The 288,358-nt window shown below is 38.3% G+C and overlaps 6 protein-coding genes across 20 annotated transcripts; 3 read left to right on the top strand and 3 right to left on the bottom strand.

Moving 5' to 3' along the window:
- The first annotated feature begins 16,363 nt into the window (after window positions 1-16,363).
- STX17 (syntaxin 17) lies at window positions 16,364-48,289 on the top strand. Of its 4 annotated transcripts, XM_086740516.1 has the most exons (10): window positions 16,633-16,775; window positions 17,952-18,044; window positions 22,031-22,113; window positions 23,450-23,631; window positions 31,311-31,376; window positions 38,392-38,611; window positions 42,281-42,399; window positions 42,480-42,530; window positions 44,617-44,703; window positions 45,431-48,289. In XM_086740516.1, exons 4-10 carry the CDS (start codon window positions 23,509-23,511, stop codon window positions 45,668-45,670), a joined length of 906 nt encoding a protein of 301 aa, XP_086596642.1. In that variant the 5' UTR covers window positions 16,633-16,775; window positions 17,952-18,044; window positions 22,031-22,113; window positions 23,450-23,508; the 3' UTR covers window positions 45,671-48,289. The 4 variants fall into 4 exon arrangements, with proteins under 4 accessions (XP_086596639.1, XP_086596642.1, XP_086596640.1 ...); XM_086740513.1 differs by lacking the exons at window positions 16,633-16,775; window positions 17,952-18,044 and adding an exon at window positions 16,364-16,505; XM_086740514.1 differs by lacking the exon at window positions 17,952-18,044 and having other exon boundaries at window positions 16,669-16,775.
- A 2,188-nt stretch (window positions 48,290-50,477) lies between these two features.
- ERP44 (endoplasmic reticulum protein 44) lies at window positions 50,478-100,955 on the bottom strand. Of its 3 annotated transcripts, none has more exons than XM_086740511.1 (13): window positions 100,779-100,909; window positions 87,198-87,419; window positions 81,810-81,882; window positions 80,388-80,427; window positions 78,641-78,756; window positions 66,095-66,279; window positions 65,505-65,620; window positions 61,366-61,423; window positions 59,953-60,069; window positions 57,002-57,113; window positions 56,410-56,551; window positions 53,238-53,340; window positions 50,478-51,075 (listed from the first exon to the last, which is right to left on the bottom strand). In XM_086740511.1, the coding sequence occupies exons 2-13, from the start codon at window positions 87,243-87,245 to the stop codon at window positions 50,974-50,976; spliced, it is 1,212 nt and encodes a 403-aa protein (XP_086596637.1). In that variant the 5' UTR covers window positions 87,246-87,419; window positions 100,779-100,909; the 3' UTR covers window positions 50,478-50,973. The 3 variants fall into 3 exon arrangements, with proteins under 3 accessions (XP_086596637.1, XP_086596638.1, XP_086596636.1); XM_086740512.1 differs by lacking the exon at window positions 87,198-87,419 and adding an exon at window positions 97,566-97,631 and having other exon boundaries at window positions 100,779-100,905; XM_086740510.1 differs by lacking the exon at window positions 87,198-87,419 and having other exon boundaries at window positions 100,779-100,955.
- Window positions 100,956-101,083: 128 nt separating this feature from the next.
- Window positions 101,084-194,602, top strand: INVS (inversin). 4 transcript variants are annotated; one of them, XM_086740506.1, is made up of 18 exons: window positions 101,111-101,173; window positions 101,788-101,956; window positions 107,025-107,194; window positions 115,227-115,393; window positions 141,961-142,134; window positions 147,467-147,634; window positions 155,311-155,491; window positions 159,115-159,224; window positions 163,581-163,752; window positions 169,232-169,387; window positions 170,887-171,116; window positions 172,666-172,772; window positions 176,023-176,235; window positions 181,861-182,162; window positions 184,157-184,961; window positions 189,540-189,772; window positions 190,758-190,838; window positions 193,679-194,602. In XM_086740506.1, exons 3-18 carry the CDS (start codon window positions 107,089-107,091, stop codon window positions 193,792-193,794), a joined length of 3,321 nt encoding a protein of 1,106 aa, XP_086596632.1. In that variant the 5' UTR covers window positions 101,111-101,173; window positions 101,788-101,956; window positions 107,025-107,088; the 3' UTR covers window positions 193,795-194,602. The 4 variants fall into 4 exon arrangements, with proteins under 4 accessions (XP_086596633.1, XP_086596632.1, XP_086596634.1 ...); XM_086740507.1 differs by lacking the exon at window positions 101,788-101,956 and having other exon boundaries at window positions 101,084-101,173; XM_086740508.1 differs by lacking the exons at window positions 101,111-101,173; window positions 101,788-101,956 and having other exon boundaries at window positions 107,090-107,194; window positions 115,300-115,393.
- A 236-nt stretch (window positions 194,603-194,838) lies between these two features.
- On the bottom strand, window positions 194,839-247,777 carry TEX10 (testis expressed 10). 3 transcript variants are annotated; one of them, XM_086740503.1, is made up of 16 exons: window positions 247,723-247,777; window positions 247,025-247,250; window positions 244,098-244,286; window positions 242,578-243,284; window positions 236,523-236,766; window positions 234,359-234,471; window positions 231,638-231,876; window positions 230,241-230,376; window positions 227,295-227,470; window positions 226,612-226,789; window positions 211,286-211,374; window positions 210,011-210,144; window positions 199,802-199,882; window positions 197,489-197,670; window positions 196,241-196,451; window positions 194,839-195,071 (listed from the first exon to the last, which is right to left on the bottom strand). In XM_086740503.1, the coding sequence occupies exons 3-16, from the start codon at window positions 244,275-244,277 to the stop codon at window positions 194,958-194,960; spliced, it is 2,784 nt and encodes a 927-aa protein (XP_086596629.1). In that variant the 5' UTR covers window positions 244,278-244,286; window positions 247,025-247,250; window positions 247,723-247,777; the 3' UTR covers window positions 194,839-194,957. The 3 variants fall into 3 exon arrangements, with proteins under 3 accessions (XP_086596629.1, XP_086596631.1, XP_086596630.1); XM_086740505.1 differs by lacking the exon at window positions 199,802-199,882; XM_086740504.1 differs by lacking the exon at window positions 247,723-247,777 and having other exon boundaries at window positions 247,025-247,630.
- A 3,310-nt stretch (window positions 247,778-251,087) lies between these two features.
- Window positions 251,088-276,668, bottom strand: LOC147601735 (uncharacterized). Of its 5 annotated transcripts, none has more exons than XM_086740498.1 (18): window positions 276,486-276,668; window positions 275,090-275,176; window positions 274,128-274,196; window positions 273,630-273,660; window positions 271,365-271,424; window positions 270,890-270,970; window positions 268,267-268,403; window positions 266,304-266,426; window positions 264,826-264,868; window positions 263,540-263,659; window positions 262,585-262,726; window positions 260,740-260,785; window positions 260,375-260,434; window positions 258,144-258,251; window positions 256,391-256,487; window positions 255,161-255,358; window positions 254,118-254,203; window positions 252,942-253,929 (listed from the first exon to the last, which is right to left on the bottom strand). In XM_086740498.1, exons 2-18 carry the CDS (start codon window positions 275,138-275,140, stop codon window positions 253,786-253,788), a joined length of 1,596 nt encoding a protein of 531 aa, XP_086596624.1. In that variant the 5' UTR covers window positions 275,141-275,176; window positions 276,486-276,668; the 3' UTR covers window positions 252,942-253,785. The 5 variants fall into 5 exon arrangements, with proteins under 5 accessions (XP_086596628.1, XP_086596624.1, XP_086596623.1 ...); XM_086740497.1 differs by lacking the exon at window positions 276,486-276,668 and adding an exon at window positions 275,794-276,078; XM_086740502.1 differs by lacking the exons at window positions 252,942-253,929; window positions 254,118-254,203; window positions 276,486-276,668 and adding exons at window positions 251,088-251,465; window positions 275,794-276,067.
- A 113-nt stretch (window positions 276,669-276,781) lies between these two features.
- MSANTD3 (Myb/SANT DNA binding domain containing 3) lies at window positions 276,782-285,056 on the top strand. The gene is made up of 3 exons (XM_086742109.1): window positions 276,782-277,013; window positions 281,356-281,801; window positions 283,110-285,056. Exons 2-3 carry the CDS (start codon window positions 281,387-281,389, stop codon window positions 283,517-283,519), a joined length of 825 nt encoding a protein of 274 aa, XP_086598235.1. The 5' UTR covers window positions 276,782-277,013; window positions 281,356-281,386; the 3' UTR covers window positions 283,520-285,056.
- The last annotated feature ends 3,302 nt before the right edge of the window (window positions 285,057-288,358 follow it).

Below are 288,358 nucleotides of genomic sequence, written 5' to 3'. Positions count from 1 at the left end.
CTTCTCTTCCCTTTCCCATGCCTCGCTCTTTGTTCTATTATCCTAGGGCAATGCACTTAAAATCAATATTTCAATACATTGAAATTATTTCTGAATTTTAAAAGTGTATATATGTTCTGGAGAAAGTTTATTTTGGTAAGGGGGAACTATACATTGGTATCAGCATCCTTTATTAAGGCTGCTTTGTAACTAATTGCTCACATGGGACATGAAAGTCAAGAAATAGCATATCTGTTTTCCCTCTGCTCTGTCTCCTTCCCAGTATTCATTCATTCCAGACACATGAGGTGCTGAAGACAGAATTTAAGATGCAATCATGTGTTGAGAAGAGAGTACTGAGAGCCAAAGGTGTGCAAGCTGGCACATTTACCCTTATAACTGGATCTATCTCCCAAGCATGAATATATCCAAGGTGTGTCAAGATTTGCTCCAGATATTGGGCATCAGAATGCAGATTTATTCACAAAATGCAAATGTTTCATTTAGAAGCTATTTAAAAGAGCAGCCTCTTGAATTTATTGTCATAATTTCTTTTTCCTTTCTCATTAAAAATTTGCTTTTTTTTTTTTTTTGCACAAAGGATGAGCATGCTGCAATGCACCGTTTTCTGTATCAATATGCAGCAATCAATTAATGCTGAATTAGATGATTTTACCTTTTTTTAAGACATGCAGTGGAAGCTGATACAAAATGTAAAGCAGCTAAATCGATGCCAAACCAATTGGTGTATGTGATTTCCAAGGGATGTTTCTTCTTCTCCCAGATAACTAGTATCAACACGAAATGTTAATTACAAATGAAGGATGCTTTTTTTGTTGTCCTTAGGGAAGAAGGGCTAAAGAAAATAATCATAGAATCATAGAATGGTTTGGGTTGGAAGGGACCTTAAAGATCATCTAGTCCAACCCCCCTGCAAGAAGCAGGGACATCTTTAACTAGATTGGGTTGCTCAGAGCCTCATCCAACCTGGCCTTGAACACTTCCAGGGATGGGGCATCCACCACTTCTCTGGGCAACCTCTTCCAGTGCCTCACCACCCTCACAATAAAGAATTTCTTCCTTACGTCTAATCTAAATCTACGTTCTTCCAGTTTAAAGCCATTACCCCTTATCCTATCACAACAGGCCCTGCTGAAGAGTTTCTCCCTGTCTTTCCTGTAGGCCCCCTTTAGGTACTGGAAGGCTGGTATAAGGTCTCCCCGGAGCCTTCTCTTCTCTTCTCCAGGCTGAACAATCACACTAGCCATTGCAGGTAATTCCCAAGAGATACTTGTTTTTCCTTCCCCACATATATTAGCACATAATGTTTCCCACAGATTAAAGGAGCCATTTTTGCTGCCTTTACCAAAGAAGGGCTAAAGAATAGAGAGGGGGGGGGGTGCGGGGCAGGGAAAGCAACCTTAATAAAGAACACTGATATCCATGTACAGTCCCTCTTACCAAAATAAAGAAAGCTTCATCACACTAGATCACAAAAGTGACTGCAGGAAAGAAGCAAAGCTCTGCAGTCCTCTCAAAAGATGACTTTTTCATTTCTACAGAGCATCTTCTTCCCCTAGCTCCAGCTGGTTAGCTGCTGCCTAGTTACAGCTGCCCATTAGCCGTGCAAAACGGGCAGCAGCCACCTGCAGTGACAGTGGCCGTCCTGGTGGAGCTGCCCGCCTCGGGCTGAGACCTCCCAGGCATGCTGGGCAGCGGGACTGCCAGATGCTCTCAGACTGGTCATACTTTTGCATGGAAATGGGGCAGAGGACTCTCACTTCACCCACTTCTCTATAACTTCAGAGCTCTCTGCCGGTCTCCTTACGTTTTGTGCCTCAGACTCTCTGACGCAGGCTGTTGAATCGTTTCCACAGTGCTCTCTTGGTAACGTGCTTCTTAATCTGCCTCAGCGTTCCTAGTTATTGTTTTACTATTAATTACCAGACGTGTGCCAGCAAAGCATTTGGCAGCCTGTCTTTCATAGCCACACGGGGCAGTTGCAGACCAAAGGTGTCGGACTCCACTCAGAGCAGAAGAAATTGCGTGTCGCCCTGTTTGTGAGCGCCTGCTCTGCCCGTCGTCCTCTCAGCCTGTGCCAGCTTCTGTTTCATCTCCGCCTACAGCACCACGGGGATGAAACAGGAGAAATGTGACTGGGACGTATTGTGATTTCTGGTTTAATTTGATCAAACACTTGTATTGGTTTCTAAAATATACAGACCTTTTTTTCCCCCTTGGAATCACAGTTTTCAAAGAAAACTGATTGCCATCAAATGCATTAAAAATGGCTTTTAACAGTGACTTTATCATATGTATTGGAATATTAGCAGATATGTTATGTTCATAAATGTAACGTGTTTCACCTGCTCTATCTAATCTGAGAGCTTTTTATTTTCCATCCGCCCACTCAGGCACATAGTTATTCATTAGGTACAAAAATGAACTGCACACCTTAAATATATTCAGATTATTGTAAAACTGCCTCCACCTTGCTATGAGAATTGCCAAGGTAAAAATATTCGTCTCTTTCTCAAAAGATACATGGTGATAGTACAGAAAATTTCTACTTCCAAAGGACCTATACTAATACAAGGAGTAAATTATATTTAAAAATAAATTCATACTTGAACAGTTGCTGTACTTGGTACATGTATTTCACACACACACACAAAAAAATTCTTTAAAAAGTTATGTAGCTCTAGTCAAGTATTTAGAAGTTAGGAAATGAAAGAGCCAAGAAGAATCTTCTGTGCCAGAAGAAACTTTTTCCCCCTCTCTACCTGTGTAAGTATTACGATATAGTCCTTTTCTTCTTCTCCTTGCTGCTCCCATTGCCCTCAGTGTCTTGCTTTTCATAGAATCATAGAATGGTTTGGGTTGGAAGGGACCTTTAAAGGGTCATCTAGTCCAACCCCCCTGCAAAGAGCAGGGACATCTCCAACTAGATTTTGTCTGGCTGATTGTGTTTTGGCTCTACTGTTTTTGGCTCTACTGTTCTCCCTCACCTTGCACACTCAATTTGCCACTACAGCTCCCCCCCTCTAAGCTGAACATTTGGGCTGTGTTACTTATGCTCGCAGCCCGGAAGTTTGTGGTAAAAATTCTACACACAAGGCTTGTAAGGGTAATTTCAGTATTAGATGATAAAATTCCCCTTCTTTCTATGCAGACAAGTCACCCTTCAGTCAATGTTTCCAACAACGGCCCAGTCTCTGATATCCTTCAGTGTAGCTGAAATAGAGCTGGGTCACAGATCACAGCAATAATGCTGATGTCAGGAAAGAAAAAAAAAATCAGCACACTAGCTGAGGGTTCATCAGTCATCTCTGCCAAATGTGGATCTTGGACAACATACTGTAATTTTGCTAAATAGTGTCAATACAGATGTTTGCATATTGGCAGGAAATCAATTAAATCCCAGTGTTCTTTTTATTCAAATTGCTTCCATTTTCTCTCACAAGATAGATGTGTAACAGTACGTAGTTGATAATCTCTGGTATATTCATAACTGCCATGCAATACATCTGTGCACATTATCACATCATTTTTGCTCTATGTGCCTGTATGGTTACTCCTCATCACTGCAAACGATTAAATGGAGTAGCAGGCAGTGGAAAACTACCAAACCTTTCAGGTGCATTCAATTGACACTACCTGTAATACATCACAGCAAATCCGCTTGTGTTCCTGTATATCCAACCCATCCCCAAAGAATTCCCATCTCCCCGTTTTGTAAAGGTCCCAGTGTTAATTGCCTTGCACAGAGTGACCACCTCTTTTTTTCCACTCTCTCCCTTGTTTGTCAGAGTCCTCATTTGATGATTCAGTTTGTACCCACATGCACTTAGTGACAAATAACACTCTGCCTTGGCAGAAAACATCTAATTGAAGGGCTGCAGTGAGACTGGACATCACTGCAGGGAAAAAACACCACAAAAACTATAGTACCAACCTCCAGTGTATAGCAAAAAAAAAGGAACTTAAATTCTGAAGTACAGCTCTCTGACTTGTAAGTATGCTATTTTGCTTGACTTCCAGTGCATCAACGTTGAAACGGGACATTTTTTATCTTAAATTACTCAAATCCTGGTGACACTGAAATCAATGACAAAATCCCCACTTACTCTGATAAAACATGAACATTATCTGAGAAATCTACATTCATAAAGTATGAGTGTTAAATCGTAACATCTGCATTCCTAATGCCTTTTATAAATTATGTGAAACAGCTTGAGATGCTACTGCTTCCAAAAACATGAAAGAGTTAAAATAGAAATACTTCTCTATAATTACGTAAATCTAAGGGAAATCTAACATTTTACATTAACATTTTAACTTTTCTTCAATCTTGTGAAATGTTACTATTTGTTGTAGCAGAGTCTACTACTCAGTCTTTGGAAGTTGCTTCAACAGCAACTGGGTAGATAGAATAAAACTGCTGAAGACTGCACCTTGGGAAGCAAAAAATACCAAACAATGAGTCTCAAAACCTACAACCTGTCTTATCTCTTGAAAAGAGTCTGATTAGGTAACAGGCATGATGCTGAGAACCTAAGGCGTCCCAGATGGACTTGTGTCTTTGAATGGGTCCAGAGGGCCTAGGGCAGCCTCGTGGAAGAGAGAGGAACATACCTCCCAGCTGGAACTGATCATACAGAGGGAATGAAAAAGCGCCATTGCCTTCCAATTCATGGACAGATCCAGGGCACTGATTGGAGAAAAAGGAATTACAGCCTCAGATGGGCAACACATTTCTGCATTTCGTGCAGAACATGTCAATGTTTTTGTTACAGTGAAGAGTTTGATGGCTTACATGTTACATTGGTATGGTGATCACCAGTGCTGTCTGATGGTCCTTTGCTTTCGTTAAGGGTGGCAGTGAAAGTATAACTTTGACATCTCTGCCTCTTCTTACAGTACTGATGCCATTCCTACATATTATTATGGGTGCTTTTAGCACTGCTGCAGGACTTTTAGGTCTGCTGGAATGCATTATAGACCTAGGGCAGCTGGACAGTAGAAAACATGGAGATTTTGGGATGTGTCATATGCAGTAGAACAGAGTTGGGAAAGGCACAAGAAGGACAGGAAGGAAAGACTCACAGTAGAGTACTCTGAAGCTGATAATGCAAAGAATAAAACTATTAAAAACAAGAAATATGTGTAGGGTGTGGGCTGGGAAAAGGAAGATCCCAGAATCCTCATCAGCAAGTTCATCCTACCACTCCCTGAAAGCCTCCTTCCTTATCCAAAGAATATAGAGCCAAACTGTGATCCCACTCATGCTCCTTCTTTGTAGAACTACCTGTAAAGACAATGGACTTCCACAGGAAGCACAAGTCACTTTATTGCTACTCTTCTTGCATCTGCAAGCAGCCTTTTTCCTAGGACTCACCATCTGTAGAGAGCTTCTGCTGCTGGAAACAGGTATTGCGTGAACAGTGTCAACTGCTGGGATGGCTCCTTGTGCCCTGTACTTTTGTTCTTATCACCTGGAAAGGAAGTGACAGATGGCAGAGGGCTGCAGTGAGGGACTTCAGGAAGGACTAACTTGTTCTCCTGAAATGTATCTTGAAGATGCCTCCCGAAGTGGTAGATGTATATGTAGCCTAAGTCTTCCAGAGTAATTGGAGCCTAAAGTAGTCTAGAGAAATCTTGCTTACAACATTTGAACATCAAGCTCTGTTGTGAGTCCATTAACCTGAACAGTAAGACTGAGGTTAAACTTGTCCCAGGAGCTTCCATTAGTCATCAGCTCTGAAACTGTCCCGAGAAAAACACGGCACTTTTAAATTCCAGGCAAACCTTCATCTGATTTACTCAGGTGCTGAGAGTCATCTTCAGGAGGGCCAGTCTCTAATTTGACAAGCCTGAGTCACATCCCCAAAATCAGAGGTTTGACCCACACAGAGTTAGATTTAAAACACACCAGTGTAAAATTTTAATGTTCACTCTGTCTTGGTTTTTGAACTATTTTCCTCCCACATGTCTGCTAGACTTCCCAGACAAACAAATTGAATCTGGACTCACTCCTACCTCCACTGTAGTCCTTTCTCCTCACTGTTTTGGTGTATTCTGCTCTCATCCAGGCACATGCTTCTTGTCAGCCCCCACATCTAGCCATCCTGCACATCAAGTTTGGCCTGGCCTTACCTCTGAATTTTCCAATACTAGAAGTGAAAGAACTGGCAGATTCTCCATTTGCTCCCCAGGCCTGATGTTGAGGAGTGAAGTAGTGAAGGAAAGCCAATCATTTTTCATGAGAGGAATCAAGAAGGAAACTCACAGTCGTGATCTTCTGAGGTGCTGGATGCCCTCTCCCTCCAAAATTCTAGTGTATCCCTTGAGAAAATGATGACAACTATTCCTGTTGAGCCATAGCTCTGTTCCAGACATAGCAAGAGACTGGACAAGTCTGTAACAAGCGTAGAGGTGGAGCAGTAAAACTCATAATAAAGACCTAAGAAAATCACAGCCACATTAAGAATTACAACTTAGAGGAACAACTAAGGGACCTAAGCAACTACTTGTAAAAGAAAACTAAATAGCAGATTGTGTTTAGATCCATAGAAATGTTGTCTTGGTTTCTTTCGAGATGTGAGGCTTATAAGAGCTGTTTTGTACTCATTACCTCCATCTTATTCAGTCTGGGACCGCTGTCCAGCTCCAAGATGACCCTCAGCATGAGGCAGTCAGACAGACTGAAAATGAGATCCAGTCATGGTAGTCAAACAACGCTATCAATGTGCAAGGTTGCCAAACACAGTCACACACCACTTACAGGGTTTTTTTTTTTGCCTAGTGTTTTACCTGTCTGTAGCTAGTACAGAAGAAAACCTTTCATAAATGACCAAAATCCATTCTGCGGACAGTATTTGCCACCAGATTTAAAAGTGCTAAAATAACTCACTCTCTGTACCACCCAAGCATTAAGCTAATGCCCCTCTTAAACTTCTCTGACACCCAGGACTTTTGCACACAAAGCAAATAATCTACATTCACAGTGCCCACAGAACATTAATCCAATCTATGATTTCCAAGGTAAGAAATGAAGCCATTTTAGTAGCAATTTAGGGTTTAATTCAAATTGTAATAACACTATCTTTTAAATAGCATTAAACATCTTTAATTAAAAACTGTATTTTCCACATGTTTATGATTATTTTTTTTTTGTATTACAGATGACTGTAACAGTGAGAAACTGACATTTTAGTGGCTCATCTAAATACTGAACGAATACGTAAATATTCAGTATGATGTGCAGGGAATTAGTAGTAGCATTAGCAGTAATGGAACTTGCACAGCTAATTCTCCACACAGCTAGCTGAACATGTACCCCAAGTACTCATCAAGAAAATAAAACTTTCAACTACATTTTAAACTAAAATAGGCTTTAGAGGCTTTCTTTCTCTGAGATAAAACTTTAAAGTAGGTTTATCTCTACAAGACTCAACTTCAGGGCTTCACAGTGTTACTGCCATAGTAAAAGTAAACAGAATAAGATTCTAATATTATTTATAAAAACAATCCTTACTGTGGAAGTAAGTCTTTTTGGATCATATCTATCTGTTTATGCAGCATCTCCACTCTGCTGCTACAGAACTTGAGCACTTCACAGTTTTAGTGTACACACAACACTGCCTGTGAGGTAGTGAAAAGGTCTACCTGACTTGACAATGGAGCTGATATCCTTCAGCTTTGCATCTTTGATGCTAGGCCATCAATTTCATTTTTCAAGAAGTACCGATGAGCACCTCTGCAGTAAAATTGTCTAGCAGGGGAGAAAGAAACAAGTTTGAAATGCGAACCTAAGCCACTTGTCTTATGCCAGCATTCTCCTTCATGGCTTAGATAAATCTACAACCTAGCAGGAAGCACGAGATGGTGAAGGAGTTAATTGCAAGTGACTTCCTTCTCATTTTGTATCTTTCAGAGAAAAGGGTCTGACTTCTGCCAGAAACAACTTAAACTTTTCAAGATAATACCAGCAAGCATCACTGTAAAGATCCAGGTCATGAGGGGTTTCCTAGATACAAAGAAATTGACGGATACTGGAAAATGTGTAAGACAGAAAAAAACCAAAGCAGCACAGGACCAAAGAAGGTTCTGATTTGAGAATGTGTATTTTATGACTGACTAAGATAATGTTTCAGTTACATCTAAAATTTTATACCCTGTGCCAGATATTAGAAATGACAGATACTTTCTATCAATACATGTTGAATTATATACCTCAGCCATTCTTCCTCTTCACTTTTGACTCACCCTGAATTCTCCTAGCAAGAACCACTTTCTTGTCAGTGAAACTATTCCTTTGTACAATTGCATTATTTATTACGTTGCTTTCAATCATTTTCAGTGCAACTGCATGGCTAGTTCCCAAGCTAAGTAGCCAACCATTGAGCTGGCCATTACCACCCAAAGGAAGACTTTGGGGTTATAATAGAGACTTGCAGGAAAACTTCACAGACATGGCTGGGAAAAAAAAAAAAAAGAGAGAGTTGGACATATCAAATGGTAGGAATTGCTAGCAAAGTAATAGACAAGACGACAGAAAATACAATTATACAATTATAACATTGTATAAATCTGTATTTTGACAACAAAATGAATACTGTGTACAACTCTGGTCCTCTCATCTGAAAAAAAAAAAAAAAAGTATATATGGGAAAGGGAAAAGGCCCAGAGAAGAACAGCAAGAAAGATCAAAGTTACGGAGTAAGTTGTCCACAAGGAGTAGTTAAGCCTGAAAAAAAAGACAATGTAGAGCAGAAATGAGGTCTACAGAGTAACAGTAGCCTGGAAAGGCTGGACAGCAATCAACTGTCAGAAGATCCAGCCTCTTTGTGCAGAGGGCAGCAGACCTGTGAAAAACCTTGCCAAAGGACTTCATGGCTGAAAGAGCTTTACTTACTGTTCTAGGGGAGACTGGGTGAACATTTTAGAGATCCACTGCGGTTACTGAGGAAACAAATCCCATCTGGTTTGGGAAACCCCCAATGTAAAAAAAGTTGAAGGCTGGGAGAATGTTAAGCAGGAACTAGCATGGATGCTTGACCAATTCTCACTCCCCCCTCACTGTGCACTTGTGGCCACTGTTGGAGACAATCCAAAGGTAGACGGCACACAAGGCTTTTGAACTAGTAGTGTGATTAATAGGTCATTATATAGACAGGTAAATTCCTGATTACCTTGATGTATGTCTTGAAGTCTGACACGGATTTTAAATCAGAAATAAAATGAAAAGCTTTTATCTTCAGATAACTAACTTCCTTTGGTTGGTAAAACTGCCTTGTATAGGAACTTTTTTTATTATTTAGAGTAACTTGTGGGTATTTAGCTTACGGTGATGTCAATGTAATTTGGTCCTATAACAAGAGATGAATGCGCACAAAAGACAGTCCCACTAAAAGCTTTTTAGCTGTTAGCTCAACATTGCTTTGCAGTAAAGTAAAACTGCTTATGTGACCTTACAAACGAAACTGAGAATATCTGATAAACCGTTGCTACAGCACATACTGAAAGCTAATCGGTAATTCCGAGTGTGAGAATTTTTCTTCAGCTCCAGTTGGGATGAAAAGAGGTTGGGGAAAAAAAAAATGAGTCTTGATTAAATTCCTATCATGAGGAAGTTCCCAGGCAGGGCCCCAACCCCAGCAACACTTGTTTTAATGCTTTATCTCCTTTGGTTATGCTGGCGGTGGATAGCTAAGGCTCTCCAGGCAAAGTGCTGCAGGTGTACATTCCCCGAGCACTGGCAACATGAACTCCTCCCAGCTAGTGGTGCCCATTTCTCCCTGCTCTTGTCAGCAGGGAAATCCTACTGCAGATCAGGTGTTGTAGATAGATAGTTTTTGTACCTATCGTCCTCTCTGTATAGGTTTCCTGCAGCACGATTGCAGAGGTAGATCAACGGTAGCTATTGTAAACAATTCCTGCATCAAGATCACTGTGAGACTTGTAAATACACTGAAAAAGACCCAAATAACCAGTGCAACCAGTGAGGAAGTGTTTCATAGAATCATAGAATCTTAGAATCATAGAAAGGTTACGGTTGGAAGGGGCCTTGGAAGGTATTCTAGTCCAACCCGCCTGCAAGGAGCAGCAACATCTCCAACCAGATCAGGTTGCTCAGAGCCTCATCCAACCTGGCCTTGAACATTTCCAGGGATGGGGCATCCACCACCTCTCTGGGCAACCTGTTCCAGTGTTCCACCACCCTCAGTGTAAAAAATTTTTTCCTAATATCTAATCTGAATCTATTTCCCTTTATTTTGAAACCATTACCCCTCGTCCTGTCACAACAGGCCGACTTTCCTGTAGGTCCCGTTGAGGTACTGGAAGACTGCTATAAGGTCTCCCCAGAGCCTTCTCTTCTCCAGGCTGAACAATCCCAACTCTCTCAGCCTGTCCTCATAGGAGAGGTGCTCCAGCCCTCTTATCATCTTCGTGGCCCTCCTCTGGACCTTCTCCAACTGGTCCATGTCTTTCTTATGTTGGGGGCTCCAGAACTGGACACAGTACTCCAGGTGGGGTCTCACCTGAGCAGAGTAGAGGGGGAGAATCACCTCTCTTGACCTCTCAAAATAAAATCTGCTTTGCCCTAATTGCATTCTTTGCTACTTGTACACCCTATTCAGTGTTACTGCAAAAAAAAAAAACTGTAAAAAACTACAGCACAAGTTTTGTCAACAGCAGCAAACATTTTCCCCCAAAACCAACCCGCAGTATTTTGCTTACGCCAGAAAGACAGTCTCAGAAAATGCTGCCACATATTCCACAAAACACCCCTCAGTCAAGAATTACTGAAAGGATTTGATTTTTTCAGGGATGTATGTTAGAAGGGGATCTCATTTCAAACAACCTTGTGCTCCTGAAAGACTGAGAGTGCAATGTTTACTCTAACACAGTAATGGCTGTTTTCCATGACACAACGGAAACTTCATTATCGGTTCTTGCTAGCACCAGTCCTTTGATAGTGAAATCAGTGTATCTGCAATAATAACGCACTGAAAAAGGCAAGAGAATTTTGAAATGCTCTACCGGAAAAAGATATCTCATTGGGAACATAATGTAAGTGTCTGGGCACTTCTGTGCTTATTGAGCAACAATCTCTGAAATACCATCTCCAGCAAGAGCTAACTGAGGGTCTGCGTGTGAAGGAAAGACTGTTGAGAAGAGAGTTGAGTAGAAAGATGAAATGAAGCAACCATGTTAAATGAATTGCACATCTGGATACTGGCCCCAAATCCATACACCTGAAAACTATGAACGATCTTGTGGAAAAAGAAATTGCTGCAAGCTCTTCCTTAGTCTTACGTACAACAGTTCCCTGACTTTCTAGAAGTCTTCATTATTTTCTTCCACAGTATTTATTTGTGATACAGGACAGTTTATCTGATAACTGTATAGGAATACATACGGTCACCTGATCTATAAGAGACCACTCACAGTTGATCTCAGACGTGCAATAGAGGTCTGAGTCTCTCTGTAACTAGGAAGTCCAACTCCATCTAGACATTACATTTTTTTTCCTGAGATATCATCTGCCATCAGAGGTAGTATTTTCCCAGACCTGAAGGTGGAACTCTTGTTCCTTCAATGATCTTTACATGAGTGACATAGCATTTAGCATTGACATTTTTCCCTTGAGGAAATTTGGACTTCTATGAAGTCACTGCTGGGTCGTCTGGGAGATCACATCAGCAATGGTAGCAGAACTGGACAGTCAGGCATGAACGTCATACTCACACTGAAATGTGCCAGGAGCTCTTCAGACATTGCCTGTTAGAACTCACAAAAAAAAAGGCTTTATTTTTGGGAACATCTGTGGGAATACCTATTCCTTCTTTTGCTGCTACATAACTAGACTTCTTGGTTTTCTTCTGGAGTCATAAAGTTTAAGAATAGGAAGGACTGAGTGCAATGTTGTGGTCATATCACCTCCATATTAGAGCACAGAGAACCTCTGCCTACGTAATCCACACATATGCTTCAGCTACAGTACGTCTTTGAAAAAATCTCTATTTTTTAACTGACAATTCTGTATTATTTCAAAACATATTCACAGATAATCTAATCCTGTAGCCAATTAAGATATGCAATGCTTTTGGTCTTTTTTTTTTTTTCAGTTTTGCTTTGGGAATTTTGTCATTTTCAGAAAGCCAGAATCTGCTTCTACTCTTCAAACATCTCTAACCCAGAAAAGTACTAGTATGCTCATGACAAAGGTACCTCTTCACCTGCATTAGATTGTGCTTTCAAAATATCTCACATTAATGCACATTTTCCACATCTTTCATAACTTTCTTCTGGACACTTTCCAATATTTAACATCCCTTTGAAGTGTAAATGCCCAAATCAAATACATTATTTCAATAATGGTTTCATCAGCCCTTTAAACAGGGGTAATATCCATTACAGTTGTATTTGATGTTCCTCTGGTTTTGCTTCAAAGTATTAGCGTGCAAGAGCTTTGTTGTGTGAGGTCACATTCAGCTGCTCATGGACCATAGCATCCAGGTCCTCTTTAGTGTTGCCTCATGCTATTTGCTCTCCCTCAAGATTCCAAGTGTGGCTTTGAGGCTCTATCTTGAATGTATAACCTCCAATTTGACTGTCTTCAGAGGAGTATTTTTACAAGTGAGAGATCTTATAAAGCAATTCAAAGGAGTTTATCTAAGTGACCTGCCCTTATGTTTATTTACAAGAGCAAAGTAGTAATCTGTTATTTTTGTCTAGGTCATTTCTAATAATACCAGGCCAAGAACAAGATCACCCAAAAAGTCAACCTTATGACAAATCTTCACTTACAACTACTGCTCTTGAGAACTGTCAGCTGAATAACTTATTATGAACTATGCAGAACTTGTATTGCACATTGTATTTATGAGAACAGCACACTGTTCTACCTCAGACGGAAGCTATTACATCAACATTATTAGCTTTATCAACCAAACTTAATCTCAAATGCTTTTAATAAAATCTTTTTCATAAAGGTGTGTTGACTGGCATTTAATTATTGTCGTTTAATGACTGTATCCCAGGTCAGCACTTGCATGATTCTGCCCCATATCCGTGTCAAACTGGCTGTGCTAGGCTAGCCTATGTTATCCTCTTTACCTTTCTTTAAACATTTAGAATCACAGAATCATGGAACAGTTTGGGTTGGAAGGAACTTTTAAAGGCCATCTAGTCCAACGCCCCTGCAAGGAGGGACATCTTTGACTAGACCAGGTTGCTCAGAGCCTCATCCAACCTGGCCTTGAATGTTTCCAGGGATGGGGCATCCATCACCTCTCTGGGCAACCTCTTCCAGTGTTTCACCACCCTCACTCTAAGAAACATCTTCTTTATATCCAGTCTGAGTCTATCTCTTTTAAAACAACTATCCCTTGTCTTTTCACAACAGGCTCTGCTAAAGAGTTTCTCCCCATCTTTCTTATAACCCCCCTTTAAGTACTGGAAGACCACTATAAGGTCTCCCCAGAGCCTTCTCTTCTCCAGGCTGAACAGCCCCAACTCTCTCAGTCTGTCCTCATAGGAGAGGTGCTCCAGCCCTCTGATCATCTTTGTGGCCCTCCTCTGGACTCGCTCCAACAGGTCCACATCCTTCTTACGTTGGGGGCTCCAGGTGGGTTCTCACCAGAGCAGAGTAGAGGGGCAGAATCGCCTCCCTCAACCTGCTGGCCACGCTTCTTTTGATGCAGCCCAGGATGCAGTTGGCTTTCTGGGCTGCAAGCACACATTGCCAGCTCATGTTGAGCTTCTCATCCATCAGTACCACCAATTCCTTCTCCTCAGGGCTGCTCTCGATCCATTCTCCACTGAGCCTGTATTTGTGCTTGGGATTGCCCTGACCCATGTGCAGGACCTTGCACTTGGCCTGGTTGAACTTCATGAGGTTTGCATGGGCCCACCTCTTCAGCCTGCCAAGGTCCCTCCGGATGGCATCCCTTCCCTTCAGCATGTTGACCACACCACACCACACAACTTGGTGTCATCAGCAAACTTGAGGGTGCATTCAATCCCACTGTCCATGTCGCTGACAAAGATGTTAAACAGGACCGGGCCCAACACTGACCCCTGAGAAACGCCACTTGTCACCAGTCTCCACTTGGACATCAAGCCGCTGACCACAACTGCAGCCATCCAGCCAATTCCTTATCCACTGAGTAGTCCATCCATCAAATCCATGTCTCTCCAGTCTACAGATGAGGATGCTGTGTGGGACAGTGTCAAATGTTCTGCACAAGTCCAGGTAGATGATGTCAATTGGTCGTCCCCTGTCCACTAATACTGTAAGCCCATCATAGAAGGCCACCACATTGGTCAGGTACAATTTTCCCTTAGTGAAGCTATGTTGGCTGCCACCAATCGCCTCCTTGTTTTCCACGTGCCTTAGTGTGATTTCCATGAGGATCTGCTCCAGGACTTTGCCAGGCACAGAGGTGAGACTGGTCTGTAGTTCCCCAGGTCTTCCTTGTTTCCCTTTCTAAATATAAGAGTGATGTTTCCCTTTTTCCAGTCAGTGGGAACCTCACCAGACTGCCATGACTTCTCAAATCTGATGGACAGTGCCTTGGCAACTTCATCCGCCAGTTCCCTCAGGACCTGCAGCTGCATCTCATCAGGTCCCATGGAGCTGTGCACCTTCAGGTTCCTTAGATGGTTTCAAACCCGCTCTTCTCCTGCAGTGGGTGGTTCTTCATTCTCCCAGTCCCTGCTTTTGCCTTCTGCGGCTTGTGCGATGTGGCTAGAGCCCTGGCCGGTGAAGACTGAGGCAAGAGCTGTGGAGTACCTCAGCCTTCTCCAGGGTAACCAGGTCTCCTGTTCCCTCCTGGAGAGGGCCCACATTCTCTCTGGTCTTCCTTTTATCCCCGACTTACCTTAAGAAGCTTTTCTTGCCCTTGACATCCCTGGCCAGATTTAATTCTGTCAGGGCTTTAGCCTTCCTTCCCTGATCCCTGGATGCTTGAACAATCTCTCTGTATTCTTCCCAGGCTACCTGTCCTTGCTTCCACCCTCTGTAGGCTTCCTATTTGTTTTTTAGTTGATCCAGGAGCTCCTTGTTCATCCATGCAGGCCGTCTGGTGTTTTTTACCCAACTTTCTGTTAGGATGCATCGCTCCTGAGCTTGGTGGAGGTGATGCTTGATATCTTCAGTGTAAGCTTTCTTTTATTACTCTGGCATTCCAGTTGTCATTCCAGTGGCTGTCTTGTGAGCAACAGAACTAATGAAGACACTGGACCCTGTGGATTTAGATCCTTTAGTCCCTAAATAACCTTAATTACAATACCTACAATTTATTCTCTATTTGGCCTATGAAAATTCCATCTAGCAATCTGGAACTGCATATACGGAGCGTGGATGGCTAATATTTTTGTATTGATTGTCTGGCTGATTGCTTCTGGCAAAAAAAGTGTAAGAGCTGACTTTCTTGCTTGCTGTTCCCTTGCTGAGGAAACAAATTTAGGTTTATTTCCTCAGTAACATATCAATTTCCACAAAACTTATAGGAGTGTAATGACTTTCTCCAGATTAGACCAGAACCGGCCAAAAGGGCATGGAATGACAGACAGATGGAAACATAATGTAAGTCTCGTTCAGAACACCAAAATCAGCTGTAATTCGTCTTTGATACTGTGGAGATCTTAAGTCTGTTCTGTTAATGCTGTTGAGTCCAGTTTAAAAATGTTCTATTTTAATAGTGGTGTAACATAGTTGCTTCACAGATATTGTGAGGTAGCCAGGTAGTTTTTCACCTCTATTCAGAGGTGGTAAAAAGACCATCCTTTGGAGGTTTCACTGCCCTTGGAGGTTTCGCCGTGCCTGTCCTTCGTGCTTGCCGTGAGCGGGTACTCGGCCAGCTGGAGGGTGCCGTGCTGGGAGAGGATTCAATGATCAGTGTCGGACACAAACAGGTTACACTTATTTTCGAAATACAGGTCAGAAATATTTCCTAGATTCTTGTTTTCTGAATGTTGTTAGAAAGAGCGAGGGTTAAGTGAGGGGAGAAAGGAGCCTCGCTAGCTCAGCCTGGTTGGCATTTGTACCCTACAGATCGATGCTCTGTATCCCCAGGGTCCCACTTGGCACTTTGGTATCACCTAAACTACGTGTCAAGGCAAGCAAAAAGGCTGGTAGTGGTGGATTTGAGAAAAGTTCTTAAAATGAAGGTGGGAACCTTTGGCTCTCTTTTAGAAGAAGAAATTTAACGTCTCTCTCCCGATGAGCCCTTACCCCAGAAAGCCGGTAGTCCCCACTCCCCGGCCAGGGCAGCTTCTTCTTCTTCTTCTCCTCCTCCTCCTCTTCCTCCGCCCCAGCTCCTTCCCGCCCCGCACCGAGAGTGACGGAGAGAAATAAACATGAGGAAAACCGCCCCGAGCGGGGCGAAGAGGGAGTGTGTGTGCGTGTGTGCGGCGGGCGGGCGTTGGGTCGCTTCCCGCCGAGGCCGGCTCCTGCCCAGCGTCCCGGGGCCGCCGCCGGCCGCGGTCCTCGTCTCGGTCGCCGCCGCCACATGGTGAGGGGCCGCGGGCAGGGGAGCAGGGGGGCTGGACACGGCCAGGGGCGGAGGGCGCAGCGGGGCGCGGAGGAAGGGGGCAACGGCTGCCCCGGCGCGGCGGTGGCAGGGCGGGCGGCGGTGCTGGGCGGGCTCGGCTGCCGGGCCCCCGCCGGCGGCGACCCCGCTGCTTTCGCTTTCGCTTCCCCCGTCGAGGAGGCGAGGGCCGGGGCGAGGCCTGGCCAGCTGCCGGCGTCCCCTCGGCTTGGTTCCTGCGGACGTGGCCGGCCGGTAGGAGCCCGAGGAGCGGAGCGCCGGGTTCTCCCCCAACCCCGATCCCCGGTTCCTGCTCCTCAGCGAGGGCCGCGGCGGGCAGCGGGGCCGCCGCACGTTCACCTGGGCCTTGGGCCGCGGACGCAGGCCGGGCTTTGCTGCCGCCGCCAGGCCCGCGTCCCTCGGCCGCCCCTCTCCCCGTGCCCCGGGGGGGCTGGCAGGCACGGCGCGGGGGCTCGGCTGAGGGCGGTTTCCCTCCCCACCGGATAGCCCGGGGCCGGTCAGCGCGGCGGAGTGGCTGGGGGTGCCCCAGCCGTGCGGGTGCCTGCCCCTAGGAGAGGCCAGGCCCCGAGGTCCTTTGCCGGGGCTGTAGGTCGGGTGGCGGGGAGGCAGAGGCAGGCAGGGAGCTGAACCGAACCAGAACTTGTCACACCAGCTTGGATTCAGGGGAAAAAAAAAAAAAAAAGGGTAAAAGCAGGGTGTGACAAATCGTGTAGTCCTGCGTTCCCCAGGCTTTTAAAAGCATAATTCAGGAAAAAGAAAACAACAACAACAACAAAAAACCCCAAACAAACTAGTGTAGTCCACTTCATACAGTACATAAAACCTTTATTTATTCTTCCCTTATGTTTTTGCTCTCTGCATGCACACCTTGGTTTTCAGGGGAGAGATACAGGACAGGTAGGCCTCCATAACCTCTTGGTTGCTGGGGTGAGACAAGAGACATAATTCAGTAATACAGAAAAATCAGTATTTGGGCTCTGATCTCAGGTTGAACTGTGTTGCAGCCGTGTTTTGCAGGTGTTGGTCCACTACAGGCTCACTCCACCAGTTCAGCTTTGTTCAAAAAATGTTGATGTGTCAGTCATTAGGTGTTTTCTGCTCTTCTTCCGCTGGCTTAAACATGTAAAACTAATACAAAATGCCCGCTCTAATTTCTCAAAGTGCAGTCATGCACCCTTCTCTTGTCTGGATCAAGTTTATCTTGCTGGGTGATCCACAAGCACACAGATCTGCTAGGAACCACAGCCTGTTACATACAGGTGCTGATTCTGGTTGTTCTGTGGGAAATCCCGCACGCGCAGCTCTTTATCCGGCTAAGTAGTTTTCATGTAATTTTGAGAACATGCTGGGGCTGGTGACAGTGCTTTAATTAATCCTCACAAAGCTATTTTCCTTTGGTTCCTTTTGCAGCCAAAGGAGAAAGATGTAATTCAGACCCAACGTGCAATTTGGCTGTAGACCTTCATGGGAGCATGTTCCTCACTAACTACAGACCTCAGCCAAGTGAGCAATAGTGAATAGTCTCTGTCACTGCAATTTTGGGGATATTACTGCTCTAAGAAGAAGCGTTTCAGGTCATCTTAGTGAGAAGGCTGTTGTAAGTCTTTGTATTTTAGCATCTGTATCCTAATTTGTTTTATTTTCGTTGAGAAAAGGAAAGACTTTTGTGGCCTTACAACCCTTACAAGCAAGGCATCTATGCTGGAAGTACTTTTCTAGTAGCAGTGGTTGTCTAAAGTGTCGTAACTGAATTAAAATCAAATCGGAGTGTTACATTGTGTTTCCCTGGGCAAGCAGAACTTCAGGTTTATTCTGCATTTTTCCTACCATATGTGAATGGAGAACACTAGGCAATTTAACAGAAGCTCATGAGCATCACATTTTATGTATTAAAAGCATTTACTGGAATTTATGATACAAGTTATGAGTACATTACCATACATAGGAAAAATTTTACTTCTGATTGACTGCGACTATGTGACTGTGCCTTCTATGCACTGCCAAGAAGTAAGTGGAGATTTTGTGTTAGTGTCAGAATTAAATTAATGCTGTCACTGTTCGGAATTGTATGCCTTAAGATTCTTTTACCCCTTCAATTATTTGATGTAAACAGTGAAATAAGATCGCTTATGCTGGTTGGACCTTCAAAAACTGAAAGAAGAAGTGATCTGGTTTTGAAAAATTTTTTTTTGCTTTACATACTCGTTTATTTGGTAAAGCAAAGATCAAACCAGTGGAACTCCTGAAGTTCTTTTGCTCTGTTGCTTACAAACAAGAGCATGTGGACTGGTCCTTTTTGGAAGATACACTTAAAGAATTTAAAGGACATGGGGTGAACAAATGGGATAAGACATTTTTCCCTGTCTTACATAGTAAGAATCATAGATGATTTTCATATTAAGTGCAGAGATTAAGTTAATTCTTTTATTCTAATTTTACTTCACAATTACAGTTTCAGTTTGGGGCCAGTCTCCAGAAAAGATGAGTATTAAGAAGGGAGATACGTATAACTTTTGTCACCATCTAGTACTTTGATAATGCTGCTACAATATGCTTTGGATATGTCTTCTTTTTTATTAACACAGCTGACTAAAAATTATTCTGTATCTGGGTCTTCATCACTTCTGGATAAGTGTTACTTCTGTCACTGAAATATAATTGAATTTTGGTCATGAATTTTGAATATTAAATTGAAAGTATTTTACTTAGGAGATAACCCCTAACAGGCTTGTAACATCAGCATATGAAAAGACAAGATTCTGTAATTTCTTTGTTTATCAAAATATCTTGCACAGTGAATTTAATAAGGGACAGTTAATTACAAATGGCTTTATCTAACTTTTAAATTACTGATTTAATGATATGATATTCCCTTGGGGTTTTTTGCTCAAGCTTGAATTTATTTTAAAGAATCAGAGCCACGTATTCCAGTCTCAGAGAACTCAAGATTTTGTTGTGCTTGGAACTTGGTAAATACCTGTAGGAGAGATGCCCAAGCCCCTCTTCAAGTGACAGTCCTGTACAGAAATGGTCAGAAAGGGAAGGTGATCTGTCACAAAACTACGTGGTGTCTGAATGGCACCCTCTGAGAGAGGGCTCAGAACTTCTGCAAGTTGCGTACATGCTGACCACAATTCAGATCCAAAGACAGAGGCAAAATTGTCTCCTTAAAAAGCTGAAGTTGAGAGCAGTGTTTTTTACTTGCCTGGGGAGAATGGATAGGCTGGATAGGGCTGCTACTCAGAGGGATCTTGATGGGATGGAGAAATGGGCTGACAGGAACCTCATAAATTCCAGCAAAGGCAACAAGAAAGCCCTGCGTCGGGGATGGAATAGCCTGATGACTAGTAGGGGCTGTGGGAAGACTTGATGGAGAGCAGCCTTGCAGAAAAGGACCTATGTGTTGTGGTGGACCACGTGCTGAATATGAGTCTGAGTGTGCTGTTGCAGCGAAGGACAACCACGTTGTGAGCTGTATTAATAAATGCAGCTGAGGGACAGAGGAAGAGGGAGTGACTCTTCCCCTGTAATTGGCACCTGTGAGACTAGCAAGGTGGTTAGGGGGCTGGAGCACATGATATTCAAGGAGAAACAGAGAGATGGATTTTTTTCAGCTTTAAGAAAAGGTGAAAGAAGGGGAGATCTTACTGCTGTGGGTAGGAAGGTATAGACCCAGGCTCCTCTTGGAGCATGACAATGAGATGAGAAGCAATGGACACAAGCTGGCTTAGCTGCAAGGAAGGTCTATTCGGTCTTGTTTTGGTTTTTTTTTTTTTTAACCTGCAGAATAGTCAAACACTGAAGGAGGGGTCTAGTGAGTGTGTGGAGCGTCCATCCATGGAGTGGTTAGAACTTGACTTGACAAGGGCCTGTGCAACCACATCTAATTCCATTTGCACTGGATGGCATATGAAAATCCTTCCCAACCTAAACTGTCCTGTTATTCTGTGATTACTCAAAAAACAGGCATTATAGCTTTCTAAATTAATTGTTGAAGTTATGCTTAGGAAAACACAAACCAAATAAAGTATGCAGGAAAATTTAAGTTTCCTTGAGATTTTGTCTGAAATGAACATAGGGTCATCACAGAAATTTGTAGTTTTAATTTTATTTACCATATTGTATGAACTTAAAAAAAAAGTAAGACCTTGAATATTTTCTTATTGGTAATTTATGGCTTAGCATTTTGTTACAAAAGCTACTGTACTGTTCAAGAGAACATTAAGCGGAGACCTGATGACAATGTAAGAAGCTTTTATGTTTCTTTCTTAGTTTCTCACACTTACTGTGCAGTGAAATTTAGGCAGCAGTGCCTTAAAGAGACTCGTAGACTCTGTTGTGAAAGCTAGTTTACTGTTTGGGAATTTTTAAGGGGAAGAAAATGAATATCCAGGGCCCTGCATGCAGCCAAATCTTTCAATTTAAAACTGTTGCTTATTCAGATCGCCTACTCAAGACAAATGGCCATTGGTTACATTAACTCTGCTTTCACAGTGGTGCTGCTTATAAGTCATCTAAACTATCAATTTTGAGTTTTACCAATCTCTAGATGTCATTAAAGGTTAAGGACAAAATTATGGTGGGTTTAGCTTTGTCTCTGTTGTATTTGTTCTAAGACAGAATGGGCTGTGGGTTTCCGTGACTTCACATTGTGCAATAAGTTTGAAGAATTTGTGCCGTTGCTTCTTTGAGATAATTCAGTATTAAAGAAAAGCATGAAATGGCTAGTAAATATCTTTAAGGAACCAATTTTTAATTAATTCTAGCTCATAAACTTGTGGATTAGTGTATAAGCTGCCAGGAAGGTAAATACATGTTTGAAGAGGAAGTGCTGCAGTTTGGAGTATGATGTTTTTTATCTTTTCCTCATTGCAAAAAAAAAAAAATCCATTCTAGGCTCAAAATGGAGTTTGACTGTGAGATACGAGTGGCTCCTTCAAAAGTGTTAGGGACTGTAGTGAACAAGGTATAATGGAAGAACCAATGTATTTTTTTATCATCTTGCATTTAAGCTAATCTATTTAGAATGATGGAAAGAGTAAGTCAGCACAAAATGATTGTTTTTACATCCTGAAAAATGCAGGGCCATCCCACTGGAGGTTTTTTTTTTTTTTAAATTTGGTCAAAGAACTATTAATATTAGATGCCTTCGGTTAGAAGGGGATTTGTAAGACTGCTTGATAGTATGTCTATATAATTTGAAGTGGGGATAATTTAGCAATGACTGCAAAGTCAGCTGATGAAATAATTTCCTTCTGAGGTTCTGAAAAAGGAGAGGGTGTATCAGTGACACCTTAAAGATTGACTTCCCCTAACTTGGTCTACTCTCAGTAAATACTCAGTTTTCCACAGTTTCAGTTCCTTTGTTGGATAGAACAGATAAAGGAGGAGAGTCTTCTGTTAGCATTCTGTTCTTCAGGAAAACACAACATTTTTTTACTTGCAGCTGTGTTGCGAAAGGTGAGTAATCTGTGACTATTTTCCTCTAGAAACCCGGCCTCCCGTTGCCAGAATCGCTTTTGGCTTTCTCGTTGTCCTGATGGAAGATGCTTACCACTTGGCTCTGTTGAAGGTGAGGGATATTTGTACATATAATCCCTGCAGCCTACAAGTGAGGACTGTGACTGAACTTTGAGCAGTTCTGTCGATGACCCAGTGCCATAATCTGGTGTCTGCCTCCCAGTTCTCTCTGCCTGCAGGAATCATGGGTCTTGGAAGAACCTCAACACTCTCCCTCCACACTTCAACACCATAGTTAGATGTGAGAAAAAGAATGTCTTAATTCACTGTTAATAGTATGTTTAGCTGTGTGAAAAATAGGCAAATTTTTTAACCTGTTACATTTTATTGTACCTCATCTGTACCAGGAGGATTATGCTAGTTTAATTATTTGAAATTATTTTGGTTACTGGAAGAGGAAAATCAGGGAAAGCCTTCTGGTGCAGTTACTCGTGTAGTACAGGTACTTTCATATAACTAAGTCAACATGTGACTTTTTACTGACACTTGTGATGAAACTTACTCATACATGTCTGCAGTTGAACTTCTTGGTTTTGTTTTAAAAAAGGAGTATACAGAAAGAAAATCTAATTTAAATAACCTTTATACAGTATTAAAGCTACAAAATTATCTCGTAGTATTTTTTTCTTTCCCCTTGTGTTCATTCAGCGTAATGGAATTATTTTACATTACTCATATGCTTTGTAGATAAATGCTATTATATATAGTTCCACATATCTTACATAACTTTGAAGTTTCACTTTTCTAAAAGATTTATGCATATGCAGGGAACAGAATTCAGGCTGCTTATGTACTTACTGGTCCCACAAGTATTTCAGCAGCCTGTTTAAACCCCTTGTTAGGTGATGCCGTAGTCATTTTCAGTAGAGGACAAATGAATTGGAAGCATTCAGGAGCTCTTAGTCTTTCAAGGAAATGGGCTTCCAAAATTAATTTTATTTTGATGGCTTTTGCATCAAAATAAATTTTTGAGATGATTCAGAATGTAAATTGGCAAAACTTGAACTCTGAAAACTGAATTGGCAAATTCAGAATGTAAATTGGCAAAACTTGAACTCTGATCAAGCAAAGCATCTAACTGGAAGGTTTTTTCAAAGGCTTCCATTTATTAATATGCTGCAAAGCATGTTTGCATCTGCCTTAATTATTTTTTTTTGTTAGTTGTAAGTTTTATCTATGAAAAGTGATCCCCAAAGCCTGCAAATAAATTTAAATAATACATTTAAATGCAAATACAGTATCCAGATTTTAAGTAGTTAATACTGCTCAAATGTGCTTTTGACATAGATGTCATTATTGGAAAGACTGCTATACCTTGCTTTGCTTTCTTTTAAAAAGTGGTTCTAAATTATTACATTTTTATAAGCCTGTTATTCTTTGGGTTTTAGGGATTTCTACCTTGGTGACAGTATACTGGGCAAGTCTTGACTTGAAAGCTGCTTTTAGGATGTCTGAAGATGATGAAAAAGTTAAGCTCCGTCGAATTGAACCTGCCATTCAGAAATTTGTTAAAGTGGCAATTCCAACAGATTTGGAGAGGTTAAGAAAACACCAGATAAATATTGAGAAGGTTAGTGTTCACTTTTTACTAATACAGTTCTTTTTGCAGTGTAGAAGCTGTCATGCTGGAAGATTATGTAGAGATTCCTATGGAAAGTTGATTATTAAATGTTTTAATTCAAATTTGTCTAAAAATGAAATTTCTATATTGTCTGGTCATTCAGTGTGTACAAGGCCTTTACAAGTGGGAACTAGTCAATCTACAGAGTGAGAAACACTACTGTTTTGTGTTAAAAAGTTGTAAGGAAAGCAGCCTAATAGTCTTACCGTATTTTTGAGTCACAGTGGTTTGCTCAAACTATTTTAAATAACTTACTGTTTATACCTGTCTTTTTCTATCTATATTTTTAAACTGATGTAAGAGACAGAGAGAGATTGAATTATTTAAGTAAATAGAAAAAGAATTGTATCAAAATTGCAGCACGTTTGTGTGTTTCTTGTTGACATTAGCTCATACTTGACAGTGAAAGTGAATGTACTTCCAGGAAAAATTAATGTCAAGTTAAATTCTTCCACACACTGTGGCAATGCCTGTACTGGTAAAATAAACGTGCCCAGGACAGTTGTCTGGCATGAAATGGCCTATGTCCGTGTTATTAAACCTTCATGTTCTGCAAAACAGAGTGGATGCATCCACACTGCGAATTGGGGATAGTCTCTGTTCCATGTTTATAACTCCTTAACCATTCTCAGGAATTCTTTATGTGAGAGAGCTGTTTGGCATGGCCTAAACCATGCCAGGGACAGTTCTAACAGTTTAACAGCACAGATTACCAGATTTCAGGTTTAAAACACTCTCAGTCTCTGTTTATTAGTATAGCTGTAGCCTGTGGAAACAGGAATTGGTTTGTTGAGGAAGGTGGCAACACTAAAAAAAGGAAGGGAGTGAGCCACTTATTATGACTATAAGTGTGTTTCCTAAGAAAGACATATTTGTTAAAAAAGATTATACTTACCATCACAGAAAAATCAGTGACAGTGAGTATCTGTAGTCCTGCAAAGTTCTGTACATGTTTCTGAAAAATCATACATCGCATTAATTTCACTAGGTGCGTTCACAATGTATAAGATCAAGTGTATATGTAAACCTGGATGGTGTAGGACAACTGTCTACATTTTTTAACACCTTGGGAAGGAATGAATAAATGGGAAGAAAATATGTAAACACGATTTTGATTTCCTGAAAGGTGTGGTCTGAAGGGTGTGTATAACGTTATTGTTGAAACTGTTTTGTATTTTGCCACTGTCACTTGTTCAGAACTTTACCGTAACTTCACTGTAACTTTACCAAGTGGATGATCCAAGTTTGGGATGAAATTTTCCTTGCAAAGTTTCTGCCTTGAGTAGTTTAAGGATAGAGGAGGAAAAATAAATCCATGCATTTGTTTCTGAGAACATAGTCAGGAAGTAATGTGTTGTTCAAGTGATAGCCATTTCTTTTAATAAGAAATGTTCAGTTTAAGTTATAGTGATTGATAGCTTAGTGCTAATGATTTTTTTTCAAAGCAGTGACGTGTTAGAACAGTAACTTGAGGTTTTTGTGTGGAGTGGTCTTTGTCCAGACTGTACATTTTGCCATGCCTCTAAAAATCTGCCAAGTTTTGGCCAAGAGGTATGACTCTGAAAAAAAAGTGGTTTGCAGGTACATACTGGTTGAACTCCACCAGCTGAAGATTGCTAAAGATTTACCCAACACTGGGCACACTCCTGTGCTAGAAATTACCAGAGCTCATTCTTGGAGTGGCTGATTTGATTGGTCCTGAATCTGAGAATGAGAACAGGAATTTTCTCGTGTTCCTACAGTCTGATCCTCCTTCTTTCCCTTACTTGTGTGCAAGAGGAAGCTCTTCCTGGCTCATGTAAATGAAGGATAAAGAATTGGGTGAGGAGAACTTAATATAATATTTGTCTGAAGCAATAACTTCTGAATGAAATTACCTGTTTTTTCAGTCACAGTATGTTGTTTGTTCTTTGTTATTCCATATTTGTATAAATCATTACATTACCTAGACGCCAACTGATTCAGCATTTTTTTTTGCCTTGGAATTGGCCAGTTTGCAGCAGCCCTGTCCTGTAGAGGCCAGGAGCAGCTTTCTGTTCTCCAGCTTCTCCCACAAAGAACAACTAATTGAGTTACTTTGCATCGTAGCTGGAGTACAGAGGAGTCAGTATTAGCTTGCTCTTGGGTGAGATGAGCCTCAGCTGTTAAATTGCCCTGGAAAGGTGTACAGCCTCCAGAAATCAGTGCATATGTCTCTCACTGTGCATGGCCTGTACCTGGCAGTGGCCAGAGAAGTAGCTAGGGGCAACTAGTGAAGAATAATGCAGAATAGGACAAGATTCAGAGGTGCCTAGAGGAGGGCTTTGTACTAATATATTTTTGATGCAAGCTGTTTCATTCAAATAGAGACATAGAGTCTTGGTAGCTAGGTTGTTCCCTTCTTTCTCTAACCAGAAGTTGCACAACTGTGCACGGAAGCAACATGCATTTTTTATAATCCACCAAAAGGGATTTCTTGGTTGCATTGAGGTAGTTTTTGGTCCACAGTTGGCTTATGTTAAAATTATGTTAAAAATTATACCCTCAGGGAAGCACTCTGGTTAACACCAACAGCATCAGTGAGTGTAGAGCAGTGAGGTATACTGTTCTTCAGAGTCTTGAGGAAGGCATCCAGAAATGAGGGGATGCAGTTAATAAATACCCACAGAAGGGTGGCATAAAAGCTACAGTCTTGCCTGAGAGGAGAAGATGAGTAGTCACTGGAAAAAGGTAGTCTATTGACGGGAGGGGGGAGCTGACCTGCAAGTACAGAATGGGAAGTGGTTAGCCAGGCACATTAGGGTTACACAAATGGTTTTGTTGCACTTTGAAGGTAAAGATAAGCTTTTGATGTCTATAAGGTAGTAACTGGGGAGAGAGGAAGAAGGGGTGGGCATAATTATTAGGCTGCTTGATTTTTGTTTTTTTTTAAGAGTATTACTTTGTACAGCTAAATAGATTCTTTGCTAAGTATTGTCCATATATGTAAAACCTCCTTCATTTAGGCTATGTAAAAACCCTATCAAGAAGCTTCAAAAGGCATTGGGTGCTGCAATGAGAAACAGAGACGTGATCAGTTATTACCCTGTGTAGTATTTACCAGTGTGAGAGATGATCTGGGGAATTGCTGCATTTTGCAGAACCTGCTGAGTGAGGAGGGGTAGCCAGGTAGCGGTTGACCCTGCTGAAAATCTTTTACGTATTGAGACAAAGAATAATTATGCTGTATCTAGCCAGATAGTGTTACTATGGTGTCAGGGAAGGGGTGAAACACGTTCTACTTAATTCAACTTTGTATTGGTCAGCTGAAGTCTTTATTGGCACAGCAAGTCATTTGCATCAAGCATTCCTGTTTTGCAGACAGAAGGGGAGATCATCGTAAAGACAGTTTTCTGTGTCTAGAAGAAAATGCAGAAAATATTAGCACTCAGGATAAAATGAGTCTTTGGGTTAGTTCTGACCTAACACTTTGTTCAAAGCGTTGTCAGAGAAACTCATGCTTAGCCGGAGTTTAATTGTAGGCAATACAGACTGCGGTGTTTCTGTAATGGTGTTCAATGACCACACTGAAATGCCAAAATGCTTTACTGAGTAGGTGAATTTTATATTTTGAATGCAAAAATCTGATGCAATCTAAAAGTATCTGGTGTGGATATTTCTTGAGATTTTTCAGGTTGTTGATGGTGTCAGTGTAAGTGATCTGTTCAGTCAATATTAAAAAAACCCTTAAATAATTGTAAATGTGGTTCTTAAAAGTAAGTGTTAACTGCACTTCTAGAACAACACTTTCATGAAAGCAAGAAGTGGTAGTAAGGTTTAGTATAGATTTTTCTTTCTGATTTCAGAATACTATTAAAAATTTTTGCATCCCTTTGATATTTGACTTAGTAATTAATAGAATTACTGGAAACAAGTAACTACGGATAAAACCTTTGAATAAACAATTGGTAACTGTGCCAGAAGGTATTCAACACTACTGAAGACTTCAGAACTTCTGTGTATTGGCAAAAAAATATAAGACACAACCATTTATGAGGAGTAATACATTTGAGTATAAAAATAGTCCCTAAATGCCAGATTCTTTAAAAAGTCCACACTCAGTGTAATGTTCTTAAAATCTGAAAGTTTATTTTTTAAAATACTTTTCTGGCTGTGAGAACTATAAATATTCCAAAGCTTCCTCTATGGATAGATTTATGAGAAGGTGAGAATAAAAATATGGCAATTGGGAATTTGAAATCTGTCACTAGATAGTATTAGATTATCAGAACACTAGCAAAAGTTTGGTTGAAATACTTCCATGATAATTTGCATTTTATATCTTTTACATGCATTGTAGCCATAATGAATGTGTTACACTACTTTTATGAGCTGTCAGCAGCTTAAATGTTTTTTTTCTAAAATACTTTTTGTAAAATTAGCTTTCAGCCATGTAAACCAAACATCCCTAGGGGTAAAAGGATAATTTTGTAGAATCTGATCCTGTTTATTTTACAGGCTACTTTTAAGCAAAAATCACTAATTATGTCAAATTGCTTAGAGCAGCAACATTATTTACTTATGATGAAGCCAATATCTCTAACCTCATTTCAAGAATATTGATTTAAACCTTAGGTTCCAGAGATAGTCCAAACAATTAATCTACTAAATCACTGTTTGAAGAAACTATAAAATCAATATATAATGAAATATGACCTTGAGTACACCTTTTCAGAGGAAGTGGCTACCATAAATCCAGTGTCATTGCTTCTCAACTATTTGAGAGTCCAACTTTCCATATGACAATTTTTGAAGACTTAAAATTTATGTCCTTAAGAAATAAGTAGTCTGTACTTGAGGTTTTTTCTTTGCATGTTTTCCCCAAGGAGTTCTTGTTTTCTAAAGCACATTCCGTGGATTGGAAGGCTTTTCACTCCAAAAGAGGCAATAAAGTGTATGCTTATCCGAAAGGGTTACAACTTTCTGTTAGCCTCTGTTAGATTAAACCAATTGTCATGGTACTACAGGAAAGTGGAAGTTTTAGCATGCTGCCCTGAACTTTGTAGATGGTATGCAACAAACCTTAAAAAAAAGTGCTGTAGGACACGACATCCTTTTTTCTCAGTTTTAATTTCATTTTATGTGACTCTACCCAAGTTAAATGATGTTTTGCAAACCCTTTATACCTTTGGCGGGGAGCCATTGTTGTGGTGGGAAGATATATAAAGGTGACACAAAAGGAGAAATTAAGTTATCTGAGTCTTCCTGTAGTCTTCATCAGAGTGTATACATTTGTATAAGACATTTATTATAGAGCTTTTAGAAATGTTGGTGAGTAATTGCTACAAAAATTAATGCAGAGGATATTACGAAAAGCTTTGCGTTCTCTCCCTGTCCACTGGATACTTTCAAGGAGAAATGGAAGGGATCCAAAGCACAAGCATGAAGATTTCTTTTCTAAAGAGAGTTCTCAAAAGAGAGTAGGACAAAGTGGAAAAGACACTGAGTGTCTAAGAGTAACCTTATGTTTTGTATTTCTGATGTGGAATACAAACTATTTGGCTATAGCACAAATATGATTAAATATCACAGAATCATGGAACCATAGAATGGTTTGGGTTGGAATGGACCTTTAAAGACCATCTAGTCCAACACCTCTGCCATGGGCAGGGACATCTTTCAGTAGATCGCGTTGCTCAAAGCCCCGTCCCACCTGACCTTGAACTCTTCCAGTGATGGGGCCTCCACAGCTTCTCTGGGCAACCTATTCCAGTGCCTCATCACCCTCATTGTAAAAAATTTCTTTCTTGTGTCCAATCTAAACTTACCCTCTTTCAGTTTAAAATCATTGCCCCTTGTCCTGTCACTACGGCTGTAGTAAAAAGTATCTGTCTTTCTTCGAAGCCCCCTTTATGGATGGAAAGACCACAGTAAGGTCTCCTCAGAGCCTTCTCTTAGTTTTATATGTATGTGTTAATGACAAATAACATCAATACATCTCTTCTCAAGATTTGTAGTCCTTCAGTTCCCTGGAGTGAACATTGCCCAGGAGTATGGCCTACTTTGTGCTAGGTGACAAAGAGAAGTCAACAAGGAGGAATTCTCTGACCACATGAATGTAATTGCTTGGGTGTGTTAAGTCATTGGATTCTTTGAAGTCGTCACTAGCATACTAGGAACTTTGAAGCAAAGTAATAAAACTTCTAAATATATAAAGCAGATAAATATGCTGATCATTTCTAGTGTAAGTTAGAAAGAGCAATAAAGGTTTCCAGAGGAATTCTTCTTCCTGTTCTTAACTGGAAAACAGTTGGTTTTTTTTTATTATTCAGTATGTGGAAAATATAGTGCAATCAGTTGAATTTGAAAGGTAATTTTTCCCCAAAACCATTCTGTTCCACCCTCAGAAATTCCTGTTTCAGTACTCTTTCAGGGATGACTGAACTGGAAGATCTACTGTTGATACAGATTTTTTTTTTTTGTCTATCTTATTTCAAATAACAATGGGAGTAATTTTAATGACATAATAATTTATGCAGAAGTTGTTGCTTTCCTAGAAAAATCACTTTAATTTGACTTAGTTGAACACTAAACCTTTTCTTTTCCATAGTACTACAAAATCCTAATATGAAATAACTTTTTTCTCTGAAAATAAGAAGTAACATCAGATTTCTCACTGTATTTTAAGAAGCTGAGTAACTTGTGATCTTTATTGCTGTGGCCTCTAAAATTATGAAAAGAATTCAGGAAATATGTAGGCTGTAGATAAAGTTTTTTATTGGTAACAAAGCATATTAAGAAATTGAGAAATTAAACTTTACAAAAAATACCTCACAAATCATGGTAAACATTTTGTCTTGTTATTGAAACAATTAAAAAGAATGTTCTAATATTGTCTAGTGCTTTAAATGCATTCTTTGATGGTTTCAGCACACATTCCAGGAATCACAGCTTTTAGTTCTATTTAGCATTATTTTTCTTTATCATGTCTTTATATTATTTATGTCCACTGCCAATAGCAGGGATTGATTTATTTTAATGTTGAAAATATTAATATGTGGTGCTATGCAGTTCTTTTGCAAAATTTGCTCTCTGCTAATGGAATAATTCCTCTGGTCTCTGTCCTGTGGAAAGTGCTGCATGGATAGTTTCCCACTGAAGTTAGTGAAGCCTCATGCGGGTGCCAAATCTGCCCTGATGGTTCTCGTAACTGTGTTTATATCTATGTAGAAATGGTAAGTGTAAGTGTAGACAGTAGTGTTGTGTAATGAATGCAATTTTCTATATAAATAATCTCAGGTACCTTGTTGTCCTATATGACCAGTGCTGCTTATCCCCTATTCCATTCCTCCATCTGCCCTTCGTTTTACTGACTGCCGAGTGATTTATGCCACGGTAGTATCAGGATGCTGCAATACCTCTTTGTTGTTAAAAACTGATGCTGAAACCCTGATTATCTGCACTGCAGTAAAATACATTGTACAAAATTATTCACAAAATACATTGCCATTTACCTCTCTAATTTTTCAGTGGAAATGCCTATGTCTTAGCTTCTTACTGCCAATTTTGGAAAATTAAAGTGATTCTTTACTGAAAGTTCCTTTTTTTTTTTTTCTGTGTAGCCAGTTGGTCAAAATAGCAATTATATGGAGTATTTTTCTTTATTTTAGTATCAGAGATGCAGGCTCTGGGACAGATTGCATGAAGAGCACATTAACGCAGGACGAACAGTTCAGGTAAGGGTATTAAAATGACTGCTATATTAATGGAATTAAATTACATACATAGTACTGATTACCTCAGGGCTGTATCTTCATGGAGATGTATAATTGACAGGTACATTTTACTTCATTTAAAAGGTAGGGTTTTACTAAATGTGTCCTATGAAGCAAATACAGTCAGAAATGTTTCAGGATTCTTGAACAAACAAAAGTTTGGAGACTCTGGTCTTTTGCAAGCTCTCTTCTTACGTTACTAAATTAAAAGACAGGAATTGCAATAAGGGATACTGTTAAAGCATGGTTTCAGACTGAACAGAGAACATCTGGACTACTAGTTTGGTGTGCAGGTCTCATTAGATGCATAACATCATCAAAGGAGGAAATACTAGAGACACTTGTCAGCATGGCATCATCTGAGTGACTTCATGCATAGTCACCCATAACTCAGCACACAGGGAATCTCACATCTGTTTCTAAAAAAAAAAAAAATGCATGTCTTGATGAAAATGATGCAAAAGCTGGTGCCAGACATCAGCCTTCACACTGCTAAATAGCACACAGCCAATGAAGATTATCAATACAGAAGAACACAAAGACCAAATAAACACTCCAAAGTTTGCTGACACAGATATAGCAGCTAGTGGTTATAACATGCTGTAGCAGCAAAATTCTGGGGACAGATATATCTTTGCCAGCAGGAGAGGCATCTTGTGTTGGTTTCAGAGGTGGTTATCAGAGGAGGGACATGACTTTGTTACTAGAACAAACCTTTTGTGACCTACACTGCATCTAGACAAGCAAGGCTTTGCCAGCAGGGGTAGCACTGTATTTCATAATTCTAGTACTGTAAATTCCCATGTTCGTTGCAATGCCTTACTGACTCCTGTGGGAAATAAGACCAGACTGAAAATGGAAAAAAAAAACCCTCAGAAAGAAGAACTTAAAAGTTCTGTTCTCAGTTGAACAACAGTGTTAGACAGGAGGCAGAGCTGGAGTTATGTATCTTTTTGAGGACTGTATGGTGTTAATGAGCTTTTTTAGTGTAGATCATAGGAAGTTATATGTGAAATCTACCTGATTTTTCTATTATTTGGAGGTTTGAGTGTTTATTTTGATTTTCACCAAGAATTTTTGAAATTTGAATGTAAGTTTATTCTTAATATCAAAAGAGTCTTGCAAGGGTGGAAGTCCTATTAAAACAATGGCATCTTAACAGGTTTGGTGTAGTAAGCATGTATGTCTGTGCTCTAATGTATTTTCATGTCTGAGGTGTAGGACAGGGTTCTCTTAGAACTCTTTTATTATCAGTATCACTTGTTTAGCAGGACAAAATCTATCAATAATTACAGAAAAAGTAATTGTGTTGATATTTTTAAATACATTAAGTCCTTTAGTAATAAAACCTCATATTTGACTGTAGAAACATTTATATTTGTCTTGAATCTAAAGCCTGCCATTTTCACTATCACCCAAAATAAATGTTCTTATATTTTATTTAATGTTCATTGCTTTTAGATCTGGATACAAGTTATGCATTAGAGTGGTTCACATTCTGATACCCAGAGAGCAGAACAAGTATCTTGGTCCATGCAAGAAGAGTAGACTAGCTCTTTGTTTTAATTAAATAGTTAGGAGTCTGGAGTACTTGATGATAAATTATATGACATGTAGAATGTGTTTGCTGTAAGCTGTTTAAATGTTTACCAATGGACTTGTGATCTGTTTGTTTGCAAAGAAATCAGATTAATTATTGTGATACCAAATGTTCTCTGCAGCACACACTTTGCTCTCAAAATTAGATGTTGTAAAAATACATTAGGAATCCCTAAGTCAATATTGACCCAAGGCATCCGCCACAGGTTTTAGACAAATATATGCACAGCCACTCTACATTTAATCCATGTGCACATAATTAGCCATTTTTCTGAATTTTCAGTTTACCCAGAATAATTACTTCTGTTGTACTTTTGATGATGGTCAAAATTATAATAGAACTATAGATGAGCGTAAATATATACCTCTTCTTTCTGGTGACTGGATGCCACATTAAAAGCTTCTAAAAAGGAAAGCAGAGAAACCAGGGAAATCTTTGTACAGGGCATGATGACACCCTTTCGAAAATACTGAGAAAATAGCTCTTGTATACTGTGTATTAGTTTTTCTGAATGTGCTCTTGTATATTTTCATTTTTGGGGATGGTCCATGGACTTCTTAAAGTGCTAAGGCCTGAATAAATATGCAGTTTTGCTAGGCTTTGCTGACATATATGCTGACTGTACCATACAATTAGTTAATTATTGTAAGAGTTAAGTTAATTTCAATGAAGTGTCAGTATTTTGTTGTAACACCTAAGGACTGCCTTGATCGTATTCATAGTCAGAGGTAGAAAAATGATGCAGTAACTAGAGAGGATGTAAGGCATTGAACAAAAAATGAAAAATACTGTGGATGAATGATCTGGCTTTAGTCTGTATCTAGCCCACAAAAAGAGACTCTCTTCTGCAAAACATACCTAGACAAATGTAGTCTCTCCACTGCATTGCTCTAAACTGGAAAGCTACTTCAACAACGTTAATCTTTTTTTTTCTTTTTCACTTTTATTACTTCCATTTCAACTGAAAATTATTTACAAGTAAAAGATGGTTTTCAGTCAACTCTTGCATAAATCTTCAAATCTCTGTGGTACGGCTCATGTCTTCTGTACCATTTTTAAAATTATGTAGTCCTCAAATCAGGTATCTTTCTGGGATACTATGCAAATATACTGGGAGAACATGAGAAGCAGGGTAGATGAGTGTCTTTATTGCTGCAGGAGATTGTGGTATCAGTGAAGGATCGTGTAAAATCGGCTCACTATTGCAGCCTATGGCCATCTGTAGGATAAATATATCCTTAAACTCAGACTTTCTTTGACTTATGCCAAGAAATTTGTAACATATATCCTTCATTACTTTGAAAAAACTCCAGAGAAAATAAGTGAAGGTAAGACTGCGTTTGCACAGCTAAGGTACTGCAACACTTTTTAAAAAATGTTGTTAATGTTTGAGGGAGCTTAAGGTGGTGGCTTTGTTTGGAGGTGCTGTTTACTTCTTCATATAAAATAACAACATGGGGAATGGAGGGAGAGTTCAATTACTTTGAAAATTCAGCTGTCACCATTATTGAAAAAAAATTACGCTCTGAAAAACAAATACTGAAAATACTTCTCCCTTAGTGACTCTGTCATTTTTATCATGTGTCCAAGATGTCTGTAGAGGAATTCCCATTCATAAACCACTTAGAAGGAGTAGAACAGGGGAAGATACTTTGTATTTTTAAGGGTAGTTCTCAAAACTGAATACATATTCTCATTCCCTCTCTTACTTATTTAAAACTGTGTACTGACTAATAAGGTAAGCTAAATGGCCAGATGTGTACAGTTGTTTTCAGCAACGGTGATTTTTTTTTTTTAAGTTTACATGAAGCCCTCCTTTTGCTCATTTTTCTCCTTTTGTATTTTACTTTCTGATAGAAATTTATAGTTTATTCTTTGTTTTTTATTGAATGTGTTTGTAAAGATTTTGAAAAGAATGGGAAAGCAGTGCTACTTCATTATGTATGACTTCCCTGTTTCGTTCAGTTTTGGGTGTGTTGTTAGAGTCAATAGGTTTTTCACAGTACTTGTGAAAACCCTGCCACTTCTCATTTACTCTTCTGAAAAAGAAATCCATTATATTTATTCACGTAATATAGTGAATACACCAACCTGGTGTATCTTCCAGACTTACATCCAAATTTGTGGACACTTTAGAAAAATTGGGCTTGGACTTTGTGTCCCTATCTCAGTTCTGCATCTGTTCAAGAAGAACAGTGAACCTTACTCCAATAAAGTCCTTTGAGACCTAGGGTTGAAAGCACTTATATCATAGCTGTGCAACATTGCATATTTTTGCTATATAATGAAACCAAACAGCATAAAGCTGAGACTAAGGGTTTCTGGTGAAGAGAGCAGAATTAGAATTCATAATGATGTTGAGAAGAGACCTGAAAATTCAGTGTATTTTGGATGAGGATGAGGACAATCGTTGGCTGTATAGATCCAGCATGGGAAGCTGTTGGGCAGCACTTCTGCAGAAGAGGACTTGAGGGACACAGAGTGAAAATGAACCAGTAGTGTGGTAGTGATACAAAAAAGCCAATAACGTAGTGGGATGTATAAACAGGAGAGTAGTCAGTGCAGTCTCTCATATGATCTCTTTGGTCAACATTAGTAGGATCCCAGGTAGAATAGTTAGTCCAGTTTTGGCACCACACTTTTAAGGAAGCTAGGACTGATTGCGGAGTATTCAGGGAGGGCGATGAAAATCATTGGGAATAGAGAAAACTAGACTTATTTGGAAAGACTGACAAATTAGTTGTTTTGCCCAAAGAACACCTGACAGTGGCATGCTGGTTGCAGAGTACAGAGCTTGTCTCTGATTTGAACAGAGAGGATTAGAAATACCTTGTTTAAACTAAGGGAAGACACATTATGTTGCACATAAGGAAAATGCTGTAGCAATTAGGATAATTTTTTACACTGAGGGTTGTAGAGCACTGGAAGAGGTTGCCCAGAGAGGTGGTGGATGCCCCATCCCTGGAAACATTCAAGGCCAGGTTGGACGGGGCTGTGAGCAACCTGATCTGGTTGGAGATGTCCCTGCTCCTTGCAGGGTGGTTGGACTAGATGACCTTTGAAGGTCCCTTCCAACCCAAACCATTCTATGATTCTGTAACAGGAAGAGCAAGGTAGCTTGTTAGATTAAGATGGGAAATGGATGAGCAAAATTATTGGGTACCATATTTCTAATTCAACTCACTATCTTCCAAAGCTATTTCTTGTATCTCCCTTTTTTAAATTGTTAATCAGTATTTTTACCTGAGGTTATCCTTAAATAATGCAGCCCAAATTGGCTAATATTGCTCTTAATTTAAGCATACAATAGAATAAACTCTTAGTAATTTGACAGATTATTTTTACGAATCTATAGCTCTTTCTTTGATTGCTTAGTATGGCTCATGCAGTGTTACTTCAATTTGTTGTTGAATTAATTTCCTTCTTCTCTACATTTCTATTGGGGTTTTTTTGTACATGTTAAAAAAATAATTCTACTAATGTATATAAATAAAATAAATTCCATCTAGACTCTGCTTTTCCAGGTAGACAATATTGCCTTTCTAAGGCATTACCTGTACCTTTCTTTTTCTAACCACTCAGTGGTGTTAATCCATTCAATTGTTCTGCTGTGAGAAGAATATTCAAAACAATTGGTAAATAGTGCAGTAAATAGTATAATTTGTTATATCATCTGACAATGTAATGCAATGAATATTATTTTTATAACAGCCTTATTTTTCTATAATTAGATAAAAACAATGAGTGGTGTAATTTAAACTATAAATTTCTTCTTTTCATTTGTAGAAAAATAAAAGTTGTGTGCATTTTTAGATTTTTAAAAGCCTAGGCAAAAAAAAACCCCTCTATTTTTGCTGTAGACAGAAGTTTATCTCACAGGAGATGCCTGCACACAACTCCTCTTGCTAGTTGTGAATAGTTTATATCTTCTCAAAACTCTTGTAACTAAAGAAATATTTCTGTATTTTATCATATTTGATATTCCAATCAAATATATTCATCCTTCTTCTGAAAAAGGAATATAAATATTGGAAAAAAAAAAGAGTAATCCTTCTCCTTTGTCCCTCAAGTTGTCTTTACAAAATGAAAATTATAGTTTCAGAGGAGTTGCGGCTTGTGAATGACTGTATCCTGAAGTGCTATAATCACTGCAGCCGCTTATTTAAAAAAAAAAAAAGTCAATTTGAGAAGCAATCACTTACTTTATTTGGACATTATTTTAACTTGTTGCAACTTCTGTAAATATTTTGGCAAGGTCCTAAATGGATCACAGACACCAAAATAATGTCAGTAATTGCATAGTGAATTAATTACTTAAATACTTCAGTTTAAATTCAAAATAAAACAAGCTGACTTCTTTACTTGGAGAAATGGATAAAGTATAAAATCGACAATAAGAAAATAAAAATATTGATGGGGGTGACTTAGAAATATTCCTCTCTTGTTTTGTGGTTGGCTGATACTACGGATAAATTAGTTCACCAGAGAAGATAATAGGTGCCATCTCCTCCTTGACCTTTAATTCTCACTCTTCTGAGGCAAATAGCTTAATTTTCCTTTTGGAAAATAGGCCATGTCCAAAAAGCCTTTTAGCAGTATGTCCAGGTGTAGAGACCGTTGCGTTGGGAGCTGCTGCCTCCATTTATTTTTTAATAGACAGAGAACTGAGTGACTTCACATGGCACAAGCAAATATAAAAAATACAACAGACTTAGTGAGCTGGTTTGGATGTAGTGGCGTCTCCAAGTAGGAAGTGCTCGGAAGTACCAGTGCCTTCCTTTATGGACAGCGTTGAGCTCTGGTTGAGGTGACTAAATCGCTGACTCACTCAGTATCACTGTTGACTGCAGGACTGTCATCCGCCTTAGGAAGAGAAGGAGGTGGATCATTTACGCAGAAGTGATCCTCTCTAGGTTGAGCTACTTTAAGTGAGGACAAGCCCGTTCTCGGCAGAGTGCCGTATTTTTCATGGGGTGACTCTTCTGCAGGAGCAATACAGAAAGAGCAGGGAATAGGAATGAGTCACAAATAACAGAGTCTGGCAGACGCAGGATGGATTCAAGGGAAGGATTCACTGTCTATTGGAAGCATGGGCTTTTACGGCAGTTGGGGGCATCTTTGACAGGCGAACCAGCTGCAGTCAGACAATGCAGTCTGGAAACAAAAATGGATGTAGCGGAGAGGTGACCTGGAACACAGGGATTGCTTGAAAGCTGGAACTTTCGGGGGTCTTTTTGGTCGTAATTTACTAAAACTTAGAAATGGCACTTTAATGATTTTTTAAAGATAATCAAGATGATAGTTTCTTCCCAGACACAGAAGGTGTCTGGTGCTCTTATGTAGTAAGCTACAAAATAACTCTTAAAACTGTTACAGCAACTCCGAGCCAATATGAGAGAGATGGAGAAGCTCTGTTTGCGAGTCCGACAGGAAGACATCCCAGTTCTGCAGAGAATGATAAATCCAGTTAAAGAGGAAGCTTCATTTGCCGTAAAAGACTTCCTGCAGCTCCATTCTGAATCTGCAGAAGAACTTAAAAAGCAACTCGAAGGACAGGAGGATGCCTCTTTAACCAGATCTGCAACTGTAGGAGGAGGTAGTAGAATTTCATTTCTGTGTCTCTGATACCTATTTTGACAGCTACTTGTTTGTATGAGGACTGACTTGGTCTTTCTGTAGGTCATCATCTGTTATTTTCTTTTATTTTCTTTCTTTACCTGCCAGTGCACTTACACTTCTTTTGTCTTCCTCTGACTTGAAAAGCGTTCATAGGAACTTTCTTGCTACCATTTATGCCCCTTGGTAGCAGCAATTTATTTGTGTCCTAGTCTTTATGATACTCACTTTCCATGCTTATATTATTCCTTGGACTCATCTTAACTGTGTGTCAAATTCTTGATATCCAGGGCATTGAAGAGCTTTGCTGAAGCCATTTTCCTTTGCATCAGGAGAATTTACTGTCATCTGCAGCATAGCCTATTTTCTTAGTAGCTGCCAGGCTCTTTTGCAGTCCTTTATCCTTTAGGAACTTCTTCCCCATAGTTTCTGTTAATCAGTTCACTGCATTTATTGATATCTCTTTTAGGGGGAGCTCCTTGTCTTTAGTCTTTTAGTCTGAGTTTCAGAGTAGTGAGCTCTGATAATCAGTGATCCCCTTCAATGGTATTAGCTTTTACTTTCAGGCTCTTTGTGAGCTCATCTGTTACAATCAGAATTAATTGTAAAATATCTCTTATTTTGGTAACTTTCTGCAGTTGTTCGCAAAGCATTCTGGTGTTTCATTGGAAAGGCCTTGTCCTGGCTTATTGCTTTTCTACCAGTTACGTAGGTGGTAAATGGGAACTCGAATTTAATTTCAAAGCACAGGACTGCTTTTTTAATCTGAAATACCTTTAAAGTGTGGAGGACATTGAGCATCACTGCTCTTCAGAAAGACGAGAAATTGATCAGGAAGACTGGGATGAGAAGAACAGAAAAATATTATTGGAATGACGTGCTCCTTAAGTCCCCTCAAGAATACGGAAATAATTCACCCTATTTAAAGTGAAATGTACAGGCAGGCAGGCAACTAAATACAATTAAACATATTTTTTTCATGTTTGCCTGATGGTGAAAGCAGTTCTGTTGAATTGCTAACACAGATGCAATACATTGCCTATTCTTTTGTGCTTACAGGCTGCAGTCCTGAAAGCACATCTTGGCTGCTGATCTTAATCGAAGGAGCTTCAGTGTGCCCCTTCTTTATAGCTTGTTGCTTCCCATCTGGTAGGGAAGGAAGGAGTTCACAAATTCAAATCGTCCATTTAGAAGGCATGTCAGTGAAATGATGTGGTCCCTTCACCATCCTCAGCTCAGGTCTGGTAGAAATGGAATTTAATTGCATTTTAAACAAATATTAACAAAAGGTGAGACTCCACTCTTTAAATTACTAAAATCTTTTAAGCAACATATTGAATCTTCCAGAGCATTAGATTTTTATCTTGAGTGTAATGAGATGTGAAGCTGCTGTATGAAATCTGCAGAGGTGTTTTGTATTATTGCATGTCTGTGGAGATGCTGTGAGTGAACTGGTGGAGCCACTTCAATTCTCAGTTCTATTAAAATTGGTTAGACTTGATAAAACATCAACTAGTGAATACAAATTTCTTACTGATACTTTCAGCCCAAATGTGACTTCACCTTCTCTTACCCTTCTTGTTCTTTACCTTAGTTTTTTGAAATGAGTAAAGAATTGTCTTGAGGAATTCTTTCCCACTATTTTTTAGTTATTAGAAAATTATAACAGTGTAAACCTACTTATTAAGTTCTCACGTTTCATTTATGTAGTTTGAAGGATGTGTTTTTGCACAGTAGGTCAGCAGAGATTGTTAAGGTCAGACCAGAGCAGGGAACATAATTTGTGAGGAAGCAGTTTTGTTTAGTGAGCATTTTTTTCTTTTGAATTATGAATATTTTAATTTCAATCAACTTGGCATGCAATTGACAAAGAGATTAGGGAAAAGTATGCTTTTCTCGGCAGAAGAAACTTGATTTTGAAATAGGATTGCGAAGGATTGAAATGGAATAAAATACTCAAAACCAATGTTAAATGTCAGAATATGTAGCAGAATTGGTTTATCCAAAAAATGCACACATTTGGATATGTGATTAGTTATACTGAAAAGGAAAAGGAGTATTTGAGAACTGAGCATATAACATTACTTACTCTGATGTTACAGATTAAAAATATGTTCTGGAAGGACAGGTAATGATTGTAGAAGGTGAAGTGCCTTCCATGTCTGGATTTTTAATGGAAAAGAGGTAGAAATAGTTAGAAAGAAAAATGAGCCCAAAATAAAACCCCAAATCACTTACTCCATCTGTGTTACTCAGCTACTCAGCTTACTTAGTAATTATGGCTGAATAGCGGCTTCATTGGTGCTAGACCTCTGTTGATCTGAGAGTAGTAAGATTAGATCCTTAATGTATTTTGAGATACTCGGATAAAAATGTTGAGAAATGGACAAATGTTATGAAAATGTATAATTTTTATTTTATCTTAAATTAATTCCATGAATAAGCATGCACTATTACTGATTTTTAATGAATATTATTATTTTTATTTATTTTCCATTGTTCGTATCTTTTGTAGTAACAGTTATGGCATATTATTATAGTACCTTGGCACATTTGTTGTTTCGAAAGAAGATTTTAATGCAGTATTTACAGTTTAATATTATTAGACATATCTAAGCAGTCATCCCCATATTAAGTTTCTCTTGATACTGCCCTCCCAAGGAAGGAAACATCAGTGTCCTACTAATGTCGCTATCTTTCTTCAGAAATGGAAGTTGTCTAAATTAACATGATCTTTGCACGCTGTTTACATACATACGTTCTCCAGTCTGCCTTTCACACTCTCAAGCTATTCCTTAATCCTTGCTATGAGAAGCCAAACTTGTTTGTTATTATTCTTTATTACCACATCATTACTTGTCCATAATTATGCACAAGTCCGTTACATCCACAGTGGCTCAAGACTGGGCTCTTTGACTGGAGGAGGTATATATGTGTGTATGTGTGTCCATTGGAGCTGCTCTCCCTTGTACTACCTAGCTGTCTCTCATTCCCTGTTTTCCCACCGTACTTTGTCCTAATGCCTTCTGCATTCAGTCCAGGTGATTTAGAAAGGAAGATACTTGAGAATATCTCCTTTACACTGCTGAGCTTCAAATGTTTGCCATCCTCACAGTACCGTTACCCAACTGGATCCAGCACCGAATGCTGGTGTTACTTGGTTTTCACTGCTTTTACTTTGAAAGCTTTTCCATCCAGCTTCTTTTTGTCCCAAATGGCTGAAAATCAAACTGGTAGCATAATAATAAATCATAAACTGAATAACTGCCTGTTCAGTTTTGGAAGCGCAATGTTTTTATGTGTTGTATGTAAACAAAAAGATTTTGTCTCAAGCTCAGTTTTCTTAGCTCAGTTGATACAAAATTCATTAACTGACCTTGAATTCAGAAGGATAATTTAATATAATTCTCAGAACCTATTGTGAAAGGGCACTGATAGAAATGAATCCATTTCTTCAGCAATAACTTCCTTTTAAGAAACTGTCTAGTCCTGTGATTTTCCCTTTATGATCATTTTCAGGGCTGTTTCTTGGCTTGAATTAGGTTAAATATCAATTTATCCTTGAGAAACATTAAGAGTGAGAAACTTTGCACATCACCTGCATTCTGATCCAGTGCATTTATTTATAAACATAATGCTTCTCGTTCAGAAACTTTATATAACACAGAAGTCAAGGACGGCTCCCAAAGTTTGATCCAGATCTACTCCCGCCTTCCCGAAATACCTCAGGAAGAAAATGCAGCTGAGTCCTGGGAAACTTTAGAAGAGGTATGTTGGAACTCCCTTACTGCCACGTTGGTGCTCTTGTGTTTAGCAACAACAAAATCACACTTGTTTTTTATTTGTAGGACTTGATTCAGCTTAGCCAGTTGGTGACTGATTTTTCTCTCTTAGTCAATGTAAGTATTAATTCTGCATTCTATTCCAGATAAAATCTTGTACAAAAAGAAGGTGAATGGGTTAACTCCTAGGTGGGGGGAAAAAAAAAGATGAGCAATACTTCTGCCCTTAATCTGAACTCAGGCTGAGCTACTATCACTAGCAGAATAACATTAACTGAATTTATTCAGTCCAATATTTAAGGTTATGAAATCCTAGTCACTGTTAGGAACTTCAGGGAAATGCCGGTGGAGGCAGAGCAGTTTCCTCACAGTGAGCTGAGATGCTGTCTCTGCTACTTGGGAACTATGGTAAATACACCTATCGTTTCAAAGCCTATACATTAGATACTTTACAAAGTTGTAGGTGATGCATGTAGTGCTTACACCAAATTGTCTAGCGGTAAGGTGAAAGGTTTTATTTTTTTTTTTTTGAGTACCAACAGAAGAGGACTGTTCAAAAGTGTTAGTTTAACTAGTCAGCTACCCTTTCTGGTTAGAAAACTGACAGCTCTTCCTTCTCTACATGGGTGACTCCTTGCTACAAGTATCTTTGTGGCTCTCCTGTTGATTCAGGCTCTGTCAGGGTAACTTTCTGAGGAGGCAGTAGTCTTCTGTTTCGGCACTAGTGCTAGTACTTGCTCCCGTTCTTGTCACCAGAGCAAGTACTGGCGTTCTAGTTAGTGCCCTTGGCCACAAGCTGAACCTCAGCAGAATCTCTGCAGTGTTGACTTCTACCCAGGTGCCATTCGTTTTTACAGTTTCTCATCATAATGATGACAGTAGCCTTCACTGCACACAGTGGGTGTCAGGTACTTTTCCTGGCTTAAGCAGGAGTACTAGAAAAATCTGAAGTTTCTGATCAGTTTCTGAAAAATCTCAACTTTCGTCATAGCCTTCTCTGCTCTCTCAAATGTAGCTGCCAAAAGGTCGTGCATCTTCATCATTCACACTCAGTTCCCAATGTTCAGATCTTCCTGTGCCTCAGGAACTAACTTAAACCCACAGTCCTCATCTCCTAGGAGAGTTCTTTAATCTCCTTGTTGTTAGGTTAGTTGGGATAGATAAAATAGCTTTTATCCTTTCTGCTGAACATGTGCTGCTTCATATATTAAAAAAAAAAAAAAAAAAAAGACTAAGATTAATTAGGCTGGAGAGAGACTGCAAATTTTTTTTTTTTTTTGGTAGCCTAAATGTTAGCAGCCTTAGCTAAAAATAAGAGTTCCTGTTCCCAGGACTTTCTGGATTTTACACATAACCATCATTGGTTATAACAGCAAGTATATAAAGTGTGTGGATTGGATAGTAGATGAAGGTATCAGAGCTAGTGGATTCATCAGTTTCTGAATTAAAAAGAGGAAAATTCAAGTTCAGAATGCCTTTTTAAGCTGAGCACTAGCTATCTCATTATTTTGTGACATAAAACAGCCTGGGTACTGCTGAGATTAAAATAAGAACAAACAAACCCCTTTATCTTCCGCTCTGGTGTTCTCTGAGAGAGACTGCAGGGGAATCTGACTGCATTTGGAGAAAGGATGGAACGTTTTTATAAAATCAAACAGTAAAATACAGAGCAACAGCAAGTATATTTTCAGTACTGTCACTACTTTTAAAGTTGAGTCAATCTTTTATAATGTCATAATTAAACATTTCTGTTTAGCTTTCTTGGTGCAGCTTTGTATGTTGGAGTTGGTACTGATCTTATAAATGCTCTTTATAGAATTTTTTTTTTTAATGTGAAACTCAGCAGGAAGCAAAAAGGCTAGTTTGGGTTATTTTTCCCTTTGGAATGTGAGTTCATCTATTCACAGAAAAGATTTAGAAATCAGATGCTTTGGGTTGTTTTCTCTAACTGCAGCAACACACTGTATAATACCCACACCATATTATTACTTAATAGTTAAGATTTTTTTTTTTTTTAAGTAAGTTTGTAGTTTAAGCACAGTTTATCAGCTGCTGTTAATGAACCACCATTAAGGCTGCACGGCTGCAGTGTGTAGCAGATGAAAGTGGCTCTGGGGCCCTGATTACAGGCATTAAAATGGTGTGTATTGGCTCACTGCTGCTTCCCAGCGGGTTACCTCACTCATAATTCCTTTGCATCTAGGCTCAGCAGGAGAAGATTGACAGGATTGAAGACCATGTCAACAGTGCTGCTGTGAATGTTGAAGAGGGAACCAAAAACTTGGGGAAGGTAGGGATCTGCTCCTGCTGGTGAATCAATGGTACTCTGCCTCCCAGCAATCCCCTGTATTAACCCAATTGATCTGCCGTCTTTAATGCTGAGGGAGCCAGCAATTAAGGAAATAAGGAAGAAATGACCCACAGGTAGCAGGGAAAAAAAATAATCAATCTTTCTTGTAATTTTCAGTCACATCCAATCCAGGAAATACTTTTTTTTCCTTTTTTTTTTTTTAATGCTATTCTGTTGCTACTTTGTTTTATCTATAAAGACAAGAGCATTCAGCAATTGGCTCACAAGAATCAAATAAGTGTAAAACAACAGTTTGATTATAACAAACATGCAGTTTCAGTTCTGTTCAATGTAGATGTCGGTGATAGTTGCTAACAAGCCCCAAACCTAGATTCGGGCATGTGACTGAAAAGTCTGAGCATTTTTGCAGTTTCTCACTTGATTTAATGATGGAGGTAACAAATAGCATACATAATCAGCCAGAACCACGTAAAAGGACCTGGTTCACAACTGCATACAGGAGAGACCTCAATTTTGAATTGGTTTTAGTATGTTCTGTCATACGTGTGGGATAGTAGATCATCTTTTTTAAAATACTAATTAGTAAAGTTTATTTATGACTGAGCATTCAAATCCTTGCCAAGAGCAATGAGGGGAAAAACGCGCATCACCACAGGCAAGTATTCTAACTCTCTTCTTTTTTTTTTTTTTTCTTTCCACTTTACAGGCTGCAAAATACAAGCTGGCAGCTCTGCCTGTGGCAGGTGCAGTCATTGGTGGAGTGGTGGGGGGTCCTATCGGTCTCCTCGCAGGCTTCAAAGTGGCAGGAATTGCAGCTGCACTTGGTGGTGGGATTTTGGGTTTCACAGGTGGAAAATTGATACAAAGAAGAAAACAAAAAATGATTGAGCAGGTCTCTTGCAGCTGTCCAGAGCTTTCTTGCCAAAGTGCCAAAAAATCCAGCTGAAGTATAGATTCATTATGACTAGGAACAAAAGCGTAGTAGCTGCGCTAATGACAGACTTGCAGCCTTATGCTTTAAATATAAGGCCGAGTTGTGTGAATTTCGTCAACAGTACTGTTTCTTGGGAGGGGTGAAACGGTAATGCCAGAACTTCTCTTTTTAGATGTGTTATTGACAACATCCTTTGAGAATCATATGGATAACTTTTAAATACAAAATTCTTAGGTGAGCTATATGCATAGCTGTAATGATGGGTGACAGGTGCTTCATGCCAAATTTCCACAGTGTCTTGCAGACAATACAAAAAGAGAGAGAGTTGGAAAACCCTAGTGCTTTCCTATGAACACCACCCAGAAGCTGGAGCTTTTATTATTGTGCTCCAAAGAAAAGGAAGTAAGCTCCATCTGTCTTTCACGGTCATAGTACTTTGCATTTACTTTAATTTCTCTGGATCCCAAACTCCTCCTGTGTATCCCCCCAGGACAAGTGACTATACCCGTACAGTAACGCACAGGGAAGCGTTAGCTGCCATAGGGGAAGGGGAAAATGCTGGGTGAGCAATGTGGGGGAAAAAAAATCCTGATGTATCTCCCACATCTGCCTCCATCAGCCAAATTAGATCAGGATCATAAGCAGCTTTTCCCCTTTTCAGTTACTTTTTTTAAAATTTGTAAATTCTTCATCTTGTTCAAGGTGTAGTTAAGAATTAAACAGTCTAAGCAGCAGCCCTGCAGGCAATAATTTTCCGTGGCTTTTCAATGACTTGGCTTGTCTTGAGAACACCGTACAGGATGAAGTACTGGCATTCTGAGCCCGAAGCCTCAGCTTACTTAAGCAGTGCTTACTGCAAGATGTTGCCCTTGCCTCTCATCTCCTGTCACCAACAGCGCTCTGGTGGGAGAGCCTGGAAGGCCGTGCTGCAGCCAAGCCCACTCCCTCAATGGTCTTTATCATCCCTCAAGGGTGGCATATTAGGCACCAGGTCAAAGATGGTGAAGCAGCGAGTCCAGGGAGTTACCCCTTAAATGGTGCGAGTAGCAGCTGACAGCCCCAGATGATGGGTCTATTTTGAAACCATCAACCTGACTTGTAAGCATTTGAACCACTTTTTCAGGTCAGCTGTACACCTCCTGCGTACTGGTCAGTTCTGAAACTTCCGCTCCTATCCACACTGTGGGGTAGCTTCCCAGCCTTTTCAAGATTTTGGAACGTGCTGTGGAGCCCATATAGGCTGAGATGTTGTTAATGCTTTTGCTAGCTTTTTATAGCGGATGCCTGTATTCTTACCATCCTTATTTTGCTGCTTAAGAAGCTTTTTGCTTCTGGAATTTTTATTGTTAAATATGGGAGTGTTAACATGTTTTTATTGTCGCATAATCATACTGTTGTTACATAATCTACTCTTCAGCACATGGTTCTACCTCCATCCTTCCAGGACAGTTCCCACACTATTGCTGCTACTGTTTGGGAGAACAGAAATTGAGGTTGGGAAGCTGCTTTTTAAAGTTTTTAAATTGTTCAGTTCATCCTGAGCTCTGCTTGAGTCCAATTTTATTAGGTGAACACTGAAGTCAGTGTTCAGTGATAAGGCTCCTTAGCAGGGAACACTGTGTAAGGAAGGATCTTGTAAAAAGAGCTCCCTTTTCTTAACCAGTACTTTGATACAATCATTGGAAATTGTCTACTAATGTGAGATTGTAAGTTTCCGTGCCTAGAGACACTGTAAGCAACTGTTAGTTACAGCACAAGTATCTTTTTCTGAACAGTTCTTCCTTTTTACTTTTAAAATATGATCGAAATTGCTATCATCAGTCAGCGCATTGTGTCTATTTTAAGTAGGTCTGAGGCTCAGGGAAGCAACGCATGCAAGAACAGTTTTCACAAGTAATCACCAACATCATTGTCAAAACCTGCATGTGTTAAAGCCACAGTGCCTACATCTGTAAAAGCAGCTGACGTGGAAAACATGACCCAAGTAATTCAACTCATTTGCTCCTGTCAGGAAAAGTGCAATTTTAAATGCATCTACATTTGATGTAAACACATTTTATGAGCTTCTAACAACTTCATACTAAGGCTGTTCATTCCTTTGATATTTAATTTCTACAGTTAAAGAAAGAAACTAAGGAAAAAAAGTGTTCTTCATCAGAAACTGTGGTTGATTATTTGTATGTTTTTAAAAAGCTATGTCTGCCTTCCTACTGTATGCTTTGAAACCTTGTGCATTTAAGTGACAGCCACAGCAGAGACATTGTGGACTCTACCCCCTCCCCCCAGGCTGGACTAATGCCAGGACAATCTAAATTAATAAAACTGAATTCCTGACACAGCTTATACAAATTCAGCTTGGTATGCACTCATTTTATGAGATGTCTAGCACAAAAACTATTCTTCCTCCTTGCGTCTTTAAGGAAGCAATTTCAAAACATTGTGTACACACTAGGCTTGGGAGACTATTATTTAAGCGATGATTTTTAAAAATAGATGGGTTATTTACATATGTGATGAAACATGGACATCTGAGTAACTAAACTAGCATTTAAATTGCTAGGCATGTTAGTCAGAAGAAATGTAAGCTATAAAAATTATTTCAGACTAAATAAAAGGGTTTTTTGCCTATCAGACTGGTTGTAGCATTTATTGAGAATAGTGGGGTTTATTTCCTTTCAGCATCTAAAATAATATAAAATTCATGAGAGATTTATAAAATAATTGCATTACCAAGATTTTAAGAATCCTGTATTGAGTTACCAAACACATGCTTCAGTTATTGAAATATTTACATTCACTGAAATTAACACAAGTTCCTGAAATGTTGCATGCATCTAGTAACTCATACACTAACTAAGATGTAGACTCCATAAAAAGAGAGTTCGGAATGGTTTTGTTCCTTGAGGATAACACTAATACTGTTTGAAAGCCTCCAGAAGTGTTGAAGGGAGTGGTTAGCTGGGCACCAAATGCTTAAAACCACTGATGCAGATGATCAGAGTCAAAAGGGCTCGATTTGAAACACATCTCGCATTTTGTCCAGCACTTGCACTCTCTAGGCAAATTTTCTAACATCAGATACTCAAAAGCTCAAGTGATACTGATCATCATGTTAGGCTAGACTTCAGCTAGACTTCAGCTGTTCAACCTTCTGCTTACAAAAAAAAAAAAAAAAAAAAAAAAATCTCTTGAAAGTTGGTACAGCCAGGCCAATGGTCATGAAGAACCTAGGAGAATCAGGTCCAACTCCAGTGAATACACAATGAAATGACTCGAGTGCACATCTAATTGTCTACCTAGTGCTGGGATGCCAAAGCTTTGGGTATAAGTCCTTATGAGAAAAGCAAACTTGAATTAAGGAATGGCAGAAGGGGTTTCTCTCTTTCACTCCCTAGCTAAAAGCACCAGCCGCTGGACTGTTGGGTGTATGATGAGGTAGCATCTCTCTCCAGAAGGGAAGTTTAGATGTCTTCCAACAAACAGCATTTATAAATAAGAATCCCAAGGAAAAATAGGAACCTCAGAGGAGTAAGATGAGTGCTTGTAGGCACTGTGCAGGAACTGACTAAAATTTCAGGTGCCTGACCAACTCCTGTAGCACCGTCTGCAGATAACAAGTGGCAGCGCCTTAAAACCATACCCTGGTCACATCTTCAGATTCCAACTGGAAGGTGGTATGACTCAGCTGCCAAAAATGCTTGATTTGGCATGAGATGGAGAACGGGACAGGAAAAGACCTTGCTTTCAAGCCTTTAATCTGCACCCTAAAATGCAGATTCACAAAACCAACAAAAAATCTGCCTGTAAACAGAATCTTGCAATATTCTTTAGCTACCAATTCTGCATCTGCTAAGATGTAGCTGTAGCTTAGTGTTGGTTGGTTCCAGCAACTCTCTTATCAGAATCATCGTCTAGGAAGCTCATGTGCCTGTGGCTGCAGGGGCTTGATGCAGCACCCTCTCTTGGGCTCAGCTTTTGCCACAGCTGCACTGGACCGTGTCAGTCTTCTGTCAATAACTGAGTAGGTGGCATCTAGGTGAGAGGCAAAAGGAATCTTGAGCTGTGAACCGCAGAAGTTGGGGAACTCGCTGAGATAAGCATGAACCCAGGAGTCCACCTATCCAAAGAACAAGCTTACTTCTAAGGACACTAAACCTTGGGGGCCCAAGTCACAGACCTAGATTCTTTGTAGTAAGGGTACTGTAGAAATCCAATACTAATTAATCTCCAGCTATGCACACCAAATTAACAGATCTTTTTCCACCTTACGTTTCTATATGTTCATCTCACCAAGCAGCTTGAAGATTCATTGAGAAAAGCCCACATTCTGGTAACTATGCTCAACAGAAAAGCCCACAAGGAAAGTAGTAATTCCTTCTTCAGCACAGAATTCAAAGAATATGCAATAAATAAGGCACAAGACAGACAAAAAGAGTAACAGAAAATTTGCAATGGTTGTTCGGAAAGTAAATGTCTGCCAGGAAGGCAGAGATACAAAGAAAAAAGGAAAAAAAAAACCCAAAACACTAATCGTAACACATACATACAGAGATTAATGTAAAACTCACAGAACTAAGATGTCAGCCCACCCCTAATCTTCTCCTGCTTTGAAGGGTTTCCAACATTCATGTTCTTTTAATACAGCTGTGTGGACAGTATAGCAATCTTAGTAATTCCAGAAAATCAGAGCAGGTCAATACAGCCCTTCATGCAAAGTACAGCCATTTTCATTAAAACTTTTCCTTTCCTTGCTTGTATTTTAATAGTCAGAATTGTTTAATTACTTAGACATTTACACCCAGTAAAGCACCACACGAAATTCTGTAAAACTTTAATTTATTCCCCTCCCAAGTATCCAGAATAGAAGACCCTCTTAAGTTGGAGAAAAATGTGACAAAGAAATAGATTACCAGGATAGCTGTTCACATGAAGAAGAAGAAGAAAAAGCACATACTACCAAGGTTACACAGAAAACAACCCAAAAGTCCTATTTAATGGGATAGTGCAAGTTAACAGCACGTCTCTGGCAAGGATACCTTCATTTGGATTATAAAAGTTTTACAGACAGAGTTAGATCAAGAGTCTGGATGGGTCTCTGGTATTTTACTATAGCATTAGGAACGTACTGTTTGAAAGATGCTGTACAGAATGACCCACCAAACAAATGTATTTACAAGCCTGGGGAGAAAAAAATTTTTTTTTCAGTTTATTCAAAATAAAAATACACATAGAATTATGAAAATATAGGTTTACTATTTCCACCACACAGAATTCAATGCTGCTTTCTGAAAGGCTTGCAAGACTATTTCAAGTTTTTAAAGTTCATCTTTTTCCCTCAATAAGGTGTACCTATGTTCACTGGGTGCCAGTTTCTGGAATGAGCTCTCGGGTGGGCTGCTTGCTAAATCCTGAATTGGCTGAAAAACAGAACAAACAGTAAAATTGCTTGTTAGACTCATTTTCATAATGAATCACCTCCATTAAATGAACTTCTAACATTAATTATGGGTGTGCACGAATGTCCAGCATTCTCACAAACGGAGGTTTTTTTAGAAGGCCCATTCTAAGTCCCAAGTAGGCAGAATCAACACGCACATGTACATTAATTAATTAAGCACCATCAGTTAAGAATATTCCTTTTGTTGGCACATCTCCAAGGTAACAGCCATCACACAAGTTTCTGTATAAGTGACTTAAAAGTATTTCAAGTGCATCCCATTACAGATTTCTTTGAGTCCCATCTCGCTTTGAAGGTGTTCTAGGTTGTGTGTTTGTTTTTGAGATACACCAGGGAAAAAGTGACAACACTGTCAAAATATTTTTGAATTCATTTTCTACGGAAACAAACAAAGAGAACCAAGCACGCAATTCAAGGCACATACATGACCTAAGACAGCAGCCTCCAGTTTAGTCAAGGCCAGTTATCTCCATCGCACATGCATACACCTCTTCCACAAGATGGCAGGATGCCATATAGAGATGAGAAAGTAAACATCCCAGGTTTTGTGTGCATTTTTCAAGGAAGAACAGAGACAAGAGCAAGCCCGCAGCTCTAGGCAACGAGCCTGTGCCCAGACAGGCAGCAGGATCCAGGGACGTGGTAGGCTTCCTCCCTCCCTGGCCAAGCCTCCTCCAGACTGCAATTTCCTCAGAGCGTCTCTTCCTCACGCGTGCCTGTCTAGCTCTGAGCTGGCCGACTGCCTGGCCTACACCTCAGTCTCCAGCCCTACTTTCTGCATCTCCTCTTGTTGACCTGAATTCTGGTTGGTCAATGAATTCCTGAGAAACATAGGGAGTTAGCAGTTAAGTGAATTACTGCCGAGACAATTCAGTCCTCATGTTTTCAGGGTCAGTCATGACAACATTCAAAAGCAGTTATTCGCCTGGCCCAAGGCAAGTCCTCCAGGGCTTTCACACTTTCAAGCCTTTTAATTTTGAGCAGGGCAACAGGAGGCTGCACTGACATGGCTTAGCGCAAACCCACCCTTACCACATCCCACAGATGACCAGGACAATGAGCCTGTAGCTATAAGTCATTTCTGTCCTTCATGTATGGGTTCTGGGATGGCCCAAGACACCCCAACACAAAAACACCGAGTCTCCACTGGGACCAACATGGCTCTTTGAGCCCTAGACAACTGCAATGTATAACCTTAAAGAAGTGTTTAAAAACAATTATTTCTTTAAAGAGTGCCTGAGGTAATGAGAAGGTTGCCTGACAGGCTGTTACATTTGCACTTTTCAGCATGACACCAGGCATATGAGCTGAGTGGTGTATCAAGAAGATACGACGTTGATCAAGACAGAAGACTGGGCTGAGCAAAGGGAATTGGGGCTGGCAATGTCCTTACTTTTCTGCCTCTTGGATTAAAGCAAGCACTGAGGTGCTCCCAAGTTTTGTCTGGAGAATGAGTTGTGTTCCTGAAAAGATCCCAGGAGTGACTTCCAGGCATGTAATTATACAGCAAGACAATCTTTGAGCAGAACACTGAGGAATCCAAACTGACAAATACAGCCTGTGACCCTGTTTATGCCACTTGTTAACTGCATTAATAAAAGTAATAAGCCCTATTATTGCTTAACAGCCTTTTGTTGATACTCTAATAATCTGCCTCCTGCTTAGACTGGTGACTACCAGTAAATACATAAAACATTTAATCGATGTTTCCCCTTAGAATCACCCTCTCATAGTGCGTCGTGTGGGAAATAATGCATCTATGATGTATCATCAGTTTTTGCACTGAAATCCCATGAGAACATAAGAGCAGCTCTATGAGCTCAGAACAGTCAGCTAGTCCAAGATCTTCTGTGTCAGTGGAGAATATATACTTTCTTATACTCTTCCCTTATTCAAGGCAAACAGGTACCATGCTTCTCTCTAATGCTCTCTCTGCCTTTACCCAAAGGGAGTTAAAGGAAGAGCCAAGCAGAAGTAGCAATGTTATGCTTCTATAAACAGATTTCTCTTTCAGGAGACTGAAGTTAAAAGTACACATGTATTAGAAAGTACAGCTCTGACAAGGAGTCAAAAATGCTCATTATTAAATGGCCAAATTAAATGTATTTGTTGTAACCTTACCTGACCAGGTGCTACATCAGTTGGATCAGGGCCATGATGAAACTCTCTATGCAATTTTCCGGAATGCAAGTCTAGTACAAATTGCTTCAGTTTACCTGGAACTCTGGAACAAATCCAACAGAAATAGCCACATGTTTATTACAAGTTCAGTCCAAACACAGAAGATTTAAAGTGCACTGTTTAGAATAGCCAACTTCTGTTTCTCTAGCACACTGTGTCCACTTTTAGGTGATTAATAGAGGACAGGAAGCCGAATGGTTTGTTAAGGTATCCTACCAGCTTCTTTTTCTTTCTGCTGTCTCTTGAGAACACAGCAAGTATTTAATCTTTTCAATAACTCCCACAGAGTTGTACTAGCCGATAACTTCATTGTATACTCACTTCAGCTCCCCACTAACCGTAATGTAAGAGGGAACAGCAGGTTCCAAATGCACAGTTTACAGATACAAATGACAGTTGGGGAGCAGTATTGACAAAATATCTTTGAAAGGCACTCTAGTGCCTGAGCAACTGCACATACACTAGAGATAAGCACTAAGAGGATATCAATGTAAATCTAATCTGAGATCATCTACTGTCACCCACAGCAAACGTGCTAAACTACAGCATCCAATTTTATTTGTGAAATGTCAAATAGACTACAAAGCTTAAAATGAAGAGTTGATCTAAGAAGTATTAAAAATGAGATAAAAAACTATAACGTGAGCACGATACATGCAATCAAAAGGTAATGTATGAATGGAGTCAGGTTTTGTAGGGAGTCTTTCATCAGACCAATTATTACATTTGGGAAAGAGGGACAAAGTGTGGTCAGACAGGCTATGAGCAGTATTTCAGATCATCAGAGAACTCTATAGATAAAATGCAGTATAATGTATAGTCAGAGGGCATCACTACAGCAATGTCTGTAACCGATGAGTATTAGAGTGCTTCTTTGAGGGGTCTCGTTACTTCCCAGCTAAGATCAGGAATTAGTACTGATGGAGAGAAGGGGGTTTACTCCAGCCCAGGGACAGCAGAATTACTGTTCCCTGCTGTACCCTGGGCTTCCGTCCTATCCTAGGTCAGGCACACTGCTGGAGACATTCCCCTCCAACCTCTTCTCCTCTCCTAATGCAGCAAGGGGATTTAGTGTCCACAACCTCTTGTAGCTCAGCCAGTTCTCCCCGAGAAGATACAACTGATCTATTTAACACTCCTTGCTATCATTTCTGACCTGGAACAGCAGGATGAATAGGACCAGGTGGTCAAAGTATGAGGACAAAATATTGGGTGGTGTTCTGATTTGCCTATGAAGTGGCTATTCTCCAAAAAAGACAACTCCCTAAAGAGAGAGGAAATCTTTCAGTGGGCCTGTTCTTGAAGTACTATATCCAAGCCTTATTCGTTGGTGGCAGCACTGAGATTACAAGACACAGTCTGGGGTCACTTTGTAAAGGAGTCCAGAAAATGTACTAAAGTGGCAGAAATCCTTGCAGATAGATGAAAGTATCAGAATTAAGATTTTACCTATTATTAAAAAAAAAAAACCAAACAAAAAAATCCAAACCACACACATAGGCTAAAGAGTATCACCCCATGAGCTCCAAGCTCTCCTTGTTTCCAAACTGATGTTAGGTATTTCTAAGTATCAGCTCAGTCTCCTAGAGTCAGGTTGAATAATTATTTGTCATTAAGCAACTGTCTACAGTCCTGACATCTCTCTCTTTCATCTTCAGTTGTATGTAACAATTGGTATACAAAAAAAAGCAAGTAGCTTTTGTTATTCTGATAGTGTTTCACAGAAACAGAACAAGAAAGAAATGTAACATGAAAGTCTAAAATAAACATCTTTATTCCCCTACAAGAGATATGAATTTATTTACAAGATATATCATTTATTATATGAAATAAATTTATTATTTATTTCAAAATTGACAATAAAAAGAGTGTTTTCAAATATCCCAATTTTTTTTTAAGCACTGGCATGTGTGGTGAACATGATCTTCCAGAGAAACAGGAAGACAGGGAGAAAAATAGTCACTATCAGAGTTTCCACATACATAGCTTTAGATATTTAAAAAGCACTATTTGAGATACATCAAACAGAGACTACATTTTAAAAATAAGCCTGTGGAGAATTATGGGGAGAAGCTAGGTCTGAACCCTCCTTCCAAACGTCAACATTTCAGTAGAAAAACGCCTGCCAAAATGGCAGAATTACACATGGGGTTACATTCACATTGCATGCTAAGTCTGAATCTTGGTTTTGACAAAAATTAAATACCTTGAATTTTTAAAAGTATGAATGGGCAAAAATTCAAGTCTTAGGCATCTAAGCGGGACTTAACAAGCAGGGTATATGCAGGTGCCTCCTTTGAGACATAAACTGGAGTTTAACACACAACCTGATGACAAAGACAGAACACTTGTCTCACGCTGAAAGTCCCCAAGATAAGGTTTACACATCTTCACTCCTCAACTGAACCACATGAGACAGAACATCTGCTTCCAAGGCAGCACAACATAAAGAGCCAGGCTGATGTAAAGAGGACTATCAAAGTGGTATTTTGCTTAAGAACCCAAATACTTCTCTCTCCCATATTTTATCCAAATAACATGCCAATAATCAGCCATTTTCCAAGCTGCATGTGGAAAAATTTCAGAAATCCATGCAACAAGTATTTCTCTTCCAGCTTTCCCGGTTTAGACTAATGCAGGAAGGCTGGAATTGCACATCAGGAAAAACCAAATTGGCAGGCTGGGAATTCTGACATGGTGCATTTTATAGTAATTATTGCACTGTAATTAAGTGCACACAGCACTTAAACATTCCATGTAGTATTTTAAACCTTTTAAAGTGAATTGATATATCTAGATCACCATTAAAAATACCATGCCAGGCTCCAAATGCCTAACTACTATGGAAAATAGCAAAACTTTGAAATACAAGAAGAGTAGCATCTAAAAACTTAATGTGAGATTCTCTTCTTGCAGGAAGCAATGCAATTCCATTTAAACAACGACTTAACACCAGTTCGTATCGCTTTAAGGCTCTGACACTGAATTGCACATAGGCAGCCTTACTTATCCTAGATTTATTCATCTTCCTGTCATAGTACTGATTAAAATATAAGCACATGTCTTTTCCTTTGTTCTTCTCAACTTAAAATGCACAAAGAAAAATACTTACGACAAGTCATTGAAGTCTGGAAAGACGTACATGTGCCTAAAGCTATCAATTGCAATAACAGGGCAGTCTGCTGGAGTCTTCTGAATATGGAGGAGTGGGTGTCTGAATTTATCACAGTCAGCATGGAGGAAGTTTATTGTACCTTAAAATTGTGAGCAGACAAAAATCCATGTTAAGATGTTTTTTATTATTATCTTGAAACCCTAAAGACTTTCATCAGTATTACAAAGGTGGAGATATTAGATAGATACAACATGCAAAACTTGAAAATAGATTTAATAACTAACACCACCAAAATAATGGATCTAAAAGTGTTTTTGGCGACAAAACAAACAGTTCTGTTTAATGTCCTCTGAAACTGCATGAAGTCATTTAGACAAGAAGGATTACTGAAATAGTTACTTACTAATAAGTTGTGTATCTATTTTAATCACGTCCAGAGGAGTTGATCGTCACTATTAAAAGTACATAAAACCCTTTTGGTCTCAAGAGCTTTAAAGTTAGGATTCTGTTTGGCCTTTGCTTCCAGTCTACTGAGTTTGCCTGAAAAAAATTATACCAGTAAAATCAAGAAGTAGGAGTTACTACTGACCTTTTTCACTTATTAACTGTCGTGCAACCTCCTGTTGGAATTTCTCTAAACTCTCCAAGTCATCCTTCATGTGAAAAAGTATGAGAAAAGGAAGGCCTTCTTCTGTCAGTTCCTGCAGAGAAAACAAATGACAGATCTCATTTTTTTCCATTTCTTAAGGGCACTTAAGTAAGTTATTCCAGCAATTTTCAAATTCAGTGAGATCTCTACTGTAAAAACAGTTGAAAGAACAGGACTAAAGATGTTAACTGCTGACTCTTCATCTAAGATATCTGAGTGTATCCTCTGTTTCCTTCCTCTGTGTCATATACAGCAGGTAAAGGATGAAAGTATTTAATTATCAACATTTTGGGAAAGGATATACCTGTACTAGAATATCTGCTCAGAAGAAATAGCCCAATTCTGAGTAAACATGACATCTTCACAGAAACAGCAATAAGGTCTGAACAGCACGGTATTAAATACTATGAAAAGCTGGCTGTGTATTCTAGACCCAGGTCTAGCTCGGTTCCTGTAATAAGTTGGTATTTTCTTAGCATAACACAATGAATGACTATCTGTAAATAACTCCACTCTAAAAAAAAAAAAAAAAAAAAGACAAAACTCCCCCAAAACCAAAGAAAAAAGTGACATAGCTATATTGGTTACAATCAAGTTCTGCTTTTTTGCCAGTAAGTGTGTCCTGACTGGCCACTATGAACTTAGCCTTTGTTGGACAGAGAAGCTTTAGTTCCTCATTGTAACGTGTTCTTGCAGCCCAAGTGCCTTTTAAAGATCTCTGCCATGGACAGATAAATGTAGGAAAACTCCTTGAATAATTTATTCAGGATTTTTCTTTTACTCAAAACCCAATAAAACATTAAAAACTTCCATTTGCTTGCTTCAAAAGTGATTTTTAGGCACCTCTGAATTGCAGCTCAACTCGCTAGAGCCCAGTTGAAGAAAGAATCATTCATCATTTAACAAATGCTTCAATATCTGTGCAGTTAAAACCCTTATATGTGGCAAGTTGTATTTACAAGAACAATTCATCTCCAAACAGGTTGTTAGGACAGCCAGATTGAAAATATTGCTACTTTTGGCCTTAACTAGTTCCTAGAAAGTACCTTTCTTTGTTTGCTTTTCTGTTCCAGCTTTCATAGTATGCCTTACTGATCAGGACATGGCAAGTGTAATAGCCATTTGATTTGCTTTGCTCCTTCAAAAGCTACTGTCTCATTTGGCACTGAGAATATCAAAAGATTTTTCATTAGATCTGAGCTTCTCACATTAATTCTGTATGCCTTTAAGAAGCTTTTTACTCTTTAAAAAACCTTACAGTTCAGCACCATCAGTAGACCAAAACTTAAGAAAGAAAATGACGGGAAAAACCTACCAGCAGTTTACAGAGGTCAATCTTGATTTTAAAATTGAATACAAAGACTGTGGTAGAAATTTTTGTCTTTATCATATTTATACAGTATTCTAGTACCATAGTAGTCACAGCAGTTCATATTTTTACCCTGTAATATTCTGCAGTATGCATTAAAAGCCTATTTAAATACTATACAATTCCAGCAGGCAGAAGTATCTCAATTTTGGGATGCTAAAATTTGTTTGGGTACTGGCAGCACTGAAATTTTTACACAAATGTTGCTAGGCAAAATGTTACATTGGAATTGTAAATATCTGCCTAAGTAAACAGGAATCAAGGGTTGAGAGAAGAACCAGGAAAACTATGACACAATGTGGTACAAGCTGACAGTGATGAACCTTGGCTTATAAGACTCAGAATCCCATTTCACCATGGGAAAAGTACACTGAAAAACTGACACACACTTCTAAACACGTTAACATGTGGCATCTTTTGCATACTGAGTTGCAAATGAAGAATTAAAGTTTAACTAATAGAACTTTTTAACTAATAGAAAGTCGGCAACATTGGCTAGAAGATTGTACTTAAACCATTTCGTGCAGCCCACACTATCCCTCCCTCTGTCATGTAACCTGATGTGTTGTCTGTGCTCAGAACAGCAGTGTTACATACACTGCAGATTCAGGATAAAAAATTAAGTCTGCAAACTGAGAATGAATCATATGACTGATTCTTTGGTTTCGAAATCCTGTGTGAACAACATACTGCAATTTGTTGCAAACCTCACCAGAGTTTCTAGCAGATTCTGTGACTATGTACAAGTACTCCTTTTGAGATACTACAAACGTCCTAATTGTCTAAAATTTTTTTTTTCCTGTTGGTTGTTTAAAAAAAATATGGAGTTGGAAATAGATGAAAAAGCAGTAAATTACAAAAGAAAACTGAAAAGCATTGAAAGAAAATAAAGATATTAAGAAGAGATATGTTTAAAAGCAAACCTCCAAATTCCATCTTACAAATTACAGCCAGAAGAAGAAACCCAAGGGAAAGAGCATATGAAGTTACAAAGAGTAAGAAGGTACCAGTGCTTAAACATAGACTGACAAAAAATACTACATGGTTTTTATTACAATTCCCAGAAAATTGCCAGTTCCATAGATGGTTAGTCGCCATGTGATGTGCTTATTTATTAGATAACGCTTTGGAAGTGGTTAATACAGTAACATTTTTCTAGTACTAACTTTAACATGAAATTTTAGAAGCTGATTATAACTAAAGGATAGTTCACAGCTATTTTACTCTCAAACTGTCATGGACGTGCTAACAAGGATGTTTCCTACCCTGACTAGAAACATTTTTTCAAGGTTGTAACAGATGCAAAAAGCACTTAAATAACATTTATGTCCGTATCTGCCTCCAGTGAACTTCAAGTCTAACCAAAAAGCTCCAAAAGAATTAAAAGACATTACCTCATAGCTATTTTCTGTCAAAAACAAAGCATGCAGAAAGTTCTTTGGGATGGATTAGAGACCTTGGAAGGAACATTTTGGTTTTGAGAAATAAACTCCAAAAGCAGAAGGGTAGGAAAAAGTCTTACCTCCCCATTTTCAAATGTAATTTCTCGAACTAGCGGTACACACTTATCTTGTGTCCATGCATAAATCAAATCAAAATTGGTTAGCGAGCCTAAATACACCATATCTGGAGCGTTCTCCTGTTGAAAAGAAAAACATACTAGTTGAGAAACAGACATTGCTACATACAAAGAAGATTACCTACCCAATATAAAATACTGAAAGTCAATCTTATACCAATATTCAACATTTGTGCATGCAGCATTTCTATTAATTATGTTACAAAAGTACAATAGGCCAAGAAATATTATATATGATTATTTATGCAGTCAACTACATTTTTAAAGACAACTTCAGAAGAATTGAAAGATACTTCGGTTCCCAATTAGAGTTGCTTCAAATAAAGACTATTTAGATTTCTGTCAGGTTGAGAAATAGTATCTCCATACCTAAAAAAACTCATTTAGATATAAACTAAATGCAAATATTAAGCTTCTTCATGCTAGTAGTTATAAAAACTCAGCAAAAAAGTCCTCCCAATGTCATACAGGACTTGATTTTGGTATTTTACATTTGCTTTGCCAAAAAGATACGAATAAATAATACTTTTCCTTTATTTGCTACTAATTTTAACTCAGAATTCAGTGCTCGCATCTTTTAATGTAATTACAATTTTGGTTAACATGAAGTGAAGCATGACTTTGCAAGCTGTGGCCATGATTCCTTAATTCACAGAAACACCTTAATTCAGAAACACCGTATAAATTAGGTAACCAAATAAATTATGTTTTTGCAGAGAAAGATTTGAAACTCTGTCCCCTTAGGTCTTTTAAAATGTAATTCTCTTTTGTAAGCAACTCTTTTCTTATATTAAATGTGAGAAAGGAGCAGATTTTCAGATATTAATTATGTTTCTAAAAAGCACTTGCTGATTTTCTTCTGTATTGGATTTTTCCTCAAGTAAAACTATGAGTTAATTTCAGCAATTTCTTTTTTTTTTAAAATAAAAAGAATAGCTCTTAACCCTTGTGGGCTAAGACACTCAAGACAGGTAAGTGACAGTCAGAAAAATACTTAGTAATTGTCACTTGCTTTGAAAAACATGAAGTGCACCAGCTGTTGAACTTCACAGATTTTTAAGACTTCTACAGAACACAAAGTATCTATACATAGTGAGGAGCTGACTGTGTTTCTAAGAAAAAAAGAATTCTGGACACTGACATTTAAAATGTCAGATTCGGCTTTTGTGCACTGAAGTGGCAACAAATGATATTGAGATCTTTTTCACTGACTCAGAAACACTACTAGTTCCTACCATCCCATTTCTTACAAGATTTGAGATGCAGTAACATACTGAATGATCTGAATATAATCTTCATTTGTTCATATTCACATATAATGACAATAAGCAGAATAAAATACATAATTACACTTACCCCTGGTGGCTTGTAGATTACATTGTCTCCGCTAAATCTCTCTGCTTTTGAAATAGCCCTACAACAAACCAACCAGTAAGCATGTCTTGGTACAGACAAATAAAATAACTGAGATACCAAAAATCATATTTTAATTTGCTATCCTTTCTTTACTACTTTTTTTCCCTTCAAAATTTTAGAATTAAAATCCTTGATCGTTGAAGTAAACTGTGAAGCGACTCCAAAGAAACCTGGCCTGGTGAGACGAGAGGGCATTAAGGGAGTCAGCAAGATGTATCCCTGAGATCAGAAGTGTGCACTAAAGGCATCGAAGTGCAAGTGATGAATACTGGTACAGTTTTGGATAAGAGACCATCAGAGAAAAGTGTTAATGAATTAATATAATAATGTGAATTTAAAAAATATAAACACCTATTCTTAAGGAAGGAGAGAAAGGTGGATTCTTGTTTGCATTTACTCTCCCTGTTCCATTGTTTACACTGGAAATTTATGTCTTATCTACTCTGATAAAGAAGGGCTTTGAGGTGCTCTACCAACGCAGGCAATGAGAAAATGGATAGGAAATAAACCCACACTGTCCATTTTACTCTCAAAACAGATCTAGAGAGCACAAGACACAGCATGCAGTTTCTCACAACTGATGATATGGTATGTGTGTACTTGGATAACACACGCAGTTCCTCCTTGGTATTCAGCTTACTATGTCACCTCAATAAGTTCCTCCCCTGCCTCTGGAATACTTTGTGGTTCCTTAATCCGAGTCACAACAGAGCGCCCCGAAAGCTGCTAGCTTGTACCTCCAAAATTATAATATCTTATTCAAGTAAATGGGAAGAGCTATGCATCCAACATAGGAGACAGAAAAAAAAATGAGGAAAGAAAACTCTCAAACACTTTTACCACCTTCGGATATTGAAAGAGGCCTCCTCTCCTCTCTCTCATGCCTTGCTGTTCCAACACAACTCATGCTGGCAAGATAGAACTGACCATCCTCACTGAGGTAAACCACTCACATCCCAAACAATGCTTCACTGAATAAGAAGAAAGTGAACACATAGAAGCCACCTGCCCAGTCGCTGTTTGGTAAACTGATAATAATCATAATTAAATATATGCTCTAGGGTAAGCCTGTGGTGGAACCCAAAAGCAGTTGTAACTGATTTGTTTAAGGAACTCAAAGTGGGGACATGATGTGAAAATCCCAAAAACCTGAAGATAGTTTTAAAACAACTATCAAAACAGAAACACTTCAGTTCACATTTTGTCTCTTCGTGAAGAAGTAACATAGAAGGTGAACCTCTTGGAACAACCACACCCCCTCCTCTCCATATTTGCTTGCTAATATAAAATTGAAGTACCTCCTACATGCATCACTCTCTTTCATGAATTATCGGGAGAAACTCTTTAGCAGGGCCTGTTGTGATAGGACAAAGGGTAATGGTTTTAAAATGGAGGTAGATTCAGACTGGATACAAAAAAAAATTTACACTGAGAGTGGTGGAATACTGGAACAGGTTGCCCAGAGAGGTGGTGGATGCCCCATTCCTGGAAACGTTCAAGGCCAGGCTTGAATGAGGCTCTGAGCAACACGATCTGGTTGGAGATGTCCTTGCTCCTTGCAGGGCAGTTGGACTATATGACCTTTAAAGGTCCCTTCCAACCTAAACTACTCTATGATTCTATAATCTACAGTTCATCACAGCCTTTTAAGATAAAAGTGGTTTTTGGCTGTCTGTTTTGGTTTTCTGCATTTGGCTTCCTATGCTATGGCTCAATGGCAGAAGGCCATTCTCCTCCACGTTCAAATTTATCCCTCTACTTCTACTTCTAAAATCTACAAGTAATATCTCTCCATCAGTATCCCTCCTATCTCTTTCTGCTTATAAATCTTCTTTCATTAATCTTGCTCTGTGGTCACCTCAGATCTTAACAGAACTGTAAGGATCAGTCGATTTAGGAGCAGTTTTAATCATGAAGATGATCTGCAACTAAGTACCACTAATACAGTTTAAAAATAAGCTATTAGAACTACCTAAAGGCAGAATAATTTTGGCATAGCATGGAACAGGTCTGCCTTGACAGAAGTTAGCAAAGTAATTAATTTTTTTCCTGTCAAATTAATTGTTTTGTGTTTATTTTCGCTCACTAGAAATTTGAACATGACAGCTCATATTACCATATATCTCCCAAATCATATACCTGTTGAACTCTGTCCATAGTTAACCCAAAAATCCCTCCCAGGGCTCGTTAGGATGCTCAGTCAGAAGAGTTTGACTGATCAGGGCTAGCTCCCCATGAAACATTTTGCTAAATATAATCTGAATAGAAAACACTGTTATATAGTCAGTATCTCCCTTGGAAGTCCTTTCACATATAATTTTTTAGGAAGCTTGAGAGCCACAGTCACTCAGAGATGCAAACATTTAGTTTAAAAGGTTGCTGTCTGGAAGGCTGCAGTTTAAAACACTAACAGTTCCAGGCTAGAAAGGGAATGGGAGTCAGGAGAAAAGAATAAATTACAAGCCTGCTATGCAATCTGTAGTTAGATGGGCAGGTTACAAATAATCAAACTCTCATCTGTTCCATTATGTTTGCTTATTGCTTATATCTAAAGAAAAAGAAGAAAAAATAAAACACCCATAGTAACTACTTCAAGAATGGTGTCCAACAACCAAATGCTAACACTGAGTGGTGGGAGACTATTTTGCATTATATGAAGCTGACAAATAGCAAACCAAAGACGAACAGACTCAAATAGGAGAGAGAATCTTAGAAGTACTGTTATCTTACTAATGATTTCTTAAAAGGTAAAAAAAATAATTAAAGTTCTAATAATAACTCAGACTGGCTGCCCTGTGAACAAGCATGGGTGCACTTATCAGAAAACATTTGAGATAAAGGCCACTCTTTGGAGACAAGACTGACAGACCTACAGACCACAGATCCACAAGATTTGATTATTCTCCCACAGGTAAGGCTGCACACACAGTCACAGGATACCTAATGGAAAACTGAAAGAAAGGAAAGCCACATGCAGTCCTGCACATTCCAAATACTCTTCCCAATCCTCAAACTTTTTTTTTTAAACATAGTAGAAGAGGTATCAGTGACTGATAACAAATTTAGTTTAAACAGATAAGTATTTTTCTACCTTGATACATCCTCTCTGTTTCTCTGCTATTCTTCACTACATCTAATTAAAAAAACTCTTAGGGCAACTGTATATGGTATCAAAAACAGTATAACCCATGCAAATTCCTGCAACTGTGGGTAGACTGTAAACCACTGCATTCACATTAATGCCCAATCACTTTAATTGGTTGGTGCTGGCACATTAAACACTGCAAAAGTAATCTATAATTGCATTTTATTATGCTACTTAAAAAGGGAATCACTTACTCCCAATTTATTCCTCTGCCTCCAGTGAAGATCTTTTGATATTTTAAAATATTGCTGTAAATCTGTATAACAAGGAGAAATTTGAATTCCTGTAGCTTGCCCTTCTAGACTTACACTATGCGGCTCACCATATAATTGCTTTTCTAAACTGTTTCCATGTGCAGTGACACAGAACTCACATGAAACAGACCCAAGCACAGATATCAGGCATTTTGGAACAAGGTCCTCACCCCTCACATTTAGAAGAAATTAACAAGCAACTACTGAATTCTTCTTCACAGAAAAAAGGAAAATGGTCATGCTTTAAAGTAGAAAAAAAATAACAGTTTGCAAAAAAAGCTACTCAGACTGCAAAGCTGATAAAATTTTTGCCAAAAAGTTTTCAAACTCTTCCCTATTTGTTCCCCCTCTCCCTCCAAAGAAGCAGGTTTTGGGGACACAATTTTCTAGCATCTCCTAAAAACTTCCTGACTGTATTTAAAATATCCTGACAAGGAGTTGGGGGGAGCGGAGAAAAAAGTAGACAAAAATCAAAGTTGGATTTCACAGCAAACATTAAGGCTGGGAGTTCTCACCCCTCTCCTCCTATCCTTCTCTCAGTGCTTTTATCTGTTCAAGTCTAGTCTCTTCAGTTATTCCACACTGAAAGTATTAAAGAAGTCCATTCAATTAAATGATATAAAACTCATTAACATAATTTCAGTAATGAAGTCATGCAATCAACAAATTTTAAAACTTACCCAAAGGCAGACAGGAATACACAATCATCATGCAAAATACTCGCTACTCTTTCAAAGGTTCTGTAGTTGTCAGAGTCCTTTTGCTCAAAGTATCCAATAATATTTCTTCTGCTGCGCTGTAAAAACAAAGGTTAAATTATAACTTACCCCAAATTATCAAAAACTATATTACTCCCTAAGGATATTAAATACAGAGGTACCAATCATTCAACAGTCAATAATTGTGCAGAAGTAATTTCTTTTCTGCCTTTTCAATATTGAAAGCATCCTTGCGAATATTTTTCCAGTGAGGAATATTGCAAGTATCTTGTCAAAAACAATATATGATTCTTTTCAAGTGCTTAAAAGTAAAGTAAGTAATTTGGTAGTGGGGTTACTATAACAAAATAAGTGCAGTTGAAAGTTATTACATTGGAGTAATTTGTAATACTGGAAATCATCGAGATTTCCAGTTTAAAAAAAAGCACTCGCAACATTTCTGAATGGAATAAAAAGAAGCAAATATGTACTTGAAATACATTATGTTTCACCCACTTAACACTTAAAAAAAAAAAGCATATATTTAGAATGAATAAAATTGAAAGACTTACATCAAGAGAATTAATTTCTTCCAAATCCTGGACCTCCCGAACAGGGTTACTCTTCTGCTGCCTGATATAATCTGCTATTGCTGTCACAGATCTCTGACCCCTGTATTCTCTCTTCATCATCATTCCATTCCGGAAGAGTTTCAGAGTTGGGTATTTGCTTATCCTGTATCTCTGAGCTATATCCGCTAAAAAGAAATTAAGAAAATAAAACCAAAATCCTACAAATACAGGAATACACTGGACATGGTATCTTATACATGTATATGCATGCACATAAGTGGAATCTCTGAACCAGTAGTTCCATATCTATAAACAAGAAAAAAAAAAAAAAAAGGAAAAAAAAACCCCAATTACCACCATAGGGGAGAGAATGGATAGCAACTACAGTATTTCTCACATATACTGATCTTCATTAAGAAATCATGACCAAAATCTATGGTAAGCGCTCCTTGCCAGGGAGTTGGACTAGATGACCTTTAAAGGTCACTTCCAACCCAAACCGTTCTGTGATTTTAAGCGAAAAGCTGGACATCAGCTATCAGTGTGCACTAGCAGCCCAGAATGCCAACCGTAGCTTGCGCTGCATCAAAAGAAGTGTGGCCAGCAGATCAACGGAGGTGATTCTCCCCCTCTACTCTGCCCTGGTGAGACCCCACCTGGAGTACTGTGTCCAGTTCTGGAGCCCCCAACATAAGAAGGACATGGACCTGTTGGAGCGAGTCCAGAGGAGGGCCATGAAGATGACCAGAGGGCTGGAGCACCTCTCCTATGAGGACAGGCTGAGAGAGTTGGGGCTGTTCAGCCTGGAGAAGAGGAGGCTCTGGGGAGACCTTATTGTGGCCTTTCAGAACTTAAATGGGCCTTATGAAAAAGAAGGCGAGAAACTTTTTAGCAGGGTCTGTAGTGAGAGGACAAGGGGTAATGGTTTTAAACTGGAAGAGGGTAGATTTAGAAGAGATATAAACCGAAATTTCTTACTATGAGAGTGGTGAAGCACTGGAACAGGTTCTGAGCTGTTCAGTTTTTAAACAAACACAAAATTTCAGGTTTCAAAATTAAGACAAACACCTCTCTGGTCAACCAGTGTCAGCAAGACAGTTCTGCATTCACATCTACATGTGCAGCCCAGCTTTCTTTTGCACATGGACCGCACAGAGCTTTGTACAACAGAGTAACACGTATTTGCTCTCATAAAGCCTAAGAGCACTAGCTCTTTTCACTTTTATATAACAGGTCAGTTATTTAAGTCTAAATTATTTATTCACAAGACTGCCAAATGTAAAAGAAGAATAAAAAATGGAAAGAGGTTTTACAGTAAAATTAGAAGAGCAAAGAAGAAAGCTGAGCAGAAGCAATAAAGCCTAGTTTCCCACAAATGTGCATCCTGTACCTCATATACTCGGGAGTACTTCAAGTGCCCCTTTGTTCCTCTTCCACTTCAGTTAATCACTGGGACACAGAAAGTTGTAATAGGTGTTGCAGTTAGTTCCCAGCTATGCATTGATGGGAAGACTTACAAATAACCAGCAAGTGTTTCATGGGACACTGAGCAGGATCTACCAGCCTTGAGTTCTTACAGCAACCTTTGCTACAGCGCAGAAACTGGTTTTGTGCATCTCCAATATCTAGCAACTGCTTTAATCAAAGTTTGTAAGTACTTAATAGCTTTGATTGCTCTTCCATCTTTCAGATGTGACTGAAGTTCAGCTAAAAGCTTCAAGGAGTTTTTATGAGAAAGGACTGGAGAAATGAGGTAACCAGATACACTTTGGATTCTTAGGAAAACGAGACTAAAAATACACAATACAGATAAAGCATATAATGCCATGTAGATTTCCACAAGCACTTTTCTTTTGATTTGTTTAATTATGCCCTCCTGTTCATTTCTCCCCTGGTAATATATCTAGAAACAAACAAACAAAAAAAATCTCAAAGCCCCTGTGAAAACTGGGTGTCCTCTATTAGAGAGTGGGATGCAGTTTACCTAAACCTCAATCATGTTTGTACCTAAATCCAACTAAATTCCAAAATATGAGCAGTCTGCTCACTTTCCAGACTTGCTTAATCCTTTGAGATGACTCATTCCAGTCAACCACACCCAACTCATTTCCCCTTCTCCCTTTCTCAGGGAAAGAGAGACTGAACTTCAGATCAACTTATCCTTTGGAGACAGAGAAGTTTCATCCAGTCAACAGAGAGAGGAAGGCACTGAAAGTGTGGGCTGAATGCTGTTCTGGTTTTGTTTAGTAAAGGGGGGGGGCCTAAGGTGGTAGCTTCTGTAGGAAACTGCTAGAAGTCGCTCCCCTTTGTTCAGTGGACTCGGCCGGGCCTAGGGCGGACCTGCTGCTGGCCAAGCCCGAGCCAATTGGTAGCAGAATGTCCCGTGATAACGCCTCTGCGATAACGTATTTAAGAAGGGGAAAACAGGAGAAAAAAAAAAAAGGAGAAGAAGATGTGAAGCAGCTGAGTGGGGGCAGAGAGGGGGAGGCGCGAGCCTTGTGGGCCTTGCAGGCCTCACCCTCTGGCCTCCTGCCGGGCAGCCGACTGGGCCCAACTCGGCCCGGCCTGGCTGCAAGAAGTGGAGAGGAGATGAGATGGATGATGTGAAGAGATCCTGAGAGGCGTCTGCCAGCCTGTTGTGAGGAACGGCTGCAGATGCCAAGGTCAGTTCAGAAGGAGGGGGAGGAGTAATGCGGCTCCTAGCCAAGATTCCCCTGCAGCCTGTGGTGACGACCATGGTGGAGCAGGTTGTCCCCCTGCAGCCCATGGAGGTCCACGGAGGAACAGAGATTCACCTGCAGCCCGAGAAGGACCCCATGCTCGAGCAGGTGGATGCCTGAAGGCGTCTGTGGCCCGTTGAGGGCCCACTGGGGCAGCTGTTCTGGAGGGCCTGCACCCCGTGGAAGAGATGACCCGCGCCAGAGCAGTTTCACAAAGGACTGTGGCCCATGGGAGGGACCCCACAACGGAGCAGGGGAGGAATGTGAGGAGTTCTTCCCCCAACAATGAAGCAGCGGCGTGAAACAACGCATGATGAACTGACGGCGACCCCCATTCCCTCTTCCCCCCTGTGCTGCTTGGGAAGGGGGGGAAAGGTAGCAGAGATAATGTTAAGCCTGGGAAGAGGGAGGGGTGGGGGGAGGTTATCTTGTTCTCTGTCTCATTATCCTGCTGTTTGTAGTAATAAATGAATAGTTTTCCCCAAGTCGAGTCTGTTTTGCCCGTGACGGTAACTTTAAGGATTTCTCCCAGTCCTTATCTCAAACCTTGAGCCGTTTTTCCTTATATAATCTGCCCCTGTTCTCCTGGAGGGTGGGGGGAGCGAGAGAGAGACTGCGTAGTCTGGTCCCGATCGGGGCTGAACTACGACAATGCATGTGCTGTTACTTTTCACTGACTCCTAAGGAGCGAAAGGGTACACTCCAGGTGACCTGGACTGGCCCACAGCAGGAAGGCAGACAAATGAGAGTCCATCAGCGTATCAGGCACAGTACTGAACAATGTAAAAACGAATCCTTTTTGACAAGAATGTCCTTTCTTCTCAATTACATATTTACAATGAAGCAGATTTGCTTTCTAATTTACACTTATTCTTTTTTAAAGATAACAGAGACAGAAGTCCTGTGAAAATTATTATTTAGAGGCAGTCATCATGAGAAAACTACTGAAACTGGGCAGCTAACATACACCTCTCAGTTGCAAATCAAAATTAAAACCTTGTGCAACTGGAAACAAGTCATTCCCCTATGGAACTGTGCCCGTAACTGTCCTCCAGCACATAAAGCTCTCTGTCTCTTTTGGACTTCTGAGAGATAACAAAAATCTGAATTCCCTGTTGTCTGGAAAACTCTCAGTGAAACCACCAGTAGATTAAATTGCTGCTAACACACTACTAATCTCTCACAGCTTTAGTTACAGAAAACAGTCTTTGTACCAGCTGCACAACTTAAGTGAGTCCGAGAATTGAAAACAAAATGTGCACAGCAAAGGAAAAAGAACCAGGTCCACCCCACAAAAATGTTCTTTAACATCCCTTAAACTAGTAAGCTTAAATGCTTCACTAGCTAAGCCCAGTTCCTAGCAGCCTTTGCATCCCTATAAAATATTACAGAACTCAGCCTATCAATTTTGACTAAGAAAGGACTTGACCTGTTTCCTAAATATCCCAGAAGAATTTCTTAATACACTAATTACAGTTAACATTAATGGTAAGACATTTTATGTCCTCAATTCAAAGTACTTTTATTTCAAAATTAATACAAATTTCTCAAGGGAAAATGCCAATATATTAAACGTTAACAAGTATTTGATCAGTACTGTTTTCTTCCTTTAAATACCATTACTTTTTAGTTAAAGTACCCAAGAGCTGCCTGCAAGAAGGTGAAGGCAAGGGAGGTATCACTTTATATTTGCTCAGTGGAAGACAAACAACGTCAGCAAACCAGGCATTTGCTGCCCTTCTCTCCTGTTGATAGAAGGGCCTTTGGTCTGACGGTACATAAATCTATCAAAGCTTGAGCAGGGTCTGACAAGAGAGAAGGAGCACTACATATCAAGGTTTTGCGGAAACACATTGAGATTCAAGACTCTTACAGAACGCCACAGCAAGAGAACACCAAAACCATGGTTTTTTTTTTGTCTCACAACATGGACTTCTCCTTCAGGTTATTTCCACAGTTATAAGAGGATGCATGGGTTGCAGAATGGGCGTTCAAGGGGTCTGGAAGGTTCTCCGAGATGGAGATTGCAGTCCCTAGGGATGTGGATCTTCATCAAGTGCTGAAGTTGTGTAAAAAAATTAATAGTAATAAAATGCCCACTGTCAAGACTGACTTCAAACATTATTTCGTAATTCAGGACTTGCACGCTCTTTACAGATTACATTGAGATTCCATGAATACTAGTATTTGAACTAACACAGAGAGATGACAGTCCTACACAAGTAGTATTTGAAAATCATCTTTTAACAAAATATAAAATGCAAGTACATGAAAAATTGTTTGAATTCATTCAAAAGTCAAATACAGTAAACCTTAAATGCTTCATTAAGCCCTGGCATTTGATACAGGTAGAGTTAGCATAAGCAGAGCAACTACAAAATTATATTCCTTTTAAAATTGGAAATACACAATGCAAATACATGGAATATTGTTTGAACTCATTCATAGATTAGTTATAGTAAATCCTAAATTAAATTTAAAAATATTTCCAGACATTCTCACTGCCCATTTTTTGATGAAAAGAGGTATTTGAAAGAGACAAGGGTAACCTACCTAAAAACAAAAAAAACCCAAAAAACAAAAAAAAAACAACCAACCAAACAAACAAACAAAAAACAACAAAGTCTCCAAGCTACGAGTTTACATTTTCTTCAGGTGTTAAGTTACCTAAAAGGAAAAAACCTTGAGTTTGTATTGTGCCTAATTTATCATTAAATCACAAGCCTGGTGTCTATGCTACCAGAATGGTTTCACACTAGTTACGATAAGAAGCTACTGACATACTTGATCATCTTCTTGTCTTCTAAAAATCAGAAATTTCAAGCAGAGTAAGGACTGTTGAATTCGGAGATCCTCTCCTCCCTGTTTTGCTTGTATACCTATTGGCATACAACCATTTCTAAGCTGCCCAGACTATTTTCTGCTATTCATTCTACAAACTCCAACAGAATGTCTTCAGTCACTCCACTCTTTTAATAAATGCACCATATTGATACTTCTCCTGAGCTACTGAAGAGAAAGCAAAGCTGCTTCTTACAATAGGGATGAGACAGCAGCTTTCATTGTTGTTTTGAAAGAAAATTTTTACATGAAGCCTGACATTTACACCCATGTTTTTTCAGACAGTCTCCCACATCATCTTCTGAGCAAGATCCTCCAAGAAAACTTTATGAGCTATCATTTGTGATCCATATCTTTATCGTATCTCTTTTATCACCAGCTGCTTCTCTGTTGTCTGAGCATTGTGTGTTCCTCTACTGAAAGGAATGCCAAAGCAATGCCAAAACCTATCTTGGTGTGTACACACATTACTACAGCTTCAAGCAAGGACACAGTTTGTGACTTCAGACACCATTGCTCCTAGTTAACACCACAACACACTGTCCAAAGAGTTCTGCTAGTGTATCAGATGATGCCACTGACGATCAATAGTCCATTGTCACTAAATTACAATTAAATTTACAATGAAGAATATGTTGAAAAACAGCACCAAGACACACTACATTGAAGTAGGCTCCCACCCAAATGTAATTAAGAAGGTCCTTCTCACTGAAGGACCAGCAATATTTACAAGGGCCAGGGCATCACCCCACCATTAACCCAGCCTACTGTCTTAGTCTTCCAGGGTCATAAGTCATACCACCACCAAACAAATATTTAGATTTGTTCAAAAAATGTGTCCACTAGGATCTGAACAATACTGATAATCATCCTAAATGCCCCCCTCATAATATAAGGCACCATCTAAAGCAATTCACATGCCATGCAGAGGACTACAACAGTCTGAAAAATTATCTGGAAGAAAATCAAAAGTTCTAAAAATCAAACCCCACAAAAAAAAATTCTGAAAATACTCAGTGTCCCTTTTCCTAAGGAGGGTCTTCACGTTGTCTGAGGAAGAGCTAGCACAAACCCAACCTACCGCATTTCCTAATTTTGTTTTTACATGAAGGTTACAGGAATTGCATAGCTACATATATATAGCTTGAATTTACTGGACTTAACACTAGCGGTTTTTTGTATCAAAAAATCTTAACTCTTCCTCACCCTTGTGCAATACCTTCCATCTCAAAGGTAACAAATTCCTTCAGCTGTATATTTGAAGCTGGGACTACCACATGAGTATTCTGCTTGCTCACTTGAGATCAATCACATCTTTTGAAGCGCTTCAGGCTACCTGCCAGGGCACACTATGGATGACAAATGAAATCTGTCTTTGATAGGTATCCTTTTACTTATTATTCCACAGGCTTTTTTCTCTCAAGTTCAATTAAAAAGGCCTTTTTGCCTCTTACTTTCTTACATACAGCACTACATTCATCTTATTGTTAAGTATTTCATAACATAGCATTCATTCTCCCCAGTTAAGCTTACTCCTCTCGTGACACTTGCACACAATCGTAAGACCTGGGAATATTTATAGGAAGCAGAACTAGGCATCCTACCTTGATGACTCTGATACTGGTGACTTGTATGATGGTCCAAAACAAATACAAGAAAAGCAATCAATGCTCTACATCAAACTCTGCTACTAAGAAGCTGGGTAAGAGCAAACCTAGACCACCTTCTGCTGCAAAGGAGCATTCTCAACAGTCATGCCTGCTCTTAGCGGGGCCTCATCAGTGGGTATCCCATAACCTTTTCTGACAGGCTAATAAAATGGCTTTCCTGAGGAGAGCCATCAACAACCTCTTGGAATCACTTCCACTTTTTATTTTATCCAAAGATAACTCTTTCAGACCAATATTTTTTTCCAGGCAAAGAGGCAGGAATGCAATAAAATCCTCATGCTTGTTTACAGTTTCATTTACAGTTCATTTATGAACCTTCAAATTTGTTACTGTACCAAGTTACTTTGCTTACCAAAGGCACAGTAGCAATACAATTTAAGTAACTCTCTGAAGACGGACATTAACATATATCACAGGAATGGCCAAACCAGAGAGATCAACAGCTCAATGAACAGAGCGAGTGTACCACTCATGGAAGTTTTGAAAGAAAGAACAAGAGTTCCTTAAACAGTCTGTCTAGCAAAGCACTTCTCAACATCCCACTCGTGAGAAGTTGTTTTATGTTCAGAAGCGCAAAGATTTATTTAAACCAGCTATTATTAATTATTTTTTTAACTCAGAGACCAAGGGAGGTAATGGTGCTTGGAATTAAAACCCCAACATATGCCTACATTTATAAGAATTCTGTACCACAACACCTAATATTGTATTCATAGAAACTGTTCAAAATACAAGCTCTCCTCCATGAGTTCTTCTGCATTGCAATATTCACTCGCAGAGAACAGAAACATAGGAAATCCATGGTACCAGGTGAGTTTCCAACATTGCTGCTTATTACAGAGAGGATTAAAAAAAAAAACCAAAACCTCAAAAAATCCATACGTAAGCAAGCAAAAAAAAAAAACAAAACAAAAACCAAACACCAAACAACCAAAAAACCACAAATACCACCCCACCAAAATAAAACCTTCCTAATAACATAAGTGCAAAAAGTATTTCTATAATTTCACATGGAAGGTCACTTTTACTAGGTATTACACTTAGAGTAGAGCTGCATAATTTTTAAGTAAAGTGAATTACTAAATTGAGCACACCAAAACCACCAAAGATTTTAACAGCAAACAATGGAGTGGAACTTTGATATTTCTAAGTTATAAAAGGATAAGGTCTTGGAAACTGAAAGAGTACCTGCTTAAACAGATTTACTTTCAGTCCATCTTCCACACCAGCTTAAAAATAGCCTGCTGACTTAACTTACACATTTAAATTATAAATATCTTCCACAATGTTATAAGCTGGTGTAAAATATAACACATCCAGAGGCTTAATAGAGTGTTAATATTTAGATTTTGTATTTAATCACATTGGGGTCCATCACTTTTCATAAAAAAAATCTTTATATTGGCTATAAGAGCAGACAGAATGATGGCTTTGTCATTAAGCATCAAACATTTGGCAGTGCATCAATAATTCTCTTTAATTTGCTTTACCCTCAGAAGCTAGTGGGAGCTGTTGGGACCTGCAGTGTGCTTCAATAATAGTGCATTAAATGGAAAGTATCTATGCCTGGCTGACCATTCTGAAAGCTGTTTTTCAGCACCTTGAAATCAGCTATTTAGATTCCCTGCAGTCTTGGCTTCAAAAAGAAACAGATTATTTGTAATGCAAATAATCCACTACCTCTAGAACATCATCCTAATAGTGAACTGCTAGTGTATGAAACCTGTAGACATAACAAATCCCAAAGTATTGGCATAAACCTTCTAGTGTTGCTAAAATATGTAAACACATACAAAAATATAAAGGTAAAACAAGCAAAAAAAGACAATAACAATCTTGACTCTAACATTTAGTAAACTACTACAGTAGGCCCAAGTCAGATATATAGTAATATTCACCCTCTTATTAAAACGCTCCTATTACATACTAATTAAAATCTAAATACTTAAAACTTTAGGACACACCCAATAACCATGTGCCATGAAATGTACAAATGCTCAACACTAGCAAATAAACACTAAAAAACAGGAATGGCATATACAGCTTTGCTATTTTAATTAAAAAATGTCATGCAAATTGGGGAAAAAGACTTGGTCTATCATTATAGGATTTCATTTTTAATTCTCGCATTTTACAGCTTCTGTAGCAGAAGTCATGCTCATCTACTTCTTAAATTAAGGACACAGAGTAGATACAGGGAACTCATGGTATTCCAGTAACAGAAGGAAAGATCAAAACTCTTTGCTGCCTCATACTACTTCTCTCACTACACATACTCCCAGGGGAAGGAAGATAATCTCTGCTCATGAGTAGCATCTCCTCAGCCATCACTAACAAGCTTCAATGAGCTCAATTCAATGAGCACAGGAGGAGAAGATTAAGTAACAAGCTTCTAAAGTGTTTCAAATACTTGGAGGGTGAGTGGGGAAGTTTTCTTACACATATAACTGCTAAGACAAGAACATCTCATGGTTAAACATTGGGCATCCAGCAGCCCAAAGGCTCTCAGTTACCCATGCAACTAAAGCTGCGGCAAAGAAAAGAAGGACTTCAGTTGTTAACAAGTATACCTTGTTGTATACCTTAACAACAAAAGAGGCTGATTTTACTACAGTCTTTTCTGAGAGCTTTATAAAAAGTTTTATTGTCTATATCTTGACTCAATGAAAAGATGACCCAACTAGACTGTTAAACACCGAGATAAGACTTATTTATAAAGGACAACCAAAAAAATCAAGTAAACTGAAAGTATGAATGTAACCTTACTTCCCCCTCCCTTCCAATTTATTCAAGTTAATTTGAGAAACTGTCACTGATAAAAGTGATAGAATATATACAAGACTATATGCAAAAGTAATTTCAAGTATGCAGAGTGATTGGTTTAATAAGCAGATACAAACCCAATCAGAATGTTTGCTACAACTGCATTTATTTTCTACAATTGCAGTGGTAAAAGATATAGGGTAGTATATCTGTATAGATCCTGGAAGTAGATCTCAAAACAAAGACAGACAAAAAACTCAATAAAAAAAACTTTAGCAAAGACCATGTATCAGGCTTTGCCTTTGTCATAGTTATGCTTTTGGTTAGGATCTCCCAAGAACACACCATAGCAGACACATGATTGGAAGCAGAAGAGAACGCCAAGTGTGAAAAAGAAAGAAGCTGAAAATGTAGTTAAGTATTTGAGATCTGGGAAGGTATTCCAAGTAAAAAAAAAAAAAAAAAACAACAAAAAAACCAACCAAACAAACAAAAAAGGCAAAACAAAACAAAACCCCCCCAAAAACACACCACCAAAAAAACCAACCCAAAACTCAAAGCAACCAAACCAAACCACCCCTCGCCCCTCCCAAAATTTATTATTCTAGAAAAGGCTATTCAGGAAGGAGGTAGCAAAACATTCACTTAACAGAGATAACATAAGGAGAAAGAAAAAATACTATTGGATTATAAATCAAGGACACTAAAGCCCATGTTGTCAAGCACATTAAGTATAGCTACGTCTCTCCATTCTGCTGCTGCTCTGGAAACGCTTCAGGCAGTTACACAAGTGCACCATTCTACACGGTATTCAAGGCACTAGAAGAGATCTGCTCAGAGGAGGAGATTCTACAACTGTGTGTCTAACCTAATTGTTCTTCAAGAACACCTACATTCAAACTTTTGTATCAGTTCCTCACCACATCCTTACCACTTCAACATACAAAAGCAGCTGAATGCTTGCAAGCTGCATGCATACCCTACACAAATGCTGTTATGCCTCTTTTCCAGCTGAGGCTATAAAGGGGGCCTGATACCCCAGCATTTCAATGATTTAATCCCAGAGGCATTTAAGTTTCCTGTGGTCATGAACAGGTCTTACTGATCTTTGGGAAGGGACAAAACAGATTCTCCTTGGACACTCCTTACAGTTTGAAGAATCAGCTTATCTTACATTTCAGAAACTTGAGTTGATACTGTTTGCTCTCTTAAAAGTAGGGGGGAGTGGTTTATGCTTGAGATCACAAGAGAGGTGCTCTTACTGTTGATGCTCAACATGATGATACATGCATCCATACAAAATAGAGCACAAAATGGTGCCAGTGAAAGACATTCAAGTGGACTTATTGACTTTTAAATCTGCACGAAAGAATGAAGACATTTCAAGCCAAGAATTCTCATTACAGAGAAAAATCCTCTCTAATAGCAAAAAAGCTTGATTGTCAAAATGGGAAAGAAAAAGGTAAATGAAATCAGTTACTTTTCACAGATATGCAATTGCCTTTTTTTCTGTCCTACAAGGTTCTCTCTTTAGTTTTGGTTGTTTTGTTTGTTTTTTTTGTTTTTTTTTTTTTAACAGAGCATTAAAACAAAACTATTAGGTGAATTGTAAGTCCCAGGGATATGCCACAGACACAAACTAGTAACTCTGTACAACGATCCCTCAAATTTCCAACTGTGATTCTCCTTACAAATTAACAGTTTTGTAAAGCCCAAATATTACAATCAATATTGGTTAGAATTGAATTTCTGTTGGGATTTGAAGCCACTTGCAACTGGTACTACTCTTTGAGAACCAGAAGCTACTGCAAAGCAATTATGTCAAGCGCTGTTCTTCCAGAAGCATGAAACAGAAAAGCTGATCTTATACTATAAAAAGCACCATAATAAAAAATCTCAGTCCTATCCATTTGTCTTTTAATGTGTGGCAGATGTTCCTTACATTTTATTTATTATGAGATTAAAGAGTAACTTTTGGGATTAATCTAGTATAAAATGAGTAAGTTTTGGCCTATCATTTTCATGTATTTCTGGGTGAGAGGAGAATCCAAATGGGCAACCACTTGTTAGCATGTGTACAAACAGCAAAGCAGAAACGCTCTGATCTCCTGGCTGTGCAAAAGTCAACTCACAGTCCACCACGAGTCCTAGTTGGATGAAAGACCTGAGGAGAACATCATTTTGATGCTGACAATGGAGGATTACCCCTTCCTTTTCTTGGCTGTGAAGACCTGCACCATTTGTAGCATTAGCACTTCTCTGACCCCTCAATGAGCCAATTCAGTTTATAATCCCAAATCTTTTTTCCCCCCATTAAATGAGAAAGGCTGAATGGATATAAATGCATATTTATGGATGCAATGAGAAAGCAACACTGGAGATTGTCCTGACAAGTTTGGAAGAACAGGTTCCCTGATGTATATAAGCAACTATGGGCTAAATGATGGGGCAGGTCCAACTACACTTTAGATTGTATTGAAGAATATACTAGACAGCAATGAGTAACTTACTGGCAGGAAAGCACAAAAAAACCTAAATCAAGATTTACTTACAGTGCTGATCGCAGTCTACTCTAGCAAACACTACTTGGTTGTTATCTGGATATTCTTCCTTAATTACATTAGAAGCTTCCTCAAAAATAGGATGTAGCATTTGGCTGAAGCGGCACCTGTGGACAGAACAGAAAATCATAACTTCAAAATATTAATTTGAAGTATTTTAATTGATGACTCAGGGAATATTTCAATCTTTGATGGAAAAAGAAAAAAAAAAACAGAAAAATCTATTGGAAAATAACATCTAGTTGTAACCATCTCAGTAATTGACTGGATAAAAATAGGTTCAAAAGTAACTTGAAGAATTCAGGTAAAAAAAAAAAAATTCTAAAAGAACATATAGTTCAAAATGTGCCCTTCTGCTTTATCTGCTTAAGAAACATCATTAATCAATTATAAGCCTTTAGGAAATATATTCTATTCAGAAAGTCTGTTCTTCAGTTTTTTCTACCTGAATTATCCCAGAGGAAGTAATTTTAAAAATACAGTAAAAGTAGTTACTTGGATTGTTGAGATTCAAATAATCACCAATCATCACCCTCAAGAAATACCACAGAAATAACCTTATAAGGGTCAACAATAACAGTTAAAAGTATTACTTATTATATTATTGCTCAAGTTTGGTAGAATTTGAACAGCACTATGAACAAAGAGTATCCCATGGGTCCCTTCTTCCAGTCATGTCAGATTTTGAAGAAAATAGTCTCTTTCTGTCCATGGAAAATGCTATAGGATTGTAAAGATGCTTTGGTGGCTTTAGGGGGTTTAGGGTAACATTAGTGCACAAGTCTTTTATTAATATGTCAATAAAATTATTTTATATTCTGTTCTTCTAAACACATAGCAGAATTTTAAATTGAGGACTTATATCAGCACTGTAGATTTTGTCAGAATGAGAGCTCATGGAATAGATTTGCAATAAAACAGCTTGCACTGAAGCCCTGCTTAGACTTAACAGTGATAGCCTGGGGATGCTGTTATGTCTACAACAGCAAACATCCAAGTGAAGAGGCAGGTTTTGCTCTCAAAATACAAACAGGGCTTAAGGCCATTTTCTGAAGGAAATCTGACTCTGGGCAGCACAACTGTATGCTAAACATTTATGTAGCATGTATTGTTACATACAGCTTCTTTGTCCCTCATTCCTCCCCATCCTTACAGCAGAGTATCTACATCCGCAAAACTGATCTATTCTCATTCAAAGGTCACTTTACATCATAGGCTGCCAGTACGCTATGTTGAGGAGTTCTTACTCAATGCCTACATGTAATGATCATAATTAAACCTGTAATGTTTTAAAATTATGGCCTACTATAATGTGAATCAACTTGCAAGCACATGCGGATCTTCAAATTCAAAGCAAACCTATTCTAGAGAGGATTTGATAACAGTTGTGGGGATTTGCAGAAAGAGCTGTGCTAATAAGGTCCAAAACCAGGATGTTAATGAAATCTGTCTTGCTAAGAAGGGGAAAAAAAAAAACCAACCCCAAACCAACAAAATCAATTACATAGCATGTTATTACATGCAACTATAGAAGTCTTTTTCCTCTGATAGGAGCCCTGAATGAAACAGAAGATAGCAGAACAGCAGAAGGGGAAATAATCAGGACATAAGAAACACAGGAAAGAACTAGTTTGAAAGCAATGTATCCCCATATTTTCAATTAGAGAACTATAGACAAACATGACAGTTTTCAAAAGACCTAAGTTTAAATATAGAAAAAAAAACTTGTATAACTTACCAATCAGCATAAAAATTAACTAAAGCAACGTCTGCATTGTCTGAAAGGAAAGAAAAAATCCAATGTCACTGCAAGGCAAACCTCTTAGTGCTTTTATCTGAGATTATAAAAATACATACAAAAACTTTTTAGCAAATAGTTCTAGTTTATTCAGCATACAGCTTAGTCTGATTGCTAGAAAACTGCTAAGATAAATCTTATCTGAAATATAATCTATGTCAAATATGAAAGTGATGAAAGAGGCCTTCGGTCTAGTATTTTATTGACTTCATTGATATATTAGACATTAAAAATGTCAACACTTAAGGTATTAAGACAAAAAAGTAGCAAAAAAGTGGCACATGAGACAAAAAATAATTCTGGATTTAAAATTAAGGCACTCAAAGACAGAAGGTCTGCAATACTATAGGGATATATATCATGATGTAGTGAAATAACATTCCAACACATTATTTTTGACATATCAAAAAAACAAACAAACAAACAAAATATATCAAAACTAGAATGACAAGTCTCCTGCCCCCAAATAAATTGTGATCTTTACACAATAGAAAATCACGCTGTAAATTGATTTTTACTAGTATAGTCACCTAGACATTGAAAAAAAACCTTGAAATAAATACTGGAACTATAGAATACCAGCCATAGCTTTATAAAGCAGAAATGTTACTAGACAAATTTGTACTATTGACAAAGTTACAAAGCAGTTACAAGCAAAGATTAAAATGTTTGAAGCCTGGAAAAGACAACTCTTGAGAAGGCCGGGGAAAACTACAGTTTTGATTAAAACTATGGCAGCGTTAAGATTTTCATTTTGAGCAAGGAATGCAAGTGGCGAACAGGAGATTAACAAGCACAGAGAAATTCAGGGTTACCTCCAAGATATAAAGTGTTTCTTGAAAGTAATAGGATAAATTTTAAAAATACATACACTTGGCATATGTTCCCTTTTATGAATAATATTTTAAAAAAGGATTCTACATTTTTGACTGTATAAAAGGTATTTACAAACAGATCTCATATCACCAATCATACATTTACTACATAAAGCAATCCTGCCATGATAGGCAGATTCTAGTCCAGACCTGAATAAAAGAATATAAAGGGGTTTTTTTCTGAATATATTTGAAAGAATGTAATAACTTTTTTTCCTGTGAAGACAAGCAGATACAGGCAAATTGCATACTTTTCAGACAAGGAATACACACTTGTTTAATTTATAAGTCACCTTTCTATGAACCACCAGAATCAGGACAATGCTTAACCTGAGAAAAAAATAGCTGAATTAGCAAGATACCCAAGACCCATCAGCATGGGTTCCTGTTGCTGCTAAGAGATGCATATTCATTTAACAATATGGCAAGATTCACACAGATAAGTGACTGTAGGCATACAAAGGAAAAAAAAATTCAAAGTACTCACTTAAAATGTCATCTATATTTCCACTATCTAGACTTGTTATTTCACTTCTTGTTGGACTGAAAAGCCAAGACACCTAAAAAGAGAAAGCAAACCAGTAAGGTATGTAAAGTTTCCGCAATAAAGTAGTAACATATCTATGATTTTAAATGTTGCAGTTCAAAAGCTGAAGAAGAGCAGTAAAATAATTGTAATTCAGGCAATGCATTTCAGATGACAGCAGTACTACAAATATACAAATAAACACTATTTACAAATACAACATACTTCCACAGTTAAAGTAAAATTGGCTATCTCTTCATATGATTTTCTACTATATTGGCAGAAATGTTACAGGTAAATTTTGTACTTTTAAGAATAACTTCTGTTCATAAAATCACTCTGAAGAAAGAAATGAAACCCTCATTTTAGCCACCTAACAATCTCACATAGTCCAGAAGCATGTAGGCACAATGGTTTCATCCAGAGAAAAGTGAACTTCTGTCACTTACAGGGCTTGTTTGGCTAAAAAATTTCTCACTTGGTAAAGCTTGCAATTGCCTCCATTTTTATTGCTGTTTTAGAAAACAGATTCGGTCTAACTCAACTAGCTACAGTCTTTTATCTCCTGTATTTTTTTCTTGACACTGCGTCAGTCGCAGCATGCGACTGGCATATCAGACTCTAAGAACTGAGACACCATATCAGCCAGATCATTCAGTTACAAAGCAACACAGGTATTACTCCTAACACAATTATCACAGCAATAGCCAGTTTTATCAAAGAGCACTCTTACATTCACTGCAACGGGCCTAGTTCTCAAAATGCGGCATGGAAAAAGGGAGTAGAGTTGCTGGTCTGTCCCAGGTAAGAGAGAGATCAGCGAGTTGCAACTTATTTCTGCTTTGAGACAGATAAGCCTGCAAGTTTTTGAACGGGACAATACAGATTCTGGTCTGAGATGTCAATGTTTCCATCCTGAGCAACCTGGTCAGAAAGTCAGCACTTCTCTGAACAGGGCCAGAGCTTGGACCAGACGCTCTACTAAGATGCCTTCCAGCCTCATGTTTTCAATGAATCTATGATTCCTCAGCTGACAGAGATGACAAGAAAGAAAAAGGAAGGTTTTCAGAAGAGAACTGACAGGAATGTACAGGTCAAGGAGCCAGGCAGAGACCAGAGATTCCCAATGATACCTGAAGAATTAGTCCTTGCACTGAGATGCACTGGCACACAACATACACACTACTGACGTTCCTGGAGACTTAGTTTACTCCTTGTAGCTGCAAAGAAAATATGCTTACGACTAGAGAGGTGGAGCTGATGAAAGACACCAAGGAAAAACTTAACTGGAAGCACAAAGAGCATCCAAATAATGCCATGTAGAGCAGTTGGATAGAGGATCCAGAGATACAAGGATTTTCATGTTTATGGAAGAGCCTGAGACCCATCCTGGAACCATGACTACAAACAGCAAGCCCCTAGAGCATACCTGTCTTTGACATTGTTTATAATTTATCAAAAACCTAATTCAACATCAAACAAAGTTTTCCAACATTTGTTGCAAGTGTATATCAAATATTGGCCTCAAAATAAATAGCCAGCCTGGATGCCTGCTTTCATTAAGATCAGCTTTGAAAACTGTAGACTTCTGCAGCGAGACACTGTCAATAGCTCTCATGCTATCATTGTAAATGGCACATAGATGAGATTTGCAGCAATCATCTTCAATTCCTTCTAATTTATGGATCACTAAACACTTTCCAGTGAAGATACTAATCCTCTTGTATTTCCCACACAAAGGCTGCTGGGTAGGATATACACTCCATCTTACACTACAGGCTGAAACACACCAGCTGTTGTAATACAAAATATGTACCACTGTTTCTCACTTGGTAATTGGACAAGATACTTATCTTACGTGCAAGGCTAAGATCTGTGGAGGAGTTTGTGGCACTTAAACTGTGAGACAAAAATTTCTGAACTGTGGCTTTCAGATGACCGTATAGAAACAAAACTAACAGTTGAGCTGTAAGGTCTGTAATCAAAACTAACAGCATAATGACATGGTCTGCCAAAAAATTACCTGATTAAGCAAGCTACACAATGAACAAGTTGTGACAGGCCAGTACTGGGGAAGTTCCTTTGAAGATGCTGGTGTTGCGGACTGTCAGCAAGAAGAGATGACCCTGCCTTCAGTCTTTGCAGAGAAAAGCCACATATACAGACCTTGGTCCATATTGGTCTGCGTACACACAGCTGAAGGCAACCATTACCCCTTGGGTGGTGCATGGGATGACACACGTGTGATAGCCATTGCTATATGGAGGTGCTGGTAGTAGTAGTTACATTTGTAGTAATGGGTCAGTTAAGTGTGTGAATGAGGTGGCATGGTTTCTGTTTGTATGCACATGCTGCTGCTGTTGTTGTTGCTAGTGTAAGGTTAACCTGCGTATAATTGAAGCAGTAGCTATGATTAACAATAACAGTTGGAATATTGCTCTACTCCACAAAGGACAGTATAAAATCAACATTAATTTTGTTGGCAGTCATCCAATCCTACCACAGGTGACTGCAAGCTGATCGCTAAGTTCCACAGCTTCAGACACCCAACAAGGTCTCAAGAACCTCTGATCGTACCCTTGAAGACCACAGGGTTACTTATCCTGTATAATCTTTGGCAATGCTTGTTTACACAGAAAAGCCACACAAGCATCTAGAAAGCAGGAACTTTTTAGCTGCTGAGCATAGCTCTACATTAGCATTCACACTCTGAAAGAATTTCCACAGGAGGTCTTGGTGAAACGGTTTTTACAGAAGCTCAGCAGTTTGCATTGTCTAAACATACCAAATGGGTAAGATAAAAATTTCTTAAACCCATTTGGCTTTTTCTAATATCATTTTACAGCTGCAACACAAATCTTACCTAATAGGATGCATTACACATAAATTAAACATAACATAGATAAGCCTAATATTTGCAATCAGGAAACAGGCTGTGTTAGTCAGCAGATATACTTAGACATATCAGGAACTGTCGCTTCACTTGTAGATTGCTACAATACACCTTAACTTGCAATGCAAATATTTAACTGCAAAATCAAAGCACAGGGCTTACTAACCAATAAAATCCTCTACTAGACTGTGCTATGTGCAGAAAAAGCAAATTAAAACTAACATTTCTTTATAGCATGAATAAAATTTTTGATTGTTTTCTTAACTCTTATTGTGGAAAAGTGTGGTGCAAGCTGCATGTACTGAAACAAAGATCCCAAATGTTTTCATATATTGAAGGTGAAAACGAAACAAAGCTGTATATCCTATTGCCCCTTTATATGAAACAGCAGTAGAAAAATACTAAGCATGTCTTTCCCCAAAAGTTGCAAAAAACCTGAGATAATCAAAGTACTTTCCACTGAAAGTATGAAAATCTCCATTTTGTCAAAATATATTCACAATCATGTTCTTAAACATTTTATACTAAGTAATTGTGGGTGCCAAAACCTTCATAATAAGTAGATAGATTTAGGGGGGAAAAAAGCATTCCTTGAAGAAATGCCAATAAATATGCAAGACACACTTCAGCTGAAGCTGTCATAAAGGTGTAATGCCTGTAAGGAAGAAAACAAGTCCTTTTGACCCAGTAATCTTGCTGTCCCAGGAGATGCAAGAGGGTTTATATTATTAGTATTAATATTTATCATGAAGGAATACAAATTCTTGTTTAAATTCCAAAGAAGCTACACTGTTTTGAGATTATTTTCTTACCTTTGATGAGGCCTGTGCTTGATACCCACAGGCAGAAAACAAGACATTTTTGAGGAAATCATTTTTGAATGTCAGCTACGCACATGTTCTGAAAAACATACCAGCTAAAAAAAAAGTCTTCATAATATTTTACTTTTAAATGCAAACTTTGCATTACACTGGCCTACATCAGAAGGACACACGGATGACTTCACATTTGTAACTGGGGAAAAAAAGATTATTTTCCAACTGACCTCACAAGATAGCTACAAACTCACTGAAGAAAGCATCTTGCAAAAATAATTCAAAAGGAAAATTGTCTGTGTAAGTACAGCTGAAAAGAACTCAGGTCGCTACCTTTATATTAGATAAAATTAGCTATATTTTTATATCTGTGGGTTTTAAATGCTTAAAATACTAAAATCTGAAGGTAAAACTTAGTAGTTATGAAAGAAAGACTGTTTTTAAGAGATACAGTAGAATATTAAAATACTAAATACTTGAGCGTGAAACTGCACAAGTTGGATAAACGTGTTTATAATCTACTCAATTGTTTAACACTATAGAAAAATGAAAAACAAACTATAGACTAAAATAAATTAATGCAGAAAGCTTTAGACAGTTACAGAATGTATTGCTGAGGGGGAAAAGTCAGGAACTGAACAACGCGTTCACAAAGATAAAATTTAGCTCATATCGGGGGAGGGAAGAGGAGGAGCTGCTTCTGCCAGGAGCCAGTACGAGTTGCTTCTGAGAAGTAACTACAAATTAGCTGACATTAATTCCAATGTTTTTTTCTAATTAAAGACCTCAAAGCACTGCCCAAAAGAGAACATTATCCTCCTCTGACATGTGGCACAAGGCTACACAAGCAGCTTTACAGAAAACGAAAAGCCTGGACAAAACCCATTCCAGAAACTCCCAACAGCAGACCTCTGCCAGGCTTCATGTCCCTTTTCGAAAGAAGAAGTAAAAGCACACCCAGTTTCAACTTATCTTCTGCTGACAGTGTTGCTGTTCAATTGCCACTCCACACATCCAATTAATGAAGCTCACTGGTTATTCAGGAGATTTAGGTCAACCTTTTGTCAACATTTTACTCTTATCAGGTAGTGCTGCTAGTTCTTTAATTGCTAACTGGACAGAAGAAACAGGCCTATAGTTTTAATCATATATTTTTTCCAAGTTTACCATACTTTACAGACTTCTTTCTTGCAGAAGAGTTTAACAGTTTTACTGCGCACAATCTTAAAACTACAAGAAAAGGAAAAAAAACCAAAACAAAACAAACCAGGTCTGTTGCAGTACACATCCTTATTTTTTATTTCATATCATGAAACAGAGGTCCTCATTTCCAGAGCAAACTATCTGAAGAATAGAGAAAATCTATTCTTGAAGCATTATGATTTCTAATTAGTACTACACCTGCAAGGCAATCAACAAGAACAAGCTTCATTTTCACTTGCTAAACTTTCCATTTACCTTTTCCTCCTGCTGGGAAATCCTAAAGGCACACGACTAAACCATCTTTCTCCTCTACCACAAAATCATTTTATATTTGGCAGCCAGCTCTAGCCCGCATCTAATCCAGACAGACATGTCGAAGTTACTACCTGAAGTCCTAGCCCCACAGGACTCTGCAGCTGACTTTCGGTCCCCGAGTACCTTTTTCTTTATGCGTCTGCTAATCTGCTGCTGCTCTGAGGTCTGCATTAAACTCCTGGACAACAGAAAGCAGACGGGTTTACAGCCTGCTGTAGGATGATACAAATTGAAAGCAATCCCAGGAGACAGCAACGCCAAAGCTGACAGACATCATAAGGGCCCCTGAAGTTTGGCTTCAGAACCATCAATCAGGAGCATCCGCTGGCGGCATTCCCAGAAGCCCTATAATGAACCACAAAGTTCAGAGCAGAAAGAGATAACAGTAAACAGAGAATGGTGGGGAGGAAAAAAAGAAAAAAAAAAACCAACCCAAAACATTATTCACACTCTCAGTGAGAGCAGTTCAACTCTTAATTGTCACCACTTGATTCCAGACTGTGCCTGAACATTTTCATAATTTAGACTAACTGCTGCCATCCTGGTTGATTAAGCAGGGTTTTTATTAGTAATGTAAGCTACTTTCATTATAAGACCATGAGACAAAGCTGTATTAGTTCAAAACACTAATGATCAGTTCTAAGCTATATTTAAGTTTTCAGAGCAATTTTTAAATTGGTACCAAAAAATCCTTTTCCTGTTATTTTTTCCCAAGAGCCATATCTCAAATTTAATGAGGGAACTTTAAAACACTCAAAGGAAGCTACTGAAAATAGAGGTAAGGATTGCAGTTACTAACTTCCATGAGAACGTAGATAAAATCTAACTAAACTGAAATACGGATAATATATATATTAGAAAAGTAAACTGATTTCTTTAGCCTTGATAGACAGTTCCATTTTAAAATGATTTAGCCAAACAGCGCTATAACTGCACAGAGCTAGGTAGAGAGACCACCACATTGAAAAGAGGTAGTGCAATTTTTTTTCCCCCTACATATCTTGTCATCTACTCCCATTTTAAGTGTCTGACAGGAATACTTGGTACAGGTACATGTACTATCAATATTGAAGAACTTTCTGCCAATGAAACATTGGAAACAAAAAACCCCTTCACTTATAATGGTATCTTTGAAATTCCAAATTACACTTACTTGACACTCCAAATAGTGGAAAAACCTCACAGCTAATGGTTCCTACAACTGAACAGAACACATAAGCAAAGGAGTTGTAGGATTGTTCTGTATAACTGGGAATGATTCCAACCTACAGATCACTGTCTTTTATAGAATTGTTTAAGTCAGGGCTCAAAAAATTATATCAGGCATGTCTAAAAAAAGAGGCCAGAGATAAGACTTGTAATTTATTTTCAGTTGAACTATTTCTATTTTTCAGTTATTTCACTTGGCCTGAATCTTTAGATATTTTACCTTTTTCTCTTACACAAAAAGCTGGAATTTCTTTCTTTTACATATCTACCAACTGCTCTGATTACCTGGCAACAACACAAGGATTCATTTTCAATAACGAATAAAGCACGTAAAATACAAATGCAACCTCTAAAAGTATTAGCGCAAGTTAAGCAGCTGTTGCTGTATATGAGAGCCAGCACCCTAAAGTTTCTGAACTTCTTAAAGCTGTCATCCAGAAATATGAAATAAAGGGTAGCTTGGTCTTGTCTTGTCAAGGCTAGCAGAGAAGAACAGTTTGTTGCCCCTTTTCACCAAGTCAAGGAAAAAGGCCTGTTCTGTATTTCAGTCATTGCTATTACACAAAGCCCACTACCAAAAAAGTTAGTTGTTGAGCGTTTAAGCCTTGGAGAGTGTGTATTTGTAACTCCCTTCCTAATGTGACAGATCACATATGTAAACACAAATAATTTCTCTCTGCTTTCCTCTCTGCATTTTAAGATAAGTGAAAGCCATGGTTGCACTTAAAATATTTTGGAAATTATTTTGCTACGTAGCAAAAGAGAAGAAATTGTGAGTCATTTAATATAAACAGTTGAGTCTAAATAGAAGGCTTATTAGGAATTGTGTTTTGAGAGCCACATGGATCATTACAGAAAGCAATATACTATCCTGTTCTTCATTATGATCTTCTATAGTCTTTCCTTTGTCCTTTATTCTAGTCTTTATGAAATGGACCACTGCAGAACAAGAAATTAGATTTTTAAATTTTTTTAAAATAACATATACGTATGTTTTGTTCTTTCTCGGACTAGTGATGAAAATAGATACTAAAATGAAACCCCAAACTTTTATAGATTTCTGTGGAAGGAGTGGCCACAGAATTCAGCTGCCTATTTGTACTTTGGAATAACAAAATTGGTTTGAGAGCACAGAAGCAGAGCCAGCATGATCTGGCTCATCCTTATTTGATGCTGAAGGCAATGATGATTAGAACTAAACAGAGCGACACGCCCAACGCAGAGTGGCACAGGTGACAATTCGCACTTCAAGTTACATTCTTCCTTTCTTCCAGTTTTAGCATTACCTGTCATGCTATGCCTCGCAATCTCAGTCAGAACTAATCCACTCATGAACACACATGCAACCACTCCCTTTTATTAACCTCAGATCTAGAACTTTTAGCAATATTTCTAATGTCACTAAGACCCTCCTTGTGTTAGAGATTTTTTTCTTCTTTCAGCATGATTGAGATGTCATATTTTCTCAGACTACTTCCTACTATTTCAGCAGAAGGTTAAGGTTTTGTGCAACTATCAAAAGACAACTACAGTACTTTGTAACACAGCCGTCCACAGCATATGAAGCTTTTGTCCGTTCATTAAAACTGTTTGAGGTTCAGTCCTATGTTGCTGCTGCTCCTCCCTCATTTGCTGAGGAAACGAAATGAGGAAGAACACCTTAGAATTTCAAAATTACAAACCTTCAAAAATACAATGCGGTTTTGTGGCCTCAGCCTCCCATTACCTTAACATCAGAACTCAGAATTTTAGATTAAATTAATTTAAAACACCTTCTTAATTTATGTTGCTTTGATTATTCAGTTTTCTTCATTGCAGGCAAACACATGATGCACACTCCACAAACTTCCATTCTACACATGCAAACTACCAGTCACAGTATATTAAAGCTCATTGACAATCCATTAGCTTGTCTCTAACAAATGCTTTGCCTCAATTTTTAGGTTAGTATTTATTATTTGCTACCTTAAAACGACACATGAGAAGATAAGGGATAAGATCTTTCCAAATAAACAGTAATAGATATCCTACTCCACAGCTGCATTCTAATTGACACGTTGGCATTAGAAAAATCTCCCAATTTAAATGAGAAAAAAAAAAAGATACATTTTACACTTAATTCATTGGCTATCTTCTACAGAAGAACATTGATTAAAGTAATCCTGCCTGGATCTGAAGAGGAAAAAGTCACCTTTGTGACCACATCTGCATTAGCTTGAAGGAGGAGTGGCTAATTTTAGACTGCACAAGAGCCGTTTTCTTTTTGCCCTAAACAGCTGCTAAGGGCCTGCACATATGCAGTCAATTTATCCTGCATAACTCTGGACAGCAGAAGAGTAAATAATGCAGAGGACAGGACACATGCCACAGATATTCTGAAACGCACAAAAGAACATGATACAGAGATTGCTGGTTTACCTCCTCCAAGGAATATTAACCCTGCCAGCTTCAGGCTGACTCCCACAAAAATATTCAAGCAAGTATTCCAGACTGGTCCTAAAAATAATATTAACACATTCACATGGTGCAGTGCTTAAACTGGTAGCAAGTATCAGAGACGCTGGCTCTGCAGTTAACCAGCTCCATGTAGCAAGCTTACTGTTCTCAACATTGCTGCAACAACCTAAATCATTACCAAAATCCTCAGCAAGGTATCACAGCTGTATATTGGCTTATTTGAAAATAATGTTTAATAGCTATGTAACACAATTATATGTACATATATGCTCTGTTTGAGCAAATTCTGCTGGCCTATGTTGACAGAAAAAATAAAATAAAAAAAAATTAAAAGAAAAAAAAGAAAAACGCCTCTCCCCCCTGCAATTATGTGTTCTTAACCAAAGCAGTTTTAAATGTCATTCAAAGGTAATTCTCGAGAGGCTCATACACTCCTGAGCTCCCTTCACTAATTAACGGATCATTAGTAGGAAAGAACCCCTAACTGTTCACCCTCTGCATCAACATACTGTCTTAATTACCTTTGTGAAGCAACCAATTTGTCTTTCAGTCATTCTGTCCAAAATCCCAAGTGAACTGACTCAAAAGGGAGAAAACAACAACCAAAGAAAGAGGAAAAAAAACCCCAAGATTTTCATACACACATTTATGAAAATCCATAATTTTTATGACTGGCAAAGAATTTAGGGGCTAAGTGCTTCCAGCAAGATTTAAGAAAGGGGATTTCAATAAACTATAAGAGACAGAAGTGCCAGACAGTGACTAAAGGAGCAAAAAGCTCTTCTTGGTGTCACAAATGTGGATACACCATTGAATAGCTTTGCCTTTGTGAAATTTTTGAGAAAGTTAATTATATCATCACTTCACAATCACGACAGCTATGGGAAACAGCAAAACACTATCACAGCTGTTGTTTTCTTTTTTGAGACCATTGGAACAGGCACCTATTCCTTCCCTTTCAAAATACTTACTTGCAGCATCCCTAATGAACAAGTTCTCTCCATGTTTATGCCCAATTGCCACACGAATCTGCTTGGAGACAAAATGTAAGCCTTACTGCCAGTTATCTTACAGCAAAGATTAGATTGCTTTTGTTCTCCTCACTTCTCTTCACAAATCCATAAAAATAAAAACCAAAAAACATCATATCCTTACAGACTTTATTTTTTTTTAATGCACCTCAGTGAAACACACACGGAAACTGGGCAAGAATTACTGATGCCATGCAAGACAGGAGACATGCTGGCTGCAAAAAAAGTATGCCAAGGAATCAGGTTATTTACTATGCGATTTCTAGGGCTCTACCCTTGGCTCAGGTTTCTGTTACATGAACACCATTTAGGATACAAAGTTTCAGTGTTTGAATCAATGTCATAGAGGAGTATCTTCCTTTGAAACTGAATGCAGTGAACCATATACCTGAAATCTCCCTGTGGGTTAACATATCCTTAACTTTGGACTCAAGGTGAAGCAGTTAGGAGACTCCAACACATAAAATGTGGTAACCTACTTCTTCCAGCAAACAAGCCATTTAGGACAATGGGTAATGGCTTTAGACTGAAAGAAGGTAGATTTAGATTCGATACTAGGAAGAAATTCTTTATTGTGAGGGTGGTGAGGCACTGGAAAAGGTTGCCCCGAGAAGCTATGGATGCCTCATCCCTGGAGGTGTTCAAGGCCAGGCTGGATGGGGCTTTGAGAAACCTGGCCTTGTGGAAGGTGTCCCTGTCCAGGGCAGAGGCATTGGAACTAGATGATCTTTAAGGTCCCTTCCAACCTAAACCATTCTATGATTCTATGATCTCCAGTGTTGCATTTCAGCGCCACTGCTGATAAAACTTTCAGACATAGCTCACCAATGACTGGGTCTTACAATAATTCCCTCTACAATCTACTATGATACTTATTTTTTTTTAATAGGAAAATGTACCTTGCAGAACCCTGAAGAAAAGTGACAAAAATTTAAGACACTCAGGTCTTAATATCAATTCAGTCCATTCATAGAACATGGCTCTGAAAGCCAAAAGGGCCCATAAGAGCTTGTTGATATTCAAGGACAACACCTTCAAAGTACAAAACCAATCCACTCCACTGTGCAGAAAGCAGGTATGGCAGAAACATGTTTGGGTTTTTTTTGTTTGGTTGGTTGGGATTTTTTTGTTTGTTTTGTTTTTAAAGGGAGTACACAGAAGGTAGAGGTAAGAAAATAAATACTTGGTAGGAGTCTAGAAACATTGCTTGATCAGGCAGGATGAAATTAGAAAAGACCAAGCTCAGCTGGAGTTGAAACCAGAGGGATGTTAAGGGTAAAACAGTGTTTCTGCAGGCATGCTGGCAACAAAATGAAGAACAAGGAGATTGCAGGCCTGCTGCTCAACTAGCAGGGCAAAGGACAGAGACAAAGGACATGGAAAAGGCTTAGATAGTCATTGTAATCTTTGTCTGATTTTCTACTGATGAGGTCTGAGTCTAGCAGTAGAGTACAGGGAAGAGAAGGATTACCCACGAGTGGAAGACCAAGTGAGAATGCTCTTAAGCAAGTTGGACATACGCAGAGACACAGGACCAGACAAAAGTCATTTTCCTGGATCCCCAGGAGGATTATGGAGGCAAATTTTCTTTTCAGAAGCCACGTCCATCTAGCATGGACTTAGAAAGAACAAATCACTCTGCTTTCTGTAGTGAGATGATAAGCTCTATAAATGAGGGAAGAATACCGGACATTGTTTGCCTTGACTTTAGCAAACTTCTAACACAGTGTCTCAAAGTATCTCTGGACCTAAATTGGTGATATGTGAACTGACTAAGTGAACTGTAAAGTGAGTGACACAGCAGCTGGAGTGCTGGGCTCAAAGGACTGTAACCAAAGATACCACGCCCAACTGGTCTCTAATGGAGTTTCTCCAGATCAATATTGGATGTAAGAAGGTTTGTCTTTACTAATGACCAGATTGATGGAGCAGAGTGCCCCCTCTCAGCAAACTTCCTGAGGATACTGAAGTGGGAGAAGTGGCTTATATGCTAGAGGGGAGATCTGCTATTCAGAGAGACCTCAACCAGCTGGAGAAATCGCCTGGCAGAAACCTTACAAAGTTCAAAGGCAAAGTCCTGCATCTTGGGGTGGAAAAACCCCACACAGGCTGGGACCCAACCGGACAGAAAATAGCTTTTTGGAGAAGGTCTCAGCGGACAAGTTAAGCAGGAGTCAGCGACATGTTGCTTGCAGCAAAGACAACTGCATACTGGGCTGCATTAGCAAAAGTGTAGCCAGTATACCAAGGGAAGGATTATGTTTAGCTTTGGGATTGCCTGTGCAAGACAGACATTAACATATGGGAGTGAAGTCCAGCAGATGGCTACCAAGATGAGTAGTGGCTGGAGAACAGGGTATACAAGGAGGGACTGAGACAATTGCATATGTTCAGCCTTAAGAAGAGGAAGCTGTTACTGCTGTTACCAACAACCTAGTTAGAGGTTATAGAGAAGCCAGAGCCAGACTCTTCTGAAAGATGCACAGTGATAGGACAAGAGGCAATGGACACAAGCTGCAGCTCCAAATAGATTTTTCAGATAAGATTTTCAACAAGGTTTTGGTCAAACACTAAAACAGGTGCCCACAGAAGTCATAGAACCTCCATCTCTGGAGATATTCAACTCTCAACTGAGAAGACCCCTGAGCAACCCCATCTAAATTAGTGTTGCATTGAGGAAGGAGTAAGACCAGATGACCTTTAGAGGTTCCTTCCAATTTAAATGATTAAACTTCCAGTGGCAACTAAAAACCAAAACTTGACCCTATCAGGTAAATACAGTGAGACTCTCAATACTCCTCTCCATCAAAGCTTTCTCGCTAAAGCCAAACTAATAGATAAAGCCAAACTAGTAGATAAAGAAATAGGGGAGGGAAGAAACCCAAAACATTTACTACAATAAAAACAGATGAACAGGAGATGTACTGTGTTTACCAGAAACCTCGTGCTGCATAAACACTTACTTGAGAAACAGTTATTTGCTGAAGGTATGCATAGAGGACCCGCATTTAGATAACCATGTATGATGTTCTGTCCTCACTGCTTTCACTATTTCAATTAGTATATGGTTTCAGATACAGACCACCGCACTTTGCATTAAGCTTAGTGCCACTGCAGCCAACACGATAACATTTATGTTCTATCAGCGGCAGACCTTGTGGATCACTAGAGATTAAAGGTGTATGTGCATGAATGTGAAGGAGTTTCCAGGTTTGGTTCATGGCTGGAAGAGACTGCAAGTAACATGTGCTTATCTGGAGGGCATAGTACCGGAACTTTGCACCTATTTTAATGGCACGAATGGCTCTTAGCTTTAAAGGGTGTATTATCAGGGCAAGCAGTTTCTCAGTAGTAGCACACATGAAAAAAGGAAAAATTATGGAACTCTCTTGCAATATATCTTGTCACTTTTTGTAATCATCAGAACATAATTTAATAAGGACAAGGTCCTACAGCTGGTTTGGAGAAACAAAGCATCCTCACTGCCAGTGGAAAAAAAAAAGCTGAGTTAGTGTTGAGTATAGCCATAGCTTTATAAAATAACCCTTAATGTAAAATGAAATATCTGAGAATCAGTAAATTTTAAAGTTAATCAAACTTCTCAAATCTCAATTATGAACTTTTTAAAAATTAGATTATATGATCAGTTGACATAAGTAATTTTCTTTTTCAAAACTGTCAGTCATGTTTCTACCAATGGTTAGCATGCTTGTCATGAACAAAGACATATCGAGGAGGAAAAAAGCACAAAGGCAGAACTCAGAAGAAAATCTGATCTCACTTCGTTTCCTAATTCTCTACAATGCACCTGCTCTCCTTTGCTTCTCATGGGAGCTCTCTCTAGTTTAGAGTTGTGGAAGAAAACATTCCTTAGGATCTGACATCAACACTCTATATTGCTTCTGCTTACATTCCCAAATGTTTCTGTGTTCCTCCTCTAAATCACTAAACTCACTCTCAAGCAAGGGCAGGGGAGAAAGAGAAAGGAAAAAAAAAAAATCTCTAGCCTCTCTCCTCAAGCTCTAGTATAAAATTTACAGCGTATTTGTATATAGCTTTTCATGCGAGACAACTCTCTCCCTTCAAACAAAGTATCTGGAAACTATACAAGTGAGGCTTACCAAGCCTGCAAAGTGAACAATTGGTCCTTCTGAATAGCAGCATATAATCCTTAAGTCTTTCCAAAAGAAACAAATTTTATTAAAACACAGGGGATAACTGCTGGGCATGTATAAGAACAACCAGTGATAATTCTGCTTTCCCAAGAAAGCAGTATGAGGATCAGTCTCTTGCTTAAGAAAGCTGTCCTGCCAAAAAAACAAAACAAAACAAAACAAAAAAAAAAACCCAAAGCAGATTATGGAGAGGGACGTGAGTATATCAAAAGAAAATCAAGGGGTGTGTCACCACAGAGTTCTTCAGCTGCCATCAACAGGATCTCTGATATCCTACTGTCAATAACTCATTTTTACACTTCCCAGTGTTGTCCGAGTCTTCTGTTTGAAGAATCAGTTCAGTTTCTCCTCGCTTCCCTCCTGAGCACTCCAAACAGGAAACTTGCCCATCATGCGGCATAGAAAAAAGAATGCAATACTTCTTCAAAGAAAGCGTTTAAGCCTCCCCTACTTCTCCTCCCATCCCCTCAACCTAGGGAAAGGTCCTCTGTTCAATATTATTTCACTCTTTAGAGGGCATGACAAATGAGGAACAATTCAGAACTCCCATGCTACTCTTGGAGGGAACCACCACCATTGCACAAGGCTCAGTGGGCTTGTAACCATAATCTTTGACTAATGCTCAAATTCAGAGTATTATGTTTTGAGCAGGATTCTCAACTATAAAATTTGTTTGTTAACACATAGGCAGAGAGAGGTAAATGCAGAGAAATGCACTCTATACATTGTAAAATGTACAGAGATTTCAACTTCTCTGTCGGCAACTTACTACAGCATTTAACATTAAGTTAAAAGACATTTTATTTCACTTTATTTTCAATATTTGTGTACTTGGTGTCATATTAACACGACACAAAAGGCAGTGGCAGTCAAACAAGAAACAGAAATACTACCCTATAGTATTTTTTCCAATTAAAAGTTTAGTAGGAGATTCGAAAGTTCCTTAACTAGCACCTCTTCTAAGTTACTGCTCCTAACAGCTGCAATTGCATTACTATGTAAGTAGTATTTTGAAAGCTTCACTAAAAATATAAAACATTATAGTGTAAGACCAACTGTAACACTGAATATTATTTTGCAGTGATAAACTGCATCAACATATAGGGAAGAGCATACATAAGACAGTGGGGCTACTGAACAACAAACGGAACACACACCAGGTTTCCGTAACAAAAGTGAAGAGAAGCAGCTACTAATAAGAAAACTAGGTAAGCTTGAAGACTCATAAAACACTCCAACATTTCACAGTCTCAGAATATGAGAGGATAAATACGCTCCTCCAAAGGCATTGCCAAATACGTTAAGAAGTAGGTGTTCTCAGTTTGTCCACAACACCTTTCCAAACAAACTACAAACAAAAGGAATAGTAGCGGTGTTTTGAAACATAATAAACCTCCATAGATCAAAGTGTGAGAACTGGGAAGTCCTTTACAGTTGTTTGGGGGAAAGGGGAAAAAAAGGAAAAAAAAACCAAAACCAAAAACCAGTGAGAACTTCCCCCTTCATTACCCTCACTATCAGTTGGTGGTTTCCTCTAGTCACATCTATTCCTCGGGGACACTGAGCATGAGCCTCCCAGTGAAGTACTGAGCAATATGACAAGTGTCTTTCATACATACGCAGAAGCAGTATGTGCAACAGACTGTCTTGCTCTAGACTCTTCTTTATAGGCAAAGTAAATGCATCTGCAGGTAGAGGCACACATACAGAATGACTGGTTAGAGCAAAGCCAAAGAACCACACCTTGCCTTAGAGGAGAATGTGATGAGCCACTGTCCTGTCAGCATTTATTCCACTGTCTTGGATTAATCTTAAAAATCTGTCCTACCCACTATTAGGCAATATACCAACATGGCAGAAACATCTTAATCTATGAGCACAAGGGGCCACATGACATTATTATGCATCTCTTATTCCAGTCTTGCGATCAGCTGTGCACGATTCTCTACAGCCTGTGCTGTGCGCTGCTCACCCTTCCACTCAGCACCAGTGTTGCAGAGGTAGGGGTCACACCAGCCTGTACTTCCTCCATCCCCTTCTCCAGCCCCTACTTGTCTCCCAGCAGCCCAGTACAATGCTAGCACACGAAGCTGAAAAGTTGGAAGGGAAAAGAGTTGGACTGGGATTGGTAGATATCCCTGTAACGCTTTGCGCTGCAATCTCCATCCTGGCAACCCAGCCTTCAGTGAGACAAGGAGAAGAATATTAGAGTGAGAGCCAAAACCACCTGAAATTTTAATGTTCTCCTACTGTCAAACTTCTTTAGAAGAAAGAACTTCTTTTGATATTGACACTGTTGACACTGTATCTTTTCTTCCTTTTACAGCATTTTAATTCTTCATCTAGAAACAAATTATGTTTATCCAAAAGTCTGGATATTTAAATAATTTTTTAACTTAATTGCTATTACTAAGCAAGACTAGCTTCGTAAGCTGTTTTCACAGCTACAATTGTATTCTGTTTTAGGAATCATCGATGTAACACTAATGAGCTCACTTATCCACAAAATACACCAACTGTTATGGTCAAAGAGGCTCTGGTAAATGGCACACAGCCTTTGGATGCAGAGCAGAAGGCTCTCCCAAACCTTACCAAGTCTTAAGTATTCATGGCTGCCCGTAACAAGAAAAACACAGTTACCACAGCTTTAAAGCCAATCTGGTACACCCTACCAGATCCTCTGAATGCCACAAGAAAACAGACCATATTTTGTAAAACAGTTTTTCAGCTATTTTAAATAAAAAGGATCCCTCCCACTCCCAGTCTGCTCAGGACAACATTTCTAAAACTTGTAACAAATCTACTAAAATGAATGATTAATTAGCTTGATCCTAGCACGTAACTAGGCACATTACAGCACTGGGCCACATCTGATACGATGCTGAAGAATTACACAGACAACATTACACTTTCTTTTTTTTTTTAAAAAAAAAAAAAAAAAAAAAACCCAAAAAAACCCAACTCTGACCCATATTCTTCTTGAGGTTTTATGTATACAGTTCTTTAAAAATACATTAGAAATTGGTTTAAGTGACCCATACACAAAGAAACAGCAACTAAAATATGGGGAAATTTCTGATCTTAGCCACTTCCCATTTTGTAGTGAGCACACACAGGTCTAACTGATACATATTAAATTTGCATTGATCAACTGAACCATGAAGAAAGAAAAATGCTTTCATTAACTCCTGTTCACTTTTTAAAACTTGCCCTTGCTCATTTAAATGACATTTTGAAACAGTACACACTCCTTGTTTTCGCTCATTGGAGTCTGTACTTAAAACAATGGTGAGAGCCAACCTAGCACATAAGTAACATTGTTTTAACACAGAGATATGACTGGAAAATCCTAGATTCTTTAGTCTCTCATATAGTAAGCTAACACACCATAAATAGTCCTTTTTATATAAATGTGTTTTTTTTTCAAACCCTACCAATCATGTATATTTACTAAGCCTGAGACTACAGTAAGTTTATAGTAATTTAACCAGAGCTTATCCAGCTAGGAGTGCAATTTTGAAGGGGTAACAAGTGCTTGCTGTGTTCAACAAGTATTTGTCCTCACATTTATATTGATTAATACATTCATTAGTAGCTATATTACTACATACTTCCCTTTGGATCTCCAAAGCTCTATCTACCTTTAACTCCAATTATTCCTTCATTTTCTGGCCAATTTTTTTCTTTCAAATGCTTAAAATAGATGGATCAAACACATTAGTATCTTAAGACCAAATCCTATTAAACTTATACACATAAGTCCCCTTCAGCTCTGCAAGTCACTTATGCTACGGAAGGCCCCAGAATGTGGCCCAGTGCAACTCTGGAAACGTAAGAATCATTTTATCAGCTTGTTGCTTTGTTTTGGTTTTGTTTTTTTTTTTTTTTTTTTAAAAGGCATTAAAAAAAAAATAACACAGATAACCTATCTCCATAAAACACATGCCTCAGTGACTGAGTTTTTGTGTGTGCAAAGCTAGAAGGTGGCTCAGGTCGTGCACGTAACACCAGCCTAAAACATCCCAAAAAGCTACTGTCTGATAACTCAAGATAAATGTGACGATGGTGCAAGATAGCTCGGGAAGTTTTCCCAGTTTTGGCCGCCGAGCTCGGACGGCGTTACTTGGCCGCAGCCGTGCTAACGGAAAGGGCGCATGCACACGCTCGGGCACGGGAACCCGCTCCCCTCAGCCGGCAGCTCCGAAGCACAGGCGGCAAGCGGATTCCGGAGAGACACCGTTAAGGCAGCTCCCTCCCGGCAGCCGCTGCTCCCGCTGCCTTCCGAGGGGCTGCGCGGCCACCTCCCCGGGCCCGTTCTCTCCCCTCGCTTTCCCTCTTCGGTTCCTGCAGAGGGGAGGCGCCACGCCGGCCTGCTCCGCGGAAGAGCGGGGGCCAGGCCCCACCACCCGTCCCGGCCCCGCGGGAGCTCCCCAGGCCCGGCCCCGCCCCGCCCCGCCGCCGGCCCGTTCCGGGTCCGCAGCCTATCAGCCTCGGCCACAACACCGGGCTCCGCCAACCGGGGCCGCTCCCGCTGCCGCCGTCCGCCTGCCTCCCCTCCCCCGCTGAGCAGGTGCCGGTGGAACGGCCCCGGCCGCAGCCCCCAGCGGGGCGAGGGGCGGCATCGCGGTGGGGCTGAGGATCGCCGGCCGGCCCGGGGCGCGTCCCCGGTGCGCACACGGGGGGCGAACGGGAGGACGCCGGCGGCCGGGAGGAAAAAGCCCCGAGGCCCGCCGGCCACCCCCAGGCCGCCCAACCCAGGCCGATGCTCCCGGCGGCGGGACCGCGGCGGGCCGGCCGGGGAAAGGAAGGGCTGTGCGGATCCGGTCGCTTACCAGGAGGAGGAGAAAGAGGCAGCCAGGGTCAGGCAGGAGGGGGAAGATGGCGGGTCTCATGGTAGATCGGGCGCCCGGGAGGGGGAGAAACGCGGCTCCCACTCTCCGCGGCGGCGGCGGTTCCTCACTTCCCCCGTCGCCAGGAAACACCCGAGCAAGTTCCACCGCGGGGCCCCGCGCTCCCCGCCTCCGCCGCTCACTTCCGGGTTCCCGAGCTGCGCGGGGCACGCCGGGAAGCGTAGTTTCCAGCGGCTGTCACCACCGCTCGGGGAGGGAGGGGAAGGCGGGAGGCGCAGAGGCCATCCCAGAACGCACCGGGGCTGCCCGCGCCCCAGTCCGGGCTGCCCGGGGGTGGGGCATGGCGGCGGCGCAATGAGGAGGCGGGTGGGGTCGAGGTGAGTTACGGGGCGCTGCTGCGGCGCCGAGGAGGGGAGGGAGGCGGCTAGGCGGCTGTCACCGCCCGGGCGGGGCAGGGTTAACCCTTTCTGCCTTGGCGGCGGGGTTGCCCCGTGGCCTCTTCCGCTCTTGTTCGGACGCTGAGGTCCGTTATGGGGCCCGGGGGGGCCCGCTGTCCGGGCGTGGGGGGAGGTCGCAGCCCGCCAGCCAGCCCTCAGCGGTGGGGGGGAAGTGTGCGGCCGCTGCGTTGCTGAGCCGGGGGTCGAGTGGGCTCCGGCGGGGCCCCGGGTGGGTTGGGCAGCGGAAAGTTGTCCACGTTTCGCTTGGCGTCGCTGGGTCCCGCTTTGGCCCTTCAGCCGCCGGGACCGGGCAACCGGCTTTGGTTGTGGGGAGGACGAGGGGTCCTGGGGAGCTGTGCGCGTTTTGGGGCGGGGGCGGGGAGGGGATCTTCGTTTTCTCGGAGCTGAGAAAGCAAGTTTGTGTTGGAAGTCAGGGGAGCGCAGCCCTGTGTGAGGGGGCAGAGCGGCTGGTGCGAGGGTTGGGAAATTTTTGCCTGATAATGGGGTTAAAGTGGAACGTCATCATTCATTTTTATGCCTTGACGCTTCAACAGATTTGTGCTTTTTGTCATTTCCCGAGTTATAAATATTGAAAAGGAAGAATGCCTGAAATGCAGTGGTTCATTCTCTTCCACTAAAACTTTGGACCTTACAGTATATATGTGCTTTCCGACCCCACAGAGCTGTCTCAAAAAGCTGCGCTTTGCGTTCTTCACATTTCCAGTATGTACACAAGCGTAAGGAGTGAAATGGGGCCTAACGCCATTTAAAAGAAAATCCTTTACATCAGCTTTTTGCAAGTCAAGCCCAATTTGGCTTCAAAGAAAGCCTAACAGGCTCTGACTTTAGGTGTGATCCTGCAAAAATTATTTGGCCCGTCGGTTTCCTGAGCTGCTGTGAAAACACCAGTGTGTATATATCTACAAATCATGTCTGGGTTTTATAGTTTGAAATTGGAACTTAACTTTTATCAGTTCTGCAATGTCTATATTAAGAACCTGTGCTCCTCAACGTGTAGAATGAATGTCTTACCTTCTGAATTCATTTGCATTTGAAAAATACTTTGATATTTTTTCATAGCAGCTCATTCCTCACTTGGAAACCTTATCAGTAAAATGATCTTGTTTACATTTTTACAACGTCATGTTTTGCTGAATAGAAAAATGATGTAATTCTGATTATCTGTGTAATGCAAAGTAGACTTGTCATCGTTTGGTATGAAATTTCACATACCTTGAAGAGCTCTTGGTGTCCATAGGACTGCTCACTCATTTCAGGTGACTCAACAAGGAGGATCTTTTTCTATATGTTAGCTTAAAGAAGAAAAAGTTAATTATTTACTTGATTCCAGTAATACAATGCAAGTTACAGATAATGTCAATTATGTAACTTTTTACAAGCAGACCTTGTAGTTATTTCTTGATTTTTATTTTTGTTTTTAATCTCTTACAAATAAATGCCTCATTTTTTTGTTAATGACGATCTTTATCAAACAAGTCCTCCAAATACTAGTACAGGTATTTGTCATATACATAGGGGAAGTATCTGAGGAAAGTGACATATTTTCTTTTTATAGTTCCTCTTAATATTTCAGAATTTCTCTGATGCAGAATTAGCTCTTTCAGTTGAGTTAAGATACTGTACTGAGAATATCTGTAGAGATAATTGGTTGCTGCTCTCACCTATGTGATTACTGACACTTTATGTAGATATGACTCTTATTTTAATCTGGAAATTAGTAACATCTTTCATTATTAGTACTCTTAAGCGTGCAGTCAGTTTTGTGTAATTGTTGATGTAATTACGATGCTTCTGGTGCTTTACTAAGTTCTCCGGTATTTGCTGAATTTTGCACTGCTGACCTTGGATATTTTATATTATAGTTTCTTTGTTTGTGGAAGGGTAAAATGTAAAGAAAATGGAGGAAAATACATCAGTAATAACTTTGGGGAATAAAACTAGTATCTCAGAATTCCAACAAGTGTAAAATTCCGGTGTTATATATAGACCCACTTAATAATGTAGAGTCCTGATGTATTCTCTATATCTAGAGGAAGCTTTTGAGGAAAAAGTGGAGGCAAGTTATTCTTGTATGCTTGTAGTCTTGTTTGTAGCACATGACCCATCTCTACAGCCTTTTCCCTTTTCTTTCTTTCCTCTTGTTCAGATTGTAGTCAACTATTCTAGTTTCCTTCATATAGCAGGCAAGTTTGCACAGCTGCAGAAATAGCCAAGGAGAGAAAAAGTAATGGTTAAGTAGGGGGAGGCAGACAGCTGCTTGTAACTTACACTCAGTTTCACATCCCTTTTGATTTCTTCAGATTTGCCTGAATCAGAAATGCCTCATCTAGAGAGGCATAGATAGATAAAGTAGAGAAGATAACAGAAAGCATAAACCATACTACTAAGCTGGGAGAAAAAGTTTAGCTTTGAATGAAACATATCAATTACGTGTCCTAAAAAGTAAAAAAAAAAGAGCTGTTTTATTGGAGGAGGAAAGGATACTTGGGAAGCAGAGAACAGAGCAAGTATTTTTAAAGACATGGGTATTCTTTATCCTCCTTAAAAGGAAACAATGATTGTAGCTACACTGGGAATGTTTGAAGGGCTGTTGCATTAAAATTAAAATAATTGTGCTTTGTGTCTTAAAGAGTATTTGGGCTTGTTTGGGCTTGCGTAAGCTCTGTCCAGCCTCTGTGTCATGTATGCGTCTGCACTTTCATTGGCTTTCTTAACACCAAGTCAAACTGAGCTTTTCTGTAATTTGTTGTGATGTATTACGGCAGTGTTAGCCTGTCATACATGGCACTAAAAGTGAAAATGTTAACTTCCTGTCACATTAGAGTCTTTGAACACCTTTCCGTTCTCTGATCCTAGAAAAGTCACCAAAGCCATGAATCAATTAATGACGCAGTTCTGATTATGGGACAGATCACCTGGTTATGTGGTAAAACAAGCATGCCAAAAAAATATTTGATGGTTTTTCTGAAATGTAGAGTATTGCGCCAAACTCAATGAGGATGGAAGCATTCGTGACTTCCAGGAGGTATTGAACATCATCATTGTCATGTTTTTCTGAGGTTCACAGAAGAAGAGAGTGGTAGGATAGAATAATTTTGTTCCATAGGTTTCAGGTGAACAGAAATTACTCCAGAACTGTTCATGAGACAAAATATTTTCATAAAGTTATGCGAGGAGCTCTTCCTATTGCTTCTGCACCAGCGTTTGGTTGACAATAACAACTGAAGCTGAATAGCCTCCTCTTGCTGTGTTCTGAGTGTACTATGATGTAAATGTGGGACGTAACAAAAGGAGTATATTTAAATTAACATGGTGAACATGAGGTGAAAAATTCCCAGAATTCAGTAGACCACCTCAGCGATACGTCCTGTTTTGGTTTTGTTTGTTTTTTTTTTTCTGGGGTGTGCAATTATTGTTTGCTCACCTCTTTTTGTTTTCCATTCCAAATATGAAGTGTGGTAAAAATTTAAAGTAGAAGTTCGTGTTTGATACTTTTGGAGAAAATCAACAAATTTTCAAGCGTGCAGGCACTTGTTCATTTCCAAAATAGTGTGTGGACCTGACCTGATCTTTATCAAGATCTTGAGGGAGTTGTAGTTCAGCAAAGGTAGCAGATCCATTTCAGAAGAGGTTAGGAAGGCAACTGGAGTGGTAGACATGATTTAGGAAAGAAATAGAGAAGAAAGAAGAGGATGCCGTTATACCACTGCATAAATCCATGTTTTGCCCACATAACTAGTGGAGTTTTCTTTCCATCTCAAAAGGGCTAGAACAAAACTGTGAAAAGATTCAAAAAAGGGCAATTAAAATAGATATGCATACAGAAAAGCTGCTATCTGAGTAACAGCGAAGTAAGCTATGGCTCTCTCAGCTAGAGGAAGATATAACTGGGGAGGTTATGTTAAAAATCTGTAGAATAATTACTGACAGATAAGAAGTCTTTTTTTGTTTTCCCTTCCAGACAAGGATTAAGGTCCCTTAGTGAAGAGACAGGACAAGACAGATGAAAACAAGTGGTTTGTCCATACAGTGTTTGGTTGTGGCACATAACTCCTTGCCAGTGGGTGTTGTGGATGCTATAAATTTGTGTAATCTTAAGATAAGACTGAACACATTTGTAGTAGAGAAATTAATTGAAAAAGATAACAAAATTTGCAGAGTATTAAATACACAGAAACCAAGTCCACTTCAGGAATTGAACTAGAAATAACTGTAGGTTGGTAGAGTATTTGGAAGATGGGAACAAAATCATATTCATATATATAGACTCACAGAATGGTTTGAGTCCAACCCCCCTGCAAGAAGCATAGACGTCTCCAACCAGATCAGGTGGCTTAGTGGCCCATCCAACCTGGCCTTGAATGTTTCCAGGGATGGGGCATCCACCACCTCTCTGGGCAACCTGTTCCAGGGTTTCACCACCCTCAATGTAAAAAAATTCTTCCTTATATCTAGTCTAAATCTACCCTCTTCTAGTTTAAAACCGTTACCCCTCGTCCTTTCACAACAGGCCCTGCTGAAGAGTTTTTCCCCATCTTTTCTGTAGGGCTCCTTTAGGTACTGGACAGCCACTATAAGGTCTTCCTGGAGACTCCTCTTCTCCAGGCTGAACAGCCCCAACTTGCTCAGCCTGTCCTCATAGGAGAGGTGCTCCAGCCCTCTTATAATTTTCGTGGCCCTCCTCTGCACTCGCTCCAACTGGTCCATGTCTTTCCTGTGCTGAGGGCTTCAGAGCTGGACGCAGTACTCCAGGTGGGGTCTCACCAGAGTGGAGCAGAGGGGCAAAATCACCTCTTGACCTGCTGGCCACACTTTTTTTTTGATGTAGCCCAGGCTACAGTTGGCCTTCTGGGCTGTGAGCACACATTGTTGGCTCATGTCTAGCTTTTCATCCACCAGTACCCCCAAGTCTTTCTTGGCAGGGCTGTATTCCTGTATTCAATCCCTTCATCCTACAGCCTGTATTGATATCAGGGATTGCCCCAGCCCATGTGCAGGACCTTGCACTTGGCCTTGTTGAACCTCATGAGCTTCACGTGGGCCCACTTCTCAAGCTTGTCCAGGTCTCTCTGGATGGCATCTTGTCCCTCAGACGTGTCAGTTGTTATTTATTTTTATATATATTTGCTTTGTTCTTTGGCATCTGCTGTTGGCCCATTTGAGACAGAATTTAGAGCCAGACATCTGATCTAATTCAATGTGGCTTTTCTTATGTTCTTACACACACACACATTTTCCCACTTCTGTTCAGGTTTGAAGAACGCTTACGATTCAGAAAGCTGATCCGATTATTTCAATTATGCCAATTGGCCAAATTAAAGATACTACTTCAAGTTATAAACTTTGTCCTGCATATGTCTGTAGATCATCATGATAAAATACTATCAGATATCCAGTACTGCGGGAATATATCAAGTTGATACTTGATAACAAACTTCATTGGTTACTGGATTGAAGCATGCATGCCAGCTCTCTGAAGAACAGTCTCTTGGATTTGTAGATAAACACTATCTTATTTGCAGACTTTTGCTAAGTTTATTGGCTGAAATTTATGTTGAAGGCAATGAAACTGTAAGAGATATATATATATATCTTCTCCTTAATGTAGGCTTTTTCTAGTTGAACCTTGGCTAGAGGTAGATTTGATCTATGAAATAAGAAACATGTTTATTCTTTTCTGGTTTTAACAGTTTATTCTCTTTAACATTATTTGAGGCATTTTAATGACTCATACAATTCATTCTATTTTATTGGTGTTTTTTTTTTCTAGAACTGAATTCCTACAAAAAATGTTGGTCGTGCAAATCTGACCTATGGTAGTACCTTGAAAGAGTATGAATATTTCAGCAAACTGCCTCTTCAGTGGTTCCTCATTAGCATCTGAAGTGCACGCTGCTGCTGTTAATGGAGATAAGAGCACCCTCCAAAAGCTAATAGCAGGTAAATGTTTTCATTGTACATGCATCCGGATTGCTTCAGAACTGAAGCTCTTTTGTTTTGATGTACTGCTCTGATCTTTAAGATATGTTTTAATTTCTTGATTATATGTATTTCTAGAACAAATGTAGTCCTGAAAATATGGCTAATTTTTCTTACTTTTTATTACCTGTTGCCTAGAAAGTTGGTAAGTGATGCAACCTGAAGACTTATTCAGGACTCCTGTTTCAGGGAATTTGAAAATCTGGAGAAGTGGTTTGGGCTGAAATATTTTGGCCCCAAATTATTTTTAGAATTGCTTTTGTGGAAAATTTGGTAAACTTGTTTTTACAAAGCATTTATTATAGTTAATGAAGTCTTATTACTGTGTAGTATATGGGGACAAAATGAGCCAGCCCTATTTGTTACTTTGATTCTGGTACACTAACAAGTTTCTCATGACAAAATAAAGGAGGGAGTCTGATTCTCTTGAAGAAAAAAAAAATCCCATCCATTAAAAAGCCCAGGATTTTTCTTTCCCTCTCTATCCAAGAACTGTATGGCATTCCAGGTTAGTAGTTTTCAAAAGCAGTGTGTATTCTGCGTTCCAAAACCAATCTTACATACATTTGGAAAGCTGTCATATGATAGGTGAAGACTTTGATTTTCAGAGTTTCTCATTAAATGCAATTCCAGCTGATACTGTAAAAGTTTTACGTGCTCAGCCTTTTTCAAAAATCCCATTCCTCGAGCTTGGTGAGAGTGAAAGACTGTGAAATAGTAAGAAACTCAGTCTGTATTTACGCTGTTAACCTCCAGGTTTAATGGGTGTAAAGGATGTTTTTTGAAAAAAATGTGCTTTGAAAACACAAAAGAACCGGTATTTCCATGTTGCTGATACATCTTGTGAAATATACCGTGAAACAGTCATTAGAACCAGATATGGAAATCACTATTCTTTTAATGGTGATCATGCAGCAACAAAATAAAAATGCTGTGTGTTATTTTTACATGGGAGAGAAAGCTGCATAATCCTTGCAGCCTTTGCTGTAATAGCAAAATTTGGCTTTTCTGCTTTGTCGTGTTTTGACAGGATGTGACACAGACCTTACTTTCGCCAGGACAGGACCAAAAAAAATTTATTGCCTAGCAGAGGAAGAATGCATCAGAGTAGTATTTTTAGCTGTTTACCAGGAACTGTTGAAAGTATAACTTGGTGCCAGAAGTAAATTGAGCAATTGATGTTATTCACTGAACTTCATGACTACACTTAGCAGCAGCGTCTAATTCGGGACAATACTTCAGCGCTAATGTGCGTACGCTGGATTGCTTAACAACATCCTGCTAACACAGCCAAGCTTTGCGTCTTGATTATGTAGATAGCGGGATATCCAGTAACATAAAGTCAGACTTTCTCCTTCTTTTAGGGAGGGCTTTTAACCCTAAATTCATTATTACTTTCCTCTTTGAGTATTTCCTGTTCTGTTATTAACATAGGAGGGGCGCAGAGGCTTGTTAAACAGTCTCTTAGGAGAATACAGCCCCTCTAACCTATTTGGTGGTTATTCCTTTTTGCCATCTGCTGTAGCTTGATGGAGCGTGTGTGACTGTACAAATACAGACCTTGTGTTTGCATATAATTCATGAGTATGGGCACATGTGTAATCTGCCACCCAATAGCCTGTGATTTTAAAGGAACAGGTGTTTGAAATAATACAATGTGTTCTGAATACTGTGTTCCTTTTGACATCCTGTACCAATAAGAGGCATAAACAGACAGAATCAAAGGTAAGTAAAAAATTTATACAGAGAAAGAATGCTTTGGAACAGTGTCCCTTTATGTTAACCACTACTGATGCTTAGTTACAGGACATTCTGAACAGCCTATGGGTTAAATAACATAAAGCACAGTACGTGCCAAGTGTTTATTGGAGAACCAATGCTCTAACAAAAGTGTGCTGATTGTTTGCGTTGCATGAGTTGCTTAGTACTGTATCACATTGTTGTAGAATTGTATGATCTCAGACTTTGGGAAATACTCACAGTATTTTCTTTTCTACGTTTTATACACTGAACATGTCTCTAATTCATAGTTCTTCAGTGTTAAAACCCATCTGTATGATTATAATCCTAGGCAAAAAGGGAGCAAAAGTTAATTTTGTGTTTGGAGGATCATTTTGCATTTAACACATTTATGTAGAGTTTCAGGAAGATGCATTTAATTGTTTATAAGAACACAATAATGTGTATAATAGTCATTATTTTGAATTGTCCATTCAGTCACACTCCTCATTCTAAAACCCTTAATCATGTATTGCTAGTATACAAGTGCATCTAAAACTCTGATACGATGTTTCTTTGTCAAAGTTAACTATAAATTCTGGGTTGCAAATTTTCAGTTACACATTTTTGTTTCTCTGCTTCTCTCTTCCACGTTCTGTGATGTGGGAGGTTGAATAAAACTCAAGCCTGGGATTACAAAACGCAAGATTCTTGCTGGTAGTAAGAGATGGTCTCTCTTTTAATAATTAAGCAGAATTTATGTCCTCCTCCCGGCCATTCTCCTCTTCTGGTTTGAAAAATTCATAGAAGTGTTGAGAGCCTAATGTGACTGCTTGCGTAGACTGTGAGGAAGTGGTGAGGTATGGATATGAGAACTAAATTTTGGAACTGGGCAACTTGATTCCATGGTGTTCGTGACCTCCATTGGCAGCAAGCTTATGAAATGCATAAGCTGGGTGGGGTGAGGGTGTTGATCCTGAAAGGGGAAGAATCAAACAAACTTCCTTTCTTAGACAGGTATGTGGGAGAGAATTTAAATTTGCTGCCACACGTTTTAGATACACCAATATGTAAACGTTTAGAAGGCTACCTGTGCTTTCTTGGCTGCAGAAAATAATAATTTACTGCAACTGTGAGGTCCACAAGGTGCTGTGGTTAGTGCGTTTCATCAGGTTAGTCCCACTTAGCACGTCATGGTGATATAGTAGTTCCTAGTCCTTGTCCTGTCTCTTAGACTGAGCACAGAGACACCGTTTCAGGGAAATGTCCACACAACCATAACTGTTCTAAGGGCCTTAGAGAGTCTTGTAAGCAAACGAAATAATAAAAAGAAACCTACTGTTAGCTGAAGATAGTTTCTTTCCCTTAAAAAACAGTGCAGCAGCTTCAGGCAAATCACTGGGGTCAAGTTTTGAAGGTCTTCCTCGTTTTTCACTCAGACTGTTGCAGTCATGGAAACTCTTTGTCATCAACTACATCGCTCTTTGTGAGCTGTACATGAAATTAGATTTTTGTTGCTCTACTTAGCTGGGTTGTACTTGAGCTTTAGGCTGGTTTTGCTCATCCTGACCTTACTGATTTCTTTCTTTTAGACTGTATATTCTGTATATCCTTTAACATTATATAACAGAAAGGGAACTTGGAATTTGAGGGAGAGAGACTAGTTTTGCACACTGCTAATTTAAGAACAAGTATTTTATGACCATAAGCCATGTGCGTGTGTCTTTTTGGGAGAAATGCATGTTCATGTATTTCTTTTTAAAAGTATATGTAATTGTGTAAGTCCCATAATCTTCATGAAATTTAAGGCACAATTGAGGCTGTGTTAACACTGAAGAGCGGAATATGGTTCAGTGATGTCTAACTAACCAGACTGAACTAATACTGGAAGAGCACCTGACTATAGTTCGCTACTTAAAGAAACTGGCTTGTTGACTGAGAGCACTGCCATGTTAGATTGTGCTTTGGACCTCAGTATCTATATGTTGCTGCACAGGGCTGCATGGTGGCTTTGATGTTTCTGTACTATGCTCTATTGAATGGAAAAAGCATTTCTCGTTAGCTAAAATATTGAGACGTAAGACATCAACAGTTTCACGGTATGTATGTATGTATAACTGTTGAAATACTTCTTTCTAATAGTGGAGGAAAGAATTATCTTGAAACTACATCCAGTTTGCAATGGAATTGTAATACTGTGAAGTGAAAGTGTAGCAAATGTTTTTACAAGTTGGGGAAAATAAAAAAAAAATAAAAATTGATTCCTTGTGTAACTCCTATGTTACATTTGAATTATTTCCTAATGGCCATGTAATTAATTAAACAAGTGACATTATTTTTTCTTCATACTGCTTTCTGATGCATTTAGCAAATTTTGCAACTTTTCATTCTGAGTAGAAGTAAAGAACTATAGGCTTCAATAATGAAAATAAGATGACACTTAAGTGAATATTTAAAGACAATACATGAGTTTTTCTCAGAAAATTTTGATAAAAATCAGAATTTTAGCAGCAGTGTCAAATATATGCACAATGTTAGTGAAAATTATATTACCAATTTATTTTTTCGTGTCAAAATGTAGTTACATATGATAGGACAAATAATAATCCAAATACCTTTCAGCTTACACAGCTTTTAACTCCCCCTTAGAAACATATTGCAAATTATTTTTTTAAAGTCTTAGAAATTACTTTTAAATACGCTACCGTAAAATTAAACTTTTTTGAGATACTTTGTTTCAATGTGAAGAGTAATGAATAAGATATATCCAATGCTTTATCTTCTCTAATTCTAAGCAAAGTTCAGACCAGATTCTTATGCAGCTTTTATGCAAGGTTGCACAGGAAAAAAAATCACCTGTATAAATTTACAAAGGTAATTTTCTGTTATTTGATTTATTATGTGATTTTTATTCAGTATAAAAATATACTTTGGTCACTTATTTATTGAAAAAAATCCAAAACTCAGCTGTTACGCTCATTATGAGAAGGTTTCTAAAGGTAGAAATGAGGAAAAGCTGACAAGGATATGTACAGTTCCCAGTGGCTTATTGTGGAAAGTGGAATGTGCGGAAAGTAGCTATTCTGGTCTTCATTTATGTAGTAATACAGCAGGAAAGTACAGCATTCTATTCAAACCAATTGAAGCTGCATAGAAATCCAAACCGAATGTCTATGTTTTTCTACATACATGGAAGTCTAAAAAGATCAGATGAGAGAACTAGGATGCTGTGCTTTAAATGGGGCTGTTAACAATACGGTGAGAATGTAAAATCTCTGGAAGGGAAGACGTCAATGTGGACAATGTTTTTTCTGTTTATTTTGTATTGTAATATATCCATGGAAGCCATGTAGATGGAGGCGTGGTGATACGCTTTTAAAAACTGAAGCAGAAAACAAGTCTTGGATTCAAATGAGTTTAACAAATGACCATATAAGTCAAGCTTAAACACCAAAAAAAACCCCCACCCTCTTAAAGATTACATTTATAGGTCTAAATAAGAAACTAGAGTACTAACACATAGTACTAACATTTTGTTACTGACCAGATGGTGATCTGTGTGACATGCTAAGGGAGATCAGAGAGTCTGAGTTGACAGGAAACACAATAGTAGTGAAGGTTACTTTCATATGTTTGGGGTAAATAGCTATTGAGGATATGATCCTAAAACTAAATTATTAGAAATCATTAATGGGCTGGCAACAGAAATTTCAGTGGACCCAGAACAGAACCAACTCTTGAGTTGCTTTTGACTTCTGTGTAGGACATGAATCAGTTTTACTAAGCAAAATTTTGTAACTTTTGACCAGAGTTTACATGGATAGGGAACAGCAGCCCACTATAGTTGTGTACTCTAAAAATGGAGAAGGACATTAACATGTTTCCTAGGAAGAATCTAAAGATCAGTCTAAAGAGTAAACTCTTTGCTTGCAGTGTGAAGCAAATGCAAAAGCACTTAAAGAAAAAGCTTAGAAACGTCAAAGGGAAGCGAGCATGGCTAAACAGTAGTGTGACAGTGAGTATTAAAAGCAACAAGGTATTCTTCAAAAAACATAACCTGTGTCTGAGGAAGATAGATGCAGATTAGTAAGACTTCAAAAATATGCTAGAGGCATAAAAATTAATTGTAAAACTAGTGGATTGTCAAGGTGAAGGCGCAGTCAGAGAAGACAAGGCCATGGGTGAAGAATAAAAAATAGTTTTTTATATCTGCATTCACAGAAGAACTTGGAAAGGTTCCTAAACTGTTTTTAACAGAGCAGAAAGAGTTTTCTCATGCAAATCACAATTTCTAAGCAAGAGGTGTTACAGAATGAATTATGGGAAGAACATGGTATTCTCAGTAATGAAGTGAGTGAGCAAGTGGCAATATCCTGCTTAAAAGCTTTTTTTTTGTGACAGGCTTGGTTGTTAGTGAATGGTCAACTAGGCCAAGTGCAAGGTCCTGCACCTGGGTCGTGGCAATCCCAGGCACAAATACAGGCTGGGCGGAGAATGGATTGAGAGCAGCCCTGAGGAGAAGGACTTGGGAGTGCTGGTGGATGAGAAGCTCAACATGAGCAGGCAATGCACCCTTGCGGCCCAGAAGGCCAACCGCATCCTGGGCTGCATCAAGAGGAGCATGGCCAGCAGGTGGAGGGAGGTGATTCTCCCCCTCTACTCTGCCCTGGTGAGACCCCACCTGGAGTACTGTGTCCAGTTCTGGAGCCCCCAACATAAGAAGAACATGGACCAGTTGGAGAAGGTCCAGAGGAGGGCCACAAAGATGACCAGAGGGCTGGAGCACCTCTCTTATGAGGACAGGCTGAGAGAGTTGGAGCTGTTCAGCCTGAAGAAGAGGAGATTACGGGGAGACCTGATAGCGGTCTTCCAGTACCTCAAGGGGGCCTACAAGAAAGATGGGGAGAGGCTGTTCAGTAGGGCCTGTTGAGACAGGACGAGAGGTAATGGTTTTAAAATAGAGGGGGGTAGATTTAGAAGAGATATTAGAAAAAAATTTTTTACACTGAGGGTGGTAGAACACTGGAACAGGTTGCCCAGCGAGGTGGTGGAAGCCCCATCCCTGGAAACGTTCAAGGCCAGGCTGGATGAGGCTCTGATCAACCTGATCTGGTTGGAGATGTCCCTGCTCCTTGCAGGGGGGTTGGACTAGATGACCTTTGAAAGTCCGTTCCAACTCTAACCATTCTATGGTTCTGTGATTCAATAATTTTAATCCTTGATATTCCCCTTGATTCACATTTAATATCCTTGACTCTTCTACTGGATGAATCAATAGAAATCATAATTGAGACTACAATTGCTAGATGTGTAGATAAGTATAAGATGCTGGGGGAGAGTGAAGATTGTGTTTGTAAAGGAGAAGCATGCCTCTGCTGGCATTCTTTTGAAGCATCAACAATCATGCAACCAAGGGAATATTTATAAAGAAAAATTAACTTACCTTTTAAAATTCAGTGTTCCTTTAATAATTGTAGACAATGTTGCTAGGAGATGGGAGATGTATTTAGAGTTGGGATGTGTAGGATAGTCAATACCCATTAATTTATAGGTGCTAGATTTAATGTGGTGACATAATAAAAATATGAAACTTTGTGGTGGAGGATGCATACTGTTTGGAGTTGGTTTGTGTTTGTTTTTTTTTTTTGTAACTCTTGACTGTGAATAGGAATACAATGTTTAATTTTTTTATTAGGACCTCAAACTTCTCATTTATCGTCATTGCTGTCTTAGTAACTGTATCAATTCAAGAAAGCTTGAGAAGTATTTTAGTGGTTTCCATATTGTAAGGCACTGTGAAATAAAAAATGATATTGATATAGTATTGACTTGTTTATGCTTTTTAAATAAACATTGCTGTGAGTAGGCTTCAAAACTTCTTTTAGTTACAGTGTTTACAGGTTTCAAAAGGACTATTTGATTTACTTGCTGTTGATATTTTTTTAAAGTAATCTTTATAGCCAAGACTTGTTATTTAAAAATTATTTATAATTATGCTGCTGCAGAATATTACTGGTGGTAAGTATATTTGTGGAACTAATGTTTTCTGAATGTACTTTTTTCAGTAAATATATTTTGAAATGTCCTATAAATGTCAGTAAAAACAGGGTAAAAAGTAGTAACTTTGGGTTTATCTTAGGCTCCTTTATTTTGATCACTTGATTCATGTATAAAAAGAAAATACTACTTTTAATTAAAAAGTGCTGCTCTCAGCTAGTCATAGACTTAATTATTTCATGCGGGTTTTTTGGTTTTTTTTTGGTTTTTTTTTAAGGAAACTCTGAGCTGAAAGATAAAGAGGACCAATTTGGAAGAACTCCACTCATGTACTGTGTGTTGGCTGACAGGCTGGACTGTGCAGAGGCATTGCTGAAGGCTGGAGCAGATGTTAATAGAGCTGATCGTAGCCGAAGAACTGCTCTCCATCTTGCTGCACAGAAGGTAATTACACTAAAGGTGCTCTGCCATTGTATAAACTTACAGCATTCAAAAGAGGTATAAAGGAGATTTTCTTGTATTGAGTAAGCATGATGTATCTCTAGAGGCTTTCGTTATTTTGGAGGCAAATAATGCTATGAGTTTTTTAAAAACTCAACCCATGCCAAAATAAATTTTTGGAGGGTCATTTTTTATTTTTTAATGTTTCTACTCAGTGTATTTGTAGCTGTCTGCAGAGACAGTATAATTCATTGCTCTTCTAATAACTCATGCTTTCTAGGAAAAATAGTCTTTGTCTGTTTTGGAATAGCCAGTTCTTAGTAAAGATTAAATTTTGTGCACTCTGATACTCCTTTTTGTCATTTCCTCTCATCCTAGAGAGGCAGAGGAGGTTTAGGTTGGATATTAGGAAACACTTCTTTACTGTAAGAGTGGTCAGGCACTGGAACGGGCTGCCCAAGGAAGTAGTGGAGTCTCCATCCCTGGAGATGTGCAAAGAACGTGTAGACATGGCACTCTAGGACGTGGTTTAGTAGGCATGGTGGTGTTGAGTTGACAGTTGGACTTGATGATCTTGGAGGTCTCTTCCAACCTTAAGATTCCATGATTCCTTAGGATGTGAGCATTATTTTCAGTGCATATAAGGCCATATACTGTTAATTATTAATGCCGCATCTGAGAATTTCAAGGATATGGAATACCAAATAATTTCCAGGACTAGGAAGGAAATGCATTACTGTCTGGTTTTCCTTCTACAATTTCAGTGTATAATACTGTCTAATTACATTGTCCCATTGAAGAGGTGCTAAAGGAGTATTTCACAATAAAATAAAAGGTAATCTAAAGTGTAACTTCAGAGCTGAAATAAATTTTGAATGTGTTTAGAGCTGGGGGATGTGTCCACAGTTACAGGAGAAGGAGCAAACTACTGACAGGAGAGGAAAAAAAAAAAAGGTTGGCTAGTTAACCAAGAAGGTTAGGTTCATGAACTATGACAAAGACTTCACAGAGAAGATTAAAATCTCAAACTGACACAAACAGCTTGTTATTCATTATTTTACCTTTTATAGTGTGTTTAAAACTCTAACTGCTCAGAAGTTAAACTTGTTTTGGCTATGTAAGCTGTGTCTTTTGGTACCAGTTAGAGTGCCTGCCATGATTTTTGTAGCAAACCATTTCTGTTTGTAATAATTTATCCCCTATTTGTAATCATTCACGTTGTTCAGATATTTTATATACTTTTTAATATAGTCTGCATTTTATTTTGTTTTGTTTTAGTTAGGTTTACATAAAGGTACCTATAGTATGGTTACAGTATTTAGTAAGGAGGGATATATGCAATTGAATAGAGAACCATTTGGGACAATTTTAAGATGACGTTCAGTTACGCTTGCATAGGAGTCCATAAGGACTGTGTGGTCTGTGTTACTGCATCCCTTATTGGGCATTAAATGTTCATTTACTATTTTAACTTTACAAATTCCTTAGGTAAAAATGTCAACTATTAAAAACAAGTGTGAATGCATTCTTGAAACGTGTACAGTAACGCCCTCCATTACGTGTCTATCATCATAATTAGTTACAGTAGGTTACAGTTGAGTTGAAGTAGGCTAATTAATCTGTTTGCATATCACAACACCCTGATGAAATATTTCAGTCGTCATCATAACCTTCTTTCTAGTGTACCAGGGTTAACTTCGTATTTCTAAGTGACCAGCTTACTGTGAATGTTGTGGTTTCCAAGATAGGTATTTCATAAACACAACAATGCCAGAGACTTAAAAAATTGCTGTAAAATATTATACTTGCCTGGTGTTCATACGGGCTTTAGATTTTATGACCTGGGAGGTATATGAACATTTTAATAATATTAAAAACTTAGTTTTAAAAATTACATTTTCCCTAGGTTTTAAAAAGACATTTTAGCATATTAAAGCAGTATAAATTCTTGTTTAAATCTTTGTCTGTTTTTTCATATTGTGGGTATTTGTACTGCAGCTATTTTGCCTTCACATAATATCCCTTAACTGCATGTGCTCTCCATTTCCTTTGTCTTGCTGCAATCACGAAAGGGCAGTTTGTACCATGTGATACTTGGACTATCATAGATGTATTTTTAATTAACAGTGCAGCTGAAAAACAAGGTACTGTCTTTACCTCGTGCTGTTCTAGGAGATTTTATGCAGTCACTCACTTACTGTGTAATGTACTGGATAGATGTGATTCATGCCACAGCCACATAAGTGCTTGTGCCATCCTAGGGCTGGGGTGGCAAAAGTGGGCAGGAGACAGCCCTTGCAGCTGCTTTGCATTTAGCTGTCTACTTAGCTGGCCTGTAAAACTGCATTCTGTGCCTTCTGAGCAGTTACTCACTGTTGATGTCAGCTTACAAAATTATCATTTCATTTGTGTAAAATTTTGTCTTCAGTCTTTCCTTATTAACACTTCAAGATTCACATTTCTATCATGAATGCCTTCTGCATAGTATGTAAACTTAAAATTCAAAACAATTTCATGTTCCAGGCAATTTTGACTGTTTAAATAATGTTTTTAATTCTTCTTATTCCTCTCTGATACTTTTGGTTTATGTTCTCCCCTAACATAATAGATAATTTTTGGGTTTTTTTACTCAAAGTAAAAAAAAAAATTTCCTCAGTAACCAATACTGAAAGTTGACTTTCAGACAGAAAAAGAAAAATGCTGTGAGATAACACCTTTCCGAAGTTTTGTTGTCAATGTTAGTTAATCATGAATCCACACATTTACCAGGGCCACTTCATAGGTTGTGGCTTGTCAGACAGTCAGTCAGTCAGTCACTGTCCTGCACTTCAAAACAGGTTTACATGGCTTTCTAAATCTCCATTCATTTGTAGTCACAGAACAATGGTGCTTGGAGATTTCAGTTTCCTAAATTGCACTTGACTTGCATACCAATTTTCATTTTCTTTGAAGAGAGCAGTTAAAAATAATGTACAGACCTTTACATGCAACCAGTGAAGAGGCAGGAAAGAGAAGACACTTTTACACACACACACGTTCTCAACTAAAGCAGATCGATGTAAAATGCAGTTAAGTTTCCTGAATAGGAACCTTCCTCTCTAGGTACTAGAATGACTTTTGCCATTTTTTGCTGTCTCTTGGGAGGGCTTTTGTAAAACCTTACTCATCAGATCACAACAGACATCCTGAGGGCTAGAGTTTGTTGCCAGAATATCTGAGTCTCTTTAGGTTATCATTCTACAGACTTCTTTTCCATGTCCTTTTATAGGTGTTTCTCTGAAACAGTCTTACAGTTGATTTGACAAAAAAATTCTCTCTGCTGTATTTGGGAGCCACAGAACTGCCTCAGAGGCAGAGAGAGTGTGAGAAGATATTCTTCTAATGCCAGACAGAAAGAATGATTTAGCCATCTTGGACAGAAGGAAGCTGAAAGTCTTCCTTCGTGTGTTTAGATTCAAGATGTTGACTCTCCCATTAGTAGTCCTGGTTATTGAAAGAAAAATTGTTTTCATTCTCTGCAGGATGGTTTTTGCTATTTCTCTGTCAGAGCATCTTGCAATACTCTGTTCTCTCAGTGTCAGCTAAAACTAGAGCCAATGTAAGGTTCTTTCCTTTGTTTTTCCTCCAGCATTAAATGACTGTGCTGAGGTAGTGGTAGAAATGCCTGCTCACTTGAGGTGAAGCTATTCCCGTTTTTCTGTCTGGAGACTTCAATGATAAAGAGACTGCTGGTTCATGTCGTTCAGCCCTCGTAAAATAGCTTTGTCAATAGGCTCCCCTTGGTCAGGCGGCCTGTAGGTAGTAAACACCAACCACAAGGTTGATTATGTAAATTTTGATGACAATGTCTAAATTGTGACAAATGAATCTCACCCAAGACATACATTTTTTAGCAAGTCGTATTTCTTGAATATTCATTGACATGATCTTTTGTAGTATCTGTCTTTTCTTTATCAGCCTTATGATGGAGATGTTTCAGTCTTTGGAGGCAGAAGGCCATGTAAGTGAAGTTACTTGGTTTTTCTTCTTGGATTTTCTTCTGTTCCACTGTACAGGTAGAATGTTTTGATCTCTCTCATTAAATGGACAGGAGTCCCAAGCAATTTTGAAAGGGTGCACACCCTTAAAAAAAAGAAAGAGAAAAAAAAGAGGTGAGGTCATTAACTTCAGAAATTTCAGACAGAGCAAAAAATACCCCAAAGCAAGCAAAATCATTAATTTGACCAAAGCAAAGTCAAGCAAAAAATACCCCAAAAACCTAAACCCGCCAGAAAATGATACAAGTTATTGTAGGAGTGCCCCTGTGAAGATTGCCATAGGAGTTTCAGAGGGCAGTTGTGACTTCATGAACATGTCATTTACTGTAAAGTAATGTATGTAATGGATATTACTGGATGTAATTTGCTGGGAGCTGTGACTGATTGCAACAATTATTAACATAATTTGCCAGTGATTTCATACTGAAGAATTATATTGCTACGTGAGTACAGATCATTTAAGCTGGTAGAACTTAGATTATTATGAAATAAGCATGCTATGGAGACAGATATGAGTTCTGGGATTGCAGTTTAACTACAGACATTAATTTTCACTTGTAAGCATGCTGGTAACAATTTGCTTCTAGTCTTAAATTGCAGCTTGCTTAAACACCCACGTGTGAACGGAAGTGTTTCTACATACCCAAAGTACCTGTATATGATTTTTTTCATTTATCTTTCATTAAGTAATTTCAGTTTAATATTAGGAAAAAAACAGGCCTGCTTCTGTCAGAATTTCTCACAGAGGATGCTCACTTATTAGCAATCTGTTTACTCTGGGGAAGTAACAATCTCTAAGAATTCCCCAAGCACAGCCTTTTATGTTAGCAAGGATAGAAGAAAAAATTCAATAGTTTTGTTGCTGGATGCTAATAATATGCACTTAAAATAATCTATCAGGATGCTTAATTGTCAGGAGGATATTAATTTTGGTTTCAGGAAGATTAATATGACCCCAGTGGGAAAATGTTGCTTCTATTATCTAGAAGCATTAAATATTCTGTAGGTTATATTAATTCTTTGCTGACACAGTTATTGATAAATAACAGTACATCCAGGATGCAGTTAGGAATTATATGTAAATTAGGAGGGTATATTTTAATTGTAACTTTTTTTAAACTACAAGAAATGATTGTTCCTATATACTCACCAGTAACCATACAGGTAAAGAAGGAAGTAAGAAAAGAGCCTATAGAAGGACAAGACATGGCAGAAGATTAGAAACAGAAGGCAGTCTTTAGTTCACTTATTTGTGAAAGCTTATTCCCAAGTCTTACCTAATGAGTACAATCAAGGTAATCTAAGATCCCCAAAATGGGAATATTATTTCCCCTTTTTTGTCAAAGTAAACGATGTTTGTATTAAAAACTCCAGAATAAAACTTGCCTGGGAGCAAGCTTACACATTTTTCCCTCCCTACTTTTTTCAAGATATGTTTTTCTAGAGCTATAGTCTCTCGAGTCATTCATAAGGCATTGTTTGAACTGCATGAAAAAGCACATGTGCTTCTAACTTTCTTTCCCTATCTGTGTCATGAAAATAAATAATCACGGTTCCTTTTAGATATGATGGTGGTAAATTAATGATCTTTTTTTTCCTAGGCTGGTAATCTTTTGTGATGTTCCCTCTTAAGTGAGAGCTCGTTATGAGTAATATTAATTCTGTGCATATGAGTTCATGAAGTATGAATAAGCTTTACATTCATTCTGTCATACTTTCATATGAACATATAATTTAACTAAATGTGAAAAATCTGAACAAACCGAAGTGTGAAACAGGAATATTGGCCGAGCAGCCAGAAGAGGTGATTTTTTTTTACATGCAGGACCATAGTTTCCTCTGTATTTAATTAATCCACAGACAACAACTGTGATACAAATATTTTCTTTACTTTCCTGAACAGAGTCCTCTCTAGTGAACGCAGCCTGAAGATACTCAAGGGCAGAAAGCACAGTTCCTTGTATGTGGTTTGAATGTGTTGTATTACAGATAAGCTGATCTAGTTGCCAAAGGGTTGGTCCTGCCCATGGCCTTCCCCTGACCCCTTTCCACAACTGCTGAGCTGCTCACTGTTCAGTTAGTAGGCAGAAGATGGATTCTACTAAATAAAGATTCATTTTCAGCCTGTTTAGCACAAGTCCTCATGCTTCCAAATGCTTTTCACTCTTGGTTGCGCTGATGCTACTGTTGATCTGTGCTGTAAGCGTAACTGAAATGATTAAAAATAACTACAGAAAAAGTTCAGGAAGAAAAAACTCACATTGTTACAGAGATCTGATTTACAATATGATTCCCCAGAAAGTGTTCTACTGCCACTGTTGAGGAAGAATAATAAAGCAGCCAGAGACTGTGCAGGGCTGTAACTTCCTAAATGAACCATGACATCGTGAAAAATATTCTTAAAACCTCAGTTGAAAATTTAGCAGTGTTCCATTTGAGTTGAGGGAGGACAAGGGAACCCTTTTGAAAGTTTTTTTTGGTGTGATAAATAGCAGCTGTAGCTTTCTTTCAGGATCTTGTATGTCCCTCTAATTCTGCTACAGACTGTTCTTTATGTTTCGTTAATGCTTCCGTTCGCCTCTGCATTAACCTATCTTGATTTAGTGATTAGTGAGTAAAATATTAAAATATGAAATGATGATCTTGAAATCAATGTATTACTCTTCTCTTATGAAACTCAGCATTTCAAAATAGATCCAGGGCATCTTAAATTTCACTGTTTCTCCACTGAAATGTGCAAGGTGGCTTGGAACATGTTTGTACACAAAAAATAATACACGATAGAAGCATCTTGTGGAGACCAGTGTTAGGTAAGCTCTTTTGCATGTAGCTGGAGAGACAAATGATTGGTCTGAGAACGTTCTGGGAAATCAAGCAACATGAGATGTTAAGAGAATGGTCAGAACACTGCCTTGTATATTCTTCAGCTTCAGAAATTCTATATCTTCATTTGTTAGTGCATCACAGATGTTGCAGCCCATTGGAGCCCAGATTCCTGTGGGTACTTTAGCTTTCTGTAAAAGCTTAACAACAGTTTTGCTGGTATGGAGATGTATGATTTGGGCATTACTTTGCAAGACAAATGTGTGATTCTAGTATTTTCAGGCAATGTACTTTCAGCTTACACACTTTGTTGTTCCTTGTAAGAAGGTAATGAACATGCCCATTGTTGGCTGCTCATTAAGTGTGAGATCACTATCACGGTATCCAGCAATCATCTGTCTCTGCTCTCAAACTGTGCATTAAAATCTGTCCAGTTCTGTTGTCTGCAGAAGACAAAACTGTAGAAATACTGTTCTACAAAATCAGTTGCACAGCAGATTTCAGGCATCTGAATCTGATTTCTCGCTGCTTTTATGTTAGTATAAAATCACAGTTTAAGACAAGGTTATGCGAAAATTTACATGCCAAAGTAGCTCTTTTGACTTGAAGTTCAAGATCAGAATTTCAGGGTGACTAAAGACCAGACTCTGTCTATACAGACTGCACTGATAAATATAATATGAATATCTGTAGGCTATGGCACATGTAAAATTGACTATTTAAAATTATTTTAGTAACTGTTGTTTACTAAACTTGCTTGGTCTTACAAACTATGTTTGAAAATGTTGCTTACAATTTGTGACTGACTCCCTGAATATACCTACTTTGCAGCAGTCATTTTGAGCATCAAAGGAATTATTGCATGGCTAAACAAAAAACACAGTGTCTGCCATTGTCTTTGGATAGAACTGGATTGTGAAAGAGAACAAATAAAGCTGGCTGAGGCACAAAAATGCATTATACTATAAATATCTGTCAGGTTTGCTCTATAGCCTGCTGTAGACAGAATGCTTCTATGTATTTTGACTCGTAATAGCAAAATACTGTTTTTCCTCGTTTAGAATAGTAGAAGCGAAAGCTGAAGGTGAACGGGGGAGGTTTAAAGAGCATTTGCAGCAGGAGCACTTGTGTGGTGTTTAGACAAATACAACATAGTAGAGTATATTTGTGTGGAAAGGGAAGGACCAAGTGTAGTGCCTTCCCTTTTATGTACAGATTAAGTGATGATTTCCAGTTACCTGGGGCAGTCGATGACTGGCAGCCGTCATTGTAGCATCCATATTTTGAAGGCTTTTGTTTTAATTGTGAGGGTTACAAGCCTAATTTAAAAGCAGAAGAGAGAATAACTACATCTAAGGTTTTTTGTGAAGATGAATGGATTATCTCTTGCTGTATGTAAAGGATGTTCAGATATGATTCTCCTGGGAAACAACTTGAAAAACATAGTGGTATATGGTTTCTGATTCTGACCTATAATGATGAAAAAGATTCACACCTATCAAGAATAGTGATCTTAAACCAAATATTATAAGTAAGTATTGCAGAAGAAAACTCAGGAATAATACCAGCGGAGCCAGCTCTTTGGGTTAATAAGTCTAATACTTACACAAAGACATTTTCAGATTTTTCTGATATGATTAGAAATTAAGAACAGTGATTTTTCTTCACTGCTTGGCACCAGCTAGTCCTCCAGTATAACATTGGGTTTTTTAGCCATCATAGTTAAAGATTTTTTAAAAAGAGGAAGAGCTCTTAAAGAAATGAAAGGGGAAAAAGTCCAAATGATAATACTTTTAATGAACTAGGTAAAACCAAACTGGGAGAGTGATATGTATTCCTTTCTTCTGTAAATCAGGTATGTGTTAAAAAGAATTAGAATCTGCTAAATAAGAACAGGTCAGAGCAGTGAATATAACCTAGGATACGCAGGAGGTTTATAATATAAACAATAAGGGAATTTTTCATGCTGGAAAACCGGAGCAGCTCCTGAGAACACTGTACACTCACTGTTGCCAGCATAGGCATAAATGTCTTTGTGCGAATAAGAGTTTGGAATGAGTTTCCTCAGTTCTCCCCTATGCGGAGGATTGGGCAGGGGTGTGCCACTAGAGGCCTCCTTTAGCACACGTAGGTGCTTCTGGGGGGCTCAGTGTCAGGAATTCTGAACTAGTCTGGTTCTGGAAAGGACAGAGTAGTATTAAAAATGGGTTTTATCACTGCAAATTAAAACATATTTATTAAACAGTACACTACATTATTTGAAAATTAAAATATTTGTCTCCTCTTTGCAGAGATCTGTTATATTTGGAGTACATTTTAGAGCAGTATAGTAATAATTTAAATTTATTCCTAGAAATATTATATACAGTTTCTACTTTTCAGGTTTTTTACCAGTTTACTTGAGTTTTGTGAGACCCAAGTTACCTAAACGTCCTGTAGATTCAGTTTTACGTTAGGCAATAGAAATCTCAAGGGATCCGTTTGCCAAATATCTATATTTTGTGATAATACTGTACTGAAATGCCCATCTTTTAAAGAGTTTAATCAACTATGTCTGATTGAAACAGCTGATAAATATATGTTAATCACCAAGACTGTTTTGTAAACTGAAGAAGTTAAAACAGTCTGAGGACAAATACTATGCAATTTGATTTTTCTTTCCTGAATAAATCTTTTTACAGTGTTTAGATACTTTTAAGTAGTATTATGTTGCACTTGCTTGTAGTTTCCTGTATCTGTATGACCTAGATGTTACACAGGGACATTTTCCTCAGTCTAATTGTTGATTTTTCTGAAGTAGAATGGCAGATATTCATGTCTTATGTCTTCTTTAACTAAAGAAGCTTTTATTTTATTTAAGTTTTAATGTAATTTGATTTAATATTACTTTTATTGTTAGTAAGTAATTTCAGAAGCATAGGAATCCCTTGCTGGAAAATACATTCTTTTTGGCACAGTTGAGAAATTAACTAATAAATTATGACAGGGCAGTACTAATTACTTTTTAATTGTTTCAAGAAATTGTGTATTTTTACTCATATTGTTCTTGAGCTTGCATGATCTTAACAATGTTCCTGTGGTTGTGATGTTTTATTTTACGGGTTTTTTATGTTCTCTTCCTGACATTTGGTGCATTAAACAGCCTCAGGTCAGGGTCTGTGCCTCTGATCTTGCTGTTCATGATTTTTGGATAGCACTACTGTAAAAATACTAAATGTTGTTGCTGCTTTTCAGTTTCCTTTAGAGTGATGTGACTTGTGAGTTCCCATGTTACTAGATACTGCATATTGTCTTAGAAACAGACTGTTTTGTTGTTGTTCTTGAGAAACAATTGAAGAACATTTGCAATGATAAATTCAGATGATGTATTCCCGGTTTGTACCACTCCACTAAAAAGAAAGAAAAATTCCATTGATATTAAATGGAGTAACAATTGTAACATCTCTCTGTAATGTAGCTCAGTATTGGGATTCCTTTTTCAATGGTGCAAATCCTTGTGTTATAAAAATGCTTCCCAGCTCAAGCTTGGTTTTCTGGGGTTAATTTTCCTGGAGTTTCTGCCGGGGCTTGAGAAGCCTCTGTACAAAGGGAGTCAGTACAGCCTAGTGGAGAGCAGAGTCATAAGCATTTGCATCTCTGGAATGTTTTTATTGACAAACGGTAGTCTGCTATTGACATTTGTGTCCCTTGATGATACTTCTATCCTAGCTTATCTTTGCTGGTCAAATGCCTTAATTGTTCTGGCCTTTAATTCAGTCAAAGTTGGAGCATGAGTTGAAGAGAAAAGAGAAGGAACAGGTCTAACGTAGCATCAAGCTTGAGCTGTGAAGCTGCTGGCAACGATCAACCTGTCATAATGTTATGATTTGTTCATTTTTATACCATTTATTAGCCTTTACTTGTTGTGCCATTTGGCCTCCAGGGCAGATAAAGTGCTGTCTAATTTGGTAGGTTTGCTTCTGTCAGAGTGGCCTCGACAGAGAAGGTGTTAGCTGTAGTGACAAATAATCAATAGCTGTCGTTGTCATGAGGAACGTGAGTAGTTGGGCCTTTCATCTGGAGGATTAGAGGTCTAATTGGATTGAGAATAGGGAGGGTGGGCTGTTGGGTAACCCTGTCAACTATGTTAAGCTGTCAAATGTCAGCCTTCCTGAAAGGAAGAAGGGATGGTTAGATTTCAGAAACAAGGAAGAAGACATATGAAAGCTTTTTAAAAAGTAAAATAGGCTAACATACGCTTTAACCTCTTCTTGTTTAATTATATATCTCTCTAGTTAATGAGGATGCATGGTGTGTGCTCTCTCTGTATCTCTCTCTCTCTCTCTCTCTCACACACACACGCGCTCACACACAGAGACAGAGAGAATTTGTGTGAAACAGATTTGGCAGCGTGACACCAAATCAGACTGGTTCTATGTCTTGAGAAAAAGCCAGTTATCTACTCAGATGGAGAATATAAATGCAAAAGATTATGACATAAGAGAGGAAAATATCTACTAATGGAGGGAGTCACTTAGCAGAAGATATAAAGAAGCTTAGTATTTTGTTTTAAGATTTGGCAGTCCAGTAGTAGTACCATTATGATTTTTGAGCTATAAACAGCTGTTTCAATGTTGCTGGAAGTAGAATAAGTACTGTGATCCAGTCCTGCATTGGATGGTAAAATTGTCCGTTGAGTTTTGCCTGTATTTTCTTACAGTTGTTGCTTTTGATTCCTTGCTTTCTGCCTGTTTCTTGGAGAAAGATTTAGATTGTTCTAAGGAAGATAAATCCAATGCAAGAGCCATTTTCTAGAAGAACAAATAATTATTTTCAGGTAAATGTGTCAGAAGGTTTACGGTACTGTTATTTACCTTACCAGAATAAATAATAGACTACATTTTAAAGGAGGATTTTTTTGTTTACAGAATTACTAAAATAGAGTTTTCTTTCTTTGTCATCTTACTTTGTCACTCTTTTCAAAGCAAGTCTTAACTGTAACCATACGAGTATCTCTTTTCTCTATGTAACAGGCTTTTGCTGAGATCTATAGTTCACCGAAGTTACCCTTCATATTACTGGCTGTCTCTTACAAGGAGCTAGCATCCTTAACTGCTGATAAGCTTGCAATAGCAATTTTTAGAGAGGGGAGAAAAAGCTCTTTATTTTGTATTGGCTAATTTAAAAAAGACAATTTTATATTTTTCTTCTTTTTCATAAGCTTGTAGATTTTTTTTTTTTAAATCTCAGATTTTTTTTCTAGTTTTGATAATTTCTTCTGTATTAGTGGTTTTACGATTGGTGTTTCCGTTTGGATTGACTCCCCTGCCGCTTGTCTTCTACGCCACTTATTGATGGCCATTTGGGCTCATGACAGAGTATTTACTAATGGTCTGCTGTAAGTGCTGGCAAACTCATCCTTAATCTCAGATTTATCTGTGTCGGTTGGTGCAATGCTCTGAGTATTTCAGAAGCAGAAATCTTGAACGTGTTAGCTGTTATCATTCTTCAGTGGCTAATGTGTCAGAAATCATCATTTTTTTCCTCTTTCAGATTGACTGCCATGCTCCCAAAGACAACTTTGTGTGTGAGGGTCTGGATTTATGGGACTTGAATAATTTTTGCTTTTGCAATTATTTATCTGACAAGTATTGTACCTCTGGCATTTCTAGTCTAGGCTTTATCAGAACTAACCTTTTAACTTTTCTCATAATCCAGTTCTCTGCCTCATTTTTCTCTCTCTGTTTTGTTTCATTGCTTCCCCAACTCTCACTTTATGATCGTACTTTTTAGTTTTGAGTCTGTGTAATCTGATTTAATAACATTTAACCTTCTGGTGTAAGCTACAGGAAGACAGATGAAGAATTGAGATAATGGCCTGCTCTTGCAGATTTAATTGTGGTGAAGGTAGCTGAGATTGCTGAGCTGCAAGAGAAGTATTGCGCTCCTGTGGCCCAGTTGGCTCCAGTATCCACAGTATCCATGACACTGACCCAGTGTTTCTACGCTCTTGTAGTCTGTGCTATAGAAGCACTGTAATAAAATAGACTTTTTCCTGATAATAAAATAAGCTCTGGCCCATTTATTACTAGAAGATTTTTAAACTATATTTTTAACTTATTAAAAATCTGTCCATTCTTCTGAAAAATTACTTTTTTCCAAGTTCCTGCTTTATTTTTATTCATTTTTGTAAGAAGCGTGTCATAATTCAGTGTCTTAATTTCTAGAGCTTTACCTAATACTTGCTTCCAAAATCTTTGCCCTTCTTTTTTTTTTTTTTTTCCCAGACTGTTTCCTTGCCATGACAATGATCTGTGGTTTCCCTGTTTTCTCCCCATTCTTAGTCTAGCTAGAACATCACTATTGGGGGTGTTTTCTTTCTCTTCTCCTGCAGCAATGTCGCAGCTATTTTTATTAACCTAATTGACTTATTTTCATTGTACAAACTATTCTCTCTCGTTTTCAAGCACGATGTAATTTCACTTATCTGAATCTCTACTCTGCGTCTTGCTCTGTTAACTCTCCTCTCTTCTACCGCTTGGCTTTATATCTTCTTTTACCATATTTCCTGTGCTTGAAATAAGCTTTCATGATCCAGACTGCCAAAGAGGATATTGTCAGGCCCAAAACATAGATTATATTGTCTTACTAGTGCCTCTGTTGAGCTGTCTTGAGCTGAAACATTTCAGATTTTATTAATAATAATAATAAATGTCTCCAACGGCAGTGATTTTCTAAAAGATTTTGAAAATATGAATGAAGTGCAAGCCATGGTGGCAGAACATAGAGCAGACCTCCTTGTGTTGTGTTTCCCAGTGAAAAGGAACTAATTCTGCATAGCATATGGAATGATATCTTAAATATCTGTACAACCAGCTGGTAGAATTATTTTCCTCTATCAAATTCACGATTGTACTTCTGTGAGTAAAATTTAGAGGCGCACATGAGCTGATGACTTGTCCATTGTTACTTTTTCAGAACTTTTCTAAGTCCTCTTCTGTTGTGATAATTTTTCAGGCTGGTATCAATGAATAAAATAATTCATATTAGTTTATGAAGACAGTCACTTAAAAGAATGAGAAGGTAAAGTGATCTTGTCCTTAAAAAAAAAAACTTAAGTGATGACATAAGTCTAAAAAAAAAAAATAGTGCATAACTTAAATATTTTGTTGGGAAGACAGACTAGAACTGAACAGGATGCAGTCGTGCTTTAGGACAGTTAGGCAAAATTTTGCTCAGCGAAGGCAAGTACTTTGTACAGACATAAGCACTGCTTTTCTTACAGAACGTTGTTCCACGTTGCTTGATGTTCACCTGTTTAAGTTTATTTAATTATTCTGGTTTTCAACTGCTAGGTCTCTTTTACATACTGTTATCAAATGACTGTCCCCATTCTCTCTTTTTATTTTATTCAGAGGATCGGTGAAAATTTCTCCAGTATTTCAATTTGGAAATTAATTGTTGCATCTTAAAAATGCGATTCTTTCTAAACATGGTGCTATACCTGGAGTGTTGCAGTTCATACCTGAATAGATTTCATTTTGTTTCACTTACTGCTGTTCCGTTAGCATGTTTAGAATTGTGCCGTCCCTTGATGTGCAAGAGACTTGCCTAGCTCTTCTCCCAGGACACTGATGTCTGCTGCCAAGTCAGTACCTTAAAAAATAGCTTTACAGGCAAAGGCATCTCCCTGTTTGAGTGTCCTTTATAAAACACTGTTCTTGCATTAATTACCCCTCTGCAGCTGACCTCACAACTGATCTTTAATGGTTACAAGAAGAAATATTGTTGTTGGGACTGAGAAACTGCTTACTTGTTTCTGTCCAGATTTGGCACTGACAAATTAAAGCAGGACTATCACTAGTATTAGGTCATCACTGTGGCTTAGTTCAGTTTTGTGAGCTGTTTGGCAATTTCTGTATGGATGAGGTTACTTTTTCTGGGTGTTCTGTAGTAAAAAGTTAAGATATTTGTTTTCACTGACTATAAATGTTTTTCTAATTTTAAGTGTATTAGTTTTGTGTTAAATGTTTCCACGTATACTTCAATAAATTCAGTACTAGCAATGGATCATTTTGAAACAGGACATCTTTCTGCTGAATTCTCCAGGAATCTTCTATCAGGTATATGACACATCCTTAATCTGATGCTCAGGCTTGTCGTTTGAATCAATAGTAAACTAGATAGGATGTCTTCAGCATGCAAGGCTGTTGCTATAGAAGGTATTTGAAAAATAAATTCAGATCTTATGGCCAGCCATGAACTCCAGGAACACTAATTTTTCATTTGTCTCTTTTTGTCTGTAAACAATTGGTTAAATTGTTGATAAAAAAAATTAGGTGAATCGCGCTCAAGTCAAAATGGGTATGTATAAACTACGTAAGCAAATTCTGTTATTTCCTGGAAAGTGACAGACAATGTCAGCATTTCATAAAATGCAAAATTAGTTTACCTTAGCTATTAAAATTATAATATTTCGGTCTCATGGTAGAGCAGCTTGAAACCCTTTTTATTACATATTCTTTTATTAATGAAGAATGAGGAATTAATGAAGAATGCTGCCAGTTTTTATTAATGAGGAATGATTTTTACTGAAATATTAAGTGATTTATGTTATGAATATCATCTGTGTATGTTGAGCCTTCTGATGGGAACATTAAACATAAGTATATGTATACATAAGACATGTTTTTTTCAATGTTGTTAGTATGGTATGGATTTGGGAAGATTTTTAAGAAAAAACCGAGCTTGAAATCTTATTTTAACTGCCTATAGTCTAAACAAAGAGAAGCAAATCTAGTACTTTTATTATTGCTAGGATATAGTTTGAGTAGCTTACTAAGGCTTTGATGTATTTACCAGTACTGTAAGTAGATTCTGACGTCGTTTTAGATCTCAAACATCACTGTAGTCTCTATAGAAGCTATAAAGTATTTCAGTATGTAAAAGTAGCCTCAAGTGTCTCAATAATTGTTTAAAGTAAGACTAAACCTACCTTTATTGCAGGTTATTTTCATTGTGGGTTGTCTGTCTACTTCTGTAATAGTTCTGGGAGTTTCACTGTGGCTGGAAAACTTTTCTAATAAAATACAATTTGGTATGTAGTTTTGTAATTATTTCACACAATGGTTTGTGAAAAATTTTTGATGTTTGAAATATATTTAAGTCAATTAAAAGGCATGGATTTATTTTCAGATAAAACAGCAGCTAAAATCATAACAAAAAATTCTAGGAAGATATGCTGAAAAATGAGTATATATGCAAAGTTTTCGTTTTGCAAGCATTGGTGCTTCCAGGAGTCTGTAAGGACATCACATGCACAAGCATGTGATGCTTAGAGGTGTGAAATTAAGAAGTACATGGCAGTAGTGACACAGTATTGGTCAGAGCAATGCTGAATAGCAGTGGCAATTACTTTGCTTCCAGAATGAAACGGTACCGCACAAACTTAGAATGAAAAGTGAGGACTTTGACTGGACTGAGGGCTGTCATTCAGACTTGTTTTCCAGGTAGAATTCTGTAATGGATAATACTATTCTTTATAACATTAGATTTTAAATAGAAATCTGGACATGGCATAGAAACATATCTCGAAGAATGGAAAATCATATGAAGTCTGTCTAAATGTTGGTTTGTCCTCTTAAAGTATGAGATTATGCAATTTAAAAATTTTTGCATGTAAGCAGATTACAGAGGATTTTTTTTTTTTTTGTCTTGCTAAAATGCTTTTGAGCAACCATCCTAACTTGTCTTTACATTTCTGGAAGAGAGGTGGGAAATTTAGGAAGCATTAGGTAATGTGTGTGTAACTAAGCAGTAAGAGACTTGGACATCTGCAAAACATCAGTTACATGAGGTAAACTGATAATTACTAAAAATTGAAAGGATATTATACATATGGACATAAATTAAAACTTTACTAAGATTTGAGAAGAATGTGAATATGTGAAAATGCCATTTTTAAAAAAGAAATGCATATATTTCAGGAGTGTATTTTCTTAGGTTTTTAACACTACGCTTAGTTCAAGACTGTTCAACTTAAAGCCATTAAGATGAAGAAAGTGAACGTAGTAAATATTGTATTTTGGGGGAAGAGGGAATCGGTACTTGCTGCCAAATCTTTCAAGTACAATATTTTTTGAAAACTTAGTCTTTGATTCTTTATGAAGAGGTGGGCAGTGATCTTGTAAATATGGATTATGTGTCTCAGGTTTTCTCGTAAATCCCCAGAGACTGTGAGTTGTGGGTACTTCCGCCTGAATGACTTTGAAAGAACTCCAAAGGGAAACAAGTTCAGTAACAGTAGAAGACATCAACTGGAAATGAGACTGCTAATTGCATTTTCATCCCTGAAGTGTTTTTGCATGAAAGCCACTAATTTCTAGAGGTAGACCATAAAATTTAGAGCTGAGGAGCTAAAAACACTACACAGAAACAGCATGTACAGACTGTGGATAAATGAGGACAAAGGCTGTAAGATACGAACACCTATTTTCCTTCAGCTTATGCTGGGAAACAGTTTTACCTTGGTTTTTACAAGACTGGTCAGTTCTCTTCTCTGTTGTATTCTTTGACTGCGTGCCAGTTGATATTCTGTCTATTCCTATGGAAACCAAGATACTGAAGCCAATCTTGCAAGAGGCATTAGGGGAAAGTGCTCGAAGTTCAGATACTGCCTTGCTTTCAGTCAAAATGTGATAGTCAGAACTGGCCTCAAGTCGTACTGATGTTCTTCGCTGATGTATTGCCTAAGGTGCTTTGCCAGACAGATGAATACATTCGGCTTGGAAACTGGTAAATAAGGTTTCTGTTCAGCTGTTCTCTCCAGTTGAGTGTTTTACTTCTGAATCTAGGATGCTGCTAACAAAGTTCCTATAAACCCAGTGTCAAAACCAGTGATGTTTTTGCCATGGTTGACTTGAAATGATTAGCAAAACATCACATATTTAAATCTGTAAGTGGCTTGTTAGACAGAAGACATGGCGTCATCCTTGTCCACACAGAGGTAATAAATAGCTTACAGAACTTTTTTTTCAAAGCTGTGGTTCGATGGATGACTGTTAAGGGTTATGTCTAAAACAATAATGCTAAAGATTTTATTTTGCTTACTTTTATTTCCCAGTTATATTTTTAATCAAGGTGTTAACTGCTTAGTTTTGATCAAATTAAAACTACCTAAACACCTGATTACAAGTTTTCTTGAGTTAAACTGGTCTAGCTGTGACTGAAGTTGTTCCAAAGCTAGACGAAATACTGGTTTAACTCCTTATAATTAATGAAATTTACGTTATTGTATTTTATCTGTGTGTTCAGAGATGCATTGTTTGCATTCACTCCACAGCAGCTTTGCTGAAGATGCATGTGGAAATCAAGTCTTGTGACTACCACCTGCCAGCTGATTAGGGAGTGCAGAGAACAGGAAGGAGTAGTTTCTCTGCTACCTCTGCTGACTTTGTAATGTAGTTAGTGTGGGCTACCACAGTGAGTAGGCAGTATGCAGCAAAAATTAGCTAAGAATTATTATCTTCAGTGTCTAATTCTTGCCCAGTGTACCAAGCATATGTCCCAAAGGTTGAGAGGAGTATTTGAAAGGACTGAGAATGTCCTTGTAACTGTTTAACAGAAACAGTTCAGTATATTTGTCCTGTAGGACTTCACAATCAGATAGATGAATATGATCACCTTACTTTAAATTTGTGAGAGAATTTGATTTATTCACCCTCTCTTTTGGTGTGGTTTCATTCAGCAGTGACAATATTTTTGCACCTGCTAAGAATGATTACTCTAACTGTTAAGATTTATGAAAAAAATTGAATTTCCTTCCCTGCTCATGATTTACATATCAAAATCATATTTATTATGGCAGAGATGGGCAAAAACATTATTGGGAGTTTGTTTGTGATTCTCATTTTGTGTATTCTTGATACAGTATTTGAAATTTAAAATACATTAAAATGTATTAACACTTAAACATATTCAAAATTTAATATAAACTTTGTCACCAGCTTATTTGCTCAAATAAGAATATTCTGTATGTTGAACTTGTATGGCAATATAGCATGTGATAACCAGAGAGACAGCCTGCTATTTTGATGGTGATTTTACTCATTTTAACTAGAAATTGAAGTTCTAAGTAGCTATCTTGATTTTTATTTTCTTTTCAGGAACCATTAAAAAAAATGTACTCATATTCAAGGAGTGTAAGAATGGTGCAGTCATATACATTAAAAGGGTAGCTCTTACAGGGCATATAGCTGTTGTAACCAGACAATATTAATTCAGTTTCAGTGTATTGAAAATCAAGAGGTTTCACTATTTCATGCACAGATAATTTTTCAAAACAGAAGTGTTGTTAATTTATAAATCTAAATAATTCTTATTTGCGTTGTAGTTAATACATCTACTTGCTAGTCGCTATTTTAATAAATTTTCTTGTGAAGAATCCTTGTCAGGTTTCTGGCAGTTAGCTCTTAATATAAGCGTATCAAAATGTTTTGGTTTTTTTTATGTATGGCTTTCATTTGCTTTTGGAACAGTATTCTGTTCTTATATATTTTGAATTAGAAATATGATAGTCATGGCTTCTGTTTTTGAAAGATTTTAGTTTATTCCCTGAAAAGCTACTAAAACTGGCAGGTGTTGGAGACAGAAAGTCTTTTATGCGCTCCATGTCATTCTAAGTTGTTTCTAATGTTCTGCGAACTTGCTTCTTCTCAAAGGGATTCCGGTAGATGAAACAACCTCTAAAGAAACCACACGCACAGCCTCCTTTCTTTCCAAAGCTATTAAAATTCTCAGGTTTTGAAAATTTGTGACCAAGTTGATCTGTGAGGTGAAGCATCCTCTCTTCGGCATCTACTCGCTGGAAAGAGAGTGAGTCCGTTTGTATGTTCGTGTATAGGGTAAGATTATCTGTGGTAAGATCGAGTAAGTCAAAGACAGCAGTTTCTACTCTGTGAACATAAGCAGGTTAAATTCAGTTGCCATTTTTGTTTTAAAGGGGAAGCTCATGGATATGTTTATCTTTTAAAGGTTTAGCAAGCAATTAAGGAGTTTAAGTTTTTTGACTCACTGCTTCTTGAAAGCATCTGACAGCAAAGAGCTGTTGTCAGCTTCGGGTGTAGCATCTGTGCGCTAATCTGTTGGCAAAGCCTGCTAATGTAGTGCAAAGTGGCTGCTATATTCTGCTTGGATTTTAAGCTGAAATCTAAGTGACTTTCATGTTGTTCGTATTTTACTCCAGTGAGTGTCTGAGTGGACAACACAATTTATTATTTGTCAATGTGTAGATTTATACTAACTTCAGAAACTCACATGCCACTGTTAAAGTACAGACACTTTTGTCTCTCACACATGTGCAACGAATAAATCTTAACTCCAACTTTGAAGGAGTCCCGGGTTTGAAGGTTTAATATCTAATCTGACTGTTAAATAATCTTAACAATCTATTTCACTTTTTTTTTTTTGTTATCTTAGAATAAGAATTAGTATATTTGAGACAGAATGTGCTTCTCTGTAAAAGGAGATCAGTGGCCTGGTATGCTAAATTTCCATGTACCTTTCCAGTTCTCATTCTGCCCCAAACTGGGTCTAAACCAAAGAAATTGTGTACATGAATGAATACGTGGGTAATAACCTATGATACGATTTGTTTGCCTGCTCTCAAGCTGTTGTTATGTATCCAGCTATACTTTCTTAAATATGATTTGTGAATATAGAAAGGAAAATTAAAACATTAATAAAATTTAAAGACAGTAAAAGTATAATTACTACTTCTGCTATGATTAGTGTAGTATTAGAAAAGCAGACCTGTTTTATCTTTGCAATTAATTCAACTGTAACAATTTTGTGGTGTTCTGTTTGTGAAAGAGTAAAAGTAATTGAATTATATATTATATTCTTCTGAAGAGGAGTTACTGATTGTTAAATAGTCTCTCTTTTCACAAAAGAATACTGAGCAAATTGTGCTAAAATGTCTTACATAAGTGCTACTTAATTAATAATGAATATATTTCAAAAATCAAAATTTAATAAGCTAATAAATTATTAAAAAATGGTGGGATTTATGATTATCAGATCTCTGAAATACCTACTGTCATGGATGGTGGACTTGCTGCACTGTTACTCCTTTTCTCTTGCCTTTGAATGCACTCCTTTAAACAGACTGCTCTTTGCGCTTCTGATTTTGTGGGGACTTTTATTTCACCCCTTGCCTGCAGTCTTCTGTGCACCTGCTGACCAGGCTTAGTTACCCCACTTCTTGCAATCAGGGGCTGTGTTCAATGATTAATGCCTGATTTTGATAAATCTCATCTTAATAGAAACAGGAGGGACTCAGAAGTACAGAACCAGCAAGGGACAAGGCGCAAAAGAGTTTTAATCAATGAAACATTCTTTGGGAATCATAACATTGCAGAATTTGGCGTATTCAATAACATTTTTTAGTACTGTTATGTTTCAAATAGGAAGAAAAGTGGATGAGAGAAGTAGCCTATTTGACCTCAGTAGCATGCAAGAATTTAAAATTAGTTTCAAAGGGATAAATATATAAACATAAACAGAAAATTGGGTATAATGTGCACCACACTGTCAGCAGTAGGTTCGTCAAGACTCACCGGATATTTTGCTAGCTGTTTTTCTGGAAATAATAGATTGCATTTTTAGGCCTGTGTGAAAAGATTTACTGTAGTGCTAGATGGAAAATGGCAAGTTAAATTAGGACACAAAATGTAAGGGTATGGTAAAGAATTTGGTAATGAACTGAGAACAAATACAGTTGAAATATGAACTGTAAGACCAGAAGGAGTGTATTAGAATTCCTCAACAGTTGCACTCAAATCTTGTATTAGTCAGTATTTTTCATTAACAAACTTAGCATCACAAGTAGTACTTTTTCTAAGGATACTTCAGAGTGACACGAGATTAGGCGTTATTGTCAATCAAAGACAAGATTGGAGTGTGTGGGATACCAGAAGTACAAGAATACTGAAAGTAACTGAAAGGGTTGGAAATATGAGTCCAAAAGTCCAAGTCCAAAATGCAAGTCTGTGTGTGAGGATTGGGGGGCAGAACAATTTATTCTATGTGTTATGAATTTATTATTTGAAAATAATTGAGAAGAACAACAATATGCAAATTAATTGGAGAATGTAATTAACTGGTGAGGGAAATGCAGTTCTTGGTTTATCTGCCAAGATATTTGCCCTAGGAAGAGACAGGAAGGCTCTGGGGAGACCTTATAGCAGCCCTCTAGTACCTAAAGGGGGCTTGTAAGAAAGATGGGTAGAAACTTTTTACCAGGGCCTGTTGTGAAAGGACTAGGGGTAATGGTTTTAAAATAGAAGGAAGTAGATTCAGCCTAGATATAAGGAAGAAATATTTTACGATGATGGTGGTGAAACACTGGAACAAGTTACCCTGAGAAGCTGTGGATGCCCCATCCCTGGAAACATTCAAGGCCAGGTTGGATGGGCCTCTGAGCAACTTGATCTGGTTGGAGATGTCCCTGCTTCTTGCAGGGGGGTTGGACTAGATGGCCTTTAAAAGTTCTTTCCAACCCAAACCATTCAATGATTCTAAGTATTTTGTAGTATTTCTTACACATATGTACTTGTCTACTGTCTTTTGGTGCTATCTGTAGTTTGGAAAAGTGTTTGGACCCTTTTCTACTTACTGACTATCCAGGAGACATCTGTGATGAAACTTAGTTCAGTATATGCATACTTTTTATTAAGATGACAATGACTCCTCCATTTCAGATGTTTTAATTTATATAACAGCAATCAGTAATCCAGGTTCTTACATTTATATATTTTATATGATGTGAAGTATGATTTTTCTACTATTAGAGTCATAACGTTGTTATCAGTACAGAGCTCGTTTTTTCTTTGGTCTTTCACTTAGGTGACCATATGGGTTGGATTGACCTTGGCTGGTTGCCGAATGCACACCCAGACACTCTCTCACTCCTACTCCTCAGCAGGCCAGGGGGAGAATATAGGTTGGAAAAACTGCTTTAGAAGAAATAAACACATTATATTGTAGGCCTGCTATGTAGGTAGAAAAGAATTTACTGGTAATTTTCCACTGGAACCTGTTCCTAGCAATAAGCTCATATTGAAAATACTAGACAATTATTTTTTTTTTTTCTGAATGAATTTGCTTGCAATTTTGAGGTAAATTTTCTCATTTTCAAGGATAATCTGAATTCTGGTGAATTAATTGAATCAGAAAGTTTTTCTCATTACTTAGCAGTTAAGCTTGGGGTCCAGAACTTTCTTCAAAGTCATTTCTTGATGGCAAAGCAGTAGTTGCTTATTGAACTATCTGTCTACCAAAAAATGTGGTATACTCCATTGCAGTTAATATATGTGGTTGAAATTTTGAAATAGCAGAAATATTTCTTCTGATTATGCTGAAGCTAGTTGTCAACTGTTCTCTGAAACTGTGCTGTAGTTTGCATACGGAGTTGAGTCTTTTGGCTAAAGATAATTTTAATAGAATATAAAGGAATTTTAAGAATCAGCATTGGAATAGTAAATTTTGGCTACCAGGAACTGAGTTTTCTGTACTAATATTTAATCTTGTTTGCTTATAATGTTTTCATAGCATAACAGAACCATTTTAGAGACACTATCAATATTGAAGAGACCATGGACTGACCCAAAATGCTTCGTGCTACTCAGGAATCTTTAGGCCAAGCAAGTGCATTTTATATGAGTAAAAACTAACAAGCTTAAAGACTTGTTATACACAAGAATTTTATAAAAATGAAGGAATTTGGCTAGTAACTGCATATCAGATTAAGCATACTTCTTTCCCCCTCCACCTATTAAGACCTAAATTAAATCTGCCTTCAATTCATGTTGATACATTGCATATTTACAAACTTAAGTAGTAATCAATTAAAGGTGGGGAATTTTTCCTTTGTTGTTAATAGGGATGGTATTATTTTCTAACAGGTGAAAGGAATGCAGCAACATTCATGGTATTACTAAAGAAAAGAACAGCAGACAGAAGGAAGAGTATGAATAAGATCATTACAAATAAGTAATGTAGGTACGGGTGTTTTCTGTGGTGGTGTTTTAAAAAATATAAATAATTTGGAAGAAACAGAATCTTTTGTGTTTTGGAATGAGAGGATTTATTACAGATTCATTTTCTAAGGAGAGGGATTTGTTAGTGGCTAAGCATGCAACAGAATAATATAGTAGTAACTGGTGGAAAAATGTGTAACAGCAAAAATAAAATACATTATAGGGAAAGGAACTCTAATAATAAAAATGTGTATTTCCTTAGTTTTATGTCTTACTTTAACTTTTACTTTCCTTTTCAGCTGAATTCATTCAAAAAGCACAATATACTTGTAAAACTTCCAATAAGTATCCATCAACAAGAGAAAATAGTTTTTTTTTCTTTTGTGTGTATGCATGCACATTGAGCAGGAAATACGAAAAACAAACCAAATGCGTTATCATCTGTGGTGGAAAAAAGCAGCTATATTTCTTCCAAAACTAATATTCTCTCAAGTTATTTAATGTTGTCTTCTCCTAGTCTAATTCCAAACCACCTCATGATACCTTGCGGGTTTTTTTCTTTTTTTTTTTTTTTCTTTTTTAAATGAATTTTGCAAATTCTTCTTATATTTACCTGTAAAATATAATGGCAATAATGAGGAGTTTTCTCATCCCTAACTCATTCCCAGATTTATCATGAATTCATTTTGAGTGTGCTCTGTGTGGATTAGTAGCTGTGCAGGCATTACGCTGTTCTGCTTCTGTACTTCAGTGTATGCCTTGATGCGTGTCTGTGTATTAAAGGGACAAAATCCTAAAGTTATACTTTCCCCAGCAGAAGAAAGAGAATTAGTCAATCACTACTCACTGTGAATGCTGTTGAAGAGTACAGTAGCCATGCTGCCTTTAGCAAGAGAAGTTTGCATTTTCAGACAGGTTTGTGGTAAAGCTTTTGGCACACTTCTCTTGTAGGCTTTCATTGAAGAGCAAGGACCATTGACAATAAACTGTGGAAGCAGGAAGAGGTTATTTTTTTCTGAGTTAATTCATGATTTGTTTCCCTGTTTCGTATTTTAAAATAAAATAGTGCAGCAGGAAAAAAAAAATCACATTCGTTTATTTTAGGCGTACTTGGAGAAATCCGTTCTAGCCACAGAAAGCTCAACTCTTCCATTTTTATTAGACAAAGAGCAGAACAGTAACATATGTAAAATCTGCCCTTCCAATGTTTATGGGTGCTGTGGCAAAGGAAACTAGCATATTTTTATGCCTTGGCACTGGATACTGTAGGGGCCTCTGGAATCCTTTGGCCTGTCTCCACCCTACTGTTCTGCTGACAAAGTGATTCGCAGTTCTGAGGCTCGTGATATACAGAAGTGCCCCCATTCATTAGCACTGCTTGCACTGTCTACATGACTACTTTTTTTTCATTGTTTTTTTTTTCAAAGATAGCCTAAAGGGACTAAGTTAACGTACAGAACTTATAAAAGAATTGTAGCAGACTGAAATATGTTAATTTGCAAGTAGTTCCATAAGCAGAAGAATCTGGAGACGTGACTTCTATTCATTTGAATGTCACCTTTCCTGTGTACGTTGTCTAATAAAGCTTCATCAAATGCTGCAGCTTTTCCCTGGGTGGGGGGAATTAGTACAATTTCTCTTCTCTTCTGAGCTTCTATTTTCATTATATTCATGGATTAGAGTGGGGAAAGAGTAGGGCTGTTTAAAACATGAGCATACAAGCTAGATCCAGATGTTTTGCTTTAATGAGTTACTGCTCCAACTGTTCCTGGTTCTTGACTGAAACATAACTGCTGAAGGTGCTTTGAAAAACCAAATAGACTTTATATTGAAGTGGAAGCATCAAAATGTCATCTCTGTTATATGAAAAATAACCTCCAAGCAAGGACCAGTAGCAAGTCAAGGCTGGCTAGATCTTAAATCACTCCAGCTTCTTCATGATTGCATGTTTGTATCTTTAATTTTTGACTGGCTTCTTCGATGATTTGAGAAGTAAAACCAGATTGTTTTCTTTGGGATCCACCCTCGGTCATTATTAACAGGAGCACTTCTACATTATTTCTTTTTAAAATCTAGTTAAGTCCAGAGTGTTAAGTATTTCAAATGTGTTACAAAGCTAGCTGTCCCATCCATTTATCATGCATACAGTAAATCAAAACTCATATTCCACTCAGTTACAAATCTAAAACTGTAAGAAACAATCACTTTTCCATGTATTTGTTACTGATTCAGATGAATAAATTTTATGTCTCTGAATCATTCCCTGTTATTTTTTCTTACTTTCATTTTGAAAGTTGTAATCTTTCTTCATGTTTAGGTTTATTCCTCATCTGATAACCGTCTGCCTTGCTGAAACTAGCATGTAATGGTCTTATTTAAATTTTTACATCATGTTTATTGAGGTTAAACTGTCAAGAAACTCTGACAATATTGCAGAATTTTTTATATTACCGAGCCCTGTCTTGTGCACTGCACTAATGGAAGATATGTATGTAATACCAAGTAGTAAAACAGCCTTAAAAATCAAGAGTTAGTGATTTTTTTAACAAAAAAATCTTCACTGGACATTTTGAAAGCTTGCAGCTGTTTTGGTGCAGTTTTTTAGGCACTCCAGTATAACAGTAAATATATCTAAACAGTATCATCATTTGGTTTGATAAACTGGAATCAATTTCTGTTATTTTTCCTTACCCAGGGAAATTACCGCTTCATGAAACTTTTACTGGCTCGTAGAGGGAACTGGATGCAGAAGGACTTAGAGGGTATGACACCATTACATTTAACTACACGTCACAAAAGCCCCAAATGTTTAGCTTTATTGCTAAAACATATGGCGCCTGGAGAAGTGGATACCCAGGACAGAAACAAGGTAAAAATATTGCTTATTGTAAGACAGCACTTGTAGCAGCTTTAGAAATTGGTGTTACATCAAACAGTTGTATGTGAAAAATTATTTATGTCATAACAAAATTTTTCTGAGTCTTCAAAGCAGTGTCTAGCTGTAGTATTAAAATTATTGCCTTTACAAATATTAATATTTTTCTGATGATAATGATGTAAAAATTCATTGCACTGAGTTAATTGACATTCTTTTTGAGAGTATATAGAATAATAGAGGATTCAAAACGCACTGGTTTTAATGTCTAAGCCTTTCTGTAACATTGTGATCCATGCTAGAATATGGATAGCGTGTGCTTATCTTGCTTTTCTTCCTTGGAAGAACCCTACGTTTAGAATGATTTATTGATAAGGGTCACTACTAAACTTTGTGCAAAAGGCCTTCAAAGTATTTGTCAATACCAAAGGTGAGTTTGGAGTGGAAAAAAAAAAAAAAAAGGAAATTCTTCCTTTGGTCCTGAGCTGAATGCAGGTTTGCTGTTGGCAGACATCTCCCTTAAAGCTGGGTGATTAATTTTGCCCTACACTGGGGCCACTAAAATGGTGGTGATATTGCTGTCCACAGCTGCCTTTTAGAAATGTGTGGTTAGGTTTGGCAAGCAGCCAAATGTCCACCCAGCCACCCTCTCACTCCCCGTTCTCAATGGGACAGATGGAGAAAATAGGTTGAAAAAGCTCATGGGTTGAGATAAAGACAGGAAGATTGATTGCCAGTTGCTGTCACAGGCAAAACAGACTCAATTTAAAGAAAATTAGTTTCATTTGTTGCCAATTAAAATAGTTTTGCATAGTGAGAAAGAGAGACAAAAAATAGAACAACACCTTAAAACCATGACCACCCCCCCTTTTTATGTGGCTCGACTTTACTCTTTCACTTCTATCCACAAGGATGGTCCAAAGGTAAAAATATCCATAGACTAAACCTATCTAGTCGACTGTCCTTTTTTTCTGTATCTCTGTAAGTGAAAATGGACTATTTTTTGAGTCTTCGAGTCATGCATGACTTTTTGGCCTGGGATAGAATGTGACAGCATTTGTCAAGAAGATTTTCTAACAGAGACAATAAAAAGTATCAAATTGTTCTTGTTGTTATTGTTATTATTATCATAATAATAATAAAATGGATCAATTGGCAACAGAAGGTCTGCAATCAATGCACATGCACTGTTACTTCCATGAGTGCACCATTTAGTGAGAGGGATGGGATGATGAAGTTGTTTGACGTTCTAGCATGAGACTTTCATTTGAAGCAGAGCACCAGTTAGTCACTTTGACATTTGTTTTGCGAAACTGCTAACTTCCTTGGGAGACAATGTAATCTTAACATCTTCAGAGTTTTACATTACTACCTTCTTAGAATAAAGTCCTTCAGACTAATATTCTGCATCTGTAGTAAGAAGAGTTGCTTCAAAGGTCAGGGAATCTCCAGGTGACTTTCCAGCTATATCATATAGTGCATGAGTTGTCTGATATCTCTTTGCAAAGTCAAGTCATGCTCTACTACATCAATAAAACTACCAGCCTGTTTCAGAAGCACACTGATTTCTAAGAGCCTCAGGAAAAAATCTACTGATGCTTGTTAAAAAGGACTATCATTAAAATGACCAGCCAGAAGAGATGACGGATCTTAGAAGGAAAGTGGTACAGTTCTTAAAACAACTGCATTACTATTACTGTTCATACAGAGAGGTACTGCCAGTCCACAGTAATAGCACACTAACCCATTTTAAAAGAAGGAATAGTTGTTTAGCATATAGTAACTGTATTTTTTGAGGTGCTCAGATTAGTGTGGTTCTCACATGTGAGCGCTTAGCAATGCGTGATTTAAAACTAATGTGAAATGGTTGCCTCCATTAGCATTAATAGTAGGGTATGAGGAGGCACAGGACTTTCACACAGCAGACATTCTGGGTAAAGGATTTATTGTATTTCAACATGTATTTTAAACAAAACAGATATATCCCTCTTGTTGGCACGCTTGATGCATGTTCTGTTTAGGAGATGATTACACTGCCTTTAGTAGACAGATTGCTGGTAATTATTGTGGACCTGTTAATCTGTGAGTATCTCGTTTAAATTTCATGTGCTTGGGCAGTTTGTGTATCCTGACATCTGAAAGAGACTTTTTTTCAAAGAACTCAGAGATTTGAATGTTCCCTAAGCCGAATTTCTTCTGCAAGGATATAGTAACAAAAAGTGAGACACTGTGAATACAAATAGCAAAAGGAAAACCGAAAACCAATTCTGTAACTGTAATTGGCAAGGGAGGCACGATATCAGATACAACTGGAACTGTTACTGATGATGGAACCTTTTTAAACTTGAGCAGGAAGGTTCTTTCTTAGAATTTTTAAGTGGTGTAAATTTGGAACTGGTGCAAAAATTCTCCCTATCAGGCACTAATCTACCACTGATTCAAATGTGAGTGCCCTGATCAAGTGTATTTGGATCAGCTGATAACCAGCATACCAGCTTGGCAATGCTGGTCTTAGTGGAAGTCATCATTCCACGTCTCATGTAGTGGATTTTCGTTCTATCACAAGAGGACATAATAAGAGAAGGGGACTGGTCTTCCTAGTGATGTAGCTGCTTAAACTCTGAAATCCACGTCTGATTTTATCATCTAGGAGGCAGGATAAGACAGCTGCAAGCCTCGTTTCCAACAAGTGAATCTTCTGTCCCCTCCAGACAGTGAAGTTGAACCAGGCTGTGCCCTAGCAGTCAGCTGTTTACCTTCCAGGATATTCTAACATGTATCATGGAAACCCTGGCTGTAATTACAGCAGTCATTCTGGAGAGGTCATGCTGACTTCCTCACCACATTAATTAATGAACAAAGGTATATGGAAACCAGCCAAAACCTTTCAGGAACCTTGCCTGCTGTTTAGCTGATTTGTAAGGCAGTATTAAAGCATTGCCAGATTTCTCACAAAATGTAGAGTACTTTTATTCCAGTTCGTGTCATGAGTAGTCACAGTAGCAAAGAGGGAATTCAAGTTGATGAAGGGTGGTCTCAGGGACAGAGTCCAACAAGTTCGACCCTGTTGGACACATAGCTTATTTGTTTCCCTTACTGCAGCTATGCACATCAAGATTGTCAAATACAATTCCTGAACATGAGAGAGAACAACTGTCTTTTACATCTACTTCCATGTAGGCAACTGACTGAAAAGCAGATTGTAGGTGAGAGAAGCCAGTAAACCAAGACTGCATTGGCCTCCTGGTAATCAAAAGTTTTTACTTTCATTGTAACTGTCAGTTTCTAGGGATACTGGTCGGCTCCACTTAAGAAGTAACATTTGTTAACTTATTATAAATTTCTACTGCTAGAAGTTTTTTCAGTTTAAATCCCAACAGGCTGTGATGGTTTGAACAGGCTTTATGGTGCTAGTCTCTATGTCAGTGTACATGATGCCAGTTGTCAGACCTTTCCTTGCAGCCCCTCCACTTATGTCTTGGTATGAGCTCTTTTTCAGTGATCTACCAAGTAGACAGAAAGATTGTGCTATCATATTATCTTACCATGGTACTAAACTAACAGCATAAAACAACAAACAAAAAATAGGCTCCTTTTTGCCTTCCTCCTTTACAAAGACGTTAAGGATATGATACTTTCTATCACTGTTCAAGAATATTAATCTAGGGTATTGTAGGCTTATGCACACATGTCCCGCAGCAGTTATTCCTCTCCATTTTCAAATCAAAATGCCATGTGATATTTTGCAGGAGTGAGGGGTGAAGAGACATGGGAAATAAAGTTCATTCTGTATCTCTGCTAGTCGGCAGTTGGGAGAGGTGTGTTTGATAAACGAAATACTTGTTAATATACCAACATTTTACTGTTTTAAAAAAACCTCACACATTGCTTTGCTTACATAATTATGAATATTCATAATGCCTGTAAAAAGCCACTGACAGTCAGGAATTGGCAATAGGAGCATGGATTGTCTTTTGATGCTTTATTGGATGGTTATGGGTTGGTGAGCATTAGATTCAGTAATATTCAACCTCAGAATTCTGAGTGATCAAGAGCAGTGCAGAAAGTCAAAACCTTTGTTCAAGATGGATCTAAGTTCCAGGTCAGTATTCAGTACCATCTTCTTCTAGTGGAGAGTAATCTTGTTGTATGCTTCTCCATCAATTTGTTTTATTGATGAGAGATTTAAAAAATTTGAGAGGGAACAAACTAATTAGTACAGTTGTTCTGTAGTACAGCTCTGCTGCTGAGGCCTGCTTCAGACGATCATTCAAACTTGGACATGATTGCTTGATACCAAGCTCAGATATTTTCTCCAGATCAGGAATTGCTGCATCTGATGGCATTGCCCTGTTGGCCGGCTAAGTAGCATGGACAGTATTCTCCTGCCTTAGTCTAAGAAATCCTCATATGAAGTAATTAATCTTCTACCAGAAATACTGATATTCCAATCATAAGGGCTTCTCAGTGTGGGTCTTATTTAAGATGGTGTATCTTAGACCTAATTCAGACCTCAGTAGCAAAGATGTATATCTACTCTTACTTACGTAGATGAGCCTCTGGTTCAGTTTTGTTTAAAGCCTGTTTTCCAGTGATTTTGAGTTGTCACTCCCCCAGGTACACGTACTCCATTTTCTGTCAGTCCTCTTTATTGAAGTATAATAAAAGATTGCTCATTTACCCATTGTTTAAAGCTGGTTTTATCTTTGGTCCCTTCCTTCTGCTCAGCGCTGGTGGCACTACAAAGGGAATGCTGTGTCTACTTCTGGGTTCTTGAGAACAGTTAGGACATAGACATACTGGAGTGAGTCCAGTGGAGAGCCACAATGATGATTAACAGATTGGAATATCTGGCATCAAGGAGAGTTTGAGAGACCTGCAGATATTTAGCTTGAAGTAGAGACAGTTCAGGGGTGATTTTACGAATGTGTATAAATACCCGATGGGAGGAAGTAAAGAAGATGGAGCTAGACTAGTCTGAGTGGCCTCCAGTGAGCAGACAGGAGGCAATGGGCACAAGTTGAAATAGAATAAATTCTGTTTAAACCTGAGAAAGTATTTTTTTACTGTAAGGGAGGTAAAATGTTAGAATGTATTGTCCAGAGAGGTTGTAGAGTTTATCTGTGGAGATAACTCAAAATCTGACTGGATAGTGTCCTGATCAGCCTATTCTAGTTGACCCTGCTTTGAGAGGAATTGGACTAGGTGATCTCATTAATTCTGTAAAAATAAAAATAAATCATATTTCAGATTCTAACAAACTTCAATTTTCATCTTCTGTTCATTTTTCACTGTGTTTGTAAAACTTGTGAATATTGTGTTCCAGCAAACTGCATTGCATTGGAGTGCTTACTACAATAACCCAGAGCATGTGAAACTTCTCATAAAACATGATTCAAATATTGGAATCCCTGATATTGAAGGAAAAATCCCACTTCACTGGGCTGCCAACAACAAGGACCCTAGTGCAATTCACACAGTGAAATGTATTCTGGTAAGAAAGTCTATGATATGTGTACCACTTTCTGTCTTTATTATTCTACTCTGATAGGAATGGGGTTTTTTTGTTCTCTTCAAATTTTTAATTTTAGTCCACTGAACTCCTTGAGAATGAAATAATTTGTTTTTCCCAATATCCCAAATTTTCTAAGACATTATCTTGAATGAACTTGCTCTCTTGAAAGGGTTTTCTTCTGAGTTCTGTGGGTGAATGTCTTTGCTCTAACTCATGGACTATGTATATTCTCTTAATTAGTTCGATATGTGTAACTATTCATTTGAGGGGGAAGGGAGGGAGGAAGGGGTTGCAAGTTCTCCTAGTTAAAATGGCCAGTCGTATTACTCACCTCAGGTGCCTCTTGCACACTGATTTCTTTGTTGTGTGTCTTTTCTTCATTATTTGAAAATTTCTTTCTAGTTAACTGTACTGAAAAGTCTGATTTTATTTGGTCTTTCAAGCCAGAATTCTGGGAAATACTTGATCAATTATCATTCAGCCCATGGTCAGTTTATTGAGCAACTTTCCAACTATTTTTCTGTACAGATTTAATATTTTTTCCTTCATGGCATATTTTCTCTTTCTGCAGTATTTCAGTTTCATTTTCTAGACTTACAGTTATAATGAGTACAATGAAATCATGTGCTCAGCTTGATTTTTTACCTTGCTTTTTATTCTGTGGAAATCTCTGAATTTTTATTTCAGAGATTCTATTTCTCTTTCTATTTCTAACATAGAAAGATACCGAAGTCTCAGTTGAATTTTTCTCTCATATTACAACAATCTCTCCCTATCCTTGTCTTTAAAAGGTCCTTCAGAACTAGATACATACTGACTAAGGTAACTACAATGTCTGTTTGCCTTATTAGCTTGCAAGTTGAGAACTTAGGTATGGCATATGAAAATTTGCTTTGCTTTTCCTCCAAAACACATTGATAGTCTTACAGTTATTCATACATTTCTGTACTGTAAAAGTGGTTTTTGAGACTTTGCAATGTTAAAGTAATGTTATTGTATTTCTGTATTACTTCTATTTATTCAAGATATTTGCAATTTGTACTTTTGTCGCAAAGTTGGGTTTTTTACATACCATCTACTTTTCTGCCACACTAGAAAAATAAATTTGTTGAAAAGTAGGTAAGGATTGCTGTATTTAAATATAGACTTTTTCAAATGTTAGTCAAGGTAAATGTTTTCAAAAGTTATGATTTGACCCCAGCCTACAGCCTAACACCCACATGACTGGGAGAAAATAGAAGGAAAGCAAGAAGACTCATGGATGAAGATATTGATAGTTTAGTATGGAAAGCAAAAGCTGCATGCAAAAAATTGAATTTATTTACTACTTTGCATCAGCAGGCAGATGTTAGCCACTCCCAGGAAAGTGGGAAAAGAGCTTCAACACACACAGCGGTTGCTTGGGAAGACAAATGGTGTAGCCATGAGCATCTCCCCTGCCTCTTCCAGTCCCTGAGCTTTTTTTTTTGCTGAGCATGATGCTATACAGTATGGAATATTGCTTGAGTCAGTCCGGGTCAGCTGTCCTGACTGTGTCTCCTCCCAGTGACTTGCCCATCCCCAGCCCACTCATTCAGGGGAGCAGAGGAGCAAGACAGGGCAGAGCTTGAAAAAGAGATATCCTTGATGCTGCACAAGCACTATTCAGTAACAGCCAAAACACTGATGTGTTATCAACAGTTTTAATCACAGATACAAAGCCCAGCATCATACCTGCTGCTGCGAGGAAAATTAACTCCATTGCAGCCAGATGCACTACGAAAGTTTAAAAATACCTATCTCCTTATTGAAGGTGTTCTGAAAGATTCTCTTTAGGTAATACAGAGTCATGATCGTATCCAAGTTGTTTGGTTGTTTTTATTTACTGTGAGAGTTAAGAGTGTATTCTGTAGAAGGTGCAAGCAGGGACTGCGAGAATGAAGAACTGCCCATTGTACTCAAAGAGCAGGTTCGGGATCATCTGAGGAACCTGAAGATGCACAAGTCCATGGGTCCTGATGAGATCCATCCGCGGGTCCTGAGGGAACTGGCGGATGAAGTTGCCAAGCCACTGGCCATCATATTTGAGAAGTCGTGGCGGTCTGGTGAGGTCCCCGATGACTGGAAGAGGGGGAACATAACCCCCATTTTTAAAAAGGGGAATGAAGAAGACCCAGGTAACTACAGGCCAGTCAGCCTCACCTCTGTGCCTGGCAAGGTCATGGAGCAGATTCTCCTGGAAACCATGCTAAGGCACATGGGGAGCAAGGAGGTGGTTGGTGACAGCCAACATGGCTTCACCAAGGGCAGATCATGCCTGACCAATTTGGTGGCCTTCTATGACGGGGTGACGGCATCGGTGGACAAGGGACGAGCAACTGACATCATCTACCTGGACTTGTGCAAAGCTTTTGACACTGTCCCGCACGACATCCTTCTCTCTAAACTAGAGAGACATGGGTTTGATGGACGGACCACTCAGTGGATAAGGAGTTGGCTGGATGGCCGCACTCAGAGAGTGGTGGTCAACGGCTCAATGTCCAAGTGGAGACCGGTCACGAGTGGCGTCTCTCAGGGGTCCATGCTGGGCCCGGCCCTGTTCAACATCTTTGTCGGCGACATGGACAGTGGGATAGAGTGCACCCTCAGCAAGTTCGCCGACGACACCAAGTTGTGTGGTGCCATTGACACGCTGGAAGGGAGGGATGCCATCCAGAGGGACCTTGACAGGCTGGAGAGGTGGGCCCGTGCCAACCTCATGAAGTTCAACAAGGCCAAGTGCAAGGTTGTGCACCTGGGTCATAGCAATCCCAGGCACAAATACAGGCTGAGCGGGGAATGGATTGAGAGCAGCCCTGAGGAGAAGGACTTAGGAGTGCTGGTGGATGAGAAGCTTAACATGAGCAGGCAATGCGCCCTTGCGGCCCAGAAGGCCAACCGCATTCTGGGCTGCATCAAGAGAAGCGTGGCCAGCAGGTGGAAGGAGGTGATTCTCCCCCTCTACTCTGCCCTGGTGAGACCCCACCTGGAGTACTGTGTCCAGTTCTGGAGCCCCCAGCACAAGAAGGACATGGACCAGTTGGAGAAGGTCCAGAGGAGGGCCATGAAGATGATCAAAGGGCTGGAGCACCTCTCTTATGAGGACAGGCTGAGAGAGTTGGGGCTGTTCAGCCTGCAGAAGAGGAGGCTCCGGGGAGACCTGATAGCGGTCTTCCAGTACCTCAAGGGGGCCTACAAGAAAGATGGGGATAGACTGTTTAGTAGGGCCTGTTGCGATAGGACGAGAGGTAATGGTTTTAAAATAGAGGGGGGTAGATTTAGATTAGAAATTAGGAAAAATTTTTTTACGATGCGAGTTATAGAAAACTGGAACAGGTTGCCCAGAAAGGTGGTGGAGGCCCCATCTCTGGAAGCGTTCAAGGCCAGGCTGGATGAGGCTCTGAGCAACCTGACCTAGTCAGGGATGTCCCTGCTCCTTGCAGGGGCGTTGGACTAGATGACCTTTGAAGGTCCCTTCCAACCCTAACCATTCTATGATTCTGTGATTCCATCCGGGCTTTTTCATGCATCACCCGAATTGTTTATATTTGAAATGTTTATACCTGTATATACTTACTGATGGAGTAAGATAATAACAAGTTTAAATGAAGAAGTAATTCATCTTATGAATATGCTGTAGAAGTTAATGATACAGAAACGTTGTTACTAGGTAATCAATCTGTCAATTGAATCTGTTGTTGAGTATAAATACTTTTTTTGTTGGTGGTGTTGTCTCTGAGTTTAAACTTTTAGTAAGATTTTGTCTTCTCTCCAGGCCGAAGTGTTTTTCTTACTTGTCTTGTTAGATATCTACCTAGCAGAGCTCACAGTCTTCCCCTCCTTTCTTAGCTACTTTCTGCCATGTTACCCAGTTCCAGATCCAGTGCCCAAGCATCACCTTTGATTCTCATTCCTCTCTAGGTCTTCACATCCAGGTTAACTATATAGTTTTTCACATTCTTTCTGCATGATATTTCTAATGTACCTACCCACAGAGTTAAAATTTCTGTCGTCTTGTGTCTTAACTTACGTAATTGCATTTCTAAGTTCATGAGAATATTGTCTTGTAGTGATAGCAGTGCAAAAGGCCGATGACTCTCCATTTTTTTAATCACATCCAACACAAACCATTTATCTTCATTTTCATGATAGAGTGCTATAAGCTGTAAACTGTGTACCATTGCTTAGATAGCAGTCAGGTATTGATATTTACCGCTGCTCAATCTGTATTGGCAGCCTTTGTTGCCTGCTGACCAAGTTATGAAAAACAACACTACTGTTGTTCCCTTGATATTATCTTGAACACTCTGGAAGAATTCCCCAGAAAATTATTTTTTTCCGCTATCCTACTAAGAATTCTCCAGTGCTGTTTTACAAAAACCTGACAAAAGTTAAGCTGCTGGTTTTATTGAGACCATAGTCTGTCATACTGAAAAATCCTATCTTGTTTTCCCACGCTCTGCCATCTGAATGTGTCCGTTTGTTGTCTTCTGTTTATAAACTCATAAAAGTAAAGGTCTTCTTTCTGTTTGATGTTTATATAGTACTTAGCTAATTGAGATTTTAAAAATAAACAGTAATGAAAAGAGCTCAACTGAATGCTGGCAAAGTAGGTTGAGTTTGCAGCGATGTCAGTTATGCACAATTATTTACATCTAATATTGAAACAGCAAAAACGGAACTCACGACATTTTTAGAAAATAAAAGTAGAGAGAAACTCTAATCTGGAGCTCCTCTCATGGTCAACTTCCTTTTCCACCTTTCCAGATTCAGCAGTGCTTGGTTACATGAAAAGCGTTGAGAAGATTTAAGGAGAAAAGAACAGAATAAGGTTCCATTAGTATGATGGAAGCAACTGCTTAGTACTCTCTCTCTGTTTTGTATCTCTTCTCTTTACTTATTCTTCATGGTAAGAGATGTGACATTTATTTATACAATACTTTACATTATTACCTACAATTCCATTCTTCTAATAGCTGCTGAAAAATGTGTAGCTTCTGTTTCTTCTGTCTGTTGTGCCTGAAATATTAATGTAGTATGAGAATTTAATTATAGCTAGTTTTACACCAAAACCATTTAATAATCCAAAGAAATTACACTCTTGAACATTGGCAGGAAGAGGCCTAGAAAAATTTAGTTTAAGTGGCTAAAAATTTCAAAACACATGAGTCCTTATAAAATAGAATGTAATTATTGACTTTATCATGGAAAGATTCTTTACCATTTTGGAAAATAATGGTGTTGATCACAGGGAGATGTTCTGGGGGACATCACTGACTTTGACCTAAAAGTTTTACGAGTAAGTTATTTAATGTGTCCTTGTGCTTTGGAAGGCTTGAAAATCAGATTTCCAGGTTATATCAATCAATTATAGATAAAGTGAAGAAGCATGTTTTCTTGTTTGTCCATTTTGTTCAAACAGGTTTTCCTCTAGTGCAGTTAGAATTTCAGTAATAAACTTCTCTATGTATCATCATTCGTTTTTAGTCATTCTTAAAAAATGTTCTCATAAAGATCACTTCTGAATTTTCTACAGTGGGCTCTATACTCCCCCTGCTGAGCTCTTTGAATAGAGAGAAAACAAGCATGTTACCAACTGGCTTTCTCTTGTGAATTATTAAAGCTAGGGAAGAACATAAAACTTCACTTTTCACTGTAATGGCTCAGATAAATGCTTTTGAATGCTTATTAAAATAAGTGTTACTCATGCTTTAATTATTGCAGTTTGTGCATGCAACAATGTTAAATTTGGTTGTAGTTTTAGTTAAGAGATTAAAATTTATCAACTTTTTATGTTTTTAATAGATTATCTGTTATTATACTGGTGGCTAGATACAGTAACAAAGTACAGTATGTTTCAAGTGTGTTAATTTTTTTCTCTAGCAAAAGAAGGCTAACACTACTGATATAAAAAACTGCATCACAGTTTTAGATATGTGAGACAGGCAACTTAATTAGCACTTACATTCAGTATCAAAGTATGTAAATGCTTAACTTTAGAAAACTTATGTTAATGAAATATTAGGAAGTTTAAGTTGACACTCTTAGAAAGTAAGACAGTAAGAAACAAGAATCAGGGCATTGCTGAGTTGAAGTTACTGCTGCATCATTAATTTAGCCAGATTGCACTTAGGAAATATGGTTAAATATAACTCTACATGTATTAATTTTTAAATCTATTAAATATAACATATAGAATGTACAAGTCTGGTAAATTAATATTTGGATAGAAACCATAATTCTGGAATTTCCTGACATTTTGCTTCTTGATTTATCATTCTTAATGTTAGATGTTAATTTTCTGTGTCATATTTACTGCATTTCAAATAATGCAAATACAAGTGATTTTATGGCCTATTTGTGTACCTAGTGAAGTCAATAGGCAACACTAAAATTATTTTAGTGAGAAAGGGATCAGGAACTTGCTTTAATTGTTAATAAGCTACACTGATGACAACCTTTCCCTCCTCTTTCGTAAGTATATTATAAGATATAGTGTGGCTCTGCATTTTCAGGAGGATTGTTTTTCTCAGTTATCATGGGTTAAAATCCACTCTAGTGTTGGAAGTTAAAAATCTCAGGACTACATCTGTTTTTTTCTTTTGCACAGCATTCCCGTGACTTCAGTGAATTGTTCTGAATAGTTGAAGACAGAACAGCAGATTTACTCCCTATAGTTTATTGAAGCTCTTCTTTTGATATTCTGCTTCTGCTCTAGATGTTTGGTACCTGTGTCCTGAGTTTCTATTGTTTTATTGTTTACCATTCTTTAAGAGATACCTCTTTTTCAGGAAAATTCAATTTAAAGTTTGTATTTCATGGGGGCTTTATGATATTTGTCATATGGAAATCTCTGCAGTTCAAAGATGATAGTCATTTGTATCTGTTCTGTTCTTTTGCCTGAGCAAGAAAGCCATGAAGAAAAACCTGTCTAGAAAAAAGCTGATGAGAGAGGAAATTGTCATAATACAAAACTGTATAGCTAGGGGCCTTATGCTGAAGTAATTTAGCATATTCTTTAAGAAGATGTGATGAAAAGTCAAGTTATATCTATTTACACCTATGTTATGTGAACAAATGACTAATCACGATACTTTTGAAGATTTTTTTGACTCAAAATTAAGCCCATTACAAGTAGATGCATTAATTAGAAGTACTCTTCAGCTTACTTCTGTGTTCTCAGCTAGAGACCTTAGCTTGTGTGGATTTAAAATCCTGGAAAAGTATTATAATGAAAGCCACAAGATTAACTTGTGCAAAAAGAGGAATGCCCTAGAAGAACAATATGAAGATATATATGTCATGCTCAACTTAGAAAATCAAGCAAGATGATCTAGTTATTTTCACAAGAGCCTGAGTTAGTCTTTTAAGGATCTGTGTAAGAAGCCACTCGCACAACAGATTGGCAAAACTAAATCCGGTCTTGTACAATAATTAAGTAAGTATGAAAAAAAATCCATAAGGAATATGTGAAAATAGCCTATGCTGTGACAAAAGTATTTAGCTGTAGAGCTATGTTCTACTGAACAAGGACAGTTTGTCTCCTTATATAAGAATTAAAAAAAAATATATCTGTGAAGAGTATATAGTTTTTCTCTTAAATATTTTTTTTATTTTGTATTTGGCTTATTTTAAAGGAAGCTGCACCTACAGAATCTCTGCTTAACTGGCAAGACTATGAAGGACGAACTCCCCTTCATTTTGCTGTTGCTGATGGGAATGTAGCAGTTGTTGATGTCCTGACCTCCTATGAAGGCTGCAATGTGACATCTTATGACAACTTGTTTCGAACTCCCCTTCACTGGGCGGCCTTACTTGGTAAACTGGACAGTGCTGAAATAATTTAATAATTAATTGATTGTGGTGTTTAATCCTTGTCTCTGTTTTTTATTTTATTCCATCTTGGTATTATGGTAACTAATCTCTTAGAACAATAGTAGTTTCTGCTAGAGCAGGATTAGAAGTTTGTATGTAGACTGGTTTTTTTAGCTTCAGATTCTTCAAAGCATTGTAAAATGCATTACTTCAGCAGGCTATATATGCTCATGATCTAAGAAGAATTAGAGCATATTGAGATATTCTTGCATATCCAACTTTGTTCATAGGTTAAAAAACAAATTTCCCAGGAAACCAGGCTTAAAAAAAAACCTGGTACTCTAGAGCAGAGGTCTTTGAAGCATGGTGTCCACACCCCAGTGTCTATGCAAGACAATCCATTGGAGTACAGGAAGAAAATATCAGAACTTCTATTTATGTTTATTTTTTATCTGAAAAAAAATAAAAAAACCTTTGCTAATATTTAATATATAGATTGATGCTAGCACCCTCACTTGATCCATATGTAAGATGGTCACATAGGGTTTGCGAGGTGCCTGAGAGAAGTGAGTGCTCTGCAGTGCAGAGGGGTTGACAGTGGCATCATCATTCATTTGTTGGCTTTCAGCTTATTGCAATGTATTGCAGTTTGCTTGTGACCAGTTAAGTGGATTTATGGGTTATATTATCTAGATTTTACTAAACTACCCCTCACAAAATAGACAAGTGACTTAAAATGATTCCCACAAAGAAACCACAGATAATCTGATGATGCCAGCAGAAGTGAACAAGAAAATGGCAACAGAGCTGACACTTCTCCTACTCCTGGCACAAGCTCTTCATCAGACACGTTATGAAGATCTAATCAGATCTGACAAGAAGTTTTATTCAGATAAAGTTTTTTTTTCTGTTCAGATTGCTACTCTGAGACTCAGATGCTCTGTAAATTATAATCTTGCATATGTGAATTCTGCAGTTCGGTTTTACACATTACAAAACTGGATCTTTGCAAAACAGGTAAAAAACTAATTAAATATAAATAGTCTAAATACAGGGAAATGCGACTCATAAAATGACAGGCCCAAAAATAATATGATTTAGAAAACTGACCTTCTATTTTCCATTCTCCTATATGCAGAAGGAAAAAATAAATACCATTTACTGAATGAAAAGAAACAATCTTCAAACACTCTCTCTCCACTCTTAACAGGCTTCATCCCCATGACCCTTTGGGACATGGCAGACAAAGAATGCCAATGAAGGACTCAGATTGCTCACTGGAGCTAGTTACTGCAACTCCAGTGACAATATACATGTAGTTTGATTATGTTTATTTAAAAAAAAAAAAAAACAACAAAGAAGAAAGAGTGTTCTCAGATTTGCATTTCCATTGAAGTTGGGATATTGAATTTTTACAGAGAAACTGAGAAACATTTTAGGATTGGTCTCCCAAAGAAATAGTCATTATCACTTGGTTCTGTCCCAGAAGCAAAATTTATCGTGCTTTGAAATTGATTGTATTTAAGAGAGAAGTTTTGTCTGTTGGAAAAATGGATTGTCTAGTCAATGTGAAATAAAGGGGAAGATGTACCAAGACCACCAGAGTCCTTTGTGAACTTGATGAGCTCTCTAGGTGGCATATATTTATGGGGTACTTCTGACTGGTAAATCATGATTAATATTTAGAGTCCTTTTTTAAAATTAGATACTGGATGCTGTATATAAATCTCAAAGAGTCTAAAATGTTACTAAATGGGTTAACAGTAGGAGGTTTTAAGTAGTGCATGGATACAGCCACAAATATTCTGTTAAATGGGTTGCATGTGACTGAGTCTTAGGGCATTGTTGCTTGTTACCTCTTATTTTGTGTAGGTAAAAGTCTCAGCCAAGTTACATCTCTACTAAATTAAAGTACTACAGAAATGACGGTTCTTGACCTCAAGAATTTATTTTTAATGTTTACATGAATCTCCAAGTGAGATCCATCTTTGCACCAATTTATTTACTGTTGCACCCAATACAAAATTTTTTTCAACTGCCTCAAGTCTTCTCTCTGATAGATAATTTAGGTAGAGCTCGTGTCCTGATTGCAGAGTTCAGTTACCCTTTTTCTAGTTTTATGTCCTGAAAGTTCAGGCAACTTTCTTCCCAGGCTTGATACTCCTATGGTTTTTTTTTTTGCTAGGATTGCACTCGCAACGAGCTCTCAATCCACTTCTTATAGTCTTGAGATGGGAAGAGCATGGCAACACTATGTCTCTTCTTTTTAGTGATTTCCTGGTAGGAAGGGACAGAATGTTGTGATGTTCTGAGTCCAGGCTTGTCTTAATGGCTGAAAGGAAAGAAGAGCCTTCCTGTATACCCTAAATAATCCCCACGTAGCTGTTCATCCTTTTTGACCCAAGTTGACCATTTTCTCTCATTTCTGGTACTTCTATACGTATAAAGTCTGAAAGTGCCAGTCCACAAAAGAAGGCCTGCCTAGTCCTCCACCTCTTAGGTTTATAAAAGCTACAGACCACAACTGTTACACAGCCTCATTCTGTAATCATTGGTGTTTTCTTTAAAAAAAAGTCTGCTGCTAGTAAAAAGGTTTACCTAGTTTTTTTTTTTCATTTATTCTAAATAAATTCCAGTCAACTGTGCAAAAGCAACAAGCTGCAAAATTGATTGTTTTCCCCACATGCAAGATACTGGGAGATTTTTTCTTTAAAATCAGAATATTTTATGTGATTTGTGCCTTATAGTATCTTTTAAAATACGAAATAATTACAATATTTGGAGCTGCATATGCCTGCAACAGAAAGCATATGAAAGGATCAATTGTATTTAGTAGCAGTATACTATTTTATGTCTTTGTTTTTCTGTCTGTGAAGTGGATGTAAAGTTTACCCATCCCCCCCAAAATGTTGTGATTTTAATCTAAAAAGATTCTAATCTGTTTTGAGGGAAGGAGTTGTGTTTGTCACTTTGTTGTTTGTTGCAGATATGTCAGCTGGTAGTAGACTTGCCTCCAGATTCTGCTATACATCTTCAGTTGAAATTTTGAATGAATAAAACCTAAGTAAAGAATTTACACTTAATTTCTGTAAAACAATGTGATGTAGGATGAAATTGTCAATGTTGGTTTAGCCTACATTTTAATGTAGATGGACAAATACTCATCATCATCAATCTTAGCTCGCTTTACCGCTTCTGACTGACCTCTCTCTCAAATGCAGCATCCCAGCTGAATTATCAGAAGCTTTTTCTGGAAATATTAAACTCATTCATTGCAATGTGAATATCACAGTTGTCTGAACAGCTACTGCTGTTTTCTTTGTTTAGGGAAATGCTGTAATGATTTCTTCCTATTCATAGGTCATTCTGATTTACAGATGCCCCTCAAAAATGAGGATACCAAGTGTGGAACTGGAACACTGTTGGGAAGAAGGTGCATGCCAATCTTAATAGTTCAAATGTCAAGTCTTATGTTACTCTTTTCTATTTAGACTATAATAGTTATGACACAAATATACTATTATTTTTGAAGTCTGTTCTTTTTCTTCTGGGTTTGTTTTTTTTTTAGTAGGGAAGTATTTACCTTTAGGATTTTATACATATCTAGGTTTTGTTTGTTTTCTCAGGTCATGCACAGATTGTCCATCTCTTATTAGAAAGAAATAAGTTTGGAACTATCCCATCTGATAGTCAAGGTGCAACACCCCTACATTATGCAGCACAGAGCAACTTTGCTGTAAGTACAACGTACCTCATGTACCTTAAATGTGAAATAAATATATTTTGCTAAAATATTTCTCATGTAACAAAGTGTTTGAGTTGTTCTTAAAATAATATAAACAGTGTTGTCTGCACAAGCTTAATTCAGACTTTTCCTATGTTATGTGATATAAATGTGGTTAATTTCAAACTATTAAAAATAGATTTTAAAAACCTAAATTGCTGTACAGAGAAAAACCCTTTGATCTATATGTTTGCATCAGAACACACAGGAGTCATTTAGGTACTTCAGTAGAAAGCAGAATGGCATCTACTCTGTAACAGTGCTTTCGCTTTTTAAGGCTCATTGTAGCAAAATCTAAGCAGTTATAAGGTATCTAGAGTAAGATCACCTGTATGAGTATTTGCACAGCTGCTTCAGTACCAGTCAAACTAGTCTTTGCCTTCAAGAACCTGATTAACTTATTAATATTTACTATTATGAATGAGCCATTGTCTCATAAAGCATGGCCAAAGAGCGAGTTCCTTTTGTTGCAATTCTCCATGAAGCCTCATTTTTAAAAAGCTTTCTTAAGTTTTAAATATTTAAAAAATATTTTTAAATATTCAGACAATTAAGAAAATCAGTTTCTCAGCCTATTTCTTATACTTTTTTAGAATTAGTGGTTTTTTTCCAGAGCAAGATCAGATATGATAGAGCCAAGTATAAAACTCAGCAGTTTAATGATTGTTGGTCATAGATGTTATAGAAGTAGTTATCAAGCACTGGAACTGAAGAAGCTTTTTTTCATGCTGCTCTGTCTCTCACAGTTGAGTTATGCTGTGCATAGTAAGCTGAGGGCTCCCATCTAAGTTTTCTTCACTTGTATTATTCATAACCTCCCTTTACAAAAAGGGTTATTTAGCGCCTAATTAGTGTCGTTGTGTAGTGCATATTGCAGCATTTTCTTAACAGGGATACTAATTTGGGTCTTTCTTGCCTACCCACGTGTTAATTTTCGTGAAACAAGTAAAATTTTAATGCCCTTGAGAACCATTCAAGTTAACGAATCTGGAAATACTCTTGAAAGAGGGAATTGACCAGTGTATATTAATACCACAGCTGTCACCCTCTGTTTCTGTGGGAGACTGGGTTTTGGTGGGGGTTTTTTGGAGGTAGTCTTACTAGGACCATACATATATTTTTTAAATTCAGACTTTCATTGGTGCATATCTCTCTGTATAATTTACGCCTTTTCAGATAATTTTTTATTGATGCTGATTATTGTCCATTATGTAGTATATAGGATTTGGGTCTGACTCACACGCCTACAATATTTATGTAGTAAAAGCCTTTCTTTCTAGTTTGAGTCAGACTCATGGGAAAGATAGAATGTTTTTATTTACAGTCTGGTGATTATCTCCACATAAATTTATCTTTTTTTTTTTTCTATATTGATGCATTCCTAAAAAATGATTTTTCATACTGGCTTGCTTTCTCTGGGCTTGATTCACTTGTATGAAACATTTTGATTATGTTGCTGCCTTTTGATCCCACCAGCCAGCCAAACTATGATATCATTTAGCTTTTTATGGGGAAATAGAGTAGGTGATGGCATCAGACGTTCTTTTGTGATCTTGTGTACTTACAATGAGGGTACTGTTGCCCATCTTACATGAAGAATCAAACAGGAGAGTCTCATTCAGATCTGCAAGCCTCTTTTAGCTGGTGATGTATCTGAGAGCCCTGTTTATGCATGTCTAAATTATGTCTAGGGCTTCTCTTTTGCCACTCTGGCTGTTTCTGAGCACCATTATTTGATTTTTTTTTTTTCTGGATCACATACAAATCCTTGAGAAATTCCTACCACTGCATTCCATATATGTGTTCAAACAATTGAGTGGAGACACATCCATGTTTGTTTTGGCAGTAGCACCCATATATTTATGATTTGAGAGCCACATTGTTGTTCTGTTCAGACTGCCCAAGTTTGGATAAGTGTGGTATGTTTCTCAGTTAAAATGTGATGCTTCCTAGCAAGAAGAAGAAAGTTTGTTCTTTTGTGTTTATTATAAATATTTGCATTGCTTTCAACTTTACTTAACTCAATAGTTCTTTGTTCTATTTTTCTGTGGGTTACTTACTCTAATATGACATTTTGTTTTTTAAAGACTGAAGAGACTTAGCTGGCACTTAATTTAGGTGAAGCATTTGTTCTCTAAGACTAACTTATCCCCACTTACTATAGAAGGAAATGTTCTAGAAGAAGAGAGGTTACCTAATATAACCACCCAGATAGGTTGCCTGAAATTTAGATGACTTATGTATCCTGCAGAAGGTCCAAATAAACATCCTCTCTAAATTTTTGAACTTCATGTGTGAAGGCATATGCTCTATTAGAATTGCTTTTAGTATGCATTATGCAGGAATAAATATAATTTTTTTTTCTGAATTTTTCTAGAGATGTTCAAGACAATGTACTTCCCTTTCACATACCTGTATAGATTGATCTTGTAAATGACATGTGGATACCCATGTCTGATTTTTGAATATTCAAAAATAATATTTAGTATTTTTCAGAGTTTCTTACTAGCACAGAATGAAATGATCCAGGTTTACTTCTCTCGTTTATTGTTTTCCAGCTCTGTTATCTTTTACTTTGTTTTCTCCACTTTTTAAAATAGAGATAAAATACATGCATTTTCACATGACAAAATAAATGTAGAATTAAAGTGATTGATACTTTTATTTTCTGATTTCTTAACCATCCTGTTCTAATTTAATTTCATTTTGTTTTCAAGTTGTGATAACTTCATTTTAGAAAATAACTTATAGCAGTCTGAGATTTTTTTTCCTCTCTTTCCCATTAAAAACTCTAGAAAATAAGAGTGATTGAAAGAAAGGTTGCTTTGCTAAAACTCAACCCCAAAATAAAATTACTTATTTATGTTTGTAGAATGTGTGCCTTAGTATTGAAAAGGTCCAGCCTTCATACTGCTTTTCACACTGCTTTTCACTTTGGAGCATTTCAAGCAGTGCAGAGTACTGGTAGGGTGCTGAGTTGCTGGCCTAATGAGTAGCCAGCTGTTTGTATCTGAGGTGTAGTGGTGCTCAGTGTGAGTACACAAAGCTATAAATACATGCTGGTTTGTGTGGAAGGCTTAATGCTTCCATTCCTCACTATTTCTGGCTGGACCTTTTTACAATAAATGGCTAGTTTGGATATGGACCCAAATTCACAAAGCTCTTAGGATCTTAGATCACATTAACATAAGATATATGAGAAATTTCCTGTTTCTTTAGAGGAATGAAATCATAAGTAATAGTTAAAAAAAATCCAGGCTAGTTCATAGGACTTAGATACTTGAACACCTTTGTAATTCCTTCTAGCCAAGGAATTTTCATTCTACCCAGAGCAGTGATAGAGCTATTTTGGGGTCACATGGGGGAAAGGGTAAAAAAGTGTTAATACTAAAATATAAAAATAAAGTAAAATAATGAAACTCACTTTTTTCAGTTCTTATTGGCTACCCTATCAGTGGCTCTGAAGAGATGTGTACCATACACAGCCTTTGTAAGGCATTAGATAGAAAAAGGAAAATCTTCCCCTAATTCTTTTTTCTGCAGTAGTGATTTCCTCTCCCTTCCTTTTCTGTGTGGCTTATTAAGAATTTAGCATCAGGTTAAACAAGTGAACTTGTTTGCTGGAAGTTTAACATAAACAACAGCATTTGAAGAAATAATTCTTTTTGCTTTGATTTCAATAGAGATTTTAATTTAACGTGTACAGTGGAAAGCCTGGACTCAGGTGTAAAGTTTTTCTTAATCTTTTTTGCTTTGTAATATTTCAGTAATTAGTAACTTGGTAATATTATTATGTATTATGAAGTATGTCTATGTTGCCCCAAAAGGCTTTTTTTTTTTTTTTTGAATAGTCAAATTATTATTAGAGTTTAGCAAACTAAAATATTTGCATGTGCAGTCATATTTAGAATTGGAGCAAAAAATATGTCAGGAGAATATTCTGAAGGAACATTATTTTAACATCATAGTATTACAGTAATATTTTGATAACTGATAATGTTTTTCCCATTGCTTTCTTCACAGTGACTGCAGTGTCTTTTTCTTCCTTATGATGAACACATGATGTTTGACATGAAAAAGAAAAAAAAGTATGAAATAAATGACAGTGTTAAACTCATAGTTAAGGATGCATTATGAACATTGATGAGGAAAAGAGCATAGTAGAAAATACAGTGCTCCTGTTGAGCTATTACTCTACATAAACAGAAAAATGAAGCTTTGATTTCCTTCATAAACAGCTAAATAAGACACAGTAGTTTCTTGTTACAGATTCCTTTTAATGTTGATTTCAATCATATGTCTTTTCAGGAAACAGTTGAAGTATTTCTGAAACATCCTTCTGTAAAAGATGACTCAGATCTTGAGGGAAGAACATCCTTCATGTGGGCAGCTGGCAAAGGCAGTGATGATGTTATTAGGACTATGCTGACTTTAAAATTGGATATTGACATCAATATGACAGACAAATATGCTGGCACAGGTAAGATGCTTTACAATAAAGAGTCACTGGATGTTTCCAGTTAGTGTGATTTCCACCAAATTAAAAAAAAAACATTGCTGGAAGCTATATTAATCTTTTCCTGGATGTGTACCTTAAATATCTGAAAATATTTCTGCAGTAGTTTAATTATGTATATTAGTCACTTTTTTGTCTTATTGTGGGAAAGAAACAAATCTTTTCTGTGCAGATTGGAGCAGTTCATTTGAAACATAGCAAGAAGAAGAAATATACTGCTATACTGCTAGTTAGTTGGATCTATAATCCTGGGAAAGGAAGAGCTGTTCTGTATTTTGAAGAATAAAATGAAATGTAATTGCATAAAAAGCCCTCCCTGAAAATGCCTGTTCAAAACATTTATTTGTCAGTAAAGAAATACTTTGAAACAATGTGGACCGGACTAACCAGTAAAGTGGCTATATTACCATCATGAAAATCATAAGCACCATAGTTATTTGTAAAGATATTGTAATAAAGATTAGAGCTATTGGCACTTTTGTTGTCCAAACAAGAAGTTAAATTTGATAGCCCCCAAGTTTATCATCCCATTATCAAGTAGAAGATAGGTATGCTACATAGTGTTTCAGAATACAAGCATGCAATTAATGAAATTCCAAATTTCCTATAGCAACTGTGAATTTATCTCCTTTAATGAAAAATTTTAAGAATTTCTGGTAGAAATATTGTACCTATGTAGTACTTTCAATAAAAATAGAATAACAGTTCTGACAGAGAGACAGATGTTGAAGGGTACATGTATTCAACGGTGTTGAAAATACAGGTAAAAGCAGAGGAGCTGTATAGTGTGCTGATGACGTCTGAATTAAAAAAAGAGGAGAATGTAGATATATTGGCCATACGTTGGAGGGGTTTGGTGGCAGGGGGGTGCAGGGGTAAGCTGTGTGGGAAGAGGTCATGAACCAGTGCTAGTCACAGCCAGGTCATAAATTTAGAATTGGAAAAATGTATACCGATGTATAATAAGCAGTAAAATGATAGCCAGGCTGATAGTCAGAGCACACACCTGTGAATAATACTGTAGAGGGCATTCCTTCTGAAAAGAAAACTGTGTTATTTTAAACAAAAAAGAATCTATATTGCAGTGTTTGTTTATATAAATTTTAATATATTTGTTTTAAAGTACAGTCAAGCATTGTCTTTTGGCTGCACATGCACACAAACTAGCCTGAACTGCATGCTTAGTTTTAGGGAACTTGCAGCATAGATCTGTCCCAACCAAGAAAAAAAGATAGGAGTTTAAGGGTGTTTCTTTTCAGATCACACTTCAAATTACATCCAATTGGTAAATAAATGCAATATCAGGGCTGTGTGGTTCAGGGTTTGAAAATGGAAATTTTTATTTCCTTTGGTTGTATGGGTGGTCTTTACACAAAAAGCCAAATACAGTTACAATAAAATTTTATTTAAATATCAGAATTCTTGCTTTCCTTACAAATTAACACGCCAAAAAATCATTCGAAGTTATGATAGTTTGTAATCTCTGAGTTTAAGAAATAGTGCAACAAATAAAGTCTCAGTCTTCATGGTTGATGATTTTACAAACTATATACTCTGCCATTTTACTCTCGTTTCATCTTTTATCAGTCTCACCTATATTTGTGCCTTCATAACAATTCTTTTTTAAATACCTCACAGTATTTGTTTCAGACCTTAAGGTGCAGTCACGTTGTAGCCACTGTGCAAACCTTACAAAGGGATTTCTTCTTTGCAGACAGCGATCGCATACTGTGTTTCTGAAATTACTCAGGTGTGGATGTCATGCTTGAATAATCCAGGTTGTTGGGTTTATTGTCTTTTGGTCTTAAACCTTTCATAGAAGTGATGTTTAATCACCTTTTAATCTTTATTTTGTTGTAGGGCTTTTAATCCAAGGAAAAGGATGGATTTTCCATTCACTTGAAACTGCCGTTGTGTAGAACACACTAATAGTCTTAAAAGTGGGGAGCTATGCTGTTTGTCGCTTGCGGCCGAGCAATCCAAATTTTACCATTGTGCAAGCATGTGCAATAGCATGGGCTTTATTACAGTGAGCTGTAAACTTAAACAGAAGCCCACCAATAAATCACTCTCTTATTTCAGATCTGGCTTTTTTTCACGAAAGTTCTCAATCATTGCCAAGTTTTGGTGAGGGAAAAGCAGCACTATATTCTGACGGGAAACTATGCAGTAATAGAAAATAGCATACATGCCTCCGTGCCTGGGATACAGTTGCTGAGGAGAGTTCAAGGTTGTGTTTTTCTGACTTTTGTGTGCCAACTCAGTTAAGCTCAGTTATAACGTTGCGTTAACGCAGCCTTTTGCATTTACTTAAAAAGAGCAAGCTCTCCATTCAGCTTTGCTAGAACATCGAGACTCTGCGTATTGTGTAGGAGAATGACACCAAGGGAAAGGAATTTCCCTGTTCTCAGAGATCAGCGCTGCAGGAGCATTACAGGGGCAGCTTTATAGCTCTGCCGTCACCGCGTACAATGGAGAGGGCTCTGTCTGTCGGCTGAACAAAGGGCTTATTGTGACCAGCTGGCCGAAGAATCCCTTCAGTCACCGTGACTCCATCACAGAAAATTTGGCTTACAAGAAAATATTGAGCACAAAGTGCGAAACAAGATGCCTGCGTCAGAATGAGTGATAGGGGGGTAGAACCGGCCAAGCTGACACAGCAGCTCTTTTTCTATTGTATTGTTATACACACCCCATGTGTCATCTGATGGAGTGGTTTACTGCCTTGCTTTCATAAGAAGTGCAGTACAAAAAACAGAACCTAGAGTTTACTGTGAGGTCAGACCATGAAAACCAGGCCCTTCCAAATGTATGAAGTGGCGGGGATCTCATTCTTGTCAAATCTCTACTGATGGCCACCCACTCGCCTAGCTACTGCAGATCATAGAATCATAGAATGGTTTGGGTTAGAAGGGGCTTTCAAAGGTCATCTTGTCCAACCCCCCTGCAAGGAGCAGGGACATCTCCAACCAGATCAGGTTGCTCAGGGCTCCGTCCAACCTGGCCTTGAATGTTTCCAGGGATGGGGCATCCACAACTTCTCAGGGTAATGTGTTCCAGTGTTCCACCACCCCCAGTGTAAAATATTTCTTCCTTATATCCAGTCTGAATCTACCTCCTTCTATTCTAGAACCGTTACCCCTCATCCTATCACAACAGGCCCTGCTGAAGAGTTTCTCTCCATCTTTCCTGTAGGCCCCCTTTAGGTACTGGAAGGCTGCTATAAGGTCTCCCCAGAGCTTTCTCTTCTCCAGGCTGAACAGCCTCAACTCTCACAGCCTGTCATCATAGGAGAGGTGCTCCAGCCCTCTGTGATCACCTTTGTGGCCCTCCTCTGGACCCTCTGCAATAGGTCTATGTCCTTCTTATGTTGGGGGCTGCAGAGCTGGACACAGTACTCCAGGTGGGGTCTCACGAGAGTGGAGTAGAGGAGCAGAGTCACCTCCCTCGACCTGCTGGCCATGCTCCTCTTAATGCAGCCCAGAATGCTGTTGACTTTCTGGGCTACAAGCACACATTTCGACTCATACTGAGCTTCTCATCCACCAGCACTCCCAAGTCCTTGTCCTCAGGGCTGCTCTCAATCCATTCTCCACTCAGCTTATATTTGTGCTTGGGATTGCCTTGACCCATGTGCAGGACTTTGCTGCTTACAGGTATTTTTCAAGACTGCGATGAGTGCCCCTATGCTTTTTAGCTGCAACAGTTAAACACCAGAGTCATCTTAAAGGCATGATGTCAGTTAATAAGGCAGCACTTCTCATAGTGCATCTGGCTGTGACCCCAGTTCTTGTAGCAAGTGCCTCATTTGTCTGTATCACAGTTCAGTTACTATCACTAATTTTGAGGATCTGTTTTAAGACAGTGCATTTCAGTTGGATTTGAAGAACAGTATGAACAACAGTGTATTTCAGTAGCACCTGTGTAACAGGTTATGCTGGGTTACTGTTTCATAAGCTATGTGAGTGAAGCTGGTACCAGTGGTAAACTGTAGCAGGCAGATACAAAAAGCCTGACTGTTTTGATATGCTGGCTATGGTTCAAGAAGCAGTTCCTTCTAATGTTGTTGGCCTTTGTGGTGTGCCTTTCTGTGTAACGCCTCTGATGGATCCTGACCCTGCCTGTTTTAACATTAAACAAGTAGAGACATGTAGGTACTGTTTACAGCTCCACATTTTGCTTGCTTGAGCAGACTGAGTTCTCACCAAGGATGAATATTTGTGAAATTTCATGGGGAAGAATGTTACACTTTACTAAATGCACATTTATGAATTGCACTAGTTTATATTTTCATTCTAAATTATTTTGATTTTGTCATCTGTGAAATATTCTACATGTAAGGCAGGATGAGAATGTAGATTATCTGATTCGATTGCTGACTATATCAGAAATAATCCAAAGCCTTTTGAAATCAAATTGTAAGTGAAATCACCAATATATGTGTCCTCTGTTGGTTTGAAATCTCATTGCTGTGTGTAGTTTGCCTTTCCTTCAAGAACACAACTGAACTGGTTGTGCTGGCATTTCAGCATTTTCCTCAGTTCCAGCTGACAGTGCCAGCAGGATGCTTTGTTAGCTGATGGCAATATTGGTTACAGGACACTGCGTCTTTACCCCTGAGGTCTTACTCTGCTAAGGTAGCTCTGTGTTATTTGTTAGTTTGAACTCAGCGAAGTCTGCATACATTGAATGATGAGAATGCAAAGAAAACTATGAAGAGTGGGAGTCTGCAGAATCAACTTTGCTTAGTTTTCATAAAACTGGACTTGATAGATTGTAGGATGAGACAAAATGCAGTATCTGGTCTGCCCATCATCTTTTTCTCTTTTCTGAAGAAAATAGGGAGCTGCAGATACTGTGTCAGATGTGATGGCCTTGCTATGTAATTTTGTGTAAAATTTTCTCCAAGTAATTCTGAAAAAAAAACCAGCTGAGTGGTTATCTGGAGTTAGTTTTAACTGAGACAGCTTTGCTTATTTGAAAGAAAAAGAAACTATTTTCAGGAAAACATTGAAGAAATAATGAAAGCTTTTTTTTTTTTCACTGGAAATGGGCAGTTTCATCTCCATTCGGGTCATGTAAGAAATGCCACAAAACAGAGGCAGAAGTAGACCATGTTATGTTCTCTTAATCAGAAGCTGCTAACCTTCCACAAATCATCAGTATAAGCCAATCTTGGTGGCGTTAAGGATAACATTCCTATTTGTACACGTTAAAACCATGTTTCAGGGATACCTGTTTTTCTGCTTATTGGTCTGTTGCTTGTATGTCAAGGAAAGGTGGTTAGTGATCACTTGTTACGATTCTTCAGTTTCTTATGGTTGGAAAGCACTTTTTTTCCACCAAAATTGTTAAAATTAATTTTTATTTTGACTGTTCTAATTGTGAACCTCCAAAACTCATGATCTTGCAATTTCTTTTTTCTACTACTTTATTCTTCTAGCGTTACACGCTGCTGCCCTTTCTGGCCATGTCAGCACAGTGAAATTGCTGTTGGAACATAACGCGCAGGTAGATGCTTTGGATGTCATGAAACATACCCCACTTTTCCGAGCCTGTGAGATGGGACACAAAGAAGTGATACAAACGCTCATTAAAGGTCAGCTGTTATGAATTTGCAAAGCTGTTCAGAGTTCTGGTGCTGCTTTCTGCGGGACTGGGAAATAAACAGCACAGCTAAGCAAGAGGTGGGGTAGATAATTACTTCTCTAAAGCGGGTTTTGTCTGTAAATACCCTTTGTGGAGCAGCACTGGTAAATGTGAAAAATTATTACACTGTTGTGCACAATAACTAGAAGAGTTAAATATAACACTTTCAAAATTGGTATAGTTCCTTTCACAGCTCTTTTCTGCTCAAGCCTTCTCGAGTATGTTCTTGTCTCTCAAACCACCTCTTCCCCAGCAAGTCGTTGTTTTTCTTTCTTTTTTTTCTCTCCAGTGAATAAGAACAAATTAAGCTTTTTTCTCTTTTGTAAGAAAGCATTTTTAGGCTTCTTTGAAGACTTTTTGACTATTCAAATGAATTTTTTTAATGAAGATAGCTATCAAAAATCTTAAATCATTAGTATTTTCCTCTGGTTGGTTTTTATAAGCAGTGGTTTATTTGTAAATGGAAATAAGAGTTAACAATGTATACAGTTCTAGGTAATTGTAAAAAGTCTATTGAAGTGGAAGAAGTATGGTGAAACAACAGTGGTATCTTAGATGCAAAACTCCGTCATTTTAGCTTTACAAAAAAGTTCTAAGTAGCTGGAAGCAGTGTTCCTCCTACTTGCAATATTATCCTATTTATGGACAGTTGAAGTATCAAGGCTAACAAGTTGCAAGTTTTCAGTCAACCAATCTTTCTTACTGAAAAGTGTGCTTCCTTCTGTGATCTGCCAGGCATATTTAACCTCCTGCTAAGCTCTCCCTGCCACCCCCTATGTCATTTAGCTCTTGTAGATGCATTAAGCTTGGTTATCAGAATCAGAGTTACGTTTAATTAAATATTTTATGATGTAGATAGTCATTGTTGCTGGATGGTTCAAGTTTTTATATTTGTGAAGTTTTATTTTTGTACAGAGTTCTTACATCTTACATGAGCACATAGAGAAATTAATTATCTGCATAAAGAGTCTTAGCATGCTTGAATTTAAAAAAAATCAAGCTTTTCTCAGAAATAATTCTTACACTGTGAATATTTTATCTTGTCTGCTGTAGCGATTTAAAAAGATATTTCATCTGAAGTCTAATTTTCAAAAGTGATTTTGTTGTTAAGAAATAAACGTTTCACTGAAAATTAATAGACCCGAATCAAATAAAAGCTAGGTTTTTCAATGGCATTTGACAGATCTGGAGATCCTAAAGCATTTGAAAGGGTAGCAGAAGCTTGTAGAAAAGTTAGATGCCCGACCCTCACTGAAACTATTTCGTTCACAATTCATTTTGATTTAGGTTTTAGGATTTGAGTAACAAAGTTGAAGTTACTGTGAGAATTATTTCTCTGAATTGCCAGTTTATCAAATAAGTTCTAGTTGAACATAAACTTGTTCTTTTTTTTTATTTTCGTTCAAAAGTATTTTCTTTTTATGTTCCAAAATGTATTTGTTATTACAGGAGGAGCAAGAGTAGATTTGGTTGACCAAGATGGTCATTCGCCCCTTCACTGGGCAGCCCTCGGAGGAAATGCTGACGTGTGCCAAATCTTGATAGAAAATAAAATCAACCCTAACATGCAGGATTATGCAGGTAGAACACCTCTGCAGTGTGCTGCTTATGGAGGTTACATTAACTGCATGGTAGTGTTACTGGAAAACAATGCAGATCCAAATATTCAGGATAAAGAGGTATGTTGTTCTTCACTGGGCTATTTAATTAACTTCAGAATAACCATAAATCAAAATATTTTCCTTTTCTTCAAGATCATTCTCTCCTCTGGGACACAGAAGCATCTTTGCTGCTGTTCAGCAGGAAAGGAAATGCATCCTGACATAATTTTCCCTATGGCTTTACTTCTAAAGTCTTGAATGAAAAGTGGTGTTTTAATATGCAGCATGAATTGAAAATTCATATTTTTCCATATCACTTTTGACTTTTCCTTGTCAAAGTGTGGTCTTAAGAGGCGTCATATAATCTGATTTCTTAACTTCTAGCATTCTTATTAACAGCTGACCATGGGAATGTGATTTTATAGTCTGTGATGTTGTTCTTCAGCGTAGAGATAGAGCAAGTAAGACACTGCAAGTGAGATTGCACAAGAACTACTTCAATTGCTTATCCACATAAGTTTCCACATATGTATCACTCTTCCAGGTGAAAAGAAAAAAGAACACTGATTAGTTTATATGTTCTTTTGTGCCATTATTCAAGCAGTAAGTGAAATTAGGAGCCAGAACAATTGTGCAACATATAGCAGATTTCTTTGTTATATGACATAATTTCTCAGAAGTTGGTAGAACTCCATCGCTCAAAAGAATTTCACCCAATTTGTTAAACATTTCTGTAGCTATTCTTTGTAGGGCATGCATAATTCCAGGTACTGGAAAAGTGTTTTTTATTATGGGTTCTACAGAGCATGGTGGGGAGATTTTCCAGCCTGCTTCCAACTCTGTATGGCATCAGCTTGAGTACAGTTGAACCCATCAGCTCCACCTATTTCACACAGAGACACTGCAACATGCTTTTCAGCCCTAGGGGTTCAGGGGGCAGCTTGCTAGCACTAAACTCAATGTTTTCTGTGGTATCCGGCCTTCTAGGTATTTCCTGCATTTGGAGTTCAAAAAAGCAAGAGTCAGACAAGAGGCATGGCCTAGAAGTGAACTGAAATGTCTATATTTTGTTGATATTAACAAAGCTTGAGATATTTTGTGTTGTGGTTCTGTGTCCCTGTTCCAAGAATGGTCATATATGAGCTGCCTGTATAGAGTGCAGCTAGAGAGTTGGACTTCTGCTTCATATGGGAGAAACTAGACTTCTGAAATCGAGCTTGTTTTGAAGGCACAGCTGGAGTTTTTCTTTGTTTGCCTGAGCTAATAAGCTTTCCTCAAACTTCATCTGATTTTGAATTCTGAACTAGAAAGGCTGATAAGAGCTGCTTCAGATCTGGGCAGCATAGCTGCAAAGGAAGCAACTCTAGAGCTAGTCTCCCAATGCTGTTTTTCAGCTGCTTTAGATGAAAAAGCACTAGTGTGTTGTAATCTTGTTTAAAAAAAAAAAAAAGTTACTTCACGTTTAAGAGCTGTATTCTTTATTTTAACAAGGAAGTTTATTCGAAGAATTAGTTTGTCCTTCATGTCCAGAAAAGCATTGAATTACAGTATGATTTACAACTTTTATTGTGGTGTGATAGAGTTTGGGCATAATTTGTTTTGTTTTGTTTTGTTCTATTGTTTACAGGGAAGAACTGCTTTGCACTGGCTCTGTAACAACGGCTACCTTGATGCTATAAAGTTGCTGCTTGGTTTTGATGCTTTCCCTAATCACATGGAGAGCAGTGAGGAGAGGTATTGCTTGTCTGAATGCATTATTTTGTAATTTAGCAAAAGTACTACCTGCTGATTAAAATCTTAAGTGTTCTGATATTGCCAGAGAACTGTGATCTTGTGTCTGAAAGGAGTGCTATAATCTTTGGCTTCAGCGTAAGCAGCTTTTCTAATGTGAAAAATCTCTTCTTTAAGAAAGACATTACAATTTCAACTGCTTATACTGTATACTATACAGATATTTCTGCAAGTATTTACTCATTCTAGTCTTGTTTGAAATATTAAACATCTTTTTCATTTATATGAAGTTGACAGTGGACATGTATGGACAAAGGATGAAAAGGCATTTCTGCTGCTGTTGGAGTAGACTGGAATTTTTCTTTTCTATTTGGTAGGAATACAGTGAGAAGAAAGGAAATGGGAGAAATGTAATGTTGTGTTTTAAAATAGTGATTACAAATAACCTGGTGGTTAACTGTATTCTAAAGACCTAGTTAAAAAAAAAAAATGCTCCTAGAATCATAAAGAGACAGTACATTTACATCTCTTTTCTTTGTCTTTCATTGACATATAAATAATAGTTTTATAGAAGTGATTTGGGTTGTGGAGTTTGAATTAGTCACCTGACCATGAAGATAATTACTATTAGCAGAAATTTATAATGCCTTTTTTAGAGTAGATGACCTCCTCATAATTATAAATAAAATTATGATCAGTATGCCATACAAATTTGAATATTACAACATTTAAAATAACTAAAGGACTTCAAAACTCCATATTTTAGTGCTAAATTTGAGACTTCCATACTTATCCCAGTTTTTAATTGCTTTCTTCCTCCATCATTTCTTTTGTTCTCTACTCTAAACCACTCAGATCTCTCTTCCTTTTCTGTTCTTATTTTTTATTGAGAAACACAAATAAAAGTATAAGTAGTTCCTAATTAACTAGTGCCAATGCTCTCTTTAGTAATTTTTGGTAGAAAATTAAATAAATTAAATTACTTCTAATAAGTAAGATTAAAAGCCACTATTTTGCCAGAAAAGAGGCTGCTATTTCCCTTACTTTCTAGAAATGTACTAATGATGCTCAAATTTCAGGAAAAGACCTTAGCTGTTGTTTTACTATAGTTATTCAGTTAGTATCTATTTTGTTTCCCTTCTGGCATTAATTTATGTTCTTATGTATAAACCTAGATTACTCAAAATATAACTGGCAGTATTCTTAATGTTAGCTCTTAAGCACTAGTCCATGTGTAGAACAAAACATCCCCAGTATTTCTAGATTAATCAGTCTTTAAATACAATTCTCCTAAAAATATATATATTGTATATAAAAATTGCACAGTTGTCTTTTAATAAACATCTGCAAAACCTTGTTTAATTGTGAAGAGATCAGAATTTTGGAAAGTGGAAAAACCAAGTTGAGTGTTGTAAAAGTAACCTCATGGTTATGGTTCATCTGCAATTGGATGAAATTGGTTTTTATTCACTAATGTTTTGACCAAACAGTATTTTTTTTCCAATGTACCTGTAGAAAGAAGCTTCCTTCTTCACTTTCTTAGAGTGCAGTATGAGATACCAATTCAAAATTCAAACCTAGTGATTAAAACTAAATAGGTTTGTGACAAGATGGAGCTGAGATTGCATCTAGGATTTTGAGCTACCCTCTTGCTTGCTCAAGTGCTCTTCTGAAGGGTGGCTGGTTTGTTGTTCTTTGCAAATTTATTTTGTATCCAACTTGATATCTTGGGTGCATCTCGTGATGCCAGGCTAGATGCTGCTTGACCAACTTCGTGCTAAATTACATACAATAGCTGATGGCTGATGTTGTCTTTGCATGTGTTCCTGTGAGGCCAGCTTGATTGAAAAGCTATCTGCTTTAGAGATAACCAGTGGAAAAGAAAATTTATAACAGGCTTTGAACTGACACAACAGAGTAATGGCTGGCTGTGAGGAGTGTATGTGAGCAGCCTTGAGTGGGTAGTGTCCAGTCATACAAACCCCTATTCTGATTTCATTTGAGTGATTTTTCACTTTCAAAGGTAGCTCTAATGGAGTTAGAGAATCTACATTTAAGAAGATGAGTCTTCTTGATAGGGATTCATAATATAATACATTGTCTTGGTACGTACATGCTAGTAGCACATTTACTTCAGAATCTTTTGTACCTGTTACTTAAAATATTCAAAACTAGGTGTACTTTAAAAACGTGTATTTCTGAAATGAGGTCCCTTCTGAAGTTCCCATTCCTGGGTTATCAAAAATCGGTATCTCTTTAAATGCTATCAGCAACACACCTTGACATACAAATTTTCATGTTATGTCATTGTCTTTATTCCTGCAGACACTTCAGTTCAGATACTGTTAATCCTTCCATCAAATCATTGCTGCATGGCAAGTCCAATTGTGCTTTCTGTCTGTTTTTCTTTGCTTACCAGCATTGCGTCCTGGCAAGTTACCGTCAAGAGCAGCCCTAATTTTCACAATCACATGCATTGACACTTGCTATTTGATAGTCTTGTATTATATGGTTTTGATTATGGTTTGTGACTGATAATTTTCAGTCACTAAATGTCTTTGCCTAATGTTTCAGTGTTGGTGAGGGAGGTATGTAAATTTTGCTCCTCTGTTGACAATGAGAAACTTGGGAATTTGTTTTAAAAGGGCTTAGGCATCTTTGACTCCGTTAAAAAACAAAGCTATTTAATGTTTTTAGCACCTATGTCCATTTGAAAACAGACTTAAGTCTTCCTAGTGCTTTAAAAAATAGTATTATCCCTTGATGCAGGTGTAATCCTGAAGCTTGGTCAGTCATACTGTCCTCAGTCATTGTTACAGAGCCAAAGTCAGATTTGACAGTAAATCTCTAGAACTTAAATTCATATGGAAACAACATGAAAAATGTTTTAACTTGCCTTTTATTTAGGTTATATTTCTATATGAGATCCTTGAAAACACCTTTTTAGGATTGCTTGCATAAGCAGTTGATACTATGGGTAGGGCTTTGAAGGATTTTGATCATATAGTCTGCCCGCCCTCCCCTTTATGCTAGGAGACTAAAATAAGCCTTAAACATAGTCATGGAGTGTAGAATGAGTAAGACAGGAAAATAATATTAAAAAATTAGTAAAGTGGGCTACTGAAAACAGTGTTTAATCTGTCTTCATTCTAGAAGTTGCCTTATGACACGAGGATGAAGTAAATGCACATTTTGGTTAGAATTCTAGTTCAATGATAATTGTTGTGTTGTTTTGTGTTGTTTTGTTTTTTAGATATACTCCACTTGATTATGCCTTGCTTGGTGAACACCATGAAGTGATTCAGTTCATGTTAGAACATGGGGCTCTGTCTATAGCTGCTATACAGGACATTGCTGCTTTCAAAATTCAGGCTGTCTACAAAGGATACAAAGTTAGAAAGGCTTTTCAAGAGAGGAAGAATCTTTTAATGAAACATGAACAGCTGAGAAAAGATGCTGCTGCCAAGTAAGTCTGAGACCTGAAATCTACTCCAGCAAATAGACTTTTGTCATAAGTTTGTGTGTATCAGTGTATGATTTTATCTGTTACTCATCATTATTTATTGTTCCTCTTAGTAAAATTCATTAAACTGTAGGAAGCATATAGTGGGTTTTTTTCATACACCTATAAATGGAAATTATTTTCTAGATAATCCCAAATTAAATAAAAAGCTTTATATAATACACAAGAATAAGGCAAAGTACCAAAAGCTGAGAAACTAGCATGTTAGCATCAATGAATCTTTACCTGATACTCTGTATGATGATAAAAAGGCTTGGAAAATGTTTGTCATTCTAAGGTAATGGAAATAATTATTGACCTATCAATACTTTGATGTCAATTTTGGGAATAAATTAATAAGCAGATGAAGGGAAAAAAGCAGGAGAAGCCTGTTTTAATAAGGCTTAACTTACTGTTTCACAGGGGAGGTTGTGCTTTTCTAGCAAACTGAACTCCTGGATTTTATTTGCAACTTCTGCCTTGGCAGTATCATTCTCTGCATTTATATTTTCTGCTCTTGAATTAGAGAGTTACCATTAAATCATTATATTAGATTATGGATAACTAACATATGCAATTAAAATAGTTATTTGTAAGATGTGTAGGGTCTTGCTGAGTTTCTACCCTATTTAAATTAGGTAATGTTAGCAAAGTGATGAAATCCTAAAATCCGAAAGTACATAAATGATCATCAAAATACTTTACATGCTTGGGGTTTATCCTTAAGATCCATAATATGAAGAAAACAAATTAGCACTTTGTTTCTCTTGAAGAAATCTGATTCTGGAATGGAAAACCATAACATTCTGTAAAGATTTCTGCATGATTTTGTAGTAGTATTTCTGTAAAGAGGGGTCATATGAATAAAGACACAATGTAATTATTGCACCTAGAGGTATTTTTGTTGCATCCATGTGTCATAGACAAAGTCAGCTGCACTCTGTGCTATTTCAAATTCAGTAGTTTGATGTTCTGCGTAACTGGCCAGTCTGACCTTCATTGGGTTTGAATGCTACTACTATACCAGTTAATACCTGTAAGAACCAAAGCTAGAAATACCAGAGAACTAATCTCTTGCTGACATCTTTAGGTCCTAAATTTGTAACTTGCAGTTCTCCTACTATTTGCCTTTTCTGTTGAAGTCAGTAGAAGTCAAACTCATGCATGGAGAAGCTGCCTTTGAAAATATCCCAATTAGCTTATGTATTTCTTTTTAACTTGGAGAACTCTGCTTCTTGCTGTGTGGTTTCAACTGACTTTACCAAATGAGGTAATTTTATTCTTTGTGATGACAGTAATTTTTAGAAGAATCTCTGATACTCCATCTAGAAGATTAAATGAAAAAGGATTGCCTCATGGAAATTTGGGGATGTTTTTGTAATTGTTTTTCTTTGTGAGTTTCTAATGTACTTTCTGAAACTTACTAAGCTGTTGTTGATTTGTTTGAAAACAATAGAAACAAAGTCTGTGTACCAAATACCGTAAAAACAGAATTAAAATACAACTGGAATATGCAGGCAAATCAAGTTGTCACGTAACAAATTTTATTTAATGGGACTTTATGTTCTGTAATAAACTGGAAGGGACGTTATGTTGTCATCATTCTGCATATTCATCTGTGTATTCCATAGCTAAAACTGGCCAGGGTGTTGCTATGTACAAAACCCAAAAATCTCTACTGATGTTTAAAAATCTGCTCTCCAGATAAAAGTAGACATTATGTGAAAATCCAGAATGATGGTGAACTCCTAGATTGAACCCCCCCTCCCAAACTATTACGGTGTATGTATTTAAAACTTGCTTTGTGATATGTTATTTTAGAGAGTCTCACTAATATAAATCATTCCTAAGTCTGCATGTTTTTAATTACTCTGTTCTTTTTCTTTTTTTTTCTTAACAAAAAGTCAATCAACGTCTCATACCTGTATTATTCTCTGATTCAATGCCTGTGAAATATTTCTGTACAAACATATTGTCCCATGTTGAACACACCTATATCAAATAAATGGTCATTTAGAAAATGAAGATCGATGCAAGCCAAAACAACATGCACACTGTCACTGAGCAAAGAGACAGATCAGGAGACCAGTTTGAGTAAGCAGGGAAGCCATGACAGAGCTCAAGTGCAGAAAGGCAGTCTACAGGACAGGGAAGCAGGGACAGGCTGCAAAGGAAGAGTGTAAAAACATTGCTTGGGCAGGTAGGGATGGCGTCAGAAAAGCCAAATGTGTCTGGAACATAACAAAGAAGTATAGCGGCCTTCCAATACCTAAAGGGGGGCTGCAGGAAAGACAGGGAGAAACTCTTCAGCAAGGCCTGTTGCGATAAGATGAGGGGTAATGGTTTTGAAATAGAGGCAGGTAGATTCAGATTAGATGTTAGGAAAAAAATTTTTACAGTGAGGGTGGTGGAACACTGGAACAGGATACCCAGAGAGGTGGTGGATGCCCCATCCCTGGAAACATTCAGTTCTGAATTTGCTAAGAGAAGACTATATCAAACCAACTCAATTTTCTGTTATGACAAGAATAGCAAATTTTGTGGCCATGGACAAACAGTTGCTGTCATTCAGACTTGCCTGAAGTTTTCTCATGTGCCATTCTCATTAGCAAAGTGGGACAATGTAGCTTGAATTAAACTGCGATTAGATGGGTGAAAACTGCTTGGAAGAACATATGCAAAGAGTAGTTAAATGGTTCAACTTTAAAGTGGAAGTGTATATTGATAAGAATTCCACATAAATCCATTCTGAATCTGATACTATGCAGTATTTTCATTTAAGAAGTAAAATGTTAAATTTCCAGTTGGGACCAAGGCGCATAAGACTTGTAAGCACATTGAAGACTAAAGCAGAAATCAGAATGGTGTTAATTCATAGGACAAAAGCCTGAGGAAAGAATAGATGGTTAGATAAGGACAAATGCATGGCATCACACATTTGACAAGGCCAATCAACATAGGAATACTGGATGGAAATTAACTGTCTTTTTAGCATTTTTGTTAAGGACTATCTGTTAAAAGGTTGTAGTAGATCCTAAGCTGAACGTGTTGTGATTCAACAGTGGCATGCTTTCAAAAACAAACATCATGCTAGATTGTATAGCCAGAGACTGCCATTTATGCAACATGAAATATAACTCCCCTTGGTCCAGACAAAGCTTCAGCAGCAGTAGGAGTGTACCTGGTGATCTATTTTCAGTTGTGATTTTTTTAAGTAACTCTTTTTTTTTTTTGCAAGAATAACTGAAAAAATTGCTCTCCAGGCACATGGACATGTTCTAAATATAAAATGTCCTCCATAGAGTAGATCAAAAAGCAAAGTGTTCTTAATGGAATAGAAAAGGTTGGTTTCATTTTAGCAGGACCAAAAATTCAAAGCATCTCTGTGTCTTGACAAATGCTTAAGGCTGAAACTGTTCCATTCCAGCTGCTAAAGGCTCAGTTTCTGTTCTCTCACTTTTTTTAATGAAATATAAATTTATGACCATTCAGGACAAAATTCTGTTGCAATTAAAGTGGAAAATTTTGGCATGCCAGCTCTGTTATCACAGAGTAGTTTTCTAACTTTAGAGCCAAAATCTGGATACTGCTGAGTTGCCCGAACCTCCTCAGAATGACTGAGAGCCCTTAAGTTAGGAACTTGTCTACTTACTTTACTTGTTCGTGTAACCTAGTCTCTCAACTCAGACAACAGTAAAACTTGGAAATTTTAATTCTGGAAATATCCTTCATTGTAAAACAAACTGTATTTCTAACTAAAGAAAGCAAACCACAAAGGGAGTCTGTTAATCAATTAAGCTCTACTGTGACAATTAGGATGATGGTCCATGAATAGGGACTTTTGAGATCCCTTCCATTTATTATTTCATCAGTTTCAGCTGAAAAATTAGCACACAAACAAGACCTTTTAGAAAAAAATCCCCTTCTTTTCAACTTCTAGTCTTGTGTCATTTCAGTAACTTTACAATTGGTACGTTGCTGAAGTTAATGTTTTGAGTTGATCTGCTCATCCAAAGAGTGCAGGCCACTTGGCCTTGACTGCGTATCACACAACCTCTCTCACACTTTTTCTAATGCCCTGAATGGAGGATACTGGTAATAGACTGCTTGATTCTTGTGAAGAAAGGAAAATGACTATTCTGTGAATAGTAAGATCTGATTTATCAGCTCAAACAGCGGAGTAATGGCAGTGAAATCCATACTGTACTCCAGACAGACATCCCCACATAGTCTATTTGTGGAATACCGATATTATTTGAAACTAGCCACTTTTTACCATGCCAGAGGGACTACTGAACCTCAGGCTGCCCAGAGTGTATTTTTTAGATCAATTAGCAGCTTTTCAGGTACAAAGTTCAATCAGCTGCTTCTGCAGAGCATACTTGATAAAATAGCACTGACAGATAAAGTTAAGGCTTCTCCCTGGCAGCTCGCACTGAAGTGACACAGACTGGCATTGATAGGACTCGCAGGAACTGAGGATGGCATGCTGCATAACTAACCTGTCACCTGCTGTGCTGTAAGCTAATGTGTCAACAGTCTGCAAACTACGTTGTAGCATTGGAAGGGAGTTAAAATATCAGGCAGCTACATGGTACGACATTTACCACCTGTCTGTTCCAAGAGGAGAAGTGTCACTTCATCTCACAACCAGTGCTTAATTTATAAAAACAAATTCAATGGTAGGTAGATATGTAATGTTTGCTATGTGCTATTTGGTTTATTCTGCTTTGTAGGAAAAATAATTTAAAAGCTAAAGGTTAATGACATCCCACTGTAGTTCAAAATAGGCTGCAAAACTTTATTCAGCAGATGCGCCTTTCCTAACCTTGTCCAAAATCTCCACTGTTTAAGAGATGAATGACTTCTTTCATTTTCCAAACCCAAATGTCATAATAGTAATGGCATACTATGTGCACCCAAGTTTTTAATTCACATCTCATATTTTCAATATTTATCATTTGTATAATGTGTAATCCATTCACATAAAATAAATTCTGCAATTATCCACCAATGATAAATATATAGCAGCAAGTTAGTATCTGTAACTAGTTGGAAGTTGCTTTATAATGTCTTTATTAAGTATGACACAGGTAGGTATGAAAAATTATTTTCAAAGACATTATGTCTTCAGGTTTTCTGATTTTCAAATACAGTGCATTGCATTACTGCTTATATTAAAGCATTGTTCATTAATAACTCAAAACACTATTATTAGTATAATGTTTCTTCTCTTCTGACATATTTCCAAATCCTGCTTTTCATTTTTCTATATTTATAAAAACCCCAAGTTTCACTGTTTTAAATAGGAGAGTGTTCTAAAATGAACTGCAGACTGAATAGGCAGCTGGCTTATAAGGACTCGATGTTCATTGGACTGTAGCTGCAAGTCAGTTGTTATTTTGGATCAAGCTGAGACACTTCAATGCAATAGCTGTCCCTTTCTCACACACACACAAAAAAAGCTGATATTATAGTCAAGGTTTTATTGTGGCAGTGTCAGGTTTCTAGAGAGGAATGTGTTCAAGTTAGATATATGCTCCCAAGATTTTGTCTCTGGAATTCTTACGGTATTCACTGTAATTACAGGAAACGTGAAGAGGAAAGTAAGAGAAAAGAAGCCAAGCTGCAGAAAGGGGTGCAGAACGTGGAACAAAATAGGTTTCGAGTACAGCAGAGTCCTGCAAATCGGGAGAAGACTACCAGCATCTCACAGTTACCTAGCAAACCAACTGATATACAGAGTAAGAGACCTCTGTCCCTCAATGCTTCGCAAACTTCACCAGGGAGAAACAGTAGAGGTTCACCTAAAGCTTCTCACAACAAAGGGACACCAAAGGAGAGCTGCCTGTCAGCAGAGCCTCAGAGTGAAGGTCATAAAATCAGGCAAGGTTTGTAATCTTTTTTTGGTTGTCCTGATTATCATTTTTGTCCATGTCTTCGGTGTGTTTTATATATAGGACCTGTTTTTCTATAATTTCTTGTTTTTTCATTATTTAAGCCATTCATATAGGATACAGTTAGATACAGATGATTTTACTCTGTGTGTTCCATCATCTTAAGTAGTCAAAAATACCCATACCTGCAGTGTCTCTAAAAATACCTAAAATATGTGAGAGCAGGTTGCTGGGAGTTGTTCCATTGCTTGCACTGTTTGAAGAAAATGAGATTAAAAATATTTGACATTATCTATGGGATTCTTTGGTTTCTTCTGATCTCTTCTCCACTCAGAAATCCTCTTTCTTATGTACGTTATCTCATTTGCCTTAATTATAGTAGCAACAGAAAAGTTCTTTTTTTTGTGCTCTGTACTTGTTATTGCTTGGTCTTCCTATCTAAGAAAGTTTATTTTAAACTCTAAAGATGATCTAGAATACTTAAATGATGTGTTTTTCCATTCCCCAGTTATCTAGTTGTTCAGTTTGGCAAGTTTTTCACATTCTACTTTAACAACTGGAATGTGTTACCGTAAATGCGTCCTCCATGCGGTACGAACAAACCAGGTAGCGAGTTTTGGTGAGTTCAGAATGACAGGTTGGGAGATCAAAATAGCATTCTGACGGTGCGGGAAATTTTATATGTTTGAATTGACTGTCAAGTCTATACCGTTTTTATTGATGGCACTGGCAATTTTGTACTTGGTTTCGTTAAAAGTGGGGTTATGCCCACAGAAATACTGGCTTCAAAAGGCACATTTTTAAAATTGTCTGTTCCCCTGGTGTAAGAGAGAGGGAATTTCCTTCTTCTTTGTAGGAGATTAAAATAATAGATACAAGTGAATTAATTAAATTATTAATACATTAAAATATATTAAAGTAATAGACTTTTTTCTCCTGTTACAGACCGTACAGGGCTAATTACTCATATGACAGTCATATATAAGGTAGAGTAACATCTCAGCCCATACTGATTTGTCACCGTGATAAATCTTCTCTGTTGGAGACATAATTTATGAAAATCCTGAGTTTCTTCTGTATAATCTGTTAATTTGCCATATTCTGTTATCCAGTCAAGGGAGTATCCAGTAAAAGTGTTACAGTGGTGAAAAATGTAGCATGGTTTTACCAGGTTTTGGACAATCTGGAAGATTTTCTGTGACTTCATTATATCAAAGATATCTTTTTTCTTTTTCCCCTCTTACCTACCTATTAACACCCTGTCTGTTTGCTACGTTTCATCCTGTTTGCTCTGTTTTCTCATTCCCCTGTTAGTTTCCTAACAAAACAGAAGATGGATGGTAGGTGGAGATCTTCAGTTTTGCACTCCAGTCTGGCTTCTGAGTCATGCTCACAAGAGTGTTTAGAAGCAGTTATCACATAGGATTTCTTTTCCCACCCTCGGCTTGGAAAAGAAATCTTGCAGCAAGGGAAAAATGAGAAGGACTTCATGTTTTCATTTAGGATGTCAAGGAATGTACTGAGAAGCCAAGCGCTCTGGGTTTCCTGGGTCAGTGGGTTACTCTGTCTGCCATCACGTGCCAGGATGCAGAAATTTAGCACATAAGCTTGAAACAGGGAAGGTCTGTTATTGTGTCTTCACTGGAAGAAACAGATGTGTTCATGGGGCTGCATTCCTGCACCATGGGGTGAGCTTGTTTCTTTGAAGAAAACCAGTATTTTCAGGTAGGTGAAGAAATAGTTTCCCCTTGTGACTTTTTTAGACATCTAACTCAAAAATACTTATAGAATAGTAAGCAAATGAAGAAGTTTGGGATTGTACTGCTACAGCCAATCATGTCCTCTTCTGATTCTTTCAGCTTATAGAATTTTTTCATTTAAGTAAATCCTAGTGTGCCTCAAAGGTAACTGAGCAAAAAAATTAGAGACATAAACTATGCTTTGCTGGATCAGAAACTGAATGTTGGTTTCCATTTCTCTGTCTAAAGATTCATTGAGGAAACACATCAAGAGCAAGTCAAGTTGTATTCATTTCCATTGTGGCAAAGCAAAAGAGGGAACGAAAGTTGAAGTGAAACATCAGGTTGCAGCTACTACAGAACTGGATGGAGAAAAGCACAAGGAGCGCACCATCGAGGCAACGGGTACTTGTGCTCGGAGGAGCAGGAGGCATGCTTCTGCTTGTAGGACTGCTAGCGCTGGGGAAAAATTAAGAGATCAGAGTCAGTCTTCATCTGGCAACAGGGACCATTGTGAAGGAACGGCTGTGTTCTTCTGCAACGTCAGTTGTACCGGTGGAATTGCGAGAAACTCAAAGCAGTGTGAAGCTGCTTCCAAAGCCAAAAGGCATCAGCAGAAATCCAGAAATAAAGAGGTAAATGATGAGCGATGTTCACCAGCTGGCTCTAGTAGACCGGGAAGTGCCAAAACAGTATTTGTAAACAGCAGAAATGGCAGCATGCATGCTGTAGAACAAACTAACAAAGGGGGAGATAACAAATTAGCAGAAAAGACCTCCCCTTTATTGCCTGCTGAGGCAGAGCCTACCAGAACTGTGCCAAGAAACCCAGCATCATGTTCTGCTCCCGATGACAGTTTGAACTCGGAAAAAACGTGTGTAATTGGATCCCGGAATGCAGATGATCAATTATGTTCTGTCACATGGCAAAGTACAAATATTGAACTGATCCCTTTAGAGATTCGAATGCAGATAATAGAAAAAGAAAGAAAAAGAAAAGAGCTGTTTCGGAAGAAGAACTATGCTGCTACAGTCATACAGAGGACATGGAGAAGGTAAGACTACTGTTTCAGTAGCTAGAGAAGAGTGAGATACAATTAGGTGTAAATTAAATTAGGCTTGTTAGCAATGCACTTTATTTGGTCTTTTTACTTACAACATTACAAGTGCTAAACCAGGAATTTAATAATCTTTCACCAAACAATGGAAGTGAGTTGCAGTCACCTAGAATTACATTAGTAACTTCATAAAAAGTGCAAAGTAAGTGATGACTTCTGATAATTAGAGAAGTTAGTAAAATTCTATTTCAAGCACTGATATGTCTTCAGAGAGGGCTGATCAAGATTTGCCTAAGCCTAGAGTTCACTGCTGTCGTGTTCATTAGCAAACTTGCACATGTAGGGATATAGGGTTTTTCCTTAAAAGATTTTTGTAACCAGATCGTTCACCACCATTTCCTGACACACCTGAAATTGTATCCTGACCTGACTTTTCATTGGTTAACCAAACCAGAAGAGATTTGGAAGCTCGGGTGGAGTTCATTGCCAAAATTTGAAGCTAACTGGAATAACTCGATTCAGCAGGAATGGCTGCTCTGCAGAAGCAGCAGACAGGAGAGAGCGAGATGTCCCAGTGTTTGCTTTCCATGGCATCCTGCTTTCATGAATGCATGAGTTTCCACCTCAGAAATACAGTCATTCTTGATATATGCGCTTCTTTAATATTTAATTTCTTACCAAAATTGACAGCAAGAGTATGGCAGCTGTAGGTGAAGCATATAATATGTAAAATTCTCATTTCCTGTTTTTTACTGAAATTTTCTTCAGTTTTTGTGTGGATGCAGAAAACTATAAATTGCTGATTGTTACTAATAACTGATCTTTCCAGATCTCTCGCTATCTTAGCAGTTTCATATATGTTCTAATATTTCTTATATTTCTAATAGTATTAAATTAAAGGAAAAAAACAAAGAAGTTCCTTTGAGAACTTGATTCTCACACCCTATGGTATAGTTCAGGAGTGATGCAAGAATTGTTCCACCAACCAAACTGTATCAGAGAGAGCAGCTGGTGGAAGTCTGGGAGCATATAGAGGGTAGTAGTGGCCTTTATACTCGTCCCTGGGAAACCTGCAAGTTTCCTGCAAGAGCAGAATCGGATCTTAATGCCCAACTGCCTGCAGAGTAAATGCGGAGTCACTGGTAGACCTCCCTTCTTCTGGGTCGTGCTGGAAGCTTTGGTTCCCTCACAGACAAATTCCCACGGGCTGTTTCTCCCTACGACTATGCCAAGAGCTGCGTACCCACCGTGTTCCCAGTGCAGGGCAGCGTCTGCATCCAACCTGCTCTGCCACAGCACGGAGCAGAGGGGAGCGCTCGGCAGCTGGAGCAGCAGGCTCTGCTCTCTTTGTCACGGCATCCAGCCGCAGGAGGCAGCCAGCCTGGGCTGTTCAGCCACTCCTGAAACATCCTTTAGGCCGCACTAAGCAAGGCCGGGACCAAAAGTTAAGAGAGGACAGTTCTGAATTGACACTTACTGTACAAGCCTGCTGTTTTGACAAGAAAAGAGCTTTTCACCAAGTACCACGTAGCACTGAAAAGCTAAAAAAAGAGGCATAAGGTTGTGCTGCCTGCCTTCAGTGGTGCTTCCAGGCTTAAAAAAATCACCTGTTTCTTATTTTGCAAGCTGGAATGTTACCTGTGTTCCCTACTGTATGAAACACCAGGGAGCTAAGAGACAAGTAGTACTAGCTGCTTGTTTTGGAATTTTGAGAACCAGTATTTCTCCCGTTGCTTTTCCCAGTTAATTTATGAAGTCCGAAGAAGCCCTGTCTCAGAAAGAGCTGACGCTGCTCATTACTAGGGAGGAGACACCAGACCAGACACCCCATGGTCCGAGCCGGCTGTCCGTTTGTTCCTAAACTGAAATGTGGCCATTTAAACATTTGTGTTGGCTCAGCAAATACTTCTGTTTGCTCCAGCTCTTTTACTGATCAGTCTAAATATTTCCACGCATGCGGTTGGATTTACAGTCCAGTAATATTCCAGGTTATCTCTTCACTGTTTTTGGGATATAAAAGTTACACTGGCTTTTGTGAGTACATTTCTATTTCAGTGAAAGTTAAAATTTTGGAACATAGTATTTTTAATTCTTTTTTTGAGCCCCTTTTTTTGGTGAAAATTCTAACTTTTCTGTACAGTATCACCTATTTCTGTACTTCTGTCATCTTTGCTCTCTGTTTGCTATTTACGACCTAAGTATATGAAACTTGCCTTTCTTGGGAAAATGTTTCAATTCCCACCGTCCACAAACTTTATAAATGTAGTCCTCAAAAGTGTATTCTAAGGTGTGTGGTTTGCCAAAGGTTAATTGCTTATCCTGCTCGTTGAGGCTTACAGGTTCCGTGTCTGGCTCGCTCTCTCGTGAGGGACAGAGGCCTGTGCTGTTCTCTAGGGTCTGCAGTGAGTCCACAGAAACTGGAAATAAGTTTCTTGCTGTCGCTGTTGCTCTCCTGCTAGAGTCAAACCATAATTTTTAATATGTTATTGTGCTACGCATACTTTGACCAGCAGTGGTTTTTAAGATTAGAGCTTCTGTAACAATTATTCTGAATACCATTTGCCAGCTTTGTCACTCTGCACATATATTCCACTTTTCTTTTATATGCAGTAGCTTTGTTGACTAAACATTGGGTATTTTGTTAAGGCACCACATCAGATTCACAGAGCACCGAACTCAGTCTCAATCTTCTTTTCTTCTCGCGAGAACCAGAATGATCTGTTACAGGATAACTGAATGTAAAAAATGTGCACACGCTCTAAAGATAACTGCCTACATCTTCTCAGTGGCGCAGCCTCGCAGTTGTTTTCTTGTTGCTAAAAACTACCAGAAGTTTCGTACAAACGTGAAATTATAGCTGGGTGCAAAGGTGGAGTGCCTGTGAATGGGTCATTTCGCGTATCAGCAAAGGCTTCTGGCAGTAATTACCGAATTCCAAGAGAATAGCTTCCTATTATTTTCTGCTCAAGTATAAAACAGTTCCCTAATTGTTTTTCCTGCAGCGGTATTCACGTAACCCATCCCTAGCTCAAGCTATGTTAGCAAGTCATTGTAATTGTTGCCCCCACCCCCTTCACTTTCTCTTCCTCTCTTACCCCACTGAAAAGTTTGAAGTGACGTGTTATTTCACAAAACTAGATTTTTTTTTTTTGTTCTGTCTCTTAATAATGCTCCCGTTCTGAATTCATATGGGGCTTTGCAGCTTGTAGGCACTGTGGACATTTATTGGTAACATGGAGTTGCTCCCCACCTTTGTTACGTACTTGAATGAGCTGTGTGAGAGTACGTGCCTAAATTCTGAAGCTCCACTATATTAGGATTAAATATATTTGTCCCACCCAGCAAATTTCACAGAGGTAGTTTACTAACCTGATGGAAAGTTTAAAATTATTGGGGCTGTAACTGAGCAGATCATCCCCTTTTGGCATTCTGTTGTGCTTTTATGTGCTCATTTTCTGTATATGGCTCTGTTTTGTTTGAATTACATAGTTCATTGGCTTATGACATATCTTTAAACAATTTATATTTAGCGGTGTTATCTTTTATTTTAATTTAGAACTTGTTGCAGGTGGAGAAACAGAACAAAATCACCTTTTTCTCCCTCCTTCCTCATTCTCTTTACTGGGGCACATCCAGTAGAAGCCTTTTTGAATGCCAGAGCAGATGATGGTCAATGTGTCCTCGCCCATTACCAAAGACTTATAATTAATATTTTACAAGTGTTACTCAGCGCTCATTTGCGACACATTTGTACTGGGAAGATTCAGAGTTAATTGCTAGGCCAGTTAATTGACTTGTCAGTGTGAAATGCCGATATCTGATTGAATACTTATATCTGATTCAAGGAAAAAAAAAAGTAAACAACAACTTGTTGCTGGTGCCATTAGCCACTGAAGTGGGAAGAAGGACAGATAATCCACTGTTGCTGCTTTGAGCAGGGCTGGGACTGCGTGTCAGATCAGAGCATCTGTGGCAAGGTTGGGTCGGGAGAGGGGGAGCCTTTGAAGGGGAGTGGAAAAAAGTAAGAACAGATTGCCGAAACCAAGGTGAGGGGAGCATCCTCAGGGAAGGGACGGAAAGCAGCCCTGTTTGCTGTAGAGGAAGTGTGCAGTGGAACCCCTGAGAGGCAGATTTGGCTCATCTCTTGCACTGACTGACTGAGAATACAAAGTGGTAAGGCACACAAGAAAAAAGGGCGTTACTAAGCTGTGAATGTAGTGAAAATGAGAAAGCAATATTGATTATACTGTTAGATCATAAATATTTACAGGTTTTTGTCTCCTCCAGATTTTCTGTATGTTATAAAGCAGTTGATAAGCTGATGTTGCAATACTGTAACATTTTATACCTGTAATGCCATATCTTTATTGACTGTGTGAAATAATGAAAGAATTGAACCCAGCTCCTGCTTTTTTCTTCTGAGCAAACATTTCTCATCCAAATGACTTAGCACATCAGTGGGAGTTCTGTTTTCAAAGTTACTCATGTAAGCCACCATGTGAACTGATGCGTGGAAAGCACTGAAGTTAAAACAGGTCACCTAAAACAAGTGCTCTTCTCTTTTCTGCTCTCTAGTTACCAGCTAAGACAGGAGTTGTTTCAGCTTCTCAGTGCTAAGCGGCAGTGCAAAGAAGATGAAGACAAATGGAGACAAGAGACAGCTGCCTTCTTCATTCAGGTTGCTTGGAAGAAACAGCTGAACCATAGCCCTCTGAAATCAGTTCCTTCATGTAAAAATCTGAAATCTATAAACAAAACCAGCTCAGCTGTAAAAACCAGCAAGCAGTCCATCCTTAAGCAGATATATGGTAATTTTGTCTTTACTATGTTTGTTTTAAATAGCTGCACTTTTATTTTTATAACAGAGTGTATTCTTCTATACATTTCTTACCTATTTGTTAGGGATTTCAACTATTTATAAAAAATTAGTCTGAATCTCAGGAGTTCTGGGCAATTGTATTTCTGTTTCAGGTTGAAAAAAAACCCCAAAAGCTCTGTGATTTAAAAAGGCTGCTGTTAAAACTCTTTGAATCACCACGTAGCATTACTCCAGTATGGGTCTTGGGCAACCAAATAATTCTGTTGCCAGAGCTGCTCACATATATTGATGTGGAAAGAGAACAGAGCAGTTAAACTGGGGATAGCTGGCTGCATTGATGCACAGTAGCTAGCTGGACCACGGTTTAATTTTTTTAAGCATTGTTTTGTTTTGTATTGTATTGTTTTTAAAATACTTCTGTTTGAAGAATATGGTGTTGTTCCATGTTAATAATGTTCCTGTTTGAAGACAGCTGGTCTTTACTGGAAGAGCAAGATCATCTTTCATGGTAACACTGCACTGCTTTGCGCTGTGCCTGAATGGGCACGGTGCAGAGGAATGCCTCTTGAAGGAAGGGTAGAGGGAAGGCATTGCTTTTAAACCTTGAGTTCCTTCACAGTGTGGAGCACTGATGGAGTAAGAATGTGCTAACTGTAGGTACTTTAGCAGGTGGTAAGTCACTTCTGTCATGGCTCTGTAGTTTAGATAGCTAAAAAGGATAAAATAAATAAATAGCTAAAGCTAATTAATAATTTTATTTTCCTTCTTTTTTATAGCAACTGCAAGATGTATTTGAACTTTAGTTAAAGTTCAATTGCAGTTGTCATCTAGATTGTCTTATGAGCTTCCTCATCATTAATGAGAATAATTTTTAGGATAAAGTAATGCTGTAGCCTACTTAAAATAGTTTATAGCTGTACATAACCACATCTTTATGTGAATAAACACCGAGCTGTTCATATTGTTTGTTAAAGGACGTTCTCAAGAAGGCAAAGTGTATCAGCCAACAAGACCTCCTTCTAAGCTGAAACTTTCTGATGTGCAGCTGGTCTCAGGTAGGACACACAGATTTTAAGAATACTTTGATGTGAGATTGGTTTCATCTTAGAAAAGCAAAAAAAAAAAATCTGCTTAAGAACTGGGATCTCATATCGAAACACATTACTACTACCACACTGTTGTGACTGCACGCTTTCTTTCACTACTTGTGGACTTATCCGAGCACTGCACTTTTATCCTTATGTTGAATTATTTATATGAAAATCTATTTTCATTGGGCTGTTAATAGGAAAGACCTTAATGTAGTGGACTTGTACAGTGAGTGATAAGCCAAATAATATTCACCTGTTGTTAAAGTTGCTTACAGATAGTCATACTTTTGTTTAGCAGCACAAATATTTACTAGTCCTATAGAAGTAAAGAGAGCAGGTTGCTGCATGTTGCCAAGAATTTACACGCATTTGTTAGAAGTACATGGTTTAGTGCAGAGATGAAAACTTGAGAATCTAAAAAGTTACTCATCTGGCCTCTGCCCTTTCTTCTGAAATGGCATAATGGGATTCCTGCGCTGTGCCCAGAGCCTCAATTATTTCATAGAATTTTACTTGCAGTAAGTTTAAGGCTCTAACAAAATCATGCATTGATTTTCTGCTTAACTCAGGCATTACCAGGTCTTCCTAGGGAAAGCCTTACTTCTGTTTATAACTGAAATTTTATGTGTGGACCTGGTATGGGGACAGTAGGGTTGGCATGATCAGGACTGTCACAAACTGTGCAGGCAAACACATGGGGCTACACCACATAATAGGGAATGGCATCAGAAAACAGATTTTAAAGGTATTAGCAAGGTCCTTAAAGGCTGGAAGTGTCATGCATGTGGCATTAATTGACAGCTAGCTTAAAAGTCAAGTTAGACTACATTGCCATCTCTCCTACTCCTTCTTTACTAAAAGTGCCATTTTAAGGACTTTTTCCAAGTGTATTATGCACTTAGTTGGGGATGGGAGCTGTAGTACTGTTAGCGTGTCACCATGTGGAGATTTAGCGGCTCACTGGCCGTTTGGTCTTCGTGGCTGTATCACATGTAGCGCAGAGGCAGGCCATAGCCAGATAGCAACAAAGCAAATGCTTCAGGGAGAGTAGCTCAGATAATTTGCAAAGGGAGGCAAAAATAGTTTAACAAAACTCTGGCGGCAAAAGGAAATCTGACAGGAGCCCTATCCTTGAGTCTGTTAGAATTATGGGTGATTTTCTGCCTCGCTAAGAGACAGAGGCTTTTTTCATCCACTGTTTGAAAACTATTTTAATTAAGAAGCATGACCAGACAGGTGTTTGATTCCCACCTCTTCATGCAGACGTGAATCTAGAATTTAAAAGAGCTTTAGCAAGTAATGCTCCTTTTCGATTAACTTTTCAGGACAACAGGTCTCCCTGTCTCCTGAAATAAAAAGGCTTTCTTTCCAGGCTTGAGTGTCCTTTGCCTTCATAACTTGGTGACGAATAGGATAGCGATAGGAACTCTGCCCAGTTCCTTTAGAACACTACCTACTTTTATTCACCTAATAGGAGCTCAGGGAACTTTAGCCCTCACTTAAAGACAATAACATGTTTTTCATCTGCCTGCCTTTGTGCATGACAACATTACGTTTGTTGGAAAAGTTCAGAGCTGTCAGTGGCTAATGCCAGCTACTCTCTTTCTGACGTCGGTGCCTGGAGTAGGTCCGAATGGACCGTTCAGGTTGATTCTTCTCTTGCAGAAGGTACATCTGGGAAGGTGAAGACTGACTGTCAGCCCTAGTTTTAATGTTCGTATAGGCAGTGGGAAGAGCACCCAGTGACAAATCTGTAACGGGAGACTGACACCAAACCCGGTTAACCTATTGGCATAAGCAGCCCAGACACTTGGGAGCAGGGACGCAGAAGGCATTGAAAGGAAACGTACAAATAAGTAAGGGGGGCAGAGGGCGACAGGTGGAAAAGGAGCGTGTGAGGGGACATACAGACATTGGGTAGGTGCCTCAAAAATATTCTGGAAAAATAGGGCCTTTACAATTGTTACAATTAAAACAATTTGGAACCTGAAAGCCGGTCCTTTTAAAATATATTTTTTTAGTTAAATAGATGCCTTTTGTCAATTCGGTAAATTGCACTTAAAGAAGCTTTCTGCAGCAGGCCAGACAGAGAAGCCGGGTTTTCTTTCACTGTAGACACTGAAGTGTGTTTACAGAGTTGTAAAGGAGGAAGTTTTGCAGCTCTTGGCATTAGAAAGACGTCCTTAAGAGTGCCGGGTTCTCCCCCTCAATGAAATGTTCAGATTTGCACTTGGGATGACCCTGGCTGGAATGGGATAAAGTACTGAAATGTTTGCATCCACTCTCCACAAAACTGGGAAAGGAAAAGCACACAGATTATTTGTAGCCCATTACAGTAAATAAAAACATTGAATCAGTGCATTCTTTCAGCTGGACTCAAAACTGAAGGGAATGGTCAGCTGACATTCATTTTTGCTTTCTAGTAATTCAGAGAGTACTCGCTTCAGCTCTGCACTCGTTTCCCCTGCCTTCTAGAAATTGTTGAGTATTGCTCAACAAAATCTCTTGCTGCTGTTCAGCAAACTCAGCCAAGAGCATTGTGTTAGTGACTGAACTGTCAGCCTGGAAACCTTAATTCATTTTTGAGGGTAAAGCTCAGGTTAAGCTCCATTATTATGGGCAGCGTTAAACATCCGCAGTAGCATTCTGTGTAAGCTGTACCAGGTGCCACTGAAACCAGACTCAATTTACAGATAATCAGCACTGAGCTGTCAGGAAAAAGGCACCTTCTTTTGCTGGTAGATTCATTGTTTATGATACCTCAAAACCCAGTTACTCATCAAAACCATTTTGTTCTTTTACAGTAAACAACCTGCAGTGTGTTAACTTGCTGGAGAACATGGGAAAATCAAAGCAATTTTCATACAACATGAGACCAACCACTGCTGCAAAATCAAAAAATACAAGAGTCAAGCACTAAGCAAAACTGAATGTTTGGAATTTAACAAGCACATTCCGGTATAACTGTTATCCTTCATGATGTACAAATCATCTACAACATATTAGACTTGAACACATTTCCATTTTGTATTATCTCAGCACTACAGGCCAAGCAGAATTCTAAGGAGTTGGACTCATTTTATTTTGTGTACAAATCAGGTTTTAAATGCAACTGTTAATTTATTTACTGACAGGATGAAATCTGATTTGCATTTGGAAACAGAAAATGAAGCACTAAGCCCAGCATTAACATAGAGTTGCAGGGGCTCCTGAAGTTTTCCGTTGTCAAAAACAAGAATTATAGATGTGTTCATCAAATGCAGTTTCAATGGAGAGGGAAACCGTGCTAAAGATTTAACAGTTCTGAAAGACTGCTGTTTGACTTCACCTCAAATTTATTAAATGTATTTCAAAATCTAAACAGGAACAGAAGAACAGCCTTCATGTCAACTTCTGCACTAAAGCAGCCATTGTTTCTTAGTAAGCTATGGATTTGGAAGGAAAAGTAGAGAGGTTGACAGAAACCACTCAGTAAATAGCTTCTCACAGCCTATGGAAATTGTTAGGGGTGTGTTTTCTACTCTTTGAGATTATCACAATTTTTTTCCATATTAATAACTATTTTTATACATGCACAAAAAGAGTTGCGACAGAAAGCAAGAAAAGATGGGACCTACTTTAGAAGAAAACTTCTTCCAATAGCTTTGGACCTGCCACTGTACAGTATTTACCTTGCACAAAGTATTTAAAAGTATAAACTCAGCAAAAATAAAAAATGTTACTCTAGTTTCAAAGTCTATTGTTTTCTATTTTTTCTTCTAGCTGGTATTACACAGTTATATTTTTTTTAATTAATATGATGCTTCAAAATAGATGATTGGAATCAATATTAAGTCTGTTTCTCTGCAAGCACTCAAGCTTCAAGGAGCCTGGATTTTCTTAACACCCCTCATGATGGTCACTGCATCCGCTAAAACATCTTCCAGTCATGTCTACTTGCTTGAAAAGAAAGACAAGAGAGGTGTGCAGTTCTTTGTAAAATTTTTATTCTGTTTCACTTACAAAAAAATTGACAAGCTTTGTTCCAACATCTTCCATTCAAAATAGAAGTAAATGCTTTACAATAAATGCAGTTCGACCTCTTTAATACACCGCGTTTACAGGGCCGGGTCCCTGGGGATGAGAGGCAAGGTAGATGTTGAAACAGTAATGGAGGTCTGTTAGCCACTGCTCTTGAACTTCACCACTCTTCAGTGTCTAGAAAGAAGAGGGAAAAAGGTAAAACTCAGTTTCACCAAAGCACTTGCAAAGTTTCCCTTTGTTTTTACAGTCAATCAGGTGCGCTGCTGAAGGTACGAAATGGCCCTGTTCACCTGCACACAGTGACATTATTCTTCCCAGTCATACATTTCAACGGGGTAGGTCTGTTAAAGCTGAAAGAACAGTGTTACTACTTGGTACGCCAAGCGGGTGTTACATGATGAAGTGTGTGAAGTACACCAGATGTGATTTCCTTACTCTTAATTATAGTTGCTTGCCTACTTTCCAATCCTGCAATTTATAGTCAATTAAAATGCAAATGAGCATGCTTCTACTAAAGCAGGAGAGCTCAGTACCTCAGTGTTCAGGAGAACTGTTACCAGCAGACCAGCATAGCCCACGGTCCAGTAATTCACTCTCCTTAGCATTCGTAAGTGGTTAAAAAACCCAACAACAACAAATGCACCCACCCGCAGTGCAACATCACAAAAACTGCCTGAGGCATTTTCAACACCAAAGGAAACCAACCGGCTCATTCTCTTGTTAGAGAACTTGCACCGTACTCTCCTACAGCTGCTTTCGCCACTACTGAGGTTACCTGTGGCACATACAGACCCTGCACTCAAAACTATTAGAGTTTTGTGCGAAGGCAGTTTCAGATTTTTTTTTCTGGAGAGAGAGGCAACTGTAATAGCCTCAAAACCACTGGAACACAGATGGGTGAGTAGAAGTGCTGGGTTTTGCCATATTTGAAAGTGAATGTATTTTGCATCGTACATATTTAAGGGAGCTTGTCTGATTTAATAACATCTTTGTACACCTATATACCCTTGCTCCAATAAACAGAAAAGACTATTTTCTTATTTTGGGACAGCTCTCCCTCAGACAGGCTGCGTAGGTAATCCGCTTCCAGTGCATTTTGTTAGGAAACCAACTGTTGCCCAGGGCTGCTGACTGGGTGCAAGCTAAACCTCAGAACTGTCTCATCTCTGCAATGACCACAGGAGCTCAGACAACTAGCAGCCTGCTACACAGCCTGGACTTCCAAGACAAACAGAAGACAATCATAACTTGTGTTTCGCTAAGCATCTGCTCTTCCTGTTTGCATTAATTTTTCAACCCCGTATACCCTTGTAACCTGTGGGAGAAAACAAGGAGTTTCGTACCATGATGTCCTTGATAATCTGTTGCACCAGAAATTCATTTGTGATCATATGGCTCCTGAGCTGACCATGTTGCATGAGTAAGCGGAGCAACTGAGCAACAACGGGCAGTTCTTCCCGACAGATCCTGCTCACTTGCAGACTTTGCAGCATCAGTCTCAGTAATCGCGGCAGGAGTGCTAACGCAGAAATACATGATCCCCACAGCATATCCCTGAGAGGACAAGAGAACAAAAACTGAAATGACCGAGGACACGTATTTCAAGTGTGCTTCTGTGAACTAGCCTCATAGCTATACAAGGAAACATGCCTCCATTAATTCAACCATGTCAATTACCTTCACCATAATTAGTGCCAAAGCAGAAAATTTGTACCAGAAAATGCTGAACTTGAAAATATTCTAAAATTATGTACAGCACTGGGGAAAAAAATAAAAATAAATAAAAAAAATCAACGTCCTGCCCTGGAGCTACAAACATTGCTGAAGCTCTTACACAGTGTAATTTCTGCTTGATGCAGCTGGGCAGAGGTTTTTCCTTCAGTCATTGTTCAGGTACAACTTAATCTTTATTTAAGACTCTTAAGAAATCAAACAATGGAATCAGCTTTTTGTGATAGGCAAGTCATTAAATACAATAAGTAAAGGAGGACTCTGGTTTTAAAGACACATCTTAATTTTTAAGTAAGCTTTTGAACAACTTCCCTCTGTATGGAATAGTTAGAGGAAAAATCTGAAGTTTAAGCCCTTTAAAGACATTTCTGTTATACAGGTAAACAAACTTATTTAAATCTGGTATCTGTAGCTATTGGGTGTGGTTTTTTTTTAAATCAAATGGATTTGCAGTGTATAAAATGACACCTGAGAAGTTTTGTTAAAGCTGAAATATCAAGTCAGTTAAGAGTAGAAGCTTATAAAGCCAAATCCTTTGCATGTTGCTTTTCAACATATCTAATAAAACTAAAGGCTAAAGCTAAAGATTAAGGTATAAATATCCACCTTTCTAAAGTCAGGATGGTTCTGACATCTAACTAGAACAATTTGAGATAAAACCTTCTTCAGTTATTGTTTTAAATAATTCCAGCTAACTTTGCAGCTGTTTTTCTTAAATCCAAGTACTGTTTTGAAGTAAGCAAAAGACAGCAAAATAAATTGGGGGAATGCGAAGGCGGGGTATCCTTGCATTTTACATCTCTAAATACTTGTGGGTACAAAGGCAGAGGCAATTAACATGGTAAGAAAAGCAGCATTACCTTTTCTGTACATGTTCTGCATCCTCTTTGTCTAAAGTTAGCAGAAAGTACAGAAGGCTGTAACAACAAGAGGCTAAGAACTTGTGCAGGTTTTCACTTAGGATGCAAGCTTGATCCAAGAGCTTATTTATGGCACATAGAACAGATCCAGCTGTGCTATCGGGTATTACAACCAATCCAACCTGTATTAAAACAAAAAAACCTCAAGTTCATCGCTTAATACGCAAGTTTTTTTTGTTAGTATATAAGCACATCTACTGCTGAATGAGTCTCTCTCATAGCATGACTTGTATTACTCTGTTTCCGTTCAAGTTCTACATGCATTTTTTCAAATCCCTATCTTCCTAAGAAATTTCCCCCCATACCAACAGAAGGTTAAAACAGCATCTTCATTCCACGCCCTGTAAATAAACACTCATCTCAAACATATTTAAAAAAAAACCCAACTGCTTTGAGCCTTGCTCTGAAAGACGGTACAGGCACAAACAGAATCCTTTGGACAGAACAGGTCTTTCTTTTTAAGCATGTATCATGGGACAGAGCAGCCCTTCCGTGTCCTGAAAGGGCAGTGAGCAGTCACTGAGGCAGAAGGAAACTCGGATTTACTCTCCAGAAAGAAAAGCTTCGACTGGATCATCATCTGGCTGAGTCTCCGCAGAAATCCAAAAGACTTGAGAGGACTGAGAGCATTGTGAGCTGAGTTAAGCTAAAGCTAATGAAACATAGGTGGGCCCACACTGGGGTGATACTTTTCTGCTGTTAAAACGAGAACGTCATCTTGAGCAAGGATTTTATAGGCATCATAAATAAATTAGGAAAAAAAAAAATTTCAGGTAGAGGCAGTTAATTAGAAAGCAGTTTAAATTTTGAAGTGTTAAAGACTAACTATCACAGATTTTTGACTTGTAAAGCTGTAAAAAAAAAATCATGCATTGCTAATGTGACAGCATTTATCTTATTAAAAAACTAATTTAAGGAGCTTTAGAGTAGCCTAATTTGCTCACCTGCAAGTATATTGTTTTAAGCTGACAGAGGCAGTTGGTTCACTGGTCAGCTGTTTCTTTTAGAAATGTTTAGAAAAAGATCAATGAACCAACAGAAATGTAGAATGTATTCTATGGGTATGATTACTCATGAGAGGTAAAAGATAAAATGATGAGTTCAAACTTTTAAATATTTCCAGTATGAGACGCTAGGTGGATTTCAAGGCCAGGAGTGCAGATCTCTGTCCCAGGCTGACCCTGCACCAGGCAGTTGCAGAGGTAGAAGGATGGCATTTCTGTGTAACAGAAGATGGACTGCAACTGTCAACAAGACCCTTCTGAATGCTCCAGGACACTGAGGCAGTAAATAATAAAAACCAATAATGATGTTCCTGACCAATCACAAATAGGAAATAATGACAGCGAGCTAGACAGATGTCTGCGTATGAAGAAGCATCCTGAAGATCAAATTAGCCAACACTGCTGATGAAGTGTGCCAGTCAGCCAGTCTGGAAGATGATGTGAAGACAGACATTTCAGTTTATACAAATCCAGTAGACGAGACTGCGCAAATAAATTCCCATAAAGGATGCTGCCTACACAGTGCCTATCTTCCCTGTTAGGTGTCATCATCCAGTTAGAGATCCTGGGCAGCAGTCGAATCAACTACGAAAATCCACTTAAGTGTTTGCTCTCAAAAGGACAGTGTGGGAGAACGTGTAAGCTGATTTAAAAGTTGTGATTTAAGTCAACACCCACCCCCAGAAATCCAGAGTACTGTTTTAGTTAAGCCACTCCCTATGGAAGCTTTGGACTAGTAATTTTTCAGTAGGGCTTCATACAGGGAGCTGCGGATACTTGTTAGATCTCAGAACCATCTCCACAGGAGGAGAGACGGGTCCTCCCTCTTGGCAGGCAGTGTCCCAGGTAACTGCAAATTCTGTCCCTTACAATTCTGTTACCCAGCTCTGGCTTTGCCATCCCCACCCTCTGCTCAGGGAACAGGACAGCTCAGAAGACGACAGACTGTGAAACTCAAAGCTGCTAGTTGCTCCTTTGAAAACCAAACCAAACCAAGAAACCTTTCATTTATGGCTGTCCTGGCTTGAAAACGAGCTGAACTATTCACAAATCAGAGCAAAAAAAATCCCTGTAAGCCCGGATACCAACAGTTAATAAATATTTTTTAAAACTCGCTAATCTTGTTGAAAACTTCTGCAAATGCTGAAATTATACATGAAATATATGCAATAAATGCATTTGAGGGTTAATGAGACCGTTACAAAATGTATTACAAGGAAGTTAACCTACAAGACAAAATGGTACTTACCAGATATTTACAGATGCCAGTCTGGAGAATGTCAAAACACTGACTTTGTGAAGGTATAGTGGACAAGCTGTGACAGATAATCTGTTTTAATAAAACAAAGTTATATTTAAGAATTCTAAATGCAACCAATCATTCACTGTGTAGTCATACTTTGTTGACAGACATAAATACAAAGCACCTACAGGGACACACAGCAGCTTTGTCTCAAAGTACCAATTCTCTACAGTGTATAAGAGTAACATTGTCCAGATAAATTGTTCAGTGTTTAAAGAGATGATGGCCTACACCATTAGGATTTTTTGGTATCGGCTTTTTTTTGTTTTAGCTATGTGACGTAAGTAGAAGGCCAAAAATATTCTATCCAGCTGCAGCGCCACACTGAGCCTCCACCTGCCTTTCCTCGGAGCTGAAGAATTTCAGAAAACAACTTCACAAATAACTTTATCAAGCATGAAACAGAAGAATGACAGTGAAACTGGGCAGAAAAATAATATAACAAAGAAGAGAGCAGCAAAGATACATTTCCAACTTATTTTCCTCTACATCGCCAAAAATGTCATGTTCAGCTATGATACAAAATGTAATACTACAAAGGGAAATCTTGTTTTGTGAACTACCAAAAAGTTTCTGGTGCTTACATAACCAGGCACTAGTAAACTGTATGAGCTGCCCAAAGGCATGATGGAAAGAGGGTTGTTTTGTTAATAAAATAATAATAATTTAAAAAGACCTGAAGACTCAGGTCTTTTTTTTTTTTTTTTAAGTACAAAACATGAGTGAGAGTGGCAGGGTTGCAGGGAAGAGTTGACCAAGACCCCATGAAATGCTACATGGCTCCCAGATAGGATAAGGAAACCAGAGCTCTAGCAGATCTGCTAGTAAGCTGTACTACAGTCCTTGGCAGATGGCTTTCCCTGTTCCTCTTTTCCGTTCCATCTTCTCCAATAATTTGCAAACTAGTCAGAGAGCTTGGGTGACCTCCCTCTTATTTACTCATTTACTGCTTATCCCACCAGAGTCTCAACTGAAGCCTCCAGAAAGCAAAGCACGCAGTGTGAGTGCGTTTTTGGACCACTAGCAATTGTGTCCTCCTAAGGACAAGGAAGATGGAAGCAGCAATACATGAGGAATGAAGTCTTCTGATTTCGTTTGTGCTTAACGATATCAGAAAGAGAACAACAAGATCAGATGTTTGAGGGAGGGAAGAATTTCAGTCCCCAAGTTCTACAAATATCTCAACTAAGCAAAAATCATTCCTCTAAGATACCTTGCGGACTGAAGAAAGAGCTAAAGAAAACTGTCACAGAAAGATCTGACTTGAGGAATTAAGTTCTGTGATAGCATCCTGGTTTTAAGACTTAAGTTGAATCAAGGCAGGTCAAGACATCTAAATGACAAAATAGAAAACATCACCCATGTTGTGTCAAAAATAAAGAGTCTGCCACATTTCCAGCTCAGGAGAGACCCCAAGGAAAGGAAAGGCCAGGAAAAGAATCATTACCTCAATCCTAAGTAATGCGGATGCCAGTGGTGGTTTAATCAGAAATGGCCAAGCAGTACCATTTGTGCTGATACAAAAGCATGCTCGGCTTTTTTCAAAATTACACACCACACATGCTTTTAGCCCTGCTTAAACTGGCCAAATTCAGGAGATCCTTAATGCATCTGCTTGACAGAGCGCAATACTGTCAGAACATTGCTCTTCTTAATCAGTATTACAGGTATAACTGTGTAGATATTTTGTTTGACTAGTAAGACTATTTAAAAGAGAATTTTACAGATACTCTTGCACTGAATACCCTTATTTTTGATACTATACATTTATTTAATAATGAAATAATATTATTAAAACTGTGTACTCCATCCTAGAAATGGCAGTGCTTCTGTACACTGCAATTCGAAAGTGATAAAATATGAAGTACTCTGGAATATTCCCAAGAAACACACTCAAAACATCTGCGTATTAGCAGTGTCAAGGAATAAAGTCAAGCTGAGACAGAGGTTACCACTGGGGATTGTCATGTCAAGAACAAACTCTGACGCCGATCTGACCTAGTATTTTAACGAATAACACTTAGCGAAAGGTAAAGCTACGCTGATGGAATCTGTCGGCTGACAACTCAAAGCTGAGAAACCCTGCCAAGACTAACCTATAGAAAAGATCGTGTGGGTCTGATGAATAACAGATACAGGAAAAAAAAAAAAAAAAAAAAAAAATCAGTGAAACAAAAGTGGCAGGTCACGCGCTTGGGGACTCATAAAAACTTCTGCATGCAGCCACGGAGTTTCAACAGTTGGAAATGAGGAGAAAATCAGTTGGAAATGAGGCGTAACAATTGACCACAAGGTGGTTGTGATACAACCATGAAACAGGCAAACGTCACTTTAGCATGGAAAATTAAAGATAATCACAATAGAAGTGATCAGAGTGCTGATGGTCTGTTCAATGCTACTCTGAAAGACGCGACATTTAGACAATTTCTGACATACTCTGCAAAACAGGAGTCACTCATTTTCTTGAAAGGTGAATTTAAACTGAACAGGCATAGAAAAATTGCACAAAGAATAAAGATTCTGTCTTACAGGTGCCAATGGAAAGAACATAACCTGCCTAGGCTGGCAAAACTATACCTGAGAAGGGGTATTTGCAAACACAACAAAGAGGCGAAAACTGCTCCAGCCAAACAAATTTAACTAAACAGCAACAAAAATAATTATGATCACAGGTGGCTGGGGATACAAATGGGATGGAAGTTAGGAAAGATGATTATGAAAGGGGAAATGCAGGAGACATTTGTTGCTCGTAAAACAGAGCTTAGGAAGTTTCCAAACGGGGTACACAATACGCTTGTGAGCACGACACCAGACACAGTAAGCTAGGGAGATCTCTTCTCATTCAATACTCACATGAGGCCAAGAAATTAAGGACCTTGAAGGCAAATCTACCAGGCCCACCCAGCAAACTAAGGTTTAATTATTAATATTACACCCTTAGGACTATGTCCCTAGAACAGGCCTACCAGTCCACTGAGGTTCTTTCTCCCTGAGATGACAAGTTGTGGGAGCAACCCGACACTCTGACTCTTCCAGAATGGGCAAGGAGAAAGGGCATCACACCACTGACGAGCAGCATACTCGCTTAGGAGGGTTGTGGTAAAGTGCATTGGCATGTTAGTTTTTCAACCTTTTAGATGTTTCTGACCCTCAAAATAGCACAACCAATTCCCTACATCCAGTTCTATTTTCCCATGATTAGGTGGGACTGGCACCCCTTTTCAATTCTATAAATTAAATCCTGCTTGAAATGGCTTTCATAACAAATGCTTTATATCAAAAGTGAAACCAAAATGTTATTAGACATGGAAATGAAAAGCAAAGAAAACTTAATTATCACATGAAAATTAGTATTTTTCCTGACAATTTATTTTCCTTAGGCAAGGGTTTGCATGATGTTTAATTTCCATAATAAAATGTCACAGTTGATTCATTATTTTACATTATATTAGCATTTATCACATTTTTGGTGTATTCATAGATTCCTTTTGGACAAAAGCCAGAGTAGTTTTGTTTCAGAGTATTACTGAAGTGACTGGACAGAAAACAAGCATTTCTGATTGGGGTGGGGTTATATCTTTTTGAGACAAGTATTCTATAACAGGTTTGGTTTAGGTTTAGAGGTTGGGAGTTTTTTTGTTTGTTTTTTTCCTTTTTAATTTTGTTTGAATGTCCACTTGAATAAATTAAGCCAAAGAAAAGCATTCTCTTAAATATAGGGATTATCTGTTAGCACTATGCAGCAAATATTACAGGCTCCGTAATCCACTGGCAGTTTTTCAAACCAAGCCTTACTCATCAGACAAACCCAACTACCCATCCTACTCATGAGCCACACAACTACAACAGCAGGTTCCCTACTAGTGCTTCAAGGAATCGTTACTACACAGGCCTCCTTGTCTGCCATACTGAAGACATAATCCAACACTAGCCAGCTACAATGAAAAAAGATGGGGGGTGGGGGAAGGCTGGGAAGGCAGCCCAGGAGCACTCCCCCTGGGCTTTTTGGAGATCCTGACACCATGAATTAGACTGCAAAGATGACTGGAAGGTAGCTGCCTGCAAATCAAGCCTTCATCCAAAACGAATATTGAGGACACTTGGCCCACTGACACTAAAAACACTCTCAGAAAGTCAGCTTTGCTTATCCCTACACTGGGCACCACTGGGCACATTATTTCAAGCTTAATTATACTGCAAAGTACTTTTTTTTCAAAGAAAAATACTCACCTTCCTCTAAAGACACACACAAGCCTGAGCACAGATTCGAACCAAGCAAGCAGGAAAGATAATGGATCAAGTATTTTAGTGGACTCTGGAGCCAGACCAAAGACAGTTCAGACTCCAAGAGAAGTGATTTTATTGCAAAAGAAAGTTGGCACACACCAGACACTATATCCTAATGTGAACTTTAAAATATATTTTTCAATTCACATCGACATCCACCTCAGACATGGATAACTAAAATGTAACAGGCTGTTCTGCAGTCAATTCCCAAGCCCTTGCAAAATGACTGTTTCGAGCGGGACTCTATCCAGTATAACATGCTACCACAGAGCATAGAAAATGAGAAGTTTTCAGGTGATGGGGCAGGCAATGAAGCTTGTCATCTGAAGCCTGGCCAGCTTCCCCCGAAGCACCCTAGCTTATCAGACAGTGTACTCCCTTGACAGGTGCTGCTTCTCTTTCTGAAATAAATTGATTTGACAGGGCAACATTAAGAGTGCCCTGAGTTGTTGAGAAAGCTGCATACAACAAGAGATCTTTGTTCATCTGCCTTGGCTAAGTTCACAGGGGCGGATGTGAAAGGTATTCCTGATTCAGTGACTCCAGAAAAAAACAACACAAAAATCCCCACATGAAACCCCCACACAATCACAACAAAACAAAACAAAACTTAGGTTAAAAAAAAGAAAAAGCCAAAAAGAAGGAATGGAGTCTGCAGGAGAACATTACATAGGTGGGTAACAGGGGAAAAAAAACACTATGGGGCTAATTTTACATTCAGGGTAGCAAAACAGGAATACAGAAGCCTGTTTTAAGAAACACAAATGCTTAAAAACATATATTGTATCCCGCACACATCTTGACAGAATACATATTTCCAAAGACTTGGAAGGATGTCCAATTGCTGGCTCAGAAACAGGATAACTGCAGCACACAAACTCATCCTGCATCTGTTGATCTGTGGTGATTGCTTATCTGCAGACTCCTTGGCTGTGGCAAAGTCTGATGTTAAACTTATATTAAGAGTCAACTAAACCAAGTGAAGTTATCTTTATTTGCCACTGGACACAGACACATGAGTGGCAATCACCAGTGCTTACCTCCTGTGCAACAACTCAATCACGTATTTAAATCTAGGTACCAGTAAGATTTCATGCCAGGATGCAGAAAACCGTGGGCTGAAGACAATCCTACTGTCTCACTAAGTGACAGGCATTTCTGAAAATACTACTCTTTTGTCAGTAAAACCAGGATTTATGCTCAACAGCTAATGTGCTATCCAGGAGTAGATGAAGCCACACCTGAAAAATGGCACAGGTCTGGTTTTCTTCTCAGAGCCATCTTACTAACAAAATTCAAAGAAAGGACACCACAAAATAACTTTGCTACCCAAGAAGCTTTTGTTTTATCCTCTCACAGCCTTAGTTCGTTCTTCTTTCAGAGCTCTGCAGCTTCCTTATAGCTATAAAATGTCACCACAGTCAATTTCTCCTCCTCATGGATGCCTCCTTAACTACGTGCAGGATGGTCAAAGGAACATGTGATGTACAAGTCTCCAAATTCACCTGCCTGCCCCTTCCCCAAACAAAAGGACTTGAAAACACAGATAATCGTACAATTTGGAAGCGAGCTCTTATCCCACAAAGCCTGTCTTTTTGAGCAAATTTAGTTTAGGTATCACAAGCCAGGATGTGAATATATAGCATAACGCACAGTAACTGTGGAGATGTTAATTCACGCTAGTTACGTGCAGTAATGTGTGAGCTCCCGGCTGTAAGATGTTGCAAGATACGCTGGAAGTATGTCATGCAGGCACAATGGAGCACTGGCCTGAAGATCAAATTAGGTTTTTTGGAAGCTTGTGTTTGGGTTTTATGGGGTTTTTTTGGTGAGTTTTTTGGGGTTGGTTTTTTTTTTTTAGGTCTGAAGAAAATTATGGAAGAGATCTTTGAAAAAGAGCTTTATTCATTTTAGGAAGCATTACATTTATTTATGTAATTTCTCTTTTGTTTCTTTGGAATTTGCATTACTTTAAAAAACTCATTATTTTAATTTCTAAACATTAAACTTGGATACACTGTAGTTTTACAAAACACTAATGGGTTACACAGAATTTGTTTAACCTCCATTAAAGAAGGTGAATATTTTTGCATATTTCTAGTTCAGAAGGGGTACTATATACCCTCAGCTGCTTTTTCTCCCCAGTGCAACCCTAACCTGGAAATGTCAATAAAGAAGATAAGTTGAAATCTTACAGGAACTTCAACTCAAAATCTATATTTAAACAATTTAGTTGGTTTTTTTGAAGTGTTAATCTCTGCTTGAAGTTAACCTACAGCACTGCAACACCACCTTTTACTTCTCAAGACAAACATCCTTGCAGGACTTTTAATTTACATGCCTTGACTTGCTACCTTTATTGATTTGTTGTAATTTTTCACAGTGTATCAGTGCAGATACAGCCGTCCCAACTCTATTTCACTTACAAGACTTCTGTTTTTTACAGACACTAGCATATTACATTCCAGGCATCCCAAGGTTTTTGAATTCAAGACTACTTTTAAAAGCAGTTGACATTCCCTAGTGTTCACTCTTAAACATTTTGTTGAGTATTTTATTGCTTCAAGACAGCTATGTGCTGATTTTAATAACTATGTAATCTCAACTTCGAGCAGAACCTTCAAATTATCGTTTGCTTCCCCCCTCCAAAATGTTCAAGTGTCACAAACATCAAATATTGTAACAGAAATTATCATCATATATACACAGTTACCTTGTTAAACTGTTCATTTCTGCTGGCACTATTTCATTTGATACTGGGAGAGCAATTCAATTACAGAGGAGTGAACAATACTACCAACACACACCATAGGCACAGTTCAAATGAGAGAAGACTGAAGCCTCGTCCCTAAGGCAGCAACCATTTATTCTAGAGCCACATCTATTTCAGCTGCAAGGGTATGATTTTAAATAATTGGCTTTAATAAGGCAGAAGTCATTTTAAGTAGAAGTTACTCCAGAAAAGGAACCAAGATTTCCACATTTAACATATCTTTTCGACAACATATGAAGATTAACCTTTACAGCTATACAAGATACAAGAAAACTTGGGAGGGACTTTCGACAAGGGCATGTAGTAATAGGACGAGGGGTAATGGCTTTACACTGGAAAAAAGTATGTTTAGCTTAGACATAAGAAAGAAATTATTTACTGTGAGGGTGGTGAGGCACTGGAGCAGGTTGCCCAGAGAAGCTGCAGATGCCCCATCGCTGGAAGGGTTTAAGGCCAGGTTGATGGGGCTTTAAGTGACCTGGTGTAGTGGAAGATGTCCCTGCCCAGGGCAGGGGGGTTGGAACTAGATGATCTTTAAGGCCTCTTCCAACCCAAACCATTCTATGAGTCTATGAAAACAGCATTTAAAGGGACATTTTTCTTAAGCATTCCATCAGTTCCTTATTTATTTTACTCCACAATAAAATATTTTTTTCCCTTATGAGGAAATCCTAAATTACAACTGCACAATAAGAACTCTTTTAAATGAACAATTCTCAACACAGAGAACTGGCTCTGCAGCCAATGGAGGGCTCTTCTCACTCACTACGTATTTTAAATTACTACAAATATTTTGCTTAACATTACAGCATCACCATAAACTTCCTTATCCAGCAAGGGAAAGATGGAAGATTCATCATACAGAAGCTGTGCTGCTCTCTACTCTGTTCCCCCCTAAAAGCATGACTAATGCAAGCTGGGTTTTATTATTCCTGTAGCACTTCTTTATTTAAACAAAATAATTTTCTGTCACAGCTAAAAATATTTTTATTCCAAAACTGTGCCACACCTTGAACTACGTCCACTTGTAAGGAAGCAGTCTCTCCAAGCCTATCTTCCTCAAACTCAACGCACACACAGCCATCATATGATACTGTCTTTCAAGACGTCCTAGAAGAGCCTCATGATTTGCTGGCAGTGTTGTTCTCCTCAGAGGCTGCAGCTCTGGGTTTTGGTAGGTTTTGTTGCTGTTTGGCTTATTTCTTTTGAGAGGAGAGTAGCTTGTTCAATACCTGGGGGAAACTACTTGCTCTACAAAAAGTATTCCTGTGCAACTTCCGGTAAATCTTGAACTGAAAAGTTTTTCCCAAGCCAGGATTTTTCTTCTTTTATTTTTTTTTTCCCTCCTTGTTTTTCTAAAATGGTCCAGCCTCTAAGTCCCAAAGTTTTTACAGACTACAGTTCCCAGAATGTTTTCTTTTACAAATTGAACATGAAAAACAATACAAGTCAATGTGTTTGAGGTTAGAGAATAGTACACAACAGGAAAAGAGAAAACCCCTAAAACTTAATGAGCACAGTACTATATTACATATTTACACAGAGAAAACAGTCACTTAAATGCCTAACATCTGATTTTTTTTTAAAGTGGTAACATCAGCATCATTTTGTTTATACATAACTTACAGTATCTACGACTGCACTTGAAATCAAAACCAGCCAACTGAATAATGAATGGAATCCTGTGATTCATAAAAGGAAGTGGTTGCCTTAATACTGATCTCTTCTCTTCGTAAAAAACCAAAGATTTATTTGGAACACAAACAGTATATACCAGAGATCATTACTACCAGATCAAAAAACCATAGCAATTCTGGGGGGAACACCCCAAATAGCATTGCAGTACCACCAGTCCTTCTGGCAAGCATTTAACGGGAACAGTTTGAGTTCTAGAGTACATCTAACTGTAATAACCTACCAAATAAAAAATAAAATCTCCCCATACTGGGAATCTCATTATGCTTTAAAAAATAAAATAATAACAAAGAGATTTGATGTTTTGTGAAACCAAAGTTTGGTTTTTTTTTTCAAGAGAAGAAATTTTCAAAGAATCACAGAATCACTGAAGTTGGAAGGGCCCCCCTCGAGTTCCTTTAGTCCAATGGTCCTGCTCAACTGGGGACAATTTGTGCCCTTTTGTCCTGTCACTGAGCACTACTGAGATGAGTCCGGTTCCATCCTCTTCATTCCCTCCCATCAGATATCTTTACAAATCGATAAGATCCTCCCCCAAGCCCTCTCTTGTCCAGGCTGGACAGTCCCAGCTCTCCCAGGATCATCTCATACGAAAGATGCTGCAGTATGTCCGCATCTCTCTTGTTCTGAGGAGCCCAAAACTGGACACAGTACTAAAAACTTCTGTAACACTCTTCTTTCTGTATTCATGACGGAGATTTCATAAATACTGTCAAATTGACATGTCATTAAAATGTAATTTCACACCTTAAAGACGCTTCTGGCGAGCTAAGTAACAAAAGAGTTGAGTCAGAATGAGGACTAATGCACCTGTTCTGAATAAAATCTGGTGCCTCGGATCCCTTTGGATAACAATAAAATTAAGCTTTCAGCTCTTATGATCTTACAAGCAGGAACTGAATTCACAGTGAAATTTCTAATCCCAGTAAATTTTGATTAAGTAAGCATCAGAAGTTCCAAATAATCACCGATGCCAATTTAGTATTACTTCCAAGTTAAAATCTCATTTAATGCAAGTGCTTTTTAATTAACAGTGGAATTTGCTCTCAAAGAAAACTCTTTATAATTAGTATTTTTACAATTAATTTACTTTTGAAAGCCAAAACATATTGCTGGTCTTAATCTTGTTAGTGTTTAAGAATTTTCCACCAAGGCGTCTACTATTTTTTTCCATGAGTATTGTTTTGCATACTACATGTCTGAACATTCACCTTTGAAAAGAGCTTCCTCCAAAATATTATCTGACGGCTGTAGGAAAAACATTGGCTGTTTTGACAGCTATTGTATTTTTCATTCTTTTTTCAACTCAACTCACAACAAGATTTAGGCATCTGTGGAAAAGGGATGGAGAGCACTCGGAGTTTGTACGCTGTCATTTAGAATTAGCGTTGATGTATTACCTCTGTCACAGCCCAGTGGTGTAAAAACTGGTCCAGATCAGTTAGGTAAAGACGGACAGGTGAAAGCTGTGTCTGGCTAATGTGTGGTTTTCCTCTAATGCCCTGGAGACTAGTCAACTCCTCTCTTGAAAACCCTAGAGAAAAAGAAGCAGTACAACAGCATCATAAAACAAGCCAAGCACTGTTCTACTTCAACAGCATCATTGACAAAAACTGCCTTTTAAATTACGTCTGCACAATATCTTTTTGTTAAAAGCTCTTGCTTGGTATTTTAAATTAAGTATATCAAACCACAAATTTTGACTTCTGAAAGAAACCAATCAATGGCATACCCATTTAAACTATAACGTGGTATTTAAAGAACAACCTGTAAGAGGCCAATGTTATGCTGCTATTTTCAATGTATGTATCTTTAAAAATAATTTTAAAAACATAGCTATAATGCCAAAAAAAAAAAAAAAGAAAAAAAAAATCAGCTAATTCCTTCTAGCCAGATATTAGAAGTTTTACTAAAACAGGACTCTTGCTCCAAAACAGTCACTTTGGTTTTGCTTTTGTTTTCTCAGTTACCAGTATAGCTCTCTCTTCAATGTTTTAGGAAAAAAAGATAATTTTTGAAAGGAAAGTATTTGAACATTAAGAATGACTGAGGTGATGAAGAAAATACACTTTCTTTTTACGACAGGACAAGTTACTGGAATATATTTCTTAGTAATATTATGCCATTTTAACCACTGTCATTTCCCGAAGTTGCATCACCACAGAATACAACTATTTTTATATCTGAGTAACAACATAGCAGCAGAAGCAATTCTGCTCACATGCTGACCTTGTGCAGCTCACTTCAACACACTTTGATTACTTTATTCTGATGGAATGTTTTTAGTAGCGTAAGTACGGCTACAGGAAATCCCAGAGGCACTAATTTATATTGTTACAAGCCATTAAAGGGGCATTTACTTAAATAAAAAAAAAAAGTATTGTTCATGTCATATGCTGAATTTAGGTTTTTCTCATACTTTCCAAATAAAATTGCTAGAATGAAGAAAAAGTGCGCAAATACTCAGCTCAAATGGCAAAGTATAAAAAAAGTGTGTTAAAAAAATCACATAAAGAGAAAAAAAAGAGTATCTCAGATAAAAAAATATGTAACGAGATTAGAATTACTTTCAGGAAGTACTTACTACACCATTTATTCTAAATTAAATCCAGTAATTGACTATCAAAACAACTTTCATTTTATTAATTCTGAATTATGACGTTCACATGGATTACCTATAAGGGTTGAAAACAAGAAGCTGAAATAGTCCACATCATTCACTGAATTATCCTGCACTTGGCACTTCCAGCCCGCAAAGGATGATCTACACAAAACCAACAGCAAATAGTTTATTAAAAAGCATATAATTAAGAATTCACAACCTACCTACACAATACAATCAATTAGCATGACTAAATTGTTAATTTTTGCATTCCTGTTTCTGACTGCTGTTGTTAGAACAGCATTTTAAAGAGCTTCAAAACCAGAACTTGCTCTTTTCAAGACAAGTAATATTGAACTTTGTACCTCTGCATGGGCTTAGGTTGTTAAGTTGATTCAATTACTGAGATAGTAACTTTTCATAAATACCAGTATAACCTTTAATATAGTGACAACAGCCAACACACAGTAAATTAAATTAGTTTTATTCCCCTTATTTGGCAAAAGTCATTCTATTACAAAGCTGGGCTGTATTTTTCATTATATCCACTACTTTTAATACAGCTCTTTACATGAACAATAGATCCCATTTAAAAGCAGTCTCAGCATCTATTTTAGAGTAGCCCAAGCTATTAAACTTAGAACTAAATTTAAAACTTGCTTTGAGATTCAGAACACAAAGAGGAGTAATACGCAAATAGAGGAGGAAACTCATTAACAAAGCTGCCTGACACTTCCCTTTTTGGGGGCAATCTGTAAGAAATGGAGCACCAGCCTACTTTTGTTTCTCAAATTAGAAGCTGCATGTGCTTGCAGAAACCGGCAGCAAACAGACACCACTGATCACCTAAGGGCAGTGTCTTGCCCTTGTATCAGTGCAGAACCCGGCGAAAGCCAGGAGCTGGGAACAAGTACATCTCACACACACTTTCCTGAAAGCGCTGCAGCTAAGACCTACATCACATTATGCAAAACGCATATTATTCAAATTTTCTTGTATGCTGCTCTTGGCACTTGCACTGCAGACTACGAATCTTTGCTGTAAGAAATTGCTGCTTTCTGCTCTTACCATCTTGTGAAATTTCAGAGCTTCTGAATGCAACTTTCCAAGCCAACTATCTGCCTCAAATCACTTTTTTTTTTCGTAATTTCTCTCTGCTAACAGCCAAAATGGCTTAGCTCATGGATAACAAAATTCTGGAAAGCTTGCTTTTCAGAAATTTTTTTTTTTTTTTACAGCTCCATGTTTTGGGAGCAAAAATATAAAATTTGGAATATCTTTGTGCCAGGCATATAGATTTTTGCCGCTCCATGAAAATCCATCCACAATATTTCAGCATCCACATAAGTGACAGATAGAATATGCACGTGTCTGTAGCTACTCAGAAAGAAAAAAAAAATTTCAGAATTTCTTTAAATTAAAGGAAAAAAATTCATTATTTAATCAGACTACCACACAGGATAATTAGTTCTAGGGCGAAAAAAAATAATAAAATCACAGCTAGCGAGAGAGAACAAAGACAGGCTTATTAAATAAAGCTCCCACTTCACATTGTATCCTTAACTGTAAATCCTTATTGCCAGGCATATTTGAAGGGACCTAGCGACTTTGTGGTGTGGGTAGCTCTACACAGTTCCTTCTAGTTCCTAGGAGGCCTTCAGACCTCCTCTGAGGCCAGGCTCACTGCTTCCTTTTCTTAACCTGTAGTCTCTCCCCATTCGCAAGGCTGCCACTTGGCTGCCAACACTGAGTTCTCCACAGACAAACCCCTTGGCCATGGCCAGTAGTCTTCTCCCAAGAGAAGGAACAATTTCTTCCCTCCTTCCAAGGAGGTTCCAGCCTGATTCATTACAGCATCAAGGAGATTTCACACATAGTCAATCAGCAAGAGGTCTTGCAACCTGTTTCCTCAAAGATTCTACGTAAGGTGAATATTCACACAACAATTACATCCGTATACCAGAATAGAAAATGAAGGTCATGTCCTGTTCAGTATAGGGGAAGAAGCTGCCTGAATCCAATGCAGAGGGATCATCAGTCAGGCTTGAGGTCACTCATTATTCTAAAATAAGCACCGGGGAGCATGAAGAGAGATTCAGGAGAATTTAGGACTTACTGAACACAGAAATTCAAACTGTGATGCAATCACTGAGCAAAATGGTGGGAATGCAAGAGACTGGAAGAGATACATCAGATGACAAGCTGCAAAGGGAATCTGGGAAATGTGAAAATAAAAAACAACATTGGGCAGGAAGAAAATATGGAAAGAATTTGTGATAAGCCCAAATTCAGGGAGTATGGACTTGCACGACAAAGCTAGCCAGAATCTGGTTTAAAATAATAAAATATAAAAATATTTTTCCATGCAACAGTTAGCAGATGTGTTAAATTCCTCATAATAGGATGTGGATGTAAGAATTGAACATTAGATCCAGAAGAGACTGAACAAAACCTCAGATTCAGGCAGGCTAGAAAACACAAACTGCAATAGGTTCAGGAGGTCCCTGGACACGAAAAATTATTCCAAAGCTTATTGCTAAATGTCTAGAAATTTTTCAAACATTTCTGCAGTTTTGTTTTTCTACCCACATTTGACTATGTGCACACTTGCAAAACAGGATAAGCATTTTAAGCATCCTGAGAGCATGCTGAGTGCCACTGATGTAGATGTAAGAGGAAGCAGAGTCACTGCTGTTCCACCCTGCGAATATGGAGGCAGTGTAAGACACAAACCCTTGACAGAGAAATCAAATCATTTTAAGACTCATCTACAAGCAGAGATACACTGAGACACACACATACACACAAAAGCAAGATACCCAAATTCAGCTCCCATTTACTTTTTTAAAAAAGTGAGAGCTATACATAAAAGAAGCCTCAATGTTAAAAGAGCCTTAAGGTTAAAAATAATCTAGCATTCAATTTAGAAAGTGACAAAGAAAGTTGCCTATAATCTTCAGCTTGGCCTCTTTGTGCATATACCTCAGAGTATGATAGTATTATGTGTCATTTTCTAAAAAAACCATATCTATGCCTCATTCAAATCATGGATGAATGGATCGATCAGGATTACGCAAAGAAGGATAACAGTCTGACCTGTTCTTGCCTTATTTATTGCATCATCTGTAACATGCACAACATACTAGGCATGAGATGGTTAAAAAAAGTAGAAGAAAGGATTAGCTCGCAAATTCAGGTAAACAAATAGGTTTCAGGCATTATACTGGATCACCCTCCTATCTGTATCATAGAAGTTCTATGAGATGCTAGACAAATACTTTTCAAAATTGGAGGACAGGAAGTCAGTGGTATCATCAGATGAGGTATTAACTTACTTTTATAATAGAAAAAACCAACATTATTCATAGTGCAGGCTTCTTTCATCCCGTCTTTCTGTCAGTTCTCAACTGCCCTGCAGCAGTTCAACAGTGAGTCAAAGACTGAAAGGGTAGCAATAGCTGTGGAGCTTCATGTATCTTAAAGAGCAGCACACGAGACCCATCTGATCTCTACTGCTCCACTTGCACCTACAGTGAAATGAAGTCAATGCTAAATATTCTCAGAAATCAGTGCCCAGATGTTTCACGTTGAATTCCTAACATTAGCAGGTACTTCTGTGTACTTCTCTCTACACCGTTTCCTTGCCTCAATTTCTCATCTGTAAGTTGGGAAAAGTATCACCTCCACATCTCCTACAGCTGCAGAAATGCACAAGCACAACACAAAATCCCATGGGTGGGAGGAATCACTTTGTTTTCCAAGTGGGACACAACACAATAGACAAACCGTGGAGCCTTATACTCAAACAACGAAGAAAAACCAAAACATTATGTAAACACTCCTCCAGGGAGGATGATGCACACAATATAGAATGTAAGATGCAAAAATAACATGAGATCATGTAATCAAAGACTAGATAAGGAGCTCACAGATACACCATAACAAATTAAGACCAAGACCAATGTCTTTCTAATATTACAAATACAAGCAGAACGGCATTACAGCATTGGAGAAGTTTGTTTAAATACAAGTCTAACCAGTTGTCAATGGCTCAATTACCTTAAAAGCCAAATGTCTATAATGTAGTTAAATCTGCTCAATTTTGAGAAATCAGAAATAAAGAACACAGAATACAACAGAAAAAGAAATAATTCTAGAACACATGTTGATGTACTACAAATATATTATGAATTCTTTTAAAAAAGAATATTTTAATATATTAAGACTATGATGGAAAATTAAGAACTATGTGCGCTTTTAAAATGTTTTCAAGATGCTTCTGAATTACATGTTAGACATTTAACTTTAAAAAATCAGATTTATATGTGAAAGAGAGGTAATAAGTGTATTACAACCTCTCTTTTTTGAATAAATTTTTACTGACAATGGGAACCTGCTACCAAATTGCATATGAGTGAGACCTCTCCAGTCAGCTAGTCCAAACCCACATTAACTCTGATGAATTACATGTTGTAATTTCCATAAGGTTACCTGCTCTCCATGAGAACCTCTCTACTGAGGCTTAGAATTGCACCTTTAGGTAACCTGCTCTATACACCAAACGGAATTAAAAGCAAAGCTGAATCTAATTAACTTAAAAATCACTGCTTCTCTTGCCATTACCATAGCAAATATTTCTCAGTCACAGCAACTGTGCAATGCATTCCTTTTATCACTCACTGCTAACTTTTCTTTTAACTCCAGACGGATCTCACTGCTTTTGTTCACACTGTTATTTTCAGGTTGGTCTATACCACAGTTGCAAAACAAAACAACTGCAGTTTGTGCACAAGTGGTTATTTCTCAACTACAGGCTATTATCTTTGTGCTTCCTGACCTAAACTAGCTACCAATTGATTTCTGGTGCAGGTTTAGGGTGTTGGTTTTGATTTATGCAGTCATAAGGAGCCTTTGGGTAATTTAGAGGTCTCTGGTAGAAGAACTCTGATGAACCTTGCTGCAGTCACTTTAGAAATTATCCTTTCATTTGTCCTTCTGTAAAATACACTGTTCAAACTCCAACTCAACGCATCTATGAAGCACAGCAAGTTTTGCTTAGAATCTGGGTTGGGTTTAAAAATTTTTTCTTGTTGTTGTTCTTCAGCAATAAAATTGAAAAAAAATGTAACGAATCTCAAAAACTCCTGAGTTGAGTCTTCAAGTATTTTTAAAGTCAAACAAGAAAAAGCAAATGCAAGATTCACAATTCTTCTAAGGCACTGGTACTACCACCCCTTTCTTCATAAATGTGAGCATTACATAACTCAAGAAGTACAAGATCAAGGGTCTAGGTTTTCTGTTCAAGGAAACTAAAAATCCAATTCTTTCACCTTCCAATAAAGTGCTTCCACTGCAATAATAGAGAATATTCTAGTGCAAGGTGTTCCTGAAGCTTTCCAGAATTATTTAAACATTTGCAATAGAATAGCCCGAGAAACCTAACTTAACTTAGATTGTGGTAGGTCATCCCATTTTAAATTTATTTTATCAGTCATTGATCACAGATTTAAACCAAGGCCTCCCACAACTGTTTCTTTAATTCTAGGTTATAAAACAATTCTAAGAGGAGTTTCCTCTCTATTTCTTCCACTGATACTTCTGTTCCACAAAGAACATGTAAATATTCATAGGCATAGCCACCAGCTGATTCATTCATTTCCTGATAAAAACCCAACTGCATTCCAGGCTGCAACTCAGTGAAAATCTAATAAAATTAATACAATTTATTTATATATTATTAAATTAAGTACACCTCCTCAAAATAGTTCAATGAGTAAGTCACTGTGTTAGAATAGGAAATCAACCTCCCCTTCAGATGAAGGCAGTGAACTCGGATTTTCTGCATCCTCAGCAAGTGCTTTAACCACTGAGGTACTACTAATAAAGTGTCTTTCAAACACATCAGGAGCAGAAAACTTCCCAAGATTCTGTGCACCCAGCAGACAACCTGCGCATAAGAACAGCACTCAGGCAAGATAAGGCCATAGGACAGAAGCTACAGGAATTCTGCCCATCTCTGATCATCAGAGAAGAAACTGTGCTGGTTCCCATCCCAGAATGACTCTTCAAGAAGACCTGTTCTTCAAGCAGCCACACAACATAATATGCAACCCAAGAAAACAGAAGGGAATTACCAGGATGAGATGGCACTCATCATGCAAAGGAGCTCCAAGGAAAGGCAAGGATGCACTGAACAACTAGCAGCCGTGAGCAACCTGCCATCTGAGAACGTCCCAAACACCTATATAGGCTGTGGAGTGGCAAATGCGGTAATGTTTTTGGTTTTGTTTTTAAAAATAAATTCCACATAACTAAGGTCTGTAACTTTAATGCCTGCACTAGGCAAATTAATACACAGTATATAATGGATAAAATTATCTGACACATGAATACCTATGTTGTGCTTGGGAACAGACAAAAGTTTCCGAAAAAAATAATTTTTGCCTTACATATCTCTTAGAAATCTTCTTAAGGAGTAGGTGCACATGAATATGGAAGATCCTACAATAACTACAAAAAAGAATTCCAGAAAACTAAGCAGCCACAGTGTAGGAACAAAGATCCTTATATCAAAAGATAACTGGTTTAAAGGCAGGAAATGACAGGTAGAACTGACACATCAGTTCATACAGTGGAAGACAGACATCACTAGAGGTTCCCAAAATCTGTGCTGGCACTGGGTTGTACAGCCTACGCAGGAACAACTCAGAAAGAGAGATGACAATGTCCACTAACAACATTCACATTATTCAGTATACCAATGTACCTAGTACAGCAGCACACAGCTAATCAAGTCTGCCCTGCCTTTTTTTTTTCTTGACAAAGCTATTCAGTCAGTTCATCTCCCTACAGCCTGAAGGTGACAAACCACCACCTTCCAGATGCATGTTCTGTAGCTTTAGTTTAGTTTAGTTAAGGCCTTGAAAATTAAAGAGGCTGAGTAAAGTAGTTCTTCCACAACAACCAGAATAATGACACTGCAATCAAGGATCATAAAGAAGTTGTTTCCACTGCATGGAACAGGGGCTGAGTTCTCCCACACTACCCAGGACCACAGATGTACAGGATAATACCCCTTACTTCTTGGGAATCTTTCACTGTGATCAACCACTGTGTTGAGAAAAAGCCTTTACAGATAATCCACAAAAAGGGAGTAAAGAAAAAGTTCCCTCTTTATGTCAGCTTTGTATTTTTATGACCTATGCCACCTATGACCTCTCAACATAGCGAGTCTAATATCAGCCCAGGGAGTTTATCTGTCAAGAAAAAACTGTTCAGCTACTGCTCAGTACTCATGAGGAGCAGGGGACTTCCACAGCAATACTGCCGCATCCTTCTCTAGAGCCAAGAGGACTCCATTCAAATTCTTCAGCACGCTGCTCAGGAGTCACTGCCTGAGTCCAGAAACACCGCTCTGCTGAATAAAACCATGCTAGGACAACACCGTACAGATATGTCTCCTAGCCAGCCTCCTAGCCATAGGATTGTTATGAACACCTCACGTTTTACACAGACACCTAGCTGCACGACTAATAGCAGTGCTGTCTGACAACCATTTAAATTTGTGGTTACATATAAAAACACCTCTTAAATATGAGGTAATGGAACAATTACGAAATTGGCTATTCTGGAGAGCTTGGTGAGTATGTTACAACACATTCCAAATGCTCCCATGTTCTCATTCTCAGGAACTGTGTGTGTATAAACAACACTTATACTGGAAGGAGCAAAACCACATGCAAGTACCATACTAGGACTGTTGTACCTTTATGGAAGAAAAATATAAAACGTTTTCCCCCAGTGCACACATGTACTTGCACTACTGTAAAATATGTTATTTTAAAATACTAAAAAGCCCTATGCCAATATTTATCTCAGCTTTGGCATAGTTTATTCCTGTTTAGCTTTAATGAAAAATAATTTCTGTCAAATTGAAATGCAGCTGCAACAAAGTATAACTCAGGTTCCTGCATTAACTTAATCAAATCAGTTTTGTGTTACACTGTTAACGAGGATCAGCACTCTCAACTGGCATACCAGTTCTTGAAGAGACAGTGAACCAAGACCGTCAACAAATTGAAGCTAAAATTGTTTAAAAAAAATAAATAATTGTATCTTTGAATACTTCTCCAACCCTGTAGCCATCTGATCATTCACACCAACTTAGCTCCAGGTAGCACAGGTCCTGAACATAAACTCTGAGAGCAAGAGAAGAGTTTTAATCTTACTTTTCCTCTAACAGGTTACCATATGTAGGCAACAGTTTGTTAGCGTGAGTTTTTTTGCTTTAACTCTCATTATCTCTTTTAAAGGATCAAATGTTTTCTTTTCAAGCTGTGGCAAAATACAACAAACATCTGCAAGGAATTACCAGGGATTTGGGGAAAAAATATGAACCCTATTTTAAGAAAACAACAATTTGAGCTATGCATTGTTAAAAGTAAGCCTGTCAGCTACTCATTTGCTCCATGGTTGCAAAGGTTGTCTGAAGAAAAGAATTGCTTACACATTATAAACGAGAGCACAAATCGGAAGAAACATTCACTAATGAGCAAAAGGCATTTACTGACTAGTGCAATTGTAAGTGCAGCAACATAATTCTTCTCCCCTTGGTTAGGAATATGAAACTACAAGCAACCACCTGGGGACAAATGTAAAGGGCTGCGTCCCTAAACACAAGCTTAGCCTTCTCCCTCAAGTCCTAGACCTTTACATAACAGTGACCAAGGAAAAGGAAATTTGCTGACCAGATGCGGATGAAGGAATTCAGCGTAACCCACTCCAGGATCCAGTTCTCAAGAACTATGGAACCTTTCTGACCTTGCAGCAAGGAAAACAGATCAATCTCTTACCCTTCATCCTCAGGAGCACCCAGTCAGGGAAATGCAAGCATTCTGAAAACACACTCTTCTTTTAGAGTATATTCAATAGTGCCTTCAGCGTTTTCATTACCCTTTTAATACTTTCCTCCTTAATTTTTTGTTTCTAAATTGAGGGATGTGAAAATACAACCAGAAAAAGCACTTGACAGATCCTACTATTTTTACATTTTTCTTAGCAACCCATTCATAATTACTACACCTTCCTATACATGTATGCTTTCGACTTAATTCTGCAAGGTGTATTGAGTTGACTTTCCATGGTACCATTTGTAACGAATTGAAAATGTTTTTTCTCCTTTTTTTTTTCTTTAAATAAAAACTTAACTGATTCTGGTAAAACTTTGATTTTATTTATGTGTTCCTTAAAAAAAAAACAAAAACAAACTTCTGAAATCTTTTCTACACTTCATTTGTATGAGAATTACCATATTTAATTGCTCTATCCATGTTGTTAGTCACAATAATGGGTCACAATAGGTTCTTCTCCAGCTTGCAAATACTTTTTGGGAATATAATGTTTTTCTTTCTCTTGTCTATAATAATGCATTCAAGTCTTTAATGAAGTAGTATATAGGCTCTTCGTTAGCCATGTTTTGCATCTTCAATGTGCCTCCTCAAGCTATACTGTCAAAGGTTGCAAATCACGTAGCTAGGATGACAAAGTAAAAGTATTTACTTACAAATGAAGTACCTACAGAAAACTTTAAACTCTATTATGATCCTAAAACATCTCTGGGTAATATACCTGGAGACACAGAATTTTACATCTTATACCACCAATGAGACATTAAAATGACCATTCCAGTTCTTTCTAAACACCAAATTCCCACGAATAGTAGGAACCAACAGGAATTAAGTCTGGCTGCTTGATGAGAGCCAGCTGAGCTCCCTCATTACTGTCTGGAAAGTAACAGAATATTTTAAAGGCACTACCTCTTAAGGAAAGAGTCCATTTACAGTTGCACTCTGCTTGTTGTAAGTTACCCCCTGAGTTCTCAAATCTGTGAAAACTAGGACCTCCCACATAATTTATTTCTTGCTGGGAGAGAGCACTCAGCTTTTATTTATATGGTACTCATCCTTCTCCTTTTCTACAGCAACAGAAACAACAACCCTTTGCAAGACCCCAGCAGGGGAAGAGTCCCACAAGAATAAGAAATGGCTATTTGAAGCCATTGGAGACCTCATTTACGGACACTCTACTTCAAGAGAGAAATACTATAAATTAACTCCCTTTTTTTTTTTTAATCTAGGCACTAAAATGTTATCTGTCCAATTCTCTATTACAGTGAAATAATTTCCAGACACACTGTTCCAATAGATAAAGAGTTTAAAAAAAAATTATAACTATTATGCATAAGGCACATAAATAAATTGCATTTATGTAATTAAGCTGAATAGGCTTTCCTTATTTGTACCTCAAGACATGTTAAAAGGAGACAGAACTTTTCCTGTAAAGTCATCAATTAGCTTCCTAGTTTATATATTTGATCACAATCTCATAATCTGCATTTCTTAATCCATATTTCATAGAATAAAATGCATCACAGTAAGTACAAAGATTACACATTAATCTTAAGTATCCTACCTTATACAAAAGGGAAGGGAAAAAGAGAAACATGTTTGCAAGAATATCTGCCATTCAATCACCGCAAAGTCACCAAGAAGTAGCAAACAAAAACACTGAACCTAAGAAGTGGTGAAAAATGGTGTTCCTCTACAGCTGTTACACTATAGATTTTGGTATATAAACAGCAGACCTCTGTTTTGTCAGACAAGCAAGATAATCTACCACACACAAGAAGGCGAGTTTACAACATTTAATACACTTCCATACTTAATGAAAAGACTTGCCTCAAAGCCAGTCTTGAAAAAGTACTCAAAAAATAAACATATGTCTCACTAATCCTTTAAAAGCCATTCTGAAGTAGCCTAGCTGCCCTACAAATGTAGAAAGTACGTGAAGAGGGATTACACCAAAAAAATCTTTCCAGCTTTACCTATAATACCGCTAAAGTTTATGACCTTAGTCCCTACTAGACCACCAATGATTAATACATTTCTTCGCTTCTGGAGAGAATTGTCTACCTGTCCATATACACATCCTCAAGGAATCACCAGAAGCCCACTGTCAAGATGAAGCTGACTGGAATTTCAAACCAAAGATCCACTCATGTCAAACGTTACATACCCCCCATCCAGTACTTAAACCACTCATCTTTAATCAGCAGAGAACTACTATCTGATTATTTATCAGTTATTCCAATAAATAATAAATTTAAAATAAAGTATTGAAGTTAATGCTATTAGGAATGTGGCACACTGCATCAAGATGAATGGTCCACCTCAATATATCAAAGTAGTACCACCTAAGGACCACAGAAAAATTAATCCAGCAAATTTGATGCAAAGACTTTCTAAAATACTTCCCACACCCTTCCATTTGTCTCCAAAAAGCTCCTCAAAGGCTTAAATCAAAAGCTGATTTAGAGAACTCATCTCCTTCAAAGAAGCCATTGCCTCTCATTTCTATCAGTATGACGTTACAGATTTTTCAGTCCTGTTGCTCTACACCTTTCCTCACCTGTTTGTGTATGAACAGGAATGGGGAGAAAGACTTATATGCAAAACCCTGGCATGCTTCCAACTCTCAGAACCCTACCTGCCTGGATTTATTGAAATTACTTACATCTCAGATCCCACACAGTAAGCACAAGGCAGGCACCAGATGAGAACAGCAGCAAAATTAAGCCAAGACAACACCTCCTGTCCCTCATTTTCACCTGACACTCACCAGCTGTAGCTGTTCCAGTGACCCAAACAGTAGCAAAGTCTGCTCATTGGCACAGAGATCAATTAGCATAAATCTGGCCATGTTCATACCAGCATCCAAAATGGAGTGGCTGCATTTCATCTTTCTTTTCAGAACGGTCCTTGGCCTGTGCTAACTGGTAAAGCTTTAGTGAATAAAGACCAAAAGCATGACAAACCATCCTAATAATTTAATAGTATAGATAATCACCCTCACAGGCTCAGAAACTTTTCTATTATATATGGAAATACTGTCAACATCATCTTCACTCTCAGCATGCAGAGCCCACTTAATGGGCTTCTACAGAACCACCTAGCTATTAATTCCATCACTGCAAAAATAAGAAGCGGAAACTATTGAACGTCTTCAAAATTAATTTCTAATCAACAAAAATTTCTAAAAGTTAACATGCAATAATTATAATTTAATGTTACCACCTGATACCATCACAAGGCTGTGGTTTAAGCCATCTGGATACATTTACTATCTACTTTTATAGTTTACACATGCACACAGAAAAGCTATGAGTTCCTTGAGTTTATAATGATTGTTCCTGGAATAAATGCAGCAGTCTCATTATCATCCATATGTACTCTCATCAAATCCACCTTAATGTAGCCTCTTCCTGGAAAATACACACAGGCACATATGTGCATTCTCAGATGTACGTAAAAACATACATGCTCTGCCAGTCAAGAATAACAAAGAAATAAAGGCTTTTAAAGAAATTAAGAACAATTACCAAATACAGCAGTGAGCCTCTGATGCTCCTGAATGCAGCCTATTTAAAGCATGACAGATAAGCAGGTGGCATAGAAGAAAACAAATGTATAAAAACTACCCCCCCACCAAATAAAACACGAATGCACTGGAAGAAACACAGTGCCATCTACTGACAACATTGGTTTTACTCATAAATGACATCTCCCGATGGACTGATTCCTAACAGTTTTTCTATGCCAAACTATCATAATCACAAAGTGTCCCACGAACCAGACTGTGGCACAGAACTGTGAAATTATATAGGTTTTGTAATAGTACCACTCATTTCAAAGACTTGCATTTTAACTCTGAGAATCACAAGAGCTGTAAATTATTACCAAAGTTACCTAGTCTCTCTACTTCCTTCAAGGCTTTACCTCTGCCATCCACGAAGCAATTTTGTTCAGCCCGATCTTAAGCATCCCCAGTGAAGTATATTCATACCCCATTCCAACACAGCCTATTCCCGTATGTATCTCCGCTTTTAGAAAAATTTGCTAGCACTCAAACCAAATGTTTTTCTGGCATTTAAGTTCTATATTTCTAATCCTGCTGAAACTGCATTCTGCCATTCCTTTTCAACTGCCTTTTACACACACAGTTCTCTCCTTCCCAGCCTTATTTACCTAACAATGCCAATTTGTCAGTCATTCCCCATTATCACAATTTACAGACTATCATTCTTTGTGTGCTCTCCTTTAAACTCAATCCAGTTTGTCCACATTATTATCTAAAAGCAAGCCACAAAGCTGGATACAACAATCCAGCTTGGTTTTTCTGATAAGCGATAGAAAATTAGTTCATGTCTCCTGTGTGCCATGACAGGCTGAAGCCCAGCTAAGATTCACATCTAGAAAACCTGCTACTGCTTGCTTAAGTGTGCAACCTCTTTTCCAAGCAAAAAGATATATTAGACTCTTCTGGTCTTGAGAAGTTAATATTAATTGATACTTATTTCCCTAACTTCACATGCTTAAGTTGCTAAAGCAACTTTTTTCTTTTTGGACATCTCCCTCAGCAGCCACTAAGATTTCTGACGTCATCTAAATTTTCTAATTAGAAAATTCCTAGAATGAAGTTTAAAGGATAAAAAAAAAAGTTTACAGTCATGACAAAAAAAAAAAAAAAAAAAAAAAAAAGTCTTTCACAAAACAGATTTCACCTAAGAAGCTGAGCCACAGCTAAAAAAAATGTGTCATCGGTAAGCCCATTAAAGCTTGTATGAGTTTTTAAGTTGGTTCTATAGGTGAGAATGTATTTTCAATGCTGTTGCATTCACTTTGTCTAGAAGACTCATTTTAATCTTTACAAGGACTCGCACTATTTTCAGATGTGTTTCTGAAGAAAACTGCTTAAGTTCCTGTTTTTAATACTGATTCCTCTCAATGAAGTGGGAACAGCCTTATTAAAGAAAAACCATGCTCAAACAAGAGTAATCTCTCTTTTCCAAATTTCATCAGAACTTGCAAGTTTTCACAAAGGCCCGTTAGGACTTATCAATACAAGAAACTACACTAGTATAATTAAATCAGTACTTTTCTTTCACTTAGTTATTTCAGATTGAGTTGTTGGGTAGGTAATCCACTATCTCTGAATCCAACTTAGTTTAAAACATGTTCCAAATGCCGTAAATTAAAATCAGAACACTTCCTTTGCACCACTGAAAAATGAGAAGTTGCTCCTTCTGTTGTTACGATGTAACCTATTTTTGTAAGAACACTGCCCTCCGGCTACCTCTTGCATCTTCTGCCAAAAGCATCAAATGCCCACACTCACCTGTAGCTTTCTGATAATCCTTAGAAGACAGTTATACAATTACTATAAAAATCTCCCACACTGAAAATCTGGAAAGAGCTAACAACAAAATAAGCACCTTGGTACTTATTACTGACTTTAGTTCTCACAATTATTGTCTTTGAACAGTTATGGTTTGCCACCGCATTTCCAGTATATGGCAGAGAACTTTTCTTTTTTACAAGTTAAATTTGAGGTCCACCTTCCCAAAACTAGACAGAATTTCCTTTTCATAGCAGTAACCCATTCTATATAGGACACTATAAATTTCATCTCCATCACTTTAATGTTAGTCACCTTATTTATATGTTAAACAGCTAATACAAACAGGTCTGTATTGGACAGTTTATTGTGTTGTGTCATATCTTAATTAAAAAAACATTTAAGTTTCAAAAAGCATTATGAAAACAATCCCTTCAGGCATAATTCATATAAGCTTAATTCCTGCCTATTTATCCAAGGTTCAACAATACTGAGCAATGGAGAAAAATAAGTATATTTTTTCCAAAAGCATGAAAGCAAAACATCCGTGTGAAACCCCAGCAAGTCTTACACTCACTTTAGTGGAACAGCAGCCTCTCGCCCTGACTTCACAGGCAAACCTACCCTCTTTCAAGCCAGGACAAAAACAACAAGAGCGTGAATAACTTCTAACAAGACACTTCAATAGCCAAATCATAGTTGCTAGGCAAGTGTGGTAATGATAGGAAAAGTGAGCTTTGAAAACTTGAAAGAAAGCAGAACATGAGGATACACGCTGGTGGGTTATTTTTCACTACAAACAGTGTCAGGTCAAACAATTTACAAGGAAAGCAATCAGTGGCAGAACAAAAACCACTGGTGATAAGATTCTGGGTAGGGGGTGCTCCATACCATGTAGCCTTACAGGTAACTGATACAATTTTGTTATCCAGCACTGGAAAAAATCGGTCAGTGTAAAGACAGAGCTGAAGTGAAAGAAAGCGCAGGAGTAAAGGAAACTTTCTTCACGACACCAATTCTTGCACATTATAGTGATGTTTCTGTGCAAACCAGTAACAAAGTTCATGCTTCATGAATAAATGTTCACTTAAAAAAAAAAAAAAAAAAAAAAAAAAATCAACAAACCCAAACAAAACAGCAAAGTGGAACGCAGGTTCCGCATCCTACCTCATGTGGAGTATCCCGATGAGGGTGGCGGCCAGCTCGGAGGACATCCGGCCCATGATGCAGCAGCGGCTGAGGCAGGCGAGGAGGCTGGCGGGCAGGCCGGGCAGGAAGTACACCAGCTGCACCAGGCGCCGCTGGGCCTCGGCCGGCAGCAGCACCAGCGTGCCCTCCAGCGGATCTGCCGGCACACCGACGGACAACCGGGCATCAACGCGCGGGCCGGCCCCTCCCGCTCACACCCGCTGCGGAAACGCCGGCGCTGCCCAACAGTTCCGCACCCCGACAATCTTTCGCGGACCCCCACTCTTTTCTCTTACTTAGTTCAGAGCCCACAGCACTTGCTGAAGTGGGATGAAGTGATATTGAGGACAATATAACTAACAATGAAATGACGGAAGAGACAAAAAAAGGAGAAGGAATTACCACCAGAAACAGATTGCACAAAAACTGAAGCTTCTGGTCTATCAGATTAAAGCCCTCCTAACTTGAACTAAAGGTTCTAATCTTTTTGCTAGCCTTTAGTGCATTTTAACCTTTATTATAAGGGACTGAACCAATCTCCACCCCGGCCCCACACGCATAGGCTTTACATTCACCTAGGAAACACCAGTGTTTCCCACGTATTGCAACTTCCCTGCCAAGTGATGGACGAAACTCAGCGCACTGTAATGTAAAAGTCTTACCATATATTCGAGCGGCTGTGGCTTGTAAACTTTGCAATAATTCCTTGTTTGAACGAGAAGCAGCAGAATGAATGATATCAATCAGCTGATTGGAAAGCTCAGGGTTTCTCAAGCCAAGCAGAGCAAGCTGCTGAGGTAAGCCAGCCAACCAACGAGATAAAACTTTACTTCGACTTCTAAAAGAAAGAGGGAAAATTAGTTGCGGGAAAAAAAAAAATCCACAACAAAACAACAAAAAACCCACAAACCTACTCTTTCCAGCCTTGACTGAACTGCTTTAATGTCAGGGACAATTAAATACGACAGTGAACCGCAATACTGTGATTTGCTAAGAATATTTCACCAGATCTGAGCACACTGGTGTGCTACCACAGTTACACCAGAAGTATTTACTTGATCCACAGGTTTTGCACTGCCTACTTTCAACTCTTTCAGAAAGTACTTGTGTGAACTGACTGCTGGCAAAGCAACATTTCCATTTACCGTCAGTTTTATCACTTTATATCTAATGAGCCCCAAGTCAGGCTAGAAAGCCATGAGACTACTACACCCTCGATACCACTGAACCCCCCAATCAACCTACCACTCTTTACGCTAGACTTTCAAAGTCAATTCTACCTTTGCTGATGTCTTGCTTGTCAATTCAGCTACCTCAAAGTAGACTGAAAAACTAGAACTGGTAGAACATAGACTCAAACAACTGTATTAACTAACTGTATTGTGTCAGACACCCTCCCTTTGGCCATGCAGCCATTTGTCACTCGTCAGAGAAGGCTATCATGTTGGTAAAGCATGATTTGCTCTTATATATGTCAGCTTGTTCCTGGTTACCTGCTTGTCCTTTGCGTGTTCACATATTAATTCCAAGCAAAGGGCTGCATGATCCTTCCAGGGACCAAGCCGAGGCTCATCAGCCTAGAATTCCTCCGATTCTCTTCAAGATGGGTTAACAGCAGTGTTTTTCCAGTCATACAGAACCTCCTGCAGACACCATGGCTTTTCATGCATGACAGACAATGGCCTCACTTTCACAAGACTACTTCTCAGGACCCTCAGGTACATCCCTGCATACCTATCTGGTCCATGGACTTAACTACATTCAGATGATCTGATTCTTCACTTGCTCAATTTAAAGAGGCTTTTTACAGAAGATGTTGCTTGTCCTGCTGGAATGTCTAGCTTTCTACTGACTCTACCCAGAGCCTCAAGCAAGCACAACTGAGGTGTTTTGGCCAATTCAAACATGAGTGGAAGGAATCCATAGCTTAGGTTGCCCCTGAAGCTCTTGCAATTTGCACTTTCTTGAGCATAAGTAACTACAAATAAAGTCAACTGAATGAGGTATCAAATGATCTTGTTCAAAGACTATAAAACTGCCATGTATCTTCTGCTACAGCTTAGTATCTCTAAAAATTACACTTGTTTTTTTCTCCAACAACTTTAGTACACAGGCAACACAGAAGGACAAAGATAAATCGCAGGATTATTGTTTGCAACTGCCTAACTGAATTTCACATTTTAAAAATTGCTATTACTTGCTAAGTGCACTGACATTTTTTGTACAAATACACCTCTTCTCTCTTCTACCATTCCCTCATGTAACCCAATTCTTCTGGTTCATTTATCATTTCCTCTGTTCAGGTAACACTTCTGACCTATATATCACCAGAAAGTTTCTATTGGTGTGCTCCTGCTTTGTGTGCCAGTCGTTAGTGATAACATGAAGCTCAGCTTCAAGGGAGCTCTAAGGAACTGTATAAGCAGACTTTCTCCAGTTTTCCACTCCCACTGTTGTCACCTGTGTACTGTATCCCATTGTACACACTCCTGTCCTTCAAGTGAGATGCCATCTTTTATACCAAATCCAGATTGTATCACCTGCCTTTAAAGGTGATAAGTCAATGTTCTTACTATCTGCACTTGCACACACCAGCTCTCTCAAGTCTCTGGAATAACATTTACCTAATTCTCCTCTTTTGCATTCATTTGACACATTCAACTCAATTTTTGTTCACAGCACTGTTATTTCTGTATCTGAGGACTCCTGACCATCCCTTGTGTTTGACACAAATCATAATAATCTTTATTGAAAAATGCGACAAGTTACTATATATATTGAAGGACAACCTGAATTCATCCTAACTTCAGATCTAGTTTTTCCCTTATCCTATAGTGTGACGGTTAAGAAGCTTTTGCTATTTTCACATCCTATGAAAAAAATAACTCAGCCTGACATTTAGGAATTGCTATTTGTAACCTGCTCATCAGAAAAACAGGAATTAAACCAATTTGCTTATCAATTCCTTTTTTTCCAATTCTCTGTAAGTGCTGTTTACCATAAACACCCCTAAAAACTGGTCAGGAAACAGAAAAAAAAAAATGTGGACAAGCTCTTCCCTAGGCTAAGATAAATTTGAAGCAAGTCAGATATCTAATAGTGAAACTGGGAACCCAAAAGGACAGTCTCTTTAGAACCATGCACCCAGAACAACACAATAAGATTTCTTAAAGAAAATAAGCACAAAAGGCAAGACAAGAACTACCAGAACCACCAAAGCCACTAAGTCACAAGTCCAGGACCACAGGCTGAAGTAATGGAAATGCTCCATGGCTACAGCTGCACAATCTTGACACACCTACTGCCTACCACACTGCCAGTAACAATGAGCTTGCAGCAGTATACTTCTGAGGAACTGTATAAGCAGACTCTCTCCAGTTAAATTTTAAATCATTAAGATCTATCTAGTACTTACACTAAGAAAAAAGACAACTAAGCTAATACACATCTCAATCTCACAGAGAACCTAAACTTTCAAATTTCAGTGACACAGTGCCAAAACAGATTCAGAATGCAGTTTTATAATATCTACATAGAAACTCAGTATTCTAACTTCTGAAATAAATACAATATGTTGAAATGAAAAAGAACATGCAAATAATTTTTACCTTATTCTTTGAGTCCTCAAATCTTCTTTTTGGTAAACTCGGCTAAAAAATTTCAAAAGCAATGTACGAACCGGAAAGAGGAGATTCCTTTGCTGGTATAGTGTATAAACTGCTTTTATCAAGGGTTCTGTTGCCACTAGAAAGAAAACATAGAAAAATCTGAAGTAGTGCTTCTTAATCTTCTGATTTTACACGTACACACATACACAGAAGAGCTATAATCTGTATCAACAACTATCTATATTTAACCCCACAGAGAAGTACCAAAACGTTTTAAAACAACTACTGGATAGACTTCTAAACCATTGAAACAACATCATCTTGTTTAATTTGTGGAAGAGCCACACAAAAGAACAGAGACAACATGCAAGTGAAACTTCAGAACTTCTTGAAGACAAGGCACTGCACAGGTTGTGAGGTAGCTGAGAACCAATAAATTCCTGCTTTCCACAGCTATCTTCCACTTCCTCTTCCCCTAGTGCAGTAACCCCACACCAATCATCTTTACTCCTCACCTACGCTCCTTCAAACCTGTCACAGTGCCTTTGGTTCTCTCTGTACTATCCCTTTCTCCCTGCCACACACATCAGCCTTATCAGCTCTCCGTGTCTTTGAAACAGCTGGCTCCAAATCACATTTGCTAATTACACAGAAAATACATACCACAAGAGGCCACATCTACCTGACAGGTAAGACACAACAGACCCCTGCCACCTTTAGATTTACTGAAAAATTCCTTTCTTAATTAAGTCCTACATCAATTACTTAACAGATATGGCAACCAAGGTCTCATCTGGAACATAACCAAGTAGTTCTTGGGCAGGGGCGGCGGGAAGCCAGGACAAAATACTGTACTGGTTCTGCAAATTACAACTAGAAATACGTTTTCTCTTGGAAAAGAATTCAAATCAAACACCTTGGAAAATACTCTACAGCAGCTTCCATCAGAACTATCTTGGCATTTCATGTCATCACAGAATCAGAATGGTCATCTGACAGTACTCAAGGGAGTCTACCAGCTACATAAACAATTTTAAATACAGATTGGAATATTAAAGTATCATGCACCTCTACAGCCTAGTAATTATTTTCTTCAATCAAGAAAAGTCATCTTCCCATTTATAAGAATATTTTAAGAAGTAAAACCAGAAAAAAAAAGGTACACCAATACATAATACTGTGCATATCAAAAGTATTAATCCACCAGCGATCCTAGAAATCAAGCAGTTTTCAATGCTACACGCAGCAATATGACCATGAAATTCAATTTACCTCTAGAGACAAAATAAATTATGATGTAACAACTGAGGATATAAGATGAAGAGATGAAGTGCTAGATTAACTCAAGCTCCTTGTCAGTACATAATTTTGCTTCTCAGAAACTACTCGTATCTTACCTTTGTTTTGCTGTATCTGCATTAGTCTCCAAGTCACACCAAGCAATCTGTTCACCTGCTTGCTATTCAGCTTGCTGCCATCCTGAAGAGTATCTGTCACAAATTTCCTTATCATGTCCAGCCAACCAGAATCGGTCTGAAGTGTGGAAGTGCTTGCTAGCGAAACCATTATGTCACACAAGGTTAAGTTCAATAAGAGACGGTCTACACTGTTTGAGGACGTCGTACAATACCTGTTGCTAAGGGGTGGGGAAGAAAAGAGAGATATTTCAAAAACATATTTTAACATACATTATTTCGGTAGAAATTATACTATGTAGAAAAAAAATGTTAATGTTTTAAATCCAATATGCATTTTAAAAGTCTTCATATTTGACATTTGGATACTTCAAATCTTTTGATCTGTCATGAAAATGTTTGTTTCTCATATTTATAGTGGCAGCAACAATCAAAGCTCTAAATTGTATCTCTATGGCTGGTTTCTCCTGTTTTACTTTTTTTACTGTGGTCTAGGAGCACTTTTAGGTGACTGAAACCAATAAAGGAAGCCTAAAAAAATTAATCCTTAGTTTCAGTCTCTTCTGTGTTTCTTGTTCTGTGAGGAATCACATGGACTTTGTCATTATTACACAATGACAAAAAGCACCATGAACAGCATAGGGAAATCCATTTACGTACTTTTTTCCAAACTCATGTGGAATCAGAAACACATTTAGATTAGATATGAGGAACAAATTTTTTACAATGAGGGTGGTGGAACACTGAGACAGGTTGCCCAGAGAGGTGGTAGATGATCCATCCCTGGAAACGTTCAAGGCCAGGTTTGATGAGGCTCTGAGCAACCTGATCTAGTCAAAGATGTCCCTGTTCCTTGGAGGGGGATTGGACTAGATGACCCTTGAAGATCCCTTCCAACCCTAACCATTCTATGATTCTATGATTTTTCACCACCTCAAGGAGGTGAGGCCATCTGCAGGACCATTCTGTTGCCTAACAGAGGTTTCAAAGACAAAATTAAGGGATATTAATTATTATTATTGCACCTTGATACATAATGCTAGAACTTCTCTACTTGCTGATTGGTCACTCACAGTATACAAGTTAAAAAAAAAAATCACAGCATTTTTCTACAGAAAGCTGCACAGTACGAATGCCTACATTCAGAACAAAAAGTAGAGCTGTGAAAACAAAAAGCACGGTAACCTCCACTAACATAAGTGTAGTCACCCTTCAGCTCAGAGCCAACGATTACAACACCAGCAAATAAATCTCAACCTGTGGACATCACTTACACATGACATAAATGGTAATAACTTTTTCGTGTTCAGAACAAGCACTACCAGTAACACTGGTAAATTTCTGCACCATTTTGCAAACTGGAGAAGGAAGGAAGCCTTGAAATGCCGTGCAAGGTTTCCAAATCCAGGCCTTTAACCCAATATATTGGTAAGCAAGGAAAATAAAAGCAACTATTTTTATTTTCATGGCATGAAGCTAAGTTTCCAGAAGTCTTAGCAACAGTCAAAATAAAAACACAAAAAAAAATAGTTTCACAGATTGATTTTCCTGTACATATCTAACAATATATTTAATTTAAAGTGCAATAATGGGGGAAAACTTAGTAACAGAGTAAAGAAGGATCAACAGAAGTATGGATGTCATCTGTAAGACAAGAAAGATGGTTGCACTGCCTTACTACTAATTCTGAGATTTTCAGTTTCAAGGAAGGGTGTCCAGGTCAAAACCTGGAAAAGAAAATAATCTTCTGGCTTTACAAACTTAATGAGTGAGATTCAGACAAAATGAAAGCATTTAATGAAGAGCTATGCTGTACTTCTGATCTACATGTCCTTCCAGAAAGAGAAAATGTGACAGTTAAAATACCAAATAGGCTTTCAGGCTCAAGTACACCTGTACCATGGTAGACCCTTAGAATAAAAAGAGGTTCTTCTACTACTACAGCTCAGTCTGCAGTGGCACAGTTTGCAAGTACTTGAAAGCAAGACAGACACCAGCTGATACCCCTTGAACATACACTAGTTTTCTACATGGACTGCAAAGGTCTAGGATGACTCCAGAACAGACTGCATGAATACAGTCACATCTGGGAGCTGAGATGGGAGACAACCTCCTACTGGCCTGTACCACAACAAAATTAGTGCACCCACTCTGCCAGCTCAATAGTGAAGAAATGTGAGAGTGTTTGGCTTCTCCTGCTTCAGTACTGTTTTGCCATACAGGATAGGCACAATGTGTTCCATCTTCCCTCCTAGCTGTATTTATCCAGCCCTGGAATACAACTACAGAAGAGTAGACATGGGTGAAAAAAATGTTTTGATGTAATTCAGCAGTCGACTCAAGAAAACATGCAGAAATATGAAACTAGTCAGAATAACACAAATAATCATTTAGCAACGCGCAAGTTCCAGATAAAGCTTCCAACAAAATACTTCCATTTCTCTCAGACAGCCTCCAGTAGAAATTAAAATGCTATCTAGAAGACTTCGTATACCAGCTTTTACAAACAAGCAGCAAAACTTCCCGATTCAAGGCAATGCTACCTTCCTATAAAAACTTCTCTACAGGTGTTCAAGGAATATGCAATAAAAAGTTTTCTTTTCCAACATTAAAAACTTAATACTGGATAAAGCATTCAACTCACATTGTGTCATTTACCTGACGAAATTAAAAGCTGTAACACGACACTGATTTTATTCTTACCCTCTGCAAGAATCTTTCTTCCTGTGCTTTACTGTTTCTTGTAAAGAATAAGGAAAATGACGCATGAAGTGGTGCTTGAAATCAACAAGGTAATTCACTCGAAGCCACAGTTCCTGTTAAGGAAAGCAGATCGACAGAAAGCACGGTAGTAAGTGAAATACATTAATGTAATCATCTTCCAAAATCCATTATTGGAATCAATGAAAAACAGGAACTTCAGCTTCTGTTTGCAAGTTTTCATCTATATATTTACTTTCAGATGTAAGTGTGAAGTCCCATGCATGAAGCTGAAGGTCCACTAAACAAGAAAGTAAAATTGCGATATAGGTCAAAGTTGAGCAACAACATTTAATCCAAATTGGACCACTGTATTTTCTCAGCAGATATTAATGTGGATAGATGCAATATTAAACCAAATGAGTTACAGATGTGAATTGAAAGTGCTTTTCTATCAATTTATCAGACTACTTAAAATCAGAGTGAGCTCTTATTTGCTTGCAGTAACTGCTCCAAGGTTTCCATTAAGACATATTCTGACACTGCCTTTATCTTTCCTCATCATTAGTGTACTCACAGTTCAAAGTCCACTGAGAAAACATTTTCCAGGAGAGAGGCTATTCTTAAAGAAAAAGGACATTTTTCCATATTTAAAAATAATTTTACTTTATGGGTTAGTAGACACTCACAGTCTCCATTCCACAAAGTGTCCAGCAGACCTCATCACAAAAAAGCCTGCACCGCTATCAACTGGTCAGGCAGAACAATCCTTTTGATATTCGAATATTAAGAAGAGAGAATGACCATTGAAGTATTTCAAAGACTAATAGGTTTCCACTAAGCATATTCAGAGTGGTTTTCCAAATTGTCTGTGATCACCACTGTGGCCTGTGAGTCCAAGGGCTATTAAATAAGCAAAGCTTCAATTTTCAAACTGAGCCATTTGAATGTCTTTTCCTTTATAGTCACCTTTATATATAAAAAGACAAAATAAAACTGTTTATCTAGAACACAATATGCTCAAAAAAAATTGTATGGAGATGAGATTTTTTTTCCCCAAAACATCCTAACATCATAACACAACTGCATACCTAAAACAGCTCACATCTTGACACAGGAGCACTCCTTTCATACGACCAAAATGCAGGCACCCTATGCCTAGGGGTAGCAGCTCTACAGTACCCTAAAGAAAAAGGCTAGGAGCAGTAGGCTGCCACAGGTATTTTATTTACCTGCCAGCTGCCTGCTTTCTGCCTGCTTCCAAGAGACCCTCTAGAAAAGATGAGGAGGAAAAAGGGGAACAGCATGTTTTGTTCAGACACACCGTATCCATCCCTTAGGCTGCATATGTTGGGTCACTCCGGTCTAATGAAATGATTCCACAAATGTTTTCCAATAATTATTCTATGCATAGATATTTGTTTAGCAAATGGATCTACAGTCCTATACACAGGTAAAACAAAGAGCTGTCAAGACATTCCTTCCAACTACCCTCATTAGCCAAAATGGCAAGAGTGCTCTTTTTCCAGTTTGCAAAATCTTTGGAAGAGCAGCAAAAGTTACAAAAAACCACCAGCAACTCATTTATCAAAGACAGAAAAAAATAATTAGGGCAAAAAAACTTGAAGGATATTTTCCAAAATTCTTCTTGAGGTTTTGATTCAATGCCTATCATGACTACCAATCATGACACAACAATGTAGGTTGCACCAAGCAATTACAGGATCTCATAACACCATTATCCCCTACCTTTCCAAGGGCTATGGGTCTGTTCACTTCCACCCTTCCCACTTCTGTAAAATTTTGCGACACATAAAACCAAAAAACAAACAACTCCACTATATGTTTCGTTCAAATTTATGTTCTAGAGGTTATCTTGGAGACAAAATGCTCCTCTTCTCCAGTACCACTTTCAGTTTCAAAAGCTTTTGTGCTGCAGTCTGTCAAGAAAGACTCCTGGAAGAACTGTTGGTGAACTCATTGCTCAGTTCAACAGATTATTTTCAGACTAAGAGACTTGACAAAATCCGAACTCAAGTTTTACTCAAAACCCAGGCTTTTTCTCCCTTAACAAAGTATTTCCACTACTTCCAATCACCAAATCACTAGCTTGCAATCACAACAAAATGAACTGTCATTATTATGCCATGCATCACTTCTCCCTTACCATTTTGTACGTTTCATCATGTCGTTTTGTGAGTTTCCACAATAAATGTATTATACTAAGCACTTGCTGCATAAGCTGCTGAGATTCTGATTCCAAAAGGTTTCCAAGAATGGGAGCTGATTGTGCAGGAGATGCTTCAATCCAGCACTCAATCAGTAATGGAATTATTATCTCAATAAAACCTTTCAAGTTTTCAGCCGAGGACAGGCCTTTTTCTGCACTGTCCATTACACTTGTCAGAGACCTAAACAACAAAAGCAAAAAAAAAAAAAAAAAAGAAAAAAGAAAAGAAAAAAGATAAAGATCACACTTTTAAAAACAGACTAGAGCAATACCACTTTCTCATTTTCTGACTAACAGGAAAAATTACTTTTTTAATGCACTAAATGTTTGCTCACTTTCTTGCTAGATATTTCAGTAAGGAAAAATGGGAGTTCAAACCACCTACAATAGACCTGCTCCCAAATTTCCTTGCAAGTTCGCATGCTTCTGCAACAACTTCTTATATTTTAGTATTTCTTTCCCCATTGTTATATGTAAAGTCTATGAAGTGGAGAAATATTTGCATGATCATATCACCTTTAAACAATAGATAAGAATTCACTGTACTTGGTACAACAAAATCAAAAACCTTTAAGCTCCTTGAAGCAAAATAAAGAAACTGACTACAAAGTATTGTCAAATGCATGAGGTTTATTACAGTTAATAACCATCTCCAGCTACATAAACATAATAGCTGTTCATATTAACAGAAAAAAAATCACCCTGCAAAAATATAACTTTGGTTCCCACTTGATGTTTAACTATAACACTCTGGAGAGCAACTAGTTGGAAAATTAAAAATTATCTGATACTGAAGTTAAACAAAAATTATATTTAAAAAACAAATATATATAGTTTAAATTAAAAGAACACCTCCCAGAAAGCAAGAAAACCAAGGACTTGCCCCCCACCCCTTGTAACAAATTTCATTTGTGTTTCAAAAGGGATTACCAGCACAAATGACCAAATGCTGCTCCTGGATAAATTCAGGCAATATGTACTCATTTTTAAAAGAAGGTTCTTTAAAGAAACAAACCCCTGAACAACTCCTGCTAATTTTAAGCAATACAGAAACTTCTGGAAGGGTTTCGGGGTGGGGGGAAGGCAACAATAATTTCATTTGATTCTTTCTGACATTGCTTTCCATGATGATTTTGTTTTCTAACTCATAGCAGGGAATTCTCATCATAATTCTAACTTCCTAATCTACATAAAATTGGTACGTCGAATCTCCCATTAACCACCTTTCCATTTCAGTGATGCTCTCCAAGTGATTTTTTTTTTACATATACACCCAAAATAGGATCTGAAAACGTATCTCCTTTCCTTCCATAGATAGGCAGAGAAGCTCAATTTACAAATATTTTAATTGCATATTGGATTAAAGAAGTAAAGCAGTTTTTCCTGGTCATCCTGTCAATTCCAAATTATCTGATTAGTTATATCCTTACACAAAGCCACACTTCTCATGCTGTTGCAATTACCTATAACACACACATAATAGAATATTTTATTCTGTCATTTCTTTCTGGTTGAAATTGGTATCTCAAGAAAATTACTAAATCAAACCAAACCCTGATACTAACAAACTTTTTTAAAAGGAGCAGGGAGAATACATCTGTAAAGGAATAAAAAGAAACTGTGAAACAAACGCAGGCTCTTTTTCAATGAAGGCAACATGGGAGAAAGAATTTAGATCTCCAGCACAAAATAAAACGGACAAGCGGAAACATAACAGGCCATAAGAAAAAACTACAGCTTCATCTTTAGTACCTACTGCAACTATCAGACATCTTAAAATTTTACAAAGCTTAGCATTAACCACAGCAATCAATGTATTGAGTCAATGTAATTTGGCTTATTCCTCCCTTTTTTATTGCTTTGTGTTCCTTCTATGCTGCAGACTCTGCAATAAAGACACGAGTTTCTTTCAGACTATAAAGAGAGTTTAGGGTGAACAGTTACAACTTAGACATGTAACTCTCAGTCATCTAAAGACACAGTAGACAAATCTCATCATCCAGTTATAGCCACAATGAATTCTAAAGTGTCACTGGCCAAGTCAGTTGATATCACAACCATAACCTCACTGAAAAAGTTAAGTTGTCCTGTAAATGCTATGCCACGACAGGACTACATACTCAGCTGAGATTCTGAAGTGCCAGTAATTGGTTGAAATAGTTCTGAAGTAGTAGTCTTTATAATAATATCTCTGAAAATACTACCGCAGAGCTCTGGAATTCGAGCAATTTATTTCTGGAACACAAAAAAAAAATCTCCCTATGAAAGCAAACAGTGCATGAAACCTGAGAAGTCAGCAACAAACACCTGGAGATTCCTACAGAAGTATAATACACACTCCCAACTATTTCAGTACTTTCCCGAAACATGGGATGGAGAAAGAATAATCCATGCCAAAAGGGATACTCCACTCAGCTGTAGAAAGCATTTGGGTAAGACCGCTTTAGCACAGCTTTAATGTACCCTTGCAAAAGAAGCCCCCATCTCTGAAGAGAAGACTCCTCCGAATATGTAATGTTAACAACAACAGCGGTAAATAAAATCTGATTGTCAGTAACAGATGATGACAAAGTATCACTGTAATCTGGCAGTATGCATTTGACTAGTGCAACATCCTTAGCAACACAGGTTCACTGGAATAGGGAGGGTGTGATGTCAATTAAAGTGTTCATCTTTTTGGCACATACCTGTTATCACCATTCTTTAACGCTGAGACGGCTCTCAGAAACACTACAAAGCATATTACCTTCCTATCGCTATGAAATACTATTGAGGGGACCTGCAAGATATGAGTGTAGCCCTTAAGCTGTCATTTTTCCTTTAAATGCCAATCTTTTAATGAAGCAGGAGCAAGCAAAAGAAAACTGCGTAACTTATCCATGATTTGACAGCAAGAGTAGAATAGAAATTCAGCAAAGGGAAATCAAGGAAGTGGAAAAGAAAGAAAATAAGGAAACAACTTTCTGCTGCTTAAAACAATAAAAGTAATTGAAAGTTATTAAGTTTTTATGGCTCAGAGTCTAAGCCAGGTTACCATCCTCCTTTTTTTGGGTGCACTCCCAAGTGCAGCAAAGAAACACTCAGTACACTAAGTGAACTGTATTTTCCACTTCTATGTGATGCACAGGTCACACCATACACATATTTATTCACTATGCTGTGTCTTCCATTTTGGTCTCTCAAGTCTTCTTCACTTTTCTCTGCAGCTTCATTTTGTCCTTTCTCAGCAGAATCAGAAGCTCTACCATTTCTCTTCAGTACCTCTTCCAGTTCAAAAAAAGATCATGCATCTTGGTATCACCCCATTTAAGTTGTGAAGGGTTTCCACTTTTCCACATCTGAAAAGAGTTTGATGCAAAAAGCAGCACAGTCAGCACATACGGCAGAGAATATATTCTAATAATGTCCTAATTCACAGTAATCTTTATTCATACATAGTAGGAACACCTAGCACACAACAGAAAACAATAAAGTCTTAAGACTTGCACTGTTGAATCATCCAGCATTCCAAGCTCAGAATCTACACGTTTTACTAAACATCAATACTGCAAATTGATTCTGAAAATCCCTTTCCATAATCCCCAGGTTATTAGTGAGGTGCCATCCCTACCCAATGAACTTGCAAAATTAAAAAGATAGAGGAACTTTAAAAATTTAACATACTATTAGTGGTGTTTGGAAGCCTACTTTTTAAAGAACAAAGTTGACACTTACTTGCAGTATTAGTGATGAGGCTGTCAATACACACACACCGCAACAGTTACTTATGGTTTGGTCAATTCATTATCTATAGTTAGGACTTCACTATTTGTGCACTGAATTTTAAGCAAAAACACACACACAGTTTGATATTTTGGAAGTACTCCAGAAGCATTATAGATGTTTTGCACCTCTTAAGTAGAGGTAATTTCTGTCCTTGCAGTTAATGGTCACAGCAGAGGCCTGGGAATGCCTGTAAAAGGCCCCAGCTGGGATTGGAAGACACAGAATTAAACAGCTGCAGATCACTAGAAAAGATTTCAATGGCAAATACAAAAGCCACCATAGTAACTTCCACTCTTAAAATTTTGTGGATAACCACTGAAACAAGCTGCAATGGCCCTTTGTGCGAAACGAATACAACAAAAATACGCGTAAATGCAGTAAAATGAGAACATTTTAGTACCTTCTGCAGATGCCCCTTCTTCATTTTTCTGTTCCGCTGCCATCAGCTTGCTTTGCCAATCTCGCCTTGGATTCTAGCAATGTTTCCTTCTATTCTTCTGGCTCCTCCTCATGCTTGCAAACGCCTTTTTGAAAGTATTTATAACTGCAAGTGGATCACGATGCTTCACCAAAACCTAGCTCCTCAGAAAAGTGGAATCCAATTCAGGTGATACCAGATGTAAAGTTTATTTTCCTAGACCTTGGATACAGTGCACCTTCAGCTATTACAGGCCATGGTATATCACACACTGCGTATCATTCAGGGCACAATACAAGAATCCTCTGATATACGGTGGTCCACAGTTGTATGCTGCTGCCTGCAGAGATGAAGTCCATAGGACTCTTTTGTGCTCCGCACTGAACCCTTTCTCCTGCCTCAAGTGGGCTGCACTGGTCTAGTTTTCAACTAAAGTTTTACCTGCAGCAGATGTTGTTGGTCATGACTGAACTCTTACACTATGTTAACAACCACTTTTATGAGAAGAAGTTCAACATTTTACTTAGCTTAACACAAATTCTCTGTATCTACCACACGTACTATGCTATCTACCAAGAGGAAGCCTAGGTGAGTGGGAATGGAAGAGTCATTTGTGTGTCTCCACGACAGAGACGGAAAACACCTGCTAATTCAGGCTAATACCTGTGGTATTAAGAGAGAACATCATTTCTTCTGTACTTCATTCATTCAAAGATATGAGATGGACACAGCAATGGATTAGGCAGTGGGTTTTATATCCTTTTCTGCCATTGATCTCCTAGGTTAATTTGGTACAACTGCTTTATATCCCTTATTCAGTCTCCTTCAGCAGTAAAACAAAGATTGTGGTTTCTCTTCAAATCACCTGGATTAGAAGTGTGATGTAACAGCTAAATAGTTTCCGTTTTTCAAGTCATCGTTCAAGGTCTCCTATCAGCAGGTACGTAACATCTATAATAACGCATATACATGAGGATGCCAGTGTTTAAAAGGTACCATAAAGCGGGGTGGAAGGTTCCCCCCTAGTTTGAGGAGTGGGTGAATCAGAAAGGACAAAGGAAATGAAGATGGTTAGTTATTTCTCCCTTAGTATCAGCTCACATCTATTTAGCATACTACTAAAAAATCACACTAACCTATCTGTGACTAAGCACACTACACTTCCTTCCATATTCATCAACGTGTCTTACTTAGACAAGACATCTTTTATTCATAATGAAGACATAAACTGCTGAATTAATTTAAAATATTTAGAAATGGAAACTCAGCAGAACTTCATATAGCCAAACACATCTTATCACACCGTCACTCCTTTTAAAAGGAGCTACATTCAAAGAAAATAAGACTCCTAAACTTATGACAGATTCTTGAAGGTAAAAGCACAAGATTTCAGTAAAATTCATTATCACAGTGTAAGAAACAAGCCTGCATTTAATGTAAAGAAATATGCCTGCTTGCCCCGAGGTCTGTTTAATATCCTGCAACAATCTGTAGTTGTCAGTTCACATTTAAAAAAAAAAAAAAAAAAAAAAAAATTAGAGTTAGTCTACCAAATTTACTATGAATAGCATAAAATAAAGTTTTTATTTGATAACGAGAAAGTTCATGACATATGCATTGCACGGTTATCTGCTGATTATTTCCATATTTTCAAGCCTCTGCAGCAAGACTGCACAGTACATTAAATGCCCTAAAAATGGCAAAGGGGCAATAAAAATTAAGGCATTGTCTTCAACAGCAACACACCACAGTTTAACATTGTGATCATACAGTTGACACTAATCCCCAAATCAGTGAATGTTTTCTCACCTCAGTCTAAATGATGAGTGGATCTTTGGTCGCAAGCCACCATTTTCAAATAATTGTATATGTTCCTGATTATTTGCATGGGCCTTCCAACTTATACATATCGGGTTCCTCACAGAATGAAGGCTGTCCTTTTGCTCTTGAAGTCCTTCATCCTCTGTTTCACTGGACCCATCTACCACTGCCTGAAGAAACTTCTTGAGCCTGGTAAGTACATTCAGCCTCCACTGCTGAGAAGTTACTCTGCGATTTGGATTAACAGAGAGCATCCAGGAAAGTTTCTCTCTGCTTTTCAGTCTTTTTGACAGTTGCTGGTGAGAAATAAGCTCTACAAAATTCTTCAACAATATACTGCTGCGGTCTGTGAGAAGAGTTGGGTATGCTTCCAATAAAACGTCCAAGACTTTCAATGAATCTTCCTGAATTCCCTCACTGATATGAGTCATGGCACTGGAGAGATGGGCACTTACCAAAGGAAAAAATGGAGCAATCTGTTCCGCTTTTATTTTTGAAGCCAAGAATTGCAGCAGGTGAACAGCTGCTCCTCTGACACCAGAATCTTTGTCTGTAAACACAGCTGCCATTTCACTTATTATACTTGAAAGGTGTGCATCAATTACAAAGGGATACTGAGACAGGAGATCTTTGAGCCCAAGAAGTGCATTATGCTTAACTCCAGGACTGTAGTGATGCATCTGTGAAAGCAGATCCTAAAAGGAAAGAAACATACATACTTACTATCATCATTATTATTTTAAGCTCTTTAAACTTCCTCATCTATTTCCAGCACATTTTTTTTTAACATTTAAAAATATAGAATCTATTCTCATGATGTGCCATTGCTCAAAGCAGTGGAATATGTTCAGAAAAAGTGTAACGTTAGTTTAAAGCATAACAAGGAACAAATCACCAAAATTCAATGTCAGGAAAAACAAGATACCATGACTTGTCCTTCAGTTAATTAGATAATCCTCATTCTTAAGTTTATGCACAACCCTACTGACTTAACAGAGGAACAACCAAAAATAAGTCCTCTCACTCTTGTTCTCAAAAGTAAGACTATGAAATCTCAGTCTCAACAGCTTGCTTCAGTTTAAGCAGAGTTGCAAGAGATAGATGATGCAAAGGAAGGAAAAGCAGAACCACCACAAAAAGAAATGAAACTTTTTTTAAAAAAAATCATCTCAGAAAGTCTACTTTTTAAAATCTTGTCCTTAAGTTATCATATAAGACTTTCAAAACCCAAGTGTTAATCCTGGATACTTAAATCAGTGTGCAATTTTAGGTTTTGCACTGCTGAAACCCTTTCCCTTGGGTTATATGCTGGTCCACCAATTTGAGTCCTTAAACTCACGAGTCACCTTACTGTCAAGGACAGAGAGGCTGTATTCAGACACATCGCTGTTTTGTGGGGTCTTTTTTTCCTAAATAAATCTTGTTTTTCCTAAAGTCTAGTAAACATAGTAAACCTAAATAATGACAAGTAATTTCCTATCATTTCAGAATGCAATGTCACAGTATACCTTTATGTTAAGTTTTCTATTTTGCGTAGGAAGCACTCCATCTTCTTTAAGCTGCTCAGGAATTTGTATGGTCTTTGTTTTGAAGGTAGTATCAGTTGCATTCTCTAGTTTAGGTTTTTTTTTCCCAACTTTTAATTTCACTTTCTGGAAATCTTCTTGATGTTTCCTTTTTTTAGTCATTCTGACTCTCTGAAAAAAGATACACAAATTTTTATTTTGATTAAACATACTACAGACAACTATTTTTTTCTCCAAACAGTAGGAATTTCCTAACGAGGGCTACTGTTTTTGTGCTTTTTCCTATGTATAAACTAGTGCCCGCTCCTGAGACAAGATGCTAGGCTAAATAGATATGCAGACTGATCCAGCAGAGCTGTTGTTGTAGTGTCCAGAAAACATTCTGCTGCTGCTTTAGTTATCTTTCCTCTGACAACTACTACACAGAAAAAGATGACTTAAGTATCTGCATCTTCAGCTGCTTCATTAGATTAAGTTATTGGTTTTGCTTTAAGAAGTTCCTGCCAATAAAGCAACTTTTTACATAGTTGACTCTCGTCAAGCCAGAAGAGCCCAGTGAACTGTTTCACTTAATCTGTACATTGTTTACCAGCTCAATGATTAATAGCACACAGTCTACATAGGTAAAAACCATAGGTTTAATCAAGCCTTCACTGGTAACAGCAGCATACAGGAATCTAAGAAAACTTCCACTACACACTGAAAAGTCCAGTCTGTGTGTGTGAAAACAATAACTAGAAAGAAGGCGGGGGGGAAGGTGACATTAAATGGGTTAGAAAATGAAATTATATTTAATAAGGCATAAGAAATATGGTAGCGTGAGTAGGTATACTTAGAAGTCATACAGACATACTAGACTAGATGTACTACAATAACCAAAACAAATTAAAACCCATACCTGAGTTTCTTTTGGCTTTGACACATCTGTACTGATAAAAGTACTGTTAATTCTACTAGATTAAAAAAAAAAAAAAGCCAACCAAAAACCACACATTAAAAGACACCAAACACTACACCACAGGTTCCTTTATTTTATCTTCCTTCCCTCAATCTCTGTAGTTCTAAACTCATTCATAAAAAACCGCCAGAAGTTGATACAACAACAGGCAACATCACATACAAATTGTGCCTAGATTTCTGATAATTAAGACGATAAATGCACGGTCTGATGACTCCCAGAAGTGCTTGTAGAGGTTACTTACAACTTAAAAGGGGGAAGTGGGAAACAAGCACAAAGCCATTACGATTTTCAGGTTTAACATCTCACAACTTTCTAGTGATAACAGGTAATTCATAGAGCTGGAAATCTGAATACGTCCAGATCTCGCTGTACACAGTATAAAAGTCCGTGCTGTCAGGAACATAAGCTTTTTGTTGCTCCTCGCTTTCAAACTACCCTTTGGTTAACTAGGTTTTGCACATTCTTAATATTTGAAGTATACGAAAAAGCTGCAAGGACAATGCTCAAATTTTAAAGACCAAACAAACAACAAAAAGGAAAAAAAAAAAAAAAACCAAACAATAAAGCTCACTAAACCCTGAAATGTCTAAATAAAATACCCAAACAATGATTTTTTTTTTTATGGTGGATATGATCATTGCTCACTCTAAAAAACAGAATGCTACAGCTCATTTTCCCAATGGGCTTCAAACTCTTAAGTTTGTGCTGTATTACAGTATTTCACATACACATCATCAGGATAATCATTAAGTAATGTCTTAAATCCAACTATCATTTTCTATTATTTTAAAACAATTTAACCAACTGCTTATACAAACATTTGATTACAAGTTGATTTCTGCTTTTCACATGATAGCTCAAAACAGCAATATGCAGGACCACTTTAACAGAAGTGTCAATTTAGCAGAAGTAACCTATCAACTGAAAAGGCTTTAAAAAAACTTAGGGTTTGATACCAAAAAGTCCTTTAATGTCCAAGTATAATAACTATGCTTTTATAAGCTTTTGATTTTTACCATACGCACCTTTTAGGAAAGAATTACAAGAAGATTTTCACTACCTGATGGCAAGACATACAGAAATAGCTTCTGACATGAATCTTATTTCCACTTACAAAGCTTGCTTTAATGGGGATATTTAGGAAGCCTTACTCTACAAGATTAAACATTTGGCTTCCAGTTAGCATTAAAAACTTTACACTATAGGCATGCACACACCTGAACAAAGTCAATTAAGCTCTTTTAAATGAGGTAGCTTACAAAATATGCTTTCTCCTACTAAAACAAGGAAGCACAGTTTATCTTGCACTGTGCATTTTGGAAATAACTTATTGGAAATCTAAACATATCAATTTCCAATTCATATGTACCATGCCAAAACAGAGCAAAATGGTTACAAAACCAAAGCCATGACAACATCACAGTGTCTATGTAATAAGAGATTAAGCAAAACTGTATATAGCTTATGAAGTTATGTAAATATTTTAATGAAATTTCTTGCTGAAACAACTGTTTGCCTTTTGACTTCAACTGTGTTTTTCAGCTGGGCCTCCTCCAACAGGACTGAGCTAAGTGCACCTCACAGTTTCTGCACTAATACAGTTTTACGATTTGAAACATTAAAATAACCTCAAATCAATACTAGCTTCCTTTAACACAAAGCTGTATGCAGCACTTTTCAGAGGCTACTTCAGGTGTCGCTCTGTCAGGCTTAGGGAAAGAAGAGGGCAACCAACAGGAGCAACTGTTTCACCTGTAACTTACTCCCTCGCAGGTTTGAGGCAGTATCCTCAGGGAACCTTCCTACCAGCGCCTTTACAAGCTCAAGCAATCAGGAAAATCCTGAGAAACCAGAAGGCGAGGTACATGCCCTAACTCCTCTTATCTGACAAACACTTCCACTCCGGTGAGCACTCTCCCAGCAAAGGGCACCACTTACTCACAATTACCTTTCGTGAGGCTCCCACGCGGGACAGCGGATCCCCAAGTCACCGCAAACCCCAAGGACCAAAGACCACGCCACGCCGCCAGCGCCGTAGCCCAGAGCCGAAGCGCTGCTGCTGAAGCGGAGGCGGCGGCGGCTCCTCCCGCAGGTTTAGGCCGTTAAACAACCTTCCTCGCCGTCCCGGGACATCTTTCGGCTTGTTCCCGAAGAGCCGTTTCCCTCCGGTCGCTCTACGAAGCGTTTAAATAAAGCGCGTTAGTGCCCGCCCGGTGCCGGGGCTCCCGTGGGGGGAGGCCGCGAGTTCGGCTCCCGGGAGCCCCCGCCGCCGCGCGGGGGAAAAGCCGGGGCTCGGCCAGCAGCAGGCGAGGCGGGAGCAGCGGCTGAGGGAAGCCGCCGGGTGAGCGGCGGCACGGACCCCCGGGAAAGGAAGGGTAGGGGCGGCGGACGACGCCCGCGGACCGGGGCGAGCCGGAGGCCGCCCCTTTCCCTGTGCTCCACGCTTTCCCGCCGCCCTGCGCAGGAGCGTACGGGAAAGGGGGTGGGGTCACACAAAAGGCGGCCGTTAGCGCCGGGCACGGCGAGTCCGGCGGCCCTGGGCCGCGCCCGCAGGCCGGACCGAGCCGGGCGCCTCCTCCCCCCCTCCAACCTCGCAGGCAACGGCGTCGCCGAGCCCCCCCCCCGCGCGCCGCGCCGGCCACTCACCAACCACGCGGCAGCGCGAGCCCCCTTCCGCCCCTGAGAAACCTGCCCGGAAACGGCCGCCCACGTCAGCGGCCGCGACCAACGAGCGCACCCCGCGGGAAGGAGCGCGCTTCCTTCCCGCTTCGCCGGGGACGGGGCGCGGGCGCCCCCTGCAGTGGCGGCGAGCTCCGCCCCCCCGCCCGGACGGGGCGAGGTTGAGGGCTGGTGGTTCCTGCGCTGCGGGAGAACGTTGCGAAGGTGGGGAGGTTTGGTTTTTTTCCCCTTTTCCCCGAAGCAGTGCGCTCTTCCGTGCTGTTCTAGTGAGGGACTACAGGAGGTTTGCCCTTCTCTGTGGTAAAAGTTCCCTGCAGGCGAAGCAGCCTGATAAACAAGGGAATGCAAACCATCGTCTTTTTGTTGGATCCATCGTAGAGCAGCCCGTAGGTGAACTGGTGGGCCGTGACAGCTTCATGAGGTTTTTGTTTTTTTTTTTTTCTTATGCTGGCTTCATAACATACTCAGAGACACATCTCCTGCTTTGCAGGCTGACAACGTTTCTGGGCAGAAGGAGATGCTTCTGCAGCCGAGACCTCGAGTAGTTCTGAAGTCAGCCCCTCCTCGTTCTCTCTCTGCCTCTGCGCACCGCAGCGGGATGTCTTGCCTTAATGCACCAGCCCAGAGAACAGTTCAGGCAGGTTGCTGAAGTAATTACACTACGCCACTTTGGTTTGAACCAACGTGGATGACTGCTAGCAGTTCAACAGCGTTTTAAGATGTCAGCATCCCATCACACGAGGTGTTACATCATTTTAATTATTGGAATCTGAGATGTCTTGGCTCAGGCTTCTTACTTCTAGTAAATAATAGGATCGCTCTCATGCTTTCTTTGAGCCCAGCTCCTTTAGCTCTTGGTTTGTATCTCATTTCCTCCAACAAGAATGCATTAATAATAACAAATACCAAGATCTGTGTTTATAGACTTGGGAAACATTTAGAAGAGATCATTTTTGTGATGGCAATGCAGAGTCAGCATTAACATTTCAGCTCTCACATGCAGTATCAGAACGCTATATAATTTTGTACATCGATACCTACATCAAATTCACAGTGTGGGGCTTGCTGCTTCAAAAGGGGTAATGAATTCCTAAGCCAGAGCACAGTCCTAGGAGGCACAGGGAGCAAAACCTGAGGAGGCTGTTTTCACACCTGCCTAGAACAGAGATCATCACAATTTACACCAGACAGTAACTGTTCGGTTGCACATTCAGAACTTTTCATTTCCTATCACTTTACCTTTCCACACCTTCTTTCCACTTTCTGCCTTCTAAGAGGAGTATAAGTTCTGCATTTTTTTGTTAGAGATCACTTCCCCAAAGCTCTCTGGCCTCTGAGTACAACATGGAAAACTAAAGTAAAGCTGAAAGAGAAAAAAATGTTCTTTCTTGGTTTAATTTTTCTTGCTATTGCTTAAGTTTTAATTATATTAATTCTCTAATTACTCCAGATGTCTGCCTTGCTGTTACTGTGAAAAACAACCACAATGTAAAATACGAAATATGGTCAGCAACATCATTTAAGTATCATTAGGAAAGAGAATGCCTTTTTTTCTCACTTTAAAATTCTGGCACAAGTAAAACGTTATCCTTAAAAACTGTTTTGGAACAAACATATGATTTTCCATTAGTGTATACCAAGCCACCAGAAAACGGGCAGATACAAGAACAAAATAGTATAATTATTTTCCAGCCTCTATTTGCCCCAGAAAAAAAAAAAAAAAGTTTTATGGGGAAAATAATTGTATAACTGAATAGACTGTTCTCAGAAAGCATTTCCAGAAGCATACACTTTATGATTTTTGTGCAGTTCAGTTTTCTCAGCTGTCTTTGAGCTGAGCTCTGCAGCATACCATTCGAAACATTTTATATCAGTATGCTATAGATTCAGAGGTCTTTTCATTTTCAGCATGCTCCTCCTGCACCCAAGGGAAAAAAACCCACTCAAATCTAAGTAATTTCAACTTAATTTTAACTTTATTTCCACTAGGAAGTATCCCACAGTAAGAGAAAAAAGAAGCTGTCCCAGAGATGGCCATTTACAACACCTGAACATTCCGATTTTACTATTTTGACTAACAGAATGTTCTGCACTTTGGAAAAAAAAAAAACAGAAAACAAATAAATGAAAGGATGTTTATATTTTTATTTTCTGTATTACAGGAACAGATTTCAGAATTTTGTATCAACTAAAAGATGTTTTTACTGATCAAGTTCATCTTGATTAAGCAGGCATTAACATTGTCCCTATTAGAGAGTACACAAGCTGTAAGAGCTCTGGTTCCATCTCTGCTTCTGACAAGAAGATATTTAGAGGCATTCTACAAATTCTTCACAATTTCTTTAAAGCAGTGTTTTGTGTTTTAATTTCTTTAATTGTCATTGGACTGTTTTCATTCCTGTGTCAGTTCATAGAAAAAACTAACCAATTTTGTTGCTACTTTCTTTGTTACCTTATTTTTATGGCATCTTGCATTCCATGATATGAAGATGTGAAACCATCAGGATGAGGATTCTCAATTCCATCCGGATCTCCAAAAAAAATGTAAGTTAACATTAAAAGGTTCGTTTACCATCTGGCCCCAGCATGTCTATATGATGCCAGCATTTGGCTGCAAAGCTGAAGAGCTTTAATTAGAACCACTGAATGCTACCCAACATCACAAGCAGGAAGAAAATTTTAATTACACAATTTAATTTTTAAGTTTTTTTTTTCCCAAGCACACTCATTTGTAACCATCCAAAACATTTTTCGTCATCCTACAAAAGTAGTAGTCATTAGCACAGAGACCTTTACTTTCCATGAAAACCACTCCTACTGTAGTTGGAAAAAAGTTCACATTAAAAGAGCCTGAATTGAAGGGCAGCATAAGCCAGCTTTCATTTCATTCCCATATTGGTGGGATAAGAGAAGACAAAAAATACTTTCATTACCACATCGGTGCCTCTTAACCATAGTCTGGTTGGATCTCTTGGGACTTACCCCTGAATGCGCAAGCATCGCCAGCCCCTGTTGACTTTGCTAAAGCTTCCAATTATCTAGGCTCCCTAAATTGGCTATAATCCAGGCACTTCTCAGCTCAGAACTAGACTGACAGCACTGACTTTTCATTATTATTTTTAAACTTTATTTAAAAAAATATGTGGATACTTATTCATAATCCTTACATGGGAGGGGATTTTTGATTATAAAAGCTTTTGAGTCAGGCCCAGCAGCCATGGGGAATAACTTCCGAGTATTTGTTGCAGGCTGAATTTGTACTGCTGACTGCAGTAGTTCATTCTGTTGATAACTCTTTGTAAAAGAACCAACAAGAAGAAAAGACCAGGCTAACAACATATGGCATTTAATGATATTGAGAAAAACAACAGTTACTTGTTTTAAATGTATATTTTAACATAAAAAGAAAGAACATGAAAAATTACAACTGTTCAACAAATACAGAAATTTCAGCTATATGGAGAAATAAATAACAAGAATCCCAAACACAAGTTATTAATTTAATTAAAATAACACTGTACAAAATTTGAACATAGCAAAATCAGCTACATTGAGTTCATATGAAGTAAAACAACCACCTCAAACTTACAGAAAGTAAACATTGCTATAGTAACTCTATTAACTACCATGTCACTGTGTGCTGCCATTGCTTGATCTTCTCAGAGTTCCACTTTCAGTCAAGATCCTTATAACATTCGGAATATCAATTCCTTAAAAGCAAACAAACAAAACCAGAAAATAAGTGGTTTGATGATAAATTATATTTAAAAGCACAAGATATACTGAAACATTTAGATGCTGACATTGAGTTTGGATCTTTTCTTATTAAATGAAAAATGCCATAACTGTTAACAATCAGAATGTGCGTGGAAACTACAGCTGTATGCTATGAACAGCTGTACTGGTTAAAGGGTCTGTCTTGCCCCTCTACTCTGTCTCCAACTTTCAAAGATCTGCAGCTGATAAATGTGCTGGTTTTGTCTGGGACAGAATTCCTTTTCTTCATAGTCGCTAGTATGGGGCTGTGGTTTGGATTTGTGCTGAAAACAGTGTTGATAACACAGGGATGTTTTTGTTATTGCTGAGCAGCGCTTGCACAGAGTCAAGGCCTCTCCTGCCTCTCACACCACCCCACCAGCAAGTGGGCTGGGGGTGCACAAGAAGTTGGGAGGGGACACAGCTGGGACAGCTGACCCCAACTGACCAAATGGTGTCATGCTGTACCATACCATATGATGTCATGCTCAGCATATAAAGCTGGGGGAAGAAGGAGGAAAGGGGGGATGTTTGGAGTGATGGCATTTGTCTTCTGAAGTAACTGTCACGCATGATGGAGCTCTGCTTTCCTGGAGATGGCTGAACACCTGCCTGCCGATGGGAAGCAGTGAATTAATTCCTTGTTTTGCTTTGCTTGCACACATGGCTTTTGCTTCACCTCTTAAACTGTCTTTATCTCAACCCATGAGTTTTCTCACTTTTACCCTTCTCATTCTCTCCCCCATCCCACAGGGGGTGGATGGAATGAGTGTCTGTCTGGGGCCCCAGTTGCCAGCTAGGGTTAAATGACAACAATAATCAAGAAAGCATGATTAGAAGTGCTTGATTTTACCACTGTAACAATAAGTCAAAGTGTCCTCTTCTGAACACAAGCAAGGCGGCCATGTTACTTTGATTAAACTAATATCCAATGACTTTAGTAGGGGGAGAGGAGTAAAAGAAACACACAGACAGCCTAAGTGGTAATAAAAACCATTCAGTGGCCATAACCAAATGCTAACAGAAGAGTAAGAGCAGGGCAAGCATGCCTGATGCTTGGTAGGACGTGAGAACATTATATTCTCCCAATCTCAGATTACCTTCAGCTCAGGAAACTTTCAAGTCTGATACAGCAGACTTTTCACTAGCCATCAATGCATCCCACTTCCAAACACTTGTCCAGTCTGGCTCAGACAGTGAAGACAAGGACATGTAATATTTATGTATCCACAGCACCCTTCTGCAAGGACTTCCGTAGATCATTCACCTACTGCATAAAGAACCATCTCTGTCCATTTTGAAGTTGGATTCCCTCACTACTACAAGTTTATGGATCAAAAGCAATAGGAAATAACAGAATCCTGCCTGTCATCTCCATCCACTCATGTTTTTACAAATCTCTATCATAATGTCTCAGTCATCTCTTTTCCAGGCAAAAGAGAGTCCTAGCTTTCTGTTGCTTCTTATATGGAAGATACTCCCATATATTGTTGCCTTCTCTAAAACTTTTGCAGCAATAAAGTCCTTTATCTGAAACAAGGGAAGCAGAAATATGTGCCCTATGCCAGATACAGGAAAAGCATGAGTTTATGCAACAACAAAATGATGACCTCCCATCTTGCTTTCCATTCTTTCCTTAATTCATTGTATTCAATGTATTCTTCTGACTGATAAGTTGGGGTTTCCACTGATCTGATGAGGAGACTTTTGAAATCTGGTAGTCAACCAGCACTTTAACTGTTTTGAATACTCATATCACAAAATTTTGTCATGCAGTTACTTATCCCTTTTTCCAGGTAATTTGTGAGGATATTAAACAGCAACAGTCAAACACTGGCACACAGTTCTCTATTGGAACTTCTTTTCATTGTAAAAAGTAATTGCCCATTTGCTCTCTGTTAATTATTTAAACAATGCAAGGATTTCCCTCTTTTCCCACAGCCACTTAGTTCCCTTAAAAGCCTCTGATTAGGGTATCTATTAAAAGCTTCTTGGAATCCCAAACAGACTATATGAACTGGATCACCTTTATCTGACTCCTTTGCTGACCTCTTTCAAACAACTCCAGGAAGCCCGTAAGGAAGGATTTCTTATCACAAAAGCCATATTCATTACCCCCTAACTGCTTTAAGCAGATCATATTTTTCCAGGTGTTCACTAATTCCTACCTTGTTTTTCTGAACAGTTTCTGTTCACCTCTCCAGTAGAAGCTGGCAGATTCAAGGCTCATGTGGAACCCTATACTGGTTTTGGCTGGGATGGAATTAACTTTATTCATAGCAGCCTGTGCAGTGCTGTTTTAGATTTGTGGCCAAAACATTGTTGATAACACACCAGTGTTTTGGCTGCTCCTGAAGGGTGCCTGTACAGTGTCAAGGCTTTCTCTCTTTCCCACTCTGCACCCTGACAGTGAGTAGGCTAGGGATGAGAAAAAGATTGGTAGGAGACACAGCTAGGATAAAGCTGACCCAAACCAGCCAAAAGGATATTCATACATCCTGCTTAGCAATAAAAACTGGGGAAGCAAGGGGTTGGGGTTGGCTTCCAAGCTGGCTGTTGCTCAGAGACTGGCCAGCCAAATGATAATGACCCATGAGTTTTCTCACTTTTGCTCTTCCTATTCTCTTTCCCTGTCCAGCTGTGGGTAGTGGACAGAAGTGAGCAAGCAGCTGTGTTAAACACACAGCAAAACCTTAAAAAAAAAAAAAAAAAAAGATAAATATACATAAAACAACCACATCTGCCACCCACAAATGTTTAGGTTCCAAAGGAAGCTTTATGGGAGAAATCACTACTATCAGTAACTTAACCATTTTGTTCTGGACGTCCCTAGGACCAGGTGATACTCATGGAAGAGTTAAAACCATGAATGTAGCAAGTTGTTATATGTTGTCAATTTGTTCCAGAACTTCCATTCCAAAAAGATACTCAGCTGAGTTGTGTGCACACACATGCCCAAGGAGAGGTTATGGCACAGATTGCAGTCTCTCCCGTTTCTTCCACAGTGAGTACTCAGGCAAAGAATTTCATAAGCTCCTCTACAGTGTACCCATGTTCAGTGTTCTTTTTTTTTACCCTAATGATCCTAGACACACTCTGAGAACCTTAGAAACGTACACAGGAAGCTTCTGAAGAAAGGGCAGCACTTGACTGGAAACATGGGAAGGTTTAGTAGCTGAAACGTATTAGAAACTTGTATCTGATTCATTATTATTTCTAGGTTACTGTGCAAGTCCAGTTCTTTCAGGAATCAGTAAGTAAAAATTTATTTGCTGTTGCCATTCCCAAAACCAGTGTTTCACCAGTTACATCACAGACAAAAGATTCTGCTTTTTTTCTAATAACAGTATGCTTGATTTTAGTTTACTGTCTCTCACCACATAAATGTTACTATGCACAAATGAGAAAAGAATTTAAAAAGAAATTCAGCAATTATTAACACCTTCGTGGGAAGGCAGTCATTTTGAATTACCATTCCTAAACTGGATCCTGCAAAAGTTAAAGGGCGGGAAAAAAGGCTTTTCAGCCCTCCTTAATACCTCAAAGTTCTTTGACCCATATAGTCCTTAATATTTCACAGAGCTAAAAAAATTGTGTTACATATATTTTTACACATGTGTTTGCATATGCATGTATATATGTGAATTACCTCTGAAAGATGGATTTGCTGCTGCTATTTTGTGTAGAGTAGCAGCAACTTCCTCAACATCCATATTTCTTACACTGTTCAAAAATTCAGTAGTGATGTTGTTCTCATATGCTGTTTCCGAAGAGGCAGTTGAAAAGTTTTGGGGTTCATCTTCATTTACTGATAAAGACTGCTTAGCTGATCGGCTGCTTGAGTAGTCTTAAAGAAGAGAAATACTTTTCTAGTAAGAGAAGATTCTGAAGAGTCTTCATTACTTATTTCTCTAAATAGGGCTTTTCATAAGAAGCATTTCTAGTCTGGTACAGCAGCATTGCTGGTAAGGTTCACATCTGACTTTGCTACATTTTCATACAACTAAAAGTCAGGAATGCTTTCCATTTACAGAAAATCCTGGAGAAACAAGGGTGGGGAGGTGACTGAAAGCTATTTGGATTATGTCTACAAAAAGGATCTAGAAGTTCCAAGTCTCATATATTGTAAGTCACTGCAATTTTTGTTACTAGTATTGTATTAATTGAGGTTTCCAAAAGCTAAACTTCCTAGAAAAAAACCCGACACTTCACAATTAAAAAAAAAAAAAAAAAAAAAATCATACAAAATAGCTTCAGTAGTATTCTGGGTATTTTGCCTCTCCAAGCATATGATTGTGCTTCCTGTGCTTGAAAAAATTAACTATTTGTTTCTATCAAGAAGGAAATTACCTCAAAGAAATCCAAGATTCTTTGAAAAAATTTATTAGAAGTACTGAGGACAAGTAGCTGCAATATTCGGGTATTAAACAGAACTATCCATCCTATACAACATAATTTTGATTCCATTAACATTTTGATTGGACTAGACCTGCACTAAGCCTCTTCTCCCCCAAGAAGGGAAAGAAATGGGGAAAAGAAAACAAAGAAACAAACCAACCCAGAGTTAAACTTTGAAAGCCTCCTTAGAAACAGTTGCCTCTGGACAGAGGAAAGTCAGAGTCGATACTAATTCAGTTTCTCCCCAGATCCTACAGTTAGGTAGGATGAATGTTTTTGAATAGCCTGCCCTTTCTAACATTTGTAGAGGATGGGGAAAAAACCACCTGAAACTATTAATTTATGCTACTTGACTCTGGCTTTATTCTGCTCTTAAGCTCTGCTTTTAGAGAAGCAGGGGAAAAAAAAAAGGCTTACTAAAATTTATGCAAGTTTCAGTGTTAAGATTAAAGCATATTCAAGATTACAAAGCTAACATTACCAGTATCAGAGTCACTAATATCTGCTGAAGTCAGGTCAGACTGTTCTGTGGAATATTCCAATGCTGCTTCTCCATTACATCCAGTATCTAAGAGGTCCTACAAGTTTGAAAAAAGTTGTGTTCAGAATTTCGTCAAGGCAACCTCTTGAAATGATCAACTACTACATTTTTAATGATCACAAACCAAATAAAAGACCAGTATTTCTGCTAACAAATCTGAAAATTCAAGTATTTTTTTGAAAGTCATGCAGCTGGTACTTCTGTGTTTGTATACACCGCACATCGTATCTCTCTACATCTGAAAAAGCACTTCATTAGGTCAAGAAGAGATAGTTATAAAGCCTAATTCTCAACCTGCCAGGTCTAAAAAGGAAGCATTTTACACTCAGAATAAAAGATTTAGTTAAAAAATTACCAGTTGAAAGATCCCACCTTAATGTGGGAAAATATTTTATTTTTCTACAACTACTAGGTTAGAAGTTACTTCAGTTTGAACTTGATTGTTTTGTAGCACATCAGACTTTGCCCTCTTTTCCATACGAGTAAAACAACAAAATCCTGTATGGAAAAAAACAATAGGAATAAGGTGAAAGTAAGCTTAATGAGGAAGTAAAAAGCAGTAAATAATTAATGAGAACTATAGGCATGGAATTTATCATGAAGAAGTACTGCCTCTGAGGCCAAAAGCAAGAAATAGAGGGAAGACAAAATATGTGAAACAAAGATAAACTTTATTATAAAGTCCTGAATTAAAAAAGGCTTTTGAAGACAAAAGAAAAAAAAAACAAAACAAAACTTTTTTTTCTTGAAGTGTCACCTCTGCGATTCTCTCTAGCTTGTTGGCTGGTACTTACCCTCATAAGGCATTTTCCACTTAAGGTCACCCTTTAAATAAAAAAGTAGCTGCAGCAGTAGGAGTAGCTGTTGTGATAAATGAGAAGTCTGTTCAACACAGAGTTCTGCAAGAAATGCTGTAGGGGGATAAGGAATATTTCCTATGGCAAAGATGTTGAATGTATGATCAACAAGAGGAAAGTTCTTGCCATCCCTGTTGACAACGGGGGAACGAACAAGATGTCATTCCAAGCATGGAAACTGTGGAGATTATGACATGGTGGAATGTAAACTGGAGGTATAGGGAACCCAAGTGGTAACCACAGCACCCTCAAAGAAGTACTCAAAACATCTCTGTACTATGCCTACACAGAGAGGCAGAAAACCGGGTTTCTAATGGTAAAGGAAGAAAGAAACCTCAAAGGGAACAGTCCAAAGAGTAGAACCAGGAGTTGTCTAGGAAAGAAAATTGATGTCAATAATGCTTGATTACATGGTGAATAAAGAAGTGAAGGCTAGGAATGGAAATGGCGTACAGGACAAGAGTGTCAGGGAGGTCAGGAGAGATGAGAAAAGCTTGAGTTAGAATTGAAAAGGGGCAAAAATAGCAGAAAAACCCCCAAACTATTTTCCTTGCTATTCCTTACATCTTAGAAGCAAGATTAATTTTAGCTTGTGTTAAAAAAAAAAAAAAAAAAAAAAGCAAGCATGATTGAACAGAAAGTTTTAAAACTCCTCAACAGAAGAGGTATACATTTATCCTATCATCACTACAAAAATTCAAGTATTTAATGGGCAAAAACTTACAATACAGTCTCCACTGCAATTTTGTTTAATTAAACTGTCTGTAGTAATAAAAATGCATAATCACAGGAATCTACAGTTTTGTAGAACAAAACCAAAACAAAATACACATTACTTTGTTTGATGCAGCCTGCTGACGATATTCCACCAGTGCATCTGTAAGAGTCTGTGTAACTTTTAGGATAAATGAAGCATCATCTTCATTCAGTATCTCAAAAGTTTGCTAGGAAAAAAACCAAAACAAAACAAGACACAATATAAAAATTTTCCCCCTGAAAGATTAAAGTATCACTATGTATAAACAAAACCTGCAGGAACATCATTTTTTATGTCTCTATCCTTCTGTCAGGCATGGCTGAAGTTACAAAGCAAATACAGTTTTTACTTTTAATCTCATAAATTGGGGTGGGGACGTGGACTGGAAAAGGATCCTAACAGAAGGAAGCTGCAGCTACTCGGTACAATCCTTTGAAAAGGAACAACCTAAGAATATGCCTGGAAATACATACAGGAAAATGCCTTTCCTTAAGTATTTTGATCTCTTCTTAAGATACCTGCATACAAATGAATGTGTACAACTTCCCTGAGGCAATATAGTCATAACCTATTTCTCTAGGAAGTACCAAAAAGCCAGAACACTACTGAATTTAAAAATATATGCTGCTTTACCTAATACTAACCTCCTTCTTTCCAAAAAGCCTAAGGAAAAAGTAGTCTCTGAAACTCTGAAGCTCTAGTAGGGAAGCAAGTTCTAGTGCCAACAGCCCTCACAGAGGGTGATACCTGCACCATCATCCTCTTGTCTACGCTAATGAAGTTCTGCTGAAAACACTTCCAGTGGGCACAGTGTAACAGAACTGCAGATCTGTCCTAACAATTCAAAAGTCTTCTCAATTAGAAACAAACACCTTTAAACATTCCAGACAACTGAAAAAAGTAATAAAAAACTAGCATTAAGTTCACATGTGACAGCATAACAGGGATTATATTTTTAACACTACTCGTATTTATCTCTCGTGGTTTGCTTAAGTTATATTTGAAGAAGATTTTGTCAAAAACTTGGTAGAAAAAGAATATTAAACTTGGGCAAGGATATCTCTGCTACCAGGCAATAATAGAATTACTTTAATGATAAAACTGAGCATACTGATTTTCACAATTAAAAAAAAAAGTATACAGTATGGACAGTTATCGACCAACTGGAATTATACCATGATATGAACAGCAAGTCCAAAAAAAATGCTTGTAAAATTACTTTCCACTACATAAGAAACCTTTTGAATCCAACAACAATAGAAACACACAATGTAGCTTTAAAAAAAAAAAAAATTACTGTAGATGCTAATATTAAACAATTTTCAAACTTTCTGAAACATAACATTGTTCCAGTCATATCCCCAACGGTCTTTTTTTTTGTTCTTGGAGGACAATCATACTGAGCAAGAGGGTGCCTCAAATCAAATTCAAGCTTTATTAGCAAGGTGTGATCTTTTCACCTAATAATTCCCTATTTAAAAAGGCAGAAAAGATTTTATAATAGTCAAAACTGCTTAAATTACTGTACAACAGCTGAATCACAGCAACTATCAGTAAAGACTTTCATACAGTTTGTCACTGATGCTTTTAATAAAATCACCATTTCTGTATGCAAGACCACAAGTGTTGTTAATACAACTGGCAACTGCTAGTTTTCCACTCTTACTGATTGTATCTCTGCTATGAATGTGTACATAATACATATTTTCAACAACTGAACAGAACTCAAATGTTCTGCAACTTTCTTTACAAAGGGAATAGGTAGATTTTTTTTTAGTTTATATTTTTGGGGGTTTTTTGTTTGTTTGTTTAAGTACCAAACTTGTGTTTTATTTCTTAAAAATTCCTTCTTTCCTTTCTGCATATCTTACATTTTTCTTCATTCTGCTTCCTTCCATTATTGAATTATATCTTTTCAAATTCCTTACTTTTTTTGAAAATGATAGACCAATTATAAATGAAAGGAAAAAAAATTAAAATATCATTTTACTTAAGCACGTGGCTCAGGAGCAGAGTTAAGCTACAGTTGAGAAAAATGCATTGATTTTCAACAAGTCACTCTTCTGATTGTCAGAGGAAACCAGTACTTTGGCAAAAACCCAGTACAGACATTTTAGAATGAATAGATATATTATAAATTCAGTTATATTAATTTTATTCTGAATCCTATCTTCTGTGAAAATATGTTGTTAGATTAGTAGAATGCCAGCATTTTGGCTTCATGTTACTTGCTACATGTTAAGCTTAGTAATTCTGTGATTTTATTTTTTTGTTCAAAAATTACATTGTAAGGTAAGGGTTAACACTCACCAAATAACCCAATAATTCTTCTTGACTAGTGAATTCTTCAAGATTTGCTGTAAATTCTTGCTGTTTAATATTAAAAAAAAGGCCAGAGGTCTATTATGTGCAGTAATTATAAGTAAAATTAAACAATAATTATTATTACGGTTGTCCTAGATTCTGTGTACTTGTATGAAACACGTACGTGTGTTCTCATGACAAAGTAGGAAAAAAAACTTGTTCTTAATAGTTTTGCTTAGTAACTTGTAGCCAATTCATTAGCAATATTATTAATTTGAATAAGCAAAAGCAAACACCATTGCCAATAACATATTAACTATTCCCCCAACTATTTGTAAACTGGAGCAACCCATTAATGGAAATATATTCACCTCAACTTTCTTGTTTTCTTCCTGCAACTGTTTATTGGTCTCACACCTTAAGATAGAATAAATAAAGAAACAAAACAGTACACAATTAGTTGATCTATCAAAAATGTGTAGCCAGTCAATAACTGATAGTCAGTTTAAATTCCTGACACACTACTACTACAGTAGTTCTGACATACTCTGCAAGGTCACGTATTATTTCCTTGCAGAAATCCCAGTGGTCCCAGATATCATCGTAAAAAATATTTATGAAGGGTTTCTTCACCATGAGACTGCCAAGCCTAAGCTCTCCTCTTTCTTGAAGTCTTTCTTAGGCATCAAAATTGTAGTAAAAGCAGATGATACTATTTTTGATACTTGATACTTTATGTACTTTGATACTTTAATGAACTAAAAATAAAATAAAATAATTTACATCTTCGGATGGCTGTCTGTGCAGAACTTCACTACAAAGAAATTAGGAGTAACAGAAATTCTCAGACTGATATTGCAGAATCTTTAAATGGAAGCATTATTTGACTGCTTGCTGACAATGAGAATCTCATCTTATTCCTTTTAGGAAACAATATATTGAGTTAACATCACTGAGAAGTCTCACAAAAATAAACAGTAAAGAAGCAAGCTGAAGTCCTAATTTAGTAACTAACTTCCAAATCAGTCTCTCACTGAAACACCTGGCTGCTCGTAGTTACCCAGGATCTATCTGAACAATTGGATTAAAAGAACATTAACTGATTTTTCCAAAAGATGCTGTTCTTAAAATTTCAAGTATGGGTCTGCACAGTGAGGGTCAGCGTCAGGTAGAAATAGACAGCAGCATTTCCAGATGTGGATATCTTAGCTTTTATTAATTTCCTATTTTTGATGTTTTCACAAACTAGTTCACTCTCCAGGTTAAGAACTGTTACAGTTATTTGAAAGCCAGGCAAATGAACACAAAGATTCATAAACCTGGACTTGAATTAGGTTTCAATTAATCCTTTTCCTTAATGGTTGCCCCATAGAGAGGCAAAAGTCCCACAAAAAGATATTTCAGGAAAAAGAAAATTTCTCCTTTTACTGGGTAACAGTAAACAAGCAAAAGGTGTTAGCTCTGTGTCTGAGAGATACTACTGGTTTAAAGCTAAGAAACATTCCAAGAGAATGTAATTAGAGCAAAACCAAAGACCTAATTGTTGCAACAAAAGTCTTATGTTTGGGTTGATGTGTGTCTGTCCCTTATGGAATACTTCCCTGAGGTTCCTGGTGTTGCACAAAGATGGTTGATGTTGGAGATATCCCCCTCACACAAAGGCTGATAGTTCAAACTGAACTCACAATAGTGTTATTAATAAAGATGTTTACAAACAGCAAGCACAGTTTCACCATTCTAGAACCACACACAATACTTCTTATTGTTCCTCCATGAAATCTTTTTAAAGATGAACTCAAATTGTTACAGCTGTTTACTGATTATCTTTTCCTTCTAAAATCAGTTCATATACCACCCTAATTATCTGACATGAACCCATAGCAGAGGATTTTTAAACCAGAAGGGAACATTCTTTTTGAACTTGTAATACACGAGGATTGCGCCTTAAGGATAACACAGTTAAACATAAAAACTAGTTGCATCTAGAGCAAAATCTGAGGCCACTTTACATATACCAGGTTTTCTGTTGCTGAGAGAAGTTTACAGGTGAGCACGATTTCAGAACACAAGAATTTTACCATTATAGCATGCCTTTCTTCCTCACACACTCTATGCAAATCCAATGTAGACAGTTATCATCTACAATATTTTCCTTTGAGCAAATTTAAAGGGTTCTGGGGGTGGTGGACTTTGTTTGTTTGTTTGTTTGTTTTTACTTTTCTGAGTTGTTGCCTTTGCTGCCTTCTTCAGTCTTGTTGCCTTTGCTGCTTTCAATAGCCTTACTAGGTTCAACCTTCTCATCTGGTTTTGCTTGTTCTTTCTGACTTTTTTCCTGCTCCTCTTGAACATTCTTTTCATCTAAAACAATAAAACCAGTATATTTAGTAATGATTTTCCAATATTTTAATTTAAAAGTATTCTTTGGTTAGATTTCTTTTTTAAAGATAACATCAATAAAACCTGAAGATGTAAGTAAGATACCTTGTGAAGAAATAAAATAAAAACAACCTCAGTCAAAGATTTGGTTCAGCCATGAAGCACAAGTTTGTATTTCTGATCAGAAATATCCTGAATGAGAATAATTATAATGCATTTAGACAGAACCCTAATCTCACCTTTGACATTGTCTACAACCAAGCAGCAACTTCTGATGTTTCTTCAGTTACATGGTGTTCACTGATTTTTATATTTAATTCTGGTTTTGTTTTCAAGAAAATAAGTGTTAGTCAAATATTTTAGATGTCATTCAAGAAAATAAATAAATAAATAAATCGATCCAGTCTATTTCTTTTGTATTCTTCTTGTGCTCTAAGCAAACAGTCTGGCATGCAGCTGTTTCCACTTTTTTTGTCTAACACAAAGAACAGTTTATATGCCCCAAAAAATTCTCTGGCCCTTCCTCCAAAAATACACGTAGTAAAAATTTCTAAGTATGAATCTTGTCTTGTTCCTGTTCTAAAGTGTCCAGTGACACTGGGATGGTTTTCTTCGCAAACACTGGGATTATTCTTTCCTCTGACACAGATCCTAAACCCATCGACACACTGTGCAAATTCACCTTCTATAGCAGAATATAACTATAGAAGCTATAAACAGGCACATATAAAATCAGTAATTCAAACATTAGTAAAAGTTAAAAAAAAAAAAATTTAAAAATAATTTTTCTCTCACCTTGAATAGGCTCTGACATTTTTCTATCCTTATTTTTACAATCTGTGTTTTCTTCATTACTAGGTGACATATCCACATGCTGAACTTTAGCTTTTGAAGGGCTGTCATATGCATTAGGATCTAAACAAACATGCTTGAAATGTAGCACAGCAACATTATATTGATAGAGGAGAGTTCTAAAACTGCACTTTAATTTCAACTAGCTCTGTTTCAGTGCACTATTAGTTACAAATGCCAAGAATAATTTTATAAGCATTCTGTGACAGTGTATTAAATATGAACTACAAATTAATATAAAAGTTTTAAATATTTCATACCCTGGTTATAATTACATACACAAATTTCTTAAGATGTAAATATTATAAATATAGTAGAATGACACATAGCCATGTGCAAAATTAGACCTATTAACCAATAGGTTGTAGTCAAGAAACGTAATCTGAATAGGATTCAGCTTATTTCAAAACACTTTCCTAGGTTCAAAATGGCTATCTTTCCTCTTCAGAGTATGACACTGCTAATGTAGACCAGTATAGAAATAATCTTCTCATTACTTCTACTGAGCTATTTTAAGACACTATTTACATACTAAAATACATTAAAATTAAGTCCATTAGTTTTAATTAAAATCTTTATTTTTCATACAGGTCTGAGAATGAGGGTTTCATAGCAATTTTCAGCTATTTCCTGAAGTGGCATGCAATTGTACTGTCTGTCCAGCTAGATGACACAGTACTCCAATAAGTTTTGAAAGATTAAACTGAGTGGAGAAGTCTCACAGATACCACATTCCTACAATTTTGTGCGTATCAATGGCTAGTAAACCAGAAAGTTTTCTGCCACAGATAAGAGCTATAGCTGCGCTTTAAGCATTCTGTCTGCTTTCTGGACTGCAAATTAAATACATATATGGAGCTCCAACCTGCTCCTTTTGCCCAGTTCACCAACGTGCTCATGAGTTGTTGGCACTGCAGAGACCACAGCAGTTATTAGATAAAAAGAAATCATAGGTAAACGATCCTGGGAAGCAAGGGGGACTGGAATGAAAAGAGGGAGAGAGAACCAAGCCATATGAAGCAGGTCTCTCTACCTCTGTTGCCCATGGAAGAACTTGTTCATCCATCAAATTTGCAATACAAACCATACAAAATGCAGCTTAGAACATAAGCACATGCTACAGTTACTGACCAAATCTTTCAATTTTCCCTTAAATCAAGCTGATTTAGACCAAATGGAGTTTACTCAAATTAGAAATGTACAATTTACATTCCACTGAGCACACTTACATTCTTGCCATCTCCTCCTCATTATCGGAGCATCTGTAACAACCTAAAAACAAAATCCATTTATGTTAGTTATTTTGTAGATAAAAGGAAATCAAATAGCTGGTTTCAGAAAATATAGTAGTAAAATTAAGCCAGGTTATGCACACTCTATTTAAAAGTTCCTTAAATCAAGGATGGATTTGCTATGGATGTAGTGAAACTTCCTAGAAAAACAAAACAGGCTACAAAATATAGATGGAATTAATTATTTCTGTATCCATGAACATAGATATCCAGTAAAATATACAGTCTTGAGTCAAGAAGAAATTCGAATTAAGTAGGTCAAAAGGGAAAGTTGTTACCAATAATCAATTTTGTTTTTCTTTTTAAGCGGAGGTTAAAAATGAAGGATATGCAGATAGACTGAATTTGATGATCTGAAATCTCTCCCTTCTAGAGCATTCATTCTAGAAGAAAGACTTGATCTTCCAATATTCCCATACTTTTTTTTTTTTAATCAAAAAAGAGTAGGATCAATACAGGCTCTCATCCTTCAGCCTAGCTATGATAGTATTGCACAGAAAGAAACATGGGTCTTTTTTTCAGAGAAGCAGGACACAGCAAGCTTAAACACAGTAACCCTGTGAACTCCACTTTGAAATGAGGCATAGCATATGCACATTACAAGTAGATCTTGACAAGAAACACCGCTTAACAAGCGGGATGTTGACAGACGTTGAAATTGGTGGAGAAAACAAGTTTCATGTATGCCATAAAAAGCACTAAGCATCAGAGTATGCTTGTCATAAATCAGAGTGGTAAGGTACACCTCAAGAAGAAACTCTGCCAATATCCTGCCCAGGTAAAGGTGGTAAACATTTCTAAATACTATTGTGGTGTAAACATCAACAGAAAACAATATGAAGGTATCTTCATAAGAATATTCTTCTAAGGGGGGCAGCTCCCCAAGAATTTAAGCTTATGGTGTTCCTGTGATCCCATGGCATTGCTGAGAACCTCATATTCACCCACAAATTCCCACACGTCCATCTGTACTACCAGAATTTTTACCTGGCTGCTCCAAGAGTTGCCACTAGGTGCTAACAAAGCAGAAACTAATTCTGAAAAGTCATAGAGGTTGTTTTGTAGCAACAACAAAACAAGTTATTTTACACACACACACACAAAGATCTGTGAAGTGATTAAATATTAATATAGATATTTTGTGTTATTTGTGCACTTGAGTCATATTTCTCTAGACTTAGGTAGCATGAGTATTATTCCAAACAAGATAAATACTTATGACAGGAGTGACCAATGGGAAATTGTGTTCAGAATAAATCCGGAAGAATAATTAAGACAACAAAAAGCACTTGTAATAAAGGTTCAAAAAGCAAGATTTTCCTACCAACCAAAGCAGATCTGCCCACCATAACAGAAATTACTTTCTTTGTTTCTTTAAAAAATATAAAACTTCCAGAATTCTTAAAGAAATGTACCTTTATTTGTTTTCTTCCTTCCTTTTTCTCAATTGTTAATGCAACTTGCCTAACTTTTCTGTTCAGTTCGGAGCCTTTACCTTTTACTTCATCAGATTCTGCTATCTCAGGATAATGTTGTTTCTAGAAAATAAGGAAACGCAAATCCTGAAGTCACACTTTATCCTACACAACTCTTTCCAGATCTAGCACAGCTAATAATCATGGGAGATGAATCAACCTTTACACATACATAGCAGAACTTATTAAAATGATTATATATAAAATCACAGAATAATTTAAGGGCCTGAAGCCAAATTTGCTAAAAATAGGGTTGACAGCGAACACTGAATGGGTTGCACAGGGCTTTGTCCACTTCGGTCTTAAAAACCTCTGAATATAGAGATCCCCCCATCTCTCTGGAAAACCTGCTCCAATGCTTGACTGCCCTTATGTCAAGTAGGAAACTCCCCTGTTTGAATGTATGTTCCAGCCAAGCATTTCCATAAAGGGCCTGATTCTGTCTTCTTAATAACCTCCCCTGAGGTACTGGAGAGCTACTATTAGATACCCCTGACATTTTTTCTTCTCCAGCTTGAACAAGCCCAATTACCTTAGCCTCTCCTCACAGCGCAAGTGCTTCAGTCCCCTGTCCATCTTGGCAGCTCTCCACTGGATTTGCTCAATTTCATCAATAGCTTTTTTCCCTGCAGTAGCACAAAACTGGACACAATAGTCTAGATATGGCCTAACAAGTATCAAGAATAGGGGAATAATCACTTCCTTTGATTTACTGGCTATACCCTTGTTAGCACAGCTCAGCTTTGTTAGCCCTCACTGATGCCAAGGTACACTACTAATCTTCAGCTTGTTATCCACCAGGACCCCCAGCTCCTTTCCAGCAGAGCAAATTCCAGCCTTTTAGTCTCCTGCCTTTCCTATTGCCTGGGGTTAATCCACCCCAGGTGCATGACTTAAAAATTATCTTTGTGGAATTGTTATATTTTATAGTATTTAAGAATATAGCAGAGATGCAGCTAACAAGCATAAGATTCAGAATCGCAGGAAACAGTTCAAAGTAAACAAGAAATACAAGAGCTGAAAACATCAAAACTCAGCATATACATCTGAATTAATGACCAGAAACAACATGATGCTTACGAAGGACATCGCAGGATAACAACATTAGCTCTAAAACTGCCTCAGAATGCTTTATGCTCAACTTTCTATGACTTTAAGATACGTGGGATATAGCAGCACCAACTTTGAGCAGATATTTAATGGAAAGTATAAAAATATTTTCCAGAATATTGCATTCTCAGTTTCCTTAAAGCTCATCCTAAACAAATATATTCAAGTCAACAGTCAAAGACTGGACAACCTCATTTCTCTAAACATACTGAAAAAGATAATGTATTGAAGGTTCATGTCGGCCCACAAACGTTTAAGAGCTTTGTAAATTTACATAAAACAGGCACAGAACTTACATAGCTTGTCCAACCACGAAACTTGGGATAAAACTTTTTTTTTCATGATTCCAAGTTAAAAGCCTCTATCCAATATATATTATGTTCATGTATAATTACATTCCTTTAAATCTAAAGTATCTGAAAGATCAAACAATTTCTTCATTGATTCAGTTCTTTAAGATAATACAAAATTTAGTCAAAACCTACTTCTAATCAATTTTAGCTGTAGATTTCATGATTGGCCTTACAGGTCAACCAAAACAGAATAAACTAAAAACTCTATGTCAGCAATGGACAGGCATAGATAGACCTTATTGATGAGAAGAATTTTAAATCCATTTATCACAGGTTGCACAGTTGCAATACAAACACACATATTTTCACAAAAGCTTATGTAACACTTTTTTAAAATCATAATATAACTAGCAAATTCTCTACTTAAATTACTACAATAAAAAAAAAAAACCCAAAAAAAAAAAAAACCAAACCCCAAACACTTTACTCTAAAAACTTACCAGGTATGCCAGTCTATGCTTGGAACCACAAACGTGCATGAACATGTTACTCAATCCTGTTTTACAGTGGCACAGCTGACATTCATAGAGAAAAGGGAAATTGTCTTTTGATCGGTATTCAACTATATAATTAAGTCCTGTATTAATTAAAAAAAAAAGTTAGGAAATTTGACGTTTGCTGAAACAAGTAATCATAGAATGGTTAGGGTTGGAAGGGACCTTCAAAGGTCATCTAGTCCAAACGCCCTGCAAGCAGCAGGGACATCTTCCACTCAATCAGGTTGCTCAGAGCCTCATCCAACCTGGCCTTGAACGTTTCCAGGGATGGGGATCCACCACCTCGCTGGGCAACCTGTCCCAGTGTTCTACAACTTGCATTGTAAAAAATTTTTTCTTAATATCCAATCTAAATCTACTTCCTTCTATTTTAAAACCATTACTCCTTGTCCTATCACAACATGCCCTGCTGAACAGCCTCTCCCCATCTTTCTTGTAGGCCCCCTTGAGGTACTGGAAGACTGCTATCAGGTCTCCCTGGAGCCTCCTCTTCTCCAGGCTGAACAGCCCCAATTCTCTCAGCCTGTCCTCATAGGAGAGGTGCTCCAGCCCTCTTATCATCTTCGTGGCCCTCCTCTGGACCTTCTCCAACTGGTCCATGTGCTTCTTATGCTGGGGGCTCCAGAACTGGACACAGTACTCCAGGTGGGGTCTCACCAGGGCAGAGTAGAGGGGGCAGAATCACCTCCCTCCACCTGCTGGCCACACTCCCCTTGATGCAGCCCAAGATGCGGTTGGCCTTCTGGGCCACAAGGGCGCACTGCTGGCTTATGTTGAGCTTCTCGTCCACCAGCACTCCCAAGTCCTCCTCAGGGCTGCTCTCGATCCATTCTCCTCCCAGCCTGTATTTGTGCCTGGGATTGCCATGACCCAGGTGCAGGACCTTGCACTTGGCCTGGTTGAACTTCATGATATTGGCATGGGCCCACCTCTCCAGCCTGTTCAGGTCCCTCTGGATGGCATCCCTACCTTCCAGCATGTCGACGGCACCGCACAGCTTGGTGTCAGTGAATTTGCTGAGGGTGCACTCTATCCCACTGTCCATGTCACCAACAAAGATGTTGAACAGGGCCAGGCCCAACATGGACCCCTGAGGGACGCCACTCGTGACCAGTCTCCACTTGGACATCGAGCCATTGACAACCACTCTCTGAGTGCGGCCATCCAGCCAACTCCTTATCCACTGAGTGGTCCGTCCATCTACATCCATGCCTCTCTAGTTTAGAGAGAAGGATGTTGTGCGGGACAGTGTCAAAAACTTTGCACAAGTCCAGGTAGATGATATCCGTTGCTCATCCCTTGTCCACCGATGCTGTCACCCCGTCATAGAAGGCCACCAAATTGGTCAGGCACGATCTGCCCTTGGTGAAGCCATGTTGGCTGTCACCAACCACCTCCTTGCTCCCCATGCGCCTTAGCATGGTTTCCAGGAGAATCTGCTCCATGACCTTGCCAGGCACAGAGGTGAGGCTGACCGGCTTGTAGTTGCCCGGGTACTCCTTGTTCCCCTTTTTAAAAATGGAGGTTATGTTCCCTTTCTTCCAGTCATCGGGGACTTCACCAGACCACCACTATTTCTCAAATATGATGGCCAGTGGCTTGGCAACTTCATCTGCCAGGTCCCTCAGGACCCGCGGATGGATCTCATCAGGTCCCATGGACTTGTGCACCTCAGTTCCTCAGATGTTCCCGAACCTGCTCTTCAAGTAGTGGGTGGTTCTCATCCTCGCAGTCCCTGCTTGTGCCTTCCACAGCTTGGGTGGTGAGACAAGAGTCCTTATCGGTGAAGACTGAGGCAAAAATCATTGAGTACCTCAGCCTTCTCCACGTCCTGGGTAACCAGGACACTGGTTTCCTTCCGGGGGGGCCTACATTCTCCTTAGACTTTCTTTTGTCCCCTACATACCTATAGAAGCTTTTCTTGTTGCTTTTTATATCCCTGGCTAATCAGGATAATCCCTTATATCAGTGCTAGTTACAAAAGAAACATTAAAGGAAATAGTTACTACTGCATGCCAAACATATGAATCAAGATTTTTAGAACCATCGGTCTTTTGTGTGTCTAGACTTCCTCAATATCAAAGGTACAAAATTGAATTTTTTTTAACATGTCTTATGTTTACCACCTAAGACTTGACATTTTTTAAAAAATAATCTAAAAAAATAATAGCAACAATTCTTTTGTTACTATTTAGAAGGGAATGTATTTTAATATATGCCCCTGTAGTTATTTTTCCTGTCCACTTCCCTCCACAGGATGGGCACTTAAATGGCAAAGAATAGTAATGATTGTTTAAGTCCAAGTTCATGTCTATGATATCACCTTTGATTGTTTCTAGAGAATATTCTAAACATGTGGTATCTACCCTAATCAAAACTATTCCAGGCCAAATTCAATGATTTTGTCACTAAGATCAGTCACTTTCATATCATACTAATGGGTACTCAATGCAAACATAGTAAGATTTTATTACACATAACCTAATGTTACATTTTTAAAAGTTAATGAATACTCTTTAAAGGTAAACATCATAGAAGCCAACAATTACAGTATAAAAGCCCTCACCAAGTGCAGGTTCTGAATCTTTACATGTGTTAAGCTGTTCTTCCAAGGTCTGTCCGTGAAACCTCTCTGGCTCAGTTTGCACTGCAAGATAAAATCAATTTTATATAATCCCACATCATCCATCTCTCAGTCTTCATGGTCTCAAGTCACATCACAAAAACCCACCAAAATGAAATGAACTCCTGAGTTTAACCTTTGGCCTAGAAAAAATATGCTGAGAATTTCACATACAAGTTAATCCCTGCTTATACATGGCCCTATATCACAAATTAAGTCAGCTCTTGAGAAACATTATCCACCCCAATCCTATTTTCACTCTTTTTACAGCATTTTGTTTGCAAATATAGTTTTAAGTATTATTACAAAATATTATTGCAGATGGAAAATACAATGAACAGAAATGCAGTCGCAATGACCAGCTAAGGTCTAGACATCAATTGTAGCTTTTTTTTTTTTTTTCATTAAACATTCTTACCATAATCAGGAAGTTTTCCAGGTGTTTTCACTTGCTCCTCTGAGCCACTTGCTGTTTTAACTAAATAAAAAACAAACCAGAAATGGAAATAAAACTGTAAGTACATGAACAAATTTGGTATGAAAACAGATTTCTTTTTTTTTAAAGAGAACTCTTTGATGTTTGGTTGACATGAGAAAAAACAAGCTGTATTTAGTTTTTAATATGCTATGAGTTTTTTGGGGTTTTTTTTACAAAAAGCATTTACACCAAACAATAACAAATTTATTTAATGTCAGGCAATTCAACAAAGCAGGCAGAGAGGAAGACCAATCAAGCCACTAGTTCGCATACAAAATGGGTTCAAACACACATCACAAAATTGTAAGTAATTATGGCTGTAGTTTAGTTTATAGAGGAGACAACTTGCAACAAGGGAAAAGCCTGACTGATACACTACAGTGCAAATATCTTTTATTCTATAGCAAACAACGCTTCATTTCATAGATTTCAGGGCTACTTCAATCCAATACGTCAGAGAAATTCAGTTTAAATCCACTGAACTTCAGGTGCTTAAACTGCCAGCCCCCATGCGACCTTCCAGGGCACTTGACTCAGCCCCTGACCCTGCTGTCTTTTTCAAAAGATCTGCAGTTACCCACTTCCCAGTCAAATATTTTTTTTCTATCCACATATGGCATGCGATACAGCTGGGGCTGCAGGACCTTAAGAAAGCTAAGACAGAGATGACCAGCTAACATTATCTGTCTTTAAGGAACCTGGAAAGAGACAGACATCCATATGGGATGAGATTCCGTGTGTTTGGGAGTAGAATGCCAAGCAAGCAAAGGAAGTAATTTGCTATTCCTTGAGTAGGGGCCTAATGCAGTCACTGTAAGAAAACAACAAGGACAGAATTTCAGAAATTCAGAAAGCTCAGCATTTTGCTACATGGAAGTAAAGAAACACATGACTAGCAGTGTCTGAAACACCACCAGCTAAGGGCAAATCTGAATTTTTTAGTGTCTTAAATGCTTCTCAACCCTACTACTCTCCTGTTGCAAGTATTCTCTTACTAAAACATCAGATATTGCTAAGTTGAGCGTAAGGCTTACGATAAACCCTATATAGAAGGTGGGAGTCAGAAGGCTTCAACCTATACTACTGCATTAGAAAGAGTCACATAAGCTTTGATTACACAGAGATAATCTTAATGAAAACTCTTCTTGAGTATTTAAGTTACAAACTATGTTATGTTGACAACTGATGAAGCTGCCAGCTCATTCCTGCCAATTAGATATTGCTTAATACCAGCTGCATTACCACCAACCTTCTGAAATGATCTTCATGAAAAGATCAGAAGAGTAAAATAAAAGAAATAAAGTGTTATGAAGATAAACCTACAAAGACTGCAATAAACATGAATCATATTCTGGTCACTAGAACTCATCAAGTTTTTTAGAGGCCAACCAATACTTTAAAAAATAAAAAAAAAAAAAATTTAAAAAGAAGAAATAAAAACACGTAATGAATGCCAGTTCACCTCTAAACATTTCAGAGCATCCAATAATTTCAGGGCATCCATTTCAGCAGCATCCAGCTACTAAATATTTAATCACTTAAATTTCCTTTACAGTCCATACAAGATTCCAAGATTGGGCAGGTGCAATGACTATGTATAACCTCAGCCACAACTTTCAAACTAATTCTAGGAGCAGTGCACTGTAGAAACCTGTAAATACATTTTGGTGCATCATGAAATGGAAGTAGAAAAACAATTATGAACATAGTTAGACCTTCATTCCTTCTGGAACTAGACCAGTTCATAAAGGCCTCGGGAAGGTTTAATGACATATGAAACTTATTAGAAATACTTTGCTTCAGCTAATTAAGATATTTTTAATAAGCTCCTTTAAAAAACAAATATAAAGTATATACGGAAAAAAGTATTTATACATGCTTTAAGAAGCATAGTTTTTTAAAATGTATTTTAAATCTTGAAGGTCTCCAAGGTCTTAAGTTCTGTAAGGTTTCTCAAAACTTTAATGTAGGTGATTTGTAGTATTGTAGACAGTGCTTTTTAATAAACTTGGCACACCACTTGCTCATATTATTGATTGATTTCTGTAGAATTAGACAATTATATCATTAAAAAATACAAGACAGGTCTTAAAGCACAAGTACTGATACAGTCTTTTTCTTGTTTGTTTCATAAATAATTACATTGGAATGGGGAGAAAGGTGCATGGGTAGAACAGAGTAGGAAGTAAAAAATCTTGCACTTACCGATGCCGTGAGCTTTCAATGCTTCTTCAACCTAAGTTACCCAGTCATCAGCCAACAAGGAAGAAAGACAGACACTTAAGATTCAAAAAAATAACAATGCAAACATCTTATTATTTATAAAATAAGTTAGATTAACAACACCACCACAGATTAGCTCAGGTGAATAGATAATTACATGAAACTTGAAAGAGACATACACCTTTTTTCCTAGATTGTCTACGGTTTAAATAATTCCATTCTGCATTTATTAACAGCCATGTATTCTCATGTATTGTCTTTACTAATCCAGAATACGAGACAGAAAGTTGTATCAACACTTTCTAATAGGAATAAGTCCTACTTTATTGCAGTAAACAAAATAGTACAGCAAAAACTCTAGCTAAATATCTGCAACTGCACTTTTTACCATAACATTAAAAATCAGATTTCAAACCTATATTCTATTGCTAAATAAATCTGTAAAATCTGATTAAAAGTGCATTCAAAAACTGATCTTACCGTCTTGTGTTTGAATCCAAGGAAGTGAGTCTGCAAGTTTAATGCAGAAGCACACCAGATTTTGCAAATCTAGGTTAAAGAGAAGAAATTTCTAGCATTGCACACAAACCAACAGAAAAAATACCACTGATATAAAAAAAAACAAAACAAATCTGCTATTGAAATGTCAGTATAGGTAAGTTCTACAAAAGTACTATTCCTCCAAAGACAAACTAAAGCAGCTTCTTTACGAGGCTCCAAGATCACTCAAATACAGTGTAATGAAAAGGAATTGCCACATCCCCTAAAAAACTCAGATGTCTCCAGAACCCTGCAGCTATCTCATGGCATATTTTTATGTGGCTAATAAAGACAGATCCAAGATCTTCCTCACAAACTATTAACCAAGCCTGAACCAGAGGCAAAGCGTAATTGTAACAAGCCAGTTCACCTGCCTAAGATGAGCCAGTTGTCCTCAGCACTGCATCCAGACTGACACACTTACTCTCATCAGTTTGGGGCCTGCCTCACTCATGCACACATGAAGTTTGCCAGTCACAGCTGATTTATGCCTGGGCTGGTTCAGAACAGGAGCAGATTAGGTTTAAATTCATGCAAACGAACAAAGGCAGTCCAAATATTTGATCCTCCTCTAAAAAAAACCAAGATGCTTAAAAACAACAGCAGTAAACCTAAGAACCAGATAAATTAGGATTTTTTTTCCTAAACAGGAGCTGCAGTTTAATCTTTAAAAGAATATCTTTATCTAGAAACATAATATTATTAAAATTATTCACTTTAGTAAGTTGGCTCCTGACACACATCCAAGTCAAACATGACACAGACAGCAAAATAAGTTCAACTCCAGTGCTACTTACCAATTTTGCTCAAGAGAAAAAAGACGTTCACACTTGGTTTAGTCCTACTTCATTCTACCAAAGTCATTTTGTATTAGTTATAATTGTTCAGTAAGGAATACTTACATTGCAGTAGAAGGGGTTGACTTGCTTCTTTATCTCAGCTTCAGAGTCCATATTTGATCTTTAGAGAATAAGAAAACTCTAGGCAAACTCCAAAAAGATTGCAAACTATTATTTTACCTTCACAAAACCATTCACATTCTTGTTGCACCTATTTAAGGGTCATGCATACGATTCTATGATTCTAATTTTAATTTGTGCCTCACCTTCAGTTACATTCAGCCTTTAAATCTCCAGGCTAACTATCTTATTTTTACCTTGAGAACAAAAGTACAGCGTGGAAAGACAGAACTCTTCTCCAAGTTTCCCTCAGGAAACACAAAGCCGCCAGACGATTACGCATACCCCGAAACAAAACTAACCCAAAGTATTTCAAGCTTCCCCCTTCTTTCCTGGGATTGAAATAAACGCGTGGGCTGGGACAGATGACCCACAGCGGCGACAGCCAGGCGTGCAACGCCCGAAGTACGCGCTCGTAACAAGAACACGATGGGGTTTTGTCCCACTCCGGACCGCGGAGGGGGAAGCGACAAACCCCACGCAAACAGAGGCGCCGAGAAAGCGAGCCGGGCCCCGGGGCCGCCCGCCCAGCCCACCCCGCACGACGCGGGAAAGCGGCCCTGCCGACCGTTTTCAGCTCTGCCGGGGAGGAACGGACACCTGCTCCCTCAAGGAACCGGGGGAGGCCGCCGCTGCAGCCGACTCACAGCAACCCAGCAGCGGGCAGTACCCGGAGAGACCAAGGGAGGCGGCAGCCACCGGTTCCTCCCCACCGACCCGCTCCTCAGGCAACCGCGGCAGGGAGGGGACTGAGGGAGGGCCAACGCGCGCGCCTCCCGCCCGCCGCCGGCGCGCGCCTCGCCGTTACGCTCCCAACCGCCGGCGGAGCCCGGGGCGCACCGGGCGGGTAGGCAGGCAGGAACTGCGTCACGCGAGGCGCGGAAGGGGCGCCGGGAGCCCGGCCGGCCCGAGGGACGGTACGGGTAGAGAGGACCGGGAGTTCCGCGCCGGCGGGCGGGGACGGGGCGCGGCGCGGCGCGGCGAAGCGAACGGCGCGGCAGCCCCGGCCCGCCTTGCCCTGCCGCCGCTGGGGGCGCTGGCGCACACGCGCGTCGCTCCGCCGGGCGCTGTCGGAGGTAAAGCCCGAGCTGGCGCCTGGTGCTGCTGCACCGGGACGGGCGGGTGAGGCCGGGGACCCTCCCGACCCCCTGCACCGGGGTCGCGGGAAGGCGACGCGGAGTGCCGCGCTAGCGACGTGCAGACCGGGAGCTCCGCCCGCGGGTCAGCGTCAGGTGCAGACGGGGCTGCCCACCCCCTTTCCGGCGGCCGCTGGGTGTTTGCTCCCCAGAACACACACGCACGCACCCCCACCTCCCTCCCCCCAGCAGCGCCGCCACACCTGAAGGCTCAGGGTCCCCCTCGGGACGGTTTCTCCCCGCGGCAACGGCGGGCCCCGCCGCCCGGCCCTCCCGTGGGAGAGGCCGGTACCGCCGCCGCCGCCTTTCCTCTGGAGAGGCGGAAATCCAGCGCGGGGTTTGCGGGGAGCTGAAGGAGTGCCGGCGACCTGCCGGCGAGGAGGTGAGGGAGGGAGGAAGGCCCGGCCGCCCAGCGCAGGGGGGAGGAGGAGAGGGGAGGGGAGTCGGCGGCGCTTTGTTACGAGAAGGGAGAAACCAGGGTGGGGTTATCCCCGCCGACGCGGCAGAGCGCGGTCTCGGCGGGGGCTGGGTGACAGCGTGACCCCCCGCCCGCGGTAGATGTCCCTGGGTCCGCGCCTCCGCCGCAGCCTGCGCGCCCGCCCTGGGTGGAGCGGTCTTCTTTGTCGAGCCGGGACCTGCTCTCCTTTCTCGTTCGAGCAGAAGAGGAGCTAGCGAGGAAATAAAAACAAGCTCGAGTTTATGTTTGAGAAGTTCGGGTGCGGGAGAGACTGGTAGGATTCGCGTTTCTGCCTATTTTTGATTAATTTCAGACAATCGTTCGAAATAACAGCCTGCGTCCATTACCTTTCTTTGCACAAACTGCTTTGGATGTCCTCCATATGTAGCGGGATGACCCGCCTAAAAGATATCTGTCTGTGTGCATATATAATGAAATATTATATATATTTTTAAAAAAATACGTTTGCATGTATATGTATATTAAATTTGCCAGGAGAAATGTAGACAAACTACTGTGAATTTTTACTGGTAGATTATTTTGTTTGCTGGATGAACCAGGATAACTAATAATTTGTATTAAAACGAGGGGTGAGGGGAAGCACCCAAAGAGATAAAAAAAAATTATATCTAACACGATTTCCATATAGATCTCTTCATATTTGTAATATGCACCTAATTACCTAGTGATTTCAAGTCTCAAGGTAGACAGGGTCAGGCCTGAACGCTCTGGTAGAAGCTCTGTGAGGAAAACCTAACATTTCAGGAAGGATACTGTTTACTGCTCGTTTTGTCATTCAAATGAAACATAAACCTGTTGTTGTGACTAGTTTGGGTCATTGCATTTCCCTGCCTTTCGGTCACCCTCAAACACTGGATGAAAAAGACAGAATTATTGTTTATTTCCAATGCTGTTAATTGCTGACTATGTTTAAAGCTTCATCTGCAATTTAAGTTGGACAAATAAATTTTCTTTTTTTCGGTCCTTAACTATTTCTGGTAGTCATCCTGTTGGCATTAGTAAAGGAGTTCCATTTTCACACCATAAGTGACCACAGTTTGCTAGCAAGCTATTTTCTTTGGGTTTCATTAGTGTAACCTTAACGTTTGGGTTACAATATAACTTTCTATTTGCATTTTTTTATGCCTAAAAAAATATTTCAGTGGCTGAAAATGCTCACATGTGCCAACCTGGAGTGATTTTTTTTGTTTTGTTTTGTTTTTACTGGATTTCTTTGCAACTGGTTGCAGATTGGGTGTATATTTAGGAATGTGCAAGCAAAATAATACATATATACCTATTTATGAAGATATGTGAACTTCTTCACTTGTGCAATTTTTTTCAATATATTCTTCCAGCAGATCACAGCACATTCAGAGTAGTCTTTAAAAGAATGCCACACGAAATCTCAAAGTAAAAATGAGGAGCTGAGAGCTATTTTTGTTATTTTGAAGTGATAAAGGTTTGTGTAAGAGGACAAGTACTTAGGACACTGATTTGTTTTAAGGCAAGTTGTGAATTGGGCCGTGCTAGGAGAAGATATTTAGGATAAAGTACTTCCTTACTGCACAATTCTTAAAGCCTGGGCACCTGTAAGAGTAAGAAGCCTTCCATTCTTTGTTTCCTAGAATTTGCTGTGCAACTGTCCTCATGTGCCTACATATTCCCAAATCAATCCTGTTTACTGTATGAGCTATATACAGTAAACTGCTTCCGTTTCAGCACAGATTCCTGCATGCTAGATTATATCCTGGGCATATGTCCTGTAAGGATCTTTTAGCCTCAAAATGGAAATTGTTTGGGCTTGTGAGAGTCCTTCCTCACATTCCACAGGGGAGACAGTGGGCTGCCAGAAAGTGACTGATACACATAAAGAAAAAGAGGTGCATACAAATATATAGGAGTGTTTTGCTGCAACTTCTCAGTATTCTAAGTTCTCTCACATCTCGGAGTGCTTTCTGAGCACTTAATTGAAAAGAGGCTTTCAGATATTGAAGCAAGCAGGCTAAGCATTTAAAAGCTTGAAAAGAGTCTTCAAGAACTATTTTCTTCTGTGTAGTAAGTGCATTAAACCGCTTTCACCAGTTCTTGAGTTCTTTTATGCATCCTAGATTCATAATCCTGGCTTTTTCATTGAAAGAACACAAATGCAGTGTGTATGTATAGCAAAAAAATAGTTAGGAATGTGTATGGGAGAAGGGAAGACCAACATGTTGTATTTTTCTCAGACCTATGTTTTTGTTCTTAAATGTACAGTACTTGAGCTTATGACTGGCGATCTCAGATGCTACCACAGCAAAAATAATAGCAATAAGTGATAGTGTGGTATGAAGGTGATACTTAAGGGTTTGCTGTGTCTCCATCCGTGGAAGATGAGCTTTCATCCTAGTACACAGGTTGCTAATATATATGAAGTCATATTTGGAAATGTTTTAATTATTTGTTGATGTCAGTTGATCTCTGCCAATTGGTGTAGCTAAATATACAGCATCTGGAATCCTGAAGTCCCGGTATCATTGTTTAACCTTTTGAACTTAGTCTCCAAAATTCTTGAAAATCCATTGTTTTTCTAATTAAAGGGAATTTCTAACACAAATGTGTCATGGTTTCTGGTCTGAGATTCTCACACCTTTTCAAAGCTAGAAATAAGATTTATGTGTATCGGTGGAAGGCAGAATCAGCCATTTGTGATCACATGGAGTCTCTGATCCTGGTTTTTCAGGGTCATAAGCTATTGAACCTTATGACTTGCTGCTGGGACTGCTTTTCATCCTGTTCCTAGGTTAAACTAAGGCTAAGACAGGTTGAAGCATCAAAATTTAGTCTCAAGAATTTCATTTCAGCAGCTGCCTGAAGCAGCTCAGTGGTTTGGAATGGTACAATAAGTACGTAAGTACAATAAATTAGTAGATAGAATCTGTTTCATTGTAGGTCTCCTGTTTTACATGTTTTGAGAGCTCTTTCATGGAGCAAAGTTGCCAGTTTTCAGTATCTCTTTGTTGGGATGTCAATTTCCTGACTTTTTGCTTATCTTTCTGATTTATTTTTTGTTTAAGGAACTTATGAAGCAGATGTTCTGTTCTGTCTATTAGACCTAGAAATTATAATGATTGGTATGTGATACTTTCAGGTTTGTTTACATACACTTAGTTAGTTCTGTGGGATTATAGGTGTTTAAGAATTCCTGTCGCCAACAGGTGAAGTGACTATGTTTTCACAGATAGTAATAAATAACTTGATATATTGTGCTGAAGGAAATGCTGGATCAGGGCACTGTCTTCCTTCTTCTGCCTTTTTCTTTCTTGCAAAATAAACAAGCTGCTATGTGAGCAGTAGAACTAATAAGGTCTGGTTTCCTATGGATCTTTCCCTTTTTGCCTAGTTCCTAGACTGTTAGGAATATGAACCAATTATCTTACTATATATGTTCCATCCCTGAGATTTATGATTAAAACAGAAGAAATGTGAGCTAAGACAACATTGCTTACCATTTTTCTAAGTAATTATCCAGAAGTTTCTGCCCAAAATGTAAAAGTACTTGGGGTTACACAGTTGTAGTGGGAGGGAATGAGGAAAAAAGTGTGGAAAGATAAAAGAAAAAAAAGTACGTTTTGCAGCATGGTCATGTGTTAATAATTCAAGGAAACACTGCTGTATTCATTTTCTTATGGATAAGAATTCCCTGGTATGAGCTACCCTTTTCCTATTAAGTGCGTAAGTCCTAAGCATGAGAAGAGAGGCAGTCATTGACATGGTGTAAGTATATAGCAGGGCCCGTACTGCATAAGGCCGAGATACTTTTTAGCCTGGTTGTTTGCTCCTGAGAGTGACCATCAATGCAAGTGTAAGGAAGAGTGCCACACACGCATCGTCAGCAATGAAGGGTGAAGGACCTGTACCTTCAGAGCAGTTAGTTTCCGTAATTAATTCATATCTTCTTGCAACCCTTGCTTCTTCTCAGTATTGCAATACTGGTCAGGATCCTGCTGCCTATTGTGCGTCAGCCAAGGAGGGTTCAGCATGGGGGAGAACCAAACTGACAGAAGTCTTTAAAAAGAGAATTTCTTACTATCATTTCTCATACAACTTTTGAATATTGTAGAGAGAGGGAAGAAATTAGTTATATGCCATCAGCAAGGGCAGAAGAGGGCCATTTGTATACTGAAGGAAACCTAAACCTGCTGGAGGTGGCTTTAGACCTAAACCTGAAGCCGTCAAGGGCTGGGTTTCAGAACTTGTGCCACAGTTCAGGGCTTGGAAAACTCTGGGTGGAACGAAGTGCAATGAATAGGAAAACAAGTTATTGAAAACAAGTTACTAAGTAAATTGAATACAATATTTTGTATCAAGATAAATTGTAACAAAGACAAGAAGCGTCCCCCTCATTATGGTGTACTTCTGTAACTGTGTAGCCACTAAAGTAGCATATAATTATACTACATCTTACCTGGATGTTTCATTATGTGCTCTGGAACTATTCACAAACTATTCTAGAAAATTAAGTGTTTTAGAATTAGAAGCTATACTTCGGAGTTATTTCTTGAAACAGTTTCCTGATACTGTAACCAGTTCTAATTTGTGTTTGTTTTTTTTTGCTTTCAACATTGTTTTCGTAGGATATTTGGCTTCTTGGAGAAACAGTAGAAAATGCAAAACGAAATCATAAAGCCTGCTAAATACTTCTCAGAAGTGGAGAAGAGTGTGCTGCTTGCATTAGTTGAAAAATACAAATATGTGCTTGAATGTAAAAAAAGTGATGCAAGAACTATTGCTCTGAAACAACGTACCTGGCAAGCACTAGCTCATGAATATAATTCACAGCCCAGTGTATCACTGCGAGACTTCAAACAGTTAAAGAAATGCTGGGAAAATATCAAGGCACGGACAAAAAAGATAATGGCACATGAAAGGCGGGAGAAGGTAAAAAGAAGTATTAGTCCACTTATAAATACCCACATCATAGGGAAAGAGAAGATTGCCAGCATAATGCCTGAGCAAATGTACTTTTTGCAGAGCACACCAGAAGAAGATTCTGAATATCAACCTGATGCTTCTAGTCAAGGTATAAATGCTACTGTTATGATGCAAGTGGTATTGTTTTCTATGTGATTTTGCCAGTCATTGTCTTTCAGAAGTCTAAATCTCTCTACTTAACTGTGACTGCTGGCTATAGAAAAGTAATTTCAGAGCTATGATATTACAAGACTCCTTGTATTTCCCTAGACCCCAAGGAGTTAAGCTGTTTTACTCCATTTTTTTTCCATCCGTTTTTGACATATCTGCTACTTTGTGGTAAGCGTCACAGTAGGTATCCTGCTGGCTTTCCACAGAACAGTCCTAAGGATATTCTGATCCTTTACAAAGTATCATTTTGCTGGGAAAAGGTTGTTTGAGCATTAAAAAATAAAAAAGAAAAGCCACTAGGAGCAAATTGATACACAATTGTCTGCTGTAAGAGTTCCCTGTAGGTCTTTCCTCCTTTGTTTTCAAGGACTAAAAAGAGTACATACAGCCATATTTCACATTGCAGTCCACATTGAAGAATGGCCTTTCTGAAAAAGTTCAGCACTACATTCTTGTTTGTTTGTCAAGCATACACAGAAGGAATAATCCAAAACCAGAAGGGAGGGTAGCTACAGTGGTTTCTTGCAAAATTTATTGTGTCAGGATGGCACATAGAAGACTGTCCTTGCTCAAAACATTGTTAGATAACATTCTTACAATGCCTCTTTCATCATTATATTTACCATAAACAGTCACTGGGATTTGTAAAGAAGTGTATTTTGAGACCCTTATTTGCAGTGGTTACTATTTTATTCCATGAGTAGTTTCTTTTATTTCAGTAAAATTGGTAGAACTGTCTCAAAGTTAGAATAATGTATTTTTCTCCTAAAAGTATACACCACTGCACTTACAGCATGTACAGTAGCGATAAGGAAGGAACAGATAGTATTCTTCCTAGTATTCCCTCAGTCTCTTGGTATTAAAGTTGATGCAACTCTTCATCTGACATGCAAATCTTTCATAAAAAATATCGCAAGTTGCATATGGATTTGACTTGAACTGCTGCACTAAGGTTCAGTTCCAGGCTCAGCCACCTAAATTTAGGTATCTGCTTATAAATGTCTGCATTCACTGTAGTATTCTAAGCTCCTGTTTTAGTCATGGAGGTCTATGAACAAGTGATTCATTTCAGACCATTATGTCTTTAGTATTCTGTAACAGAACTGCATTATGTAGTGACTCCTGTACTATAATAGAGAAGCACAATGTTTAGATGTGTACACCAATAACTGTATTATCACAAGTTCTTGTTTCTTGAGGGAGAATAAGAGAATACTATAACACTTTTTCCTCTTATGTTTTGCAGAGTCATTTGTTGTCTCAAATAGAGAACTCTGTGATGAAGAGAAAGAGCTGGTACATTTCCCAGTATGTGAAGGTACCTCCCAACCTGAGCCTTCGTGTTCTGATATCAGAATAGCAGCAGATAAGAACTACAGAGGTAAAGCATCTCAGGAAAGTGCTCTGAAAAAGATGCATGAGGAAGAACATCATCAGCAAATGTCAATTTTGCAACTGCAGTTAATCCAAATGAATGAAGTTCACGTGGCAAAAATACAGCAAATAGAAAGAGAGTGTGAGATGGCCGAAGAAGAACACAGGATAAAAATGGAAGTGCTAAATAAAAAGAAAATGTACTGGGAGAGAAAACTGCAGACCATCACAAAAGAATGGCCTGTATCATCCTTTAACAGACCCTTTCCTAATTCACCGTAGAACACAAAAAGCCAGACAGTCGGTCTGATTGAGCACATTTATGAGTAACGCGCACTGGAAAGAGGGTTTTTTAATGTGAATGTACAGTGACAGGATAGGTACTCTGTGATAGTGAACACACTTTGACTCTTAATGTTTAGGGAAACAGTGGTAGAGTCTGCCAAGGGGAATAAGATATTATTCATTTGTAGGTAGTTCTGATTTGTTTACCTTTCGGACATGCACAGTGTTCTAAAATGTGAACATATTTTCTCCTTTCAGAATACCATAACATCCTTTTGGAATTTAAGGTACTCCAGGTATTCTTCCATTGCGTGTTCTTGAGAAAACTTAACAGCTTTAAACATCAGGTTATAGTGTTTACATTGATTTCTATCTTTTTCTATCCACCATTTCCCAAATGAAGGCAAGGGTTGGAGTTGCTCTCTGCTACTGAGACAAAAGGTGATTGACAGGTATTGGTTGGAGTGTTGTGCTGGGGCTTAGGAAAAAAAAAAAAAAACCAAAAACAAAACTGATCCGTGGTCAATATAGTTCATAGCTTTATTCTTCACAGGAGATGTAAAAATGAAGGAATTAGCAAAAGGAACCACTTAAGTCACTGAGCCCTTTGCTTGTGAAGAACAATAATATTTTCTAGCTGACTGGCTGATGGAGAGAATCGTTATGGGTTTGCCCTCTAGTTGTTTGAGCCTTGATTTTTAAGAAGTTGGAAAGAAGGTAACTTCTTCCTCAAAAGCCATTGTGCTTGTCCTGTCTTTTCCAGGCCCATCTCATACTCAAGTAGAAGACAGAAATAAGAGGGATGCATGCTGCTACCAGCGCTGTGTGCTGTTCACCTGGAGTCATTCTGAGGAGAAGAGCTTTTTAACAATTCATAAAGCTCTTAACATGTAGCAAGCCAGCCGGTTCATTGGCAAAGTCTCCCTCTGTCTCCCCATGTGACACTTTATGCCATAGCTGGAGTATTTCAGCCTCTCTCTATCTAAAAGAAAAGGCTAACATTCACACTCTTTACCTTCATATAGGATGGGAAGCAGTTCAAGGGAATTATTCCTGCCTTGGGGCACTGTTCTATTTCATTCTGTCCTGTGTGTTCTGGTGGTGTGTTTCTTGCCTTTGCTGTCAGTGAGGGATGATGGACATGATTTGTAGAAAAGCATTCACATGAAGTTCCCCATGGGGTTCAAGGGCCCAGAATAGTAGGTGGTAGGAAAGCACAAATAAAGATAATCCTTCCCCAGGCAATCATTTAGTCTAGTGAGGCAAGGGCTAAGGAAATGTGAAATACAGGACTCCACAAAGATTTGTAAGAAGTTCTGATGTGTGAAAATCTGTTTTATGGGAAGATGAATAACTGTCATTTGAAGCAGTGAGAAAAATTAACAAAAACGTAAATTTTGGGGGAAAAACCTGCGTATCGCATTATTCAATAAAATATTTTCAGCTCTTGATTTGTGAAGGCAAGTCCATATAGTGAGCAACATATTGAAACTAGAGTGTGTTACAAAAATATACATTCCTAGTTACACTCCTATCTCTTTCGTGGATGTTCTTTCTGGTGGACTGAGTTTCTTTCATTTTATTTGGGTTTTTTTTGTGTGTGTGTTTCTTTTTCTTGAACTGGTTTCCCTGCTGGTGATTCATCTTTGCAAGCCCTGCCATTATCAACCACACTACTCACTGTGGTTAGTGCTGTGGTACATTCATTGCTCCCTTCAATATGCTAACACCAGCAATCGCAATGGGAGTGACAGAGAAAAAAAATTGCAGAGCTGCTGCAAGATCAAAAAAATAGGCCATGTGTGAAATCTGAAGACAGGTCTTTTTGACAGCAAACTCAGTTTTCTTACAAATTGACTGTATGAAGGAAGCACAGGACTTCCAAAGAGGAATATCATTATAAACACTTATTTTTCTGCTGAATGGAAACACTATTGTAAAGTAGGACAATGATATATAATAGCAGTAGAGGCAAAAGAAAGAAGTAAATAGGAGTGAGGACCTTTTTGTTCTGAGGTTTCATTCTATATTCTGGGAGATGAGTCACTTATTTGAGTGGTTATGACAATTGCTCAGGCACCATCCAGAAAAAAAGGATAGGAAAGAACTTTATCTTAACCAATGATGGGATTCCTTCCACGCTACTTCAAAGTGAAAGTAATTTGAAACTAGGAAATTTAAACCATGTGTGTTAAGGTGTCAAAAGGTGATGGATGGACACAATTTCAGCACTGTGAAGAGAGCAAGAATGGAGAGACAGTCCAAGTCTAGATAGCTCTGTGAGAAGGTATGAAGTAGTCCAGGGAGAATCTCATGATATTTGAGACAGGAGTAGTGTTGACTCCTGAAAGTTATATCGTTGCTCATGAAAGACATTTTTTTTAAATTTTTGTATTAAAAATCATTTTTAAAATGCATGTTTTCAGACTGTACTAAGTGGGCAATGCCTTGCATTCTGGTATACATACTTATTCCGAAACCAAGATTTACATACAGTTCTTAGGCTGAACAATAAACCTTTTTAACTCAGCTTCTATTTAAAAGAAAGAAAATAACAGGAGAAAAAGTTGAAAGAGCCAAGATGAAGACATGAAGGAAAGAATGATCAGGACATGCATAGAGGAAGAATGGGAGTGTCACATCTAACATGATACAAGAGGTGGTACAGGTAATAGATGGCTTACTGGTGACACAGGCTTTTGCTTTCCCATCTGTGGTTGACTGTCGGTTCCTGTAAGGCTGGGAAATAGATACAGAAAAATGTAAAAGATAACAAGATGAAGTAATGTGTCTCTTTGCCTGGCTTTGGTTTCTCCATCTAAAGGCTTTATAAAGTGATTAGTGTGGTGGAGTTTAAATGACTTCAGAAATGTGGCTTTTACAAATTTTTTTTTGGCAATTCCTTCTTCTGATATTAGCATTTATCTTTTTTTTTTTTTTTCAATTTTTTTTTCTTATATTTAAAATAGCCATCTCAGACAATGAGTCCTTTTATTCCTCTCCCTTTTTTTCTAGCTTACATCATTCAGATACTTTCACACAGTTGTGTTTTCCTGTTAACCATTTGGCCAAGCTATATAGGCATTTCCCCAAGGGTTTTCCATAGATAAAATACATCAGTATTTTAAGAACCAGAATATGCCTATCCTCCTTCTCTGCATTTGGCATTTGGATTGGATTGTTGGCAAAAATGAAATAAAAAGGTACACTGAGCAAAATGACTCCTGCTTAACTCCATAAGGAAAAAAAAATATATACCAGGCATGTTGTGGCCACTGTTCTCAGCATTTATGTTCTGTTGAAGAGAAACCATGCCCTTCTAGGCAAGGTATGGTAAATTCCTTTACACTGCCCAAAATGACACTAGCCTAGCTCTCCTTGGAGATCATCTAACTTGTTATCTGGTATAATTGTTTTTTTCTTCTTCTGTATTTCTTTCTTATGTCTATGTTCCCCCTATATCATAACCAGCAATAGGAGTGGAGGACTCCATCCAGAGCTACCTGTTTTGCTCTTTCATTTCTTTTGCCCAGGCTGCCTATTATCACAACATTTGAGCAAGAAATGAGTGCTCCTTACAGCCATCATCTTCCCCTTCCACAGAAAGCATGTTCTGTAAGCCTTTTCTACACAGCTGCCCATGACTTTTGGATTCTGCGCACAGGCTAGAAAACATACTGGAGAATTTTGAAGAGAAGTTAGTATAGAGAAAGGGCTGTATAGAGGAAAGCACTTTCTCCATTCCAGCTCCATGTAATTCTGGGAGGACGGTTTGTGACTACAAAGTCATTCATCAGGACCAGAGCTAATGCGTGATGCTGAAGCTGTGCAAGCGGTACTGACTCTTTATAAACACTTAAGTTAAGTTTGGGGATTTCCTGATAACAGGTTCCTTCTTTCTAGGGAGCGGAAGAGTCTCAGTGGAAGATTTTCACAGATACTCCCTCAGGTTGAGGCTCTTACCTTGACAAAGAAATAACTCGTCCTGCGATCTATTACACTACTTCCTTCAACACCCAGGCTGCTCTATCACAGGAGCAAGGCTTCTTGCTGCTTGCCACAAATCCTCTTTGTGATGCTTCTTCCTACACTGCAAAGGTGTGTTTAGCCAGGGCTGAAAGTCACAGCCCTCCTGGCCAGCCGTTGCTCAGAGTGGGTGCAGCTGATGTGGCTGAGCTGAGCGCTCAGACCGCAGGGCTGAAGTAGTCCTGGTGCAGCCCTGTGACCACAGAAAAAAAGAGCAGCTCAGGGCTACCCTTTTCTGAGCTATGCCACAGCTAGTGCAGCTGAGGATGTAGTCCTGAATTTTGTTTAATGATCATTTCTCTGTCTGTTTCCAATACCAAATTTTAGCAGTCTCCCAAGGATTTGTATGATTACATAAGTGTTTTTCAATGATCTTCCGCAGATATTTTTTTTTTTGCTGGTTGTAGTTACAGTGCCTTTTAGGACCTGTCCTCCTTCTTCCTCACTTGCGTTGTAACACTTCCAGTTCCATTCTGAATCTCTGTGGTTACAGTCCATACAACCACACATCTATGCAGCATCATATTTTCAGGTATTTTTCTCATGATGACATTGAAATTATAAACTGCTACACATTTATCTATTGTTATTTTGGGGTTAGGGGAGTTACATGTAAATCTTAAGATAACATTTTTATTGTATTTTTTTCCAGGCAAGGTAAGTCCCTCACAAGTAATCTCGTGATTTCGTATTTTGAGCTAGCTTGTTCAAAATTATTTTTATAAGACTGATGCATCTTAGTTGTTTTCATAAGATAATTGCCTGTCTTTTCACGTTATTTTCTGTTTCTTCTCAAAGCAGCTGACTGAC

The sequence above is a fragment of the Chlamydotis macqueenii genome, chromosome 2 (genome assembly GCF_036417535.1).
Source record: "Chlamydotis macqueenii isolate bChlMac1 chromosome 2, bChlMac1.mat, whole genome shotgun sequence".
NCBI classification, from domain to species: domain Eukaryota; kingdom Metazoa; phylum Chordata; class Aves; order Otidiformes; family Otididae; genus Chlamydotis; species Chlamydotis macqueenii.
The sequence above is the reverse complement of the archived record's forward strand: the minus strand, read 5'-3'. Positions and strand labels throughout refer to the sequence as shown.

Bases quoted from the DNA above. Each gene is read 5' to 3' on its own strand.
- STX17 (XM_086740513.1), top strand. From the start codon at position 23,509: ATGTCTGAAGATGATGAAAAAGTTAAGCTCCGTCGAATTGAACCTGCC. The intron at 42,531-44,616 runs GTAAGTATTAAT...CTTTGCATCTAG, and splicing joins ATTTTTCTCTCTTAGTCAAT to GCTCAGCAGGAGAAGATTGA. The intron at 44,704-45,430 runs GTAGGGATCTGC...TCCACTTTACAG, and splicing joins GAACCAAAAACTTGGGGAAG to GCTGCAAAATACAAGCTGGC.
- ERP44 (XM_086740510.1), bottom strand. From the start codon at position 100,838: ATGAGACCCGCCATCTTCCCCCTCCTGCCTGACCCTGGCTGCCTCTTT. The intron at 80,428-81,809 runs GTGAGTACTTTG...CTTTCCTTTCAG, and splicing joins AAATATAGATGACATTTTAA to ACAATGCAGACGTTGCTTTA. The intron at 78,757-80,387 runs GTAAGTTATACA...TTCTGTCCACAG, and splicing joins GTTAATTTTTATGCTGATTG to GTGCCGCTTCAGCCAAATGC.
- INVS (XM_086740507.1), top strand. From the start codon at position 107,089: ATGAATATTTCAGCAAACTGCCTCTTCAGTGGTTCCTCATTAGCATCT. The intron at 107,195-115,226 runs GTAAATGTTTTC...TTTTTTTTTAAG, and splicing joins CCTCCAAAAGCTAATAGCAG to GAAACTCTGAGCTGAAAGAT. The intron at 147,635-155,310 runs GTAAGAAAGTCT...CTTATTTTAAAG, and splicing joins ACACAGTGAAATGTATTCTG to GAAGCTGCACCTACAGAATC.
- TEX10 (XM_086740503.1), bottom strand. From the start codon at position 244,277: ATGACTAAAAAAAGGAAACATCAAGAAGATTTCCAGAAAGTGAAATTA. The intron at 230,377-231,637 runs GTAAGATACGAG...TTTTCTTTCTAG, and splicing joins GCAGATACAGCAAAACAAAG to TGGCAACAGAACCCTTGATA. The intron at 195,072-196,240 runs GTACGAAACTCC...TCTTCTTTCTAG, and splicing joins AGATTATCAAGGACATCATG to ACACTGAAGAGTGGTGAAGT.
- LOC147601735 (XM_086740498.1), bottom strand. From the start codon at position 275,140: ATGGACTCTGAAGCTGAGATAAAGAAGCAAGTCAACCCCTTCTACTGC. The intron at 270,971-271,364 runs GTAAGAATGTTT...TTTATCTTGCAG, and splicing joins TGGAAAACTTCCTGATTATG to TGCAAACTGAGCCAGAGAGG. The intron at 263,660-264,825 runs GTAAGTGTGCTC...ATGTTTGTTTAG, and splicing joins GAGGAGGAGATGGCAAGAAT to ATCCTAATGCATATGACAGC.
- MSANTD3 (XM_086742109.1), top strand. From the start codon at position 281,387: ATGCAAAACGAAATCATAAAGCCTGCTAAATACTTCTCAGAAGTGGAG. The intron at 281,802-283,109 runs GTATAAATGCTA...TATGTTTTGCAG, and splicing joins ACCTGATGCTTCTAGTCAAG to AGTCATTTGTTGTCTCAAAT.